At 44.0% G+C, this 288,358-nt stretch overlaps 1 protein-coding gene across 3 annotated transcripts; it reads right to left on the minus strand.

The window, feature by feature from the left end:
* Positions 1–77,018: 77,018 nt before the first annotated feature.
* On the minus strand, positions 77,019–202,542 carry vwc2 (von Willebrand factor C domain containing 2). 3 transcript variants are annotated; one of them, XM_055657530.1, is made up of 4 exons: positions 200,816–202,542; positions 198,331–198,793; positions 161,240–161,369; positions 77,019–77,416 (listed from the first exon to the last, which is right to left on the minus strand). In XM_055657530.1, exons 2-4 carry the CDS (start codon positions 198,745–198,747, stop codon positions 77,265–77,267), a joined length of 699 nt encoding a protein of 232 aa, XP_055513505.1. In that variant the 5' UTR covers positions 198,748–198,793; positions 200,816–202,542; the 3' UTR covers positions 77,019–77,264. The 3 variants fall into 3 exon arrangements, with proteins under 3 accessions (XP_055513505.1, XP_055513496.1, XP_055513487.1); XM_055657521.1 differs by lacking the exon at positions 200,816–202,542 and adding an exon at positions 200,135–200,792 and having other exon boundaries at positions 77,020–77,416; XM_055657512.1 differs by lacking the exon at positions 200,816–202,542 and adding an exon at positions 199,930–200,792 and having other exon boundaries at positions 77,020–77,416.
* Positions 202,543–288,358: the final 85,816 nt, after the last annotated feature.

The following is a 288,358-nucleotide window of genomic DNA, read 5'->3' on the forward strand; positions in this document are numbered from 1 at the left end:
CTCGACCCCTGCCTGGTCTCCAGTTTTGTCACCGGCGATGCTGCTTTATTCTCCTGCACTTGTTCTACCACCGATTTCATCTCCAGTGAAGGAAAGAAATGCAGGACTGTACCGTACCTGTGCAGATCGCACCTGCAAACCAAATTCAAGTAACAGGATTACGTTTGAACTGCCTTTGGTGTAATTCCCTTCAGCTTACTTATACTTACCACATGTAATCAGTGGTACATATATTTTGCATGCAATTATCATATCTATTTTATGACAGGCTAATTCCTTAAGGGGAAGGATGTAGATTAATCATATTAGCCTGCCTTTACTATATCTACCACCACACATATTATGCATGTTGCACATTCCATATATAGTCCAGTTCGGATCTTCATCCCAAACCTGATATATTACAGCACGTCACTGTCTTATATTCAGACTAGATGCTAACCACGGAGACAATAGCATGTAATGTTTCCTTAGCTTGTGTTGCAATAAAGACTATGAGTTATTACTCCTGTGTATGGGTCTCATTACACATCAGGTTGGGACTATTCAGCCTAAATATTCATAGCGTATTTGTCAACATACCAATTCTCCACAACCTAGAAAGGAAATAGAGGAATTAGTTGAGGTATCTTTGCGATTGCATCAGTGTGCTAGACCCAGGACAGATTTTCAGAGTTGGGCACGTCCAGGAAGCTGAAGCTATTGACTCCCTCCACAGCCATCCTGTTGATGAAGATAGATTTGTGGATCCTTGAATTTCCTCTCCTGAAGTTAACAATTAGTTGATCAGCATTGTTGATATTGGGAACAAAATTGTTTTAGCTCCATTCAATCAAATGTTCAATCTCCTGTACTCTATAACTCATCATTACCAATCCAACAATGGTGGTATCATCGGCAAATTTAAAGATGCCATTGGAACTATGTGTGGCTACACAGTCATGGTTATAGAGCGGGTAGAGCATGGGACGAGGCACACAGCCTTGAGGTGCTCTTTTGTTGATGATTATTGAGGAGGAAGTGTTGCCAATTCATACTGATTATGGTCAGTTACATATCAATGATCAGATCCAGTTCTGATTTTGATGATATGTTTGGAGGGGATGATGGTGTTGAAAACTGAACTATAGTCGATGAACATGTCATATGTATTTTCATTGTCCACGGTGTTCAATGTAATAATAATAACAATAAATTTTATTTATGGGCGCCTTTCAAGGACACCTTACAAAAATTTAGCAGGTAGAGGAAAAACATGTAAGGGGAATTAAATAAATAGTAGAGACATGACTAGTACACAAAGTAAAGTCAGAATTCAATTCAAAGTAGAGAGAAGAGTCAGGGAAATCGCATCCCCTGTTGATCTCTTGTGGCGCTAGGTGAATTGTTGATAGTCCAGTCCTTACTAAGGTAGAAACTCGGCCCTCGGGAAGCACGCTAAAGTGTTGTGAACGACTTGGGAAGTGGGACATGGTTGCTTTGGCATACGGAAGCCTGCTGTTTGTGCTGGCCATGGTAGAGGTGCCTGTAGGATGTCCTACAGCAGCCGGATGATTGAGTGGATCAAGCATAGCCTGCGGCAGTAATATGGAGCAGCAGTGGAATGAGCCGGCAGCGTCAATTCAGTGCTGCCAGGATACCGGGACTTAAAGTGAGAAAAGAAAAAATTGAATACCTCCTATAGTCAAGGTCAGATTTTTCAGTGTTTGAAGTTGCAAGAAGGCACTGGATGGAACATGCTGATTCTCTGTGTGCTTTTCCAAGAGGAACTATTGTACTTATGTATAGTGTGAATTTATGACTATAGAGCAAGCATTTCTATTTCTGTACAGTGACAATAAACAAATTAAAAAAAACTAATTTTGATATGCCCATAATCACCCATTGAATCACCCATCTAATCACCCATTGAAAGTACTTCATCTCCACGGCCGTTCGTAGTCGTTGAGGCATGTCACCTTATTCTTCTTGGACACTGGTATTATTGTGGGCCTTTTAAACCAGGTGGTAACCTCAAACCTCAGTAATGAGAGATTGAACATGCCTGCAAAAACTCCAACCAGCTAGTCTGTGCATGTTTTAAGAATGTGAACAGGTAAACCATCGGTACTGAATACTTCCTGAAGGTTCATACTTATAAAGGATTTTCTGACCAACCTTAGTGACTGAGGTTTATGTTTATGTTGTCATGTGCAGTGAGGTTCAGTGAAAAACAGTATTTTGCAAGCTGTCCAAACATCAAATATATAATACATAAATATAATCAGGTCAAAGTACAAATTATACAACAAAGGTGCAGATACAAAGTGCAGAGGACAAATCTCAGCATTGTACCATATCAGTTCCAAGACAAAGTCCAATGTCCACAATAGGGTGGAGATGAATCTGACAGTACCCTAGCTCGCAGAAGGACCATTCAGAAGCCTGATAATTGAGGGGAAGAAGCTGTCCTTGAGTTTGGTGGTGCATGCTTTCAAATTTTTGTACCTTCTGGATGGGAGCAGGCAGAAGAAGGAATGATTGGGCTGGGACAAGTCTGAATTACGTTGGCTGCTTTTCTAAGGCAGCGTGAAGTGTAGATGGGGTGAATGAAGACTGGGCTACATTGATAACTGCAATTTATTGTGGTCTTGTGTAGACTTTCCAAACTATGTTGTGATGCAAGGTACACAAAATTGCTGGAGAAACTCAGCGGGTACAGCAGCATCGATGGAGCAGTTGTGATGCAGTTTGACAGTATGTTTCCTTTGGTGCATCTGTAGAAGTTTGTAAGAGTCATTGGAGACATGTCAAATTTCCTCAGGAAGTAGATGTGTCAGTGTACCTTTTTGGCTGTCTCATAAATATGGCACATGACAGATCATTTTTAATATTAACACCAAGGAACTTGAAGCTCCCAACTATTTGCATTTTGGCACAAAAATAGGCACAAAATGCTGGAGTAACTCAGTGGATCAGGCAACATCTCTGGAGAAAAGGAATAGGTGACATTTTGGGTTGAGAACCATCATCAGACTCAGGGAGGGGGACACTAGATATATGGGAAGGTACAGAACAAAGCAGAGCCTGCATCGATGACAGGAAAAGTGGAGCCCACAATGGCCCATTGTTGGTTGAGGACAAAATAATAATGAAGGAATACAAATAGTGAAATTAGCAAGAGGACTAGGGTGGGAGCGGGACAGAGAGAGGGATTGCAGGGGTTACTTGAAGTTAAATAAATCAATATGCCACTGTGTTGTTAACTGACAAATCGAATTATAAGGTGCTGTTCCTCCAATTTGTGTGAGGTCTCACTCTGACAGTGGAGGAGGCCCAGGACAGAAAGTTCATCATGGGAGTGGGAAGGGAAAATGTTTGGCAACTTGGAGATCACGTAGGCCCAGCGGACTGAGCGTAGGTGTTAAGCGAAATGCTCGCCCAGTCTGAGCCTGGTCTCGCCGACATAGGAGTGAATACCGGGTACAGTAGCAGAGGTTGGAGGAGGTGCAAATACTGATTGGGGCAAGTACTCCATCATGCTTCCTAAAGCCCATAACTAGCTCCTTTGTCTCACTGGCATTGTGAGAGAGGTTATGTCCTGACACCATGTTACTAAGATATCTATCTCCGTCCTCTATTCCGTCTTTTCATTATTAGAGTGATTCAGTGGAGTGAGACAATGGAGGAACTGAGGCGGTGATGTTCATGAGGTGCTGCAGCCACGACGTTCGCCTAAGAGCTCACCCAAAGGCTTGTGGTCGTCTGGACCAGGAACCCGCAAGAAGACTAGTCGAAGTCCGCCAGAAGGCTTGTGTTTGGTGGGATCCCGCAGTCGTTGGGACTGGGAACCCACCCAAAGGCTCGTCAACTGGAAGGGTTGGGAGAGAGCTGGAGAAGTCAGATGCGAGGAGCGTGGGGTGTCAGATGCAAGCAGGGTGAACCGGGGTAATGCCTCCAGCACCTTCAGGTAGGCTAGAGGAGGATCCCCTCGACATAAAGATGGCCAGGTGAGGAGAGGGACGTTGGTTTGTGGGAACGGGTCCAGTACATTGAACGCAAGGGCCAACCTGACTTTGAATAATGGCGCAAAAAATGGCGGCGCCCACATTTGTAATATAGGCAAAATGAATTTCATTGCAGTTGCATATGTGACAAATAAAGCACTATTGAACTATTCAACCCACCACAGTGGTATCATCTGCAAACATGCAGATGTAATTTGAGCCAAATTCAGCTGTACAATTGTGACTATTGTGAGTATTGTAGAGGATTGAGAACACATTCCTTGCGGGGCACTGATATTGAGAAGTAAAGTGGAGGAGGTGTTGTCAGTGATACTTATTGATTGTGGTATGTGGGTCAGAAAGTCAAAAATCCAGTGGCAAAAGGGGCTACTGATTCCAAGGTCCAGGAGTTTGGAGATGAGTTTGGATGGGATTATGTGTTGTGGTCAGAGCTGTAGTCAATAAATAGGAGCCTAAAGTAGGAGTCCTAGTTGTGTTGGTGTTCCAGAGATGAGTTTGGGCCAGGGAGATGGCGTCTGCTGTGGACCTGTTGTGACGGTAAGCAAATTGTTGTGGATTAAGGCTGGCTGAGAGGCTTAAGTTAACATGCACAATCTCCAGTCTCTTGAAGAACTTCATGATTGCGGATATCAGAGCCACTGGATGGTAGTCATTAAGGCACGCTACTTTTCTTGGGCACTGAGATGATAGTGGCCTTGAATTAGGTAGTGTCCAAGAATAGTGAGAGGTTAAATATGTTTGTGAATACCTCTGCTGGCTGATCCGCACAATTCCTGAGGACGCAGCCAGGGTCTCCATCGGGGACAGTTGCTTTCCGCAAATTCAGCCTAAGAAAGGCTGTACTTGCACTGCCACATCTATCTTCTATACCATCACAAAAACTCTCATCTTGACCACTGTCTGTGTTGTAATTAAATTTGTGCAAAAATGATCCCCCGTAGCGCTACGATTTTTCGCCACCTTACTCACCATTACCCTCTGCTGCAAGTCAAATAAGTTTTGTTCAGATTGGTGAAGTAGTACAAAAGTTATGAAGGTTTAAAAATCATAAAAACCGCCCTTTCCGGCACCCGCTGTCAATAACACGGCGAGGAGAATAAAAGCTGAAGGGGAGGAGTGTGTTGAGCAGCTCGTGGAGAGTCAGCAGCTCGTGGACACTTAGCAGCTCGCGGAGAGTGTGCAGCCTGTGGACTGCTTCAGTGGCGAATAGCACGACTAGCCGGAAACTGCTGAGTTGAACGGGAAGCCTCTGAGTGAAGCTGGAGTGGGACCTGGATCTGCTGCGTGAGGCCGAAAGCTGAAGGTGCGGTGTGAGCTGCATCTACTGTGACCACTCCTCCCTCCCCAACCCCCCCTCCACTCCACCCCACCCACCCCCCTCCCCCACACCCCTTCCCCCACCTCCCCCACACCCACCCCCCCCCCCCCCCCCCCCTCCACCACCACACCACCCCCCCCCCCACACCACCTCCCCTGAGTGGTGAAATATTGCTTTGGGGGAACGGGTTGCATTGGGGGAACAGGTGAGTGGTAGAATATTGTGTTGTGAAATGGGTTGAGTTGGGGAGAACCAGGCCTCTGGTGTGACTGGGGCCCAACGGGTCCCACTTAGTCTATTAACCATTGGAACTGGCGTGCCTTCGACGAGCAGTGTGGGTGGCATTCCTCCACCAACCTTTGTTCAAAGCTGGTGTACAATGCATTGAGTTCATTGGGGAAGGATCCATTTTTACCAGTAATACTGCGAGTGGGGCTACCACTAACTGGATGCTACATTTGGTTCCTTTAAATCTGACATTTTAAACCCCTTTTTCACGGGGCGACTTGACGCAAGAGGTAACCAGAGTTTAACATCGTGGGAACCTCGTGCGATAACAGTACGGCATTCGTAGACCACTGTGGACCACCGTGGCGCTAACGGCAGGTAATCGTGTAACTTGGGTACTCGGGAGAAAATTCAAGCAAGCTTGAATTTCTCCAAGAGTGACTTGTACACTTGTGGTTGAGTATTGCAACATTTTATGAACGTAGTGGCCAGTGCGATATCCGTAGTAACTCTTGCGGTTACCGTGGGAACTCCTGCGAACGGTAAACCCGGAAGCTGGACAGAGGGGACAGAAGGTGAGTAAAAAGGTGTTCTCAATGTCGCCAATGGAACATGTGTCCACCGAGGACGTCCCACCTCATTGTCATTGTTGGAGAATCTTTTTAACAGGAACACGCAGAGATGGCTCCCAGAAAAGCTCAAAGAAAGGGGGTAAAGGGTGTCAGAAAGGTTTTTGCCATGCAGGAGAATGAGGAGGAGACGCAGCAAGAGAGACAGGTGGAGAGGCAACAGGAGATGCCAGAGATAACACTGCCTGTGGGCTCCTTGGAGCAGGGAGAGGGTGAGCAAGGTGGATTTCAGATTGCCTCCCCAGTAGCCGTTGTAGGAATAGCCTCTACAGACGCTTATGTAAAGGGAAGATGGCAAAAGGTAAGGCCATATAACTTCTCCAGGGAACAAGAGGGGGAACTTGTAGAATGGTACCAATTTAACGAGATTCTCTACGATAAATCCAGAGAGGATTATAGAAACAGGGAGAGAAAACGGAACCTGCTGGAGACGAAGGCTGCGGAGTATCCCGGGTGCTCATGTGAGTATATATAACGATATATCAGTTCATCAACAGGAGAACCATTTAATGTTATCCAAGATTTAAAAACATACAATGCTATAGATGTAAAAGTGCTGTTTTTGCAGTTAACTTAAACTTCTCTTATAAGTCTGTCTGTGCCCTGCAGCTGCAAAGTAAAAAAGTCGCAGACAGCTTTTACACCCTCTGTGTTTGAGGTTGGAATCATGTCTCTAAGAGCCATAAAATAAATTAAGCATGAGGGCAGTCAATTCTCACTTGTAATGCTTGTCTTAAAAAGGGCCATCTGTATTTACAAACTTGTGCTCATTCAAGATATAACGGGAAAGCTCGGGAGACAGACAAGTCACTCGCACAAATAACAGAAATGCCGAGTACCGTGGGAAGTCTTTGTCTACCCCCCCGTTATATCGTATGATATCGTGCTAGACCACGACCACTTCACTCTGGTCACATCTTGCGTCAAGTCGCCCCGTGAAAAAGCCCCATTATTATTCTTTTGTACTCAAACACAATTTGCTGCTTTCTTTCTTGTTGTTCCCAATTTATTTGCTTACTATGTTTTTAACTTCCACTTTTTACTTTGCTGCTCTTTGTTGACTGTTCTGTCGTGTTCTCACCCTCTCTAATGAACAGTAAACACTGACTTTGTGAGGATAACTCAGGCTAGTAATATGTGGGAAAAGGTATTGTTGCAATGTAACTAGAAAGAAGCACAGAATTAAACAGCAGAAAACACTGAGCATTTATCATTGCTTGCTCGGCTATGACAATCCAATCAATATTCTTTCACTACTCTGTTCATAGTTGATCCAAATAGCTGCTTCTACCTTGCCTCAGTGTCATCAACCAGTAAACAAACGATCCGTTTGAGGTGAACAGTATTTACTAAGAGCAAATTTGCAGCTCCATGATGCATGGTAAATTATATGAGCATGGATTCCAACAATACAATAAATGTCTATATTGCTATTTGAAGACCAGTACCCCCTTTACATAATAGTATTACTCAGTGTGCATGGTTGTCCGGAACAATACTAAGCATGTCACCTTCATTCTCCACTCCTGACAATAACCTCTCCCTCAATGTCAGCAAAATGAAGGAGCTGGGCATTAACTTTAGGAAGTGTGGTATAATACTCACTCCTGTCTGTATCAATAATGCTGAGGTGGATGGAAATGGTCAAGAGTTTCAAGGTCCAAGATGTAATATCACTAACAATTTGTCCTGGTCCAAAGGTGTTTGAAATTGTGAAGGTACAATGCATTCAGAAATAATTCAGGCTTCTTCACTTTTTCCACATTTTGTTACATAACATCCTTATTTTAAAATGGATTAAATTGATTATTTTTATCATCAATCTACACACAATACCCCAGAATGAAGAAGCAAAAACAGGTGTTTAGACATTTTTGCAAAGTAATTAAAACGAATCTGGGGAAGGGTATAAAAAAAGCACAATGGCCTTCGTCATTCTTAAATGGAAGATCATTGGAACCACCAGGACTCTTCCTAGAGCTGGCTGCCCGGCCAAACTGAGCAATCGAGGGAGAAGGGCCTTGGTTAGGGAGGTGACCAAGAACGCGATGGTCACTCAGACAGAGCTCCAGAGTTGGTCTGTGGAGATGGGAGAACCTTCCAGAAGGACAACTATATCTGCAGCACTGCACCAATCAGGCTTTTATGATAGTGGCCAGACGGAAGCCACTCCTCAGCAAAAGGCTGAACTCCCACTTGGAGTTTGCCAAAAGGACTCGCAGACCATGAGAAACAAGATTGAACTCTTGGGCCTGAATGCCAAGCATTCTGGAGGAAGCCAGGCACCACTCATCACCTGGCCAATACTATACCTACGGTGAAGCATGGTGGTGGCAGCATCATGCTGTGGGGATGTTTTTCAGCTGCAGGAACTGGGAGACTAGTCAGGATCGAGGTAAAGATGAATGGAGTAAAGTACAGAGAGATCCTTGATGAAAACCTGCTCCAGAGCATTCTGGACCTCAGACTGGGGCTGAGGTTCACCTTCCAACAGGGCAACAACCCAAAGTACACAGCCAAGACAATGCAGGAATGGCTTTGTGACAAGTCTGTGAATGTCCTTGAGTGGCCCAGCCACAGCTCAGACTTGAACATCTCTGGAGGGACCTGAAAATAGCTGTGCATCGACGCTTTCCATCCAACCTGACAGAGCTTGAGAGAATCAACAGAGAAGGATGGGAGAAATTACCCAAATACAGGTGTGCCAAGCTTGTAGCGTCATACCCAAGAAGACTTGATGCTGTAATCACTGCCAAAGGTGCCTCAACAAAGTACTGAGTAAAGGGTCTGAATACTTATGTAAATGTGATATTTCCGTTATTTCTTTTACTTTAATTACTTTTCAAAAATTTCTAAACACCTGTTTTCGCTTTTTTATTATGGGGTATTGTGTGTAGATTGATGATTAAAAAATGAATTTAATCCATTTTAGAATAAGGCTGTAAGGAAAATGTGAAGGGGTCTGAATACTTTCTGAATGCACTGTATGAGCTAAGAAATAAACTCATTAACTGAGTGCGAAGAAAAAGATCGGAGGAATTATGGTCAAGGACAAGTACATTTTGGTTTCATTGAGAAAGCTGACATTGCAGAATTCATGCAGTTTATTGATTGAAGCAAAGACCATGTTAAAATATTAGATTAAAACTACGTCCTTATTTAACAGGTTAGACGAGTGTTTAGGGAGAAGTTTATATAGAAATATGAGAACATAATTGGCTCATTAGATTTGAATGATTACATTGCACCCACTATTTCAGTAGCCACTTCTATTAGGGTCCTGAATGAAAGTTACCCAAGCCATTATACCCCATTATCTTGCCAAACAACATTTCTCTCATTTTGGTGATGGCATTCAATTCCTCCCTAGCATTATTCAGTATTCATGCAATGTTCATACTATCTTCTTTTGTAAAGACTGATGCAAATATCTATTTAACTCTTCTACTATTCCTGTTTTACTGATAACCCAAGCCCCATTCCCTGGGAGTCAGTGTTTACTTGAATCTCTGTTTCTTCCTTTATACTTAAATTCTTATTTTTAATTTTATTTTCCTCTCTATTTTGCTTTAAAAGTTTATTTTTTATTGTATATCACTATTGTCTATTCAGAACAGTTGAAAAATAGCCTTGGAATTTTTGTTGAAAATCAGAGTTTGATTGATTAGCTCAAGAAACAGTTACATCATTAATCAGGACACACAGTATATTCTGTTATAATGGCTTAAATGGCAGATTCAGTTTGTGATGTCTTTTTTTCTCTACAGTCTTTTAATATGTATATCAATAATTAAATTGGTATTGGCATTGGTTCTATTATTGTCACCTGTATCAAGGTAGAGTGAAAGATTTTGAAACACCAAATCTTCTGGGTGAAGGAACCAGTTCTGGTAGGCCTGATGAATTGATGCATTTCATTTTGCTGCTTGTCCAGCTCTATGGAAAATAATGCAAAAAAGGAAATATTGCATTATTATTATTGAATATTCAAAGCAAATACGTATTGAACAGATGCATAATTCAGAATAGTACTGTTTTATAGTGAATTTGTATTGTTTATGTCTCATGGTTTGATATGTTTAAAATACACTAGACCAAGGGGGACCCGTTGGGTCCCGTCCCCTCAACTCGTGGTTGCGGGTTGGGGCGGGGCGGGGGGGGGGGGGGGGGAGGGGGGCGGCCTTCAGCATCACACACACACACACACACACACACACACACACGCACGCCCACACGCACACACACACACACACACACACACACACACACACACACACACACACACACATACTAACCACCCCCCACACACACTAACCCTCCCCTTGATATTATATTAATATTATTAATTTGCTCTTTTTTATCCTATCCACTCACGCATAACCCCCAACTGCGCAGGCACGGGTAGAGTGGCGGGGAGGTTGTGGAGGGGGTCGGGTAGAGATTGAGGGATAGGGGTGGGCACGGCATCACAGGGGAGGGCTGGCTCCCGAACGCAATACTCCACCACTCACCCCTAGGTCCCAATATTCACCACTCCCTAGAGAGGGAGGGGGGGGGGGGGGGGGGCAGAGAGGGAGGGAAGGGCAGAGAGGAAGGGGGGACAGGGAGGAAGGGGGGCGGCAGAGAGGGGTGGGGCAGATAGGGAGGGGGGCAGAGAGGAGGGGGAGAGAGGGAGGGGCCCCCCTCCCCCCTCTCCTCCTCCCCCCTCTACTCCCCCCTCCACCCCACCCCACCCTCCACCCCCTCCCCCACCCCTCTCTCGCTCCTCCTCTCTTTCTCTGCCCCAGGGAGGGGGTAGAGAGGAGGGGAGGGGGAGGGAGTAGAGGCAGCACCTACCCAGATCGTAGTGCAGAAGCCTCGCCACCAGGCACCGGGCCCGAGCTAGGCTGCGGCCGGCTTGGACCAAAGCGAGGCCCGGAGCGATCTGAGGATGGTAAAAGCAGCGGAGGGCCGGCTGATCGTGGCTTCTGCGAGGGTAAGCCCACCCACCAGGGTGACAGATGATCGGGCGGGGGAGATGGAGAGGAGGTCGTCCCCTGTGTATGGCCGCCATGGCTTCTTTTCCACTGTGCTTGTCCGCGCCCTCGCTGCGATAACGACCGCCGCCGCCATGTTGTAGAACTTCAAGGAGCCTAGAGGAGTGCACAGCACGACTTGAGCACGTGTTTTGCGGCTTCAATGCAGAGCCCTGTGGGGGTGGGAAATGTGGCTGGGCCACGTAACTCGCAGCTCGTGGAAAACAGTGGGGCTGCGAGTTGAAAATTCTGCGCAGCTTGCAGCGAGGAGCAGAGGCATTGTGACATCATCCAGCTCGCTTCAGCACATTAGATTTAAAAAAAGATGTCAGATTGGTGAACAATTTTAGTTAGTTAAAAACTCGGGAAATAATGAATCAAATTTTCAGATGAAGGGATTTTTGAAATCATGAGGTAAATTACCGGAATATGTAAAAATTTCACTGTTACCGCATCGGGATGTCAAGGAGATGTGAATCAAAGAAAAAGTTCAAGCATGCAAACACACAAGTAAATATCCAAGATCAGAGTTTTGTAATAATAGAGATGTGGCTGCCTTAAGCAGTTAATATTGAGATCATAAATTAATTATTGTGTAGTTAAAATCTGATACGGGTGGATTTTTAATATTAGATTCTGATTCCCTTGGGGGGGGAAAAGACAACATGCCATTAGCTGGTTTTGATTACTCTTTGTAGCCAGTGTTTAGTGATTTCTGTACATTCATTTTCCCTATCTCAGCTGTGAAATCAAATTCTTGTTTAATAATTCTGCAGTTTCCCTCTAGTCTGTTATAAGCCTGTGTAGTTTATTATCATCTGTAACTTCAATGCACCCCTGTCTCTATAAGCTCTCTATTTATCATGCTATATTGAATCTTTGCTGATAGCCTTGCTGTGCCTTGCAAGATTTTTCAAATTCCCATTTTGTCCTACTGTGGTCAACACATGTCAAACCACCATTTTATAGACATAACCACAGCATCCCCTCTCTCTCTATCCCTCCCCCACCCAAGATGCACTAGCTTCTCATTTACACCCAACAAACAGCTAACAATGGGCAGTTTCCTTTGTCATCGTATTTTTTTTTGCATTTCATTCATTATTCGTTATCTCTCTACATCATCATCTCTGTCTCTCATTTTCCCTTATCCCAAACCAGTCTGAAGAAGGGTCATGACCCAAATGTCTCTCCAGGGATGCTGCCTGTCTTGTTGAGTTACTCCAGCTTTTAGTGTCTATCACCATTTCATGAGGTTTGGATTATAATTGGGGAAATGCAAAGGGAAAGCTTAATTGGACTAGAATGGATTTGGCCAAGGTAAAGGAGAGCCAACTTTGCCAGGTAGAAGTGTAGACACAAAAGCTTTCAGGTGATGGAATCTGGAGTAAAAAGAAAGTTGCTGGAGAAGCTCAGCGGGTCACACGCCTGACACAGTCTGACCAGCTGAGTTCACCCAACCAGTTAAAACAGTTATGGGGCTGTTCCACTGCGGCGATCTAATCTGCGAGTTTAGAAGAGTTTGCCCTGGACGCAAACTAGCAGCATGGTCAAGACGAGGTCCTAGGAGGTCTTATGAGGTCACTGTAACTCTCCTTCATGCCCGAGGGAAGTTCCCGCATACTCACGGCCTCAGCTAGGTCGTGGAAAAATTTACAGCATGTTGAAAAATTTTCCGCGAGTAAAATTTGGTCGGCATGGTTCTTTTTAACTCGTAGTGCAGTGGAGTGGGGTCGCTATTTAGTTACAGGCAGTTGAGGGCAGCCGTAGGCAATCTCCTTCGCTGACCGGGCATTTTGATTCGCTCATTGGCGTTTTCAGGACCAGGGAAAACCGACCGGTAGGTAAAATGCCCGCTAAACTATATTATACTTCTTGAAAGCATAATATAGTTTAGCGGGCTTAAAAGCCCTCCTTCTCCCCCCCTTCTCTCCCCTTCTCTCCCCTTCTCTCACTTTCTCTTCCCCTCTCTCCCCTTCTCTCCCCTGCTCCCCCCCCCTCCCCTCCGCACTGTCTAAAGGACTTACCGTACACTGTGGCAGCCGTCTTTTACCTTCCTGTTCATCGTGGGTGTGAATTTCAGACAACGCTCCCCCGCTTTCTCTGGCCCCTCGCCTTTGCTGCTGTGTGTGTGTGTGTGGTGTGTGTGTGTGTGTGTGTGTGTGTGTGTGTGTGTGTGTGTGTGTGTGTGTGTGTGTGTGTGTGTGTGTGTGTGTGTGTGTGTGTGTGTGTGTGTGTGTGTGTGTGTGTGTGTGTGTCCAGCTGTGTGTGTGTGGTTCGGTCGGTCGATCGACGATCGATCGAGCTCGTGGTTTCAACATGGACGGTCGATCCAGCTCAAGGTTTTCTAGGCGAGTGCCCTTGAGCTTGAAGGTTGAAGACACTCTTCTTAACTCGCGGATTAGGTCACCGCAGTGTGACAGCCCCTTAACAGTACTATGAGTAACCTTGAAATAAAGATGTTTCTTTTGCACTTGTGTATTGCTTGATCGTACTCATGCATGGCATGATCTGACTGGCTAGATCACAAAATAGTGTTTTTCACTGTATATCGGTAAAAATCATAAACCAATACCATAATCATGATACTTCCAGTCTTCCTGATGAAACAGTGACAATGCACTGGATGGAAAGAATTGACGGGATTGATTGGGCTGCATTCATCACTTTGCAAGTTCAGGCGATTAAGAATAGAGCAGTTGTGATACAAGGCAGAGATTAATTCTGTCCAAATACTTTCTATACCAAATTTCTATACATTTGACAGAGTCCCCATGCCAAATCTTCTCAGATGCTGAAGAAAATAAATACAGTGTGTACTTTATTAATCTCTGCATCAGGATGAAGGGACCAGGTTAGGTTATTGGTGATATGGATGACTATCAAGCCGTCGACCTTCCCCACAGCAGCTGCATTGATGAGGACAGGGTTGTGTTCACCCCTTTGCTTCCTTAGATCAACCAATTCTTTCATCTTGCTGACATCACAGGTTAGGTTGTTGTTATGACATCAATTTGTAACGTTTTCATTCTCTTTCCTGTACTCTGCCTCATTGCTGTAGTTGATCTGGCCAACAACAGCCACGTCATCAGCGAACTTGAACATCAAATTAGCTTTGTATTTTGCCACACAGTCTTGGGTGTATTCGAGCAGAGCAAGGGACTGAACACACAAACCTATGGGGCACATGTGTTGAGGATCAGGGTAGAGGAAATGTTAGGACCAATTCCAGCTGACTGAGATTTAGAAACATAGAAATTAGGTGCAGGAGGAGGCCATTTGGCCCTTTGAGCCTTTCAATATGACCATGGCTGATCATCCAAAAATCAGTACCCTGTTCCTGCTTTTTCCCCATATCCCATGATTCTATTAGCCCAAAGAGCTAAATCTGATTCTCTTGAAAACATCCAGAGAATTGGCCTCCACTGCCATCTGTGGCAAAGAATTCCACAGATTCACAACTCTTGGTGAAAAGGTTTTTCCTCATCTCAGTCCTAAATGGCCTACCCCTTACTCTTAAACTGTGACCCCTGGTTCTGTACTCCCCCAACATGGGGAACATTTTTCCTGCATGTAGCTTGTCCAATCCCTTACAAATTTTATATGTTTCTACAATATATCCTCTCATCCTTCTAAATTCCAGCGAATACAAACCCAGTCGACCCATTCTTTCATCATATGTGAGTCCTGCCATCCTGGGAATTAACCTGGTGAAACTTCATTGCATTCCCTCCATAGGAAGAATGTCCTTCCTCAAATTAGGAGACCAAAACAGCACACAATACTCCAGGTGTGGTCTCACCAGGGCCCTGTATATCTGCAGTGGGATCTCCTTGCTCCTAAACTCAAACCTTCTTTATTCTTTATTCATTTATTCTAAAATGAATAGGCTTTATTCATTGCCTGCTGTACCTGGCCAAGAAGGCCAGTTGCCGATGGAGGCCCCAAGGCCAAGGTTCAGAATTTTAGGGATGAGCTTATTCATGATTGCATGATGACATAGGTGTTCTTATTGTCAAGCTGTGCAAGGGTAGAATGTAACACAACGGAGATGGCAACCTCCATGGATCTATTATTCAAGAGGAAGGAACGGACCCGTTGAGTCCCTCCAGCAGTTTGTTTTTTGCCCTCCAGATTGTAGCATTTGCAGTTTTTTGTAAATTTCAGTAATGTCCTTGAGCCTTGTCGATGCTCATAGCAAAACAAAGTAGAACAGTAAACTGAAATTATTTGGACAGGTGCTCCTTGACTACTGATGCTTCGACATGATATTTCGACTTTACGATGGTGCAAAAGCGATACACATTCAGTGGTAACTGTACTTCGAATTTTAAATTTTGATCTTTTCCCGGGTTAGCAATATGCGGTACGATACTCTCTCATGATGCTGGGCAATGGCAGCGAACCGCAGCTCCCAATCAGCCATGTGATCATGAGTGTAAACAGCCGATACTCTACAGAAGCGCATACCGCTTAGCCTACTGCCAATCCAGGCTAAGGCAAGAAGTCTTTTCGATACACAAGATGCTTGGTAGGTTAGGTGTATACATTTTTGACTTACGATATTTTCAGAATGTAACCCCATCATGAGTTGAGAACCACCTGTATTGAAATTAAATCAGATGGGATAATTGGTATCTGAGGGATTAAATCATTCTGCCCAACAGCATTACCAATCATTATTGTAGTTACAATTTTTTCCAGTAGTAATTTTTGAACTGATAATCTTGTACTGTTGCATGGATACAAATTCCTGACGAGAATAATTGGAGCTCCTTCTTTTCATTTAGGCTTATGATGATTCAATTAATTGTCATTGTCAGTGTACAGTACAGAGACAACGAAATGCATTTTTTTTTAGCATCTCCCTTGAAAGGGAGACACAGGGCGTCGCGGTGTGCCCGCGCCTGCCGCCGTAATTACATTCCATTACACACAGGCAAAGGTGGGTGAAGTGTCTTGCCCAAGGACACAACGACAGTATGCGCTCCAAGCGGGATTTGAACCGGCTACCTTCCGGTCGCCAGCCGAACTCTTAGCCCATTGTGCTATCTGCCGCTTATGTGGTGGCACATAAATTAGCGACAGAGAGATTAAAATTCAACAGGAAAATGTACAGCCTCAATATCTGTCACACTCAATAGATTTATATTAAACAGATTGTCTAGGAAGCTTTGAAAGAAGGTCTTTATTTTGTGGTATTAAAATTAGTCCTTCAAGCAATCTACTTTTGTTTCTGTTGAATTCTGTCTGAAACCTTCCTTTTTCTTTGGGATATCATGGGGCAATTTATCTCGTTTGGAAAAAAATGTCTAAGAAATTTGTGTAATGTCAAGGAACAGTACAAATGCAAAGGTGTGCCAGTCAAAACAATGTTTATCTTTTTAAAAATATGTTGAAATCCTGGATGATTTAAAAAATAATAAATATGATCACTGATTGATTTAGCTGGTTGAAGATAAATGGATTGGCTGGAATTTTAACTCCTTTCTTGTTAATTTCCAATGAAAACCATTATGCGTTTTGGGACCCCATAACATATTAAATATTTCAGACAGTGTGCATCATTAAAATAATGTTCTTGTCCAAGATTCACAAGGATAATGTCATCAGTTTTCAGTGCGGAAAATAAAATTAGGCCTCCTGTGTGCTTTGGAGGGCCTCCTGTGGAGGATTTTGGAAATACTGGAAGTGCAGTGCACATTTTTATGCTAAACCTGAACCTAGTTTATTTTGTTACTGAGATATGCATGGGACAGAACAGACATTCTGTTTTAACTGGATATTTTAGTCATCCAGTTTCTGCAAAGAATGTGTGTACTATAAAAGGAAGAGGTATACTGATAGGCAGCTTTAATCTTCTATGATAGAAGTAAAGAAATGTCCATGGTAGAACAAGGATCTGAATTTTCTATGAAACAAAATCTATTTGATTATTTGATGCTGTACTTTACAGATAGAGTATGAAATATTTTATCCTCTAACCAAAGGGTGCTGGGGGCCTGGAATGCATTACCAGTGATGGTGGCATTTAAGAGGCCTTTAGATAGGCACATTAGAGATACAGCATGGAAATAGCATGGACCCTTTGCCCCGAGTTCACAGTGACCATTGATCATGTACTCACACTAATTCTACAGTTCGTAATCCCACTTACCCATCCACTCCCTACACACTCAGGGCAATTTACAGAGACCAATTAACCTACAAACCATAACTTCTTTGGGATGTGGGAGGAAACTAGAGCACCCGGTGAAAATCCATGCAATCAAAGGGAGAACATGCAAACTCCACACAGACAACAGCCACGGTCAGGATGGAACCAACTCCACTCTGCAGCCCTTGAAATTTATTTGCTAGATATGGGGCTATGGACTGTCATCTTTGAAATGTTCCACTAATGTTAATTTGATCAGATAAATTCTAATTTAATTTTCTTTTATTGAACATCCTATCTGATAAAATGAGCCAGTCAGGGCTTGATTTTTTTTTCAGGTGTTTGCCTCAGTTGGGTTTTTTTGTGTTGTTTTTAGTGTTTGGCAAAATCAATTCATTTCAGTTATTTGAAAGTCAATGAAATTTACAATCTCCAAGTCATTATGAATATACCTATATTGAAAGATCAACAGTTATAGATGATTTGATATGGCTTTGCAATGATTTTGCAAGCTAGATGGGGAAAATGTGTTTTATAATCTAGTTGCCCTGACTTTAAAATAATATGAAGGTAGACACAAAATACTGGAGTAACTCAGCGGGACAGGCAGGATGTTATAACCACGTGCAAATATAGTTAAATAAATAAGTAGATAAATAAGAAGCTACTGCAGATTCATTTGTTCTAAAATAAAACACAAGATATTAAAAACATTTTGGTTAAACATAGAAACATAGAAATTAGGTGCAGGAGTAGGCCATTCGGCCCTTCGAGCCTGCACCGCCATTCAGTATGATCATGGCTGATCATCCAACTCAGTATCCCGTACCTGCCTTCTCTCCATACCCCCTGATCCCCTTAGCCACAAGGGCCACATCTAACTCCCTCTTAAATATAGCCAATGAAGTGGCCTCAACTACCCTCTGTGGCAGAGAGTTCCAGAGATTCACCACTCTCTGTGTGAAAAAAGTTCTTCTCATCTCGGTTTTAAAGGATTTCCCCCTTATCCTTAAGCTGTGACCCCTTGTCCTGGACTTCCCTAACATCGGGAACAATCTTCCTGCATCTAGCCTGTCCAACCCCCTAAGAATTTTGTAAGTTTCTATAAGATCCCCTCTCAATCTTCTAAATTCTAGAGAGTATAAACCAAGTCTATCCAGTCTTTCTTCATAAGAAAGTCCTGACATCCCAGGAATCAGTCTGGTGAACCGTCTCTGCACTCCCTCTATGGCAATAATGTCCTTCCTCAGATTTGGAGACCAAAACTGTACGCAATACTCCAGGTGTGGTCTCACCAAGACCCTGTACAACTGCAGTAGAACCTCCCTGCTCCTATACTCAAATCATTTAACTGTATAGTGGAAGACTAATATTGTTATTTTTTCCACTGATACTTACCTGACATGCTGAGCATTTTCTGTTTATTTTTATTGTCTTTTGACGATCACTTTTGGATTGCCAGTGATGACCCCTCCTCCTGTCTCCAACATCCCTCCTCTCCCTGCCGGCGTTTACCCTCTCTGGACCTTTTTATAACATTCCCATACTGACCTTACTGATCTGGGCTATCTCCGTTGCAGAGTGAGGCCACCACCCAATGGTATGAACATGGAATTATCCAATTTTAACTAACTAACCGAAATGCACCCCGTTCTCCCCCCCCGTGCCTTCTTTATCCCCCTCTCTTCCCTGTGTCCCACTTGCATACAGACTCATTTCTCCCTTTCCTCTTTCCTCCTTCCCCTTCCACAGAGCTGCCAACTCTCACGCATTAAGCATGAGACTCACGGATTTTGCCCAATTCTCACGCTATCACGCTGATCACAGAATTTCTTATGCTCTGTCGTGAGAAATTCTGTGATCAATGAGAATTATAAAACTAATAACGACTGCATGGGCCGCGGGTGTTGGAGAGCGGGGGCGGAGGGAGGGATGGAAGCAGAAGCAGCGGCGGGGGTAAATGCGGACGGGGAGCCGGGGCTGACGAATGTTTGCCGGGCTGGCGAGTGTTTGCTCGGCTGGCGAGTCGCTCACTGCCGGTCAGGCCATGGAGCAGCCTCAGTGCAAGAGTCCTGGGCCGTCGGCGGCGTCGGAAGCATTGCGCCATGACCGTGAGAGTCTCTGCACCAAATTTGCCCTGGTGACCGGCATGGACAACCAGTGGCTGCTGGAAGTACGTAGAAGCACTGGGTAGAAGCAGTAGAAGATAGTGGCCTTCAAATGGGGGTGGTTGGAGAAAGCATCATGCTTGCCTGCTAGATTTTCACTAACTGTAACTGCAGGAAAAATGTTCCTGATGTTGAGGGAGATCAGAACCAGGGGTCACAATTTAAAAATAAGGGGTAGGACATTTAGGACTGAGATGAGGACAAACTTTCTTCACCCAGAGAGTTGTGAATCTGTGGAATTCTCTGCCACAGAAGGCAGTGGAGGCCAATTCACTGGATGTTTTCAAGAGATAGTTACATTTAGCTCTTGGGGCTAGCGAAATCAAGGGATATAGGGGAAAAACGGGAAAAGGTGCTGATTTTAGATGAATAGCCAAGATCATATTGAATGGCAGTGCCAGCTCGAAGGTATTTCTGCACCTATTTTCTATGTTTCTATGCTTGAGCATATGGCAATAAAATGTGACCACTTGATTTTGAAACATGCATGGTGGAGGTATAATATAGTCATACAATACACAATACACAATACAATTTATTTGTCACTTGAACCTCATAGAGGCTCAAATGAAATGTTATTTCTGCAGTCATACACACAAGAAAAAAAGACCCAAGACACAACACAATTTACACAGACACCCATCACAGTGCATCTCCTCCTCGCTGTGATGGAAGGCAAAAAAACTTATCTCTCCCTGCACTTCCCATTCCCCTCCCGATGTCAGAGTCAAAGCCCCCGGCGGGCGATGGCAATTGTCCCGCGGCCATTAACGCCGCGCCGGGTGATGCAACGCCCTGCTCCGGGTATTGTTGTTGGAGCCCCCGGCAGGCGCTAGCAACGTCCCGCAGCCGTTGAAGCCGCGCGGGGCGGTGATGTAAGCCCCCGCTCCAGGCACTCCTCGACCCCATGACTCGGGCGGGTGAAGTCGCTGTTGCGGAAGCCCCGAAAAGCGGTCTCCCAGCAGGGACCCGCGGGCTCCCGGTATCACTGTCCACCAGACCTGCGGTAAGCCTCCGAATCCCCGGGGTCGGATCGCAGCAGCGCGCCACCACGGCTCCACCCACTCCGAACTTGGCCAGCTCTACGTTGGTGAGTAGGTCCACAGCTCCGCGATTGGAGCACTAGGTCGTTCCTGCTGGAGGCCGCTCCACGTTGCAGCCCCAATGACAAAGGAGACCCGACAAGGAAAAAGTCGGGTTCTCCGTGCAGGGGAAAGATTTTAAAAGTTTCCCTCCCACCCACCACCCCCACACACACACACACACACACACACACACACACACACACACACACACACACACACACACACACACACACACACACACACACACACACACACACACACACACACACACACACACACACACACCCCATCAAAAAAAAATAAAACTACATTAAAACGGGACAAAAAATAACAAAAAGATAGACGGACTGCAGAGGCCGCTGCGACGTGAGTCGCACCGCCCATAGTGATACAGTGTGAAAACAGGCCTTTCGGCCCAACTTGCCCACACCCGCCAACATGTCCCAGCTACACTACCTGATTTTGGTTCATATTCCTCCAAACCTGTCCTATCCATGTATCAGTCTAACTGCTTCTTAAATGATGGGATAGTCCCTGCCTCAACTACCTCCTCTGGTAGTTTGTTCCATACACCCACCACCTTTTGTGTGGAAAAAGTTACCCCTTAAAAAGTTATCTCTTAAAAATACTTCAAACAAAAAACATTGAAATCATACTTCTACAATGCACTAAAACATGATTTTAATACATCAAATTTCAAAAAGTCCCAACTGTGGCCCCTGGTTCAGATGGAGAGCACTGCAAGATGTGAGCGGGGAACTGAGGCCAGTTGGCCGTGATGTCTGGATCCCAAAGCTCAGCGCTTCGTGTTTCGGAGTTGGCTAATGTTATTGATTTGTAATTAGCCTGATTTGTAATTAGTTGACAAAACCTTAGTTTATTAATCCGGAATATCCAGGGGGATGGGATAAGTGTAATATTAAAATGACATGCAAGGTGTCAGGCTGTCTGTCACAACATACAGCCCCGATAACCCATTATTTCCTTCAGTTAAATATTGGGAGGGTAGCACTATTGTAATTTACCACTCAACTATTATATTTGTTTACATCGCTAACTATTTCTAACCCCCCCCTCCCCCCCACCAAATTCCTTTGACAAGTTCAATAGAGATGTCCCCAATCTCATTGTTTTATTAATTGAACACGTAGATGAACATCGTCAAGGAGTGTAATCAGATGGAAACTGATTCAGATGCGATGTTTAAGAATTTGTTCATAGAAGGGGCATATTTTAAAGGTGTGACAGAGGTACTTGCAGGGGAATGTTTAAGGAGGTTAATATTTGACTTTAGTTTTGGCTTGAACCAGGACATCTGAAGATTCAAAGTTTAATATAGTATTTGTGCTGATACTGACTCCAACCAACCATGTAATGAATATCATCCATTCCGGAGGTTTTATTTTTCTGATTCCATTTAAACTTCACTTGGCTTTCAATCACTTTAATGTAAAAGTAATTGGGAATGGGGAGCATTGGAACAAAAATTTGCCCTCGGTACATATTAACTGCAATTTAATAATGTATGCATGTTGGTAGGTGCAATCAAAACAAAGATCTTTTTTTTATCGTTGTTGTGTTATGAATGTCACAGAAAATATTAAGATCACATTAAATATAATATTATTGCTTAAATATATAGTTTTTGGACTGCATTTCGGAAAAGTCCTAGCTGAGAGGAAGACAGCAAAATACTAAACATATTGAGGGTGAAAATGACTTCAGGACAGTTTGTTAGGAAAATGAAGGAAATGGTAACAGAATACTTATACAGCTGAGTGAGTATAATTTTATGGATGAGAAATTGTGTTCAACCAATTGATGACTTCTTTGACAAAATAACTAACATGTTAGATAACAAGGAACCCAATGGATGCAGCAAATTTTGTTATGCAAAATTTGGTCCGTGAAGTGCCCCATAAAAGATGACCACATTAGATAAGCACCTGTGGACTTGAACGTAATAGGTTAAGTCTAGGGTTCTGATATAGGACTTTATGTGTGGGCTAGATATATTGTCAGTGCAGAGGGGCTAGGAGCAAGGCCATAAAGTGTGCATCCAGAGTCAAGGTCTGGAATAGTACTAGGTGTACAGTCAAAGCTGAGACAATGGGAGTGTTCAGCACTGGGAACCTAAGCAGGTAAGGGTAGGGTATGATCAGGGTAGAATAGGGAGGGCAGGTCTTAGAGTCAGGAATAAGAGAAGGTATGCAACTGGAGTCGGGGTCAGGAGTAGTACCAGGTGTGCAGTGTGACCCAGGTTGATCAACATGGGCGAAGTGCTTGATTCTAATCTGATTTCCATACATGAATGCACTAAGATAATTCATGTGCTGCACCTGTTGATCAGAGCCTGGCTCTATTGTGGAATGTAATTAGAAATGTAATTTCGCCTAACCTTATTCATAGCTAATCCAATTTAAAGCATAAATATTGCATTCAAGTGTAAGTTAAAAGACTCGCTACAGTATGCCCCCCTCCCACCTTTTTCTCTTTGCTCTATTATGTTTAGCTTAATTCGTGTATAATATTATCTGATTTGATTGAATAGCATATAAACAAAATGCGTCTAAGTATATCTTGCTTCACAGGACAATAATAGACCATAACCTAAATGAAATAGATTTTAAAATTATATAGTTTTGTCAACTTGTTTTCAATAGAGGCAAAAGTCTTAACGTCTCTGTCTCTTCCCTCCTTGTTCTCCGTCTGCGCCGAGGCCTAATGGCGGAGCTGGTGGCCTCCAACTGTGACTGACCTCGAAGCTCCGGAGGCAGAGCCAGCCAGGACTTACCAGCGCGAGGCTGGCCGACTTCGAGCCGTGGCGGCGTTCCGGTGGTGGTGGCCCGGCTTCTGGGCTTCAGGGCTGTGGCGGCGTTCCGGCGTTCCGGTGGCAGCGACCTGAATTCGGGGCTTGGTCGGGGCCCAGTGGACGACATCGTCGGGAGCTCACACGTCACAGGTTGGTGACATGTTTTTCCGGAGCTCCCGTAACTACAGCTGTGTCCGCTGGACTGGAGGGCGGCAGCTTTGGCAGCTACGAACACCCCGGGCCGCGGAGTTTGAACCAACCCATTTGCAGAGCTCGGTTGAGCCACGGGACTGACTTACCATCACCCGGCGGGGTTACAACAACGGAAGCCTGGATTGCCTCAGCGCAGAGGGAGAATAAGGAGGGAAGAGACAGAGACTTTAAGACTTTTGCCTACATCACAGTGAGGAAGTGCCTGGAGAACTCATGTGGTGGATGTTAATTTGTGTTTATTGTGTGTTTTTGTTATTTATTACTATATGTATGACTGCTGGCATGAAATTTCGTTCAGACTGAAAGGTCGGAATGACAATAAAGGAATTCAGATTCAGATATATTTCTATTAGAATATTCTCTTTTCCTGTTTTTATATGTTTTGTGGCATTATTATTGGGAGCAATTATTATTGACTGCTGATGTGAATTTAGTCATTGTCAAGTAGCAAATGAAAGTTAATTTATAGTAACTTTGAGCTCGTCAAAATGATAGTTTTTCATCATTTCACGTGTTTTGATATCCAAGTCTCACTGTAAAAAGTCTTTCACTATACCATCAATTTAGTGCCGTTGATGTTTCATTTCTCGCCATTTTCATTACTTTCTATCCTTACCCAAATTAGTTTAGTTTAATTTAGAGATACAGTACAGAAACAGGCCCTTCAGCCCACTGACTCCACACCGACGAGCAATCCCCGTACACTGACCCTAGTCTACACAGTTCAATTCAGTTTAGTTTATTGTCATGTGCACCGAGGTACAGTAAAAAGCTTTTGTTGCCTGCTAACCAGCCAGCAAAAAGACAATACATGATTACAATCAAGCCATGCTCTCCTATCCCAGTCACACACGAGGACAATAGTTTAACATCAGAAATAAAAGTTGGCTCAAACCAGGAGCTCTATCTGGTTTCAGGCGTAAGCAATCACGTGTTTGCTAAACATACCGCTTCTACTGCGAACATAGTCACATGTCTGCAATAATATACGTGGGTTACACAGAAAAGCTGGAGAAACTCAGCGGGTGCAGCAGCATCTATGGAGCGAAGGAAATAGGCAACGTTTCGGGCCAAAACCCTTCTTCAGACTGATCGGGGGTGGGGGTAGGTGGGGACAAGAAAGAGAAAAGGAGGAGTAGCCAGAAGGCTGGAGGGTGGGAGGAGACAGCAGGGGAGCTGAGGAAGGGGAGGAGACAGCAAGGACTAACAAACTTGGGAGAATTCGATGTTCATGCCCCGGGGGTGCAAACTCCCCAAACGGAATATGAGGTGCTGTTCCTCCAATTTCCGGTGCTGCTCGCTGTGGCCATGGAGGAGACCCAGGACAGAGAGGTCGGAGGCGGAGTGGGAGGGGGAGTTGAAGTGCTGAGCCACCGGGAGGTCAGCTTGGTTATTGCGGACCGAGCGGAGGTGTTCGGCGAAACGATCGCCCAACCTCCGCTTGGTCTCACCGATATAGATCTGCTCACCGATATAGATAATATACGTGATTTTGTTTGGAATATCTTTTTTGTGATATGTATCCCTTTTTTTGTTTTAAGACGCAAATAGCAGTTTTAGAATTCTTGATTGGCTAGTATTAGGGGAATAACATTCAGTAGTAATTTCCTTCTTAACATCAGTTTTTGTGCCCTAAGAGTAAAGCCCAAAGATGACAGTCTACCACAAGTAAATTAATCTTCAATTATACAGCAAATGTCCTGATCCTGGGAAGTTCCCATGTGTCAATGATACGCATTTTTAACTCTCGTCACATGCCTATTTGGAAACATGGCATTCAATTAGGACAAAGCAAATTTCGTTATGCACTGATGCAATTGTGAACAAATTATCTAATTGGTGGCTGAATAGTAGAAAACTGCAGATGCTCATAATTTGAAATTACACCAGAAAACTGTGTAGAGCTCAGCAGTCTGGCAACATCTGCGGAGAGAAAAATGAGGTTAACATTTCAGGTCAATGACTGATCAGAACTGGAAATGTGAGAAAGCAAATTGCAGAGGGTGTGGGGGATGGGTTTAGAATTATGGAGAGAACATACAAGAGTACAGCACAGGAATAGGCCTTTTTTAAATGTTGTGATAGTACCTATCTCCAACATCTAGTTCCAAGCTTCACCACCTTAGTGCCACTCAGATTCCTATTAAATCTTATGCTGGTTCTTGATTCCGCTACTCTGGGTAAAATACCCTGTGCATTTACCCTATCTATTCCTCTAATTACATACCTCTATAAGATCAAACCTCATTCTCACGAGTTCCAAGGAATAAAGTCCTAGCCTCCTCAATCTCTCCCAATGCCTCATGGCTCTAATCCTGGCAACATCCTTGTAAATCTTCCTTGCACCTTTTCAAGCTTAATAACATCTTTCTTATAACATAGTGACCAAAACTGAACACAATACTCTAAATGTGGCCTCACCAATGTTTTATATAACTGTAATATGACCTCCCAACTTCTATACTCAATACTCTGATGAAGGCCAATGTGCTGCCTTCTTGACCACCCTATCTACCTGTGATGCCACTTTTAAGGAACTATTGATATGCACTCCTAGATCCCTCTGCTCTACAACACTACCCAGAGCCGTGCCATTCACTGTGTCGGTCCTGCCCAAGTTAAACTTTCCAGAATTCAACACCTCACACTTCTCTATATTAACTCAGCTCATCTGCCCACCCGATAAACATCCTGCTGCAACCTTTGACAATCATCTACACTTTCTACAGCTCCACCCACATTAGTGTAATTTGCAAATGTATAGCCCTCACTTGTGAGCTACATAACTCGTTTGCACTTCTTCCAATTTAGTGTATTGCATCTATTGCTCAAAATGTGCTGCCCTCTACAATGAAAAACCCAAACACAGGGTGACTACTTTACAGAATATCTTCATTCAATCATCAAGGATGGCCATGATCTTCTGTCTGAGTTACCTGTAAAGTTACATTTATTGTCACACTGCTATATTCATCTTTGCACAAAGGGTAAGAGGAAATTTGATACAAGATCTTGACCCGTTTAGATCAGGTAAGTGTCCCGTGGTAGTTGGCCCAAGAGCCAGGGGACACAGATCTGATTTTTTTTTGGTTTTATAAACACAGGATGAAAAGTTTTGATAACGAGCGCAACCATGGTAATATCATAGCGGACTCAGATAGCCTCAAAGGTGCTCAGAAGTGATCTGGATTGGCAATATAAGGATAATAATTTGCCAATATTTGGGGAAACAGCTGGGGAAGGTGATGGACGGAGGTGGAACGTGTTTCTAGCTTCAGGTTCCTGGGAGTCAACATCTCCGATGACCTCTCTTGGACCCACAATACCTCTACTCTGATCAAGAAGGCTCATCAGCGTCTCTTCTTCCTGAGGAGACTGAAGAAGGTCCATCTGTCTCCTCAGATCCTGGTGAACTTCTACCGCTGCACCATCGAGAGCATCCTTACCAACTGCATCACAGTATGGTATGGCAACTGCTCTGTCTCCGACCGGAATGCATTGAAGAGGGTGGTGAAAATTGCCCAACGCATCACCGGTTCCACGCTCCCCTCCATTGAGTCTGTCCAAAGCAAGCGCTGTTTGCGGAGGGCGCTCAGCATCGCCAAGGATTGCTCTCACCCCAACCATGGACTGTTTACCCTCCTACCATCCGGGAGGCGCTACAGGTCTCTCTGTTGCCGAACCAGCAGGTCGAGGAACAGCTTCTTTCCGGCGGCTGTCACTCTACTAAACAACGTACCTCGGTGACTGCCAATCACCCCCCCCCCGGACACTTATTATTATTATTATTATTATTTTTTTTTTTTTTTATTCAAATCGTTTGCTATGTCGCTCTTCAAGGGAGATGCTAAATGCATTTCATTGTCTCTGTACTGTACACTGACAATGACAATTAAAATTGAATCTGAATCTGAATCTGAATCTGAATCTGAATTCCTCCACCAGGAGCTGGCATAGACAAGATGAGCTGAGTGTCCTCCTTCTGTATCTTAAAGGGCCTGTCCCACTTGGCGATTTTTTTCGGCGACTGCCGGCAATTATCGACTGACGTATCAGTTCACCGAAAATTTGCGGCGTACTGCTGCGTGACAGGACATGATGCGGCGGTGATGTGGCGTGACGACGTACGACGCGTGCTGTTTTTTCAAGTGTCACAACATTTTTTTTGTCGCCGCTGTATTTTGAAATGTTCAAAATCTTTTGGCGACACTGATATGACGCCGGCAGTCGGTGAAAAAATCGTCAAATGGGACAGGCCCTTAATAATTCTATGATTCTTTGGCCAGTAATGCCACTGATCAGATCCATTGTTATTTTAATGAAATACGGTGCCATCTCAAGATGCCTTACAGGTTAATCCCATTCTTATTTTTACATTTTTTTAATCTAGTTCAGAACAAGTGATAACAAATTCAGATGTTCTGTACTGTTTGAAGATCCCTGGGGAATGATCCTACAGAGCCAAAGACATACAAGTTTGCAGAGCATAACAGCTTCAGGATCTTTTCTCCGTTACATGGCATGGACAACACCATCAGAGTCTACAGCACAAATCAAGATCATCATTGGCCCATTGCATCTATTGTCACAAAATTTCTGTATGTCTTTAACTAAACTTTTCATGACTGTCCATTGCAATTTCATTGTAATTCATCGTTAATTCTAAACGTTTTTCTGAACCTCTAATGAGACTTGCTGAACAGTTAAAACTATGATAAATCTAAGTGAACCACAGTCGTTCTTATCTACTTTGCACTACCAGTGCTTCACCAAAATATATCTGTGTTTCTCCAATGTCTGCAAATTCAAACTCAAATCTATAAATTTGATTATGTCCAATCATTGTAGAACCACATTGCAGAGGAAAATGTGTCTTTAGTGTCTTGCTAAATGAGTGTTTTTTCTGTTAATGTTTTGCATCTATTACAGTTGTGAACTCCAGAGTTGGATTAATGAACCTTTTAACGTGTAAGTGCCTGCTTAAGTAGCATTAAGGCACATTTTTTATCCATGAATCGTGCTTTTTGTCAGCACTTATAAAATCTTGTTTCAGAAGTTACATTTCTAAGTCTTATATTTTTGTCATTTCATTAATGATTTATCAATTTAAATTCTACCTTATACCATACTTTATACTACAATATCAATTCAATATTTTAAATTGCTGCAGAATAACAAAGTGGTTCTGTTTGATATGTTTATCTAATTTCTTCTTAAATTCTGCTACTGATTATAATGAAAATTCATTTCAGATCGGGAAAACTGTTATTATGTAAGGTTTGTGGTAACTGGCTTTATTATAATAATGCTGCCTGGATATAGTTCTGCCTCAAGTATCCTGTGCATGATTAAAACTGTCAGGCACTGTAATTGGAATTAGGTCTGTCTAACACCTATTATGAATTTTTATGAATTGTTCAGAGGAAAATAACATACTGAAAGTTAAATTCAATGTTTTGGAACACTCTACTTTCTTAATAAATAGATAATAGAAAATAACTTCCATTGGGTAGTACTAACACACGTTGCCTTGTTGAACACATATATCATAAGAAAACTATAAAAAGGTGCTTATAACAGAGAAGCACAAGAACATTACTTTGCTTTTCATTCACAGGCTTATGTTAATCTATTTTTTCTTTTATTGCTTTGAGTACATGCTCAGTTTCACTTATATGGTTTTATTTGAGATTGTGTTGTGTCTACCAAACATCTTAGGACCAGATACATCTCCCGGAAGGTATTCAATCATCTGTTAATTGTCTTAATACACACCTATGTGATATAAATAAACTTCACAAAAACAAGCCCTGAGTGGATTCCACAAATCTGAACATTCACGATAACAAGATCCTGAAAGGTCTGCTTTATGGTCTGAACCATTAGAAATCAATACAGATGGTTTAAGAGAAAGCTGAATGTTGGAAGGGACAAATAGATGTATAAAAATATGAGAGGGGCGAGTATAGATAGATAGATCCTTTATTGTCATTCAGACCTTACGGTCTGAACGAAACTATGTTGCCTGCAGTCATACACAGAATCAATAGTAACAAAACATACAATAAACACCAATTAAACATCCACCACAGTGAGTTCACCAAGCACATCCTCACTGTGATGGAGGCAAAGTCTTAGTTTCCATCTCTTCCCTCCTTGTTCTCCCTCTGCGCTGAGGCGGTCGATCCAGGCCGGAGATGCCGCTCTCCAGTCCAGCGGACCTCCATGGTGATGTCGCCGCTGCCGATAGCCGGAACGCCATCCCCGCTCCGAGACGGCCCGCCACAGTATCAGCTCCGGGCCGCCGCCCCAGCTCCAGGTCGATGCCCCAGCTCCAGGTCGCCGCCCCAGCTACAGATCCTGCAGTCTCTGCACCGGGCCGCTGCCCCAGCTCCAGGCCGATGCCCCAGCTCCAGGTCGCTGCCCCAGCTCCAGGCCGCCGCGCCAGCTTCTGGTCCCGCAGTCGCTGCTCCAGGACCCGCCGTCTCCGCTCCGGGCCGCTGCCCCAGCTCCAGATCCTGCAGTCTCCGCTCTGGGCCGCTGCCCCAGCTCCAGGCCGCTGCCCCAGCTCCGGGCCCCGCTGCATCAGCCCCAGGCCGCCGCCGAAAGCCAGAACGCCGCACCAGCAAGTCGGGCCACCGCTGCTCAGCCCCGAAGACGGCCAGCCTCTCGTTGGTAAGCCCTGGCTGGCTCTGCCTCCGGAGCCTCGGGGTCGGTCGCAGGCTGGAGGCCGCCAGCTCCGCCATTAGGCCTCAGCGCAGACGGAGGCAGAGAAGGGGGATACGACATGAAAAAGTCGCATTCCCCCGAAGGAAGAGACAGAGAACATGTTCCACCCCCTCTAACACAACCCAACAAACTAAAACTTAACCAAAACAAGACAAAAAAAACAACAGAAAAAAGTAAAGACAGACGGACTGCAGGCGAGCCGCAGCTGTTAACAGCGCCGCCACTTCCGGAAATATATGGAATAAGCTGCAATGGGAGGTACTATAACAGCATTTAAAAACACTTCAACAGGTACATGGATAGGAAAGGTGGAAGGGAAGGGTGTGGGGGGGTGGGGTGAAGGGGTGTGTGTGTGGGGGGGAGGGACCACTCCGCGGCCATTGGCCGTGGCACCACACAGCACCTCCCGGCTTCACTCAGCAGTTTGCCCGACTCCACACCGCGGTTTCCCCCGACTCCACACAGCGGCTTCCCCCCCGACTCCATGCAGCGGCTTCCCCCGACTCCACACGACTTGTGGACTCAACCCTGCCTCCGGGGTTTTATTCTCCTCACCTGGAAGGGCCGTTACCTTCATGGTGATTGACAGGCGAGAAGACCACTCTGCTGATTTCATGATTTCTTTAAACCATCATAACTTTTGTAATGTTCCTCCAATCGGAACAAAACTTGGTGCGCTTGGAGCTAAGGAGAATGGTGAGTAACGTGGCAAAAAAAATCATAGCGATATAGGGTACTGTTTTAGCGCAAATTGGTCAAGATGAGAATTTTAGTAATAGTAAAAATGTTAGGGAAAGTACGCTGGAAAAGTATCCAACACAAACTAGGGCACAGATTACAGGAAATAATTTATTACAGTGAAGAGGGCACTGTGAGATTTGTGAAGATGATGTTGAGACTAGAATATTATAACTATGAGGGAAGAGTGGGTTAAGCTCAGGTTGTTCCCTTAGGAATTTAATTGAAGTGTACAAAGTTACTAGGGTCCGTGCAAGAGCAAATAGGACAGACATACACTGAAGGATTACAAATTGGATGACAAGAAGGATGATTTAAAGTACTTTGTTAAAGTTTTATGGGGATATGCAAGTCTATTTTCACCCAGAGATGATATGAGCCCAGAACTTTCTATCTAAAAGGATGGTATAAGCAGAAACATTCTTTATATTCATGCAGCATTTAAATGGGAAGTTGAAGAGCTGTGACTTACACAGACATGATTAACATACATTTGCTATATTCCATGATTTCCAGCAATGAATTGTGTGCAACTGTAGAAAGCAAATCACTGATGCTAATAGAAGCACAAGAGACAGCAGATATAAGGAACTAGAAAATTCATAAGAAGATTCAACATCACTTCCACCAACACTCCCACCTCCCTGGCAAAACTTGTTCACACTGTACAACTTCTCTTTCAATTTCTCCCACTTTCTATAGATTTAACGTTTAGCTATGGGCACTCGCATGAGATCCAGCTAGACATGTGGCTATGTCTCATACAGTTAGATCAGATAACATGCAGGCAAGATCTAATGTGGCAAATAATATGCGTACAACAAAAATGCTCTCCAATAACCATTTCCAACAAGTAATACTCACTTTAAATTCAGTGTCATTACCCTTGTTAAATTTATCACCTTCAACATCCTGGCAAGGGGGGGGTGGGGGGGGGGGGGGGGGGGGGGGGGGGGGGGTCACCACTGACAAGAAACTAGATTAACCATATAAATAAAATAGCAGAAGTGCAGATGAGAGAATTTATTCCCTGCAACAAACCATTTATTCCGTGGCATCCTAAAGCCCTGCTGTCATCTACAAGTTGTCAAAAGTGTGATGGAATACTCTCCACTAGCTAGGTTGATTGCAATTCCAACAACACTCAAGAAGTAGAACCATCCAGGACCAAGCAGCCCATTGATTGACACTCATTTTATAATTCTAAACATTCATTCCGTCCACCAACATTATACGATGGGGGGATGTGCCTTCTACGCACTATATCAATTCACCAAAGCATCTTCAATAGCTCTTATCAAACCTTCCCAGCTAGGACAAGGGCAGAGGTGCACAAGAAAGCTTCTTACAAGCATATGGCGCAACATAACTGTAGAAATTAACTGTTTCAGGATCGGGTGAAGGGTGGTCAAGATAATAAATAGCTATTTCTCCTTCAGTCTCCTGTTTTCTATAGCATTTTTTTCTCTTTATTTTCTGTCTTTTCTTCTTTCCTTCACCTCACTGTTCGATATCAAGCACTTCTGTATTTTTTCTACTATTCTCTTTCTTTCCTTCCATTTACTGCTAAAAAAATAAGTTGTAAATAAAATGTAACGTGTCAATATATATTAGGTATCTACAAGGTACCACATTATTGTACTTCTAATAAAATACAAATAAAAAAAAAAACACGTTCTGAAGTTACTTGGCATTTTAGTATTGTGTGCGTGTGAATATGTGTGTGTATGCATGTGAATATGTGTATGTGTGTATATGTGTGTGTGTATATGTGTGTGTGAATATATGTGTGTGAGTGTGTGTGTGTGAATATATGTGTGTGTGTGTATATATGTGTGTGTGTGTGTGAATGTGTGTGTGTGTGAATATATGTGTGTGTGAATATGTGCGTGTGTGAATGTGTGTGTGAATATGTGTGTGTGTGTGAATGAATGTGTGAATATGTGTGTGTGTGTGAATGAATATGTGTGAATATGTGTGTGTGTGAGCGAATGTGTGTGTGAATGAGTGTGTGTGCATGTTTGAGAATGTGTGTGTCAATGACTGTGTGTGAGAATGTGTGTGCGAATGAGTCTGTGTATGTGTGTGTGTAAATGTGTGTGTGTGTAAATGAGTCTGTGTGTGTATATGTGTGTGTGAATGAGTCTGTGTGTGTTCATGAATGAGTCTGTATGAATGAGTGTGTGAGTGTGAATGAGTCTGTATATGTGTGTGTGTGAATATGTGTGTGTGTGTGTGTGTGTGAGAATGTGTGTGAATGAGTCTGTGTGTGATTGAGTCTGTGTGTATATGTGTGTGAATGAGTGTGTGTGTATGAGTCTGTGTGTATATGAGTCTGTATGTGCATATGAGTATCTGTGTGTATAATGAGTCTGTGTGTGTATATGAGTCTGTGTATACAAGTGTGTGTGAATGAGTCTGTGTGTGTGAATGAGTATGTGTATGTGAATTAGTCTGTGTGTGTGTGTGAATGAGTCTGTGTGTGTATATATATGAGTGTGTGTGTATATGAGTGTGTGTGTGAATGAGTCTGTATGTGAGTGTGTTTGTGTGTGTGAATGAGTCTGTGTGTGTGTGAGTCCGTTTGTGTGTGTGTGAGTGTGAGGTGGAGGGTGTGTGTGATCAACAAATAGTACAAATAATATAGTTTTGTAGTTCAGAGCTTATTTGTTATGTTTAATAGTCTGATGGCTGTCAGGAAGAAGCTGTTCCTCAATGTAGCTGTTACAGTTTTCAGTTTACAAAAGTCGGACGTGACTCCAGAAGTTGGGCATCAGTAGGTCAACAAGCCGAGAGTCAGTCCAAAGTCCATGAGTTAATCCCAAGGCAGTGAGTGAGTTCTGAGGTCATCAGTAAGTCACTCACCCCCCCAACCCCCCCCCCCCCTCCCCCTCCACTGACATCCCCACCTCAAGATGCTGCCCTCCGCCTGGCTATAGGATGCACCACCTACTGAAGCCGTCCACACCCCCTGCATGAGGACACCCCCCCCTTCTCATCAGCTCATGAGAACCCCTGCCTGAAGCTGAGTGTGTGTGAATATGTATGTGTGAATATGTGTGTGTATGTATGTGTGTGAATATGTATGAATGTGTATGTATGTGTGTGAATATGTGTGAATGTGTGTGTATTTGTGAGTGTGTGTGTGTGTGTGTGTGTGTGTGTGAATGAATATGTGTGTGTGTGAGACCGAATGTGTGTGTGAATGAGTCTGTGTGTGTGTGTGTGTGTGTGTGTGTGTATGTGTGCACGTGTGAGAATGTGTGTGTTAATGTCTGTGTGTGTGAGAATGTGTGTGCGAATGAGTGTGTATGTGTGTGTAAATGCATGTGTGTGTGTGTATGTGTGTGCAAATGAGCCTGTGTATGTGTGTGTAAATGAGTGTGTGTATGAATGAGTCTGTGTGTGTGTGAATATGAGTCTGTGTGAATGAGTGTGTGTCAGAATGTGTGTGCGAATGAGGCTGTGTGTGTGTGTGTATGCGAATGATTCTGTGTGTATATGTGTGTGTGAATGAATGTGTGTTTATGTGTGAATGTGTGTGTATATATGAGTGTGTGTGTGTGTATGAGTGTGTGTGTGTGTGAATGAGTCTGTGTGTGAGTCTGTGTTTGTGTGTGGGTGAGTCTGTGAGGTGTAGGGTGTGTGTGATGAACGTGTGTGTGAGTATGTGTGTGAATATATGTGTGAATATTTGTGTGTGTGCGTGTGTCTGAATATGTGTGTGTGAATGTATATATGTGTGTGTGTGACTGTGTGAATATGTGAATGTGTGTGTGAATATGTGTGTGTCTGTGACCATGTGTGTGTGTGTGTGAGAATGTGTGTGTGAATGAGTCTGTGTGTGCGTGTGTGAGAATGTGTGTATGAGTCTGTGTGTGTGTGTGAGAATGTGTGTGTGAATGAGTCTGTGTGTGAATGAGTCTCTGTGTGTGTGAATGAGTCTGTGTGTGTGTGAGTCTGTGTGAGGTGGAGTGTGTGTGTGACCAACAATAGTACAAATAATATAGTCTTTCGTAGTTCAGAGCTTATTTGTTATGTTTAATAGCGTGATGGCTGTCAGGAAGAAGCTGTTCCTCAATGTAAATGTTACAGTTTTCAGTTTACAAAAGTCGGACGTGACTCCAGAAGTTGGGCATCAGTCAGTCCACAAGCCGTGAGAGTCAGTCAGTCCAAAGGCCATGAGTTAATCCCAAGGCAGTGAGTGAGTCCACAGGTCATGAGTAAATCGCTCACCAACCCCCCCCCCCTCCACTGACATCCCCCACCTCAAGATGCTGCCCTCCGCCTGGCTATAGGATGCACCCCCTACTGAAGCCGCCCACATCCCCTGCATGAGGACACCCCCCCCCCCTTTCTCATCAACTTACGAGAGCCTCCGCATGAAGCTATGCCCCTCCCTTGGCTGCATGACATTTGCCACCCCCCACCCTGACAGCCCCCACCTCAAAAAAATGTTTTGCACAAAATCGTCAGTGTTCATTTACAACTGAAATTGTCTTTGTGCTGCTTTTTCAACATCATGTCAGGAAAAGTTAGAGGTCAATGTGATGTGGCTATTGCTGTAGTATCCTCTGGGATTGAAGCAACATTAATGCCTGGTGGAAGAACTACACATTCTTGATTCAAGATACCTATCCAAGTGGCTGAGGATACATTGTGCAACATCGAGAATAACTCGAAGACGGCACATTTCATGAGGCAAGTGAGTCATTGTTTGGGATGAATGTCCAATGATTAGGAGAGAAAGCTTTGAAGCGGTGGACAGAACTCTTCAAAATGTCAACACTAAGCCTTTTGGTTAAAAGATGAAGGGAAATGTCAAAGGTTTTCCTGAAGGATGGCAACATCGACCAAGAATGTTGTCATTAACAGCGTGCTTTGTTGAATGATGACTTCTGAGATAAATTCTCAGATTTTCTTTCGTAAAATTTGACCGCTGACTTTCTCTATATTAAAATTGTCTCTTTTTATCAACAGGAAATAGTCATCAAGAGGCAGTGAGCAGCAGAACACAACAAGAGACACAACAAGAAATAACTTAATAATTCTCATACTTAACATTTAAATTGTTCTTATATTTTAATAGTCATTCACATTTTAAACTTTAGTAAATCCTTTTTGCCCTTTTGATGCCTGTGTGTTCTTCGTCACAATAGGAACCTAATAGGCAGGAATGGCTGCTCTGTGGGAGAGCCACTAAGAGCGCATGGGGGGAGGTTGTGGGGAGATGCACTGAATGTGTGGGTGGGAGGGGAATGGCAAGGAGCAGAATGGCGGGGGTGAAGGTAGATGGGGTGACTGAGTGAACTGCCAGCATACCAGGCGTGAGTTAGTGAACTGCCAGCCCACCAGCCATGAGTTAGTGAACTGCCAGCCCAATAATCCATTCAGTCCACCCTCTTCCCCCTTCTCTCTTACAGTCTGTCACCTCTTTTGGGCAGATTTTCTGGCAGTTTCTCAGCCGCCAGCCTGCCTGTCAGGTCCGAGTGATTGTACTGCCAGGCCTCAGTGACTGAGCTGCCAGCCCAAAAATCAATTTGACCCACAAACTCCATACTAGCCCTCTGGAAACCAGTACTTTTGGCCCACAACACTCATACTAGCACAACAGAAAGTGCCCCCCCCCCCCCCCCGGCCAGCAGCAATATTGGAATAGATGGAGAGGTGGAATATTGCATTGGGTGTCCAGCCCTCACGTGTGATGCTGGGACCCAACGGGTCCCACTTAGTCTAGTAATCTAGTAAAATTGAACTATAAATAAGCGGAAGCAAATGTAAGTACAAGGATGCAATGATTGTAGTGTAAAAAGTATATTTCTTCTAAGTTGGAACACAAAGAGTCACCACATTTCTGGCACCATCTTGTATCTGGTAAGCAACAGATAGTAGATAAGGAAGGCCTCAGTGAACCTCATAGTGTTTCCATTGAGAAGGAGCATCATCATAAACTACTGACAAGCCAGTTGTTTCATTGAATAAAACAGGTGGCAGGTATTCTGAGTGGAATTCTGAATTCAATCTTACGATTGAACTATGTTGTAAAGCAAGGATTCTCTGGTTGCTAGACTACCATTGGCAACATACAGCAACTGTGGCTATTTTTTCAAGTGCACAGATGGCAAGTACAGGTGGATCTTCTCTCAGGAGTGTTCCAGCTAATGAAACCAAAGCTTTGAAGCCCACAAAACTAAATTAAAGGTCATCTTTGATGTAATACAGACCCGTTTAACAGCCACAAAGGAGAGATTCAGGAATATTGTGGACGGGTCAATAGTTACACTTCAAAAAAATCATAGATGCTGTCAGGACTCCAAAAGTGCACAGATGCACAGAAACAGATGCCTGCCTGTCAAATTTCAACCTAAACCTTGTCAGCATCAATGTCTCAACAAGGGCAGGAGAAGATTCTTAAACCACCTAACTATCAACAGCAGTATTAAGGCTGAATAACTTACGCATGCCGGCAGAACCACTTGGATCTGAAGGAGATGGGGGCAGGCAGTTGGAAGCATTGCAAGGAAGCTTGCAGAGGGAGTTCTTTCAATTATTTACTCATTGAGGAAATGTGCTGAAGAAGGAACACGAGGTGTTCAAACAAATGTGATTGAAGCACATCTTGTTAAACCCAGCGTATAAATGCAGGTACTCAGCAGCAGAGATGGTAATCATTAATGGTTTTCATTATATTTACAGAAAACACTCAATCTGATGCAAAAACAATGATGATTTTTATTTCATTCTGTGGCAAAATGCTTAATGTTTTATCTCAAAATCTATTAGAGATTTTGCACTTTTTTATTTGAATCTATAAAATAATCATGTGAAAATCTATGATGAATGAGAAATGTTGCCACATCACATTGTTGTGTAATACCACTATTACTTCTTCAATCCTTCTTTTTCAAGGGCCTGTTTTGATTCCATTCCTTTCAACAAGCATTTAATGAATATTTAAATGTTAAGTTATTGCTGATTCAATACAACAATTATTCTTCCAACGTGCTAAGTTATTCCGATACCCACAGGCCCAAATCAATGCACAACTCTGCAAATTATGGAAAAAGAAGGAGACACAGTTTAGATTTAGGCAGTTGGATCACGCAAATCCCTCCACAAGTATACAAAATGTATGAGTGCATTGAAGAAGGCAATCAGGACAGAAAGAAGACATGAAATGGAACTTAACAAGCATGGTAAAAGAAAATCCTAAAAGATTTTACTGCATATTAAGAGTAAAAGAGTGAAAAGGGATCTTTAATTCCCCTTAAAAAAGATCAGAATGGCTGTCTTTGTATAGAGCCATGAGAGAAGGGGATTTGTTAATGTATGGTTCTCATCCTTTTTTACTGAGGAGTAAGTCATGGAAGTTAAGGAATTGAGGTATTGGAGATTGTTAGATCAGATACGAATTTCAGAAGAGGAGGTTTAGGCGGTTTTATGGTGCATTACAGTGGATAAATCTCCAGGGCCTGACAAAGTGCATTCTCTTTGTAAGAAGCATGGCAGGAGAAAGCAGAGGTCTTTGTAGAGATGTTGGTTTCATCTCTTGCTGCAGATGTTGTTGCAGAATACTGGAGGGTGGTTAATGTTGCACTGTTGTTTAAGATGGGCAGCAAGGATAAGACAGGGAACTCCAGGCCGATGAACCAGACATCAGTGGTGAGGAAATTGTTGGTGGGAATTCAGAGAGGATCTACCAGCATTTGGATAGGCACAGACAAATAAGGAATAATCAGCATGGATTTGTGAGTGGGAAATTGTGTATCACAAATCTGATAGAGTATTTTTGAAGTCAACAGAAATATTGATGATGGAATGGCAGTGGGTTTTCTCTTGATGAACTTCAGCGTGGCTTTTGACATGATTGTGCATGGTAGGTTAATCTAGTAAGGCTGTGACTTGTGGAATGCCATGGGAATTGGTAACGTGGTCCCAATCAGTAACAATTATATGAAAGGGGGAAAGAAGTGCAGTGTGAGTTTGTGAAGAATACAGGGATACTTCAATGGGTTGTAGACAGGCTAATTGAATGAGACATTGCAGAAATAATATAACTTGTAAAAATGTAATGTCATCAAATATGGTGGAAGAAAAATAACTATTGCTATAAATAAGAGGCAATTTATCAGTCAATTTAAGCAGGACAGCTCTTTGCGAGCGGCAGTGAGTGAGCGGCCTAGTGAGTGAAGTGCCCTGTGAGAAAAGTGTGAGTCTTTGGCTCGAGAGTCTTCGGAGAGGAGGCTGAGGAGAGGAGACCACGCAATACGCTTGAGAGGGAGACGAAAGAAGGAGATGTCAGGCAAGCTGATTCAGTGCGATGCTTCCAGTATGTGGGAGGTCAAGGACACCGCTGGTGCCTCTGGCTGCTACAAATGCGAAAAATGCATCCAGGTAGAGCTCCTGAAGGGCCGTGTTGGGGAACTGGAGAAGCAAGTGGATGACCTCCGGTTCGTACGAGAAACGGAGTCGTTCCTCGACATGTCCTACAGTACGATTGTTACACCTAAGGTACTGGAAGTGAGAAGGTGGGAGACAGTGAGAAAGGGAGGAAAGCATGGAATGCCAACGTCCCCGGGTGATGTACCTCTTGTAAACAGGTTCATCCGCTTAGAAGCTGTTGGGACAGAAGATGTGAGCGGCGGACTGGCCTGTGATGCGAATAGGGCTGTTGAGCCAAAACCCAGTTTTGGTCTCCAAATCTGAGGAAGGACATTATTGCCATAGAGGGAGTGCAGAGACGGTTCACCAGACTGATTCCTGGGATGTGTCTGGAGGACTGTCTTATGAAGATTGAAGGGGACTGAAATACAAAACTTAAGGTTTATACTCTCTAGAATTTAGAAGATTGAGGATAAAGGGGATCTTATACCGAGAAACTTACAAAATTTTTCACGCAGAGAGGGTGTTGGACTGGGCTAGATGCAGAGGGTATTGTTCCCGATATTTTAGGGAATGTGGCCCTTGTGGCTAAGGGGTCACAGCTTAAGAGATAACGGGGGAAATCAGCCTGATTAAAACGGTGCAGGCTCGATGAGAAGCCTAACTAATTTTTTCTATGTTTCTAACGCAGAGACTGATGTGGTGATCAATCCATCTCTGGAAAAAAAAAACTCACTGGATGACCCACAGAGGGTAGTTCAGAGAAAGTAAGCCAGTTCATTGAGCTATATTTTCCCCAATGGAAGATGAGATGCTATTCCTCAAACTCATGAAATACTATTCCTCAAACTCATAACCTGTTATAAAAGTGCAGAAGGCCGTGGACAGAAAGATCTGTAATAGAAACATAGAAATTAGGTGCAGGAGTAGGCCATTCGGCCCTTCGAGTCTGCACCGCCAATTGGGTAATATTGGGGGACAAATAATTGAAGTGACAGGCAGTTGAAAGGTCAAGGTCATTTCCACAGATTGAACAGAATACAGAGGTGAAGCCATGTACTCACTACTCATTTCACTTCTCCAGTATAGAGGAAACCACATCATGAATGGTGAAGGCAATACACTACATTGGAAGAAGCACAAGGAAACCTCTATGACCTGAAATGTATAGTTTATTTATTTCCTGCTAAGTGCTGCTCAACGTACTCAGTCCATTGATCATTTTCTGCCTTTATTTCAGAATTCTAGCATCTGTGACCTTTTACCTTTACATTCCTCATTTTGAGAAGGTTACTAAGAAAATTTAAGAAGGCAAGCTGTTCGATGAGATATACATTTTAGCAAAACTTTTGACAATGTTCCACATGATAAACTGGTCCAAAAATGTTAAAGCACATGGGATTCAGAGTGTTTTGGTAATCCTGTTCTAAAATTGCCTTGGTGATAGGAGGCAGAGTATAGTGGTGGAGGGTTGCTTGTCTCACTGGAAATCTGCAACCTGTCTGTAGCGCCGTGACTGGTGCTGCCGTCCCTCCAAAAAGAAGGGTGTGCAGGCATTTGAGAGGGTGCAAAAGGATGCTGCCTGGATTATAGGGTATTAGTTACGAGGAGAGGTTGCATGATGTGGGATTCTTTTCTCTTGAGGATCGTCGTCCAAGGAGAGACCTGATAGAAGTATATTAAATTGTGAGAAGCATAGATGCAATAGACAGTCAGAATCCTTTTCGCAGGGTGGAAATGTCAAATGTTGGAGGGCACAGGTGAGAGGAGGAAAGAGTAAAGGCGATATGCAGGGCAATTTGTTTACACAGAAAGTGATAGGTGCTTGGAAAGCTGCCCATGTGAAATATGAGATGCTGTTCCACCAACTTGTGTTTAGCCTCACTCTGACAATGGAGGAGACCTAGGACAGAAAGGTCTGTGTGGGAATATGAAGGAGAATTAAAATGTATAGCAACCAGGAGATCAAGTAGGTTCAGGCGGGCTGAGCGAAGGTGTTCAGCAAAACGATCGCCCAGTCTACGTTTGGTGTCACTGATGTATAAGAATCCACAACTTGAACAAGCTATTTAACTCTTAAGCTGTCACCCTACTAACTCTGCACCTTGGTGATTGCAATTCTAATGTAATTAATTGTCTCTTCTCCTGTCACTCCACGGGATGGTCCGCCCCTTCCTGCGCCATTGTGTCTTTACTGGAGCTGAGCGATGCTCAGGATAGCTGGCAGAGATCTCCAACTGGACACAATTTCGGAGGGACCAGAAGCAGCTCAGCCCAGCACGGAGTCGGAGATGTCGCCAAATGGAATGCGGAGACCCTGATCCTGGCAGAGGAGAACGACCAGCGACCATTGACCAGCACCTGCTGTGTGTCCCCATTGCACTGCCAGGTCCAGCCCCTTCCACTCTGGCCCCCCTTGCTGGCACCCGCCCCCCTCCTCGTGATACCCCCCTCTCCCCATGGCTCTTCCCCGTCTTTTCTCAGGTCTCTCCCACAACCTCCCTGCCCACACACTCCAATCCCCCAACACACCCTGCCCACACACCTCGCCCACACACACCCCCCTCCCCTACAACACCCCCCCACCCACACACCCCCCCCCCCCGCCCCCCCACATATACTCCACTCCCCCCCCACACCACCACCCCCCCCCCCCACAAATGCCCCTCCCCCACAACCCCCCCCCCCCTCACACCCCCCCCAACAAACCCCTCCCCAACAAACCCCCCCCCCCGCATCCCCCTCTCCCTAACAACCCTCCCGCACAAACCCCCCAGCCCCCACACACCCCTACCCCCACAACTCCCCCCCAAGCACACACACCCCTCCCCCCACACACCCCTGCCCACGCATACATCCCTCCCACATCCCCCCTGCCAACACACCCCCTCTCCCCCCACACCACACACCCACCTCCCCTGCAGAACCCACCCTCGCCACACCCCTCCAACAACCTCCACAACCCCCCCCGCCCCCACACCCCTCCCCCGCCCACACACCCTCTTCCCTGCTGACACACCTTTACCCCCATCCACATACCCTCCCCCCTGCCCACACACCTCTCCCCAGCCCACACACCCCTTACCGCCCACACACACTCCCTCCCCCACACACCCCACTTCCTTCCCACATCCCCTCCCCTCCCACACATGAAGAGGAGGGGGAGGGAGTGCTGGGGGATGAGGGGGAATGAGCCATGCCTGCACAGTTAGGGGCTATGGGTGAGTGGTGGAATATTGTGTTGGGGGAATGGTTTGCATTGGGGGAACGGGTGGGTGGTGGAATATTGCGTTGGGGAATGTTTGCGTTGGGGGACCAGGCCTCCCATGTGACTGGGATCCAATGGGTCCCACAGTCTAATTTTAACATTAATTCAAAAAAACTAAACGCATGATGTCATGCAAAAAAACTAAACGCATGATGTATATTCTATAATTTGAAAAATAATAGTAACTAAAAAGCACCTTGCTGGGATCAATCATGAGCTTAAACAATCATGCTCTATGAAAACTATATATACTGTAGCAGTGAAGTCAAAAACATAACTGACAGCCTTGAAGGGTCTGCTATGCTTTGATTATTCCTTCTGCTGTGAATTCACTTAAATCCATTGCAGCCAAATGACACGAGCCGTCATGGCCTCTATTGTGAACGCACAATGTGCAATCTTAGAAGCCACGCCAATTCACTAACCTACCTTGTTTCTTTCCAACACAAGATAATTGGCACTATTCTCCGCAATTTAATAGAGTGGAAGCAAAAGGTTAAGAAAAGCATCCAATTGAAGTCCTGCAGACTTCGTACGGGAGTTTTTGAGGTTGAAGCACAAATTTACAGTAGCTTTATGCCATTTAACCATTTTGCCTTAGAAAACTTTGTGTTGGGTTTGCTTGGCAAAATGCTCTGTGTGGTGAAAGCTGGTCCTTCTTGATGAGGGATGAGAAATACCTCACTTGAAAACCTTATAAATACTTCCCCAACGTGTCAGTAGCATGTTTGATCAGCAGTTTGGAGCCAGCCTATGATCTGCCTGTTGGAAACACAAGAGTGGGTTAGGCAGCATTTGTGGAAGGAGAATAAAGTTAATGCTTAAGGTCAAAGGCCCATCAACAGAAGTTGGTAATTGAGAGTTTTATTTAGAAACAAGGAACTGCAGATGCTAGTTTAAAGTCACAAAGTGCTGGAGTAACTCAACGGGCCAGGCAGCATCTCTGGAGAACATGGAAAGATGATGCTTCGAGTCAGTACCCTTTTTCAGACTGGCTTTCAGAGTTTTTCTCTCTTTTTTTCTCTCTTTTCTCTGACAAATGGTCTTTAACCTCGAAAGTTAACACTATTTCTCTTTCCACAAATGGTGTCTGACGTTGAATCTCCAACATATTTCCAACTTGCAGATTCCACAGATTAAAAAAAAATTACAATCTACCTCTTGTTTTCACTCTAGTCTTTCTTTCTTAGACAGTCAGAGACAGCATCAGAATGGCTGTGAATGTTATAATTGAGTCACAAGTAGTAAAGTCAAGTTTTATATTGTGTAATTGCTATGTGGATCAGAATTGTGAGTGCTAGGCTTTGTGTGTATAATTGTACACAAGCCACACAAACTGCACAAGTCATGGGTAGAACTTGTCTTTGCAAAATCCCCCCATGATTGTAGCTCTGAAAGAGCATCAATTACTGGGGAACACTCTGGGACAGATTTGCTCTCCAGTGTTATTCTGACTGACTACTAATAAGATGTTAGGCCAGTGGAAGTGGGCATGCAGGGCAGCAATCTTGATGGTTGCATCTGTTCCAGAAACCAGAGGAAGAAAACATGTTGCAGAAGGATATTTTGGGGATCATCTGAGAGGAATGGAGTTGTGTATTCACTTTCACTCCAGCTGCAAAAAGCACTTTAAGTACAACAGGAGTATGCTTGCACCCTTCAGTTCAGGCCTATTGTGCAGTCAAGGCAATTCATTAGTAAATTGCATTAATGTACAGACACAATGGACTGGTGATAATTTCCTGAAACACATGAAGTGCATTCATAGATACATAGATACATAGAAAATAGGTGTAGGAGTATGCCATTCGGCCCTTCGAGCCTGCACCATCATTCAATATGATCATGGCTGATCATCCAACTCAGTATCCCGTACCTGCCTTCTCTCCATACCCCCTGATCCCTTTAGCCACAAGGGCCACATCTAACTCCCTCTTAAATATAGCCAATTAACTGCCCTCAACTGCCTTCTGTGGCAGAGAATTCCAGAGATTCACCACTCTCTGTGTGAAAAATGTTTTCCTCATCTCGGTTCCTAAAAGATTTCCCCCTTATCCTTAAACTGTGACCCCATGTTCTGGACTTCCCCAACATCGGGAACAATCTTCCTGCATCTAGCCTGTCCAACCCCTTAAGAATTTTGTAAGTTTCTATAAGATCCCCCCTCAATCTCCTAAATTCTAGCGAGTACAAGCCGAGTCTATCCAGTCTTTCTTCATATGAAAGTCCTGACATCCCAGGAATCAGTCTGGTGAACCTTCTCTGCACTCCCTCTATGGCAATAATGTCCTTCCTCAGATTTGGAGACCAAAACTGTACGCAATACTCCAGGTGTGGTCTCACCAAGACCCTGTACAACTGCAGTAGAACCTCCCTGATCTTATACTCAAATCCTTTTGCTATGAATGCTAACATACCATTTGCTTTCTTCACTGCCTGCTGCACCTGCATGCCTACCTTCAATGACTGGTGTACCATGACACCAAGGTCTCGTTGCATCACCCCTTTTCCTAATCGGCCACCATTTAGATAATAGCCTGCTTTCCTGTTTTTGCCACCAAAGTGGATAACCTCACATTTATCCACATTATACTGCATCTGCCATACATTTTCCCACTCACCCAGCCTATCCAAGTCACCTTGCAGCCTCCTAGCATCCTCCTCACAGCTAACACTGCCCCCCAGCTTAGTGTAATCCGCAAACTTGGAGATGTTGCATTCAATTCCTCCGTCCAAATCATCAATATATATTGTAAATAGCTGGGGTCCCAGCACTGAGCCTTGCGGTACCCCACTAGTCACTGCCTGCCATTGTGAAAAGGACCCATTTACTCCTACTCTTTGCATCCTGTCTGCCAGCCAGTTCTCTATCCACATCAATACTGAACTCCCAATACCGTGTGCTTTAAGTTTGTATACTAATCTCTTATGTGGGCCCTTGTCGAAAGCCTTCTGAAAGTCCAGATACAACACATCCACTGGTTCTCCCTTATCCACTCTACTAGTTACATCCTCGAAAAATTCTATAAGAATCGTCAGACATGATTTACCTTTCGTAAATCCATGCTGACTGTCGAATGCTTTCACCACTTTCCAAATGTGCTGCTATCCCATCTTTAATAACTGACTCTAGCAGTTTCCCCACTACCAATGTTAGACTAAATGGTCTGTAATTCCCCGTTTTCTCTCTCCCTCCCTTCTTAAAAAGTGGGGTTACATTAGCTACCCTCCAATCCTCAGGAATTACTCCAGAATCTAAAGAGTTTTGAAAAATTATCACTAATGCATCCACTATTTCTGGAGCTACTTCCTTAAGTACTCTGGGATACAGCCTATCTGGCCCTGGGGATTTATCGGCCTTTAATCCATTCAATTTACCCAACACCACTTCCCGACTAACCTGGATTTCACTCAGTTCCTCCATCTCTTTTGACCCGTGGACCTCTGCTATTTCCTGCAGATTATTTATGTCTTCCTTAGTGAAGACGGAACCAAAGTAGTTATTCAATTGGTCCGCCATATCCTTGTTCCCCATGATCAATTCACCTGTTTCTGACTGCAAGGGACCTACATTTGTTTTAACTAATCTCTTTCTCTTCACATATCTATAAAAAATCAGTTTTTATGTTCCCTGTCAGTTTTCTTTCATAATCTGTTTTCCCTTTCCTAATTAAGCCCTTTGTCCTCCTCTGGTGGTCTCTGAATTTCTCCCAGTCCTCTGGTAGGCTGCTTTTTCTGACTTATTTGTACGATTCATCTTTTGCTTTGATACAATCCCTGCTTTCCCTTGTTATCCACGGATGCACTAACTACCCTGATTTATTCTTTTGCCAAACTGGGATGAACAATTTTTGTAAATGCCTTCCATTGCATATCCACCGTCAACCCTTTAAGAATTAATTGCCAGTCAATCTCGGCCAATTCACGTCTCATACCCTCAAAGTTACCTTTCTTTAAGTTCAGAACCATTGTTTCTGAATTCAGAATTGATAAAGATTTTTTTCTGTACACCAGAATTTCCAGTGTTATTGGTTTGTACCAGCAATGGTCTCCAGGTCAGCTCATTGTGATTGATGAAGCACAATGCCTACTTGAACCATCTGATCAAAGTGGAAAGGAAGAGAGTGAATCTGCAATATCTGGAGAGTTTAAACAATAATTTTTGTAGCTGAATAATGCGCATGGAATCAATTCTCTTTGCGAGAAACCATTAGTCAGTCCTCATTTTATTTCAAATTTAACATAGAGAGTCATGTTCTATTTCCATCTATATAATTAAAAGTCTCATCTTGACCACTTCCTGTCTGCGCTGTATATTGATTTTTTTTTAAATGCTACCCTGTATCACTGCGATTTTTGGCCATCTTACTAACAGTCCTCCTCCACTGAAGTTATGAGTGTTTAAAAAATCTTGAGATCAGCTGATTGGTCCTCTCCCTGTCTGTCACCGCGATAAAGGTAACGCCCCTTCCGGGGAGGGGGGGGGGGAACAGGACGATAAAACCCCGGATGCCTGCACGTGAACCAGTCACTCTGTAAGATCGCGAGGGTGAGGCCACGACTGTCAATCGAAGCTGTGAATCAACTGAACTGTGAGTCTGCAATGTATTTGCAATAAATGATTCACCCTTAATGATAATGCCATGAGCTGTTTGACCTGCTGCCCTGCCTGTGCTTGAAACTGCAATGCTTTATTAGGTCCGATTTTTTTGGAAGGAATAAATGTTTTATAGTGTCCGACTGTGTTTGGAAGGAATAAATGCATTATTAGGTCCGACTGTGTTTAGTCCCAAAGTCCCGCTCATGTCCTGACTTCTGCTTAGTGGACAGGTCGCGCTGATTGCGTAATTTCCGGTGAGTGCAGAGGTCGCTCTGATTGCGGAAGTGCCGCTGACTATGGAAGCCCCACAGTGGAGAGATTGCGCTGCATAGATTCAAGAATGTTTACTGTCATATTTCTGGTGTGTGAGTCAGTGTGTGTGATTGTGAGTGTGTGTGTGTGTGTGTGTGCGTCTGCGAGTGTGTGAGTATGTATTTGTGTGAGTGTGTGAGTGTGTGAGTGTGTGAGTGTGTGAGTGAGTGTGTGTGAGTGTGTGAGTGTGTGCGAGTGTGCGAGTGTGCGCGAGTGCGTGAATGTGTGTGTGTGTGTGTGTGTGCGTGTGTGAGTCAGGTACGTGCCACGAGTAATTACTCAGGGTAGGCAGAATCGGCTTTTTTAAAAAAAAACTTAAACCGCGCATGCTCAAATTGTTCTCTCCGTAAAATTAAAAAATTAAAATAAAGACAGTAACAATTCAATTTGCCCAAGGCTTCCAAGTCTCCTTTATTCTGAATTACTGAATGGGTGGGGGGTGAAGGGTGATGGCAGGTGGAGAGATGGTGGGAAAAGCGGGAGCACAGGGAAAATTTGAATCAGTTGTCATCTTGTTGATGATAACACTTGTTCAAGGGACCAATTGGAGGGAGAGTTCCTTTCACAGCGTGTGGAGAGTCTGTTCCAGGGGTAAAGTTGCGGGGAGGGCAGGAGCATAGCGAAGGGGGGGGTCGGGCATAATGCCAGTAACTCACTCACTCACCGCTGCCACGGAGAGCCGGGGATAGAAGCAGCTTGGTTAGCTGCGACTGGTCGCCACTTCAGCGCCTTCTGCCGGCCCGCTCACTTTGGCAGTGCTCTCTGTCTGAATACATAGGGTGATTTCACGAAAGGTCACTGGAGCGTAGATCCGCACCCACGTGACCGAAAATTTAAAGTGGAGTACATGCGATACTTCCGGTACATGTTAGTGAATGGGAAAACACGCACTTTCACACCCGTTAAAAACATCGAAAACGGCCAGTTTTTGAGCTGCAATTTACTGTGCCAGTCGGGGTGACCGTGAGGCACAGCTACCTAAATTTACAGTCCAAAAAAAAGATAGAAACTAAGGTAAATTCAAGAGGGAGCTGAAGGCGCTAAACCGGTGGAAGTGATCAGCGGACATTTGTCGTGGAGATTTAAAGATCCAAAATATCAGGAATTATCGCGTTTGCTCGCTGCATTTCATCAAAAGTAAGGCATTATTGACTTTTTTAATCTTTATTCATTTGTTATATGAAAAGTTTTAAAATGTGAAAAATCCGTCAGTAAAATTGCAAAATCGCCCATGGTTCTCAGGTGGGTTTTAACATGCAAAATGAAAACGCTTCTGAAGCTACATTTACCATTTAAATAATTGTAAACTATCAATGCGTTTTGAAATAAATTTTCCTCAGATGCAAGCTAAGGAATGGGATAATTGTCAGCTGTTAGTTGGACAAAATTAGGACATTTTATTATTTGCCAAAATCAGGATTGTTGACATCATTCCATGCTGCAGGCTTGTCTGTTATTAGATGATAAATAAATAAATAAATAAATAAATAAGTAGTTTGGGTGAATGTGCAGGCTTTAAACAAGAAACATTGAGAAATATATTTTGGCAAATAATAAAATGTCCTGATTTTGTCCAACTAACAGCTGGCACACAATACAAGGATATTGGGATCTATGAGATTCCAACCCGAAATATTAACCATTCCTTTCCCACCACAGATCCTGCCTAAGTTCCTCTAGCAATTTGTTTCTGCTATATAAATAATAAGATTCATAATAACAAGTTTGCAAAATAAAATAGTTGTGAATTATTCTTTGCTATGGATTGAACTTCTTTCTGTATAATATACCTCATAAATAATGGGAATGTACAAGTCATGATTAGTAAGTTTGCAGATGACACTAAAGGGCATGGTATTGTAGTTAGCTAAGATAGCAATCAAGGATTTCAGCATGATCTTGATAAGTTGGGCAAATGGGCTGAAGAATGGTAAATGGAATTCAATACTGATAAATACGAGGTGTAGCAGTTGGGGGAGTCAAACCACGGCAGGACCGTCACGATAAATGGCAAGGCTCTGGGGAGTGTTGTACAACAGTGGGATCTAGGAGATCTACAAAGTTCCTTGAAAGTGGCATTACAGGTAGATAGGATGAACAAGAAGACGTTCAGCACATTGATCTTCATCAGTCAGGGTATTCAGTATAGAGGTTGGGATGTTATGTAAGAGTTGTACAAGCCAAGTTGAGGCCACTTTTAAAGTATTGTGTTCAGTTTTGGTCACTCTGCTATATAATATATGAAGAAGGATATCGACCTGAAATGTCACCCATTCCTTCTCTCCAGAGATGCTGCCTGACCTGCTGAGTTCATTCAACATTTTGTGTCTACATACAATATATGTTGTTAGGCTGGATAGAATACAAAGGAGATTTATGAGTGTTAACATAGAAACATAGAAAATATGTGCAGGAGGAGGCCATTCGGCCCTTCGAGCCAGCACCGCCATTCATTGTGATTATGGCTGATCGCCCCCTATCAATAACCCGTGCCTGCCTTCCCCCCATATCCCTTGACTCCAGTAGCCTCTAGAGCTCTATCTAACTCTCTCTTAAATCCATCCAGTGACTAGGCCTCCACTGCCCTCTGTGGCAGGGAATTTCATAAATTCACAACTCTCTGGGTGAAAAAGATTTTTCTCACCTCAGTCTTAAATCACCTCCCCTTTATTCTAAGACTGTGGCCCCTGGTTCTGGACTCGCCCAACATTGGGAACATTTTTCCTGCATCTAGCTTGTCCAGTCCTTTTATAATTTTATATGTTTCTATAAGATCCCACCTCATCCTTCTAAACTCCAGTGAATACAAGCCTAGTCTTTTCAATCTTTCCTCATATGACAGTCCCGCCATCCCAGGGATCAATCTCGTGAACCTACGCTGCACTGCTACAATTACAAGGATGTCCTTCCTCAAATTAGGAGACCAAAACTGTACACAATGCTCCGGATGTGGTCTCACCAAGCACTATACAACTGCAGAAGAACCTCTTTACTCCTAAACTGAAATCCTCCGGTTAAGAAGGCCAACATTTCATTAGCTTTCTTCACTGCTTGCTGTACCTGTAAGCCAACCTTCAGTGACCGGTGTACAAGGACACCCAGGTCTTGCTGCACCTCCCCCTCACCTAACCTAACCCCATTGAGATAATAATCTGCCCCCTTGTTTTTGCCGCCAAAGCGGATAACCTCACATTTATCTATATTAGACTGCATCTGCCACGCATCTGCCCACTCACTCAATCTGTCCAGGTCACCCTGCAACCTCCTAACATCCCCTTCACAGTTCACACTGCCACCCAGCTTTGTGTCATCCGCAAACATGCTAGTGTTGCTCTTAATTCCCTCTTCCAAATCATTAATATATATGGTAAACAATTGCGGCCCCAACACCGAGCCTTGCGACACTCCACTTGCCACTGCCTGCCATTCTGAAAAGGACCTGTTCACTCCTACTCTTTGCTTCCGGTCTGCCAACCAATTTTCTATCGATGTCAACACCCTACCCCCAATACCATGTGCTCTAATTTTAGTCACCAGTCTCCTGTGCGAGACCTTATCAGAGGCTTTCTGAAAGTCTAGATACACTACATCCACTGGCACCCCTTCATCCATTTTACTTGTCACTTCCTCAAAAAATTCCAGAAGGTTAGTCAAGCATGATTTCCATGTTGACTTGGACTAATCTTTTTACTGCTATCGAAATGCCCCAATTATTACCTCTTTAATAATTGACTCCAGTATCTTTCCCACCACCGAAGTCAGGCTAACTGGTCTGTATTTCCCCGTTTTCTCTTTCGCTCCTTTCTTGAAAAGTGGGATAACATTAGCTATCCTCCAATCGACAGGAACTGATCCTGAATCTATTGAACGTTGGAGGACTTGAGGGCCTGAGTTATTGGGAGAGGTTGGACAGGCTAGGACTTTGTTCCTTGGTGCGCAGAAGGATGAGGGACGACGATGCGTGTATAAGATCATGAGTTGACTAGATAAAGTAGATGCACAGAGTCTTTTACCCAGAGTAGGGGAATCAACAGCCAGATGACATAGGTTTAAGGTGAGAGGGGAAAGATTTAACAGGAAACTGAGGGGCAACATTTTCCACACAGAGGGGTGGTGGGTATATGGAACAAGCTGCCAGATGAGGTAATTAAGGCAGTTACTATAACAACATTTAAAAGACATTTGGACAGGTACATGGATAGGAAAGGTTTAGAGGGATATAGGGCTAATCCAAGCAGGTGGTACGAGTGTTCATAGGCCAGCTTGGTCAGCCTAGGCATGTCGGGCCAAAGGGCCTGTTTTCCCACTGTGTGACTAATTGTTGTTTTGCTTTCTTCGCCACATGTAGCAAGTTTACGTTACCCAGTTTTTTCAGCACTGCTTCCTGAAATGTGCGTCATTATCTTCTGAAATAGAGTGAGAATAACTTGGAGCATGTTAGCCACATCCTAAATCAATGCTCGTCCTGTTCCACAATGACTATCAGCATGAAGTTGTTTATTCAATTAGAAATTAGGCATGGTACTTGAATAGAAAATGTTGCGAGGGATATGCACCACACACGGGCAGGTGGGACCTCTTCGGCCAAGCGGTTGTTACCGTACTCTATGACTGTAAGTGGCTTAAAGTGTGATAAGGCCAGAAGCACTCCGTGTCCATTGGGTTTTGTCGTACGACTTGCTTGTGCATTAGCTCAGGAACCTGTGTTACCAGTGATGCTTTTAAGCATTTCAATGAATTTGGTCTGAAGTAATGGCTGATACACATAGCCATCAATCATCTCAAACCATTATTAAATTATAAACTACTTTGTAGCTAAATACTCATATAATAATTGTTCCTGGGGAGACAGCATCTCTGGAGAGAAGGAATGGGTGACGTTTCGGGTCGAGACCCTTCTTCAGATAGTTCCTGCTACTTTCCACAGCAGAATAATGGTGTCACATTGAATGTCCTCCCAGACATCTATCAACAGAAAATATTTAACAACTACTGTTAGAGCACAAACAATCTCCTCCATTGATTGCTGAAACAGTCTGGGATACATCTAAACAAGCCATGATACTTTTTGATGGTAATTTGTTCTGGAATTTCACCACTTCCACTCTCCCTCTCCCACCTCTGAATTCTCCAGCTATAAAGTCCTGCTCAACTGTGAATTCAGATGAAAGGTATTTATTTAAGATCACAAAAATTGGTGGAGCTGACTTGAATATTGACGGAGTTGTGGATATTGAGGAAGGGTGTCAACAGGAAACAGATCAGCTGGAAATCTGGGTGGAGAAATGGCAGTTGAAGTTTAGTCCGAACAAGTGTGAGATGTTGTACTTTGGGAGGTCAATTTAATTATTTTTTCCAGAATGGAAATATCAAATACAAGGGGGTATAGCTTTAAGATGAGCTGGGCAAAGTTTAAAGGAGATGTGCAGTGCAAGTTTTTTTTAATGCAGTTGAGTGCCTGGAATGCGCTGCTGGGGATTATGATAGAGACAGATATGACAGTATCATTTAAGAGTTAACAGTTCACTAAGGGATGTTTAAGAAAGAACTGCAGATGCTGGAAAAATCGAAGGTAGACAAAAATGCTGGAGAAACTTTAGTATCATGCAGAGATGCCATTTCATGCCCCCTCTTCTACCACAATTGTTTAAGTCATCCCGACATGTTATTATCCTCAAATGTGCCGTGGAAAGCTAGATAACATCGTGTAGCACTTTCTAGAGTCCATATGTCATTTTATTTTCTCAATTAATTTAACATAATTATTTAGACATGCGTTTCTGAATTATGCTGGCTACATTTCAAAGATTATTAATGTATTAATACATTCAAATCTTTTAAAAAATAGTCACATTATTTTCCATAGAAAATGCATGTGCTTCCAATCCACTAGTTAAACGGCTCCTTTGATTGTTTGGCATTTCTACAGAAATCTTCACAGTTTATTTCTGCACTCTGGGATAAATGCCATCTTCCAATGCCAATTTGTGTTCGGTATCTTTAACCTGTGTAGCAAATCCATCTCATTTACATCAAAGCCATTAATTTTACTTTGATTACCTCTGGAGAGGGAATGCTGCATATTTTGTCTCTTGTGAATGTTGAAGGAACTATTTATTCAGAATTTTAACTGTCTTATCCCAATCCTCAATTTCAGTTCCATGTTTATCTTTGTGTTCTCCTTTTTTGCTCTTTTACTGCAAAATTCCAATCAAATGTTCAGCTCTAATTAGAATCATTTTGAATCAGTTCTTGTAGTTTTAAAGAAGTTGATTATAATAATGAATGTCCCTTGAGTTTATCAACAATTATAATCACAATGAAGTGCAATATTCATTAACTACAACAAAAGGATTCTCAATATTCTTTGCATTTTTCACAAACCTCTCCAGGTTATATATTTCTGTATTTGTGCTTCAGTTGCTGCTTTTGAATGGAAACAAATTGAACATTAATGGAAAGGAATGTTTTAAATTATATTTTTCTTCCAGTTTAAGTGCATGCCCTTAATCAATCATCACACTGTGAATACTTTAAAAATACATATTGTAGGTATTTGAAATAGTGGTGAGAATAAAATCACATCTTGCTGAACCCTCCTAAACTTTATTGTATTCCATATTTTGAAGCTGATATTCGTTCAACCTACTAAATTTTCACTGAGTAATGTATTTTCAATGGTTATTTGCACTAAAACCATCTGGAATTTGACCTATTTGAAGGACCAAAATAAAAATGCACACATTTTATTCATCTCTAACCATGAAAAAATTGTACTGCAATAGCAACCTTGATGGCACTAATATTTCAGAAATGATTTCATGTGACCAAACAAAATCTGAATCAGTGCCATGCCAAATAATAGCACAAATAATCTAAGTTTGGTCAAATACCAGATTTGATAAGGGAACTCAAGGTAAAGTAACCACTCGGAGGTAGCGACCACAATATACTGTTTTAATCTGTAATTTGAGAGGGAGAACATGCAATCGGTGGTGTCGGTATTGCAACTGAGCAAAGGGGACTATAGAGGTATGAGGGAGGAGCTGACCAAAGTTGACTGGAATGGGACCCAAGCAGGGATGACAGTGGAACAGCAATGGCAAGAATTTCTGGGAATAATTCGGAAAATACAGGATCCTTTCATTCCAAAGAGGAAGTAAGATTCTCGGGGGAGAAAGAGGCAACTGTGGCTGACAAGGGAAGTCAAGGACAGTATAAAACTAAAAGTGAAGTCACATAACATTGCAAAGATTAACGGGAAGCCAGAGGATTGGGAAGCTTTTAAAGAACAACAGAAGGTAACAAAAAAGGCAATACGGTAGAATAGAATAGAATAGAAAAGAATAGAATAGAATAGAATAGAATAGAATAGAATAGAATAGAATAGAATAGAATCCTCACTGTAATGGAGGCAAAAATCTTAGGGCTGCAGTCTCTTCCCTCCTCTTCTCCCTCTGCGCTGAGGCGATTCCCCACCGGGCGATGGTACAAACAGCTCCGCGGCTCACCGAATCCCGCAAACGGGCCGGCTCAAACACCGCGGCCCGGGGTGGTCGAAGCTGCCGCCCTCCAGTCCAACGGACGCAGCCGCTGGCCCGCGGCTGAACCCCGGACTCAGGTCACCGCCGCCAGAACGCCGTCCCAGTCACCGGAGCACCGTTCCAGCCCCGAGCCGGATCGCCCTCACGTGAGTGCCGTTCCTCCTTCGAGCTGGGCCGCCCTCACGAGGCGAGCGCAAATTTGCATTCCACCCTCGAGCTTTGGGTCACGAGGCTCAAGGGGAGAGTCTCAAAGCCCCATGGAGCCGGGCCATGGCCCTGCAATAAAGGGGAGCGAGTCCAGTTCTGGCAAGTCCTGCCGCTTGCTCTGCCTTGTATATTAATGATTTGGATGAGGGATCGAGGCTGTGCGCCAGCGGATGATACCGGCATTAGGACTCTCAGCGCAGACGGATGGGCAGAGAAGGGGGATGGACGATTTTGGTAGTAGGAAAAGGCATAGATTATTTTCGAGAATCCCCCCGAGGTTTCTGGGAGAGACAGCAAGCTCCGCTGTGATTCAAAAAACCCCCCCCCCCCCCCACATAAACATCTGCAAGTTGAAAAAAAGAAAGCAAAAACAAAAACTTGTATACAACTAGACTATCTGGCAAACAGTTGGAAAAGCAAACAACAAAAAAAGTAAAGACAAACGGACTGCAGTCAGAATTAAGCCGTTCAGCCTCGTGGTGATCTGTGGAAATCTTTCCAGTAGTCAATATTTTTGAGATAGATAGATTTGATTAGTCTGCAGTCATACGATACAAGAAGTTCCTATAAAAGACCCTTTAAGACAAACTAAACAAAATTTTTACCATGCACAGACATCCATCACAGCGCATTTCTCCTCCTCGCTGTGATGGCTTTAATAAGATAAAGAAAGAAAGAGAAAAAGGAAATATAAAGGAATATCAGAATCCCCTGGAGCTGTACTCACACCCTACTGCCCCATGTTCTAGATGTAGAAGAGTCAGAAAGCGACCCCAAGCCGGGCGATCGTGGTTGTAATTGTCCCGCGGCCATTAAAGCCACTTCCGGGTGAATGCAAGGCCACTCTGAAGAAATTTTAATGGTAATTTTTGTTGTTGGAGCCCCCAGGGGCTGGTGCGCTAACAAAGTCCCGCAGCTGGGAACAGGTACATCAACAAGCCGTGCAAGATATGGGGGCGGTGATGTAAGGCCCCGCTCCAGGTAATCTTCAGTAACCCCGCAATTTGGGTTGGGAGAAGTCGCCGTTGTGAAGAAAAAAGACCCAAGACCCAAAAAGCGGTCTCACAGCAGGGATCTCTCCGCGGGCTCCCTGATGGTCAAAGCCCCCCGGTAATTCCTGTCTGCCAGACCTGCTTGGTTGGCGCTAACAAAGTCCGAATCCAAGCCTGCGGGGCGGTGATGTAAGGCCCCGCTCCAGGTAATCTTCAACCCCGCAATTCGGGCGGGAGAAGGGTTCGGAACAAAAAGCAGGGCGCGCCACGACCGCTCCACCTGCGGTTGGAGCCCCGAATCTCCCGGACTCGGCCAGCTTCGTGATGGTACGTATGTCCGCAGCTCCGTGACTGGAGCCCCAGGACGTTCCTGCTGGAGGCCCGCTCCACATTGCAGCCCCAATGACAACGGAGACCCGACAAAGAAAAGCTCGGGTCTCCCGTGCAGGGGAAAGATTTTAAAGTCCCCCGCCCCCCACACACATACCCCGTCAAAACAATAAAATAAAAACTACATTGAAACGAGACAGAAAATAATAAAAAGACAGATCGACTGCAGAGGCCACTGCGATGTGACGTAACTCAGCGGGACAGGCAGCATCTCTGGAGAGAAGGAATGGGTGACGTTTCGGGTGATGGTGCTTCAGACTGAGAGTCAGGGGAGGGGAAGCCTCGAGATAGGGAATGGTAAAGTGTGAAAACAACAAATCATAGTCGAGTCCAGAGGTAATAAAAACATAGGTGACAGTTCCAACAGCAGAGAAAGGGATTGGACACTCAATCTGAATGCAGATTTTGGACATGGAACAATCAGAGGGAAATAATCTGAAATTTAATGTATTCAGGAGAAGACACTATATTAACATTCAAGTGCAGATTAAAACATAGATTGAACATTATTTTCAAAAGGAAGGGAATCCTGGAAGAAATAAATGAAGTTGGTGCCCTCTTCAACACATCGGCTCTCATTTACACTTGCCTGGAGCGCATGTACTCATTTGTATTTAAAATTGGAAGAGTTGTGTGAATCTAAAAAAAGCTTTATTATGCATAAATAATGACGTTATTTAACTGAGTCCTCTAGGGTTTCCAGTAGGATTGTATATGCTGTTAAAAAGACTATGAAAATCTATGTTCAGACAATAACCAAGCATGTGGTTAAAAAAAATCCGACAAAATGCAAATTGGTTTGCAAAAATTCTGCAGAACCATAGCTATTGAAAGGCAGCTGCTGCTGCATGAGATCAATACTAGGAACATTGCTGTCTTTATACATACATTAGGCACCTTCACAAGGGAACAGCTTTACTGGATGTTAGGCAAAATTAAAGTGAAGGAATTACTGGGCCTTCAATGTCAGTAGCAGCATTATGCTTAAAGAACAGTTTGGCTATGGACGTACTTGTGCATACGCTAATCTAAAGGACACCATGACCTCACTTTCTGTGGAGGAGTGAGACATCTATCCTTGACTGATTTTTCTCTTTGAAAAATGAATGTCAAAAATCTTTTTTTTAACCTGGTAGATAAAATGCTTCACTTCAAATATAGTCCTTCGGACATAAACGTCACTTAAAAATTGTGCTTTTTTTCTATTAAAACGTGCTTTTTGGTTCCTTCAAACAATACACATGTAATTTCAGGAAAAAGCAGTTCAGAAATAATTTATCAATTCTCTAAGAAAACACTCCTTGAGGTCTAAAACGGTCACTGTGGGAATAGAGTGCTCAAGGCTGTCAGATTCCCTTTCTTCATAAAAGCACCCATCATCACAGAATGTCAATGATAAACTGCTTTAGTTTCTGCGTTCAAGAATTCATTGTTCTACTTTAAATCAATAGATAAGCTTAACAGCAACATACAGATCAGAGCTGTAATCATCTCCAAGTGAAGAATAAAAGTGTCTGACAAATATATATATATTTTTTTTTTTGAGAAAATATCTGAAATTAATTTACTAAAAAGGTCACAACAATCCTAAAGATGTGAGGAATTATTGTTGTTAATGGTAATGCCTGCTGTCTGTCAATGTCTACATGGACCTTAGCAAGGCCTTTTACAAGGATGCCCATGAGATCTGTTCTGGAAGGTTAGATCACATGGGACACAGGGTGAGTTAGCCAAATGAGTACAAAATTAACGGTGCTCGGAGTCAGAAGGTGGTGGTGTATTTATATTTTAGATTGGAGACTTGTGACCAGCAGTGCAGGAATCAGTCCTGGATCCATGTTTAAGAAAGAACTGCAGATGCTGGAAAAATCGAAGGTGGTTTAGCGAAGTCGAGACGGTTGGTTGATTTCCAAAGGAATTTTTTACGAAAGTTAAACGAAAACAATGATGGTTTTAAGACAGCTAAATAACAGTGTCGCTACCACAACGGTGGTGAACAGAATGATGGGTTTGCCCAGAAACGCGAGGGAAAACCCCTCCCCACAGTCACGTGTCCGAGGTAGCCGATCGAAGGGTTCGACTACCACAAGGCACCAGCAGATGACGCTACAGGACCCTCCCAAAACCCGAGGTACGGAACCGAGCGGGGACCCGGACGCAATGACTAGAACACGTGGTCAGCATAGGTGGGGCGGGCGTAACACTGAGGACCGGCGAAACAAGGCTGGGATCAGGTAACGGGGCGGAAATAACAGGAACTACAGGGTCGGGGGAAACAGGCACACTCGGTGTAGGCAGAATGACCGGTGGACAACCTCTACGTCGGGGCAAGGGGACCACCACTGGGCTGTCCACGTCCACGTGGGTGGGCTTCAGATGGCCGACAGAGACAAACTCCTCCCAGCCTCCCACGTCCACAGTGAAAGTGGCGACACTGGAACGCAACACCCGGAATGGCCCCTCGTAAACTTGCTCTAAGGGTGAGCGGTGCGGCGTCCCTCCTCATCCTTCTAAACTCCAGTGAATACAAGCCTAGTTTTTTCAATCTTTCCTCATATGACAGTCCCGCCATCCCAAGGATCAATCTCGTGAACCTACGCTGCACCGCCTCAATCACAAGCATGTCCTTCCTCAAATTAGGAGACCAAAACTATGCGCAATACTCCAGATGTCTTCTCACCAGAGCCCTAAACAACTGCAGAAGAACCTCTCTACCCTTATACTGAAATCCTCTTGTTATGAAGGCCAACATTCCATTAGCTTTCTTCACTGCCTGCTGTACCTGCACGCCAACTTTCAGTGACCGGTGTACAAGGACACCCAGGTCTTGCTGTACCTCCCCCTTACCTAACCTAACCTCATTGAGATAATAATCTGCCCTCTTGTTTTTGCCACCAAAGTGGATAACCTCACATTTATCTATATTATATTACATCTGCCACACATCCTGCCCACTCACTCAACCTGTCCAGGTCACCCTGCAATCTCCTAACATCCTCTTCACAGTTCACACTGCCACCCGGCTTTGTGTCATCCGCAAACTTGCTATTGTTACTCCTAATTCCCTCTACCAAATTGCAAGAAGATACTCTGACAAGCATGAATTGAATTATGACAAAAGGAACTGCAAGTGTTAGTTTATCCCCAAAAAAACACAAAATGTTGGAGTAACAGCAGTCAGGCAAGATCTCTAGAGAACATGGATGTTGGATGTCTCGGGTCAGACTGTTTGTAGTAGGGGTAAGGAAGCTGGAATACGGGTGAGGATGGGACAAAGCCTGGCAAGTGCCAGATGAATACAGGTGAGGAGAGTTTGATTGAACTGAGTTGGGTTGGGTCCATAAATCTCTTACACTGACAATCACATTACTAGAGCATTAATGCTGCAGAGCAGGGCAAACCTTCTGCGTAGTGTTAATGCTGTCGTGGCATGCCATTGCAGGTTGAGTGTGGTGTTTTCCCAGGCACCTCGGGTGGTTTTGGGTAAAGAATGCTGCCTTTATGCTGTTTATCTGCAAGACACAGTGATCAGTGGTTCAATGCCACGCCATTGCTGGCCAAGTGAACTCCAGCTCATAAAGAGCCCTGCTAAATATTTTCATGATATTTGAAACATGCACTGCACTCTTTGCTCTACCTATTGCACTTGGGCTCAGCTTGATTATATTTATACACAGCATGGTCTAATGTGAATGGATAGCATGCAAAAGCTTTTAGTTGTACCTCAGTCTGCGTAACAATAAACCTAAACCTCTTTGTTAATCTATCGCGCAGACAGAAGCTTACGTTGTTACTTCAATCCTGCAAAGGGGAGGAAACCCACTCTCCCTTGGGACCTCTTTGGACCCAGATCTCATCATCCTGGTGTACAGGTGTGGGGGAAATTAGGAGGCATGTCTTCTGTGCCAGACTTGGTAGGAGATTTCTCTGTAAAGCGAAGGCAAGCCAGTTTTAGGAGGTGGCAGATTAGATAGTTTAATTTATTTTAGAGAAGCAGCGTGGAAACAGACCTTTCAGTTCACTGAGTTCGCGGCTACCAATGATCACCCATCCCATGTTTCTATGTTATCCCACTTTCTCATTCTACACAACAGGGACAACGAAAAAGCCAATTAACCAGTCTGCATGTCTTTGGAATGTGGGAGGAAAGCAAAACACCCAGGGAAACCCCCTGCGGTCACAGGAAGAACATACAAACTTAGAAACATAGACAAATAGAAACATAGAAAATAGGTTCAGGAATAGGCCATTCGGCCCTTCGAGCCTGCACCGCCATTCAATATGATCATGGCTGATCATCCAACTCAGTATCCTGTACCTGCCTTTTCTCCATACCCCCTGATCCCTTTAGCCACAAGGGCCACATCTAACTCCCTCTTAAATATAGCCAATGAACTGGCCTCAACTACCTTCTGTGGCAGATAATTCCAGAGATTCACCACTCTCTGTGTGAAAAATGTTTTCCCCATATAACCATATAACAATTACAGCATGGAAACAGGCCATCTCGACCCTTCTAGTCCGTGCCGAACACGTATTCTCCCTTAGTCCCATATACCTGCGCTCAGACCATAACCTTCCATTCCTTTCTCGTCCATATAACTATCCAATTTATTTTTAAATGATAAAAACGAACCTGCCTCCACCACCTTCACTGGGAGCTCATTCCACACAGACACCACTCTCTGAGTAAAGAAGTTCCCCCTCATGTTACCCCTAAACTTCTGTCCCTTAATTCTCAAGTCATGTCCCCTTGTTTGCATCTTCCCTCCTCTCAGTGGGAAAAGCTTATCCATGTCAACTCTGTCTATCCCTCTCATCATTTTAAAGACCTCTATCAAGTCCCCCCTTAACCTTCTGCGCTCCAAAGAATAAAGCCCTAACTTGTTCAAACCTTTCTCTGTAACTTAGTTGTTGAAACCCAGGCAACATTCTAGTAAATCTCCTCTGTACTCGCTCTATTTTGTTGACATCCTTCCTATAATTAGGCGACCAAAATTGTACCCCATCATCTCGGTCCTAAAAGATTTCCCCCTTATCCTTAATCTGTGACCCCTTGTTCTGGACTTCCCCATCATCGGGAACAATCTTCCTGCATCTAGCCTGTCCAACCCCTTAAGAATTTTGTAAGTTTCTATAAGATCCCCCCTCAATCTTCTAAATTCTAGCGAGTACAAACCGAGTCTATCCAGTCTTTCTTCACATGAAAGTCCTGGCATCCCAGGAATCACTGGTGAACCTTCTCTGTACTCCCTCTATGGCAAGAATGTCCTTCCTCAGATTAGGAGACCAAAACTGTACACAATACTCCAGGTGTGGTCTCACCAAGACCCTGTACAACTGCAGTAGAACCTCCCTGCTCCTACACTCAAATCCTTTTGCTATGAATGCTAACATACCATTCGCCTTCTTCACTGCCTGCTGCACCTGCATGCCTACTTTAAATGACTGGTGTACCATGACACCCAGGTCTCGTTGCATCTCCCCCTTTCCTAGTTGGCCTCCATTCAGATAATAGTCTACTTTCCTGTTTTTGCCACCAAAGTGGACAACCTCACATTTATCCACATTATACTGCATCTGCCATGCATTTGCCCACTCACCCAGCCTATCCAAGTCACCTTGCAGCCTCCTAGCATCATCCACACAGCTAACACTGCCCCCCAGCTTCGTGTCATCCGCAAATTTGGAGATGTTGCATTCAATTCCTTCGTCCAAATCATTAATATATATCCTAAATAGCTGGGGTCACAGCACTGAGCCTTGCGGTACCCCACTAGTCACTGCCTGCCATTGTGAAAAGGACCCGTTTACTCCTACTATTTGCTTCCTGTCTGCTAGCCAGTTCTCTATCCACATCAATACTGAACACCCAATACCGTGTGCTTTAAGTTTGTATACTAATCTCTTATGTGGGACCCTGTCGAAAGCCTTCTGAAAGTCCAGATATAACACATCCACTGGTTCTCCCTTATCCACTCTACTAGTTACATCCTCAAAAAATTCTATAAGATTCGTCAGACATGATTTACCCTTCATAAATCCATGCTGACTTTGTCCAATGATTTCACCACTTTCCAAATGTGCTGCTATCCCATCTTTAATAACTGATTCTAGCAGTTTCCCCACTACCGATGTTAGACTAACTGGTCTGTAATTCCCCGTTTTCTCTCTCCCTCCCTTTTTAAAAAGTGGGGTTACATTAGCTACCCTCCAATCCTCTGGAGCTAACACAAACTTGTATAGACAGTCACAATAGAACATTGATCTCTGGCGCTGTAAGGCAGTAACTTTATTACTGCTCCACTATTGCCGCCTATCTCACCATTCCTGGAGGAGATAGCATTAAAAGAGCAGTCAGTGTACAGTCGAAGACGTGCGGAAGGTACTAGCGTGTATGAAGGTAGACAAATCACCAGGGCCTGATCAGATATATCGAAGGACATTGTGAGAAATCAGGGAAAAAATTGCCGGAGCCCTGGTTGAAATTTCCACGTCGTCTTTAAATACAGGAGAAATGCCGGAAGACTGGAGGGTGACAAATGCTGTGCCTTTATTTAAGAAGGGAAGTCTAACAACGGCAGGACCTACACAGCGAATGATAGGGCTCTGAGGAATGTTGTGGAGCAAAGGGATCTAGGAGTACAGGTGCTTGGTTCCTTGAAGGTCAAGTTGCAGGTAGATGGGATGGTCAAAAAGGCGTTTGGCACATTGGCCTTCATCAGTCACAGTATTGAGTATAAATTGGGAGTTCATGTTGCAGTTGTATAAGACGTTGGTGAGGCTGCATTTAGAATATTGTGTTCAGTTCTGGGCCCCATGTTATAGGAAAGATGTTGTCAAGCTGGAAAGGGTACAGAGAAGATTTACAAGGATGTTGCCAGGGCTAGAGGGTCGGAGCTAGAGAGAGCTATTGAACTTGCCATGCTTTATCCTGCTTTCCCCTTCCCACCCCTCCAGTCTGAAGAAGGGTCACAAGCCGAAATGTAACCTATTCATGTTCTTCAGTGATGCTGCTAAATTACCAGCATTTTGTGATCTTTTCCACCGATTATTGTATTTTTTGCAACCTTACTATCCATCCTCTATACATTGATGTCCAGCTTGTTTTTTCTATCACAAAACAACATAGGTCCCAGCAGAGATCCCTGCAGAACACCATTTGTCATGCACCTCCAGCCATAAAAACACCCTTTCACTACTACCCTCGGTCTTCTCTGGTGAATGCAAACTACCAAGTCACTGTGGATCCCACTGTGCACCTTGATTACTACTTTGTTGTCCAGGTGGACACATCCACTTCCATACCCTTATCAATCATCTTATCACCCCCTCAAAAAAACCAACTCATGTTTGTAAGTCGTGACCTGCACCGCACAAAGCCTAGTTGACTGTCCCTATTGACCCAATCGCTTCCAAATAAGATCCTATCCCTAAGAATTCACTCCAATAGCTTTCTAACATTGATGTGAGGTTCACCGGCCTATAATTCCTAGGATTATCCCGATTTCTCCTCTTAAACAAAGAAACAATGTTGGTTACTCTCTGATCCTCTGGAACTTCACCTGAGGCTGGAGAGAATATAAAGGTCTTTGCCAAAACCCCAGAAATCTCTTATCTTACCTCTCTCAATGATTTGGGATAAATCCCATCAGGCTCTGGGTATTTATTCATCTTAATGCTTTTCAAAAGACCCCATACATCATCAACTTTGATCTCAAAATGCCCCAACATATTAGCGCACCCCAATAACTCACTACTCTCCACGTTCTTTTGCTTGGTGAATACCGATACAAATTATTTGTTTAGTACTTCACCAACATCCTCTGACTCCACTCTCTCCTTTATCTTTCAGTGGTCCCACCGTGAGGTACCGTCCTGTTTTTACTGTTGGTGGAAGGGCCTGTTCCTGTGATGTACTTTTCCATTTTCAATGTTCTATGTATGCATAAAATATCTGAGGATTCTGTTTAATCCTACTTACCATGGGCATTTCATGCACCCTTTCTTTTATCAGAGTGATTGCATCTTTCTTATTTTTGAGCTCTATCCATAATTGCCTTCATGGATATGTCCGTTGGGAGCCCCTTTGACATGCTCCTTGAGAAGGTTGCTCTGCTATTTAAGAATCAACCACATTGGCAGTCCTAGAGTCACAAATAGGTCAGATTTCCAGATGGGCTTTTATAGAAATTGTCTATTTTGTGGTCGACATCACTATTGATTTTTTATGTGCCTAAGACGTTTAGCAGAATGGGGCCTGGATTGTTGGGTAATAGCTACAATGAAAGATTGGACAAATTTGGATCGTTTTTTTCTGGAGCATTAGATGTTGAACGGAGACCAGATGGAAATATATAAAATGATGAGAGGCATAGATAGATAGTCAGAAATATTTTTTCCAGAGTGGAATTGTCAAGGATGAGGAGGCAAAGTTTTAAGGTGAGATTGGCAAAGTTTAAAGGAAGTGTACGGTGTAAGATTTTTATGCAGAAATTGATGAGTGCCTGGAACACGCTGCTGGGCATGGAGGCGTATATTAGTGGTATTTAAGAGGCTTTCAGATGGGCACATGGATATGCATAAAATGGAGGGATATGGAACGTGTGTAGACAGAGGAGATTAATTTAAGTCAAGTCAAGTCAAGTCAAGTCAAGTTTATTTGTCACATACACATACGAGATGTGCAGTGAAATGAAAGTGGCAATGCTCGCGGACTTTTGTGCAAAAGACAAACAACAAAACAACCAAACAAATTATAAACACAATCATAACACACATATTCTTTTACATAATAAATAATAGAAGGAAAAACGTTCTGTAGAGTTAGTCCCTGGTGAGAAAGGCGTTTACAGTCCGAATTGCCTCTGGGAAGAAACTCCTTCTCAACCTCTCCGTTCTCACTGCATGGCAACGGAGGCGTTTGCCTGACCGTAGCGGCTGGAACAGTCCGTTGCAGGGGTGGAAGAGGTCTCTCATGATTTTGTTTGCTCTGGAGTTGCACCTCCTGTTGTATAGTTCCTGCAGGGGGGTGAGTGAAGTTCCCATAGTGCGTTCGGCCGAACGCACTACTCTCTGCATAGCCTTCTTGTCCTTGGCAGAGCAATTCCCGAACCAGATGGTAATGTTCCCGGACAAGATGCTTTCCACCGCCGCTGCGTAGAAGCACTGTAGGATCCTCGGAGACACTCTGAATTTCCTCAATTGCCTGAGGTGGTAAAGACGCTGCCTTGCCTTACTCACCAGTGCTGAGGCGTGTGATGACCATGTCATATCCTCAGAGATGTGGACTCCCAGATATTTAAAACAGTTCACCCTATCCACAGGATCCCCATTTATACTCAATGGAGTGTACGTCCTCGGATGATGTGCCCTCCTAAAGTCCATGATCAGCTCCTTCGTTTTTTTGATGTTCAAGAGGAGGCTGTTCTCCTGGCACCAGAGTGCTAGATCAGCCACCTCCTCCCGGTAGGCCTTCTCATCATTGTCTGAGATCAGGCCCACCACCACAGTGTCATCAGCAAACTTAATTATTGAATTGGAGCTGAACCTAGCCACACAGTCATGTGTGTACAGGGAGTACAATAGGGGGCTGAGGACGCAACCCTGGGGCGATCCTGTGCTCAGGGTGAGGGACTTCAATGTATTCCCTCCCATCTACCTGGGGCCTGGCGGTGAGAAAGTCCAGGACCCAGGCGACATCATGTTTGACCTGGACATTGTGGAACGAAGTGTGTCTTCCTGTGCTACCTTTTGTTTAATTCCTGACAATGAACTGAATTTAAATTCTAAAGTTGCCTTGCTAATAGTTTAATTTAATTTAGTTTATTTTATTTTAGAGGTACAGCACGGAAACAGGGCCTTCGGCCTTCCGAGTCTGCGCCGACCTGCGATGCCTGCACATCTTACAAACATGAGGGACAATTTACACATACACCAAGCCAATTAACCTACATTCTTGGGAGTGTGGGAGGAAACCGAAGATATCGGAGAAAACCCATGCGATCACAGGGAGAATGTACAAACCCCGTACAGACAGCTAGGCTACAAGCGCTGTAAGGCAGCAACTCTAACGCTGTGCCACCATGCCGCCCTTGAATGAATGATTCTGCATTGTTTGATTACAGATCAGATAATTTAACTGCTTACATCATACCATTTCCTATGCATAGTAATTTCTTTGGAGATTACAACCATTTGTCAGGCATTCCAAAACATTATGCGACATATTGTTATTAGAAAATATTCAGCAGGTGCTTGGCTGTATATGGATCAGTTGGGTCGCATCTGGAAATTTGTATGTGCAAATGCATAGCTGAAAGGCAACTGGAAGTGAGTTTTAATAGGTCCACAATTCATCCGGAAAGGAGCAGATGGAACAATTTTTTAAGGTAATTTGGAATGTGACTTTTTCAATATGAACATTTCATGGTTGAAAGTCCACAGGAATTGCTTCAGCAATCATATCCAGGACATTTTTAAAAGAAGTATCCTTGTAAATCTTAAAATAGGTGACTTCACAACTGACGTAAAATTAACACATTAACATGAACGCTGCTTGGCTGTAGGGAATCCTGTATTTTGCAAGAAAAACATGTTCAACTAGAATTGTGGTTTGGAGCTCCCACAGGGGATGAAATTACTTGACCTGAGTGGTTGCATACATGGCAAGTATGTGTTAATGTGTAGTCATTTGGCAATTTAGTATTAGCCTATTATTAACACATTTTTTATGCACGATTCGAAAGTTCCTCCGGGGATCAAGCTGAATGAATGTACAGCAATGTGTAGAGTAGGAAGTAATTTTTTTCTTGACTTGTTAAGCATTTGTTAAGCACCAATTAAAGATGAAAATGCAAATGTATTCTTGATTACTTTCAAGCCTACATCAGGATCATGTTCCCCTGTTGCCCTGAAGAGATGCAATTTAATGGTCATGGTATGCTGCATACTACATCATGTGGCTATTGGTAGAAGTGTTTGTTGATTTAGGAAAATTAATAGCCAGGAGCCAGGGCTCAAGCGGAGAGGGACAAGGTGGAGAGTGATGACTTAGCTGGACATAACTTCGTCTTTCCAAACTTTTATAACAATACTCTCTAATTGATTCTTAAATCTTGCAATAGTCCCTCTCCCAACTACCTCCAGGTTGTTCCACACACCCACCACCCTATGTGTGAAAATGTTCTCCTCAGATTCAGGTCATACAAGTGGATGACCTCCGGTTCGTACGAGAAACGGAGTCGTTCCTCGACAAGTCCTACAGTACGATTGTTACACCTAAGGTACTGGAAGAGAGAAGACGTGAGCGGCGGACTGGCTTGCGATGCGAATAGGGCTGTTGAGCCAAAACCAAAAAGGCCTAAGGCAGGCAAGGCAAGGCCATTGTAGTGGGAGACTCCATCGTGAGAGGTACGGACAGGGGTTTCTGCGGCAACAGACGGGATGCAAGGATGGTGTGCTGCCTTCCCGGTGCCAGGATCCAGGATGTCACGGACAGAGTGCAGAAAATCCTCAAGGGCGAAGGTGAACATCCGGAAGTGGTAGTGCATGTCGGCACAAACGATGTCGGAAAAAAGGGGATGAATATTCTGCAGCGTGACTTTAGAGAGCTCGGAAAAATGTTGAAAAGCAGGACCTCCAGGGTTGTTATCTCCGGTTTGCTTCCAGTTCCCCGTGCTGGCGAGAGCAGGAACAGGGAGATACGGGACCTGAACGTGTGGCTGAGGAACTGGTGCACGGGGCAGGGATTTAGATTCTTAGATCACTGGGATCTGTTTTGGGGTAAGGGGGAACTGTACAAAAGGGACGGATTGCATCTTAACAGGTGTGGGACCAGCATTCTGGCAGACAGGTTTGCCACTGCTACACGGGTGGCTTTAAACTGAATAAGGGGGGTGGGGTGTCGAATGGGATAGTGGAGGATGGAGTTAAAGGGAAAGGGTTTCTTAAATGTGTGAGCGTAGAGACCGAGGGGTGTAAAACGAGGGTAGAAGGAATAGGTAGCAAGGTGAAAAGTAAAAGTGGCAGGCAGACAAAACCCGGGCAAAAATCAAAAAGGGCCACTTTTCAACATAATTGTATAAGGGGTAAGAGTGTTGTAAAAACAAGCCTGAAGGCTTTGTGTCTCAATGCAAGGAGCATTCATAATAAGGTGGATGAGTTGAATGTGCAGATAGCTATTAATGACTATGATATAGTTGGGATCACAGAGACATGGCTCCAGGGTGACCAAGGCTGGGAGCTGAACATCCAGGGATATTCAATATTCAGGAGGGATAGAGAGAAAGGAAAAGGAGGTGGGGTAGCGTTACTGATTAGAGAGGGGATTAATGCAATGGAAAGGAAGGACATTAGTTTGGAGGATGTGGAATCGGTATGGGTAGAGCTGCAAAACACTAAGGGGCAGAAAACGCTGGTGGGTGTTGTGTACAGGCCACCTAACAGTAGTAGTGAAGTTGGAGATGTTATCAAACAGGAAATTAGAAATGCGTGCGACAAAGGCAAAACAGTTATAATGGGTGACTTCAATCTACATTTAGATTGGGTGAATCAAATTGGCAGGGGTGCTGAGGAAGAGGATTTCTTGGAATGTATGCGGGATAGTTATCTAAATCAACATGTAGAGGAACCAACGAGAGAGCAGGCTATTTTAGACTGGGTATTGAGTAATGAGGAAGGGTTAGTTAGCAATCTTGTTGTACGTGCCCCCTTGGGCAAGAGTGACCATAATATGGTTGAGTTCTTCATTAGGATGGAGAGTGACATTGTTAATTCAGAAACAATGGTTCTGAACTTAAAGAAAGGTAACTTTGAGGGTATGAGACGTGAATTGGCCAAGATTGACTGGCAATTAATTCTAAAAGGGTTGACGGTGGATATGCAATGGAAGACATTTAAAGACTGCATGGATGAACTACAAAAAATGTTCATCCCAGTTTGGCAAAAGAATAAACCAGGGAAGGTAGTAGATCCATGAATAACAAGGGAAATCAGGGATAGTATCAAAGCGAAGGATGAAGCATACAAATTAGCCAGAAAAAGCAGCATACCGGAGGACTGGGAGAAATTCAAAGACCAGCAGAGGAGGACAAAGGGCTTAATTAGGAAAGGGAAAATAGATTATGAAAGAAAACTGGCAGGGAACATAAAAACTGACTGCAAAAGTTTTTATCGATATGTGAAAAGAAAGAGATTAGTTAAAACAAATGTAGGTCCCTTGCAGTCAGAAACAGGTGAGTTGATCATGGGGAACAAGGATATGGCGGACCAATTGAATAACTACTTTGGTTCCGTCTTCACTAAGGAAGACATAAATAATTTGCCGGAAATAGCAGGGGTCCGCGGGTCAAAGGAGTTGGAGGAATTGAGTGAAATCCAGGTTAGCCGGGAAGTGGTGTTGCGTAAATTGAATGGATTAAAGGACGATAAATCCCCAGGGCCAGATAGGCTGCATCCCAGAGTACTTAAGGAAGTAGCTCCAGAAATAGTGGATGCATTAGTAATAATCTTTCAAAACTCTTTAGATTCTGGAGTAGTTCCTGAAGATTGGCGGGTAGCAAACGTAACCCCACTTTTTAAGAAGGGAGGGAGAGAGAAAATGGGGAATTACAGACCAGTTAGTCTAACATCGGTAGTGGGGAAACTGCTAGTCAGTTATTAAAGATGGGATAGCAGCACATTTGGAAAGTGGTGAAATCATTGGACAAAGTCAGCATGGATTTACGAAAGGTAAATCATGTCTGACGAATCTTATAGATTTTTTCGAGGATGTAACTAGTAGCGTGGATAGGGGAGAAACAGTGGATGTGGTGTATCTGGACTTCCAGAAGGCTTTCGACAAGGTCCCCAATAAGAGATTAGTATACAAACTTAAAGCACACGGCATTGGGGGTTCAGTATTGATGTGGATAGAGAACTGGCTGGCAAACAGGAAGCAAAGAGTAGGAGTAAACGGGTCCTTTTCACAATGGCAGGCAGTGACTAGTGGGGTACCGCAAGGCTCAGTGCTGGGACCCCAGCTATTTACAATATATTAATGATCTGGATGAGGGAATTGAAGGCAATATCTCCAAGTTTGCGGATGACACTAAGCTGGGGGGCAGTGTTAGCTGTGAGGAGGATGCTAGGAGACTGCAAGGTGACTTGGATAGGCTGGTTGAGTGGGAAAATGTTTGGCAGATGCAGTATAATGTGGATAAATGTGAGGTTATCCATTTTGGTGGCAAAAACGGGAAAGCAGACTATTATCTAAATGGTGGCCGATTGGGAAAGGGGGAGATGCAGCGAGACCTGGATGTCATGGTACACCAGTCATTGAAGGTAGGCATGCAGGTGCAGCAGGCAGTAAAGAAAGCGAATGGTATGTTAGCTTTCATTGCAAAAAGGTTTGAGTATAGGAGCAGGGAGGTTCTACTGCAGTTGTACAGGGTCTTGGTAGTATTGCGTACAGTTTTGGTCTCCAAATCTGAGGAAGGACATTATTGCCATAGAGGGAGTGTAGAGACGGTTCACCAGACTGAGTCCTGGGATGTCAGGACTGTCTTATGAAGAAAGACTGGATAGACTTGGTTTATACTCTCTAGAATTTAGGAGATTGAGAGGGGATCTTATAGAAACTTACAAAATTCTTAAGGGGTTGGACAGGCTAGATGCAGGAAGATTATTCCCGATGTTAGGGAAGTCCAGGGAAAGGGGTCACAGCTTAAGGATAAGGGGGAAATCCTTTAAAACCGAGATGAGAAGAACTTTTTTTCACACAGAGAGTGGTGAATCTCTGGAACTCTCTGCCACAGAGGGTAGTTGAGGCCAGTTCATTGGCTATATTTTAGAGGGAGTTAGATGTGGTCCTTGTGGCTAAGGGGATCAGGGGGTATGGAGAGAAGGCAGGTACGGGATACTGAGTTGGATGATCAGCCATGATCATATTGAATGGCGGTGCAGGCTCGAAGTGCCGAATGGCCTACTCCTGCACCTAATTTCTATGTTTCTAGGTTTCTATTCCTACAACATCTTGAAGCCATGGGCTCCAGTAAGGAGGTGGCCGATTTGGGAGCTCCGGGCCACGGGGTGTGCGCGACCTGTCCCGACGTCGGCGTTCCGACCATCCCGACCAGAGGGCTTGAATATCGGGCCATCCGTAGCAGCGATGTTCAGGCCCCCGACCATGGGTGAACACGGGAAGGGGAGGAGGAGGAGGACTGTCTGAACTGTATTGCCTTCCACCACAGAAGAATACTGTGGTGGATGTCTGTGTTGAATTATATTGTGTATTGTGTCCTTTTCTAATTGTAACACTGCATGGTAAATTCATTTAACTGCATCTTTTGGTGCATGTGACAAATACATTTGAACCTTGAACCTATTAAATCTTTCCCCCTTCACCTTAAACTTATGTCCTTTAGTTCTCGATTCCCCTACTCTGGGAAAGAGACACAGTGTGTCTACCTGACGTATTCCTCTCATGATTTTATACACCTCTATAAGATCACCACTCATCCTCCTGCACTCCAAGGAATACAGTACCAGCCTGCTCACCCTCTTCTTATAGCTCAGATCCTCGAGTCCTAGCAACATCTTCGCAAATCTTGGCGATATCCTTTCTAGCTTGACAACATTTTTCATATAAAAAGATGCCCAGAATTGAACACAATACTTGAAATGCGGCCTCACCAATGTTGTATATAATTGTAACATGACCTCCCAACTTCTTTACTCAATACTCTGAAGGCCAATGTGCCAAAAGCACAGACAGATGAAAGCCAATGTGCTAAAAGCTTTTCATTGTACCTTGGCATACGTGACAATAAACTAAACTGAACTGATCACCCAATCTACCTGAGGTGCCACCTTCAAGGAACTATGTTCCTGCATTCATAGATCTCTCTGCTGTACAACACTTTGCAGAGCCCTACCATTCACTGTGTAGGTCCTGCCCATGTTAGGTTTTTCAAAATGCAACACCTCACATTTCTCTCTATTAAATTCCATTAACCATTCCTCAGCCCACCTGGCCAACCGATCAGGATCCTGCTGCAATTTTTGACATCCATTTTCACTATCTGAATACCACCCACTTTTGTATCATCTGCAAACCTGCTAATCTTGCCATGTGCATACTCATCCAAATCATTGATGTAGATGACAAACAGTAATCGGCCCAGCACCGAACCTTAAAGTACAACACTAGTCACAGGCCAGCAGTCTGAGAAGCAACGTTCTACCATTACCCTCTGGGCCCTTCCATGAAGCCAATGTTCTATCTATTCAGCTATCTCGTCTTGGATACTTTATTGCATTTTTTGTTTATTATAAATTATCTTTGTGTAAATGTTACAGACCAGTGATGTTTCTGCAAGAATTTCATTATGCTGTTGACGGTACATGTGTCTATTAAACACTCTAGACTTGCCAAGACACAAAGTGCTGGAGAACATGGATAGGCAACACTTCGGCACTTTCTTCAGACTGAAGAATACTCCAAAAACTGAAGAAGGGTCCCAACTCGAAACGTCACTTACCCATGTTCTCCAGAGATGCTGCTTGACCCACTGAGTTTCGTTTATTATTTGTAACGTGTACTGAGGTACAGTGAAAAGCTTTTTGTTTTGCATGCTATTTAGTCTGTGAAAAGCCAACAGTGCATTCAGAAAGTATTCAACCCCCTTCACATTTTGTTACGTTACAGCCATATGCTAAAATTGGTTACATTCATTTTTTTTAAATCATCAATCTACACACAAAACCCCATAATAAAAAAGCAAAAACAGGTGTTTAGAATTTTTTGCAAAGTAATCAAACTCCAGCAAAGGCATGATTGAGGAGTTCTCTGCTGGGAATGTGCTCTTTTGCATGAGGATAAAGGAACCCATGCCTCATGCTGTTTGAAAACATCTACCTCTACCCGTTGCCTCAATAGATGAAGTTGTAGATCATTACAGATGGCTATGAGAGATTGTGAAACATCATTAGAGGACATCATGGAGATTTTAAGGTGGGACACTACTAACCTGCTACCCAATCTCACCATTCAGTATGACCACTTACCCATAGCTAGTCCTTTAATGTCAAGGTCTTCCTACTAGTTTTTTTGCATTTGGTAGTCATTTGCACATTTTTAACTGGTCAGAAAGGAATGTTAAGAATTGACTGTCATTTATAGACAATAGACAATAGACAATAAGTGCAGGAATAGGCCATTCGGCCCTTCGAGCCAGCACCGCCATTCAATGTGATCATGGCTGATCACCCCCAATTAGTGCCCCATTCCTGCCTTCTTCCCATATCCCATGACTCCGCTATTTTAAAGAGCCCTATCTAGCTCTCTCTTGAAAGCATTTGAGGGAACAGGGTCCATGCATGCCACATGAACCCCGTTCTCTCGGGATTTTCTACCCCATTTCCCAGGAACTGCTTCCTTTAAGGCTGTTAATTTTCAGATAAAACATACATGGATATATCTGGATTCTTGGCATAAATTCTGGCAGTTGACATTAATCAATATTCTTTCGTCTGTACCTTCCTTTCTGAAAGATATGTTTCACATCCTTAAGAGCAGTAACCTAATGAGGTAGAGTATTGCAGCTACTATGCTTACATGACATACAATTTAGAAGAATATTGCATGGTATCCAGTGGATTGACCTGGATGTTTTCCTGCCCCTGTAGCACCAGTGCAAGAGGATTGATTCTCTTCCTTATCTACCCGTGGCATTGATGGAAGAGTAGAAACAAGGAACTGCAGATACTGCTTAATACAACAAAGGACACAACGTGCTGGAGTAATGCAACGGGCCAGGAAGCATCTCTGGAGAACATGGATAGATTACATTTCGGGTGGAGAGCCTTCAGCACTTCGTGTCCCATTAGTGGAAGATTTATAGAAACCCTGAAAGAAATGGGTTAGCCCTGTTTGAACCATTCCATACGCTAAGGTATTGTCTGGTTCACTACTCTATTGCAGACATTAGACTATGTTACTGGAACTAATGTGCTCCAATGCTGAGAACTATATTTTGCATTCTGTGTCTTTCGCTTGGCTACCTATTGTACTTGAGTTTGGGCTTATCATATTTATGTTGTATTTTCTGATATGATTGGATAGGCTGCAAAATAAAGCTTTATTATTGTCAGTACATGTGACAATAATAAACCTAAACCTAAATCTAAAGTTATGGAAACTCTGGAAGAATGGGGTAACTACTGATTGAACCATTCATTCACAGTTTTGTAATTCTAAGGAGGACAGGCGAGCTTTGTTAGACTTAATATTATGAGAAAACTCTCCTACCCACTCCTAATGCAACCAACATCCCAAAAAGAAAGTGTTTTATTATTCGCACTTGCTAGCTGGACACCCATCGATGAGTACACTTTTCTCATTTCTGATTGGATGTGTGAAATTTAAATTATTAATTCAGTTCCTTTAGCTCCTCACATTGTGACAAAGAATAGTCAAGGCTGAAGATGAGCAGGATATGAATTTGACTATTTTCTCCATAACACCAATAACCGCTATAAACTGTGGCATCTCAGGGAGCTGAGGAAATGTGAAAGGCCTGGATAGAGTGAATGTGGAGAGGATGGGACAGTCTAGGAGAGCCATAGCCTCCGAAGCCTCAGAATAAAAGGACGCACCTTTGGAAAGATGAGGAGAAATTTCTTTAGCCAGAGGCTGTCGAATCTGTGGAATTCATTGCCACAGACGACTGTGGAGGCCAAGTCAATGGATATTTTTAAGGCAGAGATTCATCAGATTCTTGATTGATAAGGGTGTCTGGGGTTACGGGGAGAAGGCAGGAGAATGGGGTTGAGAGGGAAAGATAGATCAGCCATGATTGAACGGCGGAGTAGACGATGGGCCGAATGGCCTAATTCTGCTCCTAGAACTTATGAACATGAAATATTGGAGCTGGTTCTTCCCTACCCAGCTGTTCATGTTTCTTGAGAGGAGCCATGGTGACAAACAGTGAATACTGTAAGAGTGATAAAGGCCGAGGAAAGAACATAATAAATGATATTGAAAAAAACAACAACAAATGGGAAAACACCACATAAAATTGCTATGGGCTTAGTAGAAGCAAAGCTATTTAGATTCCAGATGTAGCCAACCACCACAAAACAATATAAATTCTTCAAAACCCATATAGCAGCTGTTGCTAATAGCCACAAAATATCCCTAAACGCTAATGTCTACACTTTATGTTTGTGTGTTCTTTATTCAAATGTAAAATAGTTACAGTTATTGCACAACATTTACCATGTTTTCTTTTCTTTTAATATTTGCTAACCATCCCTGACCAGCCTACATGTTAAATTGTATACAGTGCATTCAGAAAGTATTTAGACCTCTTTACTTTCCCCACATTTTGTTACGTCCACCAGGACACTTCATAGAGCTGGCTGCCTGGCCAAACTGAGCAATCGGGGGAGAAGGTCCATGGTCAAGAACCAAGAGGTGACCAAGAACCAGATGGTCATTCTAATAGAGCTCCAGAGTTCCTCTGTGGAGATAGGAAAACCTTCCAGAAGGACAACTATATCTGCAGCACTCCACCAATCAGGCCTTTATGGTAGAGTGGCCAGACAGAAGCCACTCCTCAGTGAAAGGCACATGAGAGCCCACTTGCAGTTTGCCAAAAAGCACCTAAAGGATTCTCAGACCATGAGAAACAAGATTCTGTGGTCTGATGAAACCAAGATTGAACTCTTTGGCCTGACTGCCAATCGTCACATCTGGAGGAAACCAGGCACCGCTCATCACCTGGTCAATACCATAGTATTGTGAAGCATAGTGGTTGCAGCATCATGCTGTGGGGATGTTTTTCAGCGGCAGGAACTGGGAGACTAGTCAAGACCGAGGGAAAGATGAACGGAGCAAACTACAGAGAGATCCTTGATGAAAACCTGCTCTAGAGCGTTCTGGACCTCAGACTGGGGCAAAGGTTCACCTTCCAACCCTAAGCACACAGCCAAGACAACGCAGGAGTGGCTTTGTGCAAGTCTGTGAATGTCCTTGAGTGGCCCAGCCAGAGCCCGGGCTTGAACCCAATCGAACATCTCTGGAGGGACCTTGAATAGCTGTGCATCGACGCTCCCCATCCAACCTGATAGAGCTTTGAGAGGAAAATGTGGAAAAAGTGAAGGGGTCGGAATACTTTCTGAATGCACTGTATATAAAATTGCTGAGGACAACATCACTGGAAAAGTACTGACATAGTATTCTAAACCCACATTGTTGAAAATTAAAGAGCCAAATTGTGGATGCTTGAAATATACGAGTCACTTTTATTGCTCGAATTTTGTACAAATAATGTAACTAATTAAAGATACGTACGCTATGCAATACAGTATATACAAAAAACAGCATATGTATGGTATGCAATACAATATATACAAAACAGCATTCTTTCAGTCTCATTTCATATTCAACATAACAAACGTCTTTGTCTTTTACAGTACAATCTCTTGTCTAAGTTTCTTGGCAGTCATTCTTGATACAGGTTGCCTCATGGCCAACTCTCCAGGTGCCATCTTCATAGGAACAGTGGCACGTTGTGCATTCATCGATCTTCACCTCTCGTCCTGCTGGGATAATGGAAACTCCTGCAAAACAGTTGGGTCCTGAAACAAAACAACATTGTGGTTATTACATACGTTCTGTGTATATAGGAGTGCTCAATTTAAGGCACATTTAGAAAGTAAATGCCTTTCAAATAAAATCTAAAATACAAATTGACTATCAAGAACTCAGAATAGCCATTGGTGATTAGTTATTTTGTATTCTAAAATGCTGAAATAAATGAACATATTTCCAGTGAGACTTTTAAATGGTCTACCGAGGGAAGAAAACGTGAAAATAAACAAGTATTTATTTACTTGAGTTGATAATTTTAATAATATTCTTAATAATAATAATAATAATAATAATAATAATAATAATAATAATAATAATAATAATAATACCATTCTTCATGTGAAAGAGTCATTTTCAATTGTGGATTTCTCTAATATAAGCATAATATAAAATGGCGAATAAAGCTCTTTTGATACTTACGTATGTGAAATTATACAAATGTAGTGATATTGGAAAAGGTATAATTGTTTTAGGCAATTAAATTGTAAAGATGGATAATTTAGTTTACAAGGAGCCAAAATAAAAATAAAAATAAGATGGCATTGAATTGTGTTGTTTGCAACTGTATTCAGAATTGCATCAATCTTCTAGAGGCACGAGGCTGCAAATAGTGGAATCTTGAACAAAACACAAAGTGCTGGAAGAATTCAATGGGCCAGGCAACATTTGGGGAGGGGGTGGATGGGCATGGTTTTGGGTTGAAGAATGGTCCCCGACCTAAAACATGGCCTGTCCTATCCCTCCCCAGAATTAGACTTTAGAGATGAAGCATGGAAACAGGCCCCTTGTCCCACTGATTCCATGCTGACCAGCAATCACCACATACACTAGCACGATCCTACACACTAAGGACAGTTTACCTTTTACTGAAGCCAATTAACCTACAAAGTAGTTTGTTGGCGTGTGGGTGAAAACCGGTGCACCCGGGGAAAACCCAAGCGGTCACATGGAGAATGTACAACTTTGTACAGACAACACTCATTGTCAGGGTTAAACCCGGGTCTCTGGTACCGTAAGGCAGCGACTCTACTACTCCACTACTGCGCCAGCCAATAGTCAGATACTGGTTGACTCACTCAGTTGCTCCAGCACTTTGTGTTTCGTATCAACCTCTTAAATGTTTTTATTAACTGCTTGCATCCTTGAAAAACACTCTTTAAATCTTATGATTAAAATAAACCTCAATATTTTAGAAAATTGTAAAAATGTACAAATGTACATTCATGGAAAATAGGAAAAAAATCGAAATCTTACTGTTTCAATATTCTTTCTATTGATTTTCTTGCAGTTAACAGTAAAACAAAAACTGCCCTCACATTGTGCTGATGAACTAAAACAAAATGTGAGGCAATTCTTGGTGGTACTTATTAAAAAGAACAAGCTGTTCTACAGAATGCATATCGAGACATGAAATATTTAGTTTTTACAATCATGATAACATATTTTGTAGTTTATTTATATGGATCTTTATCAGTACTATGTTCAAAATATGCTCGCCTAGGAGACGAGCCAGGTGTATTATTCTTGCAGATTTGTACAGAGGAATTAACAATTCGTATTTTCATCAACCTCTCCTTGAAATATAGTCAAGATCAACAGTGTATTAACATTGTATTAACATATGAGTGTATTAACATAGATGGTGGTCCAGAAACAGTTCATGGTAATTTATTAATGTGATCCAAAATCAGTATTTCCCTTGCTAAAATACAAAGCTGCAGAGAGAGTGCTGTAGAATCTTAAACCCACAATATTAAAGTGATTTTAATTATGACAATTGAAAATAAGAATCCTTACAAAACCTTTGGAGTTTGGAAAAGAAATATTGCATGAGATGGTGTATCTCGGGAATTCTCTATCACTGGATAAATTTAAAGAGAAGATAGATCAAATTTTGAAAGACCAAGGAATTGAGGAGTATGTGAGCTGGCACAGAAGATAAGTTAAAGCCAGGAGCAGATCAGCCATATTGAATAGCGGGGCAGACTGAGTGCGGATTTCATACTCCGACTCTTATGTCCTTGTTTGTTCCTAATCAATTATACCGTTAACTTCTTAACAAAGATGTCTGTCTTTTTTTTTGTTTATTCAATTGAAATAGATTTTAAATGTGTCTGTTTGTGACAGTCAGCTCAGTATCCTAGCCTTGCCTTCCACCTAAAGCAACCAGGGAGGCTCTGGAGTTGTGGCCTCTGCGTTACAATAGACAATAGACAGTGGATGCAGGAGTAGGCCATTCGGCCCTTCGAGCCAGTACCGCCATTCAATGTGATCATGGCCGATCATCCCCAATCAGTACCCCGTTCCTGCCCTCTCCCTATATCCCCTGACTCCGCTATCTTTAAGAGCCCTATCTAGCTCTCTCTTGAAAGTATCCAGAAAACTGCCCTCTGAGGCAGAGAATTCCACACTCACAACTCTCTGTGAGAAAAAGTGTTTCCTCGTCTCAGTTCTAAAATGGCTTACCCCTTATTCTTGAAATAATCATAATAAGGGTAACACCATCTGCTGCCTAATTATTCATAGAACATTGGTGCCTGACTCGAGAGTGTGACTCTCCAGAGAAATATAAAGCCCATGTCCCTTGTGTCCTTGCATACTAATTACGCGATCTTGTGGTCGCGTCGAGGCGCGACGGTCCCGTGAAGGTCGTGCGCGACTTCATGCGCCCGCACAGCCGTCTGGAGCATGTGATGTCATTTGAAGATGGACACAAAATGCAGGAGTAACTCAACGGGACCGGCAGCATCTCTGGAGAGAAGCAATGGGTGATGTTTCAGGTCGAGACTCTTCTTCAGTCTGAAAGAAGGGTCTTGACCCGAAACGTCATCCATTTCTTCTCTCCAGAGATGCTGCCGGTCCCGCTGAGTTACTCCTGCATTTTGTGTCTATCTTCAATTTTCGTGGCCCCGCTCTGGGAGTAGGAGTGGGGGCGGATCCGGACCGTAACGGCCGTGAGCCCCAGGCCGAGTTCGGCGATCGCTTGCCTGCTTCTGCTGCTGTTGGAGGTGAGACGTTGCGTCGTGCCAAGGTCTTGGGCCTGTCCTACTTTGGCTGTCAGTTACGCGACAGGCCGGTGGTGAGCGAAGATTTCGTTCGCTACAAAATTTCGGAGCGCAGTGCGATACCGCGCACAACTCCATACCTCTCTGCGCTTCCCAGTGGGACCCGCCCCACGCAGCCACACGATGCCCGTGCGCTTCAACGCGGTGACGAGGTCACGTAATTTGCGTGCCAAGGTCACGTAAGTGGGACAGGGTCTATAGGCTTTCCATGTCTGATTCAGTTAAATGTGGGCATGCAGAGACTGCACCCTGCAGAGACTGCACCCTGCAGAGTGATCTTGTCCTGTGTAATTTCACCAAGTCAGCTTTTTTTTATTTGCATCATAAATTCATCAGAGGGGCTGTGTTTCTTTAGTACAGAAAGACAGTTCCATCTACAAATCCTGACTGCAAATACTGACAGCAGTAAAAAACCTGAAATAGCTGGGCTCTTTTTATTCCTATTCCCTAGGAGAAAGTCCCCATAATTGCCTGCAGTTTAGCACCAATTGTAAGTAATTGGGCCATGGATGGATAGTCTGATAAATGGAATTGTCACTCTGCAGGAATGTGGGATGATTGCTTCCAGATATTGATCTTTAAAAAAAAGTTCTATAGGAAGAAAACAGAACACTTGGTTCTGGAATAAGAACCATTTATTTCCATCACTAAATATTGTTATGACTTCATGTACAAAGTGAAATTATGTGAACAATTTCATGAATGACCAGTGAAAAAAAGTGTTAAAACGTGCTAATCTTGATGCAATTCTTATTTCTAATTTACTCGTTATACTTTCATGAAGGAAACTTATTTTTCTTGAAGTTAAACAATATGAACCGTAGTAGACCGAAGAATATTAACTTTCACATTCAATGCGTTCACATTTATTGGTTACTGACAGATTGGTTAGTGAGTTTCACAAATTGGAATCAATGAGATGCAATTTTGATTATTACTTTTGATTAAGCCTTTTTTGATAGATGATAGTTAAGGATGGATTCTGGGGTAGTTGTGATGGCAACTTTCAATTTTACTTCGGAGTCACGTGAAGAAGGGCCGTCCGACTGCGTGCGCGTCATTACGTCTGAACGCATGCGCACGACGGACTGGCAGGCACTGTGTCCTCCCAGCCGTCGGGATGAGCAGGTAAGGAAAGTTGAACTACTTACCTGCGTTCTTTCGGGCTTGAAACTTTTTTGTAGTTTCAGAGCCCAGATGTCGAGGAGACGGCCCGCGGGGATGTCGGCTGCCGAAGACCGCAGCATTCCAAGTAGCGGGCGACGGTCTTGTTCCCGACATTAGCGCCGACAGCAGAATCGGCAGGAGACTTTGTGCGGGAGGAGGAGCTCCATGGTTGTCCTGCGGGACGTAATACCACCCGCAAGTCTAACAAACCCGTTGACTCAGATGAGTCCGGGGAAGAGGGATACCCTCCCTCAACGGAGAGCGTCTGAGGACGACTTCTCCCACATGGAGCAACTTATGGAGAAGTTGCTCCAACAATGATCTGCTCCGAAGGAGGGAGCAGTATCAGCACGGCCTACAGCAGTGCCGGTGCCGGGAGCCTCGCACATGGGGCAGCCCAATGTCTTCCCCATTGGAGGGGGAACTACATATGGAAGAAACCACTCTGAATCTGAGTACAAAGAACAGGGGGGGAAACCTTCCCAGGGACAATCAGAAGAAAGGAAGTAAGTAAGTAAGTTTTACTTATATTGCACTGTTCGGGTCAACTCGCATTGACACCAAAGTGCTTTACATAAAAGGAATAATAAGCTTCCATACAAACAACAGAAAATAAGTACTTCTGCAATCATCCAGGTTCCACTGGGTGCTTCCCTGGATGGAGATCTAGCTAATTGACAGCCCGGGTATTATGGAGAACCCGCAGGCAGCAGCACCTGTTTTCAGGGCTGCACAAATGTCTCCTGCTCTGAGGAGAGGAGCATTCATGGCCCGTTTCAGTCTGGCCCAAAGCTAGAACCTCATTTAGGTCCACTGGAAGGGCCATGTCAGCACAGGTATCCTCAGGGGCCTGCGGCAGCACCTGTTCTCAGGGCTGCCTACAAATCTCACTCTCAGTGGAGGGGAGTGTGAGTGATCAGTAGGTAACTGATCTCGAATTTAAAGTATGAACATACTGAAGCACATGCATATGGAATCAAGAGCCAGCAGTTGGCAGAATATGCGCACGCTACAATGCCGGCAAGGGAGCGCTATCAGCCGCAGAATCCTCTCTTCAGGTAAGACCAGAAGAAGGAAGCAAAAGCTGTCGGACCAATCAAGGTACCAACGACAAGCAAAACTTCATCAGTAGGCGATAACACACCACACCTCCATAGGGGGTAAGCGGTTCACTGAATCCGGTGGTAGCTTGAAAGCTGGGCACGGAAATATGATCAGTCGTCTTTCAAAGCAGACTCAGAATTATGGCCAGAATTGTCCTACAAGGCAGGCTCAGTATGATGAGGTTTTCAGACCAGACCCAAGCAGAGGTCAGAAGAAACATGGAATCCACACTCCTTAACAGTCCTACTCCCAGTCAAGGAGAGAAAAGGACCTGCATCAGGGGCTTTTGGGCTTACCACAAGACCACTGGTAGTCATGGAGGTAGGTGGGTCTAGGTTTACTGAAACAAGGGATTGTGGACCAGTTACATGTTGGTAATTTACTCTTCTGTTTTTGTTCAAAATCACAATAACATGAATTTTCAGAACTGGTTTTAAAAAACAGATAATAACATGTGATTATTTTTACTGCACAACATACATAGGTTCCAAGCAGATTTGGAACTTGGACTGGAGTGATCTTCGAGGCAGGCCCAGTATTTTGGGCAGCATTGCCATTCAGGACAGGTGATAGATGGAGGATGTCACTTCATCCAGGTTTAACTCATATGTGCAGTACAGACTTACAGAACAGCAATTTTTGTTACGGTCTAACAACTGTTTTATAGGAGCTTCCTAGAAAATGGTCACATGGCATGCATTGACCTCAAAGATGCATACTATTCGGTGTCTATTCACTAAGAACAGGACATATTTGAAGTTTAACTGGATGGCATGGATCTGCCAAATGGGTTGACATCAGCTCCTAGATTATTGACTAAACTACGGAAACCAATTCTGGGTCTACAAAGGTCTCAGAGCCACATAGTAATGGCATATTTGGACAATTTCATTTTGGAGTCACCAAGAATTGGCAGAAGCATCAGTCAAAGCAAACCAAAACCCCGTTTGATAGAATTGATAGAATAGAACCTCATCCATCCAGTTAAATCAAAATTGACGCCTACAAGGGTAATTGATTACCTAGAATTTACTATCAAAAACAGTAAATATGTTGGTGACTTTGCCTACGGGCAAACGGCTATATTAATCAAGCCTGCTATGACCTGATAGTCAAATACTAGCCATCTATCAGGCAAACAGTGAGTGTAATTGGCAAATAGTAGCTGCATTTCCAGCAGTACGTACGGGTCTTTGCATTACCAGAATTTACAGCGAGCAAAGGAACGAACACTCAGATTCCATGCAGGCCAAATTGGCAAAACTATGGATTGCCAGCAGAGGCCATTGTTGAATAACTATGGTGGATAACGAACGTGAGAAAGCTCAAGGTAAATTTTGCTTGAAAGTCATCGAGGGTTCTTCAGACCTATGCAAGCGGCTAAGGATGGGGAGCCACAAACACAGTCTAGAGCTGTGGGGGCAGATGGAAGGAGCAGGAGTCTGTAATTCCTCAACACATGGAATGAATTACCCAGAATTGTTGGGGGCACAATTTGGACTCAAGGTTTCTGTAGCAATATGCAACCGGTGCTTGTTCAAATTCAGATTGATAACACCACTGCGGTGGCACATATCCATTAACAAGGGTGGTGTAAAATCTGTATCTTACGACAGATTGTCGAACCTCATTTGGCACTGGTGTATCAAGAGGAATATTTGGGAAATCTACGAGGTAGATATAACACGGTGACAGATGCTGGATCACAAATGTTTAATAACAACACAGTATGGATGTTGAATCAGGCAGTATTTAACTAAATAACTACACGATTTGGCATACCAGATATTGATCTGTTTGCATCTAGACTAAACCATCAGTTACCCAGATATGTGTCCTGCAAGCAGGATCCAGGAACAAAGGCAGTGGATGCTTTCTCCTTCAATTGGGGAGGATTGTTTATGTATACTTTCCGCAAATTTGTCTCACAAACCGATGCTTGACCAAAATCAAGCAAGACTAATCCACAGGCATATTGGTAGTGCCAGATTGGCCTACTCAAGCCTGGTTCCCAAAATTTTTGGGAACTATAGTCCAGCCAGTTATGGCTATGCCCAAGAGCAGGGACCTCCTCGTGAACCCAGTTACAAGGAGTAATCATCCACTACACGAACGTATTAACTTGTTGATCTGCAGATTCTGAGGAGGCCATTTCAAGGCATAGGACTGTCCGAACAAATACAACACAGTTCGGATAACAGATGTCTTGGATTTCATATCAACTCTGTACCATAACTATAAACAAAGTTATAGTGTAATCTATAGTGCCAGAGGCGCACTCTCCTCCTATCTGATGCTGGAAGCAGGGCACGGGTCGATAGGAACGCACCCCTTTACAACAAAATTCATGAAGGGAATTTACAGTTTAATACCACTAAGGCCAAGGTACATGGACACATGGGATGTGAGCGTGGTCCTAACCCTACATTGACAGTGAGGACAGCCTATAACTAACCCTGAAGGTGGTATGCTGACAAAGAGTCCAGACACTGCAAAAGCTACGGTTGTACCACATGACCACCAATATGAACAACAGAACATTCGTAATCAGGAACCTGATAAAACATAGCAGGCCAGGAATGCCAGGGATGGAGATCCAGTTCTTGGCATATCCAGAGGACCTACGGTTGTGTGTGTGGTAACATACTAACACCACTATCTGAGAGTTACGGATAACCTCAGAGGTTCAGAACAATCAGTCCTCATCAGCCATAAATAAAAATAAATAAAAATAAATAAATTAATTAATTAATTAAAAACCACACCAGAAGGTGTCAACTCAAACCATCTCCAGATGGTCAAAGGGGGTAATGGCAGTAACAGAGTGAACATTTAAATGGTTAAACCTCACTCCACCAGGGCTGCATCTACGCCGGCAGCAAGAGCTATGGACGTGCCTCTTGACGACATCCTAGTAGCTGCAGGATGGATGAATGAAATAACGGTCCACCGGTTTTATAACAAACCTATAACCGGACTGGGGGTGTTTGCACATACCATTTTAGGTTCTGTCCCTTAGTTTACCCCCAAGGATGGGAGGGGTAACTAGTTTTTTTTTAATTTTCTTTCATTTAAAGCATCAGTGTCTTTACTTAACTACGTAATGTCTGAATGCTTTAATGATTACATGCTTCCATGGTCAATCCATTCAGTGTGTAATGCCAGGATTCGTAACCGGCGTAAAATCACAGAGCTTTGAAATCTTCACGTAGTCACTCACGTGACTCCGAAGTAAAATAGTAAGATTAAAAAAGAACTTACCAGTTTGAAGTTTGATCTTGATTTTATGAGGAGTTACGATGAGCGATTACGTGCCCACCGCTCCCACCCTCATATTATCAAGGTCACATGGAAGTTCTAGTTTTTTCACAATCTTACTATTCCCAGGTCTTCTTTGTTATCTGTGATTTAACACCGCTGCTTTGAAGATTGACGCGCACGCAGACGGACGGCCCTTCTTCCGTAATCGCTCATCGTAACTCCTCATAAAATCAAGATCAAACTTCAAACTGGTAAGTTCTCATTTAATCTTACTATTAATTTTCAATTTCCCGAGAAAAGGATACTCATTTACATTATCTCACTCTCATTATCTCATTATCTGTTAGCATGGAGGCTAGAGAGGCTGAATGTTTGGCATTTTGATGGGATGTAATGAAGACAACACAGTTCATGAATAGGACAATCATGGAGCTGAAAAGTTAGAGAATTGTTTTTAAAGTGTAGACAGAAAGCTGAGGGAATGGTTAAGAAAAGGCCAGACTTGTGACTGACAAAAGATAGACCCAAAATGCAGGAGAAACTCAGTGGGTCAGGCAGTATCTCTGGAGAAAAGGAATAGATGACGTTTTGGGTCGGAACCATTCTTCAGGGAATTACCAAACCTATATAATGCTTCATTTTATTGTGTGAAAGAAATAATTTGCAAGAGTAATCCTAATTCTTCAGCCATTCACTGGGGTGGGAGATTGCAACCTTCACGTGGTCCGCCCTGTGCACAATCAAATCAACGAAGAAGAAGAAGAAGAAGAAGAAGAAGAAGAAGAAGAAGAAGAAGAAGAAGAAGAAGAAGAAGTCATTCACTTTGTAGATTAATCAATCTATATGATTAGCGACGAAGACTCTAAGTGCTGGAGTAACTCGATGGTTCAGGCGGCATCTCTGGCAGACATCACCCATTCATGTTCGCCAGAGATGCTGCCCGACCCACTGAGTTACTCCAGCACTTTGTATCTTTTCTCATAACCAACACCTGTTGTTCTTTGTTTCTATATATTTATCATAACTGCTGGTGTATTCAGTAGATTCATATGGACTTATAAGCTTGCATTACTTCTCGATATTTTTGTAAATGTGAACAAATATGATTTTGCAATCTGCAAATGTATTTTCAAAACATGATACAATGCTCTTGAAATATTTAAATTCTACTTCAATGAGCAGCACGTTTGGATTACAATGTTATTTGCAGCAACATGAACTGAACCATTTAATTATCGTAACTCAAAAAAACAGATACAGTCACATCTCAAATGCTTGGTTTGATGAAGACAGCTTGTTGCTTTAAATCTGGCTATAAAATCAGAATTGTTACTTGTTAAAACATCAGCGTTTTTTCATTTACGAACAAAGCAACTTCAATTTGCTTTACCAGATGGAACAAATGTGTACTGAGGTCACTGACATTCTTATTCCCTTGATATATTCACTGTTGTACAATAAAAATGCGAATATACAGAAATTAGTTGTCACTCACAGCCAAATTTTATTGCATGTTCCAATGTGATTGAAATAATGGTGTCAAACTTTAATCACAATGATTATAAAACCAACAAATACTGTTACAGTTCTGGTTTTAATACATAGATTCCTGTAGAACTTGTTTTACTTTTGAAGCACACAACAATGATAAAAAGCATTTGAAAAGGTGTCGTTCACATTGTTTGATGGGAAAACTGAAGAAGTGTAATCTTAAAAAAAAATGTCACAGCACTGATCAAATATAAATACAGAATATAAAGCAAGCAGGAAAGAACTCAAGGAGGAAATTAGAAGGCCCAAATGGGGGCTGCAAAAATATAATTGGTAAATTGGATTTTAAAAAATCCCAAGGATTGTGATACATTTATTAAAAAATAAGAGGGTAGCTCGAAATAGTGTAGGGCCACTCAAGGATAATGGGGAGTATTGGTGCTTGGTGTCATAGGATATATGCAAGTGGTTGAATTAGTAATTTGCTTCTGTATTCACCAAGGAGAAGGGCATGTAGGATAGTGTGATCGGTGTAGGGTATACCAATATGCTAAGGGCATTTTACATCAGGAAGGAGGTCTGTTGGGTTTCTTTAGAAGCATAAAGGTGGATAAATCGACAGGGCTTGATGGAATCTATCCCAGATTATAGTGAGAGACAAGAGAGGAGATTGCAGAGGCCTTGACAGAAATCTTTGTATCCTCTCTGGCCTCAGGCGAAGTTCCAGGGGACTAGAGTCAGGAAAATATGTTCCTTTTTTTTAACAGGGAAGTAGAGATAATCCAGGAAATTATAGGCCAGTGAGCATCATTTCACTGGTAGGAAACCTGGTAGGATTCTTAGGGATAGGATTTACCCCCGTTTGAAAGATAATGGGCTAATAGTTAGCAATGGCAGGTCAATGGGGCAGGTCATGTCTTACAAACATAATTTTTTTTTTTAGGATATGACAAAAGTATTTGATTAGGGTAGGGCAGTGAATGATGTTCACATGGATTTTAGTAAGGCATTTGACAAAGTTCCTCAGTAGGCCGATCCAGAATATTAAGATGCATGGGATGTATATAACGATAGCTTCAGATTCAGATTCAGATTCAATTTTAATTGTCATTGTCAGTGTACAGTACAGAGACAACGAAATGCATTTAGCATCTCCCTTGAAGAGCGACATAGCAAACAATTTGAATAAAAATAAATAATAAGTGACCTGGGGGGGGGGGGGGGGGGGGTGATTGGCCGTCACCGAGGTACGTTGTTTAGTAGAGTGACAGCCGCCGGAAAGAAGCTGTTCCTCGACCTGCTGGTTCGGCAACGGAGAGACCTGTAGCGCCTCCCGGATGGTAGGAGGGTAAACAGTCCATGGTTGGGGTGAGAGCAGTCCTTGGTGATGCTGAGCGCCCTCCGCAGACAGCGCTTGCTTTGGACAGACTCAATGGAGGGGAGCGTGGAACCGGTGATGCGTTGGGCAATTTTCACCACCCTCTGCAATGCCTTCCAGTCGGAGACAGAGCAGTTGCCTCCCCATACTGTGATGCAGTTGGTAAGGATGCTCTCGATGGTGCAGCGGTAGAAGTTACCACCAGGATCTGAGGAGACAGATGGCTCTTCTTCTGTCTCCTCAGGAAGAAGAGACGCTGATGAGCCTTCTTGATCAGAGTAGAGGTATTGTGGGTCCAAGAGAGGTCATCGGAGATGTTGACTCCCAGGAACCTGAAGCTAGAAACATGTTCCTCCTCCGTCCCGTTAATGTGGATGGGGGGGTTCGTGCCGCCTCTGGACTTCCTGAAGTCTACAATGAGCTCCTTGGTCTTCTTGGAGTTAAGGGCCAGGTTGTTGTCAGCGCACCATGCTGCTAAGTGCTGGACCTCCTCCCTGTAGGCCAGCTCATGTTGTTGCTGATGAGGCCAATCACCGTTGTATCATCTGCATACTTGATGATGGTGTTAGTACCATGTACAGGTGTGCAGTCATAGGTGAAGAGGGAGTAGAGGAGGGGGCTCAGCACACAACCCTGAGGAACGCCGGTGTTCAGGGTGAGGGTTGAAGAGGTGTGCTTGTCTAACCTCACAGACTGGGGTCTGTTGGTTAGAAATTCCAGTATCCAGTTGCAGAGGGAGGGGTCGATGCCCAGATTACCGAGTTTGGTGATCAGTTTTGATGGAATAATGGTGTTGAATGCTGAGCTGTAATCGATGAACAGCATTCTTACATAAGTGTCTCTGTTGTCAAGGTGGGAGAGGGCGGAGTGAAGTGCCGTTGAGATGGCATCCTCCGTACTCCTGTTCTTGCGGTAGGCAAACTGATAGGGATCCAGTGTGGGGGGTAGGCAGCTTTTGAGGTGTGCCAGGACCAGCCTCTCGAAGCACTTGGTGATGATGGGGGTAAGTGCAACTGGGCGGAAGTCGTTGAGGCTTGCCGCAGTGGAGTGATTTTGCGTTTGGCACGATGGAGGTTTTTAAGGCAAGTGGGGACAATTGCTTGGGCAAGTGACAGGTTGAAGATGGCAGTCCAGACGTCTGTCAGCTGCGCAGCACAGGCCCTGAGCACGCGCCCGGGGATGCCGTCAGGGCCAGCAGCCTTACGTGCATTAGTCCTACTCAGTGCCACGTACACGTCGTAGGGGGTGAGTGTGAGGGGTTGGTGATCGGCAGGTAGCACAGCCTTGATGGCTGTCTCTAGATTGTCCCTGTCGAAGCGGCCATAGAAGTGGTTAAGCTCCTCAAGGAAGGAGGCGTCGCTGGATGTGGGGGTGATGTTGGAGGGTCTGTAGTCCGTGATGGCCTGGATGCCTTGCCACATGCGTCGGGGGTCGGAGTTGTTGTTGAAGTGCTCCTCAATCCTGAGCTTATGGCAGTGCTTGGCCTTCCTGATGCCCCTCTTCAGGTTAGCCCTGGATGAACTGTAGGCTCGAGCATCGCCTGACCTGAAAGCGGTGTCCCGTGCTTTCAGCAGTTGTCTGACCTCGCTGTTCATCCATGGCTTACCCATCGAAGACAGAGGATAGTGGTGGAAAGGTGATATTGTGGCGGGCTTTGGTCTCCAACCGTCGTTTATCGAACTTGAGCACCCGCGTGGACCTGGCGGGATCTGGGCTGATCAATCAACGCTGACCTGGGTGGTCAGCTGGGGGGGGTGCAACGGATGACGGAGCTAGTCTTCACTTCACAGTCAATACATTGACACACACACCATGCCCTTTTGTACTAATTGTACTATTATTTTTATACTGTCCCTGACTTCCCTCATCAGCCACGGTCGCCCCTTACACCCCTTGGAATCTTTCTTCCTCTTTGGAATGAAATTAGTGATTTCTCAAAGTTCTGGTCAAAGGAATATATTTGCATTGAATCATTAATCTGACACAATTTCACAAATAGATTGCAGCACAATTTAAAATTTTAAGCATCATTTTGTTTGATATTTGTTTAGTTTAATTGAATAAATGATTAAAAGGAAATCAATACAGATATTTACAAATGTGTACATTGTCAACTATTGAATGTAATCACCTTCAATTTCTGGGGTTTCTGAACATCAACAGGAACTTTGGAGGAAGGTTATTGGTAACCTGAGAAATTGTCTGAAGTCAGACACAACCTAAGGATGGTTCCATGAAAATCAAGTTATTTAAGGGACACATGCCCCTGTCCCACTTAGGAAACCTGAACGGAAACCTCTGGAGACTTTGCGCCCCACCCAAGGTTTCCGTGCGGTTCCCAGAGGTTCCCGGAGGTTTTTGTCAGTCTCCCTACCTGCTTCCACTACCTGCAAACTCCGGCAACCACCTGCAACCTCCGGGAACCGCAGGGAAACCTTGGGTGGGGCGCAAAGTCTCCAGAGGTTTCCGTTCAGGTTTCCTACGTGGGACAGGGGCATTACAGTAAACAGCTCTTTGTTGGCTCTCTACAGTTGGGAGGAAATCTATGCAGTCTTTTAAACTGCACCCAGGTCAAAATAAGAAGTAACTTTCTGAATGAATCGTAGTAGTACATGACTTGGAAAACAATGGCAGGACTCTCAAATGTCAGTTCTGGCAAAGCAAGAAAGTTAGTCAATAAGTGAAGGACATGCAATACAAGATTTGGGCAGGTGTCTGACGAATGCTAAGTAAATTTAGGAGCAATGTAAAACCCAGTGTTGGTATCAATTTCCAAACTGCTCAGTTACTATTTCAAATTGAGAACAAAATGGATTCTGTGTTAAATCCATTGCCAATCAATAGTCTGACAAGATTAATGATATCTCTGTTCGGCCAAGTGATACACTAATCTAAATGATGTCCATTTCAAATTAGTTAAATGAGTTCAATGATCCCGTAAACTTCTGAACTATCACTCTGTGCAGGTTGCTCATCTGCTTTGTTTGCCAGCTTGTCAAAGGTTAGCTTTATTTTGGCCATTTTCTTGGTATCACTGAGACATTTTGACTTGCAGTCCAACATCACATCTTCTGCTTCATTTATGATTGGACTTCCAATCTTCTGCCAGCCAACGGTTTCAAAAGCTGCTTCCTACCACTTCTTTCTGATCATCACAAGATCCAGTCTTTCAGTAACCGTGGGCTTCTGGGATATACAGTATTACAGCTGTCAGCATTACAGGTGGAAGCTTAAAAAGCTCAGGAGTTTCTTGGGTTCATTAACTCAAGGGAAGGGGGGGATGTGGTAAAACAAACGCCATTAAACTTAATGAAATAGATCCTCAGATTAGAATCAAGGAACTGCTGATGCTGGTTTACAAAAAAAGACACAACGTCCTGGAGTAACTCAGCAGATCAGGCAACATCTCTGGAGAACATGGATAGGTGACGTTTTCGGTTGGGACCCTTCTTCAGATTGTGATAGAGGTAGAGCTGCTGCCGCACTGCGACCCAAAACATCACCTCTCCATATTCTCCAGAGATGCTGCCTGACAAGCAGAGTTACTCCAATATTCTGTGCCTTTTGAAATAAATATTAGCTCAATGATTTCATGTTCATACTTAAACTGGCCAATATGAAATCTTACTTTATATGATGCTTAACTCTTGAGTTCTTGAATATCTCTTGAACATTCTAATCTAACTACATGGCACTGAACTTAGTCCTAACATTAACATAGCAAAACATGGTCAAATCAAAATATTAATGTCTTATTAACCATGCATTTTATTGAGCAACGGCTGAAAACGGCAGAACTTAGTTCAATCAGATTTCTTTATCTGTCAGATATTTGCTTGATGAGCTGCATTTGGCTGAATTGCCCCCGAATTGCCCTTCCTATCTACATTTACACTGATGTCTTTAACTTCCCAACTGTTAGGACACATCCACGAATAGAGTCATCGAGGTAAATAACTGTTCTGTTTGTATATGTGATTGCTGAGAATTCATCTTAAGAAAAAAACACAAAATAGTTTTTCTATTATTTCCAGCAGCAAATTTTGGTAGTGATGATATCACATGATGTTTCTGAGAGTGCTACTATTAAAAATATAGATAATGAAACTGCTCCTCAGGAATGAAAATCAGTCTTTTGCTTGGCAGAAGGTGGGCGGGCTGTACACAAAAGCAGCTTTGAAAACAATTACATGGTAGTTTACATCTAAGCAATGCTTAGGATAAAAACATCACAGGAGCAAAAGATCCCTGGACCTGCCTTTTTAAGATCATGCAATTAATCCTCCCCAGTTATCAAATGTTTAATGTCACTGCTAAAATTTGTTTATCAAATAGATGAGATGCAATTATTAAGAGGTCTGATTCTTTTTTCTGTGGGTGTACGATTTCTGTTACAATATTTGTAAAATCGCTTCAAAAGGGATTGCTGAAATGATGGACAGAAAATACTTGGAATACTCACTGGTTTCTGTGGATAGAAAACATGGTTAAATCTTCAGGTTTAGTTTAGAGATATAGCATGGAAACTGGCCCTCTGAGTATGCGCCAACCATCAATCTGTTTACATTAGTTCCATATTATCCCACTTTCCCATCCACTCCCTACACACTGGGGTAATTTCCACAGAGGTCGATTAACCAACAAACCCACATGTGATGTGGAGGGAAACCGGAACATCAGGAGGAAATCCACGCAGTCGCAGAGGGAATGCGCAAACGCCTCACAAACAACACCCAAGGTCAGGATTGAACCTGGGTCTCTGGCTCTGTGAGGCAGTAGCTCGCCAAGCTAAATTCACATGCATATCTCTGAGTCTAATATCCAGAAGGCCCGTTGCTAATCCAGTAGCTTTGATGCAGAGTTACAACTGTGTATAAAGATTTGGATAAATGGCAAAGGTGATGGGTTCACATGGATTTTTGAGGGAGTGCAGAGCCAGAATGGTTCCATGTTGCATGATGAATTGTTTTGGAAGTGAAGTACTAGAGCAACTATAACAAGGCCAGCGGAGGTTATACACGCATCACGAGATGGGGGAATGTGCCACAATGAGTAATAGTCATAAAGTGATACAGTGTGGAAACAGGCCCTTCAGCCCAACTTGCCCACACCGGCCAACATGCCCCAGCTACACCAGTCAAGTGCTCACACACCCTGATCTAATGTGGTCATTAAACTACACGCAGTGCTGATCTCAGAAGTAAATCACACATTAGCTCTCCTCTGCAGCATGTTCCAGTCACATCACCCTGTTTGCTGGCTGGCTCCTTATGGAAAATGGTGCTCAGAAAACCTTAAACTCACGATATGGCAAGTGGTGGGGTGCCACCAAATTGCAGCATAATCTTAAATAAAAACAGCAAATGCTGGAGGCATTTTGCAGGTCAGGCAGCATCTGTAAAAACCAATTATCGTTTCAGCGATCCAAAAGAAAGGAAGCTATTTTTAGTTGCTTCATTGCATCCATTTGACATTTGCTAGAACGGAATGATCATTTGACCCTTTGAAAGATCCTTTGAAAGATCTTTTTGTTTGCCCATTCCTCCTCCACCTTCTGAAGGTGGAGGATAATGGGTAGACAAAAGGATCTTTGAAAGGATAAGACTTAGATGGTGTCTCTGTGGTCCATTTGCCGTTGTGCAGGTAAGCTTGGAACATGCCTTTAAATCGTGCAGTTTAAACCAAATCATGCATGCACTCTTTGCACATAAAACACCAAAAAGTAAGATGTTAATTTGTTGATTGCATTAAAGAGAATCTGCCAAATGCACTGGAGGATATTTTCCTCGTCCTGCCGGCACATTGGGGAGTTCAAATCTATCCAGTATCTTTGATCAATACTGTCACTGCCTTTCATCGTTCCCCTCTCTTTTTTCTTTGTATACTGCATCGAATGAATATTAAGTGCCACAGAAGTCGAATATCACATAGAAAAAGAATGAAAAAGGGAGAGAAATAACCATAAGGTGATGGGATTAAAAGGGACCAGGAAAAGCACAAGATCAGAATGTAGCAGATATTAAGTTGAGCCAGCCAGAGAATCTGTAACAAATTACTAACGGTGAGGAAGGGAAAAAATGTACCAAATATAAGCAATCATCACCATGGGATAATTTAATTAGTATTCACTTAATTTAGTTAAATTATTAGTATATTCTAGAATGAAACTAATCAAATTGCTGCTTCTCTTCATTTGTCAGCAAATAACATCGGAGATTTAATTTTGAACTCTTCTAACGTTATTAATTAACTCCTTACCAGAAGAAAGTAAATTATCTAAGGCATTATATTACAATTTACCAGATGATGGATTGTGCTGCTCTATTTGGAAATGTTTTACCTTGAGTAAACTTGAAAAGTAACATTACTAAAGCAGATGTAAATTTTCTAAAATGCAACATAATATATAATTTTAGTCTTTAGAAAATACATTGTATATTTCTTACATGAGATACAAAAATCTGCTGCAGTTGGCTGCAGTTGGCTCACAACATACTGTTGCTCATTTCTCTTAGGTATTGTTGAAATCCTTGGACAAAGGTCCATTTCATTCCAAAACTATACAAAATTACATTAATTAGTAAACGCTGATTTACACAGTGAACAAAGGAATTCCTTATTTCATATTTCAAAGACTGATTGCCTGCCTGAAATGTTGGCATTAGTCAGCTGGGCAAATCATGTTGGTGGGGAGGGTATTTTACTCCTGGGAGTTTTTAATCACCATTCTAACCAATTATTTACTTTTTAAATGCTCATTTGATTGCTTTGCATAGATATAGTGTGTTTTAAGAATTATCCATTTTGTCTTTTTTGGAGCAGTTGCTCATACACTTAATTACTATAAGCATATTGTTTCAAGGGAGTGTGATAAATCGCTCTAAAAATGTCACTCCCCTATTTAATCTCAGCCTGCAGTTCAACTTGTAATGAGAATAATTAGACACTTTGAATTATTCCATAAATACGAGAATTATCTAGATATAGTCAATAGTCAATAGTGGTAACATTTGATCATCATTTATTTTTTTAATCGTCACTTGATATGTTAATTTGTTAACATATTAATAGAAATGATAAAAGGAATTAAAATCACACCAGGATATCCCTTGCCTTTTTTTGTATTATCTGCTGAATATTAGGTTTGTTAGAGTAATGCATAAATATACATTTTAATTCTAATGTTGTGAATCAGCCAGGTCGGGAGCTTAGTTTGACCAAAACCATGTTTTACATCTGTGTTGTAAATTGTATAACATGTTGACTTTCTATTAGTCGATCTGCTTGTATCATAGTGATATATATTCAAAGCATTCACCTTTCAAATTTTTTTAGTTTTTTGTAACTTTGATTCATCAACTGAACTAAACTAGGGATGAGTCATGCAATAAATTTGTGAATCTGGCAAACACTGTACTCTGATAGTTTGTAGGGAGTATTATTATGATTCTCAGAAAGCATTCATTTTACTTCAGGTTTTGCAATAAAAGCACGGAGGACCTTGTTTAGCTGCTTATCTACCAAATCATTGATGAAGGCTTGGGATGATATAAAGCTTTTTCTGAAATGATGCAATATTTGATTAAATCATCTGAGGGGTGGAATTGTGTAATGCAGGAAAACTAGTATTGGAAGTTTAATGCATCGTTAACTTCTGCCAGTTTGACCTGGTCAAACATGAGTTTACATGTTTGCTCCCATATCATCTTTATTATTGTGTAGTCTAACTAATGCCAACAGCAGCGAATAACACCATCAGTGTTAACTAATGCTGTAATAAAGTATGCTTTAATCAATATCTTTACTTTACATCCTACCCGTACATATATAAGCCTAACCAAAACACAATGGGAAATTATGATTTTTATGCAATACAACTAGTTCAAGTTACATCTGTCCCTGACATTGATTGCTAAATTAATGTTCCCACTACACCCTGGATCAAATGTCAAATTATATAATTACAAAATTTATACCGAGCTCACAATCTTCACTTTTTGGTTGTATTCAACTTGACCAATAATTGATCCAGACATTTTAAAGGTTGCCTTTAAGTGCATTAGGATAAACACACTGGATCATTTTAAACACAAGTGGAAGATACGTGGACATGTGCAGGTTCAAAAGCAAATAGAAGCAGATAATTCCCCACTTTATAGATAATTGCCCTATATACACCTGCACACAATGTACAACAGACATCCACATAAGCATAATTGGAAGCTGGGTAGAATCTTTGAAGTCTCAGAACAAGAGCTTAGATAGTTAGGCCCCTGTCCCACTTACGTGTCCTTGGCACGCTAATTATGCGACCTCGTCGTCACGTTGAGGCTGACGGTCCTGCGAGAGTCGCGCGTGACTTCATGCATCCGCACAGCCGTCTGGAGCGCGTGACGTGATTTGAAGATGGACAAAATGCTGGAATAACTCAGCGGGCCCAGCAGCATCTGTGGAGAGAAGCAATGGGTGATGTTATGGGTCGAGACTCTTCTTCAGTCTGAAAGAAGGGTCTTGACCCGAAACGTCATCCATTCCTTCTCTCCAGAGATGTTGCCGGTCCCGCTGAGTTACTCCTGCATTTTGTGTCTATCTTCAATTTTCGTGGCCCTGTTCTGGGAGTAGAAGTGGGGGCGGATCCGGATCCGCAACGGCCGTGAGCCCCAGGCCGAGTTCGCCAATCGTTTGCCTGCTTTTGCTGCTGTTGGAGGTGAGACGTTGCGTCGTGCCAGGGTCTTGGGCCTGTCCCACTTTGGCCGTCAGTTACGCGACAGGCAAGTGATGCGCGAAGATTTAGTTCGGGACAAAATCCCTGAACTCCGCGCAATACTGCGCACAACTCCATACCCCTCCGCGCTTCTCAGTGGGATTGGCCCCGCGCGGCCACACGATGCCCGTGCGCCTCAACACGACGACGAGGTAATGTGATTTGCGTGCAAAGGACACATAAGTGGGACAGGGCCTTTCGTTTAGTTTATGATTATTCGTTGCGTGCTGACCAGTCAGTGGAAAGACAAACATGATTACAATCGGGCCATACACAGTGTACAGATACATGAAAAAGGAAATAGCATTTAGAGCAAGATAAAGTTCAGTAAAGTCCAATTAAAGATAGTCAGAGGGTCTCTGGTGAGGTAGATAGTAGCTGAGGACCACTCCCTAGTTGTTGATAGAATTGAAAACAGCTGGGAAGAGACTGTCCCTGAATCTGGAAGTATGCATTTTCAAACTTCTGTTCATCTGATGGGAGAGGGGAGAGGAGTTTGTGACTGGGTATAGACTGGTGCCCTTGCCAAGGCAGCAAGAAGTGTAGATGGAAAGATTGCCACAAAATTATTATTTTCTTGATCCATACCATTTAAATCTCATGTAGAAAGTTGCAGCTGACCCTGGGGTAAAGACGCATAACTGCACAATTGTGAATACTCTCTCCACTGCAGTTTCACTCTTCTCTATGCTGCTGAATATGGGAAGTGTGTACAATGATTTTGCTCATGCTAGAATTTGTCATAATTCAAACCATTTTTTTAGGGGAAATCTGTGCTAATAGTGCTGCATACTTGATTCTAACCAATTCTACGATCATATTTTAGGGGGCAATGCAGTTTGGTGCTGCCACTACATTTGATGATGCTTTAACCCACCAAAAGAGTGTAATCCAATTTCTAGCCGATGGTCTATTACTCAGAGCAGCGCAGCAAAGAGTGTAGAGAGTACATCTAATGAATGGTTCACAAAATGCAGCAAAATTTCATGATAAAACTTGCACGTTTTCGTCAGCAAAATACTTTGAGTGGTGGAATAATAATTACAAATTCTCTGAGTAAAATCAAACCCAGCAGGTTGGTATCAAAATATGACATAAACAGGTAATGACTTAATCATCTCCATTCTGGTCATAAATAGTGCTGTTGCTACATTCAGGTGTCATATCCAGGCAATGAAGTTCATTTAGTTCAGACAGGTAGCCACAAGTGATTGACCGTTGTGCAGAGAGGTAGCATAATGTAATTTCTAGTACATAGTATCAGCAAGACTATCTTACAGAGAACAAATTGTGTCTATAACTTCCACTATATATGATAAATTATACAAGGTAGTTTATGGAATTTATAAAATAGGTTGAGAGATCTAAAATGAGTCAAGAGCTCAGTTGTAGTATTACAATTATTTGGTGCATTAAGGCTAATAATCCATGCTAGCTTTCTCCATGGGCAGAAGCTTAATAAAATTCAGGTGCAATACAAATTTTAATATGAACCTTCAACAATATCTGTGCTGAGACAAATGCCATAAATATAAGTGCAGCTTTTAGAGCTACTTTTAGTCCAATCTTTACACACATGTGTCAAACCTCACAGTACGAAAGGGCAGATTCATCTTTCATGTTCCTTACTTTGTTAATTATTAAGTGTAATTTTCTCAGCATAAGCTAATATTCAAATGTGCATCTCACATAGGTGAATATGCATAAACACATTTATGGTAAAATAATGTTACAAACTGAAAACCTGTCTATTTTTTCTTTTATTTTCCAAGCTGCAAGATACTTGTGTCCAATTAATGATACTGGCAATGTGACCTTTATCTTATTTTGCTATTGCGTTTTGCTGCTGTTCCATGGACAAAGCATGAATTTTAATAAAGAGAACTATAATTAATATATGACACCACTGCCAGAGTATAAAATGTGTGTTAGTCATAAGGGATATTGGAAAATAAACCATAAACTTTCATTCTCAGATTGGATTTCTGTGATTTATTTTTGCAAATTCAACTAACATTTATGTTTTCAAAAGTTAAATACCATTATCAAAGATAGACATAAAATGCTGGAGTAACTCAGCGGGTCAGGGAGCATCTTTGGAGAAAAGGAATAGATATAGAATTTGGGAGGACAGTTTGCAGTTGTATAAGATGTTGGTGAGGTCACATTTAGAGTATTGTGTTCAGTTCCGGTAGGCGGCGCGACTCTGGTCAGCAGCGGCCTCTGCAGCCTGTCCGCGTTTTTATTATTTTTTGTCTATGTTTATATGTAGTTTTTGTTATTTTTTGTTGGGGTGTGTGTGTGGGAGGGAGGGGGAAACTTTTAAATCTCTCCCTGCACTGACGACCCGACCTTTTCTTGTCGGGTCTCAGTTGTCGTTGGGGCCGCAACGAGGAGCGGCCTCCAACAGAAGAAGACCGGGGACTCTGGTGCCGACTCACCTCACCGTCGCGGAGCTGGCCGAGCCCAGAGCGGGTGGAGCGGTCTGGAGCGCTGCTGCTGCTGATGCGGAGGCTGCTACTGCGGATCTGCGGACGGCGGCATCGGGAGCCCGCGGGTCCCTGGAGGGAGACCGCTTGTCAGGGCTCTCGCAACGGCGACTTCTCCCGCCCGAGTTGCGGGGTCGAAGAGCTCCTTGAGCGGGGCCTACATCACTGCCCCGCGCGGCTTGGAATGGCCGCGGGACTCTGCGAGCGCACGCCGGGGGCTCTAACACCAAGACCCGGTGTGCGACCTCGCACCACCCGGCGTGGCTTTAATGGCCGCGGGACAATCGCCATCGCCAGCCGGGGGCTTTGACTTTGACTCTGACATCGGGGGGGGGGGGGGGGTGGAGAGTGCAGTGGAGAGATAAGTTTTTTTTTGGCCTTCCATGTGATGGATGTTTATGTAAAATGTAAATTATGTTGTGTCTGGGGTCTATTTGTGTGTAATGTATGGCTGCAGAAACGGCATTTTGTTTGGACCTCCAGGGGTCCAAATGACAATTAAATTGACTATTGACTATTGATTGACTATTGAGTTCTGGGCACTGTGTTGTAGGAAAGATGATGTCAAGCAGGAAAGGATGCTGAGATGATTTACGAGGATGTTGCCAGGATTAGAGGGTTTGAGCTATAGGCAGAGGTTGAGTAGGCTTGGACTCGATTCCTTGGAGCACAGGAGGATGAGGGGTGATCTTATTGAGGTGTATAAAATCATGCGAGGAATAGATCAGGTAGACGCACAAAGTCTCTTGCATAGAGTAGGTGAATCGAGGACCAGAGGACATAGGTTTAACGTGAAGGGGAAAATATTTAATTGGAATCGGAGGAGTAACTTTTTCACACAAAGGTTGGTGGTTGTATGGAACAAGCTGCCAGAGGAGGTAGTTGAAGCAGGGATTGCCCCAACATTTAAGAAGCAGTTAGACAGGCACATGGATAGGACAGGTTTGGAGGGATATGGACCAAATGCTGGCACTAGTGTAGCTAGGATATTTTGGCCGGTGTGGGGAAATTGGGCCAAAGGGCCTGTGTCCACACTGTATCACTCTATGACTCTATGATTCTAGGTGACCTCAGTTGTGAAATTCACCATTAATATTAATGCATTCTAATGCCCTTGCAGACAGTAAGTAAAATATCTATTGTCAGCCAGTGACAATATTTACAAGGTGCTGTAGCTCCACAAATTGGTTGAGTCATTGAGAGTTAAACTGTTAGGCCCCCAATACATGGGTGGTGATGAGCAACCTGTGCCATGCCTGCTCAGTAACACTGAGACAAAATATCACCTTCATGCAACCTGTTCATTTACAGCCAGTGGTGTCCGTTTTCAGCCAATGCCTACTGGATGAAACTGTTGTGGCGAAAATTGAATTTGGATGAATTTGTTGTGGCCAAAAATGGCCAGCTAAACAACTTTAGTTTAGTTTAGATACAGCACGGAAACAGGCCCTTCGGCCCACTGGGTCCGCGCCGACCAGCGATCCCTGCACATTAACACTATTCTACACCCACTTGGGACAAGCTTAACATTTACCAGCACAGAAACAAGCCCTTTGGCCCACCGGGTTCGTGCCAACCAGCGATTCCTGCACATTAACACTATCCGACATCCACTAGGGACAATTTTTACATTTACCAAGCCAATTAACCTACAAACCTGTACATCTTTGGAGTGTGGGTGGAAACCGAAGATCTCAAAGAAAACCCACGCAGTTCATGGGGAGAATGTACAAATTCCGCACAGACAGCACCCATAGTCGGGAATGAACCCGTGCGCGCGACGCTGCATTCGCTGTAGTGCAGCAACTTCACCACGGCCACCATGACTTGAACTCCATAAAAGGTAATCTGTACTTCTGAAAGGAGAACATGCTTTGTGAGTAAAGGAGTGGATAGCAGGCATTCTTCAAGTGACCAATTGAAGTGCAAAATACATCCTTCTCTTTTATTGGACAGGTTGGAGCAAAATTACAGAGAGGAAGTTATCTGAGGGAAGAGGTTGGTTACTGAGTCGTAGGCTGGCAGCAGGGCCTGATAATACTAAAAGTGACATTATCCTAATTTTCTAATGCTGCCTTTCATTTTGCACCTTGGCATATTTTGACTAACAAATTTTTATTTTTTCTGTTTTAGTTTTAGTTTAGTTTATTGTCACATGTACCAAGGAATGGTGAAAGGCATTTTCTCGCGTGTTAACCAGTCAGCGGAAATACTATACATGATTACATTCGAGCCATCCACTGTGTACAAATTTACAAGCTAGATCTGCTGCATTCACCTCTTGATATGTTAGATAAGGAATCTGTACATGGTGAGAGATAGTGAGAAAGTTTTAAGATTTATAAGTTCCAAAATGGATTCAGCTGTAGAATTAGAAGCAATAAAGAAATGCCTTCACCTTTCTCCTATTACACTAGCAAAGCTAACAAAGATGTTGCGCTATTCTTCCATAACACTAGTGAGACTAACAGCACAACTTCATGAATGTTGTCCTTTATGATATAAACATCAGAAGAATGCTCAGACAATGGTTCTTTCCGTCTACTCTACTGATTGCAACGTACAAACAATAGATCAACAAGGTCAAAAAATCAAATGCTTGATCTGCAGAAAAATAGCTTCTGTAGCATAACCTTACATGGGCTAATCTTTCCTCTCTTTGAACAACCTGTCAATCTTAACAAGCAATAGGCTGTACAATGCTCTGAGATAAAGTATTGCTGAATCACTGATTATCAGGGTATAAATATATCTGATTGAACATTACCCCTTTGTGTGGGGATAGAGCGAACCTATAGTCTGTATATTACATACTGTAAGAGTTTGCTGCCACACCCGCCTGGCGAAATAAAGATATTACTACTTGATTACTAATTTTATTGCGTTTTTGTCTGTTTGAAGTTAAACGAATTATAACATTGGCGTAGTTGGCAGGATCTTGCTGGAAACTATCTCTGAAGACTGAGTAAGAGGCTACAGTTTGGCTGGAATCACGAAGAGAGTAGAAAGTGCACTATCAGACCCCTTGAGTCGGAACTCCTAAGAGTGCCCGGGAACGCTGTGGTCCTTTATCTGAAGTGATCTGGTTCCTTGGCAAGGTCCTTCAGAACAAGCAATGCAAGGTAAAACAAATTTTGGGATTGTTGACTCAGACTAGGTTGGCTGTCTGAGGTATTAAGCTTATATTATGCCAAGTAATGGGATAGGCTCTGGATAAGAGCAATGTGGGATCTTCGGTCCATGTGGGAGTTTCAGTACAGCATATGTGTTATTTGGATCCATATGTGTTATTTGGATCCAGAAAAATGTAAAGATTACATAATGAATAGATTTAGAAAATAAAATATGGTTGGCCAACAAAATATTAAACAATTGGTATGTAAAAATGGAAACCTAAGCAAAATATCCCCGGGGACCCCTTGTCTGGCATGGCGACCCTGTTTACAGAGAGAGGGGGGGGATGAGGAACAAATTTGGGGAGAAAAACACATTGGAAATAGTGTAGACGATCTCCCCCTATGCCTGGCCACCAGTTACTAACAGCAGGAGCTACGACACTAAGATCCCGTGAAGGGGAAGGGGCCCCGGTACTCCGATACGGAAGGGCAACCCCAGAAGAAGGAAGAACTGATAAGGAAGATGAGGAAGAAGAAGGGAGAGGGCTTAGGGCAGAAGAGGAAGAGCAATAATGAATCCAGCAGTGAGAGAGTTAAACAACACAGAGCAACAGAGAAAGAGAAACTGCAGACAAATCAAAGACTGAAAGGGAAAAAGCAGGATGTCGAGCTGGTGGCTTTCGAGGCACTGTATCTTAACTACCCTACAAGAATCGAGGCTGCTCACTTTTGTCCCAAGAACTTTAACATTGGGTTGAGACCGCTCTTCAGTATGTGTTGTATTTATGAGGAAATTATGAACATTTTTGGAGAATGATATGTATAAATGTCTTGGTCGGTAAAGTTAGTGGAGCACTGACCTTGGCTAGTAAAGCAACTTTCTAGCTGTGTTTGAATACATGGATCTTGTCTGCAGGACAGCTATCTTATTGTTTTTTTTTACATTATAGTTGAGAAGTATATGGCTTCTGTTTTATAATTCTCCAAAGGTAGCTTGGTCAAGGTTAACAACACAACAGTATGACATAGTGATTTTGCCTGATAATATCATAAATAGCAAAATGTAAATTTCTCATTTTTGGTTGTATCAGTTTCAAGAGTTTTGCATGATTTCCTTGAGGAGTGTATAACTGTGTTTTACTCTTGAGTGAGAATTGTATTACTTTAACATTTGTGAATATCTGAGAAACAGCATATTGCATGAGGTGTGGAAATTTGTGAGTGAATGTCACAGAGAAGAGGGTGTAGAGTCAGTGAGTTTAAAGACTGTTACTTGTTTGAGGAACCAGTTCTGGGTGAATGTTGAATTAATCATATAATTAAGATGAAATACGGTGTCATTGAATAAGCTTGCTCATTTACATGATAAATCTTTTTTAGAGTCTCATGTGTTTTCAAAGGTAGTGTATCTTTAAGAAGTTGCAGCTGTGTGGGCGTTGAGCCGTACTCAGTTATTTTCTTTTCCTTTGCTCTTTGGAAATGCATTGGCTATCTATGTGGAATTTAACTGTTTATTCTCTGTCTTCTCAACTTTTATTAAACAGCGGATGTGGCTCAGTAAAGACACTGTTCATTTTCTTCGCCACAATACCTGGCATTAGGATTGGTGACCTTGTCAGTATTTTAAGTTTGATTTCTTTCTAATTCTTACCTTTTGAATTGAATTCAAGAGAGATCAGTTTTGGAAACACTGTTTAGTTGAGGTCAGTTAAGGTCAGTTTTGGAAACACTGACTGGAAGGCGTTAGCAGCCCAGGTCACCCTTGACTCCCACACGGACATTGACTCCTATACGCCCTCGGTTTTGGACTTTATCAACTCCACCATCAACAGTGTCACCTCCCTCAAACAGATTACCATATTCCCGAATCAGAAGCCATGGATGAACAGCGAGGTCAGGCTACTGCTGAAAGCACGGGACACCGCTTTCAGGTCAGGCGATGCTCGAGCCTACAGTTCATCCAGGGCTAACCTGAAGAGGGGCATCAAGAAGGCCAAGCACTGCTATAAGCTAAGGATTGAGGAGCACTTCAACAACAACTCCGACCCCCGACGCATGTGGCAAGGCATCCAGGCCATCACGGACTACAGACCCTCCAACATCACCCCCACATCCAGCGACGCCTCCTTCCTTGAGGAGCTTAATCACTTCTATGGCCGCTTTGACATGGACAATCTAGAGACAGCCATCAAGGCTGTGCTCCCTGCTGATCACCAACCCCTCTCACTCACCCCCTACGACGTGTATGTGGCACTGAGCAGGATTAATGCACGTAAGGCTGCTGGCACTGATGGCATCCCCGGGCGTGTGCTCAGGGCCTGTGCTGCGCAGCTGACAGACGTCTGGACTGACATCTTCAACCTGTCACTTGCCCAAGCAGTTGTCCCCACGTGCCTTAAAACCACCTCCATCGTGCCGGTGCCAAAACACTCCACTGCGGCAAGCCTCAACGACTTCTGCCCAGTTGCACTTACTCCCACCATCACCAAGTGCTTCGAGAGGCCGGTCCTGGCACACCTCAAAAGCTGCCTACCCCCCACACTGGATCCCTATCAGTTTGCCTACCGCAAGAACAGGAGTACGAAGGATGCCATCTCAACGGCACTTCACTCCGCCCTCTCCCACCTCGACAACAGAGACACCTACGTAAGAATGCTGTTCATCGATTACAGCTCAGCATTCAACACCATTATTCCCTCAAAACTGATCACCAAACTCAGCGACTTGGGCATCAACCCCTCCCTCTGCAACTGGATATTGGACTTTCTAACCAACAGACCCCAGTCTGTTAGGTTAGACAAGCACACCTCTTCAACCCTCACCCTGAACACCGGCGTTCCACAGGGCTGTGTGCTGAGCCTCCTCCTCTACTCCCTCTTCACCTACGACTGCACACCTGTACATGGTACTAACACCATCATCAAGTATGCAGATGATACAATGGTGATTGGCTTCATCAGCACCAACGATGAGCTGGCCTACTGGGAGGAGGTCCAGCACTTAGCAGCATGGTGCGCTGACAACAACCTGGCCCTTAACTCCAAGAAGACCAAGGAGCTCATTGTAGACTTCAGAAGGTCTAGGGGCGGCACGCACACCCCCATCCATATTAACGGGATGGAGGTGGAACATGTTTCCAGCTTCAGGTTTCTGGGAGTCAACATCTCTGATGACCTCTCTTTGTCCCACAATACCTCAACTCTGGTCAAGAAGGCTCACCAGCGTCTCTTCTTCCTGAGGAGACTAATGAAGGTCCATCTGTCTCCTCAGATTCTGGTGAACTTCTACCGCTGCACCATCAAGAGCATCCTTACCAACTGTATCTTAGTATGGTATGGCAACTGCACTGTCTCCGACCGGAAAGCACTGCAGAGGGTGGTGAAAATTGCCCAACGCATCACCGGTTCCTCACTCCCCTCCATTGAGTCTGTCCAGAGCAAGCGATGTCTGCGAAGGGCGCTCAGCATCGTCAAGGACTGCTCTCACCCCAACCACAGACTGTTTACCCTCCTCCCATCCGGGAGGTGCTACAGGTCTCTCTGTTGCCGGACCAGCAGGTCCAGGAACAGCTTCTTCCCTGCGGCTGTTACACAACTTAACTCTGTACCTCGGTGATTGCCAGTCACCCCCCCCCCCGGACACTCCTTCCCCCAGAAAAATTGCACTACTATGACTGTATGTACGTATATATATTTATTGCTCATTATTCTATGTTCGCTCTTCTGGGGAGATGCTAACGGCATTTCGTTGTCTCTGTACTGTACATGGCACAATGACAATAAAGTTTGAATCTGAATCTGAATCTGAGATCTGAATTGCGCACTGGCCATGTGGAATTCAGATTAAGGTGTTGATTGAGAATTAGAAATGCCTTTATCTCAGAAATAAATCTGTTAATTTGAAATTGGGAATTTGGGGAGATAGATTGAAAGAATTGGGAATAATTTTTAAATTGTTTTCTCTTTATAATGACCTATTTTAAAGAGTATGCCTTGTAAGTAGTTAAAGAGTTTAAGTAAAGCCTTGACTGAGACTGCACAGGACCTCAGTGATAAATTAATTACATATGCACAGCAATTGACCCGAACATTGTCGGCCTTACAGAAACCACTGAACCAGAGAAATGCAGAACCCACTATCAGCTGACCATAATGGCGAATCCTTTCAACCAGGAGATCACTGATAAGAAATTGGGATCGGAGGAAATTGGGAGAACGGTGCAAGGAGCCCTTCCAAGTACTACACTTACAGCAGTGAAGGTCGAAAATAATCCTCGTTGGATACACCTAATCAATTGTGAAAGAATTGGAAACTGGAAAAAAGAAGTATGAACTTGGATGTCCTCCTGCAAGACTGGAGGTAAAAGGAAGCCAGACAGGAAATTTTAGTTTTTTTTTTAAAAGGCCAGTATTTACAGTATCTTGTTGAAATCAGCCATGAAGATAAGTGAACGCATTGCACTGAATTATATGCATGCGTCCCTAATCCTGGATACCAGGAACAAGTCTCCCCCTGGTTGAATAAACTTGAACAATTAACAGTGACCCCCTTATTTGTTCTTTGACGTCCCGGGATTAGGAATAAAAACAAAGGGATTGATTTGAGATGGGTGACACCTGTAAGTCACACTTAATCATAGCTACTAGACCTCCAGCAACAGTGAAAGCAATAAGAAAACTGATAAAATAGCCGAAGGACAAACTGACAATTCATGTTTTAAAGTTGCCAATGACACAGAAGGAAAGATCACACGGGTCAGAAAGAAATGGGACACTATGAAAAGCAACAGCTGCCTACTCAGGATCTGCCTACTGTGGCTCTGGTCCAAGTACCCTTTGAACCATGGGCAAACCATAAAGAATTATGTGGGATGAGTGTATTCAGCCCCTGAACATAAACTGACTATAAAATAGCGTGTTGCCTTGCCATGTTTAAAACAATATTGACTAGCCTCAGAGGCTAAATAAGTTAATTTTATCCAAACGTCTCTCCCAGATGCGATAAATGTTTGTTTCAAAACACTAATATAACACATTCATTTGTCGGATGTACAAAGTTGAATAAATTTTGGAGTGATATATTTGATATATTTACAAAGCTTTTCAAGTCAAGAATAGAACCCAAAATGGAATGGATTATATTTGGAATAATAGGAGAAGATACCAATTTAAATAAAGACCAAAATGTTTTTTTTAATTATGGGTTAATAATTGGAAAGAAATTGATACTTAAATTTTGGAAAAATACAACCATACCAACTTTTAAAATGTGGATTAGGAATATGATGGACATAGCACGCCTTGAAGAAATGAGACTCCGACTAATGGATAAATATGACCAATTCTTAAGGAGTTGGTCTCCTTTCATCGACTTTTTGGAATCATGTGATGCAGCGGTACCGTAAAGATTGCTGATTTCAGTTCATGACGCGGATAGATCTACATCTCCGAATACAGATTTGAAAAATTCTCTTTTAAGGGGCCTTCTCTCCTATTTCTACTTTCCACTTTTTATTTTTATTTTTTATTTTTTATATACACACTTCACGTTTTTCTACTCTCTACCATCTATTTTTCCACTTTTTCCTCTTTCTATTGTTTTCTTTTTCTTGTCTTGCTTACTTCCTTTTCATAACATAAAACTAGAGGTTGTACATAGAATGGATTACGGTATGACATAGTTGGCACCTAAAATTAGGTTCCACTGTACTGTTTTGTACTGTATTAACTTCTAATAAAATAAACAAAACACAAAAAAAAAGAAGTGATAGCTATGATCTTTATGAATGACATGATTGTTTTTATTGCAACGAGCACTATTAGTAAAAATACAGTCCTGTTATACTCCTATTCTGCCAATCCCGAATGTGGGAAGACATAATGAATGATGTTTTGTCTAAGACCTGAGAGCTATTAAAAATAGTCCTTTGGTACATGATACCAATATTATTCTGTCATCTATACCGGCAGAAGCCGATACCTTTACAGTAATTAACCTATAGATAAATTTTTCAGCCTTTTTCACCATTCCCCTGCATAAACACCAGTAGCCCATTATTCCATGGCATTACCAGCAGCAGTAAAATAGCATGCCAGCCTGCTTACACGCTGTAACGGCGAAGGCTACAATGATAGAAGTGTTAGTAGTGAATTCGCTGCTGTAAGGTTAATAAGCTTGTTTATCAGATTAGGATGTTGGGTTTGTGCCATAACCCCTTACGAGCTCAAGGACAGATTCAAACCAAATTACAATCAGACTTCTAGTTCATGGTATCATGCAACATTTGAATTTATGGATGTTAATCTCTTAAAGAAGCTAAACACTAATTTGCAGGTTCCACAGTCATGGATAAATGTCAGTAACCATAAAGGTAACGCCCCTTCCGGCACACGCGGAGAATAAAGGCCTGGAGGCAGGGTTGAGTCTGTGAGCAGCATGCGGGCTGAGAGCAGTGTGAGCCGGGAGTTATTAAGTTGAACCGGAAGCCTCTGAGTAGGTATGTTACAATACTTACCTCCAGCGGCGCAGCAATTCTGCAACTGGCCGTGTGCATGATTTTGGCTCCTTTGAGGGGAAAGGGGGGGGGGGGGGGTTAAAACGCGGTTTTCTCCTACCTTGTCTTGGATTATATTTTGTTGGAGTGCAAGCTTTTGCTGAAGAATTGTTCCGACGACCGTTCTGTGTATTTCTTTTAAAAAATTGCCCGACAATTTCAGCGCTGGAGTAATTTTAAAATCAGCTTCTAAAGCTGTCAACGCTGACAACGGGGATGGATTTCACGCAAAATTGAATTTTGTAATTAGCTACAATTAGGTAACTAACTAATTATATGCTTTAATTTCAAGTCATCTAAGTAAGATTGTTTCATATTTGTTTCAGAATGCATCAATCTATAATAACTGAAAATTTATTTCAGTACTCTTAATTTATAAGAAAGTTATGGGCTTTTGACTGTCCTCGATCACAACTTTTGTGTTAAGTCAATGGAAAAGCAATAGGGAACAAGATGCTAATTTCCGAGTATGAAAATGGCCATAACTTTTTTTAATACTGAAGATATGAAAGTGAATTAGGTGTCAAATAAAACTTTTTTTCATGCTTTATCTGATTAGATAAATTACAGACTTGATTTTAAAAATCTCAAAATGTTGTGACATTGCTACTCTGAGTGAAGTCGGAATGGGACTGGGAGCTACTGCGTGAAGCCGAAAGCTGAAGGTGCGGGGTGAGCAAAGTGCGAGCTACATCTGCTGCGACCCCCATCCCCTCCCCCCCCACCCCCCTCCCTTCCTCCACCCCCCCCCTTCCCCCACCCACCTTCTACCCACCCCCCCCCCTTCCCCACCCCTTTCACCACCCCCCTAACCTCACATCCCCCTTACACCCCCCACACCCCCCTTACCCCCCACACACACCACCCTCCCTTCCACCACCCCCTCTTCTACAAACCCCCTTCCCCACATCCTCCTTCCCCCACACCACCCTCTCCCTCTCCCTCTCCCTCTGGGTCACACTTAGTCTAGTACCTCTAAATGTTGCTGTCAAATCTGCTTCTTCCTCCTCCCGACAGTGTGCCCCAGATACTGACTCCTCTCTGTGTTAAAAATATTTTTCACTTTGTTTTTTGTCTGCCCAGGTATAAAACTGATGCTCCAGGAAATTACAGGTCGGTCAGCTTCATGTCAGTGATAAGGAAGCTATTGGAGAGGATTCTTCAGGATAAGATTTACTCCCATTTGGAAGGAAATTGGTTAATTAGAGACAGTCAGCATGGCTTTATATGCAGCAGGTCGTGTCCTAGTAACTTGATCAAATTATTTGAGGAGGCAATTAAGGTATTTGATGAGGGTAGGGTGGAGGATATCAGTAAGGCTTTTGATGAAGTTCCCCATGGTAGGCTGATCCAGAAGATTTTGATGCATGGAACTCATGGTGACTTGGTCGTATGGATTCAGAACGGGTTTATTAAGAAAAGATAGAAATAGAAGAAGTTTATGACCAGTAGAGTTCCACAGGGATTTGTGCTGAGACCTCTGCAGTTTGTGATATTTATAAATGACTTGGGTGTAAATGTACAAGGACCAGTTTATACATTTACAGATGATACCAAGATGCAGGAGTTGTGCACAGTGAAGGATGTCAAAGTATAGAGAGGGTTATCGTACAACCACATAAATGGGCATAGAAATGGTGAGAGGTATTTAATCTGAGCAAGTGTTAAGTTGTCAGGTTGAATGTAAGAGGATGTTTTCTGGTTGATGGCAAGACCCTTAACGGCATTAATGCACAGAGGGAACGTTGAGTCCAGGTCCATAGCTCCCTGTACCTGACAACACAAGTCGATAGAATTGGTAAAGAAGATATAGTGCACCTTATTTAGTCAGGGCATTAAAAAAAATCAGAAAGTAATGTTGCATCTCTTTTGTCCAGCTGCATTTGGAAATCGTGTGCAGTTCTGATCACCCCATTATAGGAATGATGTGGAGAATTTGGAGGGCATGCAGAAGCAGTTTATCAGAATACTGCCTGGAATAAGGGTATTTGATGTTGAACATCAATCCCTGTTTTTCCATTTGGATGGCTTCATGTATACAAGCTTGTGTACCTGATACATGGCAAGATCAAGGAACTTATGTTAGGTTGCACTCCTGACAGCTGATGCTTTGTGCTAGAAGTACATTTTGTTTTCCTGGTATCAGCATCCACTTTTGAAGTGGGGGGTCAAAGAATAAATAAGAACATTAAAGATCTGGCAGCTGACTGTGTAAGTCTGACATTACGGGATAAATTCCGGTCTACCTTGATTCTCCACCTTTTCAGACCCTATCTTGGCACCCACTGCAAGCTCACACATGTTTTATGAAGCTCCATCCTGCTGACCAGGACAAAATCGTCTTGAAAATGAAGTGAAAAACTGATGGACTCCCTTTTCACCTAATTTATATAGATCTATCAAACCTGTACTTAAGCATTCTGTCTTAAAGAAATTATAGATCTAATACAATAAATCTCTCCTTTTCCAGATTTTGATTTCATCAAGGAATAGGCATAGATATTAAATTATTTATTTGTTCTTACATTGTTCTGTTAACTACAGATTGATAAAGCAGGGATAAATAACATGTATTTCTTAGATTGGAAAAATAATGTATGTTAACAGACTAACAGAGAACAGATGAACAGGATGGAAGGAGAACCATAAGAAATATGTTAACATAATATATTAATGAATTGGAGCAGTAGACTGAAAATCATCCCAAATGTGAATTAGATATATTGATAATGAATAAAATCCTGCTGTTAATGCTCATGATATGCAAGTTTGGAGTTTATTGCACAATAAAACTAAGATTTGTCGTATAAAAGAAAGTCACGTGATATATCAAATAAGAATAAAACGTAAATTAGGAAGGCTCAAAAAGCATATGAAGCATTTTCCAAAAAAAAGGGATAATGTAGGATTTTATTAAAAACAAGAAGATAGTCAAATTCAAACAAAGGTAATCACTCAGTTAAGAACAAGAAATGTGTGAGAGATATATAGCACAAATATTTTTTTTTTCCTAATGCTAAGGATTTTTGAGGGAAAAACATGCAATTAGCCTTGCATCTATATGTGAATGGCCTCATTAAATCTCCCAACCTGGATTACAATTTAGTTTTTCCTGCAGGGAGCCCACTTGAAAAGTTGGCCTGATTTATTGGTCTATCATGGTGCTTAAAGAACCTGCAAAAAACAAGTTAAATAAAGATTTGATTGTAGCTAGAAAAAAATTGTTTGGAATCATAGCAAAACAAATGATGCAGCAGTAATCTTAACATCGTGTTTCATGATTTCAGCAGTTTTGTGCTAGTGAATAGGAATTTAATTTCACAATGTTGACTCTCTTATGCTATGCATCCTCAGGGCAGTGGTGACCTGCATATGATGTTAAAATCAAACAAAACCATGCAGATGCTGGAAATCTGAAAAGAAAACAGAATGCTGGAAAAACGCAGTTGGTCAGGCGGCATCTGTGGAAATAGATACAATTAATGTTTCAGGTAGAAGACCCTTCATCATAATGATGATTATCCACATATTTATGAGAGGAAATATTGCAATGTCAGACCGTCAAGAGTATTTTATCGTCATATGTCCTGAAACAGAACAATAAGAATTCTTATTTGCAGCACTGAGTAATAAACAACAAGGAGAAGTTCAATAAATTGAAAGGTTCTGCGGGTCCTTGATGATCCTGGCTGCATTTTTGACACAGCGCCTTCTATTGATCCCTTCAATGGTGGGTAGGTCAGTGCTTGTGATGGACTGGGTGGTGGTCACCACCTTTTATAGTCTCCTTCATTCCTGGGTGTTCGAGTTTCCGAACCATGCCGTGGTGCAACCAGTCAATATGCTCTCTACCGTACACCTACCGTACCGTACTGTAGATGCTCAAGAGACTATTCTTCGACATACTGAATCTTCTTAGGCAGTAGAGGCATTGATGGGCTTTCTTTATGATTGCTTCATTGTGCTGGGCCCAGCATTTCTATGCATCTCTGAGTGCATAGAGATATGCACACCCAGGAACTTGAAGTTGTTGACTCTCTCCACCATCGTCCGGTTTATGAAGACAGGTTTGAGCAAATTCCATGCAAAATATCTGGTGCTCTCTTTGCAGCAGTTGTAATAACAGCAGTTGCGAGGCTAAGTAAGCCTTTCAAAGTGAGCATGTCCACCACATCCTATTAATAATACATAGTAATGTTTTCTTTCCAGACAGTTTAATAGAGCAGAGAGCACACTGTAGTTACAAATTTTATAGATCTTATAGAAACTTACAAAATTCTTAGGGGATTGGACAGGCTAGATGCAGGAAGATTGTTCCCGATGTTGGGGAAGTCCAGAACAAGGGGTCACAGTTTAAGGATAAGGGGGAAGTCTTTAAGGACCGAGATGAGAAAAACATTTTTTACACAGAGTGGTGAATCTGTAGAATTTTCTGCCACAGAGGGTAGTTGAGGCCAGTTCATTGGCTATATTTAAGAGGGAGTTAGATGTGGCCCATGTGGCTAAAGGGATCAGGGGGTATGGAGAGAAGGCAGGTACAGGATACTGAGTTGGATGATCAGCCATGATCATATTGAATGGAGGTGCAGGCTCGAAGGGCCGAATGGCCTACTCCTGCACCTATTTTCTATGTTTCTATATTTAATTAAAACTGTTGTAACATGGGACACACTGGTTTGGGATCACTGATCACAGTCTGCCATGCCTGCACATACCTGGGCAAGTTATAAGCTCTATCTCACAGACTCCTCACACTTCAAAGATAACTGGAGCACCACCGAGGCCCAGACACTGTGAGGAACCCTCATCTAGAAACCTCTCTGCAAGCCTTTGACAACTGTCAAAGCGGCAGACAGGACTGGGATTCTCTAAAGCTCAGGCAGTATCTGTGGAGAGAGAAACAGAGTTAATGTGTCAGATTGATGATCATTCAGCAGAACTGATGAAAGGTAACCAATCTGAAATGTTAACTCTGTTCATGTGGGTCTAGCCATTGCCCGACCTTCTGAGCATTTCTATTTTCTGTTCCATTTCAGATTTCCAGCATCAGCATTTTTATTTGGACTCTAGACTTTAGATAACAATGTTACAAAATTTGAGATTTTTTAAATCAAGTCTGCAATTTATCCCATCAAGCATAAAAATAAGTTTAATTTGACACCTAATTCGCTTTCCATAGAACCATATAACAATTACAGCACGGAAACAGGCCATCTCGGCCCTTCTAGTCCGTGCCGAATACTTACTCTCACCTAGTCCCATCTACCTGCACTCAGACCATAACCCTCCATTCCTTTCCCGTCCATATACCTATCCAATTTATTTTTAAATGATAAAATCGAACCTGCCTCCACCACTTCCACTGGAAGCTCATTCCACACAGCGACCACTCTCTGAGTAAAGAAGTTCCCCCTCATGTTACCCCTAAACTTCTGTCACTTAATTCTCAAATCATGTCCTTTTGATTGAATCTTCCCTACTCTCCATGGAAAAAACTTATCCATGTAAACTCTGTCTATCCCTCTCATCATTTTAAAGACATCTTAACCTTCTGCACTCTAGAGAATAAAGACCTAACTTGTTCAACCTTTCTCTGTAACTTAGGTGCTGAAACCCAGGCAACATTCTAGTATATCTCTCTCCTCTGTACTCTCTCTATTTTGTTGACATCCTTCTTATAATTTGGCGACCAAAATTGTACACCATACTCCAGAATTGGCCTCACCAATGCCTTGTACAATTTTAACATTACATCCCAACTTCTGTACTCAATGCTCTGATTTATAAAGGCCAGCACACCCAAAGCTTTCTTTACCACCGTATCTACATGAGATTCCACATTGAGGGAACTATGCACAGTTATTCCTAGATCCCTCTGTTCTACTGCATTCCTCAATTCGCTACCATTTAGCATGTACGTCCTATTTTGATTTGTCCTGCCAAGATGTAGCACCTCACACTTATCAGCATTAAACTCCATCTGCCATCTTTCAGCCCACTCTGCCAAATGGCCTAAATCTCTCTGTAGACTTTGAAAATCTACTTCATTATCCACAACACCATCTAACTTAGTATCAACCGCATACTTACTTATCCAATTTACCACACCATCATCCAGATCATTGATGTATATAACAACAAACAACAGTGCACCCAACACAGATCCCTGAGGCACCCCACTAGTCACTGGCCTCCGACCTGACAAACAGCCATCCACCATTACTCTCTGCATCTCCCTTTCATCCACTGTTGAATCCATCTTGCTACTCCACCATTAATACCCAACAATTGAACCTTCTTAACCAACCTTCCATGTGGAAACTTGTCAAAGGCATTACTGAAGTCCATATAGACAACATCCACTGCTTTACCCTCATCAATATCCCTAGTAACCTCTTCAAAAAATTCAAGAGGATTATTCAAACAAGACCTTGCAGGCACAAATCCATGTTGACTGTTCCTAATCAGACCCTGTTTATCCAGATGCTTATATATATTATCTCTAAGTATCCTTTCTATTAATTTGCCCACCACTGAAGTCAAACTAACAGGTCTATAATTGCTAGGTTTACTCTTAGAACCCTTTTTAAACAATGGAACAACATGTGCACTACGCCAATCCTCCGGCACTATTCCCGTTTCTAATGACATTTAAAATATTTCTTTCATAGCCCCCTGCTATTTCTACACTAACTTCCCTCAATGTCCTAGGGAATATCCTGTCAGGACCTGGATCCACTTTTATATTTTTCAAAAGTTCTTCCTCTTCTTTGATCCTCATAGTTTCCATAGCTACTCTACTTGTTTCCCTTACCTCACATAATTCAATATCCTTCTCCTTGGTAAATACCGAAGGAAATAAATTGTTCAATATCTCCCCATCTCTTTTGGCTCTGCAGATAGCTGTCCACTCTGACTCTCTAATGGACCAATTTTATCCCTTGTTATCCTTTTGCTATTAATATAGCTGTAGAAACCCTTTGGATTTACGTTCACCTTACTTGCCAAAGCAACCTCATATCTTCTTTTAGCTTTTCTTATTTCTTTCTTAATATTCTTTTTACATTCTTTATACTCCTCAAGCACCTCATTTACTCCATGCTGCCTATAATTATTGTAGATCTCTCTCTTTTTCCGAACCAAATGTCCAATTTCCCTTGAAAACCATGGCTCTTTCCAATTATTACTCTTTCCTTTCAACCGAACAGGGACATAAAGATTCTGTACTCTTAAAATGTCACCTTTAAATGTCTCTCCATTTCTCTTCTACATCCTTCCCATAAAACAAAATGTCCCAATTCACTCCTTTTAAATCCTTTCGCATCTCCTCAAAGTTAGCCTTTCTCCAATCAAAAATCTCAACTCTTGGTCATTTCTGACCTTCTCCATAATTATATTGAAACTAATGGTATTGTGATCACTGGACCCAAAGTGCTCCCCAACACATACCTCCGCCACCTGACCTGTCTCATTTCCTAACAGGAGGTCCAGCATTGTCCCCTCTAGTAGGTACCTCTATGTATTGCTGCAAAAAACTATCCTGCACACATTTTACAAACTCCAAACCATCCAGCCCTTTTACAGAATGTGTTTCCCGTTCTATGTGTGGAAAATTGAAATCTCCCACAATCACTACCTGGTGCTTACTACTAATATCTGCTATTTCCTTACATATTTGCTCTTCCAATTCTCCCTCCCCATTAGGCGGTCTATAATACACCCCTATAAGTGTTGCTACACCTTTCCCATTTCTCAGTTCCACCCAAATAGCCTCCCTAAATGAGCCCTCTAATCTGGCCTGCCAAAGCACTGCTGTAATATCTTCCTTGACAAGCAATGCAACACCTCCACCTCTTTCCCCTCCAATTCTATCAGGCCTGAAGCAACGAAATCCTGGAATATTTAGTTTCCACTCACAGCCATCCTGGAACCATGTTTCACTAATCGCCACAACATCATACTTCCAGGTGTCAATCCAGGCTCTAAACTCATCCACCTTTCTTACAATGCTCCTAGCATTAAAATATACACATTTAAGAAACTCACCACCTCTTATTCTTTCATATCTTCAGTATTAAAAAAATTATGGCCATTTTCATACTCTGAAATTAGCATCTTATTCCCTATTGCTGGCGACTTTTTTCCATTGCCTTAACTCAAAAGCTGTGATCGAGGACAGTCAAAAGCCCATAACTTTCTTAAAAATTAAGAGAACTGAATGAAATTTTCAGTTGTTATAGATTGAAACATTCTGAAACAAATATGAAACAACATTACTTGGATGACCTGAAATTAAAGCATATAATTAGTTACCTAATTGTAGCTAATTACAGAATTCAATTACTAGATCTAAACATCTATCCATTTCTTAAGAAAAGGTTAACATTTTTAAATAGCCTAAGTGTCCAAATAACATTCACACAAGAATTCACAATATAACATGATTTTTAAATCTCATTGTCATGAATTCGTCCAAATGGAAGGAATTTAGTGTTTAATTCCCGTAAATTAATGGCCATTTAAATCATCTTGCGAGTGAGATTTCATGGAACGCAATCATTTGGAACGTTGCAGTGCCGATGAATTTAAATCCCATATCGGCAGGAAAAACACTGCCGGTTCATATGGGGTCTTAATCACATTTTCGCCGATGAAATTTTGATTAAATTAATCCTAAGAAGCAAGTTTATATGTAAAATAAATGACTTATGTTTTGTCCCGTACGTGAGATCCATCCCGTTGTCGGCGTTGATGGCGTTAGAAGTAGATTTTTATTTTACAACAGCGCTTAAATTGTCCCACGGTTTTATAAAGAAAATTACGAGAATGGCAGTCGGAACGATTTTCCAACATCAGGTAGTAGCCCGAGAAAATATATCTCGGACAGGCAGGAAAAACGTCATTTTAATCCCGACCCCCTACTCAAATGCACCTAAGTCGCGCACACAGCCAGTGACAGAACTGCAGCGCCACTGAAGATAAGTTTTGTAACATACCTGCTTTAGAGATATAGTACAGGGATAGGCCCTTAGGTCTCTCGAGTCCATGTGCGAGGAAAACGGAGCACCTGGTGAAAACTCACATGGTTACAGGGGAGAATGTACAAATTCCATGCAAATAGCACCCCTGGTCAGGATCGAACCCAGGTCTCTGACACTGTAAGGCAGCAACTGCACCACTGTGCCACCCAAATTATCATTTGACATTACTGACATTATCAGTAGAGTGTGTTTGGTTCGGAACACTTTGGGGTGACAGCACAAGTAAACTTGGCTTATATTATTTAACCTCTTCCACCTGTTCAAAAAATATACAAAATCATTGACTTATCAGCTTCAAAACTTAGGGTGTCTAAAATATTTATTTTGGTCAAGGAATGCTTATTCCATGGCTCATGTTATAAAGACATGCCTTTATGTAAAATAGTAAGATTAAACGAGAACTTACCAGTTTGATGTTTGATCTGTATTTTATGAGGAGTTATGATGAGGGATTACGTGAAGAAGCCCGCCACGATGCATGCGTGTCATTCTTCAAAGCAGCGGTGTGAAATCACAGATAACTGTAATGACTAAACATAGTAAGATTAGAGAAGAGATACCAGTTAAGTATATGATCAAGGGTGGGAGCGGAGGGCACGTAATCCCTCATCGTAACTCCTCATAAAATACAGATCAAACTTCAAACTGGTAAGTTCTCGTTTAATCTTACTATTTTACTTCGGAGTCACGTGAGTGACTACGTGAAGATTTTAAAGCTCTGTGATTTCATGCCGTGGAAACGAGTCCATGCATCACGTCTGCCTTGATGACTGTAGGAGGAATTGTGTTAACATAATTTGGACATGAATTCGACATTTAAATCATAAAATTTATTAACACAAAATTATAACCCCTTTTTATGGGTTTAAATTAATTTACAGAACTTAAAATTGTTTCTGCAAACGTTCCAGGTTTCATTACTGGTTTGTTGTAAAATAATTGGAATTTTTTTTTTTCCCCCAGACCATCCTGCTGCCTTGAGGATTTGGTCCATTGGTACATCCAACTGTATCGCTGCCGATGTAGCTATAGCCCTAGTGGAATGAGATTTAAAAATATTAGTATCCACCCCAGCCTGTGTTAGCACCTGTTTCAGGCATCTTGAGATGGTCTGGACCGTCACTCTTTTGTGTGGTTGCTTGTGGCTGACCAAAATGTGCCTTCTCATTACCTCTTAGGATTTTCGTTTTCTCCATGTATAACGACAGATGTCTTACTATACACAGACGGTCATCTGTTGTGTATGACCTAAATTGTATATTGAGGCCTGCTGATCCCTGTCTGTTCTGCTTTACTAACATAGATATGAAACATAATATTTGCTGTTGAGGAAGTCATGTTGTCCAGTCTTAGTTTATGCAGTGACTGTACCCTCTGTGCCGTGACCAATGCTATTAGCATGACTGTTTTTAATGTCAGTCTGTGTAGGGACAGAGCTGTTGCTGAATACCAATTCCTGAGCATCTTCAGGCCAATACTTACATCCCATATTTGGGAGTACCTGGTTCTTGGGGGATTAGTATTAAAAATTCCCCTCATAAGTTTTGTTACCAGTGGGTGAGTCCCAACAGTGTAACGCTCTGTCCCCTGCCATAGGTAAGTCGATAGGGCACTTCTGGCACAGTTGATGGCACTGTAACTGAGCCCCACATCATAGTGGAGGCCTGCCAGATATTCCAGAAGAGACCGGATGTTCATGTCTCTGTAGGTGATGTTGTTTTTATGGCAGTACATCTCCCACTTCCTGATATAGACCAGATAATGTTTTTTGGTTGACTGTCTTTGGGCCGCCGAGATCATGTTCACTGTTTGGTCCATCAGTCCCAGTTGTAGTAGAGGTATTTTTAAACTTTACAAATTAATAAGTTCAAATGTTTATGGCATGGGTGGCTATCCCTTGTTACGGGATGTAGCAATAAATCTGGTCTATGTGGGATGGTGATACATGGTTCTAATACCATGTTTAATACTACTGGGAACAATGGTTGAGTAGGCCAATCGGGTACTACCAAAATACCAGACGCAGAGTCTTGTTATATTTTCCTTAATACCCGACTGATGAGGCAGAAAGGAGGGAATGCGTAAATAAACAATTTCCCCCAATGCAGCGAAAATGCATCTGTCGCCGCAGCCCCAGGGTCTGGTTCCCATGAAACATAATTTAATAACTGGTGGTTAAGTCTGGATGCGAATAGATCGATATCTGGTGTTCTGTATTTTGCTGTAATATCAGCAAATACTTTTTTATTCAACATCCATTCGGTGTTTTCATTAAATTTGCGTGACCTGGTGTCTGCCACTAAATTTAGTCTTCCTGGTAGGTAAGTGGCTGATATCCAAATATCTCTCTGGATACACCATTGCCAAATTGTATTAGCCAGATTATCACATGATGTCGATTTGTTTCCACCCATGTGGTTAATGTATGCTACCACGGTGGTATTGTCTATCTGTAGCCTAACATGTTGGTGATATGACCCAGTACAATATGACTTTAGGCCATGGAATGCACCCAACATTTCCAGGTAGTTTAAGCCCAGTGTGAGTAATAATGATAGAAACATAGAAATTAGGTGCCTTCGAGCCTGCACCGCCATTCAATATGATCATGGCTGATCATCCAACTCAGTATCCCGTACCTGCCTTCTCTCCATACCCTCTGATCCCCTTAGCCACAAGGGCCACATCTAACTCCCTCTTAAATATAGCCAATGAACTGGCCTCGACTACCCTCTGCAGCAGAGAGTTCCAGAGATTCACCACTCTCTGTGTGAAAAAAGTTCTTCTCATCGCGGTTTTAAAGGATTTCCCCCTTATCCTTAAGCTGTGACCCCTTGTCCTGGACTTCCCCAACATCGGGAGCAATCTTCCTGCATCTAGCCTGTCCAACCCCTTAAGAATTTTGTAAGTTTCTATAAGATCCCCTCTCAATCTCCTAAATTCTAGAGAGTATAAACCAAGTCTATCCAGTCTTTCTTCATAAGACAGTCCTGACATCCCAGAAATCAGTCTGGTGAACCTTCTCTGCACTCTCTCTATGGCAATAATGTCCTTCCTCAGATTTGGAGACCAAAACTGTATGCAATACTCCAGGTGTGGTCTCACCAAGACCCTGTACAACTGCAGTAGAACCTCCCTGCTCCTATGCTCAAATCCTTTTGCTATGAAAGCTAACATACCATTCGCTTTCTTCACTGCCTGCTGCACCTGCATGCCTACTTTCAATGACTGGTGTACCATGACACCCAGGTCTCGCTGCATCTCCCCTTTTCCTAGATAATATGCCTCCTGATAATGATGCCTCCTGAGCAGTCCATCTACCTCCACAGCTGGTGATGGTATTGGAGGCTTCCCACCCAAGTGCACTGGCATCAGTTTGTAGTACCATGGAAGGGTTTCTGACAATGATTGGATTGGAACAAAGCCAGATGTTATCTATTCACCATTTTAGTTCCATTTTAGCTTTGATTGATAGTTTCATAGGTCTGTCAAAGTGACCTGCATTAATTTAGAGTGCTTGTATTTTTGCTCTCTGTAGGTTTTGGTAATGTAGAGGTCCAAATTGTGTGGCTGGAAAGGCAGCCACCATTTTGCCAATTACTTTTGCTACCAATCTGATGGATGGTTTGCTGATGTCGATGAGGTTATTGCAAGCCTCTATTAAATCTCTAGCCTTTCCCTTGGGCAGAGTCACCGACATGTGAACTGAGTCAATGGTGAACCCCAAATAGTCCATAGTAGTGGAAGGCGTTAGTTTAGATTTAACTGGATGGATAATAAATCCCAGTTTTTCAAATAACTGTTTTTTATGGCTGTTACGGTTTGTTTGGCCAATTCCAAAGTTTTGCCCACAGTGAGTATGTCATCTAAATATGCCCTGACCATGTTTTTACGTTTCCATAGAAACGCTAGGTCTGGTTCCAAAATGTTGTGAACAGCCTGGGGCTGATGATAATCCATTTGGCAGTGCTTTATACTGCCAGTGTTGTCCCATCCAGTTGAATTTTAAGTAACATCTGTGGTCACCTCGTATAGGCACTGAATAGTAAGCATCTTTTAAATCGATGCTGGCCATGAAGTAACCTTTGGAAATTAATTGTTTAGCAGTAACAAAGGTTTCCATTTTGAAGTGAATATATTGTACAAATGTATTCAATTTTGTCAGATCTATGATGATGCGACAACCACCATCTTTTTTGTTTTTGGTAAATATATTGGACACAAATTCTAATGGTTCGTGTTGAGTTTTCTCAATTACACCTTTCACGTAAAGCCGCTCCAGTTCAGCTTGCGCTTTTGATTTTTCTTTATCAGAAAGTACGAACATTCGGTTCGGTATATTTTGAACTGGAGGGCTGTACTTGTGTATAAACTCTATTGTATATCCCTGGATACTGCTTAAGATGTAAGTATCGGTTGTTAACATGCTCCATGCATTCAGAAAAGAGTGTAATCTCCCCCCAACCTCCATGCTCCCTGTATTTTGTAGGGAACCAGGCCCACCTACCTCCATAGTTACCAGTGGCAGGTTTACTTCTTTTTGTAGGTTCTTCGCTGCTGTTGTTGCGCTGGTGTCTGGATTTTCGGTTTGGTTGGTGTTGGAGTTCCCCGCATCTTCCAAGAGGGCCGACCCGGGCCATGGCCTAAAAAAGACTCATGTTTTGAGTACCGGGCCTTCGAGCTTTCACCAGTTCTGCTGGTGGGTGCATAGGGGTGCTATCTTTGGCTGTAGTGGGTTTTTGTTGGAGTCCCTTTTATTAGTCCAGTAGGTTCTCTCATTCCTGCACCCCCTGCACACTTGTCTTTCCTTCTGCGGACCCCTCTTCCAGGTCAGCCCAGAGCTGACCCGCAGTGCTCCCCTCTGATGAGGTAGAAGCACTGTGCAGCCCTTCAAGAGGTACTGCTGTGGGTTTATCATACGGCCCACAGTGACCCAACTCCATCTCCCGGAGTCTGTCACGTTGGAGCAAATGCTCCATACACCGCTCCATCCGGCTCCAGCGCTCTCGGTCGCTGGCCGCCCGCGGTTGTTCAAAGTCGGACTCCTCTGAGTCCACGACCTTGTTTGTTTTTGTGTCTAGCCTTACCGCCCGGCCGCGTGGATCTGGCTGGTGCGGAGGCGATATCGGGCACAGCTGATCCCACTATCGGTGATCCGAGTGCCGCTGGCTGCTGCTGGCTGCCCCCTGCTCCGCGGTCCTCCCTCACCAGCTTTGTCGCAGACCTTGTCTTCTCCACCTGTAATCAGCATGGGAAACCACAAAAAGACCGCAGTTCTTACCTGCAGGTCCTGGTTTAAATTGTCGCTATGGGGGAACATCGTTCCACCCCGCCTCCTGCCGTTATCGACTTGTCAAAAGTCGACGGCCCCATTCTGAATAGTCTCCCGCCCGGCCGTGGTGTTCTGGCCGGCGCGGGACCAAAAGTCGGCACAGCTGATCCCTTACGGGGCTTGTGCCTTCAGCTGCTGCTGGCTCCCGCAACTTCACGGTCCTCCCCAACCAGCTTCACTCGCAGCGCTTGTGGACACTATTTTGTCCAGCTTCCCCCCCTGTGTAAAAACAGCACGGGGACAAAAACTACCGCAGAGTAAATCACTTACCTGCAGGTCGCGGTTTCAAACTTACCGCTGCGGGGGAACGCTCCACCCCGCCTGTCGTTTCGCAAGCGTGAAAGCGATATGACATGCATGCGTCGTGATGGGCTTCTTCACGTAGTCACTCACGTGACTCCGAAGTAAAATCACTATTAGCAGAAAAATGCTTTAGATCAGGGGTTGGCAACCTTGTTCTGAATAGGGGCCAGACCCATGTCTGTGAGCGGATGACGAGCAACATGTATCGCCACAGTGTGACACTTGGTGTTGGTTTTCGCATTAGTTTTCATGTGTTTTTCAATTAGTATTCTGCAGTTCCCAGGTCCCTCGCCTGCCCCGGGATTGAGTTCCCAGGTCGGCAGTTCCCAGGTCGGCTGTGTGCCCCGGGACTGGCTACAGTTCCCAGGTTGCAAAAACAAATGTTTAAAAATACGCCTGCGGGCCGGATGATTTTGGGATACGGGCCGGATTCGGCTCGTGGGCCATGGGTTTAGATTGATCTGAAAGGCTAACTGAAAACTGCTGCATGGCAGATTCAGAATTATTCTTGCTTGATGTTTAATTCCTTGCACACTCAAATTGCACTGGTGGAAACAATTTGCTAAATTAAAGAAACAATCTCACAAACATTAAAAGGGAAGGATTAATGGGATAAATTACTGGACCTGAAAATCTGCAATTCATAATAGTGAAAGAAACTAGTGATGTGCAAAGGTAAATGTTAAGTCTAAATAATTAACTTACTGTATCTAGGAAAAATTATAAGTATACCATTAGAACCTTTGTTAATAGGTTATAATAGAAAATTATTAAACTAATATTAAGATTCTCAAGCCAATACAAGAGGCAGTCTACAATGACAACTACCATTGTCATGTGCTGATATTCGGACTGACACTCCCGTGTCTTATTTTGTCTACAGACTCTTGTAACAGCACAGCAGTTGTCCTGACACTTCTGTGAACAGCTCTCTCACATGACAAATTCTCACTCTAAAGTACTTATCATTGAGAATAGTGGATATTCCCAGAGTACTGAATACATTCCGTCTCTATCCAAGTGATGCCTTCCACCTAGTTAGTCTTAGGTGTCTTTCATGCTCCACAGGTGCAGAATGTCTTTTCTTTGGGAACATCTCACTCAGGTCTGATTTTCTGGCCTTAGATGGGGCAATTTGGTCGGCACTGGGAACCTGATGTTCCCCATCTATCTGAATATAGAAATCCCCCATGATCACTGTAACATCGCCTTTCTTACATGCCGATTGTATCTCCTGATGTAATTTGTTCCCGAAATCCTGTCTACTGTTTCGAGGCCTGTATATAACTCCCATCAGTGTATTTTTATTGTATTGTATTGCATTCAATTTATTGTCATTATCTCATATAAGAGACAACAAAATGAAATTTCTTTACAGTCAAGTATCATAAAAATAAATAATAAATAAATAAAACATATTAAAAAAACATTTTTAAAAGCACAAACACAGAAGTCCACGACACAACATAACCACAACACAACACAGTGGCATCAAAGTTGAGGAAGGTACCATAGTCCAGCCAGCCTCCCCGCCGATCCTCCCAGATGTTCACCCGTGGTCGGGGTCTCCCGAGCACCCGCAGTTGCTGCTACGGGCGGCCCGATGCTCAGGCCCTCACGCTGGGATGATGGAACACTGACGCCGAACCCCGATGGAGATCATCCTTAGCGGCCCGGACCTCCAGATCAGCCACCTCCCACCGGAGTCCGCGGATCCCGAGTCCACAGGCCGAGCCGGGCGGAGTCGCAGGACTCCGCGATGTTGGTCAGAGCCGCCCACGTTGGGAACTCCGCGAACCACAGCTCCGCGATGTCGGTGCAGCAGGCCCAATACTCCGGGGCTCGAAACGGCGATTCCCGGTAAAGCATCGCCCGCCCCGCGATGTATCCAACGCTGCGCTGCCGCTGCTGCTGGAGCTCTGGTCGGTCCCGGCAGGAAAGGCCATGCCAATCCAGTAGGTAGGCCGCGGGGGGGGCTAGGAAGCTACTCGAATAATAGTCGCATCCTCTCCAGGAAGCGACTGAAGGACGGTATCCCCCTTACCGTACCCTCTTCCCCCACATAAAGACATTAAAAAAACCCCACAGAAAACGCTTTTCAACATAACAAAAAAAAACAAAAAGATACCGGACTGAAGGTGGAGGCACTAGGCAACAATGCCACCGGAAATAAATTACACTTGCAGTTTCTTAGCTCTACCCACTAGAATTAACCTCTCTCAGCCAACTATTATGCACTATCTGCCTCAACAACATCCTCTGGCAGCTTGTTCCATATGCCAAGAGGGAAACATTTCAAAGGAAATCTGAGGGAAATCACACAGTGGGAGGTGGGTATATGTAACAAGCTACCAAAGGAGGTTGTAGAGGAGGGTACAACTACAACATTAAAAAAAATATTTGGACAGATACATGGAAAAGAAAAGTTTAGAGGGATATGGGCCAAATTAGATACACATGGACTAACCTATTTATATATTACTAAAACTCTCACCTTGCTTGTTTCTATGTGTGTGAGCATGCGTGTGTGACTGTGATCTCTGATTCAGTGATGCCCTCAAATTACACCAAAATGGTACACGATAGCGCTACAATTTTTGGACCCCCTTACTCACAATTGTCATGTTGTGTTTTGCATCAAGTTTTGTTCAGATTAATGTTATATTTTATGTTATTAACATTTAAAACTTTAAACCATTTTAAACATTGCCTCCACTTGCCCTTAGCAGTATATGGCATCACAATTACATCATTTACATAAACTGCCCGATCATTTACAGTGTCCGTGGTTAGCGGCAACGCATCACATTAGGATCTCATTTACATTTAAATAACTTGCTTCCCCGATAAAAGCATGCTGGACACAGACGGGACATCGAGCCACGCTCCTTCCTTCACCTCCCGTGGCTCAAGCCGGCAGCCTCAAAAACGCACTGACTGACTTTCAGTTAATTTAAAATGCCGCGCGTGCAGAGCCGCGGGAGGGGAAGGGGGGGGAGGGGTAACCCGCCACGAGAGGGGGGAGGGAGAGAGAGAGGCAACCAGATGTAGGAGGGGCGAGGGAGAGGGAGAAGCCTCCCAGTGGGCTCGCCCGCACTGGCTCAAACCACAGCCCAGGGCCCTGAGCACGGCTGGACACAGACACAGACATGGACCACGCCAGGAGCGCGCTCTTCCCTCCCCCCTCTCGCCACTCCAGAGCTCGAACCACAGCCCAGGGCCCTGAGCGCGGCTGGACACAAAGACACGGACACAGACTGTGCCCGGAGCCATACTCCTCCCTCCCACTCCGGCCGCTCCAGACCGATACATTGCATTGGGGAACGAGGCCCAACGGGTTCCACTTGCGGTAGGGAGCGGAAAGGGGTTGTGGACAATCTTAACAAAGACAGGACTCTCAGCCCAATAGGAGATTTGTAACATTGTTGTATGGAGAGGGAGGGAGTGGGGGAGGGGACGAGGAAAGGATTGTTGTTTAATATTATTTAAACAGGTGGTGAGGGAGAGGAGGGGTTAGGGAGAGGAGAGGGGTTATGGAGGGGGGGAGTGACTGAGGGTAGGAGAAAGGAGATGGAGGGAGAGAGAGAGGAAGTAGGGGAGGGGAGGAGAGGGGAAAGAAGAGGGAGGGTGAAGCGGAGGGGGAGGGAGTGCTGGGGATTAGGGGAAATTAGCCTCGCCTGAGCAGTTGGGGGCTATGGGTGAGTGGTGGAATATTGTTAGGGAAACGGGTTGCACTGGGGGAATGGGTGAGTGGTGGAATAGTGCGATGGGTGAACAGGGCACAACGGGTCCCACTTGCTGTCGTATATGGGGAGTGGGGGATGGGAGGAGAGAGGAAAGAAGATGGAGGGTGGAGGAGGGGAGAGAGTGCTGGGGGATGAAGGGAAATGGAGGTAGATATGGGTAGGAAGAGGGATGGTGAGGTAATGGAAGGGTGGGGGAAGAGCGAGGAAGGGAGGGAGTGGGTGAGGGGAGGAAGCAGAGGAGGGTTGGTGAAGGGTGGGGAGAAGGAGAATAATGGAGGGGAATAGGGGACTGAAGAGGGAGAGTGAGATGCATTCACATTGATCTTGTACTTTACAAGTTATTGCTATTTTGAACTTTAAAAACATTGCAGTCGCGCTCCCGTTTGCCAGCCGCACCTGTGCAGTTGGGGAAGGGTTGCCATGACTTGCGTCACAATGAGGATCTCTGGCGTCACAACAGGAACCTGTCAGGCCGCACCTGTGCAGGGTCTAGTATTAGATAAAGTTGTAATGAAGGACCTGTTTCAGGCTATATAACACAAGTAAATCAACGAGCTGCTGCTCAAAACATCTGAAAAAAAATTAAGCTGTCTCTTTGATTCGTTTCGGATAGCGCAAGTAATTTATTGGGTTCCTGTCCCAATAGATTGAAGCAAAGGACTACAAAGGCCGCTCAATGTTTTGAATGGAAGTAATAATGATCATGAAGTTGAAAATGACCATTTCTCACCATTCAAATCATAATTTGCCTTCCTGTTTTGGCCACCAAAGTGGATAACATCACATCTACCCACATTAAACTGCATCTGCTCATTCACCCAACCTGCCCAAGCCACCCTGCATCCTCATAGCATCCTCCTCACAGTTCACACTTCCACCCAGCTTTGTGTCATCTGCAAATTTGCTAATGTTAAGGGGCTGTCCCACTTCGGCGACCTAATCTGCAAGTTTAGAAGAGTTTGCCCTCGACTCAAACTCGCAGCATGGTCGACAGGCAGTCCAATGAGGTCACTGGAACTCTCCTTCATGCTCGAGGGAAGTTCCCATATACTTGCGGTCTTAGCTAGGTCCTGGAAATTTTTTTCAGCATGTTGAAAATTTTTCCGCGAGTAAAAATTGGTCGACATGGTTCTTTTAAACTCATAGTGCAGTGGAGTGGGGTCACTATGTAGTTACAGGCAGTCGAGGGCAGCTGTAGGCAATTTCCTTCACCGACCGGACATTTTAATTGGCTCATTGGAGTTTTCAGGATCAAGGAAAACCGACCGGTAGGTAAAATGCCGCTAAACTTTATTAAACGTTGTTTGGCTTCTTAAACGTATCTCCACTCATTCTCCCCCCTTCTCTCTCCTTCTCTCCCCTTCTCTCCCCCCACCCCCCCCCTCCGCTCTCTAAAGGACATACCGTCCACTGTGCAGTAGTCTTTTCCCTTTCTCTTCATCGCGGTGTGAATTTCAGACAGTGCTCCCCCACTTTCGTTGGCCCCCGCCTTTGCGATGTGTGTGTGTTGTGTGTGTGTGTGTGTGTGTGTGTGTGTGTGTGTGTGTGTGTGTGTGTGTGTGTGTGTGTGTGTGTGTGTGTGTGTGTGTGTGTGTTGTGTGTGTGCGTGTGCGTGCGTGTGTGTGTGTGTGTGTGTGTGTGTGTGTGTGTGTGTGTGTGTGTGTGTGTGTGTGTGTGTGTGTGTGTGTGTGTGTGTGTGTGTGTGTGTGTGTGTGTGTGTGCGTGCGTGTGTGTGTGTGTGTTGTTTGTGCGTGTGTGCGTGCGTGTGTGTGTGTGTGTGTGTGTGTGTGTGTGTGTGTGTGTGTTTGTGTGCACAGTTGGCCGATCGAGCTCACGGTTTCATCGCTGACGGTCAATCCAGCTCGAGGTTTTCCAGGCGAGTGCCCTCCAGCTTGAAGGTCGAACACACTCTTCTGAACTCACAGATTAGGTTGCCGCAGTGGGGCAGCCCCTTTACTTTTAATCCCTCATCTAAACCATTAATGTATATTGCAAATAGCTGCAGTCACAGAACAGAGCCTTAAGGGCCTGTCCCACTTAGGCGACTTCTTTTGCGAGTGCAGGCGACTGTCATAGTCTTGTTGAATCGCCGAAAAAATCCTACGACTATGTAGAAGGCATCCTACGACTGTGTAGGACAAGCTAGGACAATCTATGGCTTAATCGGCGATGTGCTTGTGCCAATTAACATTAGTGGGGACTAAAGACGACCTTCGACTTACAGACAACTACACCTACGATCACAGAAAGCAAGCTACGACAAGCTACGACTGGCTACGACTACAGTCATGAGATCACCAAAAAAATGATTCCATTTTTCAAACATCTTTTAAATTCAGTGTATTGCTTGTTCGAGATGGATAAAAATAAAATCCTTTTAAATGCAGTGCATTTAAAGGGTTTGTGTCTATTTTTTTCATCAAAATAAACGTGAAAAGTCAAACTTGTGTTTCCTTGTGTTTGTGTGTGTTTCAATGATCTAAATATATGAGATATGTGATGACATGAGGGACTACTATGAAAAATAATGATATTCATACCTCAATTTGAGGTTAAAAAGTCAGAGATTTTCTTTATACAAACAAACAAATGTTGGTATCAAATGTTATGCACCATGGTGCATAATCAAATTTTAAGACCAGATAAAATGTTAAGTTTTCAATAACAATTCTTTTAAAAATCAAAAACTTTTATATAATCAGATTAAATTGTGGCTCTAGAAATTGTGGATACATTGGTGATAATTTTCCAATGTTCTAAAAATTCACAATGAGGTTCGTAAAACAGACTTTAAAATGAACTTAAATTTCAAACTGGAATGACAGCGCATCACGTGCTGCTGTTTATATACCTTTTTTTTCTCAGTCAATGAAAATGACCGGTCAGCAAAGGCGATTAACTAAGACTACCTACGACCCCACTACGTCCAAACATACGACCACAAAAGTATCAATTTTCTCCATGGCAACCATTTTTTGGTTGCAGAAAATTTTTCAGCATGTTGAAAAATTTTTGCCGATCATACTGAGGCCAAGACTAGTTCCCCGAATGCGGGAACTCCCGCCAACCATGAAGGAGACCACCTGCGACCAAGTGGCGACCTGCACTCACCAAAGAAGTCGCCTATGTGGGACAGGCCCTTTACGTTACCCCACGAGTCACTCCCTGCCATTCTGAAAGGGAACCATTAATCCCTACTCTGTGTTTCCAGTCTGCCAACCAATTTTCTATCCATGTTAATACCCTACCCCCAATTCCATGTGCTCTAATTTTCCCACTAATCTCCTATGTGGGACCTTATCAAATCTTTTATAAAAGTCCAGGCACATTACATCCACTGGGTCTCCGTTGTTCATTTTCCTAGTTACATCCTCAAAAAATTCCAGAAGATTTGGCAAGCATGATTTCCCCTTCGTAAATCCATGCTGACTTGGACCGATCCTGTTACTGCTATCCAAATGTGCCACTATTTCATCTTTTATAATTGACTCCAGCATCTTCCCCATCACCGATGTCAGGCTAACTATTCTATAATTCCCTGTTTTCTCTCTCCCGCCTTTCTTAAAAAGTGGAATAACATTAGCTACCCTACAATCCACAGGAACTGTTCCTGAATTTTTAGAACATTGGAAAATTATCACCAATGTGTCCACAATTTCTAGAGCCACATTCTTAAGTACACTGGTATGCAGACCTTGAAGCCCTGGGGATTTATCAGCCTTCAGTCCCATCAGTCTACCCAACACCATTTCCTGCTAATGTGAATTTCCTTCAGATCCTCTGTCACCCTCTGTCCCCTGGCCACTAGTACATCTGGGAGATTGTTTGGGTCTTCCTTAGGGGAGACAGATCCTGTTCAACTCGGCTGCCATTTCCTTGTTCACCATAATAAATTCACCTGTTTCAGTCTTCAAGGGTCCAACTTTGGTCTTAACTAATTTTTTCCTCTTCATATATCCAAAGAAGCTCTTACTATCCTCCTTTATATTCCATCTAGCTTACCTTCGTATTTCATCTTTTCTCCCCGTATTGCCTTTTTAGTTATCTTCTGTTGCTCTTTAAAAGTTTGCCAATCCTCTGGCTTCCCGCTCATCTTTGTTATGTTATACTTCTTCTCTTTTATTTTTACATCACGTGAACTCTAAACTCCTGAGTGTACAAGCCCAGCTGCTTTATTCTCTCAGCAATGACAGTCCCACCATCCCGGGAATTAACCTTGTAAACCTATGCTGCACTCCCTCAATAGCAAGAATGTCCTTCCTCAAATTAGGGGACCAAAACTGCGCAAAATACTCCAGGTGTGGTCTCACTAGGGCTCTGTACAACTGCAGAAGGACCTCTTTACTCAGCTCCTATACTCGACTCCTCTTGTTATAAAGGCCAACATGCCAACCAATTTTCTATCCATGTTAGCACTCCACCCCCAATACCATGTGATCATCCCTAATTAAACTTTTTCCCACTAATCCAAGTCATTCTATGTCACAGGGCCACCATTTATCAAATTTGCTTTCTGAAATTCCAGGTATACTACAGCACCAGCCTGGTTCTGCCTGCCCTTGTCCATTTTCTTAATTTTATATCTTCAGCAAAAATTCCATTTTTCCCAAAATTCGTCAAGCATGAGTTACACCCACCCCTTCGTCCAAGTCCATGTCACAATGGATCTGTCTGCCATGCCGTCTGCTCGTGATGTCACGGCCGGAGCGGCGCTTGGTGTCGGGGTCACGGCCGCTGCCAGGGCTGGTTTCAGATTCAGTGTTTCCCGCCCGCCCGCCGATGGGAGAACGGTCTCCCCAGACCACCGGCAGTAGACCCGCTCCCTGGACGATGCTGCGGAAGGAGGTGATGGGCCGGATGGGCAGACACCGCAGCCCCGGGCCCGGAGAGGCGGGCACTCCTTTTTTTTCCAAATCATCCCGCGGGCCGGGTTGGATTGGATTAGTTTGACACCCCCGATAGAATACAGACTCCGTCTCCCGCAACACAATATTCCACAGCTCCACTCACCCAAACTAGGCATGGCTCGACGAGGCAATGTATGATTGTGTGCAGTGAAAATGGTGGTAAGCTGATCCCGCCTGGGCCCACTGCACACACACACACACAGACGGCATCATTTTGCGTCGCTACTGCATCACCGTACCTCCCCCAACTGTGCAGGCGCGGACGGTCACAAATATTTTTTTCCCCAAATCATCCCGCGGGCAGAAACCAGAATTTCGGGTAATTTCCTTCAAAGTGGAAATACTGATTGCGCTCCAATTTTTTTTTTTTTTTTTTTCTGGGGAAAAAAAAGGGGTGTGACCGTACCCATCACACCGGCCACTTAGAAACATAGAAACATAGAAAATAGGTGCAGGAGTAGGCCATTCGGCCCGTCGAGCCTGCACCGCCATTAAATATGATCATGGCTGATCATCCAACTTAGTATCCTGTACCTGCCTTCTCTCCATACCCCCTGATCCCTTTAGCCACAAGGGTCATCTAACTCCCTCTTAAATATAGCCAATGAACTGGCCTCAACTACTTCTGTGGCAGAGAATTCCAGAGATTCACCACTTTCTGTGTGAAAAATGTTTTCCTCATCTCGGTCCTAAAGGATTTCCCCATTATCCTTAAACTGTGACCCCTTGTCCTGGACTTCCCCAACATCGGGAACAATCTTCCTGCATCTAGCCTGTCCAACCCATTAAGAATTTTGTGCGTTTCTATAAGATCCCCCCTCAATCTTCTAAATTCTAGCGAGTACAAACCGAGTCTATCCAGTTTTTCTTCATATGAAAGTTCTAACATCCCAGGAATCAGTCTGGTGAACCTTCTCTGCACTCACACTATGGCAAGAATGTCTTTCCTCAGATTAGGAGACCAAAACTGTACGTAATACTCCAGGTGTGGTCTCACCAAGACCCTGTTCAGAGGAATATCCCCTGCAACTTAGTGGCATGTTGCAGGGGATATTCAACAGGTGTCTGTAAGGTGGCTGGGAATTATTTTAAAGCACATCTTTTAGAATTGCATTAGCCAGGCACTTTGTAATCTTTTGCACATTACAGCCATTAACAGCACTCAGGAGTCATGGGTGAGTCATGTACTCAGATGTGTTGCGTGGTGACAGGGCTAGAGCTCTTAAAACAGCTCCACTCAAGTAAAGTTGCTGGAAGCCATGGATGACTTGGGGTGAACATTCAGAATCATTTATGGGAACAGACAACACATTTTTAACCCAAGGCACAGATATATTGTGAGGGAGGAGGTAGACTGCTAAAGAAAACAGTGGCACTCTTCCAACCACCGGCAGTCACTCGAAAAGAGTATGACTGTCCTCTCATGGAGGACACCTGTGCGTGACTTTGTTTAACGTGGGGAGATTGGTGCACAGACAGCCACCTTAGAAACATAGAAACATAGAAAATAGGTGCAGGAGTAGGCCATTCGGCCCTTCGAGCCTGCACCGCCATTCAATATGATCATGGCTGTTCATCCAATTTAGTATCCTGTACCTGCCTTCTCTCCATACCCCCAGATCCCTTTAGCCACAAGGGCCACATCTCCCTCTTAAATATAGCCAATGAACTGGCCTCAACTACATTCTATGGCAGAGAATTCCAGAGATTCACCACTTTCTGTGTGAAAAATGTTTTTATCAACTCAGCCCTAAAAGATTTCCCCTTTATCCTTAAACTGTGACCCCTTGTTCTGGACTTCCCCAAACTTCGGGAACAATCTTCCTGCATCTAGCCTGTCCAATCCCTTAAGAATTTTGTAAGTTTCTATAAGATACCCCCTCAAACTTCTAAATTCTAGCGAGTACAAGCCGAGTCTATCCAGTCTTTCTTCATATGAAAGTCCTGACATCCCAGCAATCAGTCTGGTGAACCTTCTCTGTACTCCCTCTATGGCAAGAATGCCCTTCCTCAGATTAGGAGACCAAAACTGTACGCAATACTCCAGGTGTGGTCTCACCAAGACCCTGTGCAACTGCAGTAGAACCTCCCTGCTCCTAGACTCAAATCCTTTCGCTATGAAAGCTAACATACCATTGGCTTTCTTCACTGCCTGCTGCACCTGCATGCCTACTTTCAATGACTGGTGTACCATGACACCCAGGTCTCGCTGCATCTCCCCTTTTCCCAATCGGCGACCATTCAGATAATAGTCTACTTTCCTGTTTTTGCCACCAAAGTGGATAACCTCACATTTATCCACATTATGCTCCATTACCACATGGTCCTTGACAGATCTGGGTCAGAATCTAGTGGCATGGAATCCAAGACGACCGGGAACCCTTTTCTGCTGAAGCCTTCATCCGCCTCCCAGCCGTTGTGACTCTCACTAAATTCAACCATCATCCTACGCCTGTTCCACCATTGAGGTGTTGGTTGGATTGCTCTCTGTCAGATACCTCCCCCTCAACCATACCGCCATGGATGACCCTACCAGGAGCATAGCTCCAGGCGGTATCGCTCTCAGGATCTCAAGACCGCATAAGTTTCTCCACCACGATGAGGTGACAATCCACAATACATCGCTATATTAGGTCTCAGCCAAACAATAAAAGAGATACGATACAATAGAACTTTATATATATATATCCATGGAGGGAAATTAAATTGCCAATAGTCATAAAAAACACAAAATCAATGAACATGATGATGAATAAGATGATGAATAAGTTTACTGGCCAAGTATGTACGCATACAAGGAATTTGCCTTGGTGCGCCGCTTGCAAGTAACAACACGACATACAGTAAACAATTAAGAACAAAACATAAATCATTTAAACATTAAGAATAAAATCAAGAGAATAAAGTGATGAGTGGTAAGGCTTTGGGGGTGTGCAAAGATTGAGGAGGTGGGGGGGGTTGGCTCAGTCTCAGTCTATCCCATGACAGAAGGGGAAGAGTTGTAAAGTTTGATAGCCACAGGGAAGAAGGATCTCCTGTGGCGTTCCATCCTGCATCTTGGTGGAACCAGTCTGTTGCTGAAGTTTGACCAGTGTGTCATGGAGAGGGTTAGCTGTATTATCCAGGATGCTCCACAGCTTGAGGAGAATCCTCCCCTCCAACACCATCTCCCAAGAATTCAATTCCGCCCCAAGATTCCCAATGTTATTATTTGTTTTAGTCCATAAAGATGGATTAATTAAACTGTGAACATGTGAAACATTTAAGCTGCAGTGTTCGATTGTCACTGCTACCATGGACACGTTATTACAGAATTAATTTTAATGGCAAATCAATATGGAGTATCAGTACTGTAGTTATTTAATAAGCAACATTCACAACTAGATGTTGGATTTATCCAGGATTTACTTCTTCAGTCGGTCATATACATCACAAATTTGGTCAGGAGATATTTCAGTTGAAATTCTTAAGTGGGAATGATGGAAACAGCGTTTATCAATTGTTTTTTAAAAATCTGTTGCGTTCAAACTTGGTGTTTTCATTGCTGTTCACAACAAGTAAATCTAATCTGAATGTCCGGTAATGTGCCGGTGTGACACCTTTAAACATATTACCAAAAGAACATTTACTGCAGTTATGTCCTTTGGCCATCTCTTGTCAGTTAGTGTAATGTTTAACCAGTCAGATGGGTATAGGCGGTTTTAACAGCTATTATCATAAAGTGCCTTTAGAAATTTTCTTGTAACCTGTATATTTTGTTATGGATAAATTATGTGGGAAGTGGGAGTGTTTCTGTACCAATAGCAATAACGACCCATGTCATGGTAATTTTCGGTCCTTCACAAAACACATGCTTGCATCAATCTGTAGTGTGCATGGTTATGCATATGTTACCATGGTCCAGGATTTATTGACACAGGTTGATCATACGCTGAATAATCCAACACATTTTTGTTTGGAAGTGAAAGAACTAATAGAAATTGCATTAATTGCAATGTGTAAAACGAGTAGAGATACTGTATTATAATTTTGCTGCATGTCATTGTGGTATATATCATGTCTTGATTGGTGAATATGTTTAGTTTGTGAGTTTATTTGAAGCAGAAATAATATGTGAATGCTTCATTGAGCACAATTCCGACTGGCAACTATGCACTTCATCCGAGCACATTATCGCACGTGTCATGCAAACCGTCTTAAATGACCACCTAAACTGTCATTTGGCAACCTAAAAAGCTGCCAAGGTTGCCCGGCTGGCAACAGGGAAAAAAAGTTAAGTGAGAGCCCTGCTGAACTAATTAAAAATCTATCAATCTCTGCCTTAAAAAATATCACTGACTTGGCCTCTACAGCCTTCTGTGGCAAAGAACTCTACATTCATCACCCTCTGACTTAAGAAATGTCTCCTCATCTCCTTCCTAAATTAACATCCTTTAATTCTGAGGCTATGACGTCTAGTCCTAGACTCTCCCACTAATGGGAACATCCTCTCCACATCCACTCTATCCAAGCTTTTCACTATTCTGTATGTTTCAATGAGATCCCTCCCCCTCATTCTTCTAAACTCCAGCAATACAGACCCAGTGGCGGCGAACACTCATCATAGGTTAACCCAGTGGTTCCTGACCGTTTTTAGCTCATGGCTCCTTTGGGATCTTTTAATTTTTCTGTGGCCCCCACTGACATTATTAGCGGAAAAAAAGTACTTCAATATTATAATACCTTCCATAAAAATATCAGTGTCTATTAATTGCACATATATTCTTTTTTATTCTATTCCACAAACAGATTTACATTTATTATAACTGAAATTTAGGAGGCAACAGGGTGGTAGCTCTGTGTGGCCCCCTTCATTGAACCTGTGGCCCCCTAAAGTTTTTCTGTGGCCCCCCCTGAAATTTGCCATATGGCCCCAGGTTGGGAATCACTGGGTTAACCTATTCATCCCTGAGATCATTATTGTAAACATCCTCTGGACCCTCTCCAGAGCCAGCACATTCTTCCTCAGACATGGTGCGCAGAATTGCGCACAATATTCTAAATGCGGCCTTACCAGCACCTGAAAGAGCCTCAGCATTACTTCCCATTTTTGTATACAAGCCCTCTTGAAATAAATGCGAGCATTGAGTTTGCTTTCTCCAGCCCTGCCCTCATCAACCTGTTTGCAGCTCTTCCTAAATAGAGGCACAATGTTAGCCACCCTGAACAGGTCTAGTAGATCTATCTATCTTCATACATTTTAGGATATTCAGCACCTCAACTGTAATACTGATGGTCTTCAAGACACCATCATTAACTTTCCTATGTTTCCTATTCTTTGTGTCTTTCTCCATGATAAAAATAGAGGAATCTTGTAAACTGATTTCCCAATCCCAAATAATGATTCCTTTAAAGAATGCAAGAGTAGGTCCATTTTGTTTTGTCACTGCTTTATCACAGAGCATCTATTTATTCCACACAGTATAGCACAATGCAATGTGTTGCATGGCATTGCATGGCTGAGGCTCGTGTTGCATCGTAATTAGGATCACTGCTGTGGTCCAAGCAGCTTTTGCATGTGTTATTATGCCAAGATGCAGCTGATAATCCAAAACTGCAATAGGCATCCTGTGACAATCAGGTTACAATTGTGCACAAAATCAAATTTGCTCAGCAATTTGATCCCTACACAGAAATGCAATGGCTTGCATTGTTAGATGATATCTACAAGTGGTAGCATCTCAGTGTAAAAGAATATTCCTGAGAAAGGTGATGAAATGGAGCGGAATATTAGAACACACAGCTAACAATATCTATGCAATAATAAAATAGTAATATTTGAGACAAGATTCAATGAGCTGAATACATCTACCTTGGAAATTAAACTTGAAGAATAGCACTTTAAAGAAAATGGCTCAGATTTATCCATCTGTAACTTGATGTTATTCCAGTACTTTTTCCTTGAGTTTTCACCATGGCATGAACTCAGAGCCTGTGCTTGCTTTCTACTGAACACAAACAAAGGCATTAACCAACCATTGTTGGTCCTGCAAATCCAGAGGCAAGGAGCATTTAATCCCAAAGGAATGTTTTATTCAATGGGGTTGACAATGGGGTTGACTGCTGTAGATTTAAAGATCTATCGATGATGGAGCCATGAAGTTATTTGGAAGTCCAGCACATCAACAAGTTTGTGTGTGGATGCTGGTATCTGGTTTTTATCCTTATCTATCTATCTATCTATCTATCTATCTATCTATCTATCTATCTATCTATCTATCTATCTATCTATCTATCTATCTATCTATCTATCTATCTATCTATCTATCTATCTATCTATTATATAAAAGTCTGTGGCTGCCGCCTGCCGTTCGTCCGTTCGGCTGCCTTTCTGCCTTTTGATTCACTGCTCCTTCCTATCAGCTTCCAACACACTTCAAAACAAAGTTGCAAGACAGGAACACTCTGAACTTTTCACCTCAATGGGATATCACAGCAAGTGCTTCAACAGGAGGGGGAGGGCCAATTGGTATTGCAATTGGAACTGCTGCAGCAGGCAGGGAGGTGAAATTGAATTTTTTTTTAAATCCACTGCTAAGGGAGGCAGGGGAGTGCTGGAATCTTACATTTGGGAACGGGTTCAGTTCCGTTGGAGGAGACGGGTGCATGGTGGAATATTGGGTTGGGGGATCACACCATTGGGTCTTGGTCTAGTATAGCTATAAAACTCTGATCTTCGATTTGGATGTGTGTGTGTATTTATTTGCTTGCGTGCGATCACATCTACTTGAAGAAACGACGCACTAATGGTAATTTTTTTCCTTATTCCGGTAGAGATTTATCCCGTGAAATCAACAATCGCCTTATCTGAAAATTTCATGCATTATTTCTCCAGTTATTTATGAAAATGTTCACAAATCTCAAATAACTTAGAAAATAAACAAGATGGTCTCACTGATGACGTCACAATGGATTTGCCTGCCTGCTGCTGCTCGCGCTGCAAGTGATGTCACCCCTGTTATGTTTTCTGTACTTCTTGGCTTCTTTACATTTACTTCTTTAAATTTGTCATTTAGCGATTTTAAAATGCTGCTCAGGTCATGCTGCATGCACTGCTGGGCTCCTTGAAGATCTAGAACGTGGTGGCGGCAGCCGTTCTCGCCGCGCGGGTGTGGGGCAGCATGATGGGAAGGTGACCGTGGCGGCCATTACTCCCTCAGGGAGGGGCCGTCTTTGGAGACCTGCGATTCCTCTGTCGATTGCAGGGACTCGGGGAATCATGACGCCTTTTCCTAGCTGGTGATCCTGATCCCACCTGGCGTTCTCTGGCCGTCATGGGGAATAAACTCCTCTATGTCTCTCCCGCCCGATCATCTGTCACTCAGGTGGGTGGGCCTCACTCGGGTACACGCCCACCCGCAGGCTGCTGCTTTACGACCTGGGTCGGTGCTGTCTCTACCCTCTCCCTCTATGTTCCCTTCCTTTTGCACCCCCCTCCCTCTCTTTCCCCCTCTCAGTCCGCAACAGTGGAGCCGGGAAAGCTGCTGTGTGGAGTTGGGAAAGTCGCTGTGTGGTGTCGGGAAAGTCGCTGTGTGCTGCGGCGGCTTGTGGCCACTGAGTGAGTCCCTCCACCCCCCACGCCACCCCCTCCTCCCCCCCATGCCCCCCCTCCCTCATCCCCACACCATCTCATCCCACCCTCCCATGCCACACCCTCCTTCCCTACCCACGCCCTCCCCCCCCACACCCCCCCCCCCCCAACCGCAACCCCTCCCTCGCTAGCCCCTCCACCCCACATGTCCCCCCCCCCCTCCCCCCCCCGCCACCCCCACATGTCATCCCCCCCCCCCCCCACGCCACCACCCCTCACCCACGCCATCCCCCTTCCAAACACTACCCCCCCCTCTCCCACACCATGGTGGAATATTGCATTGGGTAATGGGTTGTATTGGGCGACCAGGCCTCCCGATTGACTGGGACCCAACGGGTCCCACTTCGTCAAGAAGAACTTTAAAATCCTCATCCCAATTTGTGCTGCGACTGCTTTGAGTGTCAGAGTGCAAAGTAAGTAACTTAACACTAAACAATGTTGAACCTTTCATGTGCTGTCACAGATGGAAAAAATGACAACCAAATGCATGGTATAATTTGAAGGGCACTGTGTTTTGCAGGCAGATTTAATTCCTAGAAAACCTAAAGCATTTCTCCTGAGTTTCAGAAAAAAAACTAATCTTGCTGGAAATTCTCAGTACAATCCTCCACGTGTTAGCAATTTCCAAATTCTTTTCAGCTAAATGTATTATCCATTGTAGAGGGGATGTGAAATTGGACAAGGTGGTGCTGTAAAATAGCCAATCTATTTTACAACCACTGCTAAAATCGGTGGGGGGTGCTGCAGATTTACTATTACCCTATTCAGGTGCTGCTAATGGTCAATTTCATACTCTTACAGCACATTTCCACCTTGGATAGACAGCAGCACAATGTATCAAAAATAAAATTACTTAATTGGCAGGAAGCCATGTTATAGCAGCCCAGAACACTCACATAGACAAGGTAGAAGCTATCCTCTCATCATCCTTAGACAACTTGACAACCTACTACAACCAACTGAAGGCAAACCCTGCTAAGACCCAGATTAGTCTGTTCCACCATTGTGATTGCGAAGCTGGGAGGAAGCTGTCCTTAACATGGAATGGTGACCCTTTGAGACACTTTGACTACCCAGACTATCTTGGGGTCACTCGGGACCAAACCCTCTCCTTCAAGCAACCCATTGAAAGGGTGAAGGATGAGGAACAGCCCCCTATGCAAGCTGGCAAACTCGTCGTGGGGTACCAATGCATCCACACTGCGGTTGACTGCTCTTGTGCTCTATTGCAGAGTATGCTTGTCCTGTTTGGGAGAGGTCATCACATGTGAAGAAAGCTGATACCGCCCTTAATAACAGTTGCAGATGCATCACTGGCTGCCTAAAACTAACGGTTATGGATAGCTTGCATGTCTTGGCAGTATTGTTCCACCAGGAATCCGCAGATCAGTTGCCAGTAGAACTGAACATAGTAGGCAAGTTGGGTACACCAGCCATTCCTGTCACACCGATCACCCAGCCTCCAAACTGCTGAAGTTGAGGAAGAGGTTCATCCACAGTCCAGCCACTGTCACAGTCTCCTCTTGGTTCTTGGTTCTTGGTTTCTTGGTCCTCCAAAATATTCCAAATGGAATTTAAAATGGAGGTGGTGGAGGGGGGACTTAAGCTAGAAAGGGTTATTGGGAAGAAAGAGCTACCTTAAATTTAGTTGCATCTGGTTGGGTAACTATAGTAGGGTGGAGATTACTCCATGCTTTAATTGTGTGGGGGAAGAATTGCTGTACACATCTGTCTTTGTAGCTGGAATCACAAATTGGATCGAATGCCCTCGTCTGCTCCTAATTGGTTTGGGTTTGGTGTAGGTCTTGTAGTCTATGTCGAGCTGACCATTTAACGTTTTGTAAAAACAGGTCAAACGGTGAGCTTCACGTCGGTCTTGGAGAAGGTTCCACCCCAGAAAATTCAGTAGTTTGGTAACACTCGCTTCTCTCTCATAGGTGTTAGTAACAAATCAAGCTGCCTGTCTTTGGACACGTTCGATGGAAAAAATGTTTTTATTTGTGTATGGGTCCCATGCTGCAACTGCGTAGTCCAAATGAGGTCTAACGAGGGTGAAGTATAGCTTCTCCTTGACAGACGTTGAACAATGATGAAAGTTGGCCCTCAGAAAGTTTAGGACATCTGTAGCTTTCACTGTTGCATGATGAGTCTGACCATTCCAACGCAGATCATTCTGCAATTTGATGCCAAGATACTTGGTTTGTTTGGATTCTTCAAGGGTGGCACCAAGTATATTGTAAGATGTTTCGCCTGGATTCCTCTTTCTGGTGACACGCATGGTTTCACATTTGGAAGGGTTGAACTGCATGCCCCATTGTTGTGACCACTCAACCATTGTATCAGATCCTTTTGGAGAGCATCTTCATCATCAGCTGACTTAATTGGACGATACAGCAAACAATCATCAGCGAAAAGTCTGGTCGTGCTTGCAACTTTTTCATGGATGTCATTTATGTAAAGCAAAAATAGATGTGGGCAAAGTACTGTGCCCTGAGGTGTACAACTCAACACTGCATGCCAATTGGAGCTCTTTCCGTTCACACACACACGCTGAAGACGTTTAGTCAGGAAACTGGAAATCCATTGTTTCGTGTTGGAACAAATACCATAGAAGTCTAGCTTCCGATGCAGTCTCTGGTGTGGGATGACATCAAATGCTTTAGAAAGGTCCAGCACAACTAAATCCGTGATGACGTTACTATCAAGGTGCTTGGCCAGGTCATTTGTCGTCAGGATAAACTGAGACTCACATGATCTATGCCTCCTAAATGCATGTTGGTTGTCAGCAAGAATGTTATGTTTGCTCACGTGTCACATCAGATTACCAGCAATTTGCAGCAAGTACTTGTTAATGAAACAGGACGATAATTCGCTGGGTTGGTGGGTCTTAAAGAGAGGAGTGATGTTAGCCTTCCTCCAATCCAGCGGAACATCACCTGAGTTAAGTGATTGTTGGAAAATGAGCTGCAAAACTGGAGCCAGTTCTTCGGCCGCGATCTTGAGGGCTTGATTCTGTATCTGATCTGGTCCAATTGCTTTTGTGGTATTGATGTTGAGCAATAACTCCTTGACACCTTCAAGCAACCAGACTAGCATTGTGGGAAAAGAAACACAATGAAAACCACCACCGTGTAAAGTTGCTTATCCCAACCAAGGAACAGCAACCACCTGGACACAGGCGTGACTGGAAGACCTGGAAGTCCATCAATAGGCTTTGTACTGGGTTGGGCCAATGCAAGACCAACATGAACAAATTGGGCCATGCAGATGCGGCAGACTGTGAATGTGGAACATCTGTACAATCCGTGCCACACCTACTATGATGCCCACTTCTTGGTGAACAATGCTGCGTCAAAGATCTAGCGGTGGCAAATGAAAAGGTTGTCCGCTGTGCAAGAGCCTGGCTGAACATTTGAAACATAGATGATGGACACGAAAAAAGAAGAAATGAAATGCTGATTGAAGTAACACAACATCCTGTAGCTAGAGAAATGGAACAACATTCTCTGTGGCAGTAAAAGGGGTTTCCTTGTTGACCAAATTGGCTTTCACCAAGACTACTTGACTCCAGATCTCTTCATAGCCTTGATCCAGATTTACAGAGGTGAGGAGAGGGTTGCTACCCTTGATATCAAAGCAGCATTTGATGGATAAAAATAAATTAAATAAATATATTCCTGTTTGGCTTGAGAATCTGTTGGTCTTTGCTCCACATAAAAAGATGAGTTAGCTGGATCTTCCCATCCAGAAGAAACCAAAGCAGACCTGGAGCACATCATGGGTAAAGTGCAGTTTAAATACCACCTGTAAACTTGAATTGAGTTCACCTATTTGGTGAAGGATACAAATCCTTTAATACATTCAATTTCTTTGACCAGCCTGGGCAGAAGGAAGCATGAGTGCAGGTGAGATGATAGGAAATAGAAGAACTCTGAGATGGAGCCAATGGTGTTATTAGCCAATGCATTTGGGATTAAACTAAGAGTGCGACTAGACCCGACTTGTGATCCAAAGATTTAGAAGGATTGATGCAAAAATCAGCACAAGAATAGAAAAAAAAAAGCTGGCTTATACTACCACAATAATAATGTAAATTTGTGGGTGATGGTGGAGTCAGTAGGCCAAAGGTCTGTTTCTGTGCTGTGCTGAGTAGCAGAGGTGACATCCTAAAATGTGTTAACAGCGGTCAGCTGATTGTTTTTCCAGACAGTCACTGCCTTGCTGGTACCGGGTGGCCCAGCAATTCTAAGCTTGCACGACAGCATGTTTGTGCTTGTGCTGGAAAGCATAGACTGTAAGTTTCATGCAAAGCTGTATACATAGTTGGTCCTTGGCTCTCTCATGCTCCTTGACAATGCATGCTTTTGTGCAAGCCTACCATGCAACACGCAATTCATTCTACAGTCCTATCATGCTCATTCTGCAGGATGCCGCATGCCTCATACAATCTTCCACAGTAGTGCCAGAGGCTTACTTCACTCTCTGTGTAGCTGTCACCAGGGTTTTCTTTTTCCTTTGCCCTACTACACACTACCAAAGCAATGATCCTGTCCCTCGGGTGAACCTCATACTGCATAATGTGTCAGTATCTGAGTTGGGAGCTGAGAATACAAGATTATGTAATGGGATGCCCTCTACATCCTATTACATTGCTCTGTCTACCCTGATATCCTAGTAAATTGCTCTGCCTGCTCTTATATCACTGTGTGACCAAACGAGAATTCTTAGTTAATTGTAAAAGAGCAGGTCATATGGGTTGTTTAATGAGGAATAGATGTATGAAAGATATGAGATGCATGCTTATTCTATCTGCAGTTTTATAAATTGGACATGATTGTGAGATACGATAAGGAATAAGTTTAAACATACCATCGTCTTCACTTTTCTGTATCACCTCCAGCTACTAATTCTGGCTTTTCCCATAAAGACCAGAGATTGGGCTGTATCTCTCTGAGTAGCAGAGGTGAAATCCTAAAAGGTGTCAACCAAGAACATTGTCAACCGAGGACAGCTGAAAGGTGTCAACTGGAGAGAGCTGAGCTCACCCCCACAACTGCTGTTGTTTATCTCAAATGCAATGGAGTGGAAGGCTGGAGGAGGAATTAAAACATAGGACAGTATAGTGCAGGAACCGGCCCTTCAGCCCACAAAGTTTGTGCTGAACACGATGCCAAGATTAACTAATTGCATCTGCCTGCACATGATACACATCCCTTCCCTGCATATCCATGTGCCTATCTAAAAGATGTAAACATCACTATCGTATCTACCTCCACCATCACACTGGCAGCATGTTACAGATTAGTATAGGAATCAGGGGTTATGGGACAAAGGCAGGAGAATGGGATTGAGAGGGAAAGATCGATCAGCCATGATTGAATGGCAGAGTAGACTTAATGAGCCGAATGGCCTGATGCTGCCCCTAGAACTTATGAACTGGCACCCATCCTCCTCTGTATAAAAAAAGAACTTTAAAGGGTTTGCAATTCACTCTGGGGAGGTGCCTGTGTGATTTGAATAGCTGTCAGTGTGCAAATGTTGAGAGATGTGGTACTTCTGTATCTCAAGCAGTTAAATTATTTTACCACACTTTGTGTTCGGGTCTCTGGGGTATTTGAATGTAGATCCAGCTCTGAATGCAGATATTGTTGGAAAGGGAGGGATGTGAGATTGTTGCATGGAACAACAGAAAATACTTGATTTATTTACCAACATTATTCGCGTGCAAGGTCATTCTCTGGCAATGCTGCTTCGTGACTGATTATAAAAATTAATGAGACTATTTTTCACATCTAACGTTTTTAGAGCACTTTGTTTATTGCATGCTTTATGAAGCATTGCACTCATTCAGGTATATTCCCCCCTCATTTAACTTTTACATTATTCCACTGGCACCGGTCTACATAGATATTTTCAACCCATCCCAGCAAACCTGTACTGCCCCTGCCTGCCTCAAAGTCTCCACTGCTGTCCTTGTACTCTAAAAGACAAGGATTACTGATCGTAATGACGACAGGCCTGTCGCACTGATCTCTGTAGTCATGAAGACCCTTGAAAGACGTGCTGGCCAAGCTGGAAAATATCACAAACCCTCTGCAGTTTGCATACCAGGCCAATAGATCAGTGGATGACGCAGTCAACCAAGGCCTGCACTTCATTCTCCAGCACCTAGACCGCCAGGGGTCTATGCAAAGATTTTGTTTGTTGATTTTAGCTCTGCATGCAACACCATTGTGCCAGAACTACTACACTACAAACTCTCCAAGTTGACAGTGCCTGAACCCTTCTGTCAGTGGATCACCAACTTCCTGACAGACAGGAAGCAGTATGTGAGGCTGGGAAAGCACATCTCGACCCGCAGACCCTCAGCATAGGAGCACCTGCGTACTCTCTCCTCTCCTTTACTCTCTCTACACCAATGACTGCACTTCCACAGACTCCTCTATCAAGCTTCTCAAGTTTGCGGATGACACAACCCTGATTGGACTGATCCAGGATGGAGAGGAATCTCCCTCCAGGCAGGAAGTGACACAGCTGGCATCCTGGTGCCTTCGTAACAACCTGGAGCTCAATGCTCTTAAGACAGTGGAATTGATTGTAGACTTTAGGAGAGCTCCCCCTCCCCTCATCCCACTCACACAGTCACATCTGTGGACTCTTGAAACCATCATCTTGAAGGACCTGAAATGGGGAGGCCACCATCGACTCCACTGTCAAAAAGGCCCAACAGAGGATGTACTTCTTGCGGCAGCTGAGAAAACGCAATCTACCACAGGCAACGATGGCCCAATTCTATACTGCCATTGTAGGGTCTGTCCTCACCTTCTTCATCATGGTCTGGTTTGGCTCAGCCACCAAGCATGACATCCGGAGGCTGCAGTGAATCGTCCGATCAGCTAAGAAGGTTGTTGGCTACAACCTTCCCCCCATTGACGAACTGTACACTACAAGAGCCAGGAACTGAGCGGGTAAGATCATCTCTGACCCCTCTCACCTTGGCCACAAACTCTTTGATGCACTTCCCTCTGGAAGGCGACTCCGGACTGTCAAAGCTGTCAGCCCGCCCCCTTTGCCTCTCCACTGGTTGCTGGAGAGTTTTCTGTTTCATTTCATATTCACACCATTCATACAATTCTGCAGTCGTCTTACTTATTTTTGCACTCTCAGAAAGCTGTTTAGAGCAATATACTTGCTCATGTTTGGACAGTTGTGACCCTGGCCTTTCATAATTTCCTCTGCTCCAAGGAAAATAGACCTGGCTACTTCAGTCTCTTCTCATACCTGAAACATTCTATCCCAGCTTTTAGAAACGTAGAAATTAGGTGCAGGAGTAGGCCAATCGGCCCTTCGAGCCTGCACCGCCATTCAATATGATCATGGCTGATCATCCAACTCAGTATCCCGTACCTGCCTTCTCTCCATACCCCCTGATCCCCTTAGCCACAAGGGCCACATCTAACTCCCTCTTAAATATAGCCAATGAACTGGCCTCAGCTACCCTCTGTGGCAGAGAGTTCCAGAGATTCACCACTCTCTGTGTGAAAAAAGTTCTTCTCATCTCGGTTTTAAAGGATTCCCCCCTTATCCTTAAGCTGTGACCCCTTGTCTTGGACTTCCCCAACATCGGGAACAATCTTCCTGCATCTAGCCTGTCCAACCCCTTAAGAATTTTGTAAGTTTCTATAAGATCCCCTCTCAATTTTCTAAATTCTAGAGAGTTTAAAAACCAAGTCTATCCAGTCTTTCTTCATAAGACAGTCCTGACATCCCAGGAATCAGTCTGGTGAACCGTCTCTGCACTCCCTCTATGGCAATAATGTCCTTCCTCAGATTTGGAGACCAAAACTGTACGCAATACTCCAGGTGTGGTCTCACCAAGACCCTGTACAACTGCAGTAGAACCTCCCTGCTCCTATACTCAAATCCTTTTGCAATGAAAGCTAACATACCATTCGCTTTCTTTACTGCCTGCTGCACCTGCATGCCTACCTTCAATGACTGGTGTACCATGACACCCAGGTCTTGCTGCATCTCCCCCTTTCACAATCGGCCACCATTTAGATAATAGTCTGCTTTCCCGTTTTTGCCACCAAAATGGATAACCTCACATTTATCCACATTATACTGCATCTGCCAAACATTTGCCCACTCACCCAGCCTATCCAAGTCACCTTGCAGTCTCCTAGCATCCTCCTCACAGCTAACACTGCCCCCCAGCTTAGTGTCATCCGCAAACTTGGAGATATTGCCTTCAATTCCCTTTTGGTTCATTGGTCTTCACTAGTCAGGGCATTGAGTATAGAAGTTGGGATATTATGTTAGCATTGTACAAGATGTTGGTGAGGCTGCATTTGGAGTATTATGTTCAGTTTTGGTCACCCTGCTATAGGATGTGGCTAATTTGGAGAAAGTGCAGGGAAGATTTACGCTGGGGCTCGCTGGAGGGGAGTGCTCCGTTTCGCTGGCCCGGGGCAGCCGGCAGCCTGAAGTCGCAGCCTGAAGTCGCGGTCTGCAGAGCTCCAGCTGATGCGGCGTCTACAGCCCGGGATCCCTCGCGGGGGAGGAAGAAGCCATCACTGCCGGCCCGCGGCCAACTTCTACCGCGGGGCCGGCATGGACTTACCATCACCCCTGGAGGGGTGCTTCGACTGTCGGCCCTGCAGTCTACGGTGCTTCTGGCTGCGGCGGGGACTTTAAATCTTGACCGCCGGCCTGCGGCCTACAACAATCTAAAGCCGCGGTCTCCGGTGAGGAAGAGCCGATCCTGGACTGACTCTGGACTCTGGTCCTGTCCACGGGGGGGAAATGGAGGAGGACTGGCCAAATTTTTGTGCCTTCCACCACAGTGATGAATGCTGTGGTGGATGTTTGTGTTATATTTTGTGTGTTCTTTATTATTGTATCGCTGCTGACAACCCAATCCTTGCCGGGTCACTGCTCGTGCGGTCGACCGGTAGGTGCAGAGAGTAGCTTTGAATGTTTGTCTCTTCGTTGATTGTGTCTCTTTCTTTTTAAAAAAATAAAAGCTACTGTAATGCGCCCTTTTAAATTGCCCCTCGGGGATGAATAAAGTGCTTGATTGATTGATTGATTGATTGAGGATGTGGCTAGGCGTTGAGGACGAACCATAGTGAGAGGTTAAACAAGTTAGGACTTTATTATTTGGAGCGCAGGAAGCTGAGGGGTGATCTTAACGAGGTGTATAAAATCATGACAGGAATAGATAGGGAATAGGAAGTACCTTTAGAAAGGAGAAGTGGAGGAATTTCTTTTGAGGGTAGTGAATCTGTGGAATTCATTGCCATAGATCGGGGTGGAGGCCAAGTAATTGGGCATTTTTAAAGTGGAGAATGATAGTAAGGGGAGAAAGGCAGGACAATGGGGTTGAGAGGGAAAGATAGATTTTACTTCGGAGTCATGTGAGTGACTACGTGAAGAAGGGCCGTCCGTCTGCGTGCGCGTCATTACGTCTGAACGCAACGCACGCGACGGACTGGCAGAGGCACTGTGTCCTCCCAGCCCGTCGGGATGGGCAGGTAAGCAAAGTTGAATTACTTACCTGCGTTCTTTCGGGCTTGAAGCTTTTTGTAGTTTCAGGGCCCAGATGTCGAGGAGACGGTCCGCGGGGAAGTCGGCTGCCGAACACCGCAGCATTTCCAGTAGCGGGCGATGGTCTTTTTCCCGACATTAGCACCGGCAGAACCAACAGTAGACTTCGGGAGGGGGAGGAGTTCCGTTGGTAGTCACGGGGGACGTAAACCACCCGCAAGTCTAACAAACCCGTTGACTCAGATGAGTCCAGGGAAGAGGGGTACCCCCCCTCAACGGAGAGCGTCTGAGGACGACTCTCCCACATGGGGCAACTTTTTGGAGAAGTTGCTCCAACAATGACCTGCTCCAAAGGAGGGAGCCTACAGCCCGGGGCCTACAGCAGTGCCGGGAGCCTCGCACATTTGGCAGCCCAATGTCTTCCCATTGCAGGGGGAAGTACATATGGAAGAAACCACTCTGAATCAGAGTTCAAAAGCAGAGGGGGGAAACATTCCCAGGGACAAACAGAAGAAAGGAAGTAAGTAAGTAAGTTTTACTTATATAGCACTGTTTAAGTTAAATCGCATTGACACCAAAATGCTTTACATAAAATGAATAATAAGATTTCCATACAAACAAAGAAAAGAAGTACTTCTGCAATCATCCAGGTTCCACTGGGTGCATCCCTGGATGGAGATCGAGCAAATGTCTCCTGCTCTGAGGAGAGGAGCATTCACGGTCAGTTTCAGTCTGACCCAAAGCAAGAATCTCATTTAGGTCCGCTGGTAGCGCCATGTCAGCGCAGGTATCCTCATGATCACATTGAATGGCAGTGCTGGCTCGAAGGGTCAAATGGCCTTCTCCTGCACCTATTGTCTATTGTCTATTGTCTAAACTTGCTGTGGATGGAAACTTCCTCAGTTCAAAGACCAAGGGAGGAAAGTAAATAGATATCTCAGCAAGAATTTGTTTTCTCTATTTGGATAGGCAGGACTCAAATAAGAGGCAAGAGGGATGGAGGATCCCAGAAAAATAACTGGCCAACGTGTATTTTAGAGGTTAAAAATATTGCAATAATGTGTGTGGAGAAAGTATTTCAAAGTACACTAAATTAATGGGTAACATGGAGATAGGTGGGTCTTGGTTTGCTGAAACAAGGGATTGTGGACCCGTTACATGTTGGTAATTTAATTGACAAAATGACAATAACATGAATTTCAGATCTGTTTTAAAAAACAGATAATAATATGTGATTATGTTTACTGCACAACATACATAGGTTCCAAGCAGACTTGGAACTCAGACCGCAGTTGTCTTCAAGGCAGGCCCAGTATTATGGGCAGGATTGCCTTTCAGGACAGGTGACAGATGGAGGATGTCACTTCATCCAGGTTTAACTCCTTTGTGCAGTACAGACTTTCAAAATAGCAATTTTTGTTACGGTCTAACAACTGTTTTATAGGAGCTTCCTATAAAATGGTCACATGGCATGCATCGACCTCAAAGATGCATACTATTTGGTTTCTATTCACTAAGAACAGGAGATATTTGAAGTTTAACTGGATGGCATGGCTCTGCCAAATGGGTTGACATCAGCTCCTAGACTATTGACAAAACTACGGAAACCAATTCTGGGTCTACAAAGGTCTCAGAACCACATGGTAATGGCATATTTGGAGGACATTTTTCATTTTGGAGTCACCAAGAATTGGCAGAAGCATCAGTCAAAGCAAACCAAAACCCTGTTTGAAAGACTTGGTTACCTCATCCATCCAGTTAAATCAAAATTGACACATACAAGGGTAATTGATTACCTAGAATTTACTATCAAAAACAGTAAATATGTTGGTGACTTTGCCTAGGGGCAAACGACTATATTAATCAAGCCTGCTATGACCTGATAGTCAAATACTAGCCATCTATCCGGCAAACAGCGAGTGTAATTGGCAAATAGTAGCTGCATTTCTAGCAGTACGTCACGGGCCTTTGCATTACCAGAATTTACAGCGAGCAAAGGAACAAACACTCAGATTCCATGCAGGCCAAATTGGCAAAACTATGGATTGCCAGCAGAGGCCATTGTTGAATAACTATGGTGGATAACGAACGTGAGACAGCTCAAGGGAAATTTTGCTCGAAAGCCATCGGGGGTTCTTCAGACCTATGCAAGCGGCTAAGGATGGGGAGCCACAAACACAGTCTAGAGCTGTGGGGGCAGATGGAATGAGCAGGAGTCTGTAATTCCCCAACACATGGAATCAATTACACAGAATTGCTGGGGGCAGAATATGGACTCAAGGTTTTGGAGCAATATATAACCAGTGCTTGTTCAAATTCAGATTGATAACACCACTGCGGTGGCACATATCCATTAACAAGGGTGGTGTAAAATCTGTATCTTACGACAGATTGTCGAACCTCATTTGGCACTGGTGTATCGAGAGGAATATTTGGGTAACAGTGGTCTATCTACGAAGTAGATATAACACGGTGACAGATGCTGGATCACGAATGTTTAATAACAACACAGAATGGATGTTGAATCAGGCAGTATTTAGCTAAATAACTATACAATTTGGCATACCAGATATTGATCTGTTTTCATCTAGACTAAACCATCAGTTACCCAGATATGTGTCCTGCGAGCTGGATCCAGGAGCAAAGGCAGTGGATGCTTCCTCCCTCAATTTGGTAAGAATATTTATATATGCTTTCCGCCAATTTTTCTCGCAAACCGATGCTTGACCAGAATCAAGCAAGACTAAGCCACAGGCATATTGGTAGTGCCAGATTGGCCTACTCAAGCCTGGTTCCCAAAAAATTTTGGGAACTATAGTCCAGCCAGTTATGACTGTACCCAAGAGCAGGGACCTCCTAGTGAACCCAGTTACAGGGAGTAATCATCCACTACACGAACGTATTAACTTGTTGGTCTGCAGATTCTGAGGAGGCCATTTCAAGGCATAGGACTGTCCGAACAAATACAACACAGTTCGGATAACGGATGTCTTGGAGTTCCTATCAACTCTGTGCTCTAACTATAAACAAAGTTATAGTGCAATCTATATTACTAGAGGTGCACTCTCCTCCTATCTGATACTGCAAGCAGGGCACGGGTCAATAGGAACGCACGACTTTACAACAAAATTCATGAAGGGTATTTACAATTTAATACCTCCAAGGCCAAGTACACAGACACATGGGATGTGAGCGTGGTACTGACCCTACTTTGACAGTGCGGAATGCCTATAACTAACCCTGAAAGTGGTATGCTGACAAAGAGTCCAGACACTGCAAAAGCTATGGTTGGACTACATGATCACCAATATGAACAACGTAACATTCGTAATCAGGAACCTGATAAAACAGAGCAGGCCAGGAATGCCAGGGATGGATATCCAGTTCTTGGCATATCCAGAGGACCAACGGTTGTGTGTGTGGTAACATACTAACACCACTATCTGAGAGTTAAGGAGATCAGAGGCTCAGAACAATCGGTCCTCATCAGCCATAAAAACCACACCAGAAGATGTCAACTCAAACCATCTCCAAATGGTCAAAGGAGGTAATGGCGGTAGCAGGAGTGAACATTTATATGGTTAAATCTTACTCCACCAGGACTGCATCTACGTCGGCAGCAAGAGCTATGGACGTGCCCCTCGACGACATCCTAGTGGCTGCAGGATGGACGAATGAAATAACGGTCCACCAGTTTTATAACAAACCCATAACCGGACTGGAGGTGTTTGCACGTATCATTTTAAGTTCTGTCCCTTAGTTTCCCCCCAAGGTTGGGAGGGGTAACTTTTTTTTTTTAAAATTTTTCTTTCATTTAAAGCATCAGTGTCTTTACTTAACTACGTAATGTCTGAATGCTTTTAATGATTACACGCATCCATGGTCAATCCATTCAGTGTGTGACACCTGGATTCATAACCGGCGTAAAATCACAGAGCTTTGAAATCTTCACGTAGTCACTCACGTGACTCCGAAGTAAAATCGTAAGATTAAACGAGAACTTACCAGTTTGAAGTTTGATCTTGATTTTATGAGGAGTTACGATGAGCGATTACGTGCCCACCGCTCCCACCCTCATACTATAAAGGTCATCTGGAAGTTCTACTTTCTTCACAATCTTACTATTCTCAGGTCTTCTTTTTATCTGTGATTTAACACCGCTGCTTTGAAGATTGACGCGCACGCAGACGGACGGCCCTTCTTCACGTTATCGCTCATCGTAACTCCTCATAAAATCAAGATCAAACTTCAAACTGGTAAGTTCTCGTTTAATCTTACTATTAGCCAGGATTGAATGGTGGAGTAGACAATAGGCTGAATGGCCTAATTCTGGTCGTATGACTTATGAACTTTCATACGGTGAATGCACTCTTTTACCCAGAGTAGGGGAATCAAGAATCAGAGGACATAGCTTTCAGGTGAGAAGTGAAAGTTTTACCAGGAACCTGAGAGCTAACGTTTTCTAACAGAGGGTAGTGAGTACATGGGATGTGCTTGGTGAGGAGGTAGTTGATTCAGGTACTGTAACAACATTTAAAAAAAAAACATTTGAATAGTTTTATGGATAGGAAAGATTTGGAGGGATATTGACCAAAAGCCGTCAGGTGGGACTAGTGTAAGTGAGGCCTCTTGGTCGGCATGGACCAGTTGGGCCGAATTACTATATAACTATAACTATTTATTTGATGTTGAAAGTGTATGGGGCTCATTGCAGTAGATTGGAAAATTGGGAATTCATCCTTAGCTCATGAGAGGCCTGTACATGTCGGATAGCAGTGAAGGAGAAGTTATTCTTGAATCTGGTGGTACATACATCCTTTCAAGCTTTTGTATCTTCTGCCCGATGGGAGGGGACATTCAAGTCAAGAGTCAAGGGAGTTTATTGTCATGTGTCCCAAATAGGACAGTGCAATTCTTGCTTGCTTGTTTGTGAAGTGGGGTATTTAAAGCTTAGGGAGATTTTCAGTCATGACCACATTCAAGATACCACAACTCATTGCCCTCAGCTGAACACCAGGCCTCAAAGATGCATGTAATTTTCCTCTCCCTCTCCCATCTTTGTCGTCTTGATGAGTCTACCAGACTGGGAGGTACACAAAAATGCTGGAGAAACTCAGTGGGTGCAGCAGCATCTATGGAGTGAAGGAAATAGGCAACGTTTCGGGCTGAAACCCTTCTTCAGGCTTACGAGGATGTAGTTGGACCAGTTACGAGGGAGACAACGTTCGGCCCGAAACTTTGCCTATTTCCTTTGCTCCTTAGATGCTGCTGCACCCGCTGAGTTTCTCCAGCATTTTTGTGTACGTTCGATTTTCCAGCATCTGCAGTTCCTTCTTAAACTACCAGACTGGGAGTTCCATTGTCATAGCAAAATTGATTCAAAAAGTTGCAAATGGAAATGCCCTCTAAACACCTGCCTATGAAAGGTCTTGCCTTCAATGACAGTCCGATCAATGTATTGTCCTGGGTTCTTCAGATCCTCTATGCCTCTTGCCACTTATGTTTTACAGCAGTAAACCTACTTCAGCTTACACTTCCTCGGGAACATTGATAGATGCCCTCTTGTTAACAGAAATCCTGCTATAAATAATAACTCTGACCTAAGAGACAGGCGATTAGTCACAGCCAAGCCAAAAGAAATGGCAACGGCCACAATTTAAAAAAAGTACAGTTCTGAAAAATAACAAGTCAGTAATCACTTGATTGAATAGGACAGGGCAGTAAGATTTTTAAGAAGTCAATCTTTTATGAACAACCTCTGAAGCTCTGGAGACACACATGCAGGTTTTTTGAAGTTTGCAAACTAAACCTCTCACCACACAGAAGGCTTTTTGAAGTTTGCAAACTAAAGCTCTGCCTGAATATTTGTATGAGGTTGGAAGATAGCTGTCAGGGCAAATAGGAAATGCAATTGAACTTTGTAAAATTGGAAAAATAGGGCATTGAATTGCATTCAAATTACTGAATATGTCATTTACAGCTGCAAATTAACATATTTTAACATATTTGAGCCCACATTTGGCATTTAAGATGAGAGGGGGTCAGTTATAAAGAGGAGATAGACACAAAAAGCTGGAGTAACTCAGCGGGCCAGGCAGCATCTCTGGAGAGAAGGAATAGGTGCCGTTTTGGGTCAAGACCCTTCTTCAGACAGAGATGTGTGTGGAACCTGCTGCCATGGCAGGTTGTAAAAATAGATATGAAAGCAATGTTTAAGTGGCATTTAATAGACTTTTGAACAGGCAGGGAAGGGAGGTTTGTGGACCACATGCAGGCCCATGGGATTAATTTAAATTGACATCTGGTCAGAACTGGCATGGCGGCCAAGAGCACTTTCCTGTGCTGTATTATTCTTTGTTTCAATGTTTCCAAAATCATTACTTAATAATGCTCTGGATGAGCTTTCGATGCGATTAATGCAAAAATAATTTTAATAAATGTGTTATTTGAACCTAATAACTATATACATTTATATTTTTACAGAACTACCTATGAATTATTATTCACAGAATTGATAAAAACATCTAAAACGTGGGATTTGCACAATAAAAGTAATCTTGTCTATCAGCTACAAGACTGTGGATTCAATGTCACTCTAGAGACGAGCACAAAATCTGTGCTGTCCATTCCCCACCAACCTAAACCCAGACTTAATGAGAAGAAAAGTCTTTTGATCATTCAGGGTTTATCCAATAGCACTGATTGCCTTTGGCCACATGTGCTGTGGGACTTTACAGCTTGTCTTTTTTCACCAGTACATCAGCATGTCTTCACAGGCAAGATTCAATTTCTAGTCAAGTGCTTTTGGCCTGTTGGAGAATGGTTATCTGAAATGAGCAGTAGAGAACTTAACTGTAACCCACGGATATTGGTATAAATTATACCAGGCTTATTCATCATGGCATCTGCACAAGTTCAGAATACATCCTATTGGAACTGTATTATTTTCAAAGCACATACTTGAAATAATGTCAGAGTATCCCTTTAATTCTAACAATGTCTCGTAGAATAATGATTTATGTGGTGAGATCATCCTGAAAGGGATATTAACAGCTGATGATTATATTCTTCAATTACTCATAGATTTAATAGGCCAATTAAATATTTAATACCACCCTTCACATAGTTGCTTCCACTTGAGAGTGAGCGATTAAAGACTTACTCTTTGGACATTTGAACGGTAGTAGGGTTTATACTTGTCAATTAAACAATTATAAATCACCAGCTTTAAATCTCGATCATGTGAGCCCGTTAAATCATTAACTTCTCCAGTGGCCATTGCCAAACAGTGCACCAACAGTCACTTTCAGTAATGGGCCTATTCCTTAAAAGTTAAGGGCCTGTGCCACTTGCCGATTTTTCGGCAACTGCCGGCATCTTTGACTGACATATCAGGTCACCGGAAAAGTCGCGGCGTGATGCGGCGGTGACGCGGCGTGATGGCATATTGACGCGCGGTGTTTTTTCAAGTGTCGCAACATTATTTTTGTCGCTGCTGGATTTTGAAATGTTCACCATTTTTTGGTGGCCCTGATATGACGCCGGCAGTCGCCGAAAAAATCGCCAAGTGGGACAGGCCCTTTAATCAGCAGCCAAGATCTAAAAAAACAGCAAATTATGAAACTCCCGACATTTAAATTTTGAAAGTTTGTGGGTTACAAAAATGTCTAAAAATTATAACCAAAGAATTCATGATATAAATGATTTGACATTTCTGAAAGTTAAAGCCTGCATCAAACTGAATGATGGAAATGCAAAATACAATAATTACCCATTTAATGCATTCCTGAAAGACAAAACAGGCAATTCTCTTATCAGCTTGCAACGTATAATCCTAATATTGAACGTCACTTCAACAAAAGAAAAAAATACATCTTATTATTAGCACTTCAAATACACAGGTATGAAGTAAATTTGGACTTGAGGCTGAAAACCTGCGGTGGCTCTTCAGTGCTGCCAAACTTCGGTGTGAGTGCACCAGAACTGGACCAAAACCAGGCTACCTCAGTCCCAGCCGTGAATTAGGTTACAACCCCATGAATCAGGTGGTAGGTACATCAAACGGAATTTGACGTCTTCTAAAGTAATTATTGATCCATAATGAAGTCTTTAATACAAACTGAAGACAATTTTAGATTTTGATTTATCTTTGTTCCATGCACGTTGTTATTATTGCTGATGAATACAAAACAGTCCAGTTCAGAAATCTGATCCATATCACATCAAAATACAGTTGGAAATGTGGAGTTCCTTTGAGTAAAATCAAATGCTTAACATATACAATAGACAATAGGCAATAGATGCAGGAGTAGGCCATTCGACCCATCAAGCCAGCACCGCCATCCAATATGATCATGGCTGATCATCCACAATCAGTACACCGTTCCTGCCTTCTCGCCATATCCCCTGACTCCGCTAGCTTTAAGAGCTCTATCTAACTCTCTCTTAAAAGCATCCAGAGAATTGGCCTCCACTGCCTTTTGAGGCAGAGAATTCCACAGATTCATATCTCTCTGGGTGAAAACGTTTTTCCTCATATCCGTTCTAAATGGCCTACCCCTAATTCTTTAACTGTGGCCCCTGGTTCTGGATTCCCCAAACATCAGGAACGTGTTTCCTGCCTCTAGCATGTACAAACTCTTAATAATCTCATATGTTTCAATAAGTTACCCTCTCATCCTTCTAAATTCCAGAGTATACAAGCCCAGCCGCTCCATTCTATCAACATATGACTGTCTCACCATCCCGGGAATTAAGGGCCACAAAAGGCTCGAAAGGCCGAATAGCCTACTCCTGCACATTGTCTATTGTCTATTGCCCCCCAGATCTCGTTGTACTTCCCCTTTCCCAACTTGACACCATTCAAATAATACATTAAAAAAACACTTTTCATGAATTAACATGACTGTTCCAAATTTTCATATTCTCTACAACTAACGTATTATGGTCCGGATTTAGGAAGAAACAATTGTGAATATAACATTCCTAGATTGTAACATATAAAACACCAGTTGTACAGTTCTACAGCATAGAAACAGGCCATTCAGCTTACCATGTCCAAGCCGATCATCATGCCTATCTATACTAATCCCACTTGCCTACATTAATTCAATATTCTTCTATGTCTCTGAAATGTTGTTACAATTCCTGCCCCCACCACCTCCTCGGGCTGCTCATTTCTAAATACCTACTACCCTTGTGTGAAAGATGTATCCCTCAGACACCGTTAAAACCTTTCCTACTCACCTTAAACATATATCCTCCAATTTTAGACATCTCAACTAATGGAAACTGACACTGGCTATCTGTTCTCTCTATCTCGCATAAATATATATACCAGAGTCATGTCACTTCTCAGCCTCCTTTGTTGCAGGGAAAACAGACCTAGCCATCCAATATTTCATTATACTGTAACTCAAGCACTCTAATCCAGGCAACATCCTAGTGATTTTTTTCTAAACCTTCTCTTGTTTAAACACATCCCAAAGTATCTCTGTTCAATGACACTCCGCAGGGCCTTGCCATTTATCATGTTTATCCTGCCCTGGTTTATCTTTCCAAAATGCATCTATTTTCACTTGTCTGATTTTATATCCCATTGCCCTTCCCTTGCCTATTTTCGCAGTTGATCTACAGCCTGCTGTAAACTTAGAAAACCTTCTCCAACAGTTGACTGCACCACCAATTTTGGTGACAGCTCCAATTCACTAAAAATGAATTCCTTATAACTCAAGCCCTCTATTCCAGGCAACATCCTTGTGATGCATTCAGTTGGTCTATTACAGTTATGGCTAGTCAAAGAGTCATCAGCATGGAAACAGGCCCTTTGGCTCAACTTCCACGTTGGCCAACATGTCCCAGTTACACTAGTCCCACCTGTCTGCATTTGGTCCAAATCCCTCCAAATCTGTCCTATCCTAATTGCTTCTTAAACGTTGGGATAGTCCCAGCCTCAACTACCTCCTCTGGCAGCTTGTTCCATACAACTACCACCCATTGTGTGAAAAAGTTACCCCTCAGCTTCTTACTAGGTCCTTCCTCTTTCACCTGAAACCTATGTACTCTGGACTTCGGGAATGCAATGTAGTAACTCTCCTAGTATTCCCCTAACCCACAGAATAATGAGGACAAGCATTCTTTCTCTAACCATCCTGATTTGGAGATACATAGCTATTCTTTCATTTTCACAGTAAATTCCTGGAATTCCCAATTCATCAGCATTATGGAAATATTTCCACCACATTGATGGCAGCTGTTCAAAAGATGCATCACAAGCATAGCTTATCAACAACTTTTCAAGAGCAATTACATATGGGCAAGAAACATTGGCCTTACCAATATTCAAAGCCTGAATGAATTAAAGAGAATTTGATCTACATTTTTATACTTTGTTGATGAGAAGAAGACCTGACCTACATAAACGATTCAGATTTAAGATCCTGAAAAGTGATTTTAATGACCTAAGGGGATTTGTTCCCTTCAAAAAATCAATATTCTGGCATTTCAGCCCTGTTCCGCTACATTTATATTTTGCTATTTGCAATAAATTCAACTGATAATTGGCCTGAAATATATTGCCTGACAGGCTAATGTTTCTTTGCATTTCAAAGAGCACGCAGCTTACCTGAAACTTGAAATAAGATGATATAAGTGTCATGGTTACTCCATAACTGACATTAATTTTGTGCATAACATTACATTTTAGATCATGGGAAAACGGGAATTCCCCAAAAGGTTAACTATTGATTGGATTTTGAGTGCCTAAATTATAACAATTAATACCAGCTTGAGGCAAGATATGAAGACAAGAAATAATTTCCGTAAAAGTTGTTGATGTAATTTATATTTAACTTACTATTCATGAACATTTTTTAAAAAGGTAAGTTGAATGAGTTATTTTGAGAAAGCACATACCATCTTTGCAGACAGGGCAGCACTGATCTGGTTCGTATACTGGATCCACACATTCAACCTGAGCACACTCTGCTACGGAACAGTGCACTTCCCCATTGGGTTCACAGCGACATTTCTCGCAGGGGGAAACCTAAAATGGAAACACCATTTGAGCAGTGACAGGATAAGGCTCACTTCAATGGAATTACGTTTATGGACACAGAAAATGTCTTATCAATCGAGATCCGTTGGTGCATATTTTGTATCATTGAGTGCTATTGTGTCACATTGTGACTCGGGTTGTATCAGTGAATGAGAAAGAACTATAGAAAGAACAAGGCAGGTTTAATGTTGTACAATATCCTTTTTCTCAGATTGTTAGTACCATGACAGGAATGGGAGCATAGCAATTCTATTTCATTCCTGTGTTTTGAATGTTTTCAAAGTGAACATTTTCAAAAGTCCCCTTGATGTGGTGAAACCATCTATTGCACACTTTAATAATGTATCAACGGTAACATTATCTGTTAGAAACAACACACTGTCCAGATGAAGTGTCAGAAAGTCATAGAGCCACACAGCATGGAAATAGGCCCTTTAGTCCTCTAAACCCTGACCAAATTGGCATATTCAGCTAGTTCCATTTGTGTGCAATTGCTCCATAGCCCTCTAAACCCTGTCCAATTGTCTTTTGAAATCCATAATTTAATCCGCTTCTATAGTTTCCTTTGGCAGCTCATTCCAGTTAGAGATGATGCTCCGAGTGAAAAAATTGCCTGAGATCCTAAAATCTCTCCCCTCTCACCTTAAGCCTATGTCCTCTGGTTTTCAAACGCTACCCTGGCATAAAGACTGTGGGCTCACACTTTATCCATGTCCGTCATGATCTTGTCCTCCCCAGTAATGTAATTCCTCAGCCTCCTATATTTCAAAGCAAAAAGTCCTGGCCTGTCCTGCCTCTCCCTAAACTCAAGCCCACAAGCCCAGGTAATATCCTGATGAATCTAATTTGCATCCTTTCCAACTTAATGTCATCCTTCCTAGGGCTGGGAGACCAGAACTGTGCAGAGTACTCCAAGTGTGGCCTCACCAATGTCTTGTACAACTGCATAGTGATATCCCAACTTTTGTACTCAATTTCGTTTCCAATGAAGGCAATCAGGCCAAATGCCTTCTTCTCAGCACTATACATCTTTCTCGACACCTTTAGGAAACCATGCACATTTTCTCCCTGATCTATCAACTCTGCAACTCTCTCCATGGCTCTACTATTTACTGTCTGAGTCCAGCCCTGGTCTGGCGTTCCAAAGTACAATATCTCGCACATCAGATTTAAGTCCATTTGCAATTTCTTGGTGCACCTTCCCAACTCAGCCATTGGTCGACACTTAGTTTACCAACTGCAACGCTGGGATGTGTTGGAACTGGAGCTTTCAGAGGAGACCCACATAGTCAAGTACAAAGTCCAGACAGACAGTGTCAGGGACATTGCAGTTGGCCGGTAGCAGATTTAACTGCTGCACTAGTGTGAGACAGGTCGGTTAACAATTCAAGGCCAACATCAAAATGTGTTCTAAAGATTGCAACCTACTCATTCCTTAAATATTAAAGCATGTGAGTTCAACCCGTAAAAAAAATGCTGACACATTCCAAAGCACACTGGTTTAGTTTAATTAAGTTCTGTAAATTGCCCCTAGTGTACATGATGCGAAAGTAGGATAACACAGAACAAGTGTTTGGGTGAGCATTGATCGGTGAGGACTGGGTGGACCGAAGTGCCTGTATCACGCTGTATCACTATACTAGCCGTGTCCGGTAGGCGGCGCGGCTCTGGCCAGCAGCGGCCTCTGCAGCCTGTCCACGTTTTATTATTTTTTTGTCTGTGTTTTTATGTAGTTTTTGTTATTTTATGTTGGGGTGTGTGTGTGGGGGGATAGGGGTGGGGTGGGGGGGGGGGGGGGGGGGGGGGGAAACTTTTGAATCTCTCCCTGCACTGGAGACCCGACCTTTTCTCGTCGGGTCTCAGGTGTCATTGAGGCCGCAACGAGGAGCGGCCTCCAACGGGAAGAAGCCGGGGACTCTGGTGCCGACTCACCGTTGCCGTCGCGGAGCTGGCCGAGACCGGAGCAGGTGGAGCAGTGGAGGAGCGCTGCCGCTGCTGCTGCTGCTGCTGCTGCTGCCGATGCCGCTGCTCCTGCTGATGCGGAGGCTGCTACTGCGGGTCTGCGGACGGCGGCACCGGGAGCCCGCGGCTCCCTGGAGGGAGACCGCTTTTCGGGGCACCTGCAACGGCGAATTCTCCCGCCCGTGTTGCGGGGTTGAAGAGCTCCTGGAGCGGGGCCTGACACCACTGCCCCGCGCGGCTGGAATGGCCGCGGGACTTTGCGAGCGCACACCGGGGGCTCCAACACCAAGACCCGGTGTGCGACCTCGCACCACCCGGCGTGGCTTCAATGGCCGCGGGACAATCGCCATCGCCAGCCGGGGGCTTTGACTTTGACTCTGACATCGGGAGGGGGGGAGAGTGCAGTGGAGAGATAAGTTTTTTTGGCCTTCCATCACAGCTATGTGATGGATGTTTATGTAAAATGTAATTATGTTGTGTCTGGGGTCTATTTGTGTGTAATGTATGGCTGCAGAAACGGCATTTCGTTTGGACCTCCAGGGGTCCAAATGACAATTAAATTGACTCTTGACTCTCTTGACTTGACTAATTGGAGGGAGAACATATTGGAGAAATGTGAACAATATACAACAAACAAAATGGATTATTACTGAAGTAAATAAATCACTGCAAGTAATTGGTAACATTAATAATAATAAATAAATAATAAGGAAGTACTATTCTACATTTCCCCAAACAAATTATTGTAAAGGATAGTGATTAAAGTTAAGGAACATACAGTTGTCTGAAGAAGGTTCTTGACCCGAAAGGTCACCCATTCCTTCTCTCCAGAGATGCTGCCTATCCTGTTGAGTTACTCCAGCTTTTTGTGTCTATCTTGGATTTGGGAATCACACTTTTAGAGAAATTAATAACGCTGCATTTTACAATGATCTAGAGATATGTTTCAATCGCCAGTGCCACATTATGTCCATCCCTACTTACAAATCAGTTATTTTAATCTTTTAATCTTTTTTGTTTACACATTATGTCCTGGGTAGACCACTTCAGAAAATGTGAAGAATCCATTAGTTTTACATGTAGGACAGACCAGATAGATTTGCATGAATGGACTTTTTACATTTTTACATTTGACACAGTTCAATCAAGAGCTAAATCTCCAATATATTTTCAAAGCTATTCGTAGTTCCAGCAATTCCTATATAATTTACAAGGTATGATAGCATCAAACCCCCCAAAATATTAGCATCTGTCTGTGAATTCTGTTTTTGAAAATACATCTCCTGTGAAACTGGTGATGAGTGTCACCAATCAGGAGATACATTTCTTCCAGTAAGCTATAATATACCTATATTTATTGAATTGCTTCATAACTTATAATCCACAAATTCCAAGAACATGTGTTCCAATGTGTTCCACAAATTCCAGAACATCCCATCACAGCACCAGAAACAATAAAACGCTTGAAACAAATCTCACCAAGGAAACTCATGTGACACAAAAACAACCTGTCAGTAAAAATGATGGCATTCGGCTGAAGTCAAGTTTCAGTAATAAAGTTCTGAGTAAAGTAAGATTTACAGAGGAACTTGTCCATTTTGGGTATTCTTTGTGAGTTGAACAAGCTGTGTATAGGATTGGTTCGCTATCCCCTAGCTTTTTCAAAATCGAGTCCAAATTTACAAAATCAAACTCTTCAGAGTGGGAAGGGGATAGTCAATCTCAGGCCAACTGTGAAATACTAATCAAAATGCAATGGAAGATCCATTTCTTCAATCACATGAAGGAAACTCAAGTAAAATAAAAATAAACTGTCAGCTAAGGATGCTAGTATTCTTCTGAGGTCAGGTTTCGGTCACACTCTTCGGTGTGAGTAAGGGAAGATTTATAAAGGTGCTTGTCACTTCACTTTCATCAGCAGGGTATACTCGATGTGTAAAGGGATCTCCATAAGTGGAAAATGATTTCCCAGTGCTGACATCCTTATCTTGATCTTGCTCCATGGCATGTATAAAACAAATCTACCAAAGTCGTCAAAGCAGATCAGTCTTGAGAATTCAATCTCCCATGAAATATGACACTATAGACAATTTGACACTCAACAATTTGATGATATACAGTACTTGAAAGAAAACAGTTGGTCAACTTTAGACAATTAAAGTACCAATATTTAGTTCACCAGGTATAAAATCCTTCTAATTCTGGAAATGTTCAGAGGTGTCAATAGAAATAATGATAGTAAACAAATGACAAATCTCACTCACTGATAAATCACTGCACTGGAACTTAAATAAAAACTTGACAATGACAACTGAAGGTATTGGCAACGCAGTATAGGAATACTGGCAATGTTCCTTGAATTGAGCAGGTCCAGGTAGACGTCAGATATGGCAAGGTACGAACGCTCCATTAGTTGTTTTGCTCTTCGGACGGCTCGTTCGGCGAGTCCGTTGGCCTGCGGAAACTTTTGTCCATCAACTATTGGACACTTGAACAACCCTGCTCAATCCTAAACACAGCCCTACCTCAGCAATGAACTGCTATAGACTTTGTATTACTAATGCCCCAGTCCCACTTAGGAACGTAAACCTCTGGAGACTTTGCGCCCCACCCAAGGTTTCCGTGCGGTTCCCGGAGGTTGCAGGTGGTTGCAGGTAGTGGAAGCAGGTAGGACGACTGACAAAAACCTCCAGGAACCTCCGGGAACCGCACGGAAACCTTGGGTGGGGCGCAAAGTCTTCAGAGGCATAAGATTGCACAAGATATTTTGGCTTGCACTATCATGGTCTGATTTACCTAGTTACAGTTTAACTGTTTAACAATTGTATAATTTTTTCATTGTGTTGTTGCATTTAATATTCCTGTAAAGGTGCTGCGAGTATGAATTTCATTGTTCCGGTCCCAGTGCATATGACATTTAAACAGTCTTGACTCTTGAACTATTGTAACGCCGAGGACCATATTTGGCTTCAGATTCAAGTTCTTTACCAAACCCAGTAAGCTAAACCCTGGTTTTTAATGTAACTTTCTGACTTCATAAATATAATAACATTTCATTACATTGCATTCATCATGCAGGCTTTGATTTTCAATACATTTCAATCCCTCACTTATCATGGTTACGTATCTGCCGGTATTAATACAAATTGCTATTTTAATTGTTTTCCGATGTAATCTACTTAAAAGGATAATTTAACTTTGCATTGTTTAGTAAATTACCATACCTTTCAAAGTTTCATAATTATAATTCCATAATCAAAATAAATAAATAATTAAACATAAAATTCACAGCGTGGCGTATTTAAATGCATCTTGCATCAATTGTGGGAAAAGGGTCACGTAAGTGATGACTTGTTACCCCCTACTCAACTTCCCACAATCACAACCGATGACATCACAGAACACAGAAGGGAATCCTTGCTTTGGAAGCAATAAGGCTCATTCAACTGAATGGATTCTTTTCTAACCTAAATTTAATTTGTCCTTTATTTCCCCTCATTCTTAAGCCTGAAGACATTATTGAACTATACTGACCAAAGATGCTCGTTGCTCTCCAGCATTTTGCAAAACTACCCATTTATTGTGTGTTCCTTCTGGAGCCAGAATCCTATTTTATGATGGCACATATCACAGATGAAGTCTGTCCTATTTTCATCTGATCTCCAAATGCAAACTTTATAGGAAGATTGTATTACCAGCAATCATCTCTGTCAGAACACTGCAATAAAAGTGACTTAGCCTTTTGATAAAGGTTGACATAAATGAACTAAGGTTCAGGCATATTCAATATTATAAATATTTTCTACATCATCAGAGGTAATACGACAAACAAGTGAATATTTTGAAAGATATTTCCATGAAATTACAACATTCGCTTATTAATTATGTTATCTTGCAAAAAGTGAGAGGTTATAGCAATAACCAACTTTACTTTTACGGCCAGTTATTGCAGTTAACATGGTACAATATGACAATGGATATATATTTTTAAATGGTCAGTTATATAGTGATATTAATGTTTGGTAATCTTCATGATCTTCAAGGTGAAAATTAGGCCCATGTTTTGTTGAATTGCGGAATTAAAAGGAAAACTAAGTTTAAGACGTCATGAATGAATGAATGAATAGGTTTATTGGCCAAGTATTCACATACAAGGAATTTGCCTTGGTGCTCCGTCCGCAAGTGACATGACATACAGTGACAGTTAAGAATGATACATAAAACATTAAAATTAAAAATTAAACTTTATTGATTAAGCATGTGAATTAAATAAAATACCAGAGCAAAAGGAGGCTACAGATTTTTGGTTATTGAGTAGAGCTACTACTCATGGAAAAAAAGCTGTTTTTATGTCTGCCTGTGGCACCATTGACAGTCCGGGGTCGCCTTCCAGACGGAAATGATTCAAAGAGTTTGTGGCCAGGGTGAGAGGGGTCAGAGATGATCTTACCTGCTCACTTCCTGGCCCTTGCAGTGTACAGTTCATCAATGGAGGGAAGGTTGAGCCAATAACCTTCTCTGCTGATCGGACGATTTGCTGCAGCCTCTGGGTGTCGTGCTTGGTGGCTGAGCCAAACCAGACCATGATGGAGAAGGCGAGGACAGACTCTACGATAGCTTTATAGAATTGGACCATCATTGCCTGTGGCAGATTGTGCTTCCTCAGCTGCTGCAGGAAGTACATCCTCTGTTGTGCCGTTTTGACTGTGGAGTCGATGGTAGCCCCCCATTAAAGGCCCTTGGAGATGATGGTTCCCAGGAACTTAAAAGACTCCACAGATGTGACTGTGATGCTGTTGCTCCAGATTGTTGCGATGGCGCCAGGATGCCAGCTGTGACACTTCCTGTCCGTAGGCAGATTCCTCCCCATCCTGAATCAGTCCAATCAGGGTTGTGTCATCCGTAAACTTGAGAAGCATGACAGAGGAGTCAGCGGAGGTGCAATCATTGGTTACACAAAAAAGCTGGAGAAACTCAGCGGGTGCAGCAGCATCTATGGAGCAAAGGAAATAGGCAACGTTTCGGGCCGAAACCCTTCTTCAGACGGGTGCAATCATTGGTGTAGAGAGAGTAGAGGAGAGGAGAGAGTATGCAGCCTTGCGGTTCTCCTATGCTCAGTGTTTGCGTGGCCGAGTTGTGCTATCCCAGCCTCACATGCTGCTTCCTGTATGTCAGGAAGCTGGTGATCCACTGACTCAGGGGTTCAGGCAGTCAACTCGGAAAGTTTGGAGTGTAGTAGCTCTGGCACAATGGTCTTGAATGCAGAGCTAAAATCAACAAACAAAATTCTCGCATAGATCCCCTGGCGGTCTAGGTGCTGGAGGATGAAGTGCAGGTCCAGGTTGACTGCGTCATCCACAGATCTATTGGCCCAATATGCAAACTGCAGAGGGTCCAGCGATATTTTTCAGCTTGGCCAGCACGTCTTTCAAGGGTCTTCATGACTACAGAGGCCAGTGCGACAGGCCTGTAGTCACTAAGACCAGTATTCCTTGTTTTTTGGGTACTGGGGCAATAGTGGAGACTTTGAAGCAGGCAGGGACAGTACAGGTTTGCAGGGACTGGTTGAAAATGTCTATGAAGCCAGTTGTTCGGCACAGAGCTTGAGAGTAGAGGGGGAAACATCTTCCTGTCCTGGAGATTTCCGGCTTTTCTGTCTTCTGAAAAGCCTCTATTTTTATTGTTGATGATGGAGAAGTGATGGTGTGCAGCATGGAGAGTGGGGGTAAATGGGTGTGAAGTGTTGATTGGAGAGGGGTGGGTGGGTGGGAAAGGGTCCAGTCTTTACAGACGAGTTATGGTATTAAGTATGGGTAAAGTGGTGAATGGGGAGGAGTGGGTGTAGAGTGCCCAGTCTTTGCAGACTGAGGTCAGTCTGTGAGTAGGTGTGAAGTGGTGAATGGGGAGGAGTGGGTGCAGAAGTGAAGTCTGGCTGTGTGGCGGACTGGACTGTGTTCACCTCTCCCTTCAGGTTAAGGCAGTCAGGACCAGCCAAACAACTGTTCGGAGATGCATCCAATCAGAATATTTTCTGTGATGTCACGGCCGGCCGCATGTGCAGCAGTAGTGGCTCGGGGAACCACGCGGGTCCGATCCACCCGCCGAACAACCGCGTCACGCCTCGGTAGGCCCGTCTCGCCCCACAGGCCTCCCAGGGGATTGCTGTGAAGCCGGATGGCAAGGTCTGTCTAGACCGAGGGAGCCTCAGCAGTGGTGGTGATGGGAGACTCGATGGCGGCAGCAGGTGCCTCAGCGGGAGCCTTGGCAGCAACATGGAGCTCAGCGGTGGTGGGGCCTCGCGGTCGATGAGCGTGAGGGGAGAGAGGAAGACAATGGGGACCCGGCCTGTGGGGACCGTTGTGAGGGACGGTGGAGGGAGAACAAAGGGGGGGGGGGGGGGGGGGGGGGGGGGGGGGCACTCTAGTTTAGAATCCTCTGCCCAGGAGATAAGTCTGTGTTTGTTTGTTCTGGTGAAGGCGCTGTGCACACGGCAGCCAGCCAATAGTTGCTTGTCGTTTTCTTTTTGTTTTCACTTTTAATTTCAAGTTTTTGTGTACCTTGTGTGTTGTGACTGTCGGCAGACTAATTTCCCTCTGGGGATGAATAGTATAGTATTGTTTATCGTATCGTACATCTGCGGAAGTTCAAGAGATTCCTCATGAACATGCCCACATGAAACAGACACCCAATAAATTAAACATGCTGTTGTGCTTGAATAAGAAAGAACTGCAGCAGATGCTGGTTTATACCGAATATAGAGACAAATTGCTGGAGTAACTCTGCATCTAGCATCTATGGAGAAAAAGGATGGGTGATGTTTCAAGTCAGAACAGAGTCGGAAGAACAGACGTCGCCCATCTGTTTTCTCCAGAGATGCTGCCTGAACTGCTGAATTACTCCAGCATTTCTTGTCTATGGTGTTGTGCTTTCTTGATAACTGCATCCGTGTGAAGGGACCAGATTAAATTGCTGATAATATGGTGCATCGGAACTCGAGGTTGTCGAGCATATCTACATCGGGTCCATTGATGCAGACAGGGTTATGTTCATTCTTTGCATTGTTAGGTCAACATCCAACTTCGCTGTCTTGCTGATGTTCAGGGCTAGATTTTTCATGTACCATGACATAACGTTCTCAATCTCTTTTCTGTACTTTGTCTTATCATTGCTGTATATCCATCCGATAACAGTATGTACACCATTGTGGGGGAGAGGGAGGGGAAGGGAGGAAGAGAGGTGGGGGGTGGGGGGAAGGGAAAGGGAGGGAGGGAAGGGGGGGAAAGAGGGAGGGGAGGGAGAGGGGAGGAGGAGAGGGGGTTTAAGGGAGGGTGTGGGGGGGAGGGAGAGGGGGGTGGGGGAATGGAAACCGGGGGAGAGAGAGAGGGGGGTGAGAGAGAGATAGGATAGAAGAGAGAGAGAGAGATGAGGGGGAGGGGGAGAGAGAGGGGCCGAAAGCCAGAGGAAAGAGAGAGGGCGAGGAGAGAGAGAGAGACAGAAGGAAAGAGAGATTGGGCAGAAAGAGAGGGGACTCTACAGAGAGAGTGACAATGCAAACCGTGCGTCACGCGTTTCAAAATAGGGATAGAATAAAACTAAAAGAAAAGATGTATAACGCAGCAAAGAGTAGCCGCAAGCCAGAGGATGTGGAAACGTTCATCGGATAACAGAAGGAAACAAAACGGGCTGAAAAGATGACTCTACAAATATGTAAACAATTCCCCCTTTCGACATCTGGTTTTCGAGGAGATACATTTCAAAGGCAACCACACACACACACACACACACACACACACACACACAGTTTTAATAGATACTAGACCAAGTGCAGACCCGTTGGGTCTGTTCACCCGTGTGGTTGTGGGGGACGGGGGGCGGAGAGGTGAGAGAGATGGGAGGTGAGAGAGAGGGGAGGAGAGAGGGGGGGAGAGGGAGAGAGGAGAGGAGAGGGGAGGAAGGGAAGGGGCAAGAGGGGGAGAAGGGAGGGGGAGAAATGGGGGAAAGAGAGAGGGGGAGAGACAGAGAGAGTGAAATGCAACCGTGCGTAACGCGTTCAAAATGCTCAGGAAATGAAGCGTCCGAGTCTCATGCACGAAAGCTGGTGGCAGCTCTATGGAATTCAGCGGAGGACACTCCCCCACACACACACAGAGGGTCTGATCTAAGTTGTCAATGAAGACAGCAGATTTACTTTTAAAATACTGTCTTTGAAATTAAAATTAATGTTAAGAATTAGTGATGTTAAGTGAGAAATAATTCAATTAAATTCAATGAAAAACAATGGAATCAACAACCTGGCAGGCTGGGCGGCCAGGCCGGGCAGGGCCAGGAAGCAGTTGGGCCAGGTGCAAAGGCATTGTGAGGTCAGTGGGCGGGACCTGCAGGCAGGCTGGGGGGGCAGGGCCGGGCAGGGCCAGGAAGCAGTTGGGCCAGGTGCAAAGGCATTGTGAGGTCAGCAGCTCGGCAACCTTAATATATTTTTTAAATGTTTTAGAAACCTCTATCATGGGGAAGAAAGATTGTGAGCACATTACGTGCATGGGTTTTCTCTGGGATCTCCTATTTCCTCTCACTCCAAATACGTACGGATCAGAAGATGTAGAGTCATTGTGCATTAAGCTGGGAAATTATAAGGGTAAAAAGATCCTAAGTGGAGTTATTTACAGCCCCCCAAACAGTAGCCAGGATATAGGGTACGTTACATCAGGAGATAAAATTGGCATGTAAAATAGGCAATGGTCATGGGTGATATTGAGGTAGACTTTGAAAATCAGGTTGGTGCTGGACCCCGAGAGAGGGAGTTTGTAGAGTGCCTCCGAGATGGATTTTTAGAGCAGCTTGTAGTGGAGCCTACCAGGGAAAAGGCAATTTTGGATTTAGTGTAATGAACCGAATATGATAAGGGAACTCATGGTAAAAGAACCATTCGGTGGTAGCGACCACAACATGATAAGTTTTAATCTGCGATTTGAGGGAGAAAGTGAAATTGGATGTGTTGGTATTGCAGCTGGGCAAAGGCATGAGGGAGGAGCTGGCCAAAGGACTGGAAAGGGACTCTTGCAGGAATGACAGTGGGACAGTAATGGCAGGAATTTCTGGGGATAATCTGGAAGTTGCAGGATCTTTTCATTCCAAAGGGGAATAAAGAGGCTACCGTGGCTGACAATGGAAGTCAAGGACAGTATAAAGCTAAAAGAGAAGGCGTATAACATAGCAAAGAATAGCGGGAAGCCAGAGGATTGGGAATGTTTTAAAGAACAGAACTAAAAAGAAAATACGGGTTGTAAAGATGAAATACAAAGGTAAGCTAGCCAATAATATAAAAGAGGATAGCAAGAATTTCTTCAGTTATATAAAGAGCAAGAAAGAGGCAAGAGTGGGCTTTGGACCGCTGGAGAACGTTGCAGGAGAAGTGATAATGGGGAATAAAGAAATGGCAGAGGAGTTGAAAAACTTTTTTGCATCAGTCTTCACAGTGGACGACACCAGCAACGTGCCTGAAATTTAAGATAACCAGGAGTGAAAGATGGAGTGGCTATTACTAGGGAGAAGGCGTTTTGGAAGATGAAAGGGCTGAAGGTGGATATTACCTGAACTGGACTGCACCCTAGGGTTCTGAATGAGGTGGCTTTAGAGATTGTGGAGGCATTGATAGTGATATTTCAGGAATCATTAGTCAGGAATGGTCCCAGATGATTGGAAAATTGCCAATATTGCCCCGCTGCACAAAAAGGGAGCTAAGCAGAATAGTGGGAATATTGCCAATATTACCCTGCTGCACAAAAAGGGAAGCAAGGCAGAATAGTGGGAACTATAGGCCAGTTAGTCTGACTTCGGTGGTTGGTAAGGTTTTAGTGTTCATTATTAATGATGAGGTTAAGGAGTACTTAGAAGTTCACGATAAAATAGAACAAAGTCAGCATAGCTTTGTGATGAGGAGGTCTTGCTTGACAAATTTTCTGGAATACTTTGAAGAAGTAAATAGCAGGTCAAACAAAGGAGTCAGTAGATGGTGGACAAAAATGCTGGAGAAACTCAGTGGGTGAGGCAGCATCTATGGAGCGAAGGAAATAAGCCACGTTTCGGGTCAAAACCCTTCATCAAACTGATGTGAGGGTGGGAGGAGGAGGAAGAAAGGACGACAAAGAGCCAGAGGGCTGAGGAGAGCTGAGAAGGGGAGGAGAAAGTAAGGACTGCCTGAGATTAGAGAAGTCAATGTTCATACCACTGGGGTGCAAACTGCCCAAGCAAAATATGAGGTGCTGCTCCTCCAATTTACGGTGGTCCTCACTCTGGCCATGGAGGAGGCCCAGGACAGAAAGGTCAGATTTGGAATGGGAGGGGGAGTTGAAGGGCTGAGCCACCAGGAGATCAGGTTGGTTATTGCGAACCGAGCTGAGGTGTTCGGTGAAGCGATCGCCAAGCCTACGTTTGGTCTCACGGATGTAGAGCAACTGACATCTAGACAAGCGGATGCAATAGGTTAGAGGAAATGCAGGTGAAGCTCTGCCGCACCATGGTCAGAGTGAGAACCACCGTAAATTGGAGGAGCAGCAAAAATGTAACTGCTCTCAGTTTACAGCAGGAAGCTTAATCAAACAATGTACCATTTATTGACACTTTAATAGACAATAGACAATAGGTGCAGGAGTAGGCCATTTGGCCCTTCGAGCCAGCACCGCCATTCAATGTGATCATGGCTGATCATCCCCAATCAGTACCTCGTTCCTGCCTACTCCCCATATCCCTGACTCCACTAGTTTTAAGTCCTATCTAGCTCTCTCTTGAAATCATCCAGACAACCTGCCTCCACCTGAGGCAGAGAATTCCACAGACAGGCCAGCAAAACTAGCCATTGGATGTGAGACATTTTGATTCTCTTCCATTGTAACTACATGTCTGTGAATCTGCTCTACCAAATACTAACACACATATGTTACACACCACTCGGATCTATAATCCAGTCCAGGTTTTACCTTACAGTCACCATATATTACTAACGCTTTCAGCCACTAGTCCGTTAGTCGGGATGTAGTCACAGTGGTTAATACTTGTAGTGTAAAGGGGCTGTCCCACTGCGGCGTCCTAATCTGCGAGTTCTGGTGAGTTTGCCCTCGACTCATACTCGCAGCATGGTCGACACGAGGTCCTAGCCTTGGAGGACTTACACAGTTCCCGCTGCAACAAAAAATCCCAGAGTATCATAAAGGACATTTCCCACCCCGGACACTCCCTGTTTGAACTGTTGCCGTCAGGCAGACGGTACAGATCTACAAGGACAAGGACGAACAGACTAAAAAACAGTTTTTACCCCACTGCTATAAAAGCACTAAATGTAGCCGCCAAGGAACGCAGGGGCGATACATACTAAGGGACTGTGGTACACTGTGAAATCGACAGAAGGATGGAGGGTTGGGTGTTTATGCGTGCTATTTTCGTGATATTTATTTTAGTTGTTTATCTTTTAATATTTTACCTTGTATGTATCGTTAGCTTTTGGAAATGTTTGAATGGTGCACTGACTGGCTGACATTTTTAAATTTTGTTGTACATGGTTCATGTTACAATGACAATAAAGAAACTATTCTATTCTATTCTAGGAGGTCTTTGAACTCTCCTTCAGGCTTGAAAGTAGTCCCCGCGTACTCAAGGCCTCAGCTAGGTCGCGGCATATTTTTCAACATGTTAAAAAATGCCCGCGAGTAAAAAAACGTCGCCATGGAAAAAAATCTATATTTTTTTACTCGTAGGTTTAGTCGAAGTAGGTTGTTGTAGGTGGGCATGTTTTTCGTAGGTAATCGAGTGTAGTCGAAGGTAATCAAAGGTAGTCGTAGATAGTCTTCAACATAGTCGAAGAGGGGTTAAAGGGAGGTCGATGATAGATCGAAGGAGGTCGTCTTCACTCTCCACTATTCGGTGTCCAATTTTCTTGAAGCTAGTCGAAGCTATTCGTCAACATAGTCGAAAGAGGTCGAAGGAGGTCTTCTACATAGTCGGAGTCTTCAACATGACATTTTTTCAAACTCTCCTAAACTTGCCAATTAGGTCGTCACAGTGGGACAGTCCCTTAACTTTACTATATGCTAATAAACCTGTTGGACTGTTACTGGGAGTGTTCTTTATTAGCTCTGCAATATGGAAAGACCATAAATAAATGTTCAGGTTTATGGACCCTCACTGAAATTGCTTCTGCCTGATGGAGAAATTGGTTCAGACAGTTCTCATGAACAGGAGCCATTACGTAACCCAAAGACTGCCTACGTGTCCTGTTTGTTACTTGACATAGGCAGAATCTAATATACTGCAATTTGTTTTATTTATTTATTTTGTCCAGCAGCAGACTAATTAATTAATTGATTGGCTAAATAAGAGAACAAGTATGTTATATGGAAGGGATGGTAAATATTAGCCAATTCTGTTATTAATAATTTCAATATTTCAATTTTCAGAAATTTTTCTTGAATTAATATTCCATAAAACGATACTTAAGCTATTACGCTTTGCAATGAGATCTAGCTGTGGAACTGGTTATTACTGAATACCTGAAAACTTGCATTCATCTCCCCTTTTATGAGGAATACAAATAACTATTGCAATCCTTAAAGTATCTCATCACAGGCATAATTCATTTTATTTGAAATAAACCAGACACCATATTAGAAAACAATATCAATAATACCAATTTTAGAATTCAACATAGAATAACCGCTCGTGTCATCTTTCATTATGAAAATTATATTTTAGAGTTAAGTATTGTCAATGTGATTATCTTTCCTGCACAGAATCATTCTTGTATGAAACTTATCAATTAATAGAGAATTTGAATTTAACATATGTTAACAGAATAATCTGACTATAAAGTTGTGCTAGAATGATTTTGAGAGTTAGTATGGATTAATATTGAAAACACGTCTGAAGAAGGTCCCAACCTCTGCCATTTCCCTCCACAAATGCTGCCCTGATCCTTCCTGTTAGTCCTTTCAGTAGTCCATTTTTAACTTAAAAACTTAGGTTGTGTAAGGGATTCATCCGTGCAACCAGATGTTAGAGGTTGCACAGCTATTTAGATGATGTGAATATAATAGAGGCTAATTACCTCTGTGGAAGATTACAGGTGATAAAAAAAAAATTAAAGGAAAAATTACCTCAATTTTAGTTATTTACAGGACTGCTCAAGTTCTGGATTGGTCATTAGCCAGCAAGAATGAATTGATCTTTTTATTCAGCTGGCAGATGGATATCCTTTCATTTAACTATATCAGTAAGACGTACCCGATCTCTGGAATTGTGACACCTGGCATGTACTCTTGGTAATCGCAAAGAAATGGAAATGTGCATTATATGAACAGCCCAAATTGTTTCATAGAAACTCAAGATCCTAAATTAATTTGAAATTACTTTTGAAAAAATCCAGAGCATTATACTCATCCCTCTCTAAAGGAGCAGTTAGAAAGTGCCACATACTGAATTCATTTCTGATGGTTAAAAAGGTGCAAACTGATTTTGTCTTTGCTCATAAAGAAGTAACCACCTGCTTTCATGGATTGATTTGAAGAATGGACATGGCTAACAAACCTCTGTCTGGTAAAGCTTCAAGTAGACTCATCTTCAGATAAACTGACACCTTGATCTTCGCCAGCATTTTACTTTGAATTGGCAGTACCTGTCATGTCTCTGCAGAGAGTTTATGCAGTTAAGAGCGTCAGATCATTTGTCTTTCATGGTGGTGTGGGTTGAACAATGGTGAAGATAAGAGATAAGGATAAGGGGATGATTGTGGAGTCTGGGAATCATTTCTACTCATAATGCTACTAATTGTTGAGACCATTGTGGATCAAGTGATCTTCCCAAAATCACCATCATGCGACGATTCTACCCACCTAAAGTCCATGCTCCACATCCCGTGCATTTGAGAAGCTATGCAGGGAGTTGCATGACAGCAAGTTCATGAAAAATAAATCTATACCGCACATAAAATAGACATCTTAATTTCCTCCCTGGGTGGAGTAATTACGTAAAATCACTCTCCCTATAACTGGTTTTGCGTTATGCTGCTGAGATTTGTCCAAGTTTACAGCTTTCCAATTTTGTACAAATCCAATTCCTACTGCAGTTAGATCAGGGTCTGCATTTATTGAAATATCCAAACTTATTCAGAACTTCGAAAGGTGAAGAAACAATACAAAAAAATAATTCAGCATTATTGCTGATGTCATTCCAGACCAGATATAAGCAGTGACCTATATTACTCCAATTACAGGTACACAAAAATGCTGGTGAAACTCAGTGGGTGCAGCAGCATCTATGGAGCGAAGGAAATAGGCAACGTTTCGGGCTGAAACCCATCTTCAGACTGATGGGGGGGTGGGGGGAGCCAGGGAGAAGAAAGGAAAAAGGAGGTGGAGGAGCCCGAGGGCTGAGAGAGAGGTAGGAAGGGGAGGAGACAGCAAGGGCCAACAGAATTGTGAGAATTCAATGTTCATGCCACCAGGATGCAGACTCCCCAAGCGGAATATGAGGCGCTGTTCCTCCAATTTCCGGTGCTGCTCGCTGTGGCCATGGAGGAGACCCAGGACAGAGAGGTCGGAGACGGAGTGGGAGGGGGAGTTGAAGTGCTGAGCCACCGGGAGGTCAGGTTGGTTAATGCGGACCGAGCGGAGGTGTTCAGCAAACAGATCGCCCAGCCTACGCTTGGTCTCACCGATATAGATCAGCTGACATCTAGAGCAGCGGATGCAATAGATGAGGTTGGAGGAGATGCAAGTAAACCTCTGTCGCACCTGGAACGACTGACTGCTTGGGTCCTTAAATGGAGTCGAGGGGGGAGGTAAAGCAACAAGTGTAGCATCTTTTGCGGTTGCAAGGGAAAGTGCCAGGGAAAGGGGTGGTGCGGGAGGGAAGGGAAGAATTGACAAGGGAGTTACGGAGGGAGCAGTCTGTGCGGAAGGCAGACAGGGGGGGAAGATGAGAAGATGTGGCGAGTGGTGGGGTCATGTTGGGGGATCAGGGGGACTCTCCCCTTGTTGTGAATGGGGGGGGGGATGGGGAGAGAGAGCAGTATTACGGGGTATCAATTAACCTTTATTGTCATCTTGTAAAGCAACAGTTGTACAGTGCAAAATGAGAAGACGTTTCCCAGGGAATACCGGAGCATCGCACATAAAACTTAAAACATTTCACACATAATAACAGTGAAAACAATCCAGTCCCTAATGAAACAGTATAAATAGTTAAAAGCAGGTAAAACAGCAACATTAAAATACAGTAAAAACAATCATTAAAATGTCCAGGGCAGCTGATTTGAGTGACCAGTGCCAGAGTTATTAAAATGTCAGTGCAAAGCCGCAGAATCAGGTGACTGTGAGTACAGAGTGACTGTTTAGCAGCCTCACAGCCTGTGGCAGGAAGCTGTTTAGTAGTCTGGTAGTCCGGGCTTTGATGCTACGGTATCTCTTGCCTGATGGTAGGAGATCCAGGTGTGTGTGGAGGGGGTGCAGTTTGTCCTTAGCTATTCTCAGAGCTTTTTTCAGACAGCGGCTCTGGAACAGTTCTTGTACCGTGGGTAGGGAGAAGCCAATGATCCTCTCTGATCCCCTCTGTAGAGCCTTCCTGTCTGAGCAGTTGCAGTTGGAGTACCACGTATTTATGCAGTACGTGAGTACAGACTCCACCGTGCCCCTGTAAAAAGTCCTGAAGATGTTGGTGGTGAGTGAGGCCTGTTTGAGTTTCCTCAGGAAGTGCAGTCGCTGATGGGCCCGTTTGACAAACCCAGTGTTGTTCCTGGACCAGGTGAGACTGTCTGTAATTTGCACTCCGAGGAACTTAATGCTCTCCACTCTCTCCACTGTGGTGCCACTGATGTTGAGGGGTGTGTGTTTTGGCTGCGCCCTCCTGAAGTCGACAATCATCTCCTTTGTTTTGTCAACATTTAATGCTAGATTGTTGTTGCCGCACCAGTCCACTAGTTGGTTTACTTCCTCCCTGTACATTGATTCGTCATCTCCGCTGATGAGTCCCACCACTGAGGAGGAGACCCCGGTGCGAGCCTCATCTATAGTAGGGGAGGGGAACCCCAGGTCCCTGAAGAATGAGGACATTTGCGATGCCCTGGTGTGGAACACCTCATCCTGGGAGCAGATGTGGTGTAGACGGAGGAAGTGGGAATAGGGGATGAAGTCCTTACAGGAAACAGGGTGGGAGGAAGAGTAGTCAAGATAGCCATGGTAGTCAGTGGGTTTATAGTGGATTACTCCAATTATACATCACTGTCAGTTCAAATCCTAAGGTCACATGTGAGTACGCTTATACTGCTCAAGTTCCCTTGTGAATAAAGATTTTCTCTCCACTATATTGCCATGTTGTAATAAATTAACTAAATTGAAGTACCTTGCTGAAATTATTAGAGAGATCCAAGGTAGATAATACGTAACAGAAGTTTAGCTATAATTAATAACACAAAAGTGAATACATCTCCAATTACTTAGAAATCAGTTATTAATCTTCCCCTTTAACATTATTTTCTTTACAGTGAAGGCTGAAACTACTGCCATTCATGACGAGAATAAAAATATTTTACTCAAATGGGCAATCAGAAGCAACTCTAAACAGTTCATGCCTCTGATTCAAATCTGCATTTGTAGCAATCAATACTTAAACTTATGAACTTTAACCAATGAGCAAAAGTAACGGTGTTGTGATTAATATACAAGGCAATGGTCAAGTTCATTTTCTGTCTAATGATACCATCAGCTTTGTTTCCACTTCTTACATTCCATTTCAGATAACAATTGGCAGTTTTAGAATGTGCAATTACTTTAAAAACTAGTAGCTTAAAAACTTCTTAAAAACTCACTGACTAATTTTCTGAATAATTGTAATTAGTTTATAAGGAAACTAGATTAAATTACAGAGATTATCCATTGGAAACAAATCGGTGGATTTTTAGAGAGTCGTTGTCAAAGGATAATAGCAATGGACACATTGAAATCTCGTTTTCTGTTCACAACATTCAAAAATAATTTGCTATTATCAAAATTTGATTATTGAACTAAAAGTGTCAAGTTGAATAAAAGGATTAATAAAATAAATAATATTCCGAGAAGTAAATTAAATGAACATGACATGGAATGGAAAATATCTACAACTGAAGGTAAAAAAAGTCATCAAATATACTAGCTAATGTAGGGAAACAGATAATCTAATTATTAACCAATTAATGTATTTAGTTTGTATGATAAAACAATAGAACATTATGCAGATTGTTATAGAATTTTGATACAGGTAGATTATTTCTGTTTTTAATGGATAATTGCTGGTGCCACATTCAACTCTTCATAATAATTCGGCAGTAAAGAATTCCAGTACATTAGCAAGGTTGGGAAGGGAGACAACAAAATAGATTTTAAAACTATGATTATGGAATTGTAGAGTCCTACAGCGTGGAAACAGGCCCTCTAGCCCAAGTTGTCCACGCTGAACAACATGTCCCATCAACACGTTTCACCTGCCTGCGTTTGGCCCATATCCATCTAAACATACCCTATCCATGTACTTGTCCAAATGTTTCTTAAAAGTTGTGTTAGTATCTGCCTCAACTACCTGCTCCGGAAGCTCGGTCCATACACCCACCACCCTTTGTGTAAAAAAGTTTCTCAACAGGTTCCTATTAAATTTTTCCCCCTCACAAACCTATGTCCTCTGGTTCTCAATTCCCCTACTCTGGAAAGTAGTGAATTTACCCGATCTATCCCTCTCATTATTTTGTACACTATAAGATCATCCCTCATCCTCCTATGCTCCAAGGAATAGTCCTAGCCTGCTCGACATCTCCGTATGGCTAGCTTACCTTCATATTTCAATAATTTAATGTTCAATTATTTCAGAAATAGAATATTCTGTCATTTTTCTTCATTTGCATTTGGACCTCTTGGAATATTCACATTAAAAGAAACCATTGGGGGATTGAATAGATAATGTATAGTGCTCAATAATGTACGTTGTAGTTGGTCTGTCAAAGGACATGGTTGATGGGTGCACTGACCTTTTCTCTGTGTAGCGTTGTTACAAAACCTACCATCAGCGGCACTCCAGATCTGCCACTGCCTGTGCGTGCGATATTGCGGAGGCTGTGGGGGGGGGACGATTCCGGAGGCTGTGGGGGAGGGGGGCCCGGCCGATTTTGTGCGGCTTATCATGGCATCGGCCCCATTCCGATCTATCACAATCCGCTCTCAAGATAACCAAATTCATTATTTTTTTTGCACAATCATGTCATAAGAACAGCTAACTTATCTTTATTTTGTGTTATTGTCTATTTTTTAAATTGGCTATTTAAAAGAATATGTTTAGCCTTAAGAATGAAGTTATTGTTGGGTATTTACCATTTGTTTTAACGTTTCAATAATATTATTCTGATCTTGAGAATACCACATTTTTGAATTTTCAAGGCAGTCTGGGTGTTTATTACTATTTCCGTCACAACGATCAATTTTGTAATTTACAAAGTCTACAATTAGGTAACTAACTAATTATATGCTTTAATTTCAGGTCATCCAGGTAAGATGTATCATACTTGTTTCAGAATGCTTCAATCTATAATAACTGAAAATTTCATTCAGTTATGGGCTTTTATGTCAATTGACAGTCCTGGATCCCAGCTTTTGTGTTAAGTTAATGGAAAAGCAATAGGGAACAAGATGCTAATTTACGAGTATGAAAATGACCATAACTTTTTTTATTCTGAAGATATGAAAGTGAATTAAGTATCAAATTAAAGTTCTTTTTATGCTTAAACTGATGGGATAAATTGCAGGCTTGATTTTTAAAATCTCAAAATTTTGTAACATTCCTACTCTGTGTTATGTGTTTTCTGATGTTCCTCTTTTCTGTTTAATTGATTGTATTCTAGTACATTTATGAAAATAATCAATATAAAAATCAATATAGCTCAAGAGGTTTTAAACAACACCTGCTCAATCTTTGGCTTGCTGTCCCCACTATCATTTCTGGAATAATCTCATTATAATGTATACAGACTACTGGCATGGAAAATACTTGCAGCTGAATATCATAAAGCATTTCACAAACCGTGAATTATTTTTGAAATACCATTGTTATGTTGATAAACAACAATGCAGATACACTTCTCATTGTTTATTTAATATAACTGCTATAGGCCTTGACGATTAGAAAATGAATGTGAATCTCACTAAAGATACTTCAGTTTCATTCTTGCCCCACTTTAATCAGCAATCCCGAAGGTGCTTCCAACTTCCAAACTGGATGTAGTATTGAATGAGTCTAGAACTGATGTGCCAAAACTGCTCTCTACTTTCCATCTGGTTATTTCCAGACCATCATTTAACAAATCCAAGCCGATGTCCAAATAAATGGCAATAAACCTAAATTCAACCACTGTAAATCATGGCCTCATTTTGCAGCAAATAAAAGGAAGTTTTTATAGATCTATGTTCAGGCATTTACAATTCTCTTAACACTGATGGAACTTAACACTGTGTGCCAGGGGATGGAGAACATATATATTCACAGATGCAGAACCTTCCATTGCATTCATCAGTCTTCATATCAAACTGCACAATTAATTATATGCAACATTTCCCTATATTCATTAAGGATACTCTCCACGTGTTTATTAGTGTTTTTGTGTTCATTCATTTTTTTGCGGTTGACATCTATGTTGTTAATTAACCATTGAACCTAAAAATTATCTAAAGCATATTCTGTCTATAAGTTAGTATATAGTAAGATAAGGCAGAGCAGATCTCATGACTGCATGAGAGGTGTATGTGGAAAGAAAACCGAACCAAACAAGTAATAAAACATCTGCCTCAAATTCTTCCAGCTCATAGTCATTGCTCTGAAGCTGATGCTCTGACACACAAAGGAAATAGAAAACTGTTGACAGTTTTGTCCAGATCTGCATTTGCAGAATCAGGGCCTGGCCTTAAGCCGATTGGACCTATTGCTCCCAATTGGGCCCCACGCCTAAGGGGTGCCCCGTGCCAATGTTCCGTATTTCGTACGGAAATAAGAATTCGCTTTCTTAAATAAAGATTTTTTTTAAACATTCGCCATCCGGATTTTTTTTTTTTTAAACGAACATGGATAACAACCGCTGCACGGCCATCAGACAAACGAATGTGAACATGGGACCCAACTATATACTATAGTCCAGTATATATATATATATGTATATGTATATATATATCTATATCTATATCTATATCTATATATTCTATTATAATATAAAAGTCTGTGGCTGCCGGCTGGCTGCCTGACCTATGGCTGCCAGTCTTTGATTCGTTGCTACGCCAACACCAGACGCAGAAACGCCCAAGATGTTTTCAATTTCGGTAGAGATTTCACTTTTCATTCCAAGTATCCACTCCTGATTAAATGTTGTCGTGTTTATGTACACATTTTTCATAAAATCCTTCTCACCCCCCACCCCCCCAAATTAAAAAAAAACTGCATCTCACCCATAGAATGTTGGTGAACGTTCCATCGTGTGATGTCACAATGCCCAATGCTCACAGATGTCCAATCGGAATGGATCCATTTACATATGCCTTTGCAGCAGCCCCAGCCCCATTCCCTACCCCAACCCCCACAGCCTGTGTCGAAGCGCGTCATCACGTGTGTGGGAATTTAGAAAGAGGACTGGGGGTGAAAGGGAAGGGGGAACAGATGGACTGTCCCTACCACTCCCCCTTCCCACTCACCCTCCCCCACTATTTCCCCTCTCTCTCCCCCCCAACCCTCTCCCCCTCCCTCCATACTCATACACCTCCCTCCCCTACCCCCTACCCCATCCCCCCCCCCCCCCCACACCTCACGCCCCCCCCTCCCCATCCCCCCTCCCTCTATCCCCCCTTCCCCTTCTCCCTCCCTCTCCTCACCCCTCACCCCCTCTCCCCCTCCCCCCCCACCCCCTCTCTCCCCCACCCCACCCCCCTTCCCCTCCTCCCCCCTGTCCCTCTTCCACCACTCCCCCTGTCCCTCTTTCCACCACTCCCTCCCCACTCTTCCCCTTCTCCCCCTCACCCTCCCACTCTCCCCTCCCCACTATTTCCCCTACCCCCCTCCCCTCCCCTACCCAATCTCCCTCCCTCCCCCCTCCCCTCCTTCCCCCCCCACCCACACATCTCTCCTCCTCCTCCCCATCTCCTCTCTCCCCACTCTCCCACCACGACCACTCACCTCACCCCCACCCACCCTCCCCGCCCCCCTTCCCCTCCCCTCCCCATGTTTCCCCCTCCTCCATCCCACTCTCCCCCTCTACCCCCTACCCCTTACCCCTCTCCCTCCTCTCCCTCCCTCCCCCCACCCACCTCTCTCCCCCTACCCTCTCTCCTCCCCTCCCCACCCCTCTATCTCCCTCTCCTTCCCCCTCTCCCTCCCCTCTTCACCCCTCTCCTCCCCCCTCCTCCCACCCTACCCTCTCTCTCCCTCCCCCCCCCCCCTTCCCTCTCCTTGCCCCCTTCCCCCTACTCCCCTGTCCCCCCTCTTCCCACCCCCCCCCCTCTCCCCACCCTCTCTCTTCCCACTACTCTCACCCTTACCCCACCCCTCCCCCTTCTCTCTCCCCCTCCCTTCCTTTTCTCTCCCCACCCCCTCTTACCCTACCCCTCTGTCCCCTCTCCCCACCTCCCCCCCCAACTCCCTCTCCCCCTCCCTCCCCCTCCCCTTCCCCCCCTCTTTTCCACTTCTCCCACCCCCCCCCCCCTCCCTCCCACTCATCCCTCCCCACTCTACCCCCCTCCCCTCCCCCCACCCCCCCCCGCCTCCCCCATCCCCTCTCCCCCCCCTCACTCCCCCCCCCCCCCCCTCATTCTTCCCCCCCCCCCCTCCACTCTTCCCCCTCCCCTCCCGTTCCCTCCTCCCCCTCTCCCTCCCTCCCGACTCCCCCCTTTCCCCTCCCCCTCCCACCCCCTCTCTCCCCCTTCCCCCCCCCCCTCTCCCCTCTCCCCCCCCCCCTCTCTCCCTTCCCCCTACTCCCCCTCACCCCCCTCCCCTTCCCCCCCCTTCTCCCCCTCCCTCCCCCCCTCCCTCCCCCTTCTCTCCTCCCCTCCCCCTCCCCCTCTCCCCCTCCCCCCTCCTTCCCCTCTTTCTCTCCCCTCTCCTCCCCCACCCCCTCTCCCCCTCCCTGTCCCCTCTCCCCCACTCCCTCCTACTCCCTCTCCCCTCCCTCTTCCCCCTCCTCGACCTCCCTCGTTCCCCTCTCCTCTCCCTCCCCCCCATCTCTTTTCCCCTTTTCTTCCCCCTTTCCCCCTTCCCCATTCTCTCCCCCTCCCCCTCCACTCCCTCCCCTCCCTCCCTCCCCCTAAAAAGTCCCCCTCCCCCCTCTCCCCTCTCCCCCCTTCCCTCTCTCCCCTCTTTCCCCCTCCCCCCTCACCTCTCTCCTCCTCCCTCCCCCCTCTCTCTCCTCTCCTCTCCCCCCCTCTTCCTCCCACCCCTCCCCCCCTCCCCCCTCCCCCACCCTGCCCCTTCCACCCCCTCCCTACCCTCTCCCCCTCTCTCCTCCTCCCACTCTCCCCACTCTCCCCTCACCCTCTCCCACCCTCCCCTCTCCCCCCTCCCCCCTCTCCCCCTGCCCCTCTCTCCCCTCCCCCCCACCCCTTCCCCTCCTCCCACCTCCCCGCCCCTCTCCTCCCTCCACCTCTTTCCCCCCTCCCTCTCCCCTTCCCTTCTCCCTCTATCCTCCCCCCCCCCCCTCTCCCCCCCCCCCCCCTACCCCCTCCTCCCCCCCTCCCCCCTCTCTCCCCTCTCCCCTCTCTTCCCCTCACCCCTCCACCCCTCCACTCCCTCCCTATTCCCACCTCCCTCTCTCTCCCTGCCCCCCCTCCCCCTCTCCCCCCCTCTCCCTCTCCCCCTCCCACTCTCTTCTCCTTCTCCTTCCCCCCACGTCCCTCTCCCCCTCTCACCACTACCCCTCTCCTCTCATCCCCGTCCCCTCCCCTCTCCCCTCCCCCCCTCCCTCCTCCCCCTCTCTCCCCTCCCCCACTCCTCCCCCCTCCTCCCCCTCCCCCTCTCCCTCCCCTCCCCCCCGCCTCCCACCTTGGGGACCCCAGACCCTCCTCCCCCTCCCCCCCCTCTCCAGTCCCCCCTCTCCTCCCGTCACCCCTCTCCCTCCTCTCCCACCCCTCTCCCTCCTTCTCCTCCCTCTCCCCTCTCCCCCCCCCTCTCCCCCCCCCCCCTCTCCAGTCTGTGTCTCCCCCCCACCCCCTGTGTGTGCACCTCTCTCCTGCTACCCCTCTCCCCCCCCTACCCCTCTCCACTCTCCTCCCCACTCTCTTTGTGTGTCTCCCCATTCCCATCTCCCTCCCCCTACCCCCCCCGTCTGTGCTGTCTCCCCCCCCCCCCGCAAAACGCGCGTTGGGGAAACAGACCCAACGGGTCAGCACTTGGTCTAGTATGTGTGTGTGTGTGTGTGTGTGTGTGTGTGTGTGTGTGTGTGTGTGTGTGTGTGTGTGTGTGTGTGTGTGTGTGTGTGTGTGTGGTGTGTGTGTGTGTGTGTGTGTGTGTGCGCGTTTGCTGTGTGTGTGTGTGTGGTGCGCGCATATAAACACTGAACTTTTTTTTCTCTCTCTCATTTATCATATTGTTACAGTGTAGTATTTTTACATATTCTGTTGTGCTGCAGAAAGTAAGAGTGTCATTGTTCTATCTGGGACATATGACAATAAAACACTCTTGACTATTGCCTGATGGGAGAGGGAAGAGGGAATGCCTGGGGTGAGATTGGTCCTTGATTATGCTAGTGACCTTTCCGAGGCAGCATGAAGTGTAGATGGAGTCAATGGAAGGGACATTGGTTTGAGTGATGCTCTGGGCTACGTCTACAACTCTCTGCAATTTTGTGTGGTCTTGGATTGTACTGTTCCCAAACCATTCCGATAAAATGTTTGCAGGGGCTGAGGACATGCCGAGCATCCTAAGCCTAAGGAAGTAGAGGCATGGTGTGCTTTCTTGGCCAATACTTGTATACGGCTAAACAAGGACAAATTGTATCTGTGTCTATAACTTCCTCTGGCAGCTCATTCCAGACATGGATTACCCTCCCAATGAAAAGGTTTCCCCTGAGGTCCTTCTTAAATCTCTCCATTCTCACCTTAATCCTATGTCTTCGAGTTTTAGAATCCGTAACCCTGGAAAATGACCGTGAAATTTCACCTTATCCATGTCCCTCATGATCTTCTGCATCTCAACAGGGTTATGTCCTAGCCTCCTAGCCTCCTATACTCTGAAGGAAAAAGTCCCAGGCTATCCAACCTCACCCTGTAACTCAAGCCCACAATCCCAGGTAACATCCTGGTGAATGTCTTCTACATGCTTTCCAACTTAATGACATTATTCCTACAACTGCATGACCAATACTGTGCACAGTACTCCAAATGTGGTCTCACTAACTACTTGTATACTTGTACAGCTGCATTATGGTGACAAAACATTTATACTCAATTTCCTTTCCATTCACCACAATGTCCATGTGGCTCTCCACATTGGGGAGCCATGCACTTTTTCTCCCAGAAATCTCTGTCCTGCAACAAAGGGAATTCCAGTAATCTTTCTGTTTAAAAAAAAATATGTATAGACAATATATTCAGCAATGAGTTAATAATAATGAATTGATAATAATTAATCCGATTTATGTAAAGTGATTATTTAACTGCAATAATATTGTTGATCAATTTCAAAATTCTGTTTAACTGGCAGAACAACCAGCAATGTATTTCGAAGTCAGGGTCATGTGTGACATGGAAGGAAAATTGATCAATGAGCACATGCTGCTAAACCAGCTTATGGAATTAAAGGGCATGAGATCCGTTTGCTAAGATAAAATATTATCAGCTGAGTAATTAGGAACAACATAAAATCAGATAAAAGAACAAAACATTGCAATAAACTGCATAGATCCTTGTTAATAGCATCAATACAATGATCAACAAGGTGTAACATAGTAAAACCTATTGAAGGTACAGAGTGATTTAGGCCATTTGGAAAAATGGGCTGAAAGATGGCAGATGGAGTTTAATGCTGATAAATGTGAGGTGCTACACCTTGGCAGGACAAATCAAAATAGGACGTACATGGTAAATGGTAGGGAATTGAAGAATACAGTTGAACAGAGCGATCTGGGAATAACCGTGCATAGTTCCTTGAAGGTGGAATCTCATATAGATAGGGCGGTAAAGAAAGCTTTTGGTATGCTAGCCTTTATAAATCAGAGCATTGAGTATAGAAGCTGGAATGTAATGTTAAAATTGTACAAGGCATTGGTGAGACCAAATCTGGAGTATGGTGTACAATTTTGGTCGCCCAATTATAGGAAGGATCTCAACAAAATAGAGAGAGTACAGAGGAGATTTACTAGAATGTTGCCTGGGTTTCAACAACTAAGTTACAGAGATAGGTTGAATAAGTTAGGTCTTTATTCTCTGGAGCGCAGAAGGTTAACGGGGGACTTGATAGAGGTCTTTAAAATGAGGAGAGGGATAGACAGAGTTGACGTGGATAAGCTTTTCCCACTGAGAGTAGGGAAGATTCAAACAAGAGGACATGACTTGAGAATTAAGGGACAGAAGTTTAGGGGTAACACGAGGGGGAACTTCTTTACTCAGAGAGTGGTAGCGGTGTGGAATGAGCTTCCAGTGGAAGTGGTGGAGGCAGGTTCATTGGTATCATTTAAAAATAAATTGGATAGGCAAATGGATGAGAAGGGAATGGAGGGTTATGGTATGAGTGCAGGCAGGTGGGACTAAGGGGAAAAAAAATTTGTTCGGCACAGACTTGTAGGGCCGAGATGGCCTGTTTCCATGCTGTAATTGTTATATGGTTATATGAAGGAAAATACAAACAAATAGGACTATGAAATTAATTGAAATCGTTTTTCCAGTGATACCAGGTAAAAACTTTGCTAAGCGTAACATGGTTTGAAAATTATTAAGTGAAATTATTAATTAAAATAAGGAATGTTAAGTAATTACTTTCCATCAATATTTACAAAAGATGATGACAATGCTATGCTGGGCATCTCAAATAAACTACTATTGGAACAGGGCTGGGATCTCATCAAAATTAATGTAAGTTCATTTGAAATAATGCCACTGAAGGTCTACAAATCATCTTGGACCAGATTGCTTCCAACCCAGGATTTTAAAGGAAATAGATATAAACATTTTATATGGTAGACAGACACAAAAATCTAGAGTAACTCAGCGGGTCACACAGCATCTATGGAGAAAAGGAATAGGTGATGTTTCTTCAGAGATGCTGTCTGACCCGCTGAGTTACATCAGCTTTTTGTGACTATCATCGGTTTAAACCAGCATCTGCAGTTCCTTCCTGCACGCATCCTAAACATTAAAATACCCCAACTACATTTTTCCAAAGTTCTCAAAGGTTTTCCAAAGAACTGCCATTTTAATTTGGAAAGTTGCATATCACTGTACTAGTCAAGAAAAATCAGCTTAAAATAGAACAATTAACCTGAAATCTGTTGTAGGTATGTTACAAAACCTACCTGAATCGTCATTGGGAATCTGCCCTCAGCCATGTCCGCGATTTTGGCGATGTTTGGAGGGGGCGGGTTTAAAACGCGATTTTTACTAGGCTGTACTAATCGCACATGTTCAGCCTAGTAAATCATTAACGAAAAATCGCTGCAAGACCCGGTCGCAAAAGGTATTATTAGTTTTATAGGCCTCGATAATATAGTTCTAATAGTTTTAAAATTACTGTCTCATTCCGCAACCTCTCGCAGCCCCAGGGTTTTATATAGCAAACAATTAAAGGTATGTACCTTATTTTTACATTAAATGGGGCATATATATAACCCTATATATCAAGTTATCTATAGCGAGTAGTTCATTTTGGGCTTTTTATATCCCGCAGTATTTTTCTCGGCATTTGAGGGCACTAATCCAGCGCGATGTCAACGTTCTAAACCAGCGCGTTCCACATGAACCCACTAGAAAGCCGATTTAAATGGGCATTTACAGCAATTGAACACTAAATTCCTTCCATTTGGCCTATAAATTAATGTAAATTAGATATAAAAATCATGTTATATTGTGAATTATTTGTGAATAATCTTTGGACACTTAGGCTATTTAAAAATGTTAATCTTTCCTTAAGAAATGGGCTTTTGACTATCCAAGATCACAGCTTTTTTGTAATGTCCATTGAAAATCAATAGGGAACAAGATGCTAATTTCCGAGTATGAAAATGGTCATAACTTTTTCAATACTTGAGATATGAAAGTGAATTTGGTGTCAAATTAAACTTATTGTTATGCTTTATCTGATGGGATAAATTGCAGACTTGATTTTTTAAATCTCAAAATTTTGTAACATTGCTATCTGTTGTAAGCAAAGAGTCTTTAATTATGGATGGTATGCCCAGACAGATGATCAGAGGGAACAGACATAGATTTAGAAACTGAACCCCATGCCTGTTGAACATACATCAGATTAGTTCAGCACTAGGCTTGCAAGGTTGGGATGCAGATGAAGATATTCACAAAATTAATCATTAGACATCTGTGAAATCTTGATCTTGAATCATGTTAGTTAAATATTTGATATCAAGACTGCCTTACAGCCAAGGGATAAATGGGACTATTGTGGATAGTGTGGGCAGCTTTAAATACCTGGGAGTCCAAATCACAGAAGATCTGACATGGACAACACACACTGCCGCCCTGGTGAGAAAGGCAAGGCAGCGCCTTTACCACCTCAGGCAGCTGAGGAAATTCAGAGTCTCTCTGAGGATCCTTCAATCTTTCTACTCTGGTGCAGTAGAAAGTATCCTGACAGGAAACATCTCGATCAGGTTTGGTAACAGCTCTATGCAGGACAGGAAAGCTCTGCAGAGAGTAGTGCGTTCGGCTGAACGCACCATGGGAACTACACTCCACCACCCCCCCCCTTGCAGGACCTATACACCAGGAGGTGCATATCCAGAGCCACCAAGATCCTGAAGGACCCCTACCACCCCAGCAACGGACTATTCCAGCTGCTACGGTCTGGCAAGCGCCTCCACTATCACGCTGCGAAAACAGAGAAGACGAGACAGAGTTTCTTCCTACAGGCCATCAGGATCTCAACTATGATCTCACCGGGGCATAATTGCTGCTGTGCCTTTTTCTAATGTAAATACTCTTTCTGTTCTGTTCTATTGTTTTGCACAATCCCACAGGCATTGCCACTTTCATTTCACTGTACATCTTGAATGTGGATATGACAAATAAAGTTGACTTGACTTGACCTGACTTGCCATTTTTTGTCTACCTTCGATTTTTCCAACATCTGCAGTTCTTTCTTAAACAATATTTTTTTTAACTCAGTGACCAAAGCAGGAAATAAATTTATGCTAGAGTTTAGTAAATTCTCATCTAACAATGAAAGTCTTGACAAGGAATCTGCTCCTCCTTCAAAAGCCACTCTAAAACTTATGTTTTTAATTTTGCTGCAGCCATCAGCTTTAATCCATCTACCTCAATTTAAGGGCAATTTGTTGTTGAAAAAGGATCAGTGGTAAATCTGTGAAGATATCCTTGAGATGTACAGAGAGCAATATATTGGTGTAATGAGTTGCTGTAGCAGGAATCAATCTAAATTCAAGTCGAAAGGTGAAGTCCTTGCCACATGTACACTAATGAAATAGTTTATTGAGAGGAGGCAGATTGCATTGCATTATTTAGCTATTGGGTCGGTAAGAGGGTAATTTATATTTGGCCCAGTAACCATAGTAGTACACAATTGTCTGGTAAATGGCTTTTACACTTTTTCTGATGCAGCAAACACATACTGTAAACAGCAACCAGGTTCACTGTAAAACAAAATTATGAAAATAGCCAAAATGATGTTTTACATCCAGAATTAACAGAAACTGTGTAGGAAGAAACTGCAGATGCTGGTTTAAACCGAAGATAGACACAAAAAGCTGGAGTAAATCAGCGGGACAGGCAACATCTCTAGAGAAAAGGAATGGGTGAGGTTTCGGGTCGAGACCTTTCTTCAGATTAACAGAACTTGCGTGGTTCCTGATAGAACATTGCCCAATTTAGTGGTGCTTCAGACACTTTGCAGTAGTAGAAGAAAAATGAGAAGAATGTAGGCAATTAGAGGCATAAAATCAATACTTTCCTCTTCTGCACTGCTACCCTCTGCTTTCCTCTTCTGCCTTGTAGTTTGTTGTTTGTCGATCTGCTCATCCAAGTCTGAAGGTGCGCCTTGGATTGCTAAATTGTGCAGCATGTAGCACAGCCTGCAACCATGTTTGGACTACAAATTGATGCTAGAAGCTAGAGAGGTGGAGTGTAGCTCATACTCCCTCTCGGCAGTGCCCCGTGCTGAAAATGGCCAGCAGTTTCGTTACTGAGGATGAGCAGGCCATAAAAATGCCATTCATGAATTATTTCCAATGACCACAATCACCTGAACATTGAGAATATAGAAATATTTACAGTATGTTAGGTAACACTCTGGATGATTAATGGGAGCCCCAATGGGCACCAGTTTTCCGCAATGCTTACAAATCCAATTATTCAAGATGTCACCTGTTCCTCAGTAAAATCAGAGTAATTATGAATGTTTTTCTGTGCCTGGGTGACATGGCAGTGTCACATGGAGAGAACAGGTCCAAGCACAAAAGCATGGCTGAACATTTTATTGCAGCATTTCAGAGTTTAGTGATGAATGCTTTGAGATACCTGATCCAGCAAATATGCAGATGGAGATAAAAGAAACTGCAGGTGCGGGTTTACAAAAATAAAGGCACAAAGTACTGGAGTAACTCAGTGGGTCAGGCAGCATTTCTGGAGAACAAGGATAGGTGACGTTTCAGGTTAGAAGCTTTCTTCAGTCTGAAGAACGATCTCGACCCAAAACGTTGCATAATAGAGATAGGTTGAATAAGTTAGGTCTTTATTCTCTGGAGCGCAGAAGGTTAAGGGGGGACCTGATAGAGGTCTTTAAAATGATGAGAGGGATAGACAGAGTTGATGTGGACAAGCTTTTCCCTTTGAGAATAGGGAAGATTCAAACAAGAGGACATGACTTCAGAATTAAGGGACAGATGTTTAGGGGTAATATGAGGGGGAACTTCTTTACGCAGAGAGTGGTAGTGGTGTGGAATGAGCTCCCAGTGGAAGTGGTGGAGGCAGGTTCATTGGTATCATTTAAAAATAAATTGGATAGGCATATGGATGAGAAGGGAATGGACGGTTATGGTATGAGTGCAGGCAGGTGGGACTAAAGGGAAAAAAAATTTGTTCGGCACGGACTTGTAGGGCCGAGATGGCCTGTTTCCGTGCTGTAATTGTTATATGGTGTTATATGGTGTTATAATATTGATGTATCCACTGAATGGGTTTCTCAGCAGTTTAATGCCGGAGAGAACATCCTGTTAATTTAATGATATTTTGTGGGATTTGGAAGGCATTTAGCAGCTTGCAGCGAATTCTGAAGCTACCAATTCAAGTCTTCTGATATCAGTAGGTTTTCCTTTAAGTAGATATAAATGCCACAAATCAGTGCCATGTTCCTCCTCACCAAAATTCAAAGATTTTTCTAAAGAGATGCATTATACAGGCATGGAAGGACGTGTGCACTGCATGATTCATGGCCTTATTTGGACCAGGTCAAACAGAAGAAGAGCAGCAGCCTTCTAAAGTGTATTTCACAAGAAGTGCTGAGTATGGGTGTGATATTGTTAGATAAGAGCATTAGCATGAACTGGCCCGTGTAAAACTGCTTTGGGGCACAAGAACTGGTTCTAATGATTCGCACTGCTGGCCATTTGACTTTGCAAGAGGTAGGTTAGTTTGAAGTAGACATCAGTCCATAGTCTCTTGCCTGTAATCAAGTCAGATCTAGAAAGGGGAGTGATGTGTCAGAGATAGTCTAAGTGAATTTGAGGGCAGGGTGGAAGTTAGTGGTAAAGTTAATGAAATCAACAAGTTCTGCGTGGTTGTGGGAGGCAGGCTCAATGCAGTTAACGATATAGACGGGAAAGAGTTGGTGGGATGGTGCCAGTGTCTGATTGGACATTTAACTTTACCAGACTGAACAAGGATAGAGTTCAAGAAGGAACTGCAGATGCTGGAAACCAAAGGTAGACAAAAATGCTGGAGAAACTCAGAGGGTGCGGCAGCATCTATGGAGCGAAGGAAATAGGCAATGTCTCGAGCCAAAATCTTCAAGGTAGAGTTCCCCTGGTCCTCATCTTTTACCCCACCAATCTCTGCATCCAACACATCATTCTCCAGCATTTCTGTCACCTCCAGTGATCCCATCATCAGTCGTATCTTCTCACCCTCACACCGTACCACAGAGACTACTCCCTCCAAAACTGCTTGGTTCACTCATCCCTTCCTACACAAACCATCGTGTCCCCAGGTACTTTCCCCTGCAACCATAGAAGATGTAACACCAATCCCTATACCTCCACCCTCACCTCTATCCAGGTACCCAAGCAGATCTTCCAATGTAATGGCTTACGTCCACTTCCTCTAACTGCATCTCATGGTTCCGATGTTGCCTCCTGTACATCGACGAGACCAATTGGTCCACCAAGTCTTACTGTATCACTGGGTTGCTAACCCTTCCCAAACTGGTCTTTCTAACCTGTGCTACCTCAATTGCCAGATGAGGCCACACTTAAACTAGATGAATAGCACATGGATAGTTTAGAACTCAATGGGATTAACATTTAATTTTCCAATTTGAAGTCCCTTTCTGGCTGTCATGGTGAGAGAGAGTGGTGTGCAAAATCTAGGAGACCGCATCAACCGTGGATCTGTTTGGACAGTATGCGAACTGCAGTGGATCCATGGTGCGAGGGGGGAAGGCGCAGATGTAGTTCTTGATCAGCCTCTCGAAGCATATCATGACCACCAAGGTGAGGGCCACCGGTCGGTAATCATTCAAGCAGGCTGGAGAGGTATTCTTAGGCACTGGTACAATAGTGGACCACTTGAAGCAGGCAGGGACCATGGACTTGGCCAGAGGAAGAGGTTGAATATTGCAGTGAACACTGGAGCTAGTTGATCGCCATAAGACTTTAGTACTCGCCCAGAAAAACCATCTGGGCCTACAGCTTTCCTCGCGTTCACATGTGTCAGAGCCCTCCTCATGTCGTGCTTGGACACCGAGAATGTGTGCACATCCCCAGCGGTGTGCCTCACTCCAGCCTTGCTAGCCAGCGCACTGATGATGTTGTTGTTAGCCGGCGAGCTAGAGGTGTTGTTGCCCGCCTCAAATTGTGCATAAAAAGAAACTCAGCAGTTGGGGCAGCATCTATGGAGAGAAGGAATAGGCGATGTCTCAGGTCGAGATCCTTCTTCAGACTGAAGGACTGAAAAAAATATTGATCATTTAATTTGTGTCAATTCTACTCTATTGATAGTGATGCGGAATATGTTTTGTATACTTTGTGGCATGATTATTCATAGAACTGCAGACATCAACTAATCTAACCAAGTACTCATCTCATCATATACCAGAACCTCACCCATCTCAACTAATTCACCCAAGATGAAGAGAACAAATAGACAGCGGTATACAATTCTGTGTTGATAAACAACGCAATAAGGGAAAATATATATATATATTCTAATCATCTGACCTATTGTTGAGTGCTTCTGCAAATGGAAATTATATTCTAAATATTAGTACACCATCTTGGAAAGTACAATAATAGATACCAAGCATCATTTCCCCAGTTCAGTCATAACGGTTCACCACAAATTAGTTAAGTATATGCTGTGCGAAAGGCACCTGAGAATTACTGAGGTGAGACTCTTTTCTTTCAGATCCTGCTGTGTTGTTGATGGAATGTTAGCTGCTCCTGTCTCAAGCTGGAAATCTTAGTTGCAACATTCCGATTAACATACAAAAGGGAAATGATAATAGTTTATTTGCATATTCAGATAACAGAATAACATTCTAGCTATAAAGATAAAAAATTATTCCAAGCAGGTATTAATGCAACAAGTGGACTTGAGTAGAGATTTGTGCTTGTTATTAAACAAGTATAATTACATCGACCAATCTATAGCTCTTTGAAACTGACAGCAACATCAGGATTTATGCCCCTGTACATTTTAACATAGAAATGCTTAATTTTGCTGCCTACAATTCAGTTAAGGCTTTGCTGTTTGCAGCTCTGTATTCAAGAAGAAAGAAACAAGTGAATTTATGTGAATTTAGGAAACAGTCTAACTACAAAATATCCTGCAAATTATACCAAATTACTCTATGTCTCATTGAATTTCAATTGGCATACTAAACCAGAATAAATACTTGACAGACACTCTGCTTCATAAAATGTTATATCTGTACTATGTTTCCTTCATATGAGTATTACAATTAAGAAATTATAAAAGAACTGGACAAGCTAGATGCAGGAAAAATGTTCCCAATGTTGGGCGAGTCCAGAACCAGGGGCCACAGTCTTAGAATAAAGGGGAGGTCATTTAAGACTGAGGTGAGAAAAAACTTTTTCACCCAGAGAGTTGTGAATTTATGGACTTCCCTGCCACAGATGGCAGTGGAGGCCAAGTCACTGGATGGATTTAAGAGAGAGTTTGATAGAGGTCTAGGGACTAGTGGAGTCAAGGGATATGGGGCAAAGGCAGGCACGGGTTATTGATAGGGGACGATCAGCCATGATCACAATGAATGGCGGTGCTGGCTCGAAGGGCCGAATGGCCTCCTCCTTCACCTGTTTCTATGTAAATGTTGCATTTTTTAAAATCAACATGTTTTTTTCATCCACCTTAATCAAATGTACATGTTCCCACTTTTACTTAGCACCATGTACAATGTTTAAAAAAATCTATGGAGTCAAATGCTGCAGATCCTGAAAAATTGAAATAAATAAACTCAGCAAGTCAGGCACATCAGTGGAACAGTGAAAATGAGTTAACGTTTCAGATTCTTTTTTACTTCATGGTATATCGATTGCTTCCTAATCAACATATTCTAGGTAATCCACTAATTTGATGATTGGCAACATACATTAGAAAAAGAGTTTATTGCCACAAAGATATTTCTGGAAGTTTTCAAGCTCAGTGAATTATCAACTTTGCATCAACTGAAAGATTTTGGCGACTTGCCTCAATGGAACCGAATCTCAGATGGGATTTCCAGCAGATAACCTTTTTAATAGGTCAGATTAGAATATGACTATGCTCACACAGACCTAGGCCTATGTTCATTCTATCTAATGTCCTAGATTTTCCATTCAGAGACAATGAAACAATTTAGGTTAATTGACTGTTCTGTCTGCTAGTATAATCTTTATTTAGCCGAACCAACTAAAACAGTTCTCTGGGATTTGCAATTGATAGGACATGCATGTTCGCCAGTCAGATCAGAGCTGGTTTAATTGAGGAAGTTTTCATTAATGTGCTCCAGGTAGGAGTGGATTTAGCCGGCAAGTGTGCAGCTCAATTCTCCAGGTAATTCTGGTGATTTCATTTGATCCCATTTGATTTGGTACTTGTACAATCAGCATCAGTTAATTGGCTTGTATGGCGTTACTTGTATTTACCGCTATAGAAAAAACATTTAACAATTTGGCAATGATAAAGATACCGTAAATGGCACTTCTGCTTCTGGAGGATCACACTGTTAATCAAATCACATGACTTTCCCAAGAAACTACATGTTGAGATGCTGACTGAAGATGGATTGCACTCGGCTATAATCGATTAGGCTACCAAGTCATGATCACATGAATAATGGACTCAAGCGCACAGTACCATAGGCTGGCCATCAGCTAAATCTCAGTTTGAGACAGTACCCACTGGAAAGAAATGGAGAAAACAGATGCAGAAATAAACAATTAAAAAATAAATAACATTTTTTTTTAAATGTAGGAACATGGGAAAAGAAAGTTTGAAAATCGAAATTTAGAAATTTAAAAACAGACAGCAGATGAAAACAAGTGTTGCTCTCTTACCCGGAATTCCTCCAATTGTTTATATTTCTTTTCCCGAAATTCACAGTAATTCTTTATTTCCTTGCACTCCGGGCAACAGCGGCTGGTGTCCACACGAATACAACGTGGATGTAGGCTAGGACAGTCAGGCTTGACACACAATGGTCCATCATCAGTACACACACAGGGGCAAGCAGCAGGTCCTGGAGTGAACTCCTCTCCAATTTCATACACAAATCCATTTTCATCCACGCAGCCTTTGCCTCTGTAATCTGGATATGAATATTCCGAGGTGGCTGTTGGACCAGTGACCATGAGCAATGACTCAGGCCCACTTGTAACATCTTCTTGAGACTGAGACATGGAATAGAGGCAGCACAGAGTGACGGAAAGTAGGCAGCAGGTGATGAGTGGTGAGGAGACAATCCCAGGGGCCATGACAGGGATTTCTTAAGGACATTCCTCACAGTCACAGCATCTTCAACTAGGACAAGAAGAGTACAGTCACAGACCTGTCAACTCAGACTTAAAGGAGCATTGATAAAGAGCCTTGGACAATACTTCCTTTCACAAAGGCATCATGAATCTCATTTCATCCATCCATTTTGATGATACTAAATCAATAAACTTAAATTCATAAATTAAATACAACATCAGCCACAACAGATCTAAAATTGGCTCTGACTTTAAAAAACTCAAAAGGGAAGGACAGGGAGGAAACTGGGTTTTCTGATTCAGAGAAAGCTTACAAATAGAGTAACCAGTTAGGGTCACAATGCAAGGGTTTTTGTGATGGGGGGGCGAGGGGGACTTTAAATAGAATAATGGATTCAAGCGCATAATATGTTAAATTGGATTAAAAGCATTGACAGCTCAACAGCTGTTTAATATTTCAACACAAAGTTGAATTTGAAAAAAAATGCTGAAATGAGAAAGGAAATTGTAATTTCCTTTATTTTCTGTGTCAATGCAATGCAAGTGTCAACTCTTGTCCCTAAGCACTCACATCGCACCGTAAACTTAAGAAGACAGCTGCAGGTCAGTGCCACACACCACATTACCGATAAATGAAAAATACAACCTGTTCACTGGCTGTGTCTAATCCTTTTAAAGCCAATGCGAGCTGAGCGACGCAGCTGGAAAATGTTTCGGGTTACCGCGCACGTCCAAGGTAAATTAGAAAATATAAGGCAATATATGCCCTGCCCCAATAACGACAAGGTCCTCGAAGTCCCGGGATACGAATGAGCTGGGCGAATGGGATATTCCGGCGGGAGGAAGGCAGGGGAGGAGACCGCTCGCTACTTAGTCAGCCGCGGCCGCCAGTGACAGCAGCTGCGGCCAACCCGGCAACTTACCGGCGGCGACGCTGCCCGCCGTATCCATCATAACGTTTTACTGTTACTATTTGACGTGGCTCGGGCTGCAGAGAGCAAGATCACCGCTATGAAGGCGAGGTGGCTTTGAATTCTGATTTTTTTTTTTTGCACACACATCCAGTCAAAACACATAGTAAGCGCAAACTTGAAAGTCTTCCACATATTTATCAATTACGTCTCACAGGCAATCTGCTGATTGTCACCTTTTGGCAAGCAAAAAAAAAAAAGTCAATCTAGTTACCTGTCTGATCTTGGTCATGCAGCGGACGTGACCCTACAATTGATGGCAGTCCTAGACCGCCCCGGTACCTGAAGCCGCCGCTATCTGTGGGGACTCTGCGGCCAGAGCGCTGATTTACTCGCCGTGAAGTCGCGTCGCCCGGCCGATCCCGCTCAGGATGTGGCAGTGGCGGGAGCCTCGCGTTAAGAGGACGAACACCACTGACCTGAAATGATGGAACTCCCCGCCACGGCAAACAAGCAAGTGCTCGGTCCCGGTGAGGGAGGAAGGGAGGGAGGGAAGGCGGAGGAGATCCGGTCCCTCCGTCTACTCCATACCAGGGCGCCACACGGAGACTCCCCACTCCGCCAGCCCAGCCACCGCCACCGCCGCCAAACTACAACCTTAGCGGGGAAACGCGACTGGGCTGGCTGTTCCCGTCGGCCAGCACCACCCCCTCCCCTCCTGCCAAACACCGCCGGGTCTCCAAACAAACTCCACAACTAATGTCTAATCCCCGCGGATGGGCAGGGTGATGGAAAAGAACGATGGTGGAAGAGATGGTCATTCAACACGGGGATGTGGTCAACACGATCAACATGGTCATTCAGCGGCACAGAGCTGTCCCAGCACAAAGCGCAGGTACATCCGACCACTGACATTAAAAAAAAAACTGAATCTAAAAGGCAGCGAAAGGATAAAAACAAGGAGGAAACAAAATCAAAAAAGGCGGAACAGCGAAGTTGAGCGGAGGTGAGGGGACCGGCGGGATGGTTTAATGTGATCGATGGCCTGTCTGCGGCCAGACTCAGGTTACTGGAGGCTGCACCGTCCCGGGGTTGATCGGAAGTGAGAAGAGTGCGAAGCTCTTCTCCAGTGGGTCGATTTTTTTAAATCCTCCTGCTACCTGGTTCGGCTGCTCAGAAATTAAACGCGATCAAGGGACGGCAGCAAGATGTGAGCGTCTGAAGGAGCCGCTTCTACATGTGGCCGAGAATCCCCCGCTGCGCTTGCAGCTGGAAGTTGGTCTGAAATTGCCCAAGTCCACCCAAACCTCCTGTTGTGAAACCTTCGATTCACCAGCATCTGCAGTTCCTTCTTAAACACCTCCACTCAAACCTCTCCCGGAGTTTATTGCATCATGTCTGAATTCATAATATGAAAAATCCATGCTAAACAAGTTGGATTTTTGAAGATGATTAAAACTCAGGATTTGGTTTCAATATGTTTGCATGTTAGGCATGTAATTGGGAAAAGTCGTAATGTTTTTTATTGAGAATTGAGGATCTACCTTGACTATACCTCCTCCTACCCTGCCTCTTTTGAGGCTGCCATTCTTTTACTCAATTTCTCCAGCTCTGGTGCATTGGCTCCCAAGATGAAGATTTCAACTCAAGGGTATCCTCTCCTTTTTCTTCAGTAAACATGATCCCCCTGTGCTGCTGTTGTAAGTAAGTAAGTTTATTGGCCAAGTATTCACATACAAGGAATTTGCCTTAGTGCTCCGCCCACAAGTAACAACATGACATACAGTGACAGTTACGAATGACTCAGAAAACACTAAACATTAATAATAATAAAACATTAATGATAAAACACCATTGATCAAGCATGTGAACCAATAAAATACCAGATCAAAGGGAGGCTAGAGATTTTTGGCTGTTGAGTAGAGCAACTACTCGTGGATAAAATCTGTTTTTATCTGGTTGTGGCAGCTTTGACAGTCTGGAGTCGCCTTCCAGAGGGAAGTGATTGAAAGAGTTTGTGGCCAGGGTGAGAGGGTCAGAGATGATCTTGCCCGCTCACTTCCTGGCCCTTGCAGTGTACAGTTCATCAATGGAGGGAAGGTTGCAGCCAATAATCTTCTCTGCTGATCGGACGATTCGCTGCAGCCTCCAGGTGTCGTGCTTTGGCTGAGCCAAACCAGACCATGATGGAGAAGGTGAGAACAGACTCTATCATGGCCGTGGAGAATTGGACCATCATTGCCTGTGGCAGATTGTGCTTCCTCAACTGCTGCAGGAAGTACATCCTCTGTTGTGCCTTTTTGACTGTGGGGTCGATGTTAGCCCCCCACTTAAGATCCTTGGAGATGATGGTTCCCAGGAACTTAAAAGACTCCACAGATGTGACTGTGGTGTTGTTGATGGTGAGTGGGGTGAGGGGAGCGGGAGCTCTCCTAAAGTTGAGGATGGAGTTCTCACCTGTGTCGCTTCTGTGTAGGAAGGAACTCCTCTGTGTTGTGCTCTGGTTCTCCCTCTCCCCTAATGAAACATGAATAGAGTTCACCTAGTCCTTGTCTATCACCCCACTAGAATTCACATCAAACGCATCATTCTCTGGCATATCTGCCACCTTCAAAGCAATCCCACCATGTCATAGAGTGATACAGTGTGGAAACAGGCCGTTCCTGTCCTATTGTTTCTTATATGTTGCGATAGTCTCTGGCGCAACGACCTCCTCATGCCGTTTGTCCCATACGTCCACCACCCTTTGTGTGAAAAGGTTACCAATCAGATTCCTATTAAATCTTCTTCTTCACCTTAAACTTGTGTCCTTTGGTCCTTGATTCACCGACTCTGGGCAACAGACTCTGTGCATCTAACCAATCTATTCCTCTCATGACCTTATACACCTTTATAAGATCATCCTTCATCCTCCTGCGCTCCAAGGAATAGAGCCCCAGCCTCTTCAACCTCTGCCTATAGCTCAGATCCTCTAGTCCTGGCAACATCCTCATAAATCTTCTCGGTACCCTTTCCAGCTTGACTTCAAATTCACTCTCCGCCACCTCCCTCCCCTTTCTTAACTCATCCCTTCCCACCCCCTCCCCAGGTACCTTCCCAAGCAACCACAGGAAAGACAACACATGTCCCTATATATCCTACCTCGACTGTCCAGGGACCCCAAAAGTCCTTTCAGGTTAGGCAGAGGTTCATTTGCACCCCTTCCAACCTCATCTACTGTATCCATTGTTCAAAGTGTGGACTCTTATACATTAGCGAGACCAAACGTAGACTGGGCGATTGTTTCGCTGAACACCTTCACTCAGTCTGCCTGGACCAACCTGATCTCCTGATTGCCAACACTTTAATTCCCCTTCCCATTCCCACACTTTCTGTCCAAGGCCTCCTACATTGTTAGTGAAGCCAGCGTCTCCCAGCCCAGGTGGACCTCCTTGTCGGAACTTCAGCAAAGTTCCTTTTGCAGCCCATTCCTGTCCACATCTTCAGCCCCACGCTTGCCAAACTGCTCCCTTTCGGAGCTTTAAACAGATATAGCTGTGCAGGTCGCGCCTGCCAGCGTCTCTGAGCCCGGTGGGACAGTCTGCTCCTTCGGGGCCTTCTGCTCCTTCAGAGCCTTGGTGGAGCTTACTGTGCAGGTCACGCCTGCCAGTTACTCCGAGCCTGGAGTTTACTCCGAGGCCGGCCGCCTGCTCCCTTCCGGAGCCTCACATGCGGTAGCTGTACAGGCCGTGTCTGTCAGCCTCTCCGAGCCCGCTGCACCTATTTTTGGAGCCAGCAGGCCGTTCCTTCAAAGAAAAAACAGCTTACCGGCCGGAGCATTTTCGAATGGCTCCGAATCCCGCGCCATACATCGACGTATTGATGCGCATGCGGGCTGGCGGGTTCTTCACGCAGTCTCTCATGAGACCTCGATATAAAATTAAATCCGCTACTTCAGTGGGGAGACAATTCAATAGGATCACACAATATTGAGGGGAACTTGCTCCACTCTGATATTCTAAGTCACCTGAATGATCCATATGTAATTTTGAAAAATGGTCTAGAAATTCGTCTGATCCTTCACCCTTTACTGGTCATTTCCAGAACTCGTTTTAAGTCGCCTGGTTTTCTGAAACGTTTTTGCAAGGGCCGTTAAAACAGCCTCTTCTCTTGCACTGTTATTCATTACTACATTTGACAAGGCTTCATAAGTTGGGTGTCCTAGGGCTACTAGAAATTTGGTATTTTCAGCTGGAGTAATTATCTGTTCTATGGTCTCCCACAAATCCCGGGAATCTGCATGATATACACGCACTGTGGTTCTTAAATAATCTATAAAGGGAGCAGGTGACTTATTCCTATCGCCGATTCTGTTTAGACAATAGACAATAAGTGCAGGAGTAGGTCATTTGGCCCTTCGAGCCAGCACCACCATTCAATGTGATTATGGCTGATCATCCCCAATCAGTACCCCGTTCCTGCCTTCTCCCCATATCCCCTGACTCCGCTATTTTTAAGAGCCCTATCTAGCTCTCTCTTGAAAGCATCCAGCGAACCTGCCTATAGTACTGCCGTTATTTCATGGGGCTTCCACGGTGTATGGATGTCTGTGGCACGGGGATTATTCATACTTACTGCTCTGGCCGAATCTGCTGTACCTATCCCTTACTGTTAACTGCCTATGGGATACCTGTTTAATTTGTAAGCTTTTGGTTACGTGAAAATCTATCTCGGTATCTAAAATCACTGTCTCACCCTCAGATGAATCTTCCTGCTTGCTAAGGATTTCCCGATACTGCCCAAATAAATCATTCCCCTTTCCTACTACTCGTGTAATCTGTCTAAGTTGTGGCTCACAGAAATACTCTTGCAGTTGCACAACATCTAACATACCTTTCTTTTCGTTAAACACCGGACCTAACCTTTTCGTTCTACTCCGGGTGTCATAAGCTACTGAACGATGTGTCAATGATGGCATGGATAGGATCGAAGGATCTGGTACCTCAGAATCTGCTGTTGGTAGATTCTGTTCAGATGTAGAATGCAGATGCAGATTGATTCCGCAGACCTAAAGTATTTATTATGGACACAAATCATACACGGTGCTAGTGAAGCCTGGGAAACGCATGAGGAACATGGTGGAAGCTGCAAACTCTTCCAAATACTCCACCACTCTTCGAAATATTCATCTCCTTCCCCCTCGAAGTCAGCACCAACCATCGTATTCCTAGTCTTTAATTCTACAGGAACTAATTTCCTTCCAGGAGATCCACCTTCCCCTTGTTCTGTGTGTTTTCCTTCATCTCCACATTTCCTTCCCACTGTCTGGGGGTCGATCTACCTTACCTTCTTTTAGTTCTATTCCAAGTTTAGCGATCGCTTTTTCCCAACTAGCCATTCTTTTAACCTCCTTATTCACCTTCCGTTCCTCAAAATATTTTCTTCATAACCGTTAATTCTTTTGCACTGTTGTTATTTGTCACAGTCTGCCCTCTCCTCATTCTCATCCACTCATCCACTTCATCTCCCAGTCCCTCCTTCTCCTCACCTGCCTGCCTGCTACTCCCCTCTCATCAGCCTAACTCTCCTCACCTGTTGCACTCAGTTGCCTCTGATCACCTATTAACCTGGTATATAGACTCTCCTCACTGCTCACAGTGCCAGATTGTTCTCAGCTTTCATGCAAGACTCTCCAGCGATTTCCCAACTGCCTACACGGATTCGAACCTGCCTGCCCCTGACCATTCCGTCCTGTCGTCTTCCCGGATATCACCTCAGCCTTCTGTCCCCGACCTCCTGGTTTCTGTCTGCCTCTCTCCTGGGCTGTTTGGTGTATCCCTGCAACGGCTCCTCGACTTCCTGCCTGGCTTCGACTCTCCTTTCATCTGTCCTTCGCTGGTTTGTTTGCATCGCGTGTTGCATCTCCTGGTTACCGGACCTTCCACTACCCCGACTACGTCTCCTGCCTGCCCCTCTTCGGAACCCTCGCCCAATCCTGAGCCTCTGTGTGAGTACGGTGTACCCATTCCTGTGTTACTACTCTGTGTTACAGTATCGTAATAAGGTTCATTACCAATTATACCTGCCTGATTCTGTGCTGCTATTGGGTCCAAGTGATACCCGTTACATTATTACTATGCTGCCAAATAATCCGTTCTATGTATGTTATCCGTTTTACTGTTCTAATGCCCCCCGACACCCATAGCTTATTTCCTAATTTCTTATTTAACGCTCCTGATAAATTTCTTAACCTCTGCTTTGTGAGGGGACTCGTTACACATTGTTGTGAGGGGACTCGTTACACATTGTTGTAATGGGCTCTTTTCTTCTTCTGTCACATCCTGATATACATTATTCCCCATGCTCCTGAACACCCAAAACAAAATTCCTAAATCCTTCCTTTTGATCCCTAAATTTATGAAGCTCGCTCTTAACAATGACTAATGGTTCAAAGCTTTCACAGCCTCGCAACTCTTTACTCCTTTGCTCCACGGGTCCACACCCTTCCAACCTTACAACTTTCTCAATCCCCAATCATTCAAGGATCAGAGTACTCCAGGGAACAATCAAACACATTCTCGCGCTCATTTAATCCTCAATCGATACACCTGAAAATGATCTTCAGACACGCAAGTAACATGGTACACAAGCAGGATAACACTTTACCTATTACTATAAGGCGCAACCACACTCCTAAATAAACCACAAACATTTGTTTATTATAAATCACGCACTCTAAGAGATCCTCCTCGTGGTGCAATCGGTCAGCGGGATGACTCCTCCGACACAGCAATTGAAAGAGTCCAACCCCTGATTGAACCCCCATGATTTAGATTCCTACAGTACTATGCTTTATTCAATTACAAATATTTAACTCAGACACACTTTTACTTCAAGTATCTAAATCTGTAAACACTCACACAAGCAGCAACACAAATAACAGTCCACGAACTTAACACAATCTAAATTTTAACTTTCGAAATCTTAATATACTAAGTTTATTTACGTACACAGAATATTTACACAACTCGGATCCGATAACAATACAAGAAGCTAGATTTTTACAATTTACAAAATGATTTAAAGCACTAGTGCATAGTTCCCAAACACTCGATCCCGACGCCGCGTCACGCTGTTATCACTCAGTGAACCTCTCCCTCTGATACCGAAGATTTGCCCCTTCCTAGGTTACTCTTTGCTGAGGGGTACTACTCCTTAAATGACTACTTTTCCTCCCGAATATTACTATCCCTCTGCTAAGACTGGACTTCTATAGGGGGACCTCTATCCCTCCTCTCTGTTCTACAGAATTAGGGATACCCTTCGCTATTCGGATTACACCAAGTAAACAGGTTCCCATCTCTCAGGTACTTTACGCTATCAGGTACTTGTAAACAATTGCCCAGAGAGTTACTATTCACTCTTGATCAGCCACTATTCGGAATCGATCACGGAAGTTCTATGTACAGGAATTCGAATTCCACCTTACGGGCAGAACTTCAAGGTGAAATTCTGTATTTGGAAATTTGACTCTGCAAATATAGACTCGTTCTCGAACTCCTAATTTTAGTGCGTATCCCTCCTCATATGCGGGCACTTGAATCAAACTAAAATTGCCCAATTAAATTCTCGAATGGACTAGAGCATTCCAGTCAATCTATACCCTGACCACCGAGCCCAGTACCTTTATGAGGTTCCTCATCCGTCACACGGGACGGGATTTCTACACGCAGATACTCCTCTGCTGGGCACTGGGGGTTCAGCGCCTAGCCACTTCGCGCTGGCAGTTATCTATGCCGATTTTCAGAGCACACCGATCCAATTCAGGCTCCCAGCAAAGATCCAATTGATACGTAGGTCAGACCTATATTTCAATACCCCACCAATTGGATACCAAATCTAACCTTGGGCCACGCCTCGCCCAATGAAGTGCACAGGCTCTCGCTAAAGTAGCTGCAGTCTACCAACTACGACCAAGTTTTGGGCCATGCCACACCTGGTTTTATGGGCCCGCAACCCAAAGGAGTGCTAACCACCCCCCGTGCTTGACTCTATTCTAACGATCTCGATTAGGCCCTTTCCCAAGCTCGCGAATGATCGATCCGCTCCGACTAACGAAGTGCTGAAACCAATACAAAAAACACACAATGGTCCCGTTTTCTGCGCTCGCGATTGAAACCGCTCAATACCCTTGATCACAAGCTTGTGTTTAGGGGTCTGTTGAGATCTCGGACGAGCCCCCAATGTAAATTGCTTGTTCTAAGCTTCTCCCCAGCCTAGTTTCATTCAAAAACCACTGAATCAAGCACTTGATGAACTAATCTTTATTTTAACAAAAAACAATTACAGTTCCCACCACTATACCTAACCACCGCGGGTTCGATCCTCGAATCTGCCTGTTCAAACCCTCTAGGCCTCGCATGAACAGAGACACTCCAGAATGTCACGCAGTCCATAGCGCTATCCCAGAAGATCGACGCAGGACCTCGTGCAGCGGACTTTTATATTTCTCCGGACCTTCAGGTGCCGAACCACATGGGGGTGGTCTCTTTACAATCCAATTACAGATATCGATTAATCCCATACATAACAGACATTTCCCTAACCCAATTATACAGCAGCTAAAACATTGTATTCAAACAGGGCTTCTCAGGGGAGCAAACACAGCAACATTTGCCCTGATCTGCAAGAAAACCAGACAAGGCTCAATACCTCATCCAATCAACATTAGGCAAAGTGAAACTCTGCAACATTATTTACAATTATTTACAAAGTGTTTGTCTGGTTTGCAGTCGTCCAATCCATTCTATACATTTTGCACCTAATTGACAGGGTCCCATTCCCTTCCTGCAGCTTGGATCGAGACTCTAGACAAACTGGCACCACCCTGCAGCTTGACCCAATTCCACAGAGAGCACTTCCAAATTGACCAAATCTCCCAGCAGCCCTGAAGCTTTTACCCAATTTTAAAGTCCTAGCCTCTCCAATCTGGCCAGGATTAACAAACAGCTGGCAGTGGTTGTGCACGTTGGCTCAAACGACATAGGGAAGAAGAGGAAGGAGTTTCTGCAACACAAGTTTAGATAGTTAGGAAGAAGCATGAAAAGCAGGAATTCTCAGGTGGTTATCAAAAGAGATCCAAGATGGCGGCGCGCACAGTCGCAGCAGCTTGAAGCTCTCCCTTTCGGTGCTTTTTTTGTGTGTTTTTGTTTGTATGTCTGTTTGACAATGTTACGTTTTGTCGTGCGAATCTCACCTTTAGCCGACAGGATCTTCTGATTATCGGATTACAGTGTAAACAGGCAGTTAAGTGTGTTTTTCTGCATTCACGCAACATACCGGAGGAGATAACCAGGACACCGGGCTCTCTGTGGATTGTTGTCGGCCCCAGCAAACGCCGGAGACGGAGGAGGCACAGGAAGCAAAAGCGTGGTCGCCGGTCCGGACTACTCGCTAGGCTAAGGCAACAACCGCATAAACCACCGCTACCCAGCATCATTCTCACCAGCGCCAGATCTATCACCAACAAAATGGATGAAGATACACATCGCTTGTGGCAGGGATTTCACACCATCACTGACTACAAGCCCCCCCACCCCCGCTGCGGATATGCCAAAACGACCCATCGCTACCAGATGAACTGAACGAGTTCTACGCACGGTTTGAGGTTAAAAACAGCACCCAGACACGTGCACTACTGCCATCTCCCAGTGACCAGTCGCTCAGGCTGTCCGCAGCCAGTTAAAAAAGCCTTTGCCAGCATCAACCCACGCAAAGCTGCAGGGCCGGACAACATTCCTGGATGCGTTTTAAGAGACTGCGCCGAGCAACTGAAAGATGTCTTCACAGACATTTTTAACATCTCACTCAGCCAGGCAGTAGTGCCCAACTGTCTTAAGAGTGCCACCATCGTCCCTGTCCCGAAGAAACCAAACCCAGCCTGCCATAATGACTTTCGACCAGTGGCTCTGACACCCATAGTAATGAAGTGTTTTGAGCGACTCGTTATGCAGCATATCAAAAAGAGTCTACCTGCCGACCTAGATCCACTGCAGTTCGCCTACAGAGCCAACCGATCCACAGAGGATGCAGTCTCAACAACACTGAACCTCGTACTGTCACACCTTGATCGGAAAAATACTTATGCCAGGATCCTCTTCATAGACTTCAGCTCTGCTTTTAACACAATCATTCCGCAGCAGCTGGTGGAGAAGTTGGAGCTATTGGGGGTTGATGCTGGCACATGTAACAGGGTCCTGAACTTTCTATCGCAACAGCAGCAGACAGTCAGGGTGGGCAGTAGGACATCAAAAACCATAGCCGTGAGCACTGGCTCACCCCAAGGCTGTGTCCTAAGTCCCCTGCTGTTTAGTCTGCTTACACACAACTGTACTGCTAGACTGAACAACAACTTAATCAACAAGTTCGCTGATGACACAACAGTGGTGGGTCTCATCAGTGACAATGATGAGTCGGCGTACAGGATGGAGGTGGAGCTGCTCACATGATGGTTCAAATCCCACAACCTCATTCTCAACGTGGGAAAAACTAAGGAGATGGTGGTTAACTTCAGGGAAAACAACACCATACACATCTGCACATCGATGGAGCTGATGTGGAAAGGGTCAGCAGCGTGAAGTTCCTAGGACTCCACCTGTCAGATGACCTGATGTCCACGGCCAACACCACAGCACTGGTCAAGAGAGCCCAGCAGCGATTACACCCTCTCCGAAGACTACGTAAAGCAGGTCTCCCCACTACACACCTACGAACTTTTTATAGGGGGACAATCGAGAGCACAATAACCTATGGCATCACTTCCTGGTTCGGGAGCTGCAAGGCGTACGAACGGCACCAACTAGACAGGATTGTGAAGACCGGCAGCAGGATTATTGGTGCTCCACTCCCTTTCCTGCTGGACATATACAGGAAGAGATGTATCAGCAGAGCCATCTCCATCATCAAAGACCCCTACCACCCATCGCATCACATATTCTCCATCCTGCCATCTGGGAAGAGGTACAAGAGCATTAGCTGCAAAACCAGCAGGATGCTCCTCAGCTTCTTCCTGCAGGCTATAAGACTGATAAACGGACTTTGCTCCCTGCCAAAGTATCGCGCACCAACCATCAACCTGGACACACTGCAGCAGCTGCCGTGCCGTCGATCGGAACGCCTGTTGATGTTTAGTAGAGAGTAGAGTGTTTAATTTGTTCATGATATATATATTTTTATTTCTATTTATTTTTTACTGCACACTGGACACTGGTCGAGCAATGTTTTTTTGTTTCCTCTGGGTATGTGAGTACTCAGGAAAATGACAATAAAGATATACTATACTATACTATATTATACAATGAACTAAGACTACAGGTCGCCGCAAACGAATTCATCGCGGACAGTTGCATTCTGCTAATAACAGAGATGTGGCTACACGCACTTGTACCGGACGCAGCCATTGAGCTAGCAGGCCGCACAGCATTTCGCTGGGATAGAAACAAAGACTCCGGTAAGAGCAAAGGAGGGGGGTTATGCATCTACATTCACAACAACTGGTGCACAAATACCACAATCATAGACAGACACTGTTCTGCTGATTTGGAGTACCTGATAGTTAGATACAGGCCTTTCTACCTTCCATGTGAGTTTACCGTGGTCATAGTTACAGCTGTGTATATCCCACCGGATGCTAATGCTAGCATAGCCCTAGGCTACCTCCATAGCGCTATCAGCAAACAAGAGAAAACCTACCCCAAAGCAGCCCATATCATAGCTGGTGATTTCAATCACGCAGACTTAAAATCAGTTCTCCCCAAGTTTGAACATCACATCAAATGTGCAACCAGGGGAGAAAATACATTAGACAAGGCATACTCAAACATCAAGAAGGGGTTTAGAGCCACACCACTACCACACTTAGGCCAGTCGGATCACCAATCCACTCACGTAGCACCAGCATACACCCCCCTCAGGAGAAAAGCTCAACCCACCACCAGGACTGTTAAAGCTTGGCCTGAAGGAGCTTCCTCACAGCTACAGGACTGCTTTGAAAGGACAAACTGGGACATGTTTGGAAATCAGGACTTGGAGGAGTACACAGCCACGGTACTCTTTTACATCCAGAATTGTGTTGACAACGTCACCGTCGACAAACTCATCCGGGTGTACCCCAACTAGAAGCCGTGGATGACAAAAGAGGTCCAAACTCTCCTCAGGGACCGCAACACCGCCTTCAGGTCTGGCGACAGAGCCCTGTACAGCGCTGCTAGAGCCAACCTGAAGAAAGGCATCAGGGATGCCAAAGCGGCCCACAAGAGGAAGATAGAGGACCACTTTAACAACAACGATCCACGGCGGGTGTGGCAGGGCATCCAGCACATCACCAACTACAAGCCCAGCAACAGCACGACGGCCGACGGCGACGCCTCACTGGCAGAGGAGCTGAACTGCTTCTTTGCTCGCTCCGAGGCAGAACCAGAAGAGCTCGTCACCATTCTCTCACCAGCCCCTAACAACAACTACACCCTCACTGCGCAGGAGCATGAAGTGAGGCGGGTGCTCAGGGCGGTGAACTCGAGGAAGGCTGCCGGCCCGGATGGCGTGACAGGAAGGGTTCTGAAGGAATGTGCAGACCAGCTCTCCGAGGTCTTCACGAAAATCTTCAACCTGTCCCTGTCCAAATCCATCATCCCACCGTGCCTGAAGTCTGCCACAATCATCCCACTACCAAAAAAGCCTGTTATCAGCGGCCTTAATGACTACCGACCGGTCGCTCTCACACCAGTCATCATGAAGTGTTTCGAGAGGCTGGTCCAGCAGCACATCAAAGCCAGCCTCCCGCCCACCTTCGATCCACACCAGTTTGCCTACAGAGCAAATAGGTCCACTGAGGATGCCATCGCCACTGCTCTTCACACTGCACTGACCCACCTCGAACACCAGGGGAGCTATGTGAGGATACTTTTCATTGACTTTAGCTCCACCTTCAATACCATCATCCCCAGCAGACTGGTCACCAAACTCATGGATTTAGGACTCTCCCAACCCATCTGCCTCTGGATCAAGGACTTTTTGTCTAACCGCCCCCAGACCGTCAGACTGGGCCATCATCTCTCCACCCCCTTCACACTCAGCACCGGCTCCCCACAGGGCTGTGTGTGTTGAGGCCCCTCCTCTACGCCCTCTACACCCACGATTGTGCCCCCGCCCACTCCACCAACACCATCATCAAGTTTGCGGACGTCACGACTGTGGTTGGACGTATCTCAGGAGGAGATGAGACAGCCTACAGGGAGGAAGTCCAAAGACTGGCAGCATGGTGTTCAGACAACAACCTCATCCTAAACACCACAAAAACAAAGGAAATTATCATAGACTTCCGTAAGAACAGTGCAGCCCCCAAACCCCTATTCATCAATGGGGACTGTGTGGAAAGGGTCTCAGACTTCAGATTCCTGGGCACACAAATTACGGAGGATCTCTCCTGGACTACAAACACCACCACAGCAGTCAAGAAGGCCCAGCAGCGACTCTACTTTCTGAGGATCCTCAGGAAAAACAACCTGGAGGAGAAGCTGCTGGTGTCCTTCTACCGCTGCTCCATCGAGAGTGTGCTGGCGTACTGTATAACCACATGGTATGCCAGCTGCTCTGCAGCGGACAGGAGAGCCCTTCAAAGGGTCATCAACACTGCACAAAAAATCAACATCCTGAAGGACCCTTCCCACCCTGGACACAACCAGTTCCACCTGCTGCCCTCTGACAGATGGCACAGGTCTTTCAAAACTCGCACAAACAGACTCAGAGACAGCTTCTACCCATAGCCATACGTGAACTTAACAATGCAAAATAAGAAATAACACTCACATTCAACTGAATGGTTCTACCTCAGCTGCTATTGTTATTTATCTGTAATTTTTTTTTTTTATATATGTATATATTTTTACCTTTTCTTATATATTTAAAATTGCTCTTGTGAATCGCACCGTGGGATTGACTTTTAAATTTTGTTGTACCATGTGCAATGACAATAAAGAGATTCATTCATTCATTCATTCATTCATTCATTCATTATCTCTGGATTGCTTCCAGTACCTCGTGCTAGTGAGAGCAGTAACATGGAAATAGGGGATCTGAATGTATGGCTGGGAGGCAGGTGCAGGGAGAAAGGATTTAGCTTTATAGACCATTGTGATCTCTTCTGGGGGAGGGGTGACCTGTACAAAAGGGACGGGTTACACCTTAACTGGAGGGCGACCGACATTCTGGCAGGCAGGTTTGCTAAGGCTACATGTGTGGGTTTGAACTAAATAGTGGGAGGGGAGTTTTTGACAAATTGGGAGTGTATAGATGGAGTTGAAGGGGAAGTGACTACAGGAAACCAAGAAGCAAGAGGTACTCCTGAAATGGCGTTTCCTGTCTGGGACCACCCAGAACCTCGGAATCAGCTGGTGCGTTATCGCGGAGCGGGCGATGCCTTGCCCGGGTTGCCGCGCTGGACCTCCGGTGAGCTGAGATCGCTGATAAAAACATCGCGGAGCTGCGGGTCTGTGGAGCGGCCAGCTGCGGGCGGCGGCGCTAACTTTAACATCGGGAGCCTGGGATCTCTCAGTGAGATCACTAGTTGTGGAGCTCCATCCGGCACGGCCTTGTTGGCTTCGGAAACCACGGCCTCCAGTGCGGAAGCGGCCATTCCAGGGTTCCCAGGCTGCTGTGAGGATTCTCCCGACGCCGGAGCACCATCACCCGGTGAGAACGGCCTGGAACATCGGGCCTCCATGGAGGCAACTGGAGGCCTCAATAGGCCTAACTATGGGTGAACTGGGGATGGGCACTGGACATTGTGCCTTCCCTCATAATGGGAACCATTGTGGGGGGATGGTTTTATGTTTACATTTCTTTATTACTGTTATGTCTGTATTCTCTCTTTATGTGCTGCATGGCAAGAAGCATTTCACTACACCTAGGTGTATGTGATTAATAAAATAACCTTTGGACCTTTGAACCTTTGAACCTTTTACTCCAGGGAGTTACTCCAGCTCCAGGGAGTGAGTCTGCGTGGTTTTCAGCTGTCGTGGCGAGGCGGCGACCGGACAGCAATGGTGGCCAGATCTCCCACAATACAAAAGGTGGGAGAATGTGCCTGGCACCGACCAGTTGCCATGGCTGTGCGCATGTGCAGGGCGGCCAATGATGTGTTGCCCGTGGTTGCGTGCATGTGCAGGGGGAAGATGTGCAGGCTGTGGTAGTGCGCATGTTCAAGGTGGCCGGTCGTGCCGGTGGATGAGGAGCGGTCGGAGAGCGGAGTCCTGGCGACCCGGACACGGATGGCGGGCGGAGACGGCGGAGAGAGAGATAGAGAGGAGGGCCCGCTCAGAGTTCAGCGGCAGGTGTCCCGGGTGCTTGCCAAGCTGGGTAAAATTACACGGATTTTAGGTTACCTGGCGGGACTTTAGGTGGCCATTGGCACCCGGGCAACCATTAATTTCGAGCCCTGCCTTAAGATGCATGGGATTAGCAGTGACTTGGTGGCATTGATTCAAAACTGGTTTATTGTTAAAAGTCAGGGGGTTATGGTGGAAGGACACTATTCAGGCTGGATATCTAATCTGTGGAGTTTCAGGGCTCTGATCTTTGTGATATACATAAATGACTTGGACATAAATGTAGACGGGTTGGTTAGTGAGCTTGCAGATGACACCAAAATTACCGGGGTCACGGACTGTGAGGAAGGCTGTCAATGTACACATCATTGTATGGATCAACTACAGAAATGGGCGGAGAAATGGCGTATGGAGGTTAATCTGAGCAAGAGTGAGGAGTTGCACTTTGGGAAGTTTGAAAATAAGAGGAAAATATACAATTACTGGCATAACCCTTAACTGCATTGATGCTCAGAGGGATCTTGGGGTCCAACTCCATAACTCCCTGACAATGGCAACACAAGTAGATAGAGTGGTAAAGAAGGCATATTGTATGCTTGCTTTCAAATGTCAAAGCATTGAGTAGAAATCAAGAAATCATGATGCAGATTTACAGGACTTTGGTTAGGCAGCATTTGGAGTATTGCATACAGATCTGGTCCCCCCCCCTTACAAGAAATGCAGATTGGATGTGCAGGATAAATGTGGCGGCTTTGAAAAGGATGCAGTGGAGGCTTACAAGAATAATGCCTGGATTAGGGGGGTTTAACTACAGGAAGTTGGACAAACATGCATTGGTTTCTCTGGAATGCCAGAGATTGTAGGGAAACCTGATAGAAGTATATGAAGTTCCGTGGGGCATAGATAAGATAGACAGTCAGTATCTTTTTCCCAGGGCAGAAAAAACAAATACGAGAATGCATAGTTTTAAGATGAGAGACTTTTGTATAGGAAATGCAAGGAATGGATGGATATGGATTATTTGCAGGTAGATATGGTCTTGGCAACATGTGTGGCACAGACATTGTGGGCTGGGCTTGCTCTAGTGCTGTGTTGTTCTCTGTACCGCTGGATACCATTGTGAAATTGTCAAAGAAAATGGTCACTTGTTGGTCACATTTAGTTCCCTTCCAAATAAATGATGAAATATTACAGTTATTTTAAGTCAATGCACTTTATCAGACATCAATTAAACTTAAAAGTAAAACCAATGCAGTCTGTTGCAAGTTTCTGTTTGTTTGGGTCATTAACAACTCTACTACAGTTAAGATGGCAAAAATGTAAATAAACCAATCATTAATCTTTAGAAAATTATTATTTCTGATAGCAACTATGTCAGTGGTATGATGGTGTTCGAGGAATAACTTAAGGAGTCATTTTGGATAATACATTTCTGATAAATTATTCTTTTTCAGTCAATGCATTGGAGAAAAAATTATGGTCGCCTCCAATCTTGCATATTGTTCACTCAAAATCTTTGCAGTGCAATGCCTGAATACTTCAGTAAAAATAGATATCTCCAAAAAGTGCATGAGACCTTTTGAGCAGGTAGTGGTAGTTGTAATGATAATATTAATATAATCATAACATTGGAATGCCCACAGAAATGTGACAGTCAGCTACCCATGCTCTTTTGGCTGCACTCAGCTTTCAAATAATGGAATTCTACACTATACATTATGTCATTGCCTACGAGGCCTGATATTTGTCATTACAAATTTAATTACAATTCGCCTTTATATTTATTGACACTGAACTCTTCGCTACTTTGGGGTTAAGGATGATTTGTTTCTGCTCTAGCGCTCTGGGTTTTGAACTAGTTATGTAAATCATCTTGGGGTCTGCAGACTTTGTCACAAGCAGTTACAAAATAAATCAACTTTGGATCCATACGTGCTTGACAGAGTGAGTTTGTATTGCTAGGGTCTGCCCTGGTTGGTCATGTTTTCTGGACTTCCATGGGCTCCTGATCAGGGCCGGCCTTAAGCCAATTGGACCAATTGCTCCTAATTGGGTCCCGCGCCTAAGGAGACCCCGCGCTAGAGTAATCTACTCTCGTCTCGGGTAGATCTACCCTGGATGGAGGAGAGAAGGGGGGAGAGAGAGTAGAGGGGTGGAGGGGGAAGAAAGGAGTAGACCGGGAGGGGGGTGTGAGGGGTGAATGGAGAAGGGGGTGGTGGGTCGTTCCCTCACGGACCCGAGGCAGCGCTCCTGCCCCTTCAGTCGCCATGCTTCATGCACGCAGCCCCGGCTCCACCCCTCTCTCCCTGGGGAGACGCGGTGAACAATACAGGGAGGGTGGGCCGGGGGTTGGAGCAACGTTTACAAACCTCTGCCTCAGCTCACACCCGGACCCCAGCATCCACTCCTGCCGCCAGCCCTCTCCCTCCCTTCTCTCCTTCCCTTCCCTACCTCCCTTCTCTCCTTCCCTTCCCTACCTCCCTTCTCTCATTCCCTCCCTCTTCTCTCATTCCCTCCCTCCCTTCTCTCATTCCCTCCCTCCTTCCTCTATCTCTTTTCCCTTCTCTCCTTCCCCCTCTCCCTTCTTTCTCTCCTTCCCTTCCTCCCTTCTTTCTCTACTCGCTCTCCCTTCGCTCCTTCCTCCCTTCTCTCCCTCCCTTCCCTCCCCTCCCACACACATAATGCACAGACAACTAACACACACACACCAGGCCCATACGAAGCTTTTCAAAAAGGGGGGTGGCATGACAGGATTACAAAAATCTTAATGTGAAATAATGTGCGCGCTGCGCATATCACGAGCGCGAAGTGTGAAGTCCCTCGATGCCAGGGTCCAGGGCCCGCTTAAGGGCCCTGGAAGCTCTGGGGTTTTAGATGCTCTCTGATGCATTCTGAGCCTTATTTTGGAGCATTTTTGAACCAAATTTATGACCAATATTTCAGAAATTAACAGGAACCTGAGAGGTAGCTTTTTCACACAAAGGGTGCTGGGTGTATGGAACGAGCTGCCAGAGGAGGTAGTTAAGGCTGGGACTATCCTAATGTTTAAGAGACATTTGGACACGTACATGGATAGGACAGATTTAGATGGATATGGGCCAAACTTGTGTGAGTGGGACTAGTTTAGATGGGACATGTTGGTTGGTGTGGGCAAGTTGGGCTGAAGGGCCTGTTTCCACATTGCATCATTCTATGACTAAAAAGTGAAGAAGAAAAATGCATGTAGATAAGTAGAGCAGATTTGAAAGAGGAGTGAAATGTAAAGGAAGAGAGAGGTTTATGGGTGGAAAGGAATGTAGGAAAGGAGGAGGGAGAGTGGGCTTGGGCAGATGGGTGAAGGGAAAATAGTCACAAAGTGCTGGAGTAACTCAGTGGGTCAGGCAGCATCTGCGGAGAATATGACTAGGCAACGTTTCGCTGAGTGCTGGAGTAACTCAGCGAGTCAGGCAGCATCTGTGGAGAACATGGATAGGTGACATGTCACAGAGTGAGAACTGGAGTAACTCAGCGGGTCAGGCAGCATCTGTGGAGAACATGGATAGGTGACATGTCACAGAGTGCTGGAGAGCGGGTCAGGCAGCATCTGTGGAGAACATGGATAGGTGACTGTCACAGAGTGCTGGAGTAACTCAGCAGTCAGGCAGCATCTGTGGAGAACATGGATAGGTGACATGTCACAGAGTGCTGGAGTAACTCAGTGGGTCAGGCAGCATCTGTGGAGAAAAGGTATAGATTATATTTCGGGTCAAGACTGTTCTTTAGTAATATTCATGATGTGACATGCATAGACATTCCTGAATGTTACCCAAACCATTGTGAGCTACTTTGTTATGGTGCTTGCCCTTTCCTATAACATCTCTGCTGCCTTGGGTGATGCAGGACACGACACAGTGTGAAGCTGTTGCTGTCTGTCCCAGCCTGGTAAAAACCTTGATGCAGTGGATTTGGAGAGCATGTTTCCACTGGTGGGAGAGTCTAGAACCAGTGGCCACAGCCTCAGAATTAAAAGACATTCCTTTAGGAAGGAGATGAGCAGGAATTTCTTAAGTCAGAGGGTGGTGAACTGTGGAATTCATTGGCACAGACATCCGTGGAGGTCGTCAATGGACATTTTTCAGGAGGAGATTGATAGATTCTTGATTGATATGGGTGTCAGAGATAATGGGAAGAAGGCAGGAGAATAGGTTTGAGAGGGAAAGATAGAGTGATACAGTGTGGAAACAGGCCCTTCGGCCCAGCATGTCCCATCTGAACTAGTCCCAGCTGCCCACGTTTGATCCATATCCCTCCGAAACTGTCCTATCCATGTACCTGTCTAACTGTTTCTTAAATGTTGTGATAGTCCCTGCTTCAACTACCTCCTCTGGCAGCTTGTTCCATACCCCACAGATTCCTATTAAATCATTTGCCCTTCATCTTAAACTTATGTCCTCTGCTCCTCGATTCATTTACTCTGGGCAAAAGAGTCAACCATCTCTATTCAAATCATAATTTTATACACCTCTATTAGATCATCCATCATCCTCCTATGCTCCATGAAATAGAGTCCCAGCCTACTCAACCTCTCCCTATAGCACTGGCTCTCTAGTCCTGGCAACATCCTCATAAATCTTCACTGTACCCTTTCCAGTTTGATGACATATTTCCTATAACATGGTGCAAAGAACTGAACACAATACTCTCAATGCGGCCTCACCAACTTCTTATGCAACTGCAACATGACCACCCAACTTGGCCTGGCCCGCTGAGTTACTCCAGCATTCTGTGAAACGTCACAGAACAGGGCAAGATTAGCAAGTTTGCTGATGATACAGAAGTGAGTGGTTTTGCAGATAGTGAAGATGGTTGTGAAAGATTGCAGCAGGATCTGGATCAATTAGCCAGGTGGGCAGAGGAATGGTTGATGGTTGCATGGTTCCTTGAAGGTCGTGTCAGTTTTGGTCTCCTAATCCGAGGAAAGACATCTTGTCATAGAGGGGGTACAGAGAAAGTTCACCAGACTGATTCCTGTGATGGCAGGACTTTCATATGAAGAAAGACTGGATAGACTCGGCTTGTACACGCTAGAATTTAGAAGATTGAGGGGGGATCTTATAGAAACTTACAAAATTCTTAAGAGGTTAGACAGGCTAGATGCAGGAAGATTATTCCCGATGTTGGGGAAGTCCAGAACTAGGGCTCACAGTTTAAGGATAAGAGGGAAGTCTTTTAGGACCGAGTTGAGAAAATCATTTTTTACACAGAGAGTGGTGAATCTGTGGAATTCTCTGCCACAGAAGGTAGTTGAGGCCAATTCTTTGGCTCTGTTTAAGAGGGAGTTAGATGTGGCCCTTGTGGTTAAGGGGCTCGGGGGGTGTGAAGAGAAGGCAGGTCCAGGATATTGAGTTGGATGATCAGCCATGATCATATTGAATGGCGGTGCAGGCTCGAAGGGCCTAATGGCTTACTTCTGCACCTATTTTCTATGTTTCTATGTGTTGCAGGTATATCAGGTGGTCAAAAAGTATTTTGGCACTTTCAGTCAGAGTATTGAGTATAGAAGTTGGGAGGTTATGTTGCAGTTGTATAAGACTTTGGTGAGACTGCATTTAGAATATTGTGTTCAGTTCTGGGCACCATGTTATAGGAAAGATGACAAACTGAAAAGAGTACAGAGATCCCCATCAGTCCCAGGGTTGGATCAGTCCAGATCAGGGGTTGTGTTGGGATTACAGCTGAGCATTTTCCGAGGGCTTTTCACATGCTGGTCTTTCAGAAAGCGTGGGCCACAGCGAGGGGGTGAGAAAGTTTGGAGCGTAGTAGCTCTGGCCAATGGTGTTGGGGTTCAGCATAGGTTCCCTGGGGCCTAGGTGCTGGGGATGAAGTGCAGTCCAGGTTTATTGCATCCACAGGGCCCCAAAAGCAGATGGTCCAGCAGGATATTTTTCAGAGAGCGGGGTTGGAGGGGAGCGGGCTCCAGCCGCAGCGGGATTGCGTGGGTCGGGGTTGGCATGGGCCCAGCGGGGGTGGTGTGGACCCAGCGGGGGTGGCGGGGGTCAACGAGGGTGGCGTGGACCCAGCGGAGGTCAGCGGGTGTAGCATGGGCCCAGCAGGGGTGGCATAAGCCAGCGGGTTGAGTCAGAGCAGGGGGGGAGGGTGGCGGGGGTGGACATGAGCCCAGCAGTGGGGGGGGGGGGGGGAGTGGGCCCAGTGGGGGGGCAGGGAGTGGACCCAGCGTCTGGGGTCAGCCGTTTGGTTCAGTGGGGGGGGTGGCGTGGGCCCAGCGGGGGCAAGGGGTGGTATGGACCCAGCGGGCGTTGCATGGGTGGGACTCAGTGGGGTTGGCGTGGCCACCCCCAGCGGGGGTGGGGTGAGCCCAGCAGGGGTGGCGTGGGCCCAGCGGGCGTCAGCAAGTGTGGCGTGGACCCAGCGGGGGTGGAGTGGGCCCAGTGGGGTTGGCGTGGGCCCCGCGGGGGTGGCGTGGGCCCAGCGGGGGGGGCGTGAGCCCAGCGGGGGTGGCGGGGGTGGTCATCAGTGTGGCGGACCCCAGGTTGGCGTGGACCCAGCTGAGCTCAGCAAGGGTGGGGTGTGGCGTGGGCCCAGGGGAGTGGCAAGCAGGGGTCAGCGGGGCTTGGGCCTCGGCTTGGGCGGCGGCGGAGACGACGAGGGGAGCGGGCTCAGCCGCAATAGCATCTAGTTTTGGGTTTACAGCCGTTGGGTTCAGATTCAGCCACTCTTGCTCGGCGACGGGAGAACAGAGAACTGGCCGTTTCCAAAGTGGAAATGTTGATATATTTTTTCTGTTTTTTTTTTTGGTGATTTTTTTCTTAGGGGGGGGAAAAAAAGGGGGGGGGAGCGGTCGCACCCAAATGCACCCCCCCCCCCCCCCCCCCCCCTTCGGACGGCCATGCACGCACACAACTAAGTTAGGATGGGGTAGAAGCCCAAAGGGCAGATGGGGCTGAAGCCCAAAATGTAATGCCTGGACTGGTTTTTCGCCAATGGTTATTGGTTTTCCAGGAACTAGTTAAATAAATTTTTTTTTTTTTCATTTCACAGTCACTAAAACAAGTGGTATTGTAACTATGTACTTTTCAGAGGTGATCTACACATTTTGTTTGTTACTTGGAGGCTTACATGTATGCAATTTTATATTAAAATGCAGCTTACATCTTTTGGTCCATTAACTCGCATACATTTTTTAAGCGCACATTTTGATGACTTTACATTCTACCATAGAGATATAATGTCTATAATAGACTTTATTTATATTTCTATGATTCTACAGACCTTGGCTACGGACCTGGGACTCGCCAAAATTGTTCCAAATTGGGCCCCACACCTCCTAAGGCCGGCCCAGCTCCTGATGTCTCAAGGTGCAATCCTGTGTATTGTGGATGTGTAATCCTGCATGCTCCTCCATTTTCAGAGGTCGCTAACCAGAGCTTGGGTCAGCCTCTTGGAGCTCAGCCTCTGAGTGTGCACATTTTCAAGCATTATCTGCACACACAGCTCTGTGACTGGGTTTTGGAGTGGGGGCGATATAGTTAGAAGAATTTCCAATTTATCCAATAGGTTAGCTCCACTGTAGTTGGAAGCTTGCTGGAGATGAGGTACAGCTCTGTGGTGAGACAAGCTGAGAAGAAGTATCAAGAAATATGCTCTGTGGATAAAGAGTTGGTTGACCCCACTCTGCATAAGGATTAAATGTATGTTGGACCCTTTGGTCAGAATCATGGTTGCATGTCCAGATGTAGCAGAAATAGAATGGGGATACATTCCTGAGGACCGTCAAATAATGATTGTTCATGAACTCTTTCAGCCGACAGACTGGAATTTTTTTTTGTGAGATCGAAAATAGCAATGTGTAATGCAGGATCTTGCTTCCTGCATTTTTTATGTTTACTGCACAATTTATTGAATTGAATTCATTGTATCTTTCAATGTACAGAATCCAACTGGGACTCAAGGAGGATCTTTTTGATCATTAAGTAATAATAGAGGTCTGATCCTTGCCATCTTTTTGATCTCAGCTCTCTTCCATACAAACATTAATACTAAAACCCGACAAAAAATATTTTCTTGCTCAGCAAACCTGGAACATCTTTGTTGGTTCTTACTTGTGAGTTGATATCAGTCCATTTGAGCAAAGTGAGTAAACACCCATGACAGCGGGAAAGGAAAATGCTGTACAGGCTGGCCACTTAGTCCAGTGCCATCAGGCTCGGTCAAAAAATGTTTGCAACAATTAAGAACTGGCCATTTTCTTGGTCAGCAGCATTTCTTGATTTTGGGGCAGGTGGGACCAACAAACGTAGGACAGATTACATCTAAACTGGAAGTGGACTAATATCCTTGCAGGGAGGTTTGCTCACAGTACAGGAGGATTTAAAATGATTAAGCTGATGGCAGCGAAATTGTCATTCCCTATTTTAGCCAGCTAACAATTATTGCATGTGACTGGACTTGTAATAGTTCTACTGATTGTGCAATTCCACCAATCCATCAGATTCCAGAATTATACTTCCAAATTGCACTCACTCCATGACAACAGTAAACATAGAAACATAGAAAACAGGTGCAGGAGGAGGCCATTCGGCCCTTCGAGCCAGAACCACCATTCATTGTGATCATGGCTGATCGTCCCCTATCAATAAGCCGTGCCTGCCTTCTCCCCATATCCCTTGACTCCACTAGCACCTAGAGCTCTAACTAACTCTCTCTTAAATCCATCCAGTGATTTGGCCTCCACTGCCCTCTGTGGCAGGGAATTCCATAAATTCACAAGTCTCTGGGTGAAAAAGTTTTTTCTCCCCTCAGTCTTAAATGACCTCCCCTTTATTCTAAGACAGTGGCCCCTGGTTCTGGACTCGCCCAACATTGGGAACATTTTTCCTGGATCTAGCTTATCCAGTCCTTTTATAATTTTATATGTTTCTATAAGATACCCCCTCATCCTTCTAAACTCCAGTGAATACAAGCCTAGTCTTTTCAATCTTTCCTCATATGACGGTCCCGCCATCCCAGGGATCATTCTCGTGAACCTACGCTGCACTGCCTCAATCACAAGGATGTCGTTCCTCAAATTAGGAGACCAAAACTGTACACAATACTCCAGATGTGGTCTCACCAGAGCCCTATACAACTGCAGAAGAACCTCTTTACTCCTGTGCTGAAATCCTCTTGTTATGAAGGCCAACATTCCATTAGCTTTCTTCACTGCCTGCTGTACCTGCACGCCAACTTTCAGTGACCGGTGTACAAGGACACTGAGGTCTCGCTGTACCTCCCCCTTACCTAACCTAACCCCATTGAGATAATAATCTGCCCCCTTGTTTTTGCCACCAAAGTGGATAACCTCACATTTATCTATATTATACTGCATCTGCCACGCATCTGTTCAGGTCACCCTGCAACCTCCTAACATCCTCTTCAGTAGGAAGGAGACCTTGCGTGGATGTGTCCAGCTTCATTATCTGGTTCTGCTGGTCCCATAATTTTGTAGTACCAGTAACCCTAAGCACTTTAACAATTTTCAAACAGTTTCCATGGTATCTTGATCTGAAGAACTGATATCAAACTTCAATATACAACTGCAAATTTCTGATAGAAATATAGGGTATCAAAAATAAAATAAACTACCAAAAATGAAGCAAACCTTCCTTGTTAAGATATAATGCAGACAAAAGTTAACTTTTAATTTTTATGCTTTAATTCCCCTTGAAATAGTGTCCTGGAAACCCTTTGGTTCTGTAGCATTTCTCAAAATTACACAGTTACTTAAACTCTCAGTTTGGTAGCAGGAAGGACACTTTCTTTGTGAACTGTGGCTGGTCCAAATAACATATTGGATTAGATTAATTAAAAGCACCCAACTCCTGCATGTGAAGTGAAATGAGCCATTTTGGATTACCCTGAAGACAGCTGCCACTCAGCCAAACATGAGGAGCTGGTGTTCATCAGGCAACTTTCCTGCAGATTCACCAGGAAAACCACCAGCACTGGTTTGCTTCATATGGACAATTGGAGTGTCATCTAGTCTTGGGAAAACTAGACTTATGATGTGGAGTGTACTTTGTTCTTGCTAGGAGAGACCATTTTGCAAGGATAATACAGATTATCTTTGTGCAGCTCAGAATGAGGTCTCTTTCTGTCCTAGACGCCACACAAAAACATAGGTAGGTAGCTTTGTGCTTCTCTTTGAGTGAACCGCCAGCCTATTCTACTTGTAGTATCCAACCTGCACTTCAGCAATGACTAGACTTTGAAGTTGCGATCTTCTGGTCTGTACTGCACAAGCAACAGATTTACCACCAGATACATCAGAAACCCACAAAGCATACTTACCATTCTTACGAAGACGAAAAATCCATGGAAGGTGATTAAAATAAAAGTTAAATCATGTAATTTCTTTATATATTTACATGTTGGCTCTCACATTTATTGCACAATTCTAATGATCCTTGAGTAGTTGCTGAAGTTGCCTTCATGAATGACTGCAGTGTCGTGGTGTTCACAAAACGCTGGTAAATGCTGTTTGTGGATGATACAAAGCTAAGGTCGGGGGACAGGTGGTGCAGAGACAGCAGGGAGTCTGTGGAAGGACTTGGACAGATTGGGAAAGTGGGCAAAGAAGTGCCAGATGGAAAACAGCGTAGCAAAGTGTGCAGTCATGCACTTTGGTAGTAGGAATAAAGGTGCTGACAATTTTCTAAATGGTGAGAGGATTCAGAAATCGGTGGTGCAGAGGGACTGGAAAGTACTAGTATAGGATTCCCAAAATGTTAATTTGCAGGTTGAACCTGTGGTAAAGATGGCAAATGCAAGGTTAGCATTCATTTTGAGAATACTAGAATATAAAAGCAGGGATGTGATGTTGAGGCTTTATAGGCGAGGTCAGACTGTATTTGGAGCATTGTGAACGGTTTTGGGTCCCATATCTGTGGAGGAATGTGTTGGCATTGGAGAGGTTTCAAAGGAGGTTTATGAGAATGATCCCGGGGATGATTGGCATAACATATGATGTACGTTTGATGGCACAGGGCATATACTTGCTGGAGTTTAGAAGAATGCGGGAGAATCACATTGAAACTTACCAAATAATGAAAGTCCTGGATAGAGTGGACGTGGAGAGGATGTTTCCATTTGTGGGAGAGTCTAGGACCAGAGAGCACAGACTCAAAATAAAAGGACGTACCTTTAGAAAGGAAATGAGGAAGAATTTATTTAGCTGGAGGGTGGTGAATCTGGAATTCATTGCTCAAGATGATTGTGGAAGCCAAGTCTTTGGGTATTTTTGTAGTGGAAATTGACAGGTTCTTGAGTAAAGGTGTCAAAGGTTGTGGGGGCAAGGCAGGAGAATGGGGTGAGGAGGAAGGTTAGATCAGCCATGATTGAATGGCAGAGTAGACCCGATGATTCGAATGGACTAATTATGCTCCTTTGACATATGAACCTATGAAATGGGAATTGTGGAAAGTTTCTCTTTCCCTGATAATAGTGATAAATTACCAGGCTGCATGACCTGAAGGCAGCTGGAGACGATGATATTGCCTGGTACCTCCACCTGTAGTCTGAGGCTTTAGGGAACTGCTATTGAAGGAGCCTTGTTCCATTGCTACAGTGCTTTTTGCAGATGGCATAAACCACTGTCAGGTTGGAAGAAATGAAAGCTTAATGTGGATCATGAAGTATTGGTCATATATGGTTAAAAGGTACATTACAGTTATAAGGGAAATATAGTAGATGCAGTTAAGATACAGGATTAAATAACACATTTTAATAAGATTTGAGCCCTCTTTCAACGTATTGTCAGAAACATCAAACCAAATTGAAAATAGAGACTTTCAGGCAACCCTATAGTCTGGGAGGTAATTAATGTTAGAAGTTGAGGGTAAAGGCCCTGTCCCACTTGGGCGACCTAATTGGCAAGTTTGCCCTCGACTCATACTCGCAGCATGGCCATCACGAGGTCGTAGGAGGTCTTTGTAACTCTCCTTCATGCTCGAGAGTGGTCTCCGTGTATTTGAGGCCTCAGCTAGGTCGCGGCAATACTTTGTTACTCGTATGTAGGTCGTGATGCTAGTCGTAGGTAGTCGTAAGTACCCGTAGGTAGTTGAAGGTAACTGGCCCTTGAGAAAAAAAAAGGTGAATAGAAAAAAAAAAAGGTAATGTAAACATCAGCACGTGACCTCTGTGACTCCAGGGCATGTTGATTCATAGCTGGAGAGTTTTTTGGAACTGACACTTGTATGGAGATGGCACCTAAAAGACAGTAGTGCAGGGACAGTGCACAACCCTCCAAAAAACCTGCCATGCAGGTTTTGCCCACCCAGGAGGAGGAGTGGCAGGAGGATATGTCACAGGAGGAGGAAGCCCTGCATGAGAGCTCCCTGGAGCAGGAGACCAGGGAGGTAGGCAATGTCCCCACCACCACCCCTTCTGCTGTGTCTGACACAGAATCAGAGGCAGATGCATCATTGGCAAGGGAAGGCTGGAGGAAGGTAATGCCCTATACCTTCAACAGGCAGCAGGAGGGAGACCTTGTTGATTGGTACCAGCAGAATACCAACCTGTAAGGTAAAGGTACAGAAGAGTACAGGAACAGGGAGAAGAAGTGCAGATTGTTTGACGAAAAGGCGAAGGAGTTTCCTGACTGCACTTGTGAGTACATGCTTATATTTAGACTTCAGTAGCTCAACCATTTTCTTTTAGCCAGGATTACAACTTGGCAGGTTCATAGATGTAAAAGTTCATGATTTTGACTGTAATAATGAATGTAATTATCCAGATGGGTTGTATGCAATCAAGTTGTGCTGCTGCTCTTCCATTCTCTTGCAGACAGGTTATGTGGTTGAAGTTCAAATTCTGCCTCCAAAAGCTCCTCATTAAATATGCGGGAAGGCAGGCAATCAGCACATGGTATACTTGTTTTAAAGGTTATGTGTTTGAAGTTCGAATCCTGTCTCCCAAAGCCCTACATTGATTCCTATACATCCTCTGTTCTGGACTTTATAAACTCCACCATCAATAGTGTCACCTCCCTCAAACAGGTGACCATATACCCGAATCAGAAGCCATGGATGAACAGCGAGGTCAGGCTACTGCTGAAAGCACGGGACACCGCTTTCAGGTCAGGCGATGCTCGAGCCTACAGTTCATCCAGAGCTAACCTGAAGAGGGGCATCAGGAAGGCTAAGCACTGCCATAAGCTCAGGATTGAGGAGCACTTCAACAACAACTCCGACCCCCGACGCATGTGGCAAGGCATCCAGGCCATCACGGACTACAGACCCTCCAACATCACCCCCACATCCAGCGACGCCTCCTTCCTTGAGGAGCTGAATCACTTCTATGGCCGCTTCGACAGGGACAATCTAGAGACAGCCATCAAGGCTGTTCTACCTGCCGATCACCAACCCCTCACACTCACCCCCTACGACGTGTACGTGGCATTGAGTAGGACTAATGCACGTAAGGCTGCTGGCCCTGACGGCATCCCCGGGCGCGTGCTCAGTGCCTGTGCTGCGCAGCTGACAGACGTCTGGACTGACATCTTCAACCTGTCACTTGCCCAAGCAGTTGTCCCCACTTGCCTTAAAGCCACCTCCATCGTGCCAGTGCCAAAACACTCCACTGCGGCAAGCCTCAACGACTTCCGCCCAGTTGCACTTACCCCCATCATCATCACCAAGTGCTTCGAGAGGCTGGTCCTGGCACACCTCAAAAGCTGCCTACCCCCCACACTGGATCCCTATCAGTTTGCCTACCGCAAGAACAGGAGTACGGAGGATGCCATCTCAACGGCACTTCACTCCGCCCTCTCCCACCTTGACAACAGAGACACTTATGTAAGAATGCTGTTCATCGATTACAGCTCAGCATTCAACACCATTATTCCATCAAAACTGATCACCAAACTCGGTAACCTGGGCATCGACCCCTCCCTCTGCAACTGGATACTGGACTTTCTAACCAACAGACCCCAGTCTGTGAGGTTAGACAAGCACACCTCTTCAACCCTCACCCTGAACACCGGCGTTCCTCAGGGCTGTGTGCTGAGCCCCCTCCTCTATTCCCTCTTCACCTATGACTGCACACCTGTACATGGTACTAACACCATCATCAAGTATGCAGATGATACAACGGTGATTGGCCTCATCAGCAACAACGATGAGCTGGCCTACAGGGAGGAGGTCCAGCACTTAGCAGCATGGTGCGCTGACAACAACCTGGCCCTTAACTCCAAGAAGACCAAGGAGCTCATTGTAGACTTCAGGAAGTCCAGAGGCGGCACGCACACCCCCATCCACATTAACGGGACGGAGGTGGAACGTGTTTCTAGCTTCAGGTTCCTGGGAGTCAACATCTCCGATGACCTCTCTTGGACCCACAATACCTCTACTCTGATCAAGAAGGCTCATCAGCGTCTCTTCTTCCTGAGGAGACTGAAGAAGGTCCATCTGTCTCCTCAGATCCTGGTGAACTTCTACCGCTGCACCATCGAGAGCATCCTTACCAACTGCATCACAGTATGGTATGGCAACTGCTGCTCTGTCTCCGACCGGAAGGCATTGCAGAGGGTGGTGAAAATTGCCCAACGCATCACCGGTTCCACGCTCCCCTCCATTGAGTCTGTCCAAAGCAAGCGCTGTCTGCGGAGGGCGCTCAGCATCGCCAAGGACTGCTCTCACCCCAACCATGGACTGTTTACCCTCCTACCATCCGGGAGGCGCTACAGGTCTCTCCGTTGCCGAACCAGCAGGTCGAGGAACAGCTTCTTTCCGGCCGCTGTCACTCTACTAAACAACGTACCTCGGTGACTGCCAATCACCCCCCCCCCCCCGGACACTTATTATTTATTTATTTTTATTCAAAATCGTTTGCTATGTCGCTCTTCAATGGAGATGCTAAATGCATTTCGTTGTCTCTGTACTGTACACTGACAATGACAATTAAAATTGAATCTGAATCTGAATCTGAATCTGTCTCCCAAAGCCCTACATTAAATATGCGGGAAGGCAAGCAATTAGCAGCTCCTACTTTGTTTATCTACTGTACTTCTTCCATTCTCTTCCTTGCAGGCCGGCAATCAACACAGGCCTCGATGGTTTTTAAGTGCGTTTGTTTAACTTTCTGCAGTCTTTTAATCCATTCTTTCAGCTTTCAGAGGTCATTTTAGCACTATTTCTTTAATACAGATGACCAGCTCTTTCAATGGGTCAAAAACCAGAGGACCACCTTTGGAAAACTGACCACAAGGGCAACAAAATCTGGGGCTGCTGGTACCAGATTAACGAAAAGGCAGGATTGGATCCAGGAGAAGTGGGGTTTCCTGACATCGCACATTGTGCGAGTGAAGAGCAGAAGGAGCAGCAAGAAGGTCATTCTTATAACATAGAAAGTCGTGATGCTGTGGACACATTGTAAAACAGATTTTATTTCTTCCAGTTTCAACAGTTGGATCAACAGTCGAGTGCGCCCCGTAAAGAGGTGGGAGATCCTCTTGAGGGGACTTGGGTGATGCCCCCCTCCACCACTCGTCAGCACTCCAGGAGGAGGATCTCACATGACAGCAACAGTCGAGACTCCTCACCTCAAAATGAGAAAGAGAGGGGCTGAAAAAACAGTTGAGTGTTGTAAGTCCATAGTATAATAATTCTGCACATTTAACTTCTCATTTTACTTTGGAGTCACGTGAGTGACTACGTGAAGAACCCCACCAGGACGCATGCGTGTCATATCGCTTTCACGCTTGCGAAACGACAGGCGGGGTGGAGCGTTCCCCCGCAGCGGTAGGTTTGAAACCGCGACCTGCAGGTAAGTGATTTACTCTGCGGTAGTTTTTGTCCCCGTGCTGTTTTACACAGGGGGGAAGCTGGACAAAATAGTGTCCACAAGTGCTGCGAGTGAAGCTGGCTGGGGAGGACCGCGAAGTTGCGGGAGCCAGCAGCAGCTGAAGGCACGAGCCCCGTAAGGGATCAGCTGTGCCGACTTTTGGTCCCGCGCCGGCCAGAACACCACGGCTGGACAGGAGACTGTTCAGATGGGGCCATCGACTTTGACAAGTCGAAAACGGCAGGAGGCGGGGTGGAATGATGTTCCCCCGTAGCGACAATTTAAACCAGGACCTGCAGGTAAGAGCTGCGGTCTTTTTGTGTTTTCCCATGCTGATTACAGGTGGAGAAACCAACGGGCTGCGACAAAGCTGGTGGGCTAGCAGCGGCCAGCGGCACTTGAATCACCTATAATGGGATCAGCTGTGCCCGATGTCGCCTCCGCACCGGCCAGATCCACTCCACGGCCGGGCGGTAAGGCAAGACAAAAAACCATCAAAGTCGTGGACTCAGAGGAGTCCGACTTTGAGCAGCCGCGGGCGGCCAGCGACCGTGAGCGCTGGAGCCGGATGGAGCGGTGTGTGGAGCATTTGCTCCAACGTGACAGGCTCCGGGAGATGGAGTCGAGTCACTGTGGGCTCTATGTAAAACCCACAGCAGCACCTCTTGTAGGGCTGCACAGTGCTTCTCCCTTGTCAGAGGGGAGTACTGGGGGTCAGTTCTGGGCTGATCCTGAAGAGGGGTTTGCAGAACAGAAATCAAGTGTGCAGGGGATGCAGGAACGTGAAAATCTATTGGACATGGTGTCCAACTTCATACAGCCAGACCAGACTGGCCAAAACCTGGAGGACACCTGACAGCGGGTAACTGTATATCCCGGAATGTTTCCTGTAGTAAATAATTGTATATGGAAACTCCTAAACAGCGGGGATAACAGCTTTCACCCGCACAGTGGATGAGAAGGACATGTCGCAGGACCAACAGGATGCACTGGCACTGCTTTGCAACACACGGCCATAGACAGCACCCTTATGCACCCACCAGTAGAACAAGACCGACTGGTGAAAGCTCGAAGGTCCGGTACACCAAACATGAGTCTTTCTTAGGCCATGTCCCAGACCGGCCTTCTTGGAAGATACACAAGCCTCCAACATCAACCAAACCACAAACCCAGACACCGACGCCTCAACATCAACGAAGGATTTACAAAAAGAAGTAAACCAGCCACTGGTAACTATGGAGGTAGGTGGGTCTGGTTCCCTACAAATTGCAGGGAGCATGGAGGTTGGGGAGGGGGGGGGGGGGGGAGATTACTCTCCCTTTCTGGATGCATGTAGTATGTTAACTACCGATATTTATATTTAAGCAGTATCCAGGGATATACAATAGAATTATACACAAGTACATCCCTCCAGTTCAACATATACCGAACCGAATGTTCGTACTTTCCGGTAAAGAAAAATCAGAAGCGCAGGCTGAACTGGAGCGGCCTTACGCAAAAGGGGTAATTGAAAAATCCCAACACGAACCGCTAGAATTCGTGTCCAATATCTTTACCAAAATCAAAAAAGATGGTGGTTGTCGCATCATCATAGATCTGACCAAATTGAATACATTTGTACAATATATTCATTTTAAAATGGAAACCTTTGTTACTGCTAAACAATTGATTTCCAAAGGTTACTTCATGGCTAGCATCGATTAAAAAATGCTTACTATTCAATGCCTATACGAGGTGACCACAGATGTTACTTAAAATTCAACTGAATGGGACAGCACTGGCAATATAGAGCGCTGCCAAATGGATTAACATCAGCCCAGGCTGTTCACTACAATTTTGAAACCAGCCCTAACGTTTCTACGGAAACAAAAACACATGGTCATGGCATATCTAGATGACATACTTATTGTGGGCAAAACTTTGGAATTGGCCAAACAAACTGTAACAGCTACAAAACAGTTATTTGAAAATCCTGGGGTTTATTATCCATCCAGTTGAATCTAAATTAACGCCTTCCACTACTATGGACTATTTGGGATTCACCATTGACTCAACTCACATGTCGGTGACTTTGCCAAAGGGAAAGGCTATAGACTTAATAGAGGCTTGCAATAACCTCATTGACCAGTAACCGTCCATCAGATTGGTAGCAAAAGTAATTGACAAAATGGTGGCTGCTTTTCCAGCCACACAATTTGGACATTTACATTACCAAAATTTACAGAGAGCAAAAATACAAGCACTCAAAATCAATGCTGGTCATTTTGACAGACCAATGAAGTTACCAATCAAAGCTATAATGGAACTAAAATGGTGGATAGATAACATTTGGCTTTGTTTCATTCCAATCATTATCAGCAACCCTTCTATGGTGCTACAAACTGATGCCAGTGCACTTGGTTGGGGTGCCACCAATTCCATCTCCAGCTGTGGAGGTAGATGGACTGCTCAGGAGGCATCATTATTACTAACACTGGGCATAAGCTACTTGGAAATGTTGGGTGCATTCTATGGCCTAAAGTCATATTGTACTGGGTCATATCACCAGCATGTTAGACTACAGATTGACAATACCACCGTGGTAGCATATATCAACCACATGGGTGGAAACAAATCAACATCATGTGACAATCTGGCTAATACAATTTGGCAGTGGTTTATCCAGAGAGATATTTGGATATCAGCTACTTACCTACCAGGCAAACTAAATTTAGTGGCAGACACCAGGTCACGCAAATTTAATGAAAACACCGAATGGATGTTGAATAAAAGGTATTTGCTGATATTACAGCACGATATGGAACACCAGATATTGATTTATTCGCATCCAGGCTTAACCACCAGTTATCAAATTATGTTTCATGGGAACCAGACCCTGGGGCAGCGGCGACAGATGCATTTTCACTGCATTGGGGGGAAATTGTTTATTTATGCATTCCCTCCTTTCTGCTCATCAGTCGGGTATTAAGGAAAATACAGCAGGACTCTGCGTCTGGTATTTTGGTAGTACCCGATTGGCCTACTCAACGATGGTTCCCAGTGATAATGAACATGGTATTAGAACCATGTATCACCATCCCGAATAGATCAGACTTGTTGGTTCACCCCGTAACAAGGGATAGCCACCCATGCCATAACTATTTCAATTTATTAATTTGTAGAGTTTAAAAATACCTCTACTACAGCTGGGACTGATGGACCGAACAGTGAATATGATTTTGGCGGCCCAAAGACAGTCCACCAAAAAACAGTATCTGGTCTATATCAGGAAGTGGGAGATGTATTGTAACAAAAACAGCATCACCTACAGAGATATGAACATCCCGTCTGTTCTGGAATACTTGGCAGGCCTCCATTATGATGAGGGGCTCAGTTATAGTGCCATCAACTGCGCCAGAAATGCCTTATCGACTTATTTATGGCAAGGAACAGAGCGTCATTCTGTTGGAACTCACCCACTGGTAACAAAACTTATGAGGGGAATTTTTAATACCAATCCCCCAAGAACCAGCACTCCCAAATATGGGATGTGAGTATTGTCCTGAAGATGCTCAGGAATTGTTCTCCAGCAACAGCTCTGTTCCTACATAGACTGACATTAAAAACAGTCATGCTAATGGCATTGGTCACGGCACAAAGGGTACAGTCATTACATAAATTAATACTGGACAACATGACTTCTTCATCTGAAAATATTACGTTTCATATTTATGAATTAGTGAAACAGAACAGACAGGGATCAGCGGGCCTCAATATCGAATTTAGGTCTTACCTAACAGATGATCGTCTCTGTATAGTAAAACATTTGTCGTTATATATGGAGAGAACGAAAATCATCAGAGGCAATGGGAAGGCACTTTTAGTCAGCCGTAAGCAACCACACAAAAAAGTGTTGGCCCAGACCATCTCAAGATGGCTGAAACAGGTTCTAACAGGCTGGGGTGGATACTAATATTTTAAATCTCATTCCACCAGGGCTGCAGCTACATCGGCAGCTATGCAGTTGGATGTACCAATGGACCAAATCCTCTAGGCAGCAGGATGGTCAGGGGAAAAAACACTACAACTATTTTATCATAAACCAGTCATTAAACCTGGAACATTTGCAGAAAAATTTTAAGTTCTGTAATTTAATTACCCCATAAATAGGGGCTATAATTTATGTTAATCAATTCATGGATTTCAATGTCGGATTCATGTCTAAAATATGTTGACACAATTCCTCCTACAGTCATTAAGGCAGATGTGATGCATGGACTCGTTTCCACGGCATGAAATCACAGAGTTTTGAAATCTTCACGTAGTTACTCACGTGACTCCGAAGTAAACTAGTAAGATTAAACGAGAACTTACCAGTTCGAAGATTGATCATTATTTTATGAGGAGTACGTTGAGGGAATACGTGCCCTCCGCTCCCACCCATGATCATATACTCAACTGGTAGTTTTTTCTCTAATCTTACGATGTTTAAGTCATTACAGTTATCTGTGATTTCAGACCGCTGCTTTGAAGAATGACACGCATGCGTCCTGGCGGGGTTCTCCACGTATTCCCTCAAATTACTCCTCATAAAATAATGATCAAACTTCGAACTGGTAAGTTCTTGTTTAATCTTACTATTCATCAATGCATCCATCCACCATTGTGCTGTTTACAGGCTTATTTATCTTTTAGCTCACTGAACTTGTAAAAGAGGCCATAAAAAAGATGGACACTGAACGCAACGGCAACCCACTGCAGGAGGATGTGTCCTCAAAATGACAGACTTTGTGGCCTCTATGGTTAACCTTAAACCTTCAGAGGACATGATGTCGTTCACCAGAGTTCTTGTGAATTATGCAATGGACTACTGCGATAAGGTCATTTTGTCATTTAATTTCGCTGTCATTCTGTCATCGTTTGGCTGCAATTTCTGTCCTTCCCAGATGAGATAATCACAATGATTTCATGTGTGTTGTAGTTTGCACAGCGGTTGCCACAAGTGGGACGTGAACAGGTGGCACCACATCACATATTTCAACTGACTCATCCTTCGCACTTTTCTGAGCAGGTATTAAATATGAAATGAACATTTTGATGATTGCAGTCCTTTGCCACAGAACTCCTCAGTGAGATTTTTTTAATGCATTTGAGTTCCACATATATGATTCTGTGTTTCAAAAGCAGTCATCAAGGCAACATTCAACGCAGATGCAAATGGGGGCACAGCCACATCTCCAGGCTGGATTGGTATACAATTTAAAAAAGAAAATTGTGAGCTTAGATTTTATTTTAATTATTTTTCATTCACAACCTTATAAGATCATTAAATTCATCCTCTTCCATACGTAATATTGATGTGATCCAAAAATAGTCCATGATTTGACCGAAAAGACATGACATTTTCAGCCAGTTTACTTTTAAATCTGAAAATGTGTTAATTGCACCTTTTGAGGGTCTGTATTACTTTCACATGTAAAACCTTTTTTTTTTCAGACAGCCAACCACATCAACAATGACTTACACAGACCTCCATCCTGCTGGATCAGTCTTAGAAACATAGAAACATAAAAAATAGGTGCAGGAGGAAGCCATTTGGCCCTTCTAGCCACCACCGCCATTCATTGTGATCATGGCTGATCATCCCCTATCAAAAACCCGTGCCTTCCTTCTCCCCATATCCCTTCATTCCACTAGCCCCTAGAGCTCTATCTAACTCTCTCTTAAATCCATCCAGTGATTTGGCCTCCACTGCCCTCTGTGGCCGGGAATTACATAAATTCACAACTCTCTGGGTGAAAATGTTTTTTCTCACCTCAGTCTTAGATGACCCTTTATTCTGAGACTGTGGCCCCTGGTTCTGGACTCGCCCAACATTTGGAACATTTTTCCTGCATCTAGCTTGTCCATCCTTTTACAATTTTATATACGAACCCCCTCATCCTTCTAAACTCCAATGAATACAAGCCTAGTCTTTTCAATCTTTCCTCATATGACAGTCCCGCCATCCCAGGGATCAATCACATGAACCTACGCTACACTGCCTCAATCATAAGGATGTCCTTCCTCAAATTAGGAGACCAAAACTGTACACAATACTCCAGATGTGGTCTCACCAGAGCCCTATACAACTGCAGAAGAACCTCTTTACTGCTATACTGAAATCCTCTTTGTTATGAAGGCCAACATTCCATTAGCTTTCTTCACTGCCTGCTGTACCTGTAAGACAACTTTCAGTGACCGGTGTACAAGGACGCCCAGGTCTTACTGCACCTCCCCCTTACCTAACCTAACCCCATTGAGATAATAATCTGCCCCCTTGTTTTTGCCGCAAAAGTGGATAACCTCACATTTATCTATATTATACTACATCTGCCATGCATCTGCCCACTCACTCAACCTGTCCAGGTCACACTGCAACCTCCTAACATCCTGTTCACAGTTCACATGGCCACGCAGCATTGTGTCATCCGCAAACTTGCTAGTGTTGCTCCTAATTCAATCTTCCAAATCATTAATATATATGGTAAGCAGTTGTGGGCCCAACACCGAGCCTTACGGCACTCCACTCGCCACTGCCTGCCATTCTGAAAAGGACCCGTTCACTTCTACTCTTTGCTTCCGGTCTGCCAACCAATTTTCTATCCATGTCAATATCCCACCCCCAATACCATGTGCCCTAATTTTAGTCACTAGTCTCCCATGCGGGACCTTATCAAAGGCTAGCTGAAAGTCGAGATACACTACATCCATTGGCACCCCTTCATCCATTTTACTTGTCACATCCTCAAAAAATTCCAGAAGATTAATCAAGCATGATTTCCCTTTCATAAATCCATGTTGACTTGGACTAATCCTTTCACTGCTATCCAAATGCCCCATTATTATCTCTTTAATAATTAACTCCAGCATCTTTCTAGCCTGATGAAAATGTATTTCAGTTCCTCTACCCCCTTAGATCCTCTGTCCTCCAGTACATCTGGGAGATTGTTTGTGTCTTCTTTAGTGAAGACAGATCTGAAGTACCTATTCAACTCTTCTGCATTTCCTTGTTGCCCATAATAATTTCACCCGTGTCTGCCTTCAAAGGACCCACATTTGACTACTCTCTTTCCCTTAACATATCTAAAGAAGCTTTTACTGTCCTTCTTTATATTCCTGGCCAGCTTCCCTTCATACTTCATCTTTTCAGCCCGTATTGCCTGTTTTGTTTCCTTCTGTCGTCCTATGAAAGTTTCCGAATCCTCTGGCTTCTGGCTACTCTTTGCTGTGTTATACATCTTTTCTTTTGGTTTTATTCTATCCCTAACTTCTCATATTCATATTCAGATACAGATTCAACTTTAATTTTCATTGTCAGTGTACAGTACAGAGACAACGAAATTCAGTTAGCATCTTCCTGGAAGAGCGACATAGAATATGATTTCAATAAATAAATCTGTTTACATGCATACAGTCATAGACTTATTTTTTCCTGTGGGAGGAGTGTCCGCGGGGGGGGGGTGATTGGCAGTCACCGAGGTACACCGAGGTCTCTTGTCAGCCACGGTTGCCTCCTACTCCCCTTAGAAACTTTCTTCATTTTTGGAATGAAATGATCCTGCGTCTTCCGGATTATGCCCAGAAATTCCTGCCATTGCTGTTCCACCGTCATTCCTGCTAGGATCCCTTTCCAGTCTACCTTGGCCAGCTCCCCTCTCATGCCTTCATAGTCCCCTTTGTTCAACTGCATCTTATCTTTATCTGATTATGGTGATTACAGTCATCATCCTGCTGCTTGTTTTATTTTCTGATTTATTGAGAGGTACAATAAATATTCATTTAAAATGCAGAGCATTTGAGGCGCTTGTGACTGTTTTCACTCATTCAAATGATTGTGAGCAATTAAAATGTGAATAGATTGCATTCCTTCCTTGATTTGGTGCGTGTTTCAATTATCTTAATATATGATAAATGAAATATTAGATTTAAGTGAAGACAAGTTGGACTAATATAAAAATGATGGTTTGCAGACATCAATTTTAGTTTGATAAAAAATAAATTTTCTTTTATTGTGCATTAAAGGCAACAAATTGTGATAATCAAATAAATTCTTTAAAATGTCTTTAACAATACATTTTTATCACCCTTACAAAATGTGAGAACTTCAAAGAAAGCCCAAACAAGTACAAACTATTAACTTTAACAAACACAATACACTTGAAGAGAAACATATACATCAAAGAGAACATCAGTTATGCCCCGTGTCCCGATAACCCCATCTCGCTGCATCCGCTGGTATGTCTCGACACTGGATGCAAAACAAAGTCACCATTCATCTCGTGAAATTTAAAATACCATTTTTACACATCTTGGTAAATGGAGCAGCACAGCAAGTAACACAGTGATGTGTAATGGGATGTCTCATACATTTCAATGAATCTAAAAATACAAAGAAAACACAAGGACATTTTTTCTGTAAATATGAACCTGAGCAATAAAACACTAGCAAAGATTATATCAATAAAACAAACAATGCAATGCTCTCAAAAGTTTTTTTTAAAGATTTATCTACACTAATCAAACAAACATCTGCATGATAAGCACTGCTTTCTGAACAAACATCTGCAAAAATGTCATTTTTACTCAAATAAAAAGAAAGAAATCGCACTTTACCTGGAATCAAACAAAATCTGCAGTATTTCAATTGTCCATAAAAATAACTGATCTTGTCTGCAGTGAGCTTTCCCCATGCAGTGGTGGACCTCAATTTGTGCTGTGTGATGTTTGCTGCTGTCCCTCAAATAACTTTGTTCTGCCATGGCACACTGCCCAGTATTGAGTTGTAGTAAGAGCAGAGATGGTCTCTCTGCTCTTTTCCTCTCTTTGTCCTGGTGTTACCTGGCAATCACTGCAGTGACATCAAAGGTGCATCGTGTACACCACTCCTCCACGCACCTGGTGTTATGTTCCCTGTACAATTGTCCACCAAGTCACCATCCTCCATGGCTGTTGCTGCTGCTGCACCTCTGATACGGATACGGTTGTGGAGAACACATGCTGCGTACACAATAGTCCCCACATTCTTGAGCTCCTGCTCCATAGTTGTAAGCAAGCATCAAAATCTGCTTGAGAGGATGCCAAATGTGTTTTCACCAACCCTCCTTGCCCTGGATAGTCTGTAATTAATTAAAGATCCTCTGGACCCTTGTCAAATGCCTGTGAGGGTATGGCTTCATCATCCAGGGCCTGAGTGCAAAGGCATCATAACCAACCATTGTGTTAAAAATGTCCGGGTTGTCTTCTCCTGGCAGATCTTCGGGATCAGGCATGCCGGCTGTTCCATCTTCCAGTGCCTGCCCAAGGGAGGTCTCACTCCAGATCCTGCCATCTGCGACACTTCCAGGTGTACCCACATCCACATACAGGAAGTTGTAGTTTGAATCCACCACAGCTTACAGTGCAATGGAATGAAACTTATTGTAATTGAAGTATTTTGACCCTCCCTTGGTCAATCAGGGGCGGAAAATGCGGAGGAGCCAGAGGGGACATGTCCCCCCCCATGTTTTGAGAGGTGCGGGACATCCCCCCCAAGTTTTTGTCATCCGGATTTTAAAATCTCCGCTTTCCGCGAGACAGTGGAGGTGGAACTGATGATCGAGGGCGCCAATTGGACGAGAGAGACGTCGGTTAGCAGGCAATGGGGACGGGACATGATGATTCAGCGTGATGATTGGAGCAGGGAGGAGTGGCGCAGACCTGCGTCTCATCTGCAACCAGGATCGATCCCGGCCGGGTCTCCGGCACTGTCCCGTCCCCACCCGAGTGCCCCCCCCCCCCACCCACGGGTGGCCAGAGAGGTCGGGAGTCAGATGTGAGCTGTACCCCCAGGCCCACAGCCAGCGCAGAGAAGCAGCGCTAAACCTAGCTCAACTCTGCCTATCCCGCCAGGTGAACCTGCCTGGGCTTGCGGGAAATATGGCCAGCGCGGAGAAGCAGCGCTGGTGTCCCATCAGTCCAGACAGGGCTGTAGGTTAACCCAGCGAGGCAGGCAGAGTTGAGTTGCATTTAGCGCTGAATTGAGCCTCCGAAGCCTCGCGCGCGTGTGTGTGAGTGTGCGTATGCGTGCGCGGCCGCCAAAAAATGTCCCCTGGTCCCCTCCATGTTTTGATAGCGAGTTCCATGCTTGCCATCCACTGCCCCATGTGTGTGCTTAAAGTTCCATCTTTTGTCAAAGCCCAGCCATCACTCTCTTCCAGTCATCTGGTGTACTGGGACACTCCATCATATTATCTCCATTGCTGATGGTGTGTTGTGGGCAACCAGAAAGTTGTAGGAGAGGCTCTTGTACGAATCCCCTGAAGCCAAGTAGTGGAGGATGATGGCTAGGCGCAGGCCTATTTCCAGTGCCTTTCTCATACACATGTCCTTTTTTTTCAGCAGGGGACCCACGTTTGTCTTCAGCTCATTACACAGCTCAGGTGGAATTCTTGTGAAGTTTCTGAAAGCAGACAAATCCTCCTCATGCAACACATTTATCAGGTTCTGTGGAATTCTCTGCCTCAGAGGGCGTAGAGACTGGTTCTCTGGATACTTTCAAGAGAAAGCTAGATAGGGCTCTTACAGATAGCGGAGTCAGGGGATATGGGGAGAAGGCAGGAACGGGGTACTGATTGGGGCGAAGGCAGGAACGGGGTACTGATTGGGGAGGATCAGCCATGATCACATTGAATGGCGGTGCTGGCTCGAAGGGCTAAATGGCCTACTCCTGCACCTATTGTCTATTGTCTATTGTACTCATACTGTCCAAGCCTGAATCTTCTTTGAAAGAGGGGCTTCACCCACTGAGACCTCTTCTTGTGCTTCCTCTTCACCCTTGTTCTTTCCCTTCTGCATTTATGCTGCGGAAGCAAAAGTGCTGCTGCATACAGCACTAGTACTATTTTCACTGCCCTCCTCCTCACTTGTTCCTTCCTTGCACGCATGGTTCAGAATGATTTAAAATTTAACTGGGAGGCTTTTTATAGTGAAAAAAAATGCAAACATGACATAATTTTATCATGTGATCGTTTTCCACTCGAAGCTAGTCGCAGTTGGTCTTCGGTGTGGTCGACTGAGGTCGAGGGGGGTCGTCCTCACTCTCCACTATTCATGGTCCAATTTGCCAGAGACCATCCTCAAGTAAAACGTACATAGTCGAAGCTAGTCTTCCAACATAGTCGAAGGTGGTCGAAGGAGGTTGAAGGAGGTCTTCTACATAGTCGCAGGAGGTCGTAGACATAGTCGTAGGAGGTCCTAGACATAGTCGAGGAAGGTCATAGGAGGTCTTCTACTTTGGCGAGTCAACATGACCTTGACATTTTTTTCAACTCGCCTTATTTTCTTCTAAACTCGCGGGTTTGGTCACCCAAGTGGGACAGGCCCTTAAGAAATAGAAAGCAAATAGATTGCTTCCTACCTTAGGGGAGAACTAGTGCAAAATATCACTCATGATGGACATTGTATGTGACGAATAAACTTGCCTTGACTTGACTTAAAACAGACAATGTAGATATATCCAAGAATTCTGTCCTAATTTTTTTCTCTCCTCTGTTGTAACTGCAGTGGCTGTGAGTTTGGAAACACAGCAAAAAATGTAAAGGCATACAGTTAAATTCTGCAAATGTTTGGTGGTTCCTCCTAAAAAGCAGAGTCTCTGCAAAATTAATGTACAAGTAGTTCAGGAGCACAGAGAAAACGAGAGTTTCTACTTACATTGCACTTTTCATGACATCCTATAGGCAGTCATGAACGTTTTAAGTGCGGTCATTCCTGCAATATTCAAAGTCACCAAGGAAATAGATGGAAAAGGTCTTTGAAAATGGATAGGCTTTTAAGAGTTTATTGGGCCAATGCCAAAATGTTCTTAAATTCCCAGTATGCTACAGTGCATAGTGCATTTATTTTGTCTTGAAAAGCAGCATTGTCGTTTCAGTATTATATACGTATGGAAAACAACATGTCTTGAACATGGGACCAAGCACTGTAGTTGTCAGTGTTTCCCATATACACACACTAGCCAACATTATTGACTTTACATTTTCAACAAATGGATTTCCAGGCTTGTATACTTCAGTAGATCACTGTTAAAATTCAATAACAGAGCAAAATATTAATGTGTTAATTATAAAATAAATGCCTCACAAATTGTAAGATGACAATATACCCATTAGCAAGTACATTGTCATCTTGTAGCTTACAGTTTGCGGTGTATTTATTTTATAATTAACATGTTAATATTTTTTGCCTGTACTGTAAATGAATCGATCCCTATTAACTATAGTGCTTTAAATATAATTCAAAATAAGTATAACGATTATTAATTTGTAAATATTAATATTTTAAAATCCAAAATAAAATTATATTTTTAATAAATTATGTCAATACTACTCAACTGCAGTCTGTACAATTAATGTAATAAGCTACTTTACATATTGAGATATGGAAAGATTGTTAACCAAAAATGAGCAGTGACATAAAGATGATGTATATAAAATGCCACAAAGTGCTGCATTAAGTCAGCAGGTCAAGCACCATCTCTGGAGAACACAGACAGATGACATTTTGAGTCAGGACCTTTCATGAAACTGATTGTGGTGGGGGTGGGGGGGAGGGTGGAAAGGAGGGGCAGGACAAAGCCTAACATGTGATAGGTAGATGCAGGTGAGGAAGGGGGGTGATAACCAATGGTTGGACAAAGGCCAGAGATGAACTGACAAAATGTGTATGAAGGAACTGCAGATGCAAGTTTAGACCGAAGATAGATACAAAAAGCTGGATGGAGTAACTCAGCGGGACAGGCAGCATCTCTGGAGAGAAGGAATGGGTGACGTTTCGGGTCGAGACCTTTCTTTGGATTGAGAGCCAGGGAAAAGGGAAATGGGAGATATAGTCAGTTATACAGAGAGATATAGAACACATGAATGAAAGATATGCAAAAAAGTAATGATGATAAAGGAAACAGATCATTGTTAGCTGTGTATAGACACAAAAAGACGGTAGGCGGCGCGGCTCTGGCCAGCAGCGGCCTCTGCAGCCTGTCCGCGTTTTTATTATTTTTTGTCTGTGTCTTTATGTAGTTTTTGTTATTTTATGTTGGGGTGTGTGTGTGGGGGGGAAACTTTTTGAATCTCTCCCTGCACTGGAGACCCGACCTTTTCTCGTCGGGTCTCAGGTGTCGTTGAGGCCGCAACGAGGAGTGGCCTCCAACAGGAAGAAGCCGGGGACTCAGGTGTCGACTCACCGTTGCCGTCGCGGAGCTGGCCGAGTCCGGAGCAGGTGGAGCGGTGGAGGAGCGCTGCTGCTGCCGCTGCTGCTGCTGCTGCTACCGGAGAGTCGGAGGCTGCTGCTGCGGGTCTGTGGACGATGGCGCCGGGAGCCCACGGCTCCCTGGAGGGAGACCGCTTTTCAGGGCTCTCGCAACGGCGGCTTCTCCCGCCCGAGTTGCGGGGTCGAAGAGCTCCTGGAGCGGGGCCTGACATCACTGCCCCGCGCGGCTGGAATGGCCGCGGACTCTGCGAGCGCACACCGGGGGCTCCAACACCAAGACCCGGTGTGCGACCTCGCATCACCCGGCGTGGCTTTAATGGCCGCGGGACAATCGCCATCGCCAGCCGGGGGCTATGACTTTGACTCTGACATCGGGGGGGGGGGGGGGGGGGGAGAGTGCAGTGGAGAGATAAGTTTATTTGGCCTTCCATCACAGCTATGTGATGGATGTTTATGTTAAATGTAATTATGTTGTGTCTGGGGTCTATTTGTGTGTAATGTATGGCTGCAGAAACGGCATTTCGTTTGGACCTCCAGGGGTCCAAATGACAATTAAATTGACTCTCTTGACTCTCTTGAAAAATCTGGAGTAACTCAGCGGGACAGGCAGCATCTCTGGAGAGAAGGAATGGGTGAAGTTTCGGGTCGAGACCATTCTTCAGACTGATTAGGGATAAGGGAAATGACGATATAGATGGTGATGTGGAGAGATAGAACAATGAATGAAAGATATGCAAAAAAAAACGATGATAAAGGAAACAGGCCATTGTTAGCTGTTTGTTAGGTGAAAATGAGAAGCTAGTGTGACTTAGGTGGGGTTGGATAGAGAGGGAATGCCAGGGCTACTTGAAGTCGATAAATCAATATTCTTGCCACTGGGCTGTAAGCTGCCTACGTGAAATATGAGATGCTGTTCTACCAATTTGCATTTAGCCTCACGCTGACAATGGAGGAGACCAAGGACAGAAAGGTCTGTGTAAGAATGGGAAGGAGAATTAAAGTGTCCAGCTACCGGGAGATCAGGTTGGTTCAGGTGGGCTGAGCAAATGTGTTCCGTGAAACGATCACCCAGTCTGACTTTGCCGATGTATAAGGACCCACTTCTTCAACAATGGATACAGTAGATGAGATTGGAGGAGGTGCAAGTGAACCACTACATAACCTGAAAGGACTGTTGGGGTCCCTGGACAGAGTCGAGGGAGGAGGTGTAGCGACAAGTGTTGCATCCTGTGGAGGTGGTGGTTTGGGTCAGAAGGGATGAGTTGACCAGGGAGTTGCGGAGAGAACGGTCTCCGCGGAAGGCGGAAAGGGGTGGAGATGGAAAAATGTGGCTAGTGGTGGGATCCCGTTAGAGGTGGCAGCAATTTCGGAGGATTATGTGTTGTATGCGACGGCTGATGGGGTGGAAAGGAAGTAGGGGAAGGGGGAGCAAGGGCGGAGCTGTGGGGTACTGAGAAGACACAAGTGAGGGCCCCATCCATGATGGGAGAGGGGAACCACTGTTTCCTTAAGAATGAGGACATCTCCGATGATCTAGAATGAAAAACCTCATCCTGGGCATAGATGCGGCGTAGAAGGAGGAATTGGGAGTAGGGGATAGTGTCTTTACAGGAAGCAGGGTGGGAAGAAGGTTAATCGAGATAGTTGTGAGAGTCAGTGGGTTTGTAATAGACGTCTGTCAATTGTCTATATCCTGTGATGGAGACTGTGAGATCAAGTGAGAACAGACAATGGGTGTAAATAAGGATAGTGAAGCCAGAGGAAAGAATGCAAGTGAGGAGGACGGAGAGGAGAGAAATAGGTACAGGTCCATATGCAGCACAGGGAAGAGGGGTGGGGGAGGGAGGTGTTTTATTAGTTAACTAGACTAAGTGGGACCCATTGGGTCCCTGACACACAGGAGGCTTGGTCCCCCAACGCAATATTCCATCACTCACCCATAGCCCCCAACTGCACAGATGTAGCTCATTTCCCCTTATCCCTAGCACTCCCTCCCCCTCCTCTTCACCCTCCCTCTTCTTTCCCCTCTCTTCTTCTCCTCCCCAATCCCTCCCCACATCTCTCTCCCTCTCCTTTCCCCTACCCTCAGTCACTCCCAACCTCCATAACTCCTCTCCCCTCCCTACCCTCGCCAATCCCTCTATCCCCCACCTCTCCCACTACTCACCTCCCCTATCCTCCCCACCATCCCTCCTCCCCCCCCCCCGCACCCCTCCTCTCCCTCTATTCCCCACTCCCTACCTCCCCCATTCCTCCCTCCTCTGCTCCCCCTCCCTCTATTCCCCCTCCTCCCCCACTCTTCCATCGCACCTTCTCCTCTTTTCCCACTCCTCATACCCACCCCTAATCCCTCCCTCACCTCTCCTTTCCCCTACCCTCTGTCACTCCCTCTCTCCTCAATAACTCTTCTCCCCTCCCAACTCCCCTCCTCTCCCTCTATCCCCTCTCCTCCCCCACTCCCCACCCCCAGGATCTTGAGGTTGCTGCTCCTCTCCCTTGCGTGCCCCGGAGGAGCATCAGCCATCGGGCGGATCCTCGGCTCGGCCTGGAAGCACCAGCAGCTACGGCCACACCGGCATGTGGGGGGGGGGCGGGTTGTGGGGGGGGGGAGGGAGAGCTCGGAGAAATGACGGGGGAAGAGCCACGGGGGAGTGGGAGGTATCACGGGGGAGGGGGCAGGAGCCAGTGAGGGAGACAGAGGGGAAGGGGCTGGAGCTGCGGGGCATTGCGATGGCGGAGCATTTTGGGAATACAGCGGGTGTTGGACGATTTCCTCCACCGGGATCAGATTCACTGCTTTCCATTCGGCGACTTCGCTGCGTCGTTTCCAGTCCCTCTGAAAGTTGGAGACCTCGACAGCCACCCACTGTGTCCCTCAGCTCCAAATATCAGAACTGCACCCTCCATTAACACTTCTAAGACTTAAAACTTATTTCTACTCTCAAGCCTTTCTTGATGTCCTCTGAGGGAGCGCTGTATGTATGTATTCATGTATGTATTGTTGATCTATGTACCACTGTTTGTAGCAGGTTAGTGCCTGTACTAATGTAAAGCACTTTGGTCAACGAGAGTTGTGTTTTAAATGTGCTATAGAAATAAAATGGACTTGACTTGAGTGAAGACGCGATCACGCAGGAAGGTGCGGACCATCCCGGTTTGTGACAGGAGAAGAGACCATTCTGGCTGATGCTGACTGGTAGAAGAGGAGATCGATCTGCGCATGCGCAGTTTATAAGATTTTTAACCTTGCCAACTTTTACAATATACCACCGATTGGAACAAAACTTGTTGCACTCGCAGCACAGGAGAACGGTGAGTGAGCTGGCAAAAAATCGTAGCGCTATCGCGTACAGTGTTTGCACAAATAGACAACCCGCGCAAACCAGAAAAGCGCAAGATCAGAGCTTTAGTCATGTACAGATAGATAGACTACATTTGTAGAATGCAATGTTTATATCATAGGTTTGTAAGCTACCAAGCAGAAAATTGCATGCTATTCCTCTGGTTTGCATGTGGCAAAAGAGGAGGACCAGGACAGAAAGGTCAGTATGGGAATGGGAAGAGCAGTTAAATTATTTGTCATACCTGCCATATACAGTGGCTTGCAAAAGTTTTCATACCCCTTGAACTTTTCCACATTTTGTCACGTTACAACCACAAACGTAAATGTATTTTATTGGGATTTTATGTGATAGACCAACACAAAGTGGTGCATAATTGTGAAGTGGAAGAAAAATGATACATGGTTTTCAAATTTTTTTACAAATAAAAAACTGAAAAGTGTGGCGTGCAAAAGTATTCAGCCCCCCTGAGTCAATAATTTGTAGAACCACCTTTCGCTGCAATTACAGCTGCAAGTCTTTTGGGGTATGTCTCTACCAGCTTTGCACATCTAGAGACTGAAATTTTTGCCAAATTCTTTGCAAAATAGCACAAGCTTAGTCAGATTGGATGGAGAGCGTCTGTGAACAGCAATTTTCAAGTCTTGCCAGAGATTCTCAATTGGATTTAGGTCTGGACTTTGACTGGGCCATTCTAACACATGAATATGCTTTGATCTAAACCATTCCATTGTAGCTCTGGCTGTATGTTTAGGGTCATTGTCCTGCTGGAAGGTGAACCTCTGCCCCAGTCTCAAGTCTTTTGCAGACTCTAACAGGTTTTCTTCCAAGATTGCCCTGTATTTGGCTCCATCCATCTTCCGATCAACTCTGACCAGCTCCCCTGTCCCTGCTGAAGAAAAGCATCCCCACAGCATGATGCTGCCACCACCATGTTTCACAGTGGGGATGGTGTGTTCAGGGTGATGTGCAGTGTTTGTTTTCCGCCACACATAGCGTTTTGCATTTAGGCCAAAATATTCAATTTTGGTCTCATCTGACCAGAGCACCTTCCTCCACATGTTTGCTGTGTCCCCCACATAACTTGTGGCAAATTGCAAAAGGGACTTCTTATGGCTTTTTTTCAACAATGGCTTTCTTCTTGCCATTCTTCCATAAAGGCCCGATTTGTGGAGTGCACGACTAATAGTTGTCCTGTGAACAGATTCTCCCACCTGAGCTGTGGATCTCTGCAGCTCCTCCAGAGTTACCATGGGCCTCTTGGCTGCTTCTCTGATCAATGCTCTCCTTGCCCGGCCTGTCAGATTAGGTGGACGGCCATGTCTTGGTAGGTTTGCAGTTGTGCCATACTCTTTCCATTTTCGGATGATGGATTGAACAGTGCTCCGTGAGATGTTCAAAGCTTGGGATATTTTTTTATAACCTAACCCTGCTTTAAACTTCTCCACAACTTTATCCCTGACCTGTCTGGTGTGTTCTTTGGGCTTCATGATGCTGTTTGTTCACTAATGTTCTCTAACGAACCTCTGAGGCCTTCACAGAACAGCTGTATTTATACTGAGATTAGATTACACACAAGTAGACTCTATTTAATAATTAGGTGACTTCTGAAGGCAATTGCTTGCACTGGATTTTATTTAGGGGTATCAGAGTAAAGGGGGCTGAATACGTTTGCATGCCACACTTTTCAGTTTTTTATTTGTAAAAAAATTTGAAAACCATGTATCATTTTCCTTCCACTTCACAATTATGCGCCACTTTGTGTTGGTCTATCACATAAAATCCCAATAAAATATATTTACGTTTGTGGTTGTAACGTGACAAAATGTGGAAAAGTTCAAGGGGTATGAATACTTTTGCAAGCCACTGTAACTAGACATACAGATTGGCTAATTCCATGCAAGGTAATAGAAATGCCGACAATCATTTTAAACTATTATTGAGAAATTAGGAATAAGGGCATGCCTAGACTTCTAAAATAGCAGGTACACAAAAATGCTGGAGAAACTTGTAAGTTATTGGGGCAAATCCTCCAAAATTATGGAAGAACTCGGATAAGGACATGGGCATTTTTAAAACAAATTTGCTGGCTGCAAAGAAAAAAAAACCCAATCCACAAAGGAAGAACCAGTTTAAAACCTGTCTGTGGGCCTGGGCATTACATGACTGTGCGAATGGTGTGAACAGGAAAGGCTGAGACGGAGATAACGAAATTATCTTGGAAACACAAAGGAAGGAACCGAGCCTCAGCAGATGGGGGTGAACAGCCCAGCAGCAAGACATATCACTATCGTGAATGGCCCAATCATCGGGACAATGGGAGCCCATCCAGGTGATGGGATAACGATCAGGCTGAGGTATCATGACATCAGCAAACTCATTACCATCGGAAGCCTATTGTTCATGCCGGATCGAAACTGGGAATCATCGAAAGACCCTTTTGTCCAGAGGACCACCTGGGGGGTTCCAAGGGAAAAACGTGGATATAAAAGGGACAGGCAAGCCATAACTCATTCTCTTTTCTGCTCTGCTGGACGGCTCCGGACCCTGCATCAATCTAGCTGTAAGTACCCCAGTGACCTGGTGAAGTTCCCGAAATAGGATAGAGGTTGAGAGAAGAAGGGGAAAGGGGGTGTACTTGTAAGTAAAATTGTGTAAAGTAAGTTTTATGACTTGCCCGATAATTTTCTTTCCATAGACTTAGTTTAAAGCATAAGTTTAGCCACGTATTATGTAGTGTTGGTGAGATTCAATTTCTCATTGTTTAATTATGCCTGTAAATTTTAGACTTGCTTTGAGTCCGTCTTGGTTTCTGTTTTCTCACATCAGCACTCTGGTCAATTCAACCTTTTATCATATCACACCATAATTCCGAGGTCTAGAATCCAGGGGAATCCCTTTTGTTGTATTCTCTCTCTTGGGAACTGCTCAAGTGGAGTTGCGGCCTATTGACCCACCGACAAGGGAGAGAATAACTCGGGCAGTTGGGCCAGAAGTGGAGCAAAGGGAACCAAAACTCGTACAAACTCAGCGGGTGCAGCAGCATATATGGAGCGAAGGAAACAGGCAACGTTTCGGGCTGAAACCCTTGGCCCTTCTTCTAAAATAGCATTTTCTAGTTGCACACTTATTGTTGGGGTGCTTCACGATGTTATCAATTTGGTGAAAGTGCTGAATACACATACAGTGAACATTCCTCAGGGGACTGCAAAACAAGAAGATCATGGAGTCAATCAGTGAATACTTTAGCTCTGGCTCTACCTTTTAGATCGCACTTGCCTCAACTAAGCCCCTCCATTGACCTTGTACAGCTGAACATGCATTCAGCAGCATGAAGGGAATCCCAGCCAAAGGGATGATCCACTACTCGCAGGTTGGTTGCTGAGTGATTTCTTCCGACTGGTGCTACAGTTGTAAACTTAGCTTTGTATGGTGCGTTCAGGTGATGGAACTCTCCACGGTGCGGAGAGGACGATGCTGCATATTTTCCATTGACCAAGGCTGCTGCACAAACCAGATGATTAGATATGTGAATGTTCAGAGACATTCAGGTTGTAACACATCCTGGGTAGTGGGAATGCAGAGCTTGACAAGGAAGATGTAGGAATGGCCAGGATGGTGATCATTAAGAGGACATGTCTGCTCAGAGTGTTTGGTGAACAGTTCTACCAGCACCGCAGTGAAGAACAATCAACACTACAATTGAGTGTCAGTAAAAAAAGACTTCACTGAAATGTTCTCCCTGCTATGGTTAACAGCTGCAATTTGTGAGCAACACAAGAATTGTTATATCAGAGTGACCATGACAACAAAGACTCTTGCTATCTAGTTCAATACAGCACTGGAATGTATTTGAAATACTGTGTCTCTCGTTTTTCCAATCACTTTTAGTAGCTGCAGCTCGAGTTTAAAAAGAAATGTAAAATGTTTTATTCTTCCTTATTGCAGAACAACAAGTAATAACAAGAACTCAGGATTACAGGTTTCTAAATGATGGGAGGTGTAATTGGCTGCAGGTGTGACACATCAGTTTGATCCTGTGCTAATCCTCCCAACACTAGTTCTCCAGTATATCACCCCCAAAATCTATTTTGTGGAGCCAATGGATGTGGGTGAGGATTCACGCAAGAAGTAGGATGTGAAAGCTCTTGAGCCTGGCAGGGGTATATTCGCAGTCCGGAGCACGTCAATATTAAGAAGGCTGTGGTAGAAACATAGAAAATAAAATAGGTGCAGGAGGAGACCATTCGGCCCTTCGAGCCAGCACCGCCATTCATAGTGATCATGGTTGATCGTCCCCTATCAATAACCCGTGCCTGCCCTTTCCCCATATCCCTTGACTCCACTAGCCCCTATAGAAACATAGAAAATAGGTATTAGATGTCATAAAATACATACAGGTCGATGAATCTCCATTGGAAGCAATGGAGGAGTTGTCTGGCACCACCCCTCAAGGTCAAGCTAACCAGCATCTCATTGTCAACATAAGTACAAGCATGCTCTGTTTTTAACTTCATCCACTGTTAGAGAAAATTTTAAAACACACCACAAAGATCAGGTAGGCGGTCAAGACTTTATTTAAGCGCGTCAATTCCAGTGATCACTGAGAGCAATCTGGTAGATTCCCCACCAAACAAAGATTAATCTGCTCTTAATATACAGAATCTTCTTTTGATGCGATGTTTACTTTGCAGGCACAAGCATTTTTCCTTCGTCAGAAAGCAGAAGATCTTGGTTGTCCTCAATTATAACTCATCTCTCCTGTCCACTACCATAACCTTTGATTTGTTTTAGAGTTCAAGCCCTATCAGAAAATTAAACTTGGTATGACTGATATCTGAAAATGTATCTACTAACTCTGATCACACACGTGAAGCCTTTAAATCATTGGAGCATTATATCCAGAAGTTTGGGTTTTGCCTTGTAGCCTTAATTCTACCACTGTGTGCTCATATTACCTTCTAACATACGGAGCATTTGACAGCACTGGGGATATAATCCCTGGAGTTTAGAAGGGTGAGAGGGAACCTCCGTAAAACTTACCGAATAGTGAAAGGCCAGAATGGAGTGGATGTGGAGAGGATGTTTCCACTAGTGGGAGAGTCATGGACTACAGGGCCCAGCCTCAGAATAAAAGGACATACCATTAAAAAGGGGATGAGGAGGAATTTCTTTAGTCAGGGGGGGGGGGGGGGGGGGGGGGGGGGGGGGGGGGGGGGGGGGGGGGGGGGGGGGGGGGGGGGGGGGGGGGGGGGGGGGGGTGGAATTTATTGCATTTATTGCACCAAGCGATTGTGGAAGTCATCTTTGGGTATTTTTGAGGTGGGGATAAACAGATACTTGATAAGTAAGGGTTTGGGAAGAAGGAAGGAGAATGTAGTTGAGGGAATGATAGATCAGCCATGATTGAATGGTGGAGTAGACGTGATGGGCCGAATGGCCTATTTCTGCTCCTATGACATGAACTTCTATCTTTGTTCAGAAAAGCTCCTGGCCCTCTGTCCATACAGGATTCCTATTTTCGTCTTTTCAAGCAAGACCTAAGGTGAAACATTTTAAAACGGAGCTTATTCTTCGCCATGTTGTGCCATTTTCTATGGTTTCCTGCCGAGTTTCACTTCCACACCTCTGACAGAGCTGTATGCAGAATCACTGCATCTCCTTTAATGCAGGCCTGTTGTCTGCATTACAATGAACACTCGGATCTGTATTGCAGTCCCGGTGTTCATTTATGGGGGCAATCTAATTTCCCATCGCTTTTCTCGCCCCCTCACATACAATTTAAACCTCATTAAATGTTACTCCCTGCATTCAGTGTTTTCTCAGGATTGTTTCATATTACTTTAAAAAGCAATGAGTTTCTGATCATATTGATCATGAACAATCTTGGATATAGATTTAGTAACATATTATGAATGATATATTACTCTTTCATCAGAGTTAATGACTCTGATCAACTCTGATATAGTAGATGCTCCCTTGTTATCAAAGGTTAAAGATCTTTTATTAATCTTTAAATTTGCACTAATGTCATTACAAGATGTTTATTCTCAATTTGAAAATAATAGCATTAGTTGATTGTTCATATCAATGACAAGTAACTAAAAAGGCCGGAGATTATAATTTGATTTATGAACCTCTAATTCAAACACTAGATTTGGAAATATTTCATGAAAAGTGTAAAACAAATTACCATATTTTTGTTCTGATTATGAAAGCATCTGTTGATTTTACTTAAACGGTACAGTACTGAATTGTGTATTGCTCATAGGTATTTATGGTGGAATTGTTTGACTTCAGTTTAGTTTAGGGCAGAAACAGGCCATTTGGCCCACCTTGTCCGCGCCGACCAGCGATCCACGTACGTTCGATCCTAGGGATCAATTTACAATTAATTTTGTACCGAAGCCAATGAACCTACAAACCTGCATGTCTATGGAGTGGCAGGAAACCAGAACACCTGGGGAAAAACCACGAGGTCAAAGGGAGATCATACAAACTCCATACAGACAGCACCATATTCAGGATCGAGCCCGGATCTCTGGCACTGTAAAGCAGCAGCTCTACCACTGTGCCACTGTGCTTACTCTGTTGCTACCATCATTCAGTTAAATAATAGATGGGTAACTGTCATAACAAAATAACACAAGTCTCTAAAGTAATGATCTAGCCTGTCTGATGTATCATGAGCTTTACGTTGGAATGCATAATGTAAAATCCTATCTTTGATAATTACCACATCAGTCCTCACTGAAGGGCCTTTTGAAAATACACCATTTCATAATATACACAGACTGACATTGTTTTAATGTTATGCTTTTGTACTGATTTATTCTTGTGTTAGAAAGATGGCCTGGGGTATTAAGTGATGATTTTAGTTGGAGTAACCTTGAATTCATAAAAGTTAAACTACAAGAATGGTGGAAATATATTGTTTTTGAGGCTAAAGCAATGTTGGCAACACAAAAATAAAACTCCATCTTAGTTTCCTGTTTAGAGAATGAAAGAGTAATAGAGAGGAGTTGTGTTGGATAATATAATTAATTCACTGTATAATATTGATGGAACTAAAGTTGGAAAGCTAAAGCCATGGAAATGAAAGGATTGGTTGTAGTTATAATGACTGTGACAGATAAACCAAGGCAATGATAGGTAAATGAAGATACAGTCAGTCGCATGGTGGCAGGTAAGGTTCAAATATAACATGGGATTAAGTATTCCTTAATCAAAAAGCATAGGCATTTATAAAACCTTTTTTGGTGGTGGAGTTGGTTATTGTTAGTAAATGCAGGGAAATGGTCCCATCCATTATCTACTGATTGTGCATACAATGTATTTAACATTGCAGACGGTCTCTGATGCTTTACAGGGTGAATAACATGTGCACATTCCCACGAAGAGCATCTATTAGTCGGAAGGTAAGATAGACACCAACTACAGGGAGATTAATATCATGGAGGAACATGGAACTAGTGGGAGAGCCTTGGACCAGAGGTCATAGCCTCAGAATTAAAGGACGTTCCTTTCGGAAGGGGATGAGGAGAAATTCCTTGAGTTAGAGGCTGGTGAATCTGTGAAATTAATTGCCACAGAGGGCTGTGGAGGCCATCAATGGATATTTTTAAGGCAGAGATAGATAGATTTTTGATTAGTACGGGTGTCAGGGGTTATGGAGAGAAGGCAGGGGAATGGGGTTAAGAGGGAGAAATAGATAAGCCAGGTACTGGATACTGAGAGAGATAGATCAGCCAGGATACTGAGTTGTCCTACTCCTGCACCTATTTTCTATGTTTCTATGTTTCTATGATTGAATGAGGGAGTAGTCTTGATGGGCTGAATGGCCTAATTCTGCTCCTACCGCTTATGAATTTATGAACTATATCGCAGACATTTGTAAAGCTGGAGGAGGAGGTTACAAAATATTGAGATGGGTGAGACCAAAGAGTGATTTGAAACAAGAGTGCACATTGTAATAGGGGTAGAGAGCTGGAGAAAGATGTCTCAGTTGATTCAGGGTCATCTGTGGTTTTCCTTTAGATTTAAAATCACCCGGCGTGGCTTAAACGGCCTCAGGACTTACCATCGCCCACCGGGGGCTTTAACATCGGAGCCCCAGTTCGCCTCGACACTGCAGTTGAAGGAACAAAGGGAAGAGATAAAGACTTTGCCTTCCATCACAGTGAGGAGATGTTGGAGACTCACTGTGATGGATGTTTATGTAAACTGTGTTAAGTGTGGGTCTTGGATTGTGTGTAAACTGTAGAAATGATATTTTGTTCAAACCTAGGTTTGAATGACAATAAATTGCATTCTATTATATTCTATTCTAAATTGCATTCTAAAAGCCTGCAATTCTACGTAGATGTAATAACTATTCGACTCATTTCTTACGAGAGACTTGCCCCTTGTATCAAAGGATTATTTCAGAAACAAATAACTCCCCTGATGTACTAGTTTCCAACTGCACTTCTCTCAGATGATTTGAGCTTTATATCTCATGAGCCTGCTATAAAAGTGTTAATTTTATGAGCATTGACTAAAGGCAAGGGTCTATGAACATAGGATGAAGTTAGAGGCCACCCCTGACCAGTCCCACCTTTTCTCATTAGTAGTTAGCATCATGCAGAAGTAATCTTCAGTTCGTAACAGGGAGATAAATTGTACCAACAAGCATGCTAGCATGAATTTGGAATTCCTTAACAATATGATCACCAGGGTGGCTTCCATAACAATGATACACATTAGAATTCACCTTGAAGATGATTCAACAATTGCATCCTGCTGCACCTTCAAAGCAGAGAAACAAACCAAGGCACTTCACAGGAAACTATCAATTGAGAATTGACTCCAAGCTGATTCAGGCAATATTGGGCCAGAATGTGCTAATGTTTGGACAGTGGGGCCAGAGACAACCACTGGTTTGCTGTGGGATGGAGTACAGAGTGTTTTGGACTATTCTGCGGGCACTCTGCAGCAGAGACATTAGGAATGCAATGAGAGGGTAGATGAGTAAGCATCCATCCTCTCATTCAGTCTCGGGCCTCACTGCGAGTCCAGCCGATTCCACAAGGTTCCCCACCAAGTCACACACAATTCTATTTCACTCCCCTGTCATTGTTGATGGATCAAAATCTTTGAATTCCGACGTAACAGTATTGTGAAAAGATCGCTGGTGGTTTTGGGGAGACTTGTTAATAAGCCATTCATCTCAAAGAGTCCTACAATGTGGAAACAGGCCCTTTGGCCCAGACCGATTAACATACCTCATCTACACTAGTCCCACCTACCAGCTTTTGGCCCTCATCCCAGTAAATCTATCCTTTCCATGTTCCTTTCTTAAATGCGCCAATGATACCTGACTCAACTATCTCTTCCAGCAGCTCGTTCCATACACCCACCACTTTTTATATAAAAACTAGACTAAGTGGGACCCATTGGGTCCCAGCATCACACGGGAGGGCTGGGCCCCCTACACAATATTCCACCTCTCCACCAATTCCAATATTGCTGGCCAGTGGAGGGGGGGGGAGGGGGGGGGGGGGGGGGGGGGGGGGGGGGGGGGGGGTTCTGGAGCGCTAGTATGTGTGTTGTGGGTCAAAGGGACTGACTTCCAGAGGGATAGTATGGACATTGTGGGCTGAATGGATTCTTGGGCTGGTAGCTCAGTCACTCTGGCCGAGCAGCTCAGTCACTCAGACTGTTGTGCACTGAAGGAACTGGTTTCCAGGGGGGCTAGTATGGATATTGTGGACTGAATGGAGTTTTGGACTTCCAGTTCACCAAGTCATGGGTGGTGGGCTGGCACTTCAGTCACTTACAGCTGGTGGGCTGGCATTTCACTTACTCATGGCTGGTGGGCTGGCAGCCCAGTCACTCACAGCTGGTGGTGGCAGTTCACTCAGTCACCCCTCTTCCCTTCTCCCCCCCACTCTGCTCCATGCCATTCCCCTCCCCCACACGCATTCAGTCCATCTCCCCCCAATCTCCCCCCATGCACTCTTAGTGGCTCTCCACACACACACACGCACACACACAGCCACACACACACACAGATACTCAGACACTCACTCAGATACACATACAGACACTCATACACAGAGACACAGTCAAACACTCACACACATACACAGCCACTCACACATACTCACACTCATACACAGACTCACACACTCATCCACAGACACTTACACAGACACAGCAACTCATACATACGCACGCACAGACAGACGACGCGCACACACACTTTAGAAGCAATAGAGATACTATCTGCAAACATTTTAGAACCAATATACATTTTTTTTGCAAGCTTTAGAACCAATAGACATTTTTTTGCAAGCTTTAGAACCAATAGACTTTTTTTGCAAGCTTTAGAACCAATAGTCTTTTTTTTGCAAGCTTTAGAACCAATAGTCATTTTTTGCAAGCTTTAGAACCAATAGACATTTTTTTGCAAGCTTCAGAACCAATAGATATTTTTTTGCAAGCTTTAGAACCAATAGACATTTTTTTGCAAGCATTTTAGAACCAAAAAAGACACATTCTGCAAGCATTGTAGAACCAAAAGAGACACTTTTTGCAAACATTGTAGAACCAAAAAATACACATTCTGCAAGCATTGTAGAACCAAAAGAGACACTTTTTGCAAACATTTTAGAAACAATAGACACTTTTTTGCAAACATTTTAGAACCTATAGACACTTTTTGCAAGCATTTTAGAACCACCGAGGTGTAGTGAAGTGAAATGCTTTCTGCCATTTTGCAGTACACAAAAGAAAACAGACAAACAAAACACAAAGAACCCCCCCCCCCCCCCCCACAATGGCTTCCACCATGAGGGAAGGCACAAAGTCCAGTCCCCAACCCCAGTTCACCCATAGTCGGGCCTATTGAGGCCTCCACAGTTGCCTCTACAGAGGCCCGATGTTCCTGGCCGTTCTCACCGGGTGGTGGTGCTCTGGTGTCGGGAGAGTCCACGCTGCGGCATGGGTACCCTGGAACGGCCGCCTCCGTACTGGAGGCTGCGGCTTCCGAAGCCGACAAGGCTGCGCCGGTAGGAGCTCCACAACTGGCGATCTCGTTGTGAGATCCCAGGCACCCAGTGTAAAGTTTGGCGCCGCCGTCTGCAGCTGGCCGCTCCTCAGAGCCGCAGCTCCGAGATGTTGTTCCCGACGGTCTCAGCTCACCGGAGCACCAGCGCGGTGACCCAGGCAAGGCATCGCCCACTCCACGATAGCGCTCCAGCACTGTGCCACTGCTGAAGCCGATGTTCTGGGCGGTCCCCGACAGGAAACGCCGCTCCAGGCCCGCTGGTAGGCCGCAAGGACGGGTCGAAGCTGCAGCCCGGAGAAAAGCTGCCTCTCCGACCAGGTAGGGTCCCTGAAGGTAGTTCTCCCTCCCACCCCCCCCCCCCTCCCCCCCCCCCCCCCCCCCCCCCCCCCCCCCCACACACAAAAAAGTCTAGACTTCCAAACAAAACCTCCTAACTAAAAATAAAAATAAAATGGTGAAAAGACAGACAACTGCTGGCAGGGCAGCCGTGCACAGAACCAAAATAGACACATTCTGCAAGCATTATAGAACGAAAAGAGACACTTTTTGCAAACATTTTAGAACCGATAGACACTTTTTGCAAACATTTTAGAACCAATAGACATTTTTAGCAAGCTTTAGAACCAATAGACATTTTTTGCAAGCTTTCGAACCAATAGACATTTTTTGCAAGCTTTCGAACCAATAGACATTTTTGCAAGCTTTAGAACCAATATACATTTTTTTTGAAAGCTTTAGAACCAATAGACATTTCTTTGCAAGCTTTAGAACCAATAGAGACATTGTTTGCAAGATTTAGAACCAATAGACACTTTTTGCAAAGCTTTAGAACCAATAGACACTTTTTGCAAGCATGCACTTTTGTAAAGTTTGCATGCATTTTGTTCAATGGTGAAATACTTCAAAATCAATTTTACAAAAAATCAGTTGGTTTGCAATCAATCTGCATTATCAAAGACTGTGTTAAAGTATAGGTCAGTGCAGGAAGTCCGGTAACAAGCACTCTTGTTTTTGGAAATTCTGCACAGCATATGGCCATATCTCCAATGAGAATGACTATAACGTGTCTTTGAGAATTAATTTTATCAAAAAAAATCTCATGAAAAACAGACACATTTATAAAAAATAAATTGAAGATATCCATATTTACAGTGAGAACATTTGGTTAATTATGTAAGCACCCACTTCAATTATTAAAAGCTTTCAATGAAACAATGTTTAATTATTCATTGATAGCCACGAGACAGCTTAAGCAAGCAAAATAAAAGTATTGTTTTCTATGATTATCAAGCAGCAAGAATGTTAGCAAGTTTAGCTACAGTATACCACAGACTAATGAAATGAAAGCTCTTTTTGCTGCTTGAAAGGAATTTGGCTCACCTCTGCTTCACATGAATGTACTACACACCAGGGGCTTGTCACTTAACCTGATGGACTGTATTGCATCCTCAGGCTAGGTCACTAGCTTCCTAATTAATTCCTCATGGTGCTCGGATGTGACAGTTCTGGCGAGCTCCCATTCCCTGGACCTGCAATTTCTTATATTGAATTGTTGTCCTTACTACATGCCAAGTGAATTTAATTTGGCCATCCTGTCAGCAGTCTGCATCAAACCCCATGCTGATGTGGAGGTTGCACTTGAGGAACCTCGCACTACTGCCAATAGCTTTGGAACAAAATATCCTACGGTCTTGTTCATATCTTCGATCTCATGTGTGCTACCAAAAATAGTATCAGCATGTCTCCAGTCCAACCAAAGGCCCAAACACCCTTGACCATTGCTACACAAACATCAAAAGGCAGTGACCGCTCAACCCCCTGGCCACACATTGGAAATCTAGCCACCTGACTGTGCTTCTATTCCACGCTCGCAACAGAAACTGAAGCGAGATGATCCCTTACGGAACATTACAGTGCAGGTCTTAGCAAACAAATTAGACTTGCCTTGAGTTGGTGGACTGGTCCATATTAAAGGGTTCTGCAGCCTATCTAAGATAGGTGGAGGGGCAGGTAGGGTTGAGGAAGCAGGGAAGCTGCAGAAGGACAACAGATGGGGAGGGTGGGCCATTTCCTCTTATCTTTCATCTCATCAGTGTCAGTGACTGGGATTTCAGCCACCATCGTTTCAGCATATTTCCTCCCTTCATTCTTTGTGATCCTTCTCAAGATATTGTCTTTCACAATGGCATTAGCAAGCTTGTTTTTCAGGTGCTACAAACTCAGTGTCAACAGGGGGTTATTGTTTCAATCATGATAGTAATTATATTGTAATTTTTTGTTTTTGTTGCTATTACCATTTGATCAGTACGAAAAGATCTCATCATATTCATACTCATACTTACTTTATTAGCCAAGTATGTTTTGCAACATACGAGGAATTTGATTTATCATATAGTCATACTAATAAAAAGCAACAGAACACACAAAATACATTTTTACCGTAAGCATCCACCACAGTGACTCCTCCACATTCCTCGCTGTGATGGAAGGCGAAAAAAAGTTCAATCTCTTCCCTTCTTTGTTCTCCTGTGGCCGGGGGCCTCGAGCCTGTCGTTGATGGGGTGATCAAGCTCCTGCATCGGGGGGCTGTCAGTTCCCCGCACTGGGCGACCGGATCCCGGGTTGGGGCTTGTCGAACATCATAAGGTTTTGGAGCTTTCGACTCGGTCTCTCCTGAGGCTGTGAGCCCTTGATGTTAAAGTCTGCAGGCCACGGTTGGAGCATCGATCCCAGGCAAGGAATTGGCTCAGTTGGTAAGTCCACGCCCAACGGTGGGGCTCAAAGTCAGTCCCGAGCAAGGCCTCCAGCTCCACGATGTTAGGCCGCAGAGCGACCGGAGATACGACCAGGAAAACAATCGCATCTCCGACAAGGCAAGAGATTGAGAAAAAAATTTCCCCAGATCCCCTCCCCCACCCCCCACATAAAACAAACCAGAGAACATTAACACAAACATTTAAAGCACACTAAAAACAAGGAACAAAATGACGAAAGGACAAACAGACTGTTGGCGAGGTTGTTATCATGGCGCCACCCTGTGGTTAATGCTTGGTTATTGTGGAATCTTGCTGATGAAAATGATGGAGTCATGAAAGTTTTGATCACTGTCTATACATGTTCTCATGCACATGATGTTTAAAAATTATATTTCTTACTTTTATATCAATTGGAAAACAATTCAAATGGATAACAATTGATTAAAAAAAATGTTACTCTATCTAAGTAACTGTGAAGATAGAACATAGAGCATAGTCCAGTACAGCCGAGGAATAGGGGCTTTGGCCCACAATTTTGTACCGAATATGATGCCTAAATAAACTGATCTCATCTGCCTGTACGTGATCCATATCCCTCTATTCCTTGCACTTCCACATACCTATCTATAAGTCTCTTAGATGCCACTGCCATATCTGCCTCCATCATCAGCCCTAAACTGCCTTCTGGGCCCCCACCATTCTCTGTGTAAAAAACTTCCCCCCTCTCATGTCACAGCTATGCTCTCTAGGTTTGGATATTTCCACCCTGGGAAAAGGGTTCTGACTGTCTCATCTCATCTATTCCTCATAATTACATATATTTCTATCAAGTCTCCCCTCAACCTTTAACGCTTCAGAGAAAACAATCAAGTCTTTACAACCTCTCCTTGGAACTGTATTCCAGGCAGCTTTCTGGCAAACCTCCTCTACACACTTTCCAAAGCTTCCACATCTTTCATGTAATGGGGTGACCAGGATTGCACACAATGCTCCAAATTGGGGGTCAAGCCCATTTTTTCAGGCTTAAATTCCTCAAATTGGTTATCACAAGGGAAAAATCATTCGAGAATACTAGTCCTGACACCTACATTATGGTTCCAACTGGAAAATCTGTGGGTGCAAGTCAGAATCGGCTTTGAGGGCTCCAGGTGTACCTTTTAATGAACTCTTACATGAATAATCACAAATAAACCTATTTAGCCAAAGGCAGCTTTATTCAAAATCCTCGATGGAGGGAAGAAAAGTTTATGGAGCCTGGAAAATTAAATTTTGTTGCCACCATTTGTGTACATGGCTGCCTGAGATATTGTTTATCCAGTTCATATTTGCTTCTTAGGAGGAAACTTGTAAATAGGATGCTTAAGGCTTGTCATATCCTCTCTTCTAATTGGAAAGTAATTGGTGGTCACTATTTCAACTTTAATTAAAACAGCTTCTGATTGCTTTCTTTGATTCATATCTGTGGCTTTACGAACAGTGAGTTGCAAATCCTTGATCCAGAAAAAGAACATTTGGTGAAATAAAAATAATTAGAATGAATTGTGCGGTGGGTGAATTCTATATGCAGAATGCATGACTTACAGGATGAATGACTGAAACTTACAGTAGTTTTATATAATAAATGTAGCCATTACTCATTTGTATAAGCCACATTGCACATCGTTAATCACTGACTACATTTTGAGAAATTATCCAGTGCAAATGCTGTAATTCAACATTTTTAATTGCTCCAAATTTGTTTTTATTGTCATTACAAAAATGTGTTTTCCACCTTTTTCATTGTAATCCAGCATTCTTCGACCGAACAAAGAGATTGTCATTTATATCTCAGTTTTTATTTTAGGTTAACTGTATCTGCCTGGATGTTGATGGAACTCAGATATAATAATGGCATTACATATAAAAAGAAAGTGGTTATGCCCTCTCTAGTCAGAATATATTTTTCTACATACTATTCCAATATGGAGTGCGGGTATCAAATCAACAATCCATGCTGAATTTAACCCTTGGGAGCATGTTATTTCCCATGCATGCTTATTGATATGTTGTCAAGTATGATTCATATATGACTGTGTGTAGATGCCATTCTGGATATCTAAGAGACAACAAAAATCCCAATTTGTCAGCCAGAAACTGGTTGAATGAATTAAGCAGGGTTGAATGACTTTTCTCATCTGTGCTGTGATTTTATTTTCTTCAGGTTGCATTCTGAATGCCTGTGGTGATATGTTTTTGCTATCTGTCAGAAGTGAGTGGGAGAGAGGGGAGACAGAGTCGACAAAATTAAATAGTGTTGCAGGCATTCACTACTGCCTGGATTATAGCATGCTCATAATTAGGATCTGCAACATTTTTACCTTGATAGGATTACATTTTTCCATTTTCACCCATATGCCATTAAGGTGACAGCAAGTGTTGGTGGATATAGTTCATGATAAGATCTTTCAGAGGTTGCTACATTATGGAACGCATCCCATCTTGCACTAGTGCAGGGTATTTACTTCGGTGGGCAGAGTTTGTGCTATCTCCTGCAAATTACAATTCAAACGATCAATCATTTTTCCATTTGCAAAAAATCGAAGTGCTGGGGATACTCAGCAGGGCAGGAAGCACCTGTGGAGGGAAAAGGACAAACAGCATTTCAGGACAAGATCCTTCTTCAGACTGATAGAGTGGAGGAGAGAAAACTGGGAGTGAGAAACTATCCAGTGAGACTGAGAACTGGCAAGTAATGGGTGGATTCAAATGAGGATGCATGATTGTCATGTGCTTAACTAAGGCTGGAGGTGAAGTGCAAAAATAAACTGTGGATGTGAAATTTGAAAGAAGAATGATTGGGAGTAAAATGGAGAATATGAAAGGAAGGATAGTGGGTGGAAAGGGGAGTGGGGAGGAGCATGTGTACTTGGAGTAGGGAGAGGCGGGAGATTAATTAATGGAGGAGGGGAAAGGATCTGTGCAGGGAGTGTGAAAGAAAGATGTATGCATGGGGTGAGGGAAGGAACTGGGTAGGTGAGAAGTGGGGGGAGAGGGGGTTACCTGAAAGAAGGAGACTATTGAATAGTGAAATGCCTGTGTAGAGTGAGTGTGGAGAAGTTGGTTCCACCAGTGGGGGAGGCTAGGACCAAGGTCATAGCCTCAGAATAAATGGATGTACCTTTAGAAAGGAGATGAGGAAGAATTAATTTTGTCAACGGGTGGTGAACCTCTGGAATTTATTGCCACAAAAGGCTGTGTCGGCCAAGTCAATGGATACATTCAAGTTGGAGATTGACAGATTCTTGATTAGTAAAAGTGTAAGGGGTTAGGGGAGAGAAGGCAGGAGAATGGGGTTGAGGAGGCCAAGGACAGAAAGGCTTCTCTCTCCCTCGACTTTCTTCTCTCTATTCCATCAGTCTGCAAAACTGTTCCGACTCAAAAAATTTCCCACTGCACATGTTGCCTGATCAACTGAGTTCCATCAGTACTTTGATTTTTACTCAAGATTCCAGCATCTTCAGTCTCTTGTGTCTCTTTACCTTTTTCCATGAGCAGGTAAGAAAGCAATTTTGTACACAGATTGATGACTGACACACTTCAATGAATTTGTTTCAGCCCTCTCAATTTGTTGACGAGTTTCCTGGGAAATTCCAGGACATAATGTTAAATTGAAAAGCTTGTGTTAACATTGCTTCAGCTGAGTGCTAAACATCTGTTAATTGGTAACTCACTTCTCCTGAGGCATCCACTCACCCACACTTTAATGTGCTCCAGTGAAGTAGACCAGTCTGTGGGTTTGAGCTGCTTTCCTGATGCACAGTCAATTTTTTCCCCATTTTAATCCACATTGTAAATACTCCAACATATTAAAATCAAATGTCATACTTTTTTGGGAGTTGTAACTGTAGCAAAATAGATAGCCATGACTAATTAAATGTCCATTATCTACATTTCTCTCCACCGATGATTCTGCCTCGTCTGAGGTTTTGCCGTATTTTATGTTTGTATTTCAGCATCTGCAATATTTAACATTTGAGTCATAATAATACTGCAGAATGGAGACATTTTGTAAATTTGGAGCATAAATATGAATTAAGAATAGCTGGGTTGCAGAGACTAACTCAGAAGATGTTTAAGATACTAAACTATACATAATATGTTTCTGTGAAATTTGATTACAACATTTAAAAATGATTTGGGTGGATACTTGGATAAAAATGGTATGGAGGATTACAGGTCAGGCAAATGGGATTAGCGTGGATAGGCATCATGAACAAGGTGGGCTGATAGGGCCCATGTCTGCGCTGTAGATTTCTATGATTCTGTGAATAAATTATTCCTATCTCATGTCCTTTCTGGGTTGCCCTCATTATTCCTTTTGCCAGTTGAAAACAGTTTTATGAAGCAGTAATTAATGATGATAATACAACATAAATCCCAACATAAAGAACTAAAGCTGCATCTATTTACAATTTGTAGTTGCATTTCCTGAATGAGAAATTAAAATTTGTATTTTCAAGGCACTTCAATTAAATTCATTGTCATGCCATGTCAAGACTTGCATTTCATTTACCAATGCTCGATTTATTAAACACTGTAACTTAGCAATAGGCACACACCAACGTTCTGTTACACTTTCATTTTTCTTCCTGCTGCACGTCTTTATCTTCTTTTCGGGCGTCTTTCAATTTATTTTGTTTTCTTTTATTAATAACCATTCTTCTCTACTGCATTTCATTGCAGTTAATCTATGGGGATGGTTGAGATTACCTGAACGTTCAGTCACATAGTGAACCCTCGGCAGTCCAGATATCGATTGACCACTGCTAAACAGTAATTACTTGCCAGTCGTTTTATTAAGAAATAAACGTAAGGATGAGAAAAATATATAACATTGATTTCAATCATTTTTTGAATACCCTTCGTAGTCTGTAATGCATGGTGAAGTACACATTCTGGCTGGTTTCACCACTTCCTTACACAAAAAAAGAAGCCTGAAGCCTGGCCTGGGGGCAGATGGGAGGCCACGTGTGGTGCACAAGTTGGGATATTATCAATTTTATCAGATTTGAGTTAAAAAATATGAGATTCAACAGGGTAAACAATTCAGTGCCCTGACATTGTGGGTGTTATTAAACACCTCAAACCAAATATTGCTTGTTAGAGATCCTCAAAAAGAGCCCATGATATTTTAATCTCCAAACAGGAGGAGTTGTTTTTTGTCTTATGCCAACTGAAATAAACAAACCCACACCCAATGTGTCACAATGTAAGATCAACGATCAGGATCACATGTGTGCGTTTTTTTGTGTGTGTGCGTGTGTGTCTTGTGTGTAGCCGAGGCAGGCGACAGAGCTTCCATCTGTATATATGTATATATGTATGTTGCGCCGCAGAATTTGTGCACCTATTCCCCCCCCCCCCCCATCTCCCTTCTGTTTTTTTTTTTCTGTTTCTTGTTTTTTTGTGCTAAATTGTATGTATGCACTGAGTACGAGCAGCTTTCAGTTTCACTGTACATGTATAGTGACAATAAATGGCATATCTATCTATCTAACATGCAAGATGATGAGTATGCACCAAGCTTGTCAGCTCTGCATTGAACAACCTCTGAAGTGACTCAGCTACCCGCTCTGGTACAGCAGTCTCTGCTAGGCTCATTTCAGATGAAGACTGTGGGCTGTAAATGTAACCTGCCTTTTGGCCTTAGTTTTCTCTGGACCTATTCTTGGCTGATTCAGCTCTCAGCTTTGTCTTGCATCTTCTGTTGTCCTACTGAATGGCCTGACTCCAGAGAACTAATCATCGGCAATTATCTCCCAGCTCTGTCCTTACAACATGAATATGGAACTCCAGGAGGTTGTCATTTGATGCTGTAATCAATAGAGCAACTACAAACACTGCTACAGATAGGTCAACGTTGAGCGAGAAATGGAGGTCCAACAGCAACTTGATGGAGAATACCTAATGTGATTCTATCAAATCTTGTGACCTCAATAATGGCCCTGTCTCACGGTGCGAGTCCACCCACGAGTGATCCAGAGTGAAAGAAAAAAATCAAACTCGTGGTTGTCTACGAGATTCCAAATTTATGTTCACGAGTTTAAACGAGTTCCCACGTATATGTCTAAGTTTGCCATTTACTTCTCATTTCTGCGATGTACCAAGTTCCTCTCCCGTTACCAAGTTCCTCTCCCGTTACCAAGTTCCTCTGCCGAGTTACTCTTGAGCCAACAATGACTACCGACATGTGGAAAAATCATCACGAGGTAAAAATTATGTTATGTAGTTTTTTTTTCACTATAAAAAGACCCAGCCTGAAGAACGATCTCGATCTGAAACATCACCTATTTATTTTCTCCAGAGATGCTGCCTGACCAGCTGAGTTAGTCCATCATGTTGTGTCTATCTTTGGTTAAAACTGGTATCTGCAATTCCTTCCTTCAACTTTTAGAGCAGTTTGTTTCAAGAAACAATCCTTCCAAAACTGCATTCAAAAGTCCATTTGAACTGCATTTGTTCAAGGTCTGGCATCAATCATTGAAAGGCTGTTTTGTGTTGGAGGAACTGCAGATGCTAGTTTACACCGAAGATAGACACAAAAATGCTGGAGTATCTCAGCGGGACATGCAGCATTTCTGGAGAGAAGGAATGGGTGACGTTTCTGGTCGAGTCCCTTCTTCAGACTTAAAAAACGTTTCGACCCTTCTCTGCAGAGATGCTGCTGACTTGGCTGAGTTACTCCAGCTTTTTGTGTCTAGTAAGATTGTTTTATTCCCTTAATTTATCTCTCATCAAAACGTTGGTAAACTTCTAACAAAAAGATGAGGTAAATTGAACATTAACATTATTTTTTCCCCCGACAGCAAGGTCCGTAGAACAGAGCGATAGCAGTGTGTGTCTCTCTACTCAGCCTGTATGTCCGTCAGAACAGCCGTCCCACCGTCGCGACTTAAACTGTATAAAAAGCAGCAGCTCAAAATACAATACATTACAATACCGTTTATTTGTCATTTGAACCTCACATGAACAGAGAAGGTTCACCAGACTGATTCCTGGGATGTCAGGACTTTCAAATGAAGGAAGACTGGATAGACTTGACATACTCGCTAGAATTTAGAAGATTGAGGGGGGATCTTATAGAAACGTACAAAATTCTTCAGGGGTTGGACAGGCTAGATGCAGGAAGATTGTTCCCGATGTTGGGGAAGTCCAGGACAAAGGGTCACAGTTTAAGGATAAAGGGGAAATCCTTTGGGACCGAAATGAGAAAAACATTTTTCACACAGAGAGTCTTGAATATCTCTGGAACTCTCTGCCACAGAAGGTAGTTGAGGCCAGTTCATTGGCCATATTTAAGAGCGGGTTAGATGTGGCCCTTGTGGCTAAAGGGATCAGGGGGTATGGAGAGAAGGCAGGTACAGGATACTGAGTTGGATGATCAGCCATGATCATATTGAATGGCGGTGCAGGCTTAAAGGGCCGAATGGCCTACTCCTGCACCTAGTTTCTATGTTTCTATGAAATTCAAACAAAATTTGGTTTCTGCAGTCATACAACAAGAAAAGAACCAAGACACTCACCAACACAATTTACACAAACATCCATCACAGTGAATCTCCTCCTCACTGTGATGGAAGGCAAAGTCTTGTCTCTCCCCTGCTCTCCATTCTTCTACCGATGTTAAAGGCAAAGTCAAAGCCCCCGGCAGGCGTTAGCAAGTCCCATGGCCATTTAAAGCCGCGCCGGGCGATGTAAGGCCCTGTTCCGGGTCTTGATGTTGGAGCCCCCGGCGGGCGCTAGCAAGTCCCGCGGCTGTTTAAACCGCGCAGGGCAATGTAAGGCCCCGCTCCAGGTCATCTTCAACCCCGCAATTCGGGCGGGAGAAGTTGCTGTTGCTGGTGCTCCGTAAAGCAGTCTCCCACCGGGGACCCGCGAGCTCCCGGTGTCACCAAAACATTGCTGATTGGGCAGATCTGCCCAGAAACCACCCCTTTCACACTCACCCCAGCCCTGGGAAACAAAGTTTTCAGAGCCCTAAAGTCACCCCAGCCCGACAGCTCTAGCACAAGCCTGGCTGATGGCAAAGTCATGAGTTGGGATCGAACCCAGGCTCTGGCGCTGTGGGGCAGCAACTCTACCACTGTGCCGCCACGCCACCTAGTGACATTGAGAAGCAAGAGATTGCAGGTGATGGAATCTTGAACAAATAAATAATAAAATGCTGGAGGACCTCCAACATTATTGTGTTTGGCAAAAAAACATATTTATTCATACGTCGGGATCTGGTTGTTATTGACAAGGCCAATGTCCTTGACCGAATGACTTGCTCGCCCATTCCAGAGTCGGCCACGTTACGGGTGACCAGCAGCTGCACATGTATCACACCGGGCAAGGATGTCAGATTCCTGCACTCAGAAGCACGAGAAAACCAGATGTTTTTACAGTCATCTGTCAAAGCTTTGTTGGCACCATTACCAATAACAATTTACACCCCATAGCCACCCTGGTGGGATTTGAACTTAAGTCATTTGATTGTAACTGCATGTCTCTGGTAGATATGAGAATATATCAGGTATAATTACATTAACCGCCGTGGCACTCCGGTATCTCAAGTTGGGAATACTGGGAGGCTGGAAACCCAGTGATGGATGAGCCGCGCTTCCCATTACCTGGGAAGACAAACGCTTTCATCCCATCCCAAAATGTCCCCTGCGCTCTAGCTGGTCGTGTATGGAAGCTGTGTGGGAAAGAACTGCAGAGGTCGGTTTAAGAAAGGCGGGAGAGAGAAAAAAGGGAAATATAGACCAGTTAGCCTGACCGGTGGTGGGGAAGATGCTGGAGTCAATCATAAAAGATGAAATAGCGGCACATTTGGATAGGATCGGTCCGAGTCAGCATGGATTTACAAAGGGGAACTCATGCTTGACTAATCTTCTGGAATTTTTTGAAGATGTAACTGGGAAAGTGGACAAGGGAGAGCCAGTGGATGAAGTGTACCTGGAATTTCAGAAAGCATTTGATAACGTCCCACATAGGAGATTAGTGGGCAAAATTAGGGCACATGGTATTGGGGGTAGTGCCGACATGGATAGAAAATTGGTTGGCAGGCAGGAAACCGAGAGTAGGGATTAACGGGTCCCTTTCAGAATGGCAGGCAGTGACCAGTTGGGTACCGCAAGGAAAATGGACAGGCGACCCATTCTTCAGGCTGCCTTATGTCTCTCCCCCCCCCCCCCCCCCCCCCCCCCCCAACTCCCACCCACACACACACGAATGCTGGAGAAAATCAGCGGGTGCAGCGGGGCCAAAACGCTGTCTATTTCCTTTGTTCCATAGATGCTGCTGCACCCGCTGAGTTTCTCCAGCATTCGCGTGTGTGGGTGGGAGTTGGGGGGAGGGGGGGGGAGAGACATAAGGCAGCCTGAAGAATGGGTCGCCTGTCCATTTCCCTCCGTAGATGCTGCCTGGCCCGCGGAGTTCATCCATTCATGCCTGTGTGAGAGGGAGGGAGGGAGGGACGGAGAGAGAGAGAGAGAGAGAGGCACACACAAGGTGAATGTGAAATCTCACCTGCCTGTTTCAGTGACAGACACCCACCGCCACTAAATGAAGACACCCCCATCTGTCGCCCCCTCCTCTCCCTCGAATCCCCCACCTTTCCCTCCCAACTCCAGTCCCGTCCCGTCCCGACCCCCTGGGAAACTGAAGGTTTCCCTCTGTAATTAAAGAGTTCCCATGGTAGACTGTAAAACTGGGACCCTGGTTCTGGACTCCCCCAACATCGGGAACATTCTTCCTCCATCTAGCCTGTACAATCCTGTAGATACGATTAGACAGGTATCTAGTTATTTAATTCAATTAATGATTTCTATCGCCCAGCCTCTCATCTTTCAATCGGGTTCGGCCAGGAGGGATCTGCAGATGCTGGATTAAAACGAAGATAGACACAACATGTAGCTCAGCGGGACAAGCAGCATATCAGAAGGGTCTCGACCCGAAATGTCACCCATTCCTTCTCCCAAAAGATGCTGCCTGCCGTCGAGTTACTCATTCTCTTTAATCCGTCATCTGCTGTTCCTTCCGACATATGCACAAGAAACAGGCAACTTTTCGGGCCGAAACGTTGCCTATTTCCTTCGTTCCATAGATGCTGCTGCACCCGCTGAGTTTCTCCAGCATTTGTGTGTGTGGGTGGCAGTTGGGGGGAGGGGGGGGGGGGTGTGTAGAGAGATAAGGCAGCCTGAGGAAAGGCTCGCCTGTCAATTTCCCTCCATAGATGCTGCCTGGCCCGCGGAGTTCCTCCAGTTAGAAACTGCTTTCAGACAAAAAGAGACACAAACTGCTGGAGTACAATAGCTCAACAAGTGAGAGTACAATCGCTCAGCAACACTCAAAAATGAAAAAGAATAAAAATGTGATTATTTCACCTCCCTTCAACTATTTTGTGTTTCAGCATGAGAGGGATTATAACATTAGAGACATTCCTCTTGTAGTGATGTGTTAATGAAGAGTTGCAGACATCAATCTGATAGTAAAAAATATATTTATTTAACCTCACCTTATGCCCCTTCTGTCAAGCTTCCGGGTTTGCCGTTTGCAGGAGTTCCCACGGTACTCGTAAGAGTCATTACGGATATCGCACGGATATCGCAAGGATATCGCACTGGCATCTGCACTCATACAATGTTGCAACGCTGCTCAAGACACTCTTGGAGAAATTCAAAAATGTTTGAATTTTCTCCCGACCTTACCAAGTCACACGACTGCCTGCCGTCAGCGCCACGGAGGTCCTCGGTGGTCCACGAATGCCGTACTGCTATCGCAGAAGGTTCCCACGATGTTACACTCTTGTTAGGTCTTGCTTCAGGTCACACCGTGAGGTCGCCCTTTGAGAATGTGAAAAAGATCAGAGTAAGTAATGAAAATTAGAATTATGCATTTCAATGAAAATGAACATTAAAAATAGGATTATCAAGGAAGATTATAATACAGACTGCTTTGAACAGGTTAAAATTGAAATACATTGTATTGTATAAAAACTACATTGTGGAAAGAGGGTGTTTGGCGCAACCTATCCATTAGTGATAACAGGACTGATGGCCCGATGCCCCAGAATCACATTCCACTGACCCTAGGGATGTTGTTTTGTTCAGGACCCCGGGAGGAGTCTCTCCGTTGGAAGCCTTGTTGATGAGACTTTGCCCCAGGCTTTGCTGGTTGTCAAAGCTGTCACTAACTGAATGAGTCTGAATAACATTTACAAGCATTTCAAGATTATTATGGATATTTTTGTTAATTTCTGTCCAATTATTTTTACAAGTTAAAAGATCAAGAAGCACATGTTAAGACAGACAGACCCCTCTCCCACACACACACATCCTGAAAGCTAATTTTCCCATTGAATAGACTGAGAATGGTGAGAACAAAATGGTCTTCTGTCGTCGATGTTCCAGCTCCAGCATCTTCCACTGTACATTTCCTTCATTGGAAATTCTAGTGCCTGTGCTTCTTACTTGTGGTTGTGGGATGTTGAGAGGGGATCTAGGGTAAAATATCTGGTCAATACCATCTTTCTGAAATGCTATCTCATCTTCATTTTCAATATTCTCTCTTGTATTTCTCCTCCTCTTCCTGGTCTATGAAAACAGCACAGGGAATGAAGCATCTGTTGTGTGGAGGTTGGCACTGAGGTTGATGGGTATTAGAATCTCCCTGTAGTCTCCAATTTCAAATGATCACGACTACAACACTGCATATTTCTTAATATGCTGAAGGCATTATTTTAATGAACATTATGGCGTGTTATTTTCTGATGCAATAGTTACTTGTCAGTACCAGAGGAAGTTAGGAAAAAGCTACCGTGGCCTCATTTAATTCTGCATCCCAGAGAATCATAGCATTGTTGTACAGCGAGATGCAGGGGGGAGGCCAGGCGTTGCTGGTGGGGAGGGGTAGTGATGAGGGGGTGCAATGTGAATCTGATGAAATCACCCAGATACTATTTGCAAGTATGTCAAATAATCATGAATTAAATTCAATTCAAGTTACCGCAATACATTTTTCATAGAAGGATAAAAGATGGGAACCTTATTGACCTATTAATGGTCTCACATTGGACTGGAGAAAGGCTAAAATCGATTAGGGAATGCTGATGTGGCAAATGATGACTGTGATCAATTACTGCAGAGCAGCAATCACCAACACGGCATTCTGGGCTATATTTTTTTATCCAGTGCAATCTGGATAATGAGAATCATGTTTCGCTCCATAACTTCACTCAAACTATATCATAAAGTTCACATGTGTGTATAATTGGATTTTTAATCACACTTGCATCAAAGAAGTGGTACAGAAGATATTCCAAGGGAATTAGGGACCTAACTCTGCCCGAAGCTCAAACATACTGTACCCAGAGGTGCTCATAAATGTGACACTGGTAATGTTACATTCTGTTCTTGTAATAAATCCACAAGAAATTGCTGCAAAGGGAGGTAACAATTCCGATTCCCTTCATTAAAATTTCCCTTTGCTACCTATCCTGAATTTGGGTGTTATATGGGAATATTTGTATCAAAGGTATCAAAGGTATTTTATTGGTCACATTCACATACACCTAGGTGTAATGAAGTGAAATGCTTTTTGCCATTTTGCAGCACATAAAGAAGGAATACAGACATAACATTAATAAGAGTTTTAAACATAAAGAACATCCCCCCAGAAGGCACAGTCCCCAACCCCAGTTCACCCATAGTCGGGCCTATTGAGGCCTCCACAGTTGCCTCTACGGAGGCCCGATGTTCCTGGCCGTTCTCGCCGGGTGATGTTGCTCCGGCGTCGAGAGAGTCCTCTCAGCGGCTTGGGAAACTGGAACGGCCGCTTCCGTACTGGAGGCCGTGGCTTCCAAAGCCAACAAGGCCACGCCGGTTGGAGATCCACAACTGGCGATCTCATCTAGAGATCCCAGGCTCCCGGTGTAAAGTTCAGCGCCGCCGCCCGCAGCTGATCGCTCCACAGCTCCACGATGTTTTCCTCAGTGATCTTCAGCTCACCGGAGCTCCATCGCGGCGACCCAGGCAAGGCATCACCCGCTCCGCTCCGCGATAGCGCTCCAGCGCTGTGCTGCCGCCGAAGCCGAGGTTCTGGACGGTCCCCGACAGGAAACGCTGCTCCAGGCCCGCTGGTAGGCCGCGAGGACGGGTCGAAGCTGCAGCCCGGAGAAAAGCTGCCTCTCCGACCAGGTAGGGACCTGAAAGGTAGTTTCCCCCCCCCCCCCCCCCCCCCCCCCCCCCCCCCCCCCCCCCCCCCCCCCCCCCCCCCCCCCCCCCCCCCCCCCCCCCCCCCCCCCCCCCCCCCCCCCCCCCCCCCCCCCCCCCCCCCCACACCCCACATAAAAAAGTCTAGACCTCCAAACAAAATACGTAACTAACTCAAATAAAAAATAAAGAGATGAAGAGCCAGACAGCTGCTGGCTGGGCAGCCATGCACAGGACAGCGCCCCCATTTCTAATTTCTTGCCTCTATTTCAATTCCCATGGTCAGGCAAGAACTGGTGTTTGCCATCCTTTTTGACCCTCATTCTAAAACTGCATTCCATTAGGAAGGTGCGTTCGGGTAACCATCCATTAATTCCACCTTCTCATCCCAATTACCACTTCTAGAAACATAGAAAATATGTGCAGGAGGAGGCCGTTTGGCCCTTCGAGCCAGCACCACCATTCATTGTGATCATGGCCGATCATCCACAATCAGTAACCCTGCCTTCTCCCCATATCCATTTATTCTGCTAGCCCCTAGAGCTCTATCTAACTCTCTTTTAAATTCATCCAGTGAATTGGCCTCTACTGCTTTATGTGGCAGTGAAATCCACAAATTCACAACTCTCTGGGAGAAAAAGTTTTTTCTCAACTCAGTTTTAAATGGCTTCCCCTTTATTCTTAGACTGGCCCCTGGTTCTCCCAACATCAGGAATTTTTTCCTGCATCTAGCTTGTCCAGTCCTTTTATAATTTTATATGTTTATATAAGATACCCACTCATCCTTCTAAGTTCCAGTGAATACAAGCCCAGTCTTTCCAATCTTTAGTCATATGGCAGTCCCGCTATCCCGGGGATTAACCGCATGAACCTACGCTGCATGGCCTCAATAGCAAGGATGTCCTTCCTCAAATTAGGAGACCAAAACTGCACACAATACTCCAGATGTGATCTCACCAGGGCTCTGTACAATTGCAGAAGGACCTCTTTACTCCTATACTCAAACCCTCTTGTTAGGAAGGCCATTGGCTTTCTTCACTGCCTGCTGTACCTGCATGCTTACATTCAGTGACTGGTGTACAAGGACACACAGGTCTCATTGCACTTCCCTTTTTCCTAATTTGACACCATTGAAATAATAACCTGCCTCCTTGTTCTTGCCGCCAAAATGGATAACCACACATGATATCCTTTGGTGTAGCACAAGGTAGCTGCCTTGGCCCGTTACTCTTTTCCTTGTATATGCTGCCACTACGAGGAGTTATCAGACAGCATAATGTAAATTTTCTTAGTTATGCCGATGTGTCAAACAACAAGTCACAAGCCTACTTGCTATGTTATACACTTTTTCTTTCAGTTTTATTCCATCCCTAATTTCCCTTGTCAGACACAGTTGCCCCTTACTCCCATTAGAATTGTTATTCCCCTTTGGAATAAAATGATCCTGAATCTTCTGGATTATGCCCAGAAATTCCTGCCATTGAGAAAGAGATTAGTTAAAACAAATGTAGGTCCCTTGCAGTCAGAAACAGGTGAGTTGATCATGGGGAACAAGGAAATGGTGGACCAATTGAATAACTACTTTGGTTCCGTCCTCACTAAGGAAGACATAAATAATCTGCCGGAAATAGCAGGGGACCGCGGGTCAAAGGAGTTGGAGGAATTGAGTGAAATCCAGGTTAGCCGGGAAGTGGTGTTGGGTAAATTGAATGGATTAAAGGCCGATAAATCCCCAGGGCCAGATAGGCTGCATCCCAGAGTACTTAAGGAAGTAGCTACAGAAATAGTGGATGCATTAATAATAATCTTTAAAAACTCTTTAGATTCTGGAGTAGTTCCTGAGGATTGGCGGGTAGCAAACGTAACCCCACTTTTTAAGAAGGGAGGGAGAGAGAGAAAACGGGGAATTACAGACCAGTTAGTCTAACATCGGTAGTGGGGAAACTGCTAGAGTCAGTTATTAAAGATGGGATAGCAGCACATTTGGAAAGTGTGTGAAATCATTGGACAAAGTCAGCATGGATTTACGAAAGGTAAATCATGTCTGACGAATCTTATAGAATTTTTCGAGGATGTAACTAGTAGCGTGGATAGGGGAGAAACCAGTGGATGTGTTATATCTGGACTTCCAGAAGGCTTTCGACAAGGTCCCATATAAGAGATTAGTATACAAACTTAAAGCACATTGGGCATTGGGGGTTCAGTATTGACGTGGATAGAGAACTGGCTGGCAAACAGGAAGCAAAGAGTAGGAGTCAATGGGTCCTTTTCACAATGGCAGGCAGTGACTAGTGGGGTACCGCAAGGCTCAGTGCTGGGACCCCAGCTATTTACAATATATATTAATGATCTGGATGAGAGAATTGAAGGCAATATCTCCAAGTTTGCGGATGACACTAAGCTGGGGGGCAGTGTTAGCTGTGAGGAGGATGCTAGGAGACTGCAAGGTGACTTGGATAGGCTGGGTGAGTGGGCAAATGTTTGGCAGATGCAGTATAATGTGGATAAATGTGAGGTTATCCATTTTGGTGGCAAAAACAGGAAATCTAAATAGTGGCCGACTAGGAAAAGGGGAGATGCAGCGAGACCTGGGTGTCATGGTACACCAGTCATTGAAAGTAGGCATGCAGTGAAGAAAGTGAATGGGTATGTTAGCTTTCATAGCAAAAGGATTTGAGTATAGGAGCAGGGAGGTTCTACTGCAGTTGTACAGGGTCTTGGTGAGACCACACCTGGAGTATTGTGTACAGTTTTGGTCTCCAAATCTGAGGAAGGACATTATTGCCATAGAGGGAGTGCAGAGAGACGGTTCACCAGACTGATTCCCGGGATGGCAGGACTTTCATATGAAGAAAGACTGGATAGATTTGGTTTATACTCTCTAGAATTTAGAAGATTGAGAGGGGATCTTATAGAAACTTACAAAATTCTTAAGGGGTTGGACAAGCTAGATGCAGGAAGATTGCTCCCGATGTTGGGGAAGTCCAGGACAAGGGGTCACAGCTTAAGGATAAGGGGGACATCCTTTAAAACCAAGATGAGAAGAACTTTTTTCACACAGAGAGTGGTGAATCGCTGGAACTCTCTGCCACAGAGGGTAGTCGAGGCCAGTTCATTGGCTATATTTAAGATGGAGTTAGATGTGGCCCTTGTGGCTAAGGGGATCAGAGGGTATGGAGAGAAGAAGGCAGGTATGGCATACTGAGTTGGATGATCAGCCATGATCATATTGAATGGCGGTGCAGGCTCGAAGGGCCGAATGGCCTACTCCTGCACCTAATTTCTATGTTTCTATGTTTCTATTGCTGTTCCACTGTCATTCCTGCGAAGATCCTATTCCAGTCAACCTTGGCCAGCTCCTCTCTCATGCCTTCATAATACCCTTTGTTCAACGGCAACACTGACACTTCTGATTGAACCTTCTCCCTCTCAAATTGCAGATTAAAACATCATATTATTAACACATCATGTTAGGTGTTGCTTGGATGGTGACAGTAAAGCTGGAAAATAAAATTGAGAGTACAGCATCCTGTTCATTCCACAATGCTCCATATGGACCTTAATGTTTGACAACATTACAACCAAACCATGCCTACTTTGAAGAAGATAGACAGAAAAAGCAGGAGAAACTCAGCGGGTCAGACAGCATCTCTGGAGAAAAGGAATAGGTGACTTTTCAGATCAAGACCCTTCTTCAGACAAAGGGTCCGAAGAGGTGTCTTGACCTGAAACGTCACCTATTCCTTTTTCTTTACTCCAAGAGATGCTGTTTGACCCATTGAGTTAATCCAGCTTGTTGTGTCTATCTTCGGTTTAAACGAGCATCTGGAGTTCCTTCCTACACATACCTACTTTGAAGAAGTTCTTCTTCTCTCTCTGAAGGGAGTTCATCAACATTCTCTCTCGCTGCTCCCCCTCTGATTCCTCCAGCGACTCTATGACCACGTTTTAACCGAGACTCGTTCGCTTCATTATCATCTCTTCCATAGCAAACAACAGACCATTATGGCCACCTTGACCATCAGTGCCGGCTCTGATTTGTTCTGTACCTTTTATTACCTTTAGTATCCCTCTCCCATGAGTATCAGTCTGAAGAAGGATCCTAGACCCTAAACATCACCTATTTCTTTTCTCCAAAGATGCTGCCTGGCCCATTGAATTACTCCAGCACTTTGTGTCTATCTTCCATGGAAACCCCATTTTGATTGAACATGACAGCAGAGAGTGGCCCTGCCTTAGATCTTTATGGAACGATGAGCTAGTAGTAGAACTGAAGGAGATCTCTTATTTTGTACTTGGCATTAAACGTGCATTTCCTCAAATGATTCGCTGTCTGGAAATCTGACTCAAGAACTCAATCTCATTTCTCTTTACTTGCATTAGCTTGCGAACTACATTGCTGTTCATTTAATAATCATGAATTAAAATAGACTGAAGTTAAGGTGGTCAATTATGATGCATTAGTCCAGCGCATCTGATCTTGGAGCATAGTATTTATGTGGCTGATCAAATTAAGTTTCTTATCAATGGTGACTCCCAAGATACAGTTTCTGAGGGAAATGGTAATGGTAATGCCATTGCATATCCCTTGTTGGAATCCATTGTGACCGCACAATTCTGTGGAGGGTTTTAATTGCCCAAATATAGTCTAATTCTCAATATGCCTGCATGGACTTCTTCTTTTGCTCAGGTATTGTGAGGGAAATTAAACATTGTGCAATCATCACCAATATCATCATTTCAGAATTTATGATGAAATGAAGGTCAATGATGAAGCAGTTGAAGATAGTCGGGCAAAGGAAATAGTACTGGGGAACTCCAGCAGTTATATCTTGTGGCTGGCATTATTGACTTCCGATAACTACACCAACTGTGCAAGGCATAATTATACTAATTGAAATATTTTCCCTTGATGCCCATTAATTTCAACTTTACCAGGGCTTCTTGATGCCAAGAGTAGTCACTTTGTCAAGAGCAGTCGCTCTCCCCTCACTTCTTTAACTTGATTGGATCAAGGCTATGATGAGGTCTGAAGGTGAATGCAAAGATACTTGCTTGAAGCTGAGTGGTGCTGGCGAAAATAAATGTTGCAAGTTAGCACTGTGAATAACACCTGTCATCACTGATTGACAGAAGACTGGAAGATAATTAGACAAAATTGAATTTTTGAGAACAAAAATGCTTGGGGAATTTTTCAGTATTGTTGGGCAGATGTTGACGATGTAATTACATTGAAACAGCTTGCCTAGACGTGCTACTAGTCCTGGAGTGCAAGCCTACGATAGGACAGCCAAGATGTTGTCAAGCCCCATAACCTTTTGTGCATCAAATTGCTCTCAACCATTTCTTGACATTACTTGGTGTGAATTGATATTAGCAAAAGCCTGGCTTCTGTTACTGAGGAACCTGAGATGAATCATCCACTTGGCACTTCTGGCTGAGCATAGCTGTGACTGCATTAACCTGGCTTTTAATATGGACAGTGGACACCAGCACCCACAGGATGCTGGCCAAGAAGATTTCAGCAAGCTGAGTCTGTGTATCCTGTCTTCGCCACTTTTTAAACAACACTAGAATTAGCAGGACGATTCAGGCTTTGTAAGCATAAAGGTATATGCTCTGTGAGGCAGTAAATAGATTTGTGCTATTTTCATGTCTGAAGATGGGTCTCGACCCGAAACATCACCTATTCCTTCGCTCCATCGATGCTGCTTCACCCCTTGACTTTCTGTAGCATTTTTGTCTATCTTTGTGCTATTTATTTAGATCCTTTTCACTTTCCTGCCTTATTTATTTTTGGGCCTGCTTGGTACGAGGACCTTGTTTGTGGTCAATATGATGACAGAAATTGACGAGGATGGATGCAAGATGTTCAACTGCTGATTAACTGGAGATACAAGACGGCTTGTCAATAGCATAGGGGGAAGGAGGAGCTGGCGTATTTTCTAGTGAGATAGGTTACTTGTGCAAAAAGACAAAGTGCTCGAGAAACTCAGAGAGTCAGGAAGCATCTGTGGAGGGAACATTTTGGGTTGTGACCTTTCTTTAGACTGATAGAATAGCTGGGGCGGGGTTGGATAGAGAAAGCTAGAAAAGAGAGGTTGGGGTAGGGACCTCTGAGTTCCTCCAGCACTTTGTTTTTTACTCAAGATTCCACCATTTGCAGTTCCTTGTGTCTCCAGGCTACTCAGACAAGTAATGGGAACCATGCATTCATGTGGACATCCTTGGTATCTTAAGAAGAGGTGGGAGCATCAGATTTACGTATATTACTGCTATTAGTCTTCTTCTTCCTTTTCCCCTTCTAAACTAGTAGATGGACGCTTTTTGCCTGATTCCTCCACTTGCTGTTGACACCAATTTTCAGACATGTCAAGAAGATTCTTTCTCTAGAAAATAAAGAACAGGAAAAACAATAAAAGAACCATTCAGGACTTTGCGTTACCATGCTCTACGTATTTTGGGTTTTACACAACAGTGGCCTAGTTAACTTTAGAATAACTGATAATTTATTGTCATTTAATGTACCTGTGAAGGTGTAGCAAGTAAGAACTTCATTGTTCTGGTTCACATCTAGCACATGTGACAAATAAACACCCTTGATTCTTGAAATAGTCAACACATCATGCAGCATCAATGGAGAAAGAAGCAGCATGAATGTTGATGCCCTTCTATCTATTATATGGGTTGCATCCCCTGTGGGCTGCATGTCTTTGGTCATTTCCTCCTGGCTGTGCTGTTGAAGACCAGTCTGAAGAAGGGTCCAGTCCCAAAACGTCGGTTTTCCAGGTCTTCCAGAGATGCTGCCTGACATGCTGGGTTACTCCAGCACATTGTGTTTTTTTTTTCAAAGCTGCAGTTCCTTGTGTCCTTGCAGTCAGAGCGGTATTTCGTTTGCATTTCGTTGTCTCTGTACTGTACACTGACAATGACAATTAAAATTGAATCTGGATCTGAATCTGAATTTATCTTGCAGTGAAACGCAAGACTTCCAAGGAGCATAAAATAAGCATCAAGTTTCAGCAAACTAGAGAATCACGTCAACTCAATAAAAACTGAAGAATATGTTATAATATGACTCGAATTTGGAAATTCACATGTGCCAATTCTCCTGAAGCAGTTACATGTATGCAGCATTTCACCCTCCAGAGAAATAAGGAAGCCAGGTTTAAGCTATCAATGTGCAAATTATTTCCTAGTATTTAATCTCCTTCCATCCCTAATGTCCTCACATGCATGTTCCTGTCTCAACCATCGTGTACATAAGATGTGACCGTCGACTCCAACATCACGGAGCTGCGGTCTGTGGAGCTTCCAGCCGCGGGCGGCGCTGAGCTTTAAACACCGTGGAGCCTGGGATCTCATGCTGAGGTCGCCAGTGTCAGAGCACTGCGGCTCCCGAAGTCCACGGTCTCCATTGAGGAAGCGGCCGCTCCAGACACTCCGAGCCGCTGAGAGTGTTCACCCGATGCCAGAGCTTCATCATCCGGCGAGAGGGCCTGAAGCATCGGGCTGCCGTAGCGGCGACTGCAGAGGCTTCAATAGGCCGGACAATGGCTGGACAGGGGACGGGACTGAACTTTTGATGCCTTCCCCCACAGTGGAAACCATTGTGGAGGGATGTTTTTATGTTTATTGTTAAATTCTTTAATGTTGTGTCTTATCTTTATTTGTGTGCTGCAATGGCAAGTCAAATTTTACTACACCGATTGGTGTATGTGATAATAAATGTCCTTTGTATACTGCACCTCATAATAAACTTATGAGTCTCTGATTATGAATATCCACTCTACCACATAACAAATTACAAATATTTTGCAATGTGAGCTGGATATGTAATGTAGAATTTTTGTTTTTCACACCCTTCCATTCCTTCCAACGAGACAATAACAGTCACAGTGTCGGAAAGAAGGTGATAGCAGAAATGATTGGCAGGAGACCATTTTCACACAGAGGTGAATAGTAATTAGATTTTTGCTGAAGGCTTAAGACTGCATTGTGGCAGTGCCGTGATAGCCTCAATAAGTTATAAGACTGCAGTTCTGGTTGCTAATTAACCTTCTGCGTCATTAACATGTTTCTGAAAATAAACATTAATGTTTAAAAGGCACAATTTCTACTCCACATCTTTATTAACTTTTGGTGTGTAAAATATATTTTGGAGTCATGTTATTGTGGATACTGACATAAAACTGATCCCATGAATAATGTATAGATTTATTGCGAATGTTGTATGAATTTGGGCACTGGTAAACAGACACTTATCTGTTTCTTGCATGTTGATAATTCACCATGAAGATCTACTCATGAAATTTAATTAGAGATTGTGTTGTCTTGCAACCCTATTCAATCATTGGAAAATTGCCTGTGGATTAATAAAAGTAAATATTTCTTTCAAATTCACTGTATCAATGAACAGGCAAGCTTACTCATTATTCACAACAATCTTTCAGATCTTAAAATTTAGACAGCTCATACAAGTAATTAAACAAAAAAACTAATTACTGCCACTGCATTTAGCTATTATATCATCACTCCAGTAGCTCCTCGAAATCATGACATATACTAGATACTCAATATCAATTGTGATTGAACAAATGGGAAAATGTAGCAGATAATTAGCATTATATTTTTGTGCGCATTTGGCAGCTGCAACACATTGCATTTGCTGTTTTCCATCAGTCTTGGGTAATGTTCTGACAATAGTAATAATTTGACATAAACTCCCCCAAAAAGTGGTTACATTTTAACCTCATGGATTCTGTTAATATCCTGCCAGAGAGCTTGTGTTGTCCAAAATTTAAATACCTACATATTGGACTGGATGTTTGAATTTGTGTCCTGATTTTTGGGACTGCATGCTGTCCTGGTGTAGAAATATGCCTAGCAAGACAGCACATCGATAAGTTATAAGCAACCCAATGATTTTTGAATCCAGTGTTAGTGCGCAGCAAAGCAAACATCCAATAAATATAAGAATCAGAGTTAAAAATTAAGCTATCACTGTTCGAGTCTTTGATATTCATTGTTTACGAGTGGTACTTAACTGCAATTTTAAAACAGCTTTATTCATCTTGAAAGTTATGTATGGAAGAATTAAAGAAACTTGTGAACAGGCAAACAGGTTGGATTACGTTTTCATTGACAGACATGAAAATCTAACAATTGTTTTTATTCCAAATCTCACAGAGCTAATATCTGAGTATGGAATTTAACAGATGGGACTAGATTGTAGGGTGGGTGGGATTGTGATGGGGGCATTGGATCTTATTTCACAGAGATATATAGCAAAGATACAAGTATCATTAATATATAGTATCTCTCAATCAAAGGAAACACTCCATTTTCTATCGATTATCAGTAATACTCAGTTCAAATTTACAAAATGATAAATTCTGCATAAACAAAAATTGATACATAAAGTACTCAATGAACATTGAAAAGAGTGCATTGTAAAATAGGAGCTACGGTATGAATTTCTGGAATTCTCTGCCACAGAAGGTAGTTGTGGCCGGTTCATTGGCTATATTTAAGAGGGAGTTAGATGTGGCCCTTGTGGCTAAACGGATCAGGGGGTATAGAGAGAAGGCAGGTACAGAATACTGAGTTGGATGATCAGCCATGATCATATTGAATGGTGATGCAGGCTCGAAGGGCCGAATGGCCTACTCCTGCACCTATTTTCTATGTCTATGTTTCTATGTTAATATATAATTTCTGGTTCAAAGTCACAACATTTTTTTGATCATGTGACATTGAAATGATAGTCTAAGAGCAGATTTTTAATCTTGAGTATTAATTAAGAATGGAGAACATTCAATTGGCAAGAGGTATTGCGCATTATATTGCATGGCATCATACAATATAGTGAGAAATTATTGACTGCAATGACTATCTGTGTTTATCCATGTTCTCCTATTATTTCTGCATGTTCTGAGGGTTGCCACCTTGTTGTGTTGGAAAAGCTTGTGCCTAAGATCCTGTGAGCTAAACTCTGCAAGGTCACCAATTGGTGCCAGTTAAGTTTTTAGTTTAGAGATACAGTGCGGAAACAGGCCCTTCGGCCCAGTGCACATTAACACAATTTATATTTATAGAAAGCCAATTAACCTACAAACCAGGTGTGGGATACTTTGTAACTTTGTCAGAGCGCTCTATGTGGCGGCGATTTGCATACCTTGGATATGCAAGCAAAGAATTTCACTGTGACTTGTTACATGTGAGAATAAAGGTTGGTTTAAACTGCACGTATTTTAATGCAAGAGGCCTGATGAGTAAGACTGATGAGCTTAGGGCCTGGATAGGTACGAGCGACTGGGACGTTGTAGTCTGGTTACGAGAGGGGCAGAAATGGCAGCTCAATGTTCCATGTTACAGGTGCTTCAGAAGAGACAGGGGTGAGGATAAAAGGAGAGGGGAGGGGGAATTGCATTGTAGGTTAGGGAGGATGTCACATCAGTGGGTAGAGGTGATATAACGGACAGTTCGTCTAGTGAGGCTGAGGAACAAGAAAGGGATGATCACCTTGTTGGGGGTGTACTAGAGATCCCCAAATAGCAATGGGAATTAGAACAAATATGCCAGGAGATTGCAGACAGCTGCATGTCAAATAAAGATGTTGTTGTAGGGGATTTTAACTTTCCCATTATTGACTGGGAAAATCATACTGTGAAAGATTTGGATGGGCTGCATTTTCTCAAAGGTGTTCAGGTGAGTTCATGAGAGCCATCAGCAATATTTTATGTAGAGGGCCCACATGCGGGAGGGCAACACTTGATCTAGTCTTGGGAAATTGGGAAGGGCAAGTGAATGAAGTGTTTTTCGAAGAGTCTTTTGGCATGTGAGCACTGTTCATTTAGGTTTAAGGTAATTATGGATAGGGACAAAGAGGGCCCATGTGATAAAATGCTAAATTTGGGTAAGGCCAACTTTGAGGGTATGAGAGAAAGTTTTGCACAGGTTGATTGGAGCAGGTTGTTTGAGGGGAAAGGAATATCAGCTAAGTGGGATGTTTTTAAAAGTGTGCTGAGAAAAGCTCAGGATATGCACGTCCCTGTAGGAGTGATAGGCATAACCATATAACCATATAACCATATAACAATTACAGCAGGGAAACAGGCCATCTCGACCCTTCTAGTCCGTGCCGAACACGTATTCTCCCCTAGTCCCATACCTTTCCCGTCCATATAACTATCCAATTTATTTTTAAATGATAAAAACGAACCTGCCTCCTTCACCTTCACTGGAAGCTCATTCCACACAGCCACCACTCTCTGAGTAAAGAAGTTCCCCCTCATGTTACCCCTAAACTTCTGTCCCTTAATTCTCAAGTCATGTCCCCTTGTTTGAACCTTCCCTACTCTTAGTTGCTGAAACCCAGGCAAGATTCTAGTTAATCTCCTCTGTACTCTCTCTATTTTGTTGACATCCTTCCTATAATTAGGCAACCAAAATTGTACACTATACTCCAAAATTGGCCTCACCAATGCCTTGTACAATTTTAACATTGCATCCCAACTTCTATACTCAATGCTCTGATTTATAAAGGCTAGCACACCAAAAGCTTTCTTTACCACCCTATCTACATGAGATTCCACTTTCAGGGAATTGTGCACAGTTATTCCCAGATCCCTCTGTTTACCTGCATTCTTCAATTCCCTACCATTTACCATGTATGTCCTATTTTGATTTGTCCTGCCAAGATGTAGCACCTCACACTTATCAGCATTAAACTCCATCTGCCATCTTTCAGCCCACTCTTCCAACTGGCATAAATCTCTCTGTAGACTTTAAAAATATACTTCATTATCCACAACCCCACCTATCTTAGTATCATCTGCATACTTACTAATCCAATTTACCACACCATCATCCAGATCATTGATGTACATGACAAACAAGAGTGGACCCAACACATATCCCTGTGGCACCCCACTAGTCACTGGCCTCCAACCTGACAAACAACCATCCACCATTACTCTCTGGCATCTCCCATTCAGCCACTGTTGAATCCATCTTGCTACTCCTCCTTTAATCCCCAACCATTGAACCTTCTTAACCAACCTTCCGTGAGGAACCTTGTCAAAGGCCTTACTGAAGTCCATGTATACAACATCCACTGCTTTACCCTCATCAATTTCCCGAGTAACCTCTTCAAAAAACTCAAGAAGATTAGTCAAACATGACCTTCCAGGCACAAATCCACGTTGACTGTTCCTAATCAGACCCTGATTATCCAGATGCTTATATATATTATCTCTAAGTATCCTTTCCATTAATTTTGCCCACCACTGACGTCAAACTAACAGGTCTATAATTGCTAGGTTTACTTTTAGACCCCTTTTTAAACAATGGAACAACATGCGCAGTACGCCAATCCTCCGGCACTATTCCCGTTTCTAATGACATTTGAAATATTTCTGTCATAGCCCCGGCTATTTCTAGCAGGCAAATGTAAGGAAGATTAGCTGATGAGAGAAATTGAGGCATTTGTCAAAAAATAAGAAGGAGGCATGGGACAGGAATAGGCAGCTGGGATCAAGTGTATACCTGGAGGAGTTTCGGGAACTAAGGAGCAAAGTAAAAAAGGAAATTAGAAGGGAAAAAGAGGCCAGGAGATAGCTGTGGCAGGTAGCATTGAGGACAACCCCAAATTGTATAAATACCTATGGGGTAAATGGTAACTAGAGAGAGAGTGAGACCCCTCAGGAATCAATGCGGCCAACTCCATGTGGAGCCACATGGACAAGGTCCTCAATGAGTATTTCCCCTCTGTATTTACCGAGGAGAAAGACAGGAGGACAGAGGAACTTGGTGCAGTCGATGGAAGTGTCTTGAGAGCAGTCAGTGTTACCGTTGAAGAGGTGCTGAAGGTACTATCGTGTATGAAGGTAAACAAATCTCCAGGGTCTGATGAGATGTATCCGAGGACATTGTGGGAAACTACAGAGGAAATTGCGGGAGACCTCGTTGAAATTTAGAAGTCGTCTTTAAATATGGGAGAGGTGCCGGAAGACTGGAGGGTGGCAACTGTTTGTGCCTCTATTCATGAAGAGATGCAGGAAAATTACTGAGAAATGTGAGATGTTGCATTTTAGGAAGTCTAGCATGGGTAGGTCTGACACAGTGAATGGATGGTAGGGCTCTGGGGAGTGTTGTAGAGCAGAAGGTTCTAGGAGTGCAGGTGCACGGTTCCTTGAAGGTGCAGTTACATGTAGAGTTTTGGTACATTGGCCGTCATCATTCAGATTATTGACTATAGAAGTTGGGAGGTCAGGTTGTAGTTGTATAAGATGTTGGTGAGGCCACATTCAGAATATTGTGTTCAGTTATGGGCTCCATGTTATATGAAAGATGTTGTCAAGCTAGAAAGTATACAGAGAAGATTTACGAGGATGTTGCCAGGACTAGTGAGTCTGAGCAATAGAACATAGAACATGGAAAATAGGTGCAGTAGTAGGCCATTTGAGCCAGCACTGCCATTCAATATGATCATGGCTGATCATCCAAAATCAGTACCCCATTCCTGCTTTCTCCCCATATACCCTTGATTCCGTTAGCCCTAAGAGCTATATCTAACTCTCTCTTGAAAGCCTCCAGTGAATTAGCCTCAGATTCCAGGTGGTGCTTCGATGGCAGCCTCATCTACAGTCTGTCTGTCTTTTTATCATTTTTATATATATATATATATATATATATATATTAATGATTTAGATGAAGGGATTACAAGTAACATTAGCAAATTTGCAGATGACACAAAGCTGGGTGGCAGTGTGAACTGTGAGGAGGATGCTTTGAGGTTATCCACTTTGGTAGCAAAAACAGGAAGGAAGATTATTATCTAAATGTTGTCAAGTTGGGAAAAGGGAAGTACAACG

Source organism: Leucoraja erinacea, chromosome 2 (assembly GCF_028641065.1).
Source record: "Leucoraja erinacea ecotype New England chromosome 2, Leri_hhj_1, whole genome shotgun sequence".
Classification (NCBI taxonomy): Eukaryota; Metazoa; Chordata; class Chondrichthyes; order Rajiformes; family Rajidae; genus Leucoraja; species Leucoraja erinaceus.

Bases quoted from the DNA above. Each gene is read 5' to 3' on its own strand.
- vwc2 (XM_055657530.1), bottom strand. From the start codon at position 198,747: ATGGCCCCTGGGATTGTCTCCTCACCACTCATCACCTGCTGCCTACTT. The intron at 161,370-198,330 runs GTAAGAGAGCAA...TTTCCATTTTAG, and splicing joins AACAATTGGAGGAATTCCGG to GTTTCCCCCTGCGAGAAATG. The intron at 77,417-161,239 runs GTATGTGCTTTC...GTTTTGTTTCAG, and splicing joins CTGCCCTGTCTGCAAAGATG to GACCCAACTGTTTTGCAGGA.